The 268,465-nt window shown below is 44.4% G+C and overlaps 6 protein-coding genes across 13 annotated transcripts; all 6 read right to left on the minus strand.

The window, feature by feature from the left end:
- Positions 1-27,580: 27,580 nt before the first annotated feature.
- On the minus strand, positions 27,581-36,219 carry LOC121534466 (multimerin-2-like). Its single transcript, XM_041841059.1, has 4 exons — positions 35,835-36,219; positions 28,272-28,355; positions 27,987-28,121; positions 27,581-27,864 (listed from the first exon to the last, which is right to left on the minus strand). Exons 1-4 carry the CDS (start codon positions 36,217-36,219, stop codon positions 27,581-27,583), a joined length of 888 nt encoding a protein of 295 aa, XP_041696993.1.
- A 2,101-nt stretch (positions 36,220-38,320) lies between these two features.
- Positions 38,321-48,874, minus strand: LOC121535446 (multimerin-2-like). The gene is made up of 4 exons (XM_041842521.1): positions 48,456-48,874; positions 39,278-39,361; positions 38,993-39,127; positions 38,321-38,870 (listed from the first exon to the last, which is right to left on the minus strand). Exons 1-4 carry the CDS (start codon positions 48,811-48,813, stop codon positions 38,587-38,589), a joined length of 861 nt encoding a protein of 286 aa, XP_041698455.1. The 5' UTR covers positions 48,814-48,874; the 3' UTR covers positions 38,321-38,586.
- A 2,738-nt stretch (positions 48,875-51,612) lies between these two features.
- LOC121535445 lies at positions 51,613-57,176 on the minus strand. The gene is made up of 4 exons (XM_041842520.1): positions 56,620-57,176; positions 52,580-52,663; positions 52,296-52,430; positions 51,613-52,174 (listed from the first exon to the last, which is right to left on the minus strand). Exons 1-4 carry the CDS (start codon positions 57,071-57,073, stop codon positions 51,891-51,893), a joined length of 957 nt encoding a protein of 318 aa, XP_041698454.1. The 5' UTR covers positions 57,074-57,176; the 3' UTR covers positions 51,613-51,890.
- Positions 57,177-84,382: 27,206 nt separating this feature from the next.
- LOC121534684 lies at positions 84,383-95,820 on the minus strand. Its single transcript, XM_041841270.2, has 4 exons — positions 95,388-95,820; positions 85,352-85,435; positions 85,065-85,199; positions 84,383-84,943 (listed from the first exon to the last, which is right to left on the minus strand). The coding sequence occupies exons 1-4, from the start codon at positions 95,764-95,766 to the stop codon at positions 84,660-84,662; spliced, it is 882 nt and encodes a 293-aa protein (XP_041697204.1). The 5' UTR covers positions 95,767-95,820; the 3' UTR covers positions 84,383-84,659.
- Positions 95,821-100,616: 4,796 nt separating this feature from the next.
- LOC121535447 (rho GTPase-activating protein 12) lies at positions 100,617-207,591 on the minus strand. Of its 7 annotated transcripts, none has more exons than XM_041842523.2 (20): positions 207,384-207,591; positions 189,787-190,589; positions 124,960-125,103; positions 124,529-124,663; positions 122,531-122,671; positions 121,956-122,036; positions 121,657-121,794; positions 121,156-121,224; positions 120,277-120,357; positions 112,587-112,648; positions 108,193-108,274; positions 105,424-105,525; positions 104,220-104,318; positions 103,903-104,005; positions 103,560-103,679; positions 103,210-103,308; positions 102,795-102,872; positions 102,524-102,658; positions 102,034-102,139; positions 100,617-101,666 (listed from the first exon to the last, which is right to left on the minus strand). In XM_041842523.2, the coding sequence occupies exons 2-20, from the start codon at positions 190,510-190,512 to the stop codon at positions 101,495-101,497; spliced, it is 2,673 nt and encodes an 890-aa protein (XP_041698457.1). In that variant the 5' UTR covers positions 190,513-190,589; positions 207,384-207,591; the 3' UTR covers positions 100,617-101,494. The 7 variants fall into 7 exon arrangements, with proteins under 7 accessions (XP_041698457.1, XP_041698456.1, XP_041698461.1 ...); XM_041842522.2 differs by having other exon boundaries at positions 122,531-122,740; XM_041842527.2 differs by lacking the exon at positions 122,531-122,671.
- An 853-nt stretch (positions 207,592-208,444) lies between these two features.
- On the minus strand, positions 208,445-236,058 carry LOC121535449 (kinesin-1 heavy chain). Of its 2 annotated transcripts, none has more exons than XM_041842530.2 (25): positions 235,702-236,058; positions 230,272-230,359; positions 228,841-229,019; positions 228,414-228,462; positions 227,819-227,874; positions 227,481-227,568; positions 226,978-227,102; positions 226,441-226,545; positions 225,768-225,913; positions 225,327-225,475; positions 224,755-224,942; positions 223,158-223,226; positions 222,663-222,749; positions 222,459-222,578; positions 222,152-222,295; positions 221,725-221,913; positions 215,718-215,835; positions 215,478-215,533; positions 215,128-215,237; positions 214,777-214,878; positions 214,532-214,592; positions 214,091-214,267; positions 213,452-213,668; positions 213,198-213,333; positions 208,445-212,111 (listed from the first exon to the last, which is right to left on the minus strand). In XM_041842530.2, the coding sequence occupies exons 1-25, from the start codon at positions 235,828-235,830 to the stop codon at positions 212,108-212,110; spliced, it is 2,892 nt and encodes a 963-aa protein (XP_041698464.1). In that variant the 5' UTR covers positions 235,831-236,058; the 3' UTR covers positions 208,445-212,107. The 2 variants fall into 2 exon arrangements, with proteins under 2 accessions (XP_041698464.1, XP_041698463.1); XM_041842529.2 differs by having other exon boundaries at positions 208,445-212,114.
- Positions 236,059-268,465: the final 32,407 nt, after the last annotated feature.

The following is a 268,465-nucleotide window of genomic DNA, read 5'->3' on the forward strand; positions in this document are numbered from 1 at the left end:
TCATGTTAGCTAACGTTAGCATAGCATTTTGTTTTCAGTTGGTTTGTTAACATTAAGAAGGAAAGAGGATTCTGGGGGTATTGATGGGAGGGGTTAGCCTGATTGCCAGTCTGATAGTGCTAGCATGTCAACTCCTCGTCACTCAATGTCATGTATGGCTTGACAAGGACAGCACAAACAGATCTGGGACCAGGCTATGGAGGGGGGGTATCTGTCTGACATCATAACCAAACTGTCCTATCAGGGAAAGGTAGTGTGACAACCTCAAAGCCAGCATTCTTAACCATGCTTCTCCTTGTTTGTGTCCCAATAATCTCTCCTTCCTCCTGAACGGTGAACTTGTTCACTGATCTCCATTAATCTAAAAGCATTGGATTGGTGGAGCATGGGCTAGCTAGACTATAGAAGTTTCCATAATATTTCTTATACCAGTAATTTCCTATCCTTGAAGGGAAGTGATCAAGTGCACACTTTTAGAGAAAGGAGAGATTATTGGGATGTACCCGTTGTTTTCAGTTGAGAGATTATTGGGACGTACCCGTTGTTTTCAGTTGGTTTGGTTCGTTTTTAATCAATGATCATCAGTGTTATAGGGTCATATGAAGCAGGGGGGGTAGATATGTGCTCTACCCCGACCCAATGTCTCCAGCCTTATGCAAGACCAGACCTTTGTGCTGTAAGTGCCATTGAACAGTGTTCTTTGTACCCCACGGACGTAGTCTTTCTGCACAAGGCCCATGTTGACTAATGTTTGTTTACTTGCTTGGACTCATTTTCACAGTATTCCCTTTATAGTGCGCTTATAGGGCTCTGGTTAAAGGTAGTGCAGTAGGGAATGCAAGGCAATAGCATGAATAAGGACTCCATGTGTACGTGAACAAAGATGAGCAACAAAGCGAGAATAAGACGGATATTAAAGGTTTTTACAGTATTTAAGGGGATTTTTTGTTGGAACAGTCAGACATTATTAGTTGAGTGCACTTGTTTTACAAAATGGTGGCAAGCTAACCGGCGCTTCAGGTAACAAACGTTAGTGAATGTGGTCCCTGTGTTTTACGAAGTGTTTCAGTTGATTTGACCTAACAGTGTTACAGAATTATTTTCAGTTTGGTTTTAGTTTTTTTTTTTTTATATGTGTGTGTCCTGTGTATTTTTTTCAACAATGGCAGTATTAGAAACCTTTTCACTGATGAAAGTGGACCTGTTTAGTTTTTAGAGCACCTTTTATATTTGTGTGTCTTATTTTTCTATTACTTTATGATTATTTATTACACACATTGTAGTGTACAATAGTGTAGTGTGAATTGATACAATAATATATTTTAGTATGAAAAATGATTCGAAGGTCAATGAATCCAGAGTAGGAAGTGCCGCTCTGGGGTTGGTTATGAAGTTTGTTTAAAAAAAAAAAAGTATTATGTTAACATGACGTCTGTTTAAGCTTAAAAAAAAAAAAAAAGAGAGAAGAAGATAAATGAAGAGGGAAATGGAAAAGCGTTTCATGTGCATCCATCATCAGAGATCAGAGTCGTTGGGTACTCTGACCTGTTCTTACTGTGATATGAAGATACTGACAACTAACTGTGTGACTAAATGCATGAGTCCTTGCTGTTGTAATGAAGGATTGATCTCGTTATGAAGATGTACGTAACTCCTATTCTTTCAAAGCCAAAATTAGATTATCATGCCCTTTTGTCTTTCTGTTTTGTGCCAATTTGTTACGTTGTACTGTTATATGTCAGAGGCTACAATTTGTTTTATACATTTCCTGTTTAATATAGTTTAATATAGTCTGTTTTTAGAGTTGTTTTATTTTTTTAGAGTTTGGCTTAATTTTTTATGACTTCCCGTCACAATAAAATACGAGAAAGCATTTCTGGTGAGGAGTGATCTTTTTTTCTTTTTTTTATGTAACTATAAACACATTTATTCCTCAAAACTGTATTGTATGGTTGCCTTTTAGTTCCTAGTGGGAGTCCGGAGACAGTAGTTGGTGTATTGATGCTTGTTGATAGTAGGTGTATATGGTTGTATCCAGTAGAGGCTGCTGAGGGGAGGAAGGCTCATAATAATGGCCGGAATGGAGTAAATGGAATGGCATCAAACACATTCATGTGTACCCCATTCCATTCACTCCATTCCAGCCATTATACGCCATACCAGCCATTATTATGAGCCGTCCTCCCCTCAGCAGCCTCCACTGTTTGTGTCAGATGAACACAAGGCTGTATACTGACTATCAACAATGAGCCTTTTAAAGGTAATTTATGCTTGAGCCGTATTCTTCAGCGTTTACCTTGAATGCGAACGTCAGGGAAATAGCCTTTAAAAGGAGCATTGTGGGTAGTGCAGTGCGCAGCGCTGCGACGCATGTTTGAATTAAATACCTGACTGTATTTCCTGAATGTTATCTGTTCTGCCAGTTATATTTCCGGTCTAAAGGTGATCTATAAAGGAGATTACAGTTCTGACACTGAGCCAGCTTGTGGAGTCCAGTGCCTCCTCGGAAATTTCAAGTACATTTTCATTGAAGAGCAACTGAACGTAATAAGCAACTTCTCAAAACTGACTACAAAGTGTAAATAGGATCATTTTGGTCATAAACTAATTCTCGCCAAAACGGAGATTTGCGAGATATTTAGGGGGGAAAGTATGTCACGGAAAGAAGGGTACTGGTTTGACATTCAATATCCCTATGGGGCTAGTTAAGGACCATCAATAAATTACACAATGTACATGGGACAATATTTTAAAATGTCAATAGCTCCAAATTTCAATGGCTTAAAAACCTCAAACCAACTATAAATTGTAGAAATTCATATACAAATATTGAAAGCATTTAATGAGACAACTAAAAGGTGTGCAACATGAAAATATTGTCCCATTTACATTGTGTAATTTATTGACGGTCCCTAACTATCCCCAGAGATAGGCTATCCAAAGTCAAACCAACTTTGCCACGGTCGCACACAGGCCCGGCTGAAGCTAATTGGCGAAAGAAGTTGGCTAGCTTGCTACAGCAGCTTTTCTAGGCTACTTCCAGACACAGTAACTGGTTAGACTGTTTCAAGTTATCTAGAAGGTTGAGTCACTGTAACTGTGTACTGTTTTGGCAGAGTGAAAGTACAAATGCTTCCCACGTTTGAACACACACGAGACACCCACCTCAAAGCATGCCTCCAAAACCCAAATCTCATTCTCAGTCGCATTTCCTGATGGGGAGAATTTAAACCGATGCTAAATCAGGAAGTTTAGCCCCCCTTAAAGAGGAAAAACACACACCAGAAGAATATAAAATCAAACTGATTTAAACACACACACTATAATCACATTATTACTTTACACGTAACCCTAACCCTTTAAACATGCAGTTGAGGAAAATATCGTCAAGCGTTGACATGATATCCAAATGGTTGTTTTTCAACTAATCTAGAAGATTTATTGTGATATAGTAAGTAACTTTAGGGGGATGTAGTGGAGATGAGTCGGACTCACATTCGCGTTGTGAGGTATTATTAAAAAGGAGCACAATAAAATTACAATAATGAGGCTATATACAGGGGGTACCGGTACAGAGTCAATGTGCGGGGGTACAGGTTAGTCAAGGTAATATGTACATGTAGGTAGGGGTAAAGTGACTATGCATAGATAATAAACAGCGAGTAGCAGTAGTGTAAAAACAAAGGAGGGGGGTGTCAATGCAATTAGTCCGGGTGCCCATTTGATTAATTGTTCAGCAGTCTTATGGCTAGTGAGTAGAAACTGTTAAGGAGCCTTTTGGACCTAGACTTGGCGCTCCGGTACCGCTTGCCGTGCAGTAGCAGAGAGAACAGTCTATGACTTGGGTGACTGGAGTCTTTGACAGGAAGTCCAGGATCCAGTTGCAGAGGGAGGCGTTTAGTCCCAGGGTCCTTAGCTTAGTGATGAGCTTTATGGGCTCTATGGTGTTGAACGCTGAGCTGTAGTCTATGAACAGCATTCTCACATAGGTGTTCCTTTTGTCCAGGTGGGAAAGGTCAGTGTGGAGTGCGATTGAGATTGTGTAATCTGTGGATCTGTTGGGGCAGTATGCGAAATTGAGTGGGTCTAGGGTTTCCGGGATGATGGTGTTGATGTGTGCCATGACCAGCCTTTCAAAGCACTTCATGGCTACCGACGTGAGTGCTACGGGGCGTTAGTCATTTAGGCAGGTTACCTTTGCTTTCTTGGGTACAGGGACTATGGTGGTCTGCTTGAAACATGTAGGTGTTACAGACTCGGTCAGGGAGAGGTTGAAAATGTCAGTGAAGACACTTGCCAGTTGGTCCGCGCATGCTCTGAGTACATGTCCTGGTAATCCGTCTGGCCCCGCAGCCTAGTGAATGTGTCACGGTTTACGATGCCAGAACCCAGAAGCAGACAAGGACAAGGTACGTTGAGAGAAAGGTGAGTGTTTATTAGTAGATTCCGAGTGAGGCTGAATAATCCAGGGAACAGAGCGGGTGGCGTGGATGGGTTGTTGAGGGTGCAGTGGTTGGTCCGGTACTGGCTCGGCAGCCGCCGACCATCAGGCAGAGGTTGGGTGAAGGTTCCGGGTGAGAGACTGCAGACAGAACAAAAACGGAGGTCAGTACACAGCAAGTAACAAGGTGCAAAACAACAAAACTAACTAAGGGCTCAGAGGCTGACACGCTGACAAACATACTGTTCATAGCTAACGATCCGGCAGGAACTGGATGTTCGGCCAGAGCCTAAGAAGGGTGATGATCAGGACCAGGTGTGCAGATTGCTGATGGAATGCAGGTGCGGAAAACCAGAGCGCTCCCCGGAGCGTTCCCGAACCCTCGGGAAACTGGAGATTACGAACAGGAAAAACTAGTTACCAGACAGGACCCGACTCAGACAGCCGGGATCGTTACAGAATGTTGACCTGTTTAAGGGTTTGCTCACATCAGCTACGGAGAGCGTGATCACACAGTCGTCCGGAACAGCTGGTGCTCTCATGCATGCTTCAGTGTTGCTTGCCTCGAAGCGAGCATAAAAGGCATTTAGCCCCGGGCCTCCCGAGTGGCGCAACGATCTAAGGCACTGCATCGCAGTGCTAGAGGCGTCACTACAGACCCGGTATCGATCCCGGGCTGTATCACAACCGGCTGTGATCGGGAGTCCCATAGGGCGGCGCACAATTGGCCCAGCGTCGTCCGGCTTGCGGATATGTAGCCAAACAACAAGGTGTTAAATCAAACAGATTCACCTCATGCAAACAGAACGAAGACATGTCACTTTAATAATAATGTACCTTTGCCTTCACCTTTGCGTTTGCTGTTTGCATGAGGTGAATCTGTTTGATTTAACACCTTGTTGTTTGGCTACATATCCGCACATGCACACACACACACAAACACACAAACACACACAAGCACAGACTAGTGCTAACATCAGCAACGTGCAGTGGTGGAAAAAGTACCCAATTGTCATACTTGAGTAAAAGTATAGATACCTTAATAGAAAGTTACTCAAGTAAAAGTGAAAGTCACCCAATAAAATACTACTTGAGTAAAAGTCTAAAAGTATTTGGTTCTAAATATACTTAAGCATCAAAAGTAAATGTGCTCAAATATACTTAAGTATCAAAAGTAAAAGGATAAATCATTTCAAATTCCTTATATTAAGCAAAGCAGACGGCACCATTACGTATAGCCAGGGGCACACTACAACACTCAGACATCATTTACAAAAGATGCATTTGTGTTTAGTGAGTCCGCCAGATCAGAGGCAGTAGGGATGACCATGTGTTTTCTTGATAAGTGAGTGAAATTGACAATTTTCCTGTCCTGCTAATTATTCAAAATGTAACGAGTACTTTTGGATGTCAGGTAAAATGTATGGAGTAAATTTTATATATACATATATATATATATATGTATATATATACACATGCATATATATATACACATGCATACACACAGTTGAAGTCGGAAATTTACATGCACTTAGGTTGGAGTCATTAAAACCCGTTTTTCAACCACTCCACAAATTTCTTGTTAATAAACTATAGTTTTGGCAAGTCGGTTAGGACATCTACTTTGTGCATGACACAAGTCATTTTTCCAACAATTGTTTACAGACAGATTATTTCACTTATAATTCACTGTATCATATTCCAGTGGGTCAGAAGTTTACAAACACTAAGTTGACTGTGCCTTTAAACAGCTTGGAAAATTCTAGGAAATTATGTCATGGCTTTAGAAGCTTCTGATAGGCTAATTGACATCATTTGAGTCAATTGGAGGTGTATCTGTGGATGTATTTCAAGGCCTACCTTCAAACTCAGTGCCTCTTTGCTTGAAATAATGGGAAAATCAAAAGAAATCAGCCAAGACCTCAGAAAAAATATGGTAGACCTCCACAAGTCTGGTTCATCCTTGGGAGCAATTTCCAAACGCCTGAAGGTACCACATTCATCAAACAATAGTACGCACCTATAAACCCCATGGGACCACGCAGCAGTCATACCGCTCAGGAAGGAGACGCGTTCTGTCTCCTAGAGATGAACGTACTTCAAAAAAAAAGTGCAAATCAATCCCAGAACAACAGCAAAGGACCATGTGAAGATGCTGGAGGAAACGGGTACAAAAGTATCTATATCCATAGTAAAATGAGTCCTATGTCGACATAACCTGAAAGGCCGCTCAGCAAGGAAGTAGTCACTGCTCCAAAACCGCCATAAAAAAACAGTCTACAGTTTGCAACTGCACATGGGGACAAAGATCATACTTTTTGGAGAAATGTCCTCAGGTCTGATGAAACAAAAATAGAACTGTTTGGCCATAATGACCATTGTTATGTTTGGAGGAAAAAGGGGATTGCTTGCAAGCCGAACAACACCATCCCAACCGTGAAGCACGGGGGTGACAGCATCATGCTGTCGGGGTGCTTTGCTGCAGGAGGGACTGGTGCACTTCACAAAATAGATGGCATCATGAGGAAGGAAAATTATGTGGATATATTGAAGCAACATCTCAAGACATCAGTCAGGAAGTTAAAGCTTGGTCGCAAATGGGTCTTCCAAATGGACAATGACCCTAAGCATACTTCCAAAGTTGTGGCAAAATGGCTTAAGAACAACAAAGTAAAGGTATTGGAGTGGCCATCACAAAGCCCTGACCTCAATCCTATAGAACATTTGTGGGCAGAACTGAAAAAGAATGTGCGAGCAAGGAGGCCTACAAACCTGACTCAGGTACACCAGCTCTGTCAGGAGAAATGGGCCAAAATACACCCAACTTATTGTGGGAAGCTTGTGGAAGGCTACCCGAAATATTTGACCCAAGTTAAACAATTTAAAGGCAATGCTACCAAATACTAATTGAATGTATGTAAACTTCTGACCCACTGGGAATGTGATGAAATAAATAAAAGCTTAAATAAATCATTCTTTCTACTATTATTCGGACATTTCACATTCTTAAAATAAAGTGGTGATCCTAACTGACCTAAGACAGGGAAATTTTACTAGGATTAAATGTCAGGAATTGTGAAAAACTGAGTTTAAATGTATTTGGCTAAGGTGTATGTAAACTTCCGACTTCAACTGTACATACACATACATATACACACACATACATATAAATACAGTGGGGAAAAAAAGTATTTAGTCAGCCACCAATTGTGCAAGTTCTCCCACTTAAAAAGATGAGAGAGGCCTGTAATTTTCATCATAGGTACACGTCAACTATGACAGACAAAATGAGAAAAAGTAATCCAGAAAATCACATTGTAGGATTTTTTATGAATTTATTTGCAAATTATGGTGGAAAAATAAGTATTTGGTCAATAACAAAAGTTTCTCAATACTTTGTTATATACCCTTTGTTGGCAATGACACAGGTCAAACGTTTTCTGTAAGTCTTCACAAGGTTTTCACACACTGTTGCTGGTATTTTGGCCCATTCCTCCATGCAGATCTCCTCTAGAGCAGTGATGTTTTGGGGCTGTCGCTGGGCAACACGGACTTTCAACTCCCTCCAAAGATTTTTTATTGGGTTGAGATCTGGAGACTAGCTAGGCCCCTCCAGGACCTTGAAATGCTTCTTACGAAGCCACTCCTTCGTTGCCCGGGCGGTGTGTTTGGGATCATTGTCATGCTGAAAGACCCAGCCACGTTTCATCTTCAATGCCCTTGCAGATGGAAGGAGGTTTTCACTCAAAATCTCACGATATATGGCCCCATTCATTCTTTCCTTTACACAGATCAGTCGTCCTGGTCCCTTTGCAGAAAAACAGCCCCAAAGCATGATGTTTCCACCCCATGCTTCACAGTAGGTATGGTGTTCTTTGGATGCAACTCAGCATTCTTTGTCCTCCAAACACGACGAGTTGAGTTTTTACCAAAAAGTTCTATTTTGGTTTCATCTGACCATATGACATTCTCCCAATCCTCTTCTGGATCATCCAAATGCACTCTAGCAAACTTCAGACGGGCCTGGACATGTACTGGCTTAAGCAGGGGAACACGTCTGGCACTGCAGGATTTGAGTCCCTGGCGGCGTAGTGTGTTACTGATGGTAGGCTTTGTTACTTTGGTCCCAGCTCTCTGCAGGTCATTCACTAGGTCCCCGTGTGGTTCTGGGATTTTTGCTCACCGTTCTTGTGATCATTTTGACTCCACGGGGTGAGATCTTGCGTGGAGCCCCCAGATCGAGGGAGATTATCAGTGGTCTTGTATGTCTTCCATTTCCTAATAATTGCTCCCACAGTTGATTTCTTCAAACCAAGCTGCTTTCCTATTGCAGATTCAGTCTTCCCAGCCTGGTGCAGGTCTACAATTTTGTTTCTGGTGTCCTTTGACAGCTCTTTGGTCTTGGCCATAGTGGAGTTTGGAGTGTGACTGTTTGAGGTTGTGGACAGGTGTCTTTTATACTGATAACAAGTTCAAACAGGTGCCATTAATACAGGTAACGAGTGGAGGACAGAGGAGCCTCTTAAAGAAGAAGTTACAGGTCTGTGAGAGCCAGAAATCTTGCTTGTTTGTAGGTGACCAAATACTTATTTTCCACCATAATTTGCAAATAAATTCATAAAAAATCCTACAATGTGATTTTCTTGATTTTTTTTTCTCAATTTGTCTGTCATAGTTGACGTGTACCTATGATGAAAATTACAGGCCTCTCTTATCTTTTTAAGTGGGAGAACTTGCACAATTGGTGGCTGACTAAATACTTTTTTCCCCCACTGTACATACTATATATATTTTATGTTTTTACTCCTGAACTTCCTCTACCCTCAACCTCTCTGATCATTTTCATGATGTCCATCCGGTTTGCTTCTATATGCCATATCTTTCTAACTGTGCTCTTTAACAAAAGCTCTCAAACTATAACCTATATACTTATTATGGACACAATATGCTTTAAATTAGTTATCTTGTTGTTATTAGTTGTTGTTAGTTGTTATTAGTCCCATCCTTCAGCTCCATTCAACACCTCCCATCTATCTCTTAACACCATCCATATTGGATTTCTATTTGCCATATATTTTTCAACTGTACTGTGATGTTTCACAAAAGTTCTGAACCCTTCTATTCTCATTGTTTCTACAGATTGTAAATTGAAAATAATTTTTTTTGCTAAAAGTATTATTATATTATTGATCGATTGACGATGACTTTTCAGATCACCCAGTAGTGCTATCTGCAGGGTTAGCTCTAGGTAAATATTGCAATCCTTCAGCCATTCCTGGACCTGTGACCAAAAACAAGCTACAAATGGACAGAACCAAAACAAATGATCTAATGATTCTGTCTCTTTGCAGCTAAATCTGCAGAGCTGGGAAGATTGTATCCCCCATATAAATAACATTATATTGGTAGCAAGAATTTTATATAATAATATAAGTTTTGAATCCGGCGTCGTTTTGCGTATCAGTTCATAAACACTATGCCATGGAATCAGTACGTCAAATATCTCTTCCCAACTATTTTGAAATCTATATGGGACGGCTGTCAATCCTTTGGTCCTTAAATGAAACTGATATACTTTTTTATTTATCACAATTTTCTTTAACCAATTACGGTCTTTAATGCAGGGCCGACAGACAAGTTCCTTACTTTCTCCCCCTTCCACTTTCCGCTTCCATTTTTACGGTAAGGCTGCAATTATTTGGTTGTAATTTTGGGTAGAACAGACATTTCCACATGTTTTGGTTAGCTGCATGTGCGACATAACTCCACCAGTCCTACCGATGATATCATTTACGAAGATTATACATTTTTTTTATTTTTTTATCAATTAGTATATTTGAGTTTAACCACAATATTTGTTGCATTATTTGTTCTGTCGTTTCTGGAGAATTAAATTGAAATTGCAACCAACTTTCTATGGCTTGTTTTCGAAATAGTGATATTTAGGAGATTATTTCCTTTTCAAATAACTGAAAGTGAGAGGTTGTAATCTGAATAAAGGGAAAAAGGCCATTCTTGAACATGGGATGAGACAATCTTACTAATTTGCTAGAGAATCAGTTCGGATTTAAATATAACTTTTGTATGACTGAAGCTTTTAGTGATAGGTCTAATGCTTTAATATTTAATAATTTCTGTCCTCCGAATTAATATTCAGTATATAAATAGGTAAACTGGGATAATACTGAAGAGTTAATCAGGGTGATTTTTCCACAAATTGACAGGTATTTACCTTTCCATGGTAGCGATCTTATCTCTTTTTGCAAACTTTCTATTAAAATGTATTGGAGTGAGATTATTTATTTCATTTGGGATATGTATTCCGAGTATATCCACATCACCATCAGACCATTTTATTGGTAAACTACATGGAATGTAACATTTTAATTTTTTTGTGATCCAATACGTAATATAGTATATTTATCATAATTTGGTTGTAATCCAGAGAGGTTAGAAAATGTATCTAGATCCTCTATGAGGCTGTGGAGGGATTCAAGTTGTGGATTTAAAGAAAACATGAATCATCAGCGAACAATGACACCTTTGACACCTAATCCCTTGATATTATTGTTGGATTTGATTTTAATAGCTAACATTTCGATGGCCATATGTCGATAGTGGACAACCTTGTTTTACTCCTCTTGACAGTTTAAAACTTGTATTTATTATTTTACACCTATCGAATCAAATCAAATTTTATTTGCCACATGTGCCGAATACAACAGGTGTAGACCTTACAGTGAAATGCTTACTTACAAGCCCTTAACCAACAATGCAGTTCTAAGAAAAAAAAAGAAAAAAAAGTGTTAAGTAAATGAAAGATAGCAAATACTTAAAGAGCAGCAGTAAAATAACAGTAGGGAGGCTATATACAGGGAGTACCGGTACAGAGTCAATTTGCGGGGGCACCGGTTAGTCGAGGTAATTGAAGTAATATGTACATGTGGGTAGAGTTAAAGTGACTATGTAAAGATAATAAACAGAGTAGCAGCAGCATAAAAGAGGGGGTGCGGTGGGTTGGGGTGGGGGGGGAATGCAAATAGCCATGATTAGCTGTTCAGGAGTCTTATGGCTTGGGGGTAGAAGCTGTTAAGAAGCCTTTTGGACCTAGACTTGACACTCCGGTACAGCTTGTTGTGCAGTAGCAGAGAGAAGTCTATGACTAGTGTGGCTGGAGTCTTTGACAATTCTAAGGGCCTTCTTCTGACACCGCCTGGTATAGAGGTCCTGGATGGCAGGAAGCTTGGCCCCAGTGATGTACTGGGCCGTACGCACTACCCTCTGCAGTGCCTTGCGGTCGAAGGCCGAGCAGTTGCCATACCAGGTGGTGATGCAACCAGTCAGGATGCTCTCGATGGTGCAGCTGTATAACTTTTTGAGGATCTGAGGACCCATGCCAAATATTTTCAGTCTCCTGAGGGGGAATAGGCTTTGTCGTGCACTCTTCACAACTGTCTTGGTGTGTTTGGACCATGATAGTTTGTTGGTGATGTGGACACCAAGGAACTTGAGGCTCTCAACCTGTTCCACTACAGCCCCGTCGATGAGAATGGGGGCATGCTCAGTCCTCTTTTTTTTCCTGTAGTCCACAATCATCTCCTTTGTCTTGATCACGTTGAGGGAGAGGTTGTTATCCTGGCATCACACGGCCAGGTCGCTGACCTCCTCCTTATAGGCTGTCTCATCGTTGTCGGTGATCAGGCCTACCACTGTTGTGTCGTCGGCAAACTTAATGATGGTGTTGGAGTCGTGCCTGGCCATGCAGTCATGGGTGAACAGGGAGTACAGGAGGGGCCTGAGCACGCACCCCTGAGGGGCCCCAGTGTTGAGGATCAGCGTGGCAGATGTGTTGTTACCTACCATTACCACCTGGGGGCGGCCCGTCAGGAAGTCCAGGATCCAGTTGCAGAGGGAGGTGTTTAGTCCCAGAGTCCTTAGCTTAGTGATGAGCTTTGAGGGCACTAGGGTTACTATACATGATTTTAACCCATTTTACAAGAGATTCTCCAAAATTGAAATACATTTTGCTAGAATTTTTGCATCACAACACTGAATTGTAAGGGGCCTCCAATTTTTTTAATGGACTGGATCTTTAGATTTTCCACTTGTATCCTGTTTCAGTAATAATGAAATCAGACCTTCTTCTTGAGTGTCTGATAATCTACCATTTACATAGGAGTGGTTAAAACATGCTAATAACGGTCCTCTGAGTATATCAAAAAAGGTTTGGTATACCTCGACTGGTATGCCATCCAACCCTGGAGTTTTCCCGGACTTAAAGTCTTTCATTGCATCCAGAAGTTTCTCTTCTGTAATTTCACCTTCACATGAGTCTTTCTGTATGGCTGTTAATTTTACATTATCAATAGAAAAAAAATCCCTACAATTAGCTTCAGTTAGAGGAGATGGAGGCGACTGAAACGAAAACATATGCATAAAGTACTTTGCTTCCTCCTTCAAAATATAGTTTGGTGAATCATGGGTGACTCCATCTATGTTACAGTTTTTATTGCTATCTATCTGTTCTGTTAGACCTTCTATTTCCTTTGTTAGTATTGACTCTTTTGACCTAAATTGCTTTTGTTTTCGAGATGAGTACTACATTGCATGGCCTCTAAAGGCACATTTAAAGGTGTCCCATACAATAAGGGGATTTGCTGTACCTATGTTATGTCAGAAAAATGTAGTTATAAATTCCTCTGTCCTAGTTAAAAACAAGTTATCATCCAAAAGGTTTTGATTACATTTCCAATATCCTCGCCCACATGGAAATTCAGTAAGAGTAATGTATATGCCAATTATATGATGGTCCGACCGCATTCTGTCCCCATCAACACTTTTAAAACTTTTGGTGCCTACGAGAATGACATAAGAAAGAAGTCAAGACGACTAGCTTGATTGAGTCTCTGCCATGTACAGTGGGGAAAAAAAGTATTTAGTCAGCCACCAATTGTGCAAGTTCTCCCACTTAAATAGATGAGAGAGGCCTGTAATTTTCATCATAGGTAAACGTCAACTATGACAGACAAATTGAGGAAAAAAAATCCAGAAAATCACATTGTAGGATTTTTAATGAATTTATTTGCAAATTATGGTGGAAAATAAGTATTTGGTCACCTACAAACAAGCAAGATTTCTGGCTCTCACTGACCTTTAACTTCTTCTTTAAGAGGCTCCTCTGTCCTCCACTTGTTACCTGTATTAATGGCACCTGTTTGAACTTGTTATCAGTATAAAAGACACCTGTCCACAACCTCAAACAGTCACACTCCAAACTCCAATATGGCCAAGACCAAAGAGCTGTCAAAGGACACCAGAAACAAAATTGTAGACCTGCACCAGGCTGGGAAGACTGAATCTGCAATAGGTATGCAGCTTGGTTTGAAGAAATCAACTGTGGGAGCAATTATTAGGAAATGGAAGACACACAAGACCACTGATAATCTCCCTCGATCTGGGGCTCCACACAAGATCTCACCCCGTGGGGTCAAAATGATCACAAGAACGGTGAGCAAAAATCCCAGAACCACACGGGGGGACCTAGTGAATGACCTGCAGAGAGCTGGGACCAAAGTAACAAAGCCTACCATCAGTAACACACTACGCCGCCAGGGACTCAAATCCTGCAGTGCAAGACGTGTCCCCCTGCTTAAGCCAGTACATGTCCAGGCCCGTCTGAAGTTTGCTAGAGTGCATTTGGATGATCCAGAAGAGGATTGGGAGAATGTCATATGGTCAGATGAAACCAAAATATAACTTTTTGGTAAAAACTCAACTCGTCGTGTTTGGAGGACAAAGAATGCTGAGTTGCATCCAAAGAACACCATACCTACTGTGAAGCATGGGGGTGGAAACATCATGCTTTGGGGCTGTTTTTTCTGCAAAGGGACCAGGACGACTGATCCGTGTAAAGGAAAGAATTAATGGGGCCATGTATCGTGAGATTTTGAGTGAAAACCTCCTTCCATCAGCAAGGGCATTAAAGATGAAACGTGGCTGGGTCTTTCAGCATGACAATGATCCCAAACACACCGCCCGGGCAACGAAGGAGTGGCTTCGTAAGAAGCATTTCAAGGTCCTGGAGTGGCCTAGCCAGTCTCCAGATCTCAACCCCATAGAAAATCTTTGGAGGGAGTTGAAAGTCCGTGTTGCCCAGCGACAGCCCCAAAACATCACTGCTCTAGAGGAGATCTGCATGGAGGAATGGGCCGAAATACCAGCAACAGTGTGTGAAAACCTTGTGAAGACTTACAGAAAACGTTTGACCTGTGTCATTGCCAACAAAGGGTATATAACAAAGTATTGAGAAACTTTTGTTATTGACCAAATACTTATTTTCCACCATAATTTGCAAACAAATTCATAAAAAATCCTACAATGTGATTTTCTGGATTTCTTTTTCTCATTTTGTCTGTCATAGTTGACGTGTACCTATGATGAAAATTACAGGCCTCTCTCATCTTTTTAAGTGGGAGAACTTGCACAATTGGTGGTTGACTAAATACTTTTTTCCCCCACTGTATATCTGACTAGATCAGGATATTTAAGCCTCCACATATCCAATAGTTCTAATGTATCCATGACATTCATGATTTCCTTAAGAGCATGAGGGTGATAGTTTGTAGTGTGATTTCCTTTACGGTCCATTGAGCTATTTAAAACAGTATTATAATCTCCCACCATAATAATAGTCTTGTATTGCTTGCAGGGTTGATAATTTATGATATATAATGTCAAAGAAGCGTGGATCATCATTATTTGGTCCGTAAAGGTTAATGAGCCAAATCTGTTTATGGTCCAATAACATTTAAAATCATCCATCTACAGTGGCTTGCGAAAGTATTCACCCCCCTTGGCATTTTTCCTATTTTGTTGCCTTACAACCTGGAATTAAAATGGATTTTTTGAGGTTTGTATCATTTGATTTACACAACGTGCCTACCACTTTGAAGATGCAAAATATTTTTTATTGTGAAACAAACAAGAAAAAAAAGAAAAAAAAAAGAACTTGAGCGTGCATAACTATTCACCCCCCCAAAGTTAATACTTTGTAAAGCCACCTTTTGCAGCAATTACAGCTGCAAGTCTCTTGGGGTATGTCTCTATAAGCTTGGCACATCTAGTCTCCCGAGTGGCGCAGTGGTCTAAGGCACTGCATCGCAGTGCTAGCTGTGCCACTAGAGATCCTGGTTCGTATCCAGGCTCTGTCGTAGCCAGTCGTGACCGGGAGACCCATGGGGCGGCGCACAATTGGGCCAGGGTAGGGGAGGGAATGGCCGGCAGGGATGTAACTCAGTTGGTAGAGCATGATGTTTGCAACGCCAGGGTTGTGGGTTCGATTCCCACGGGGGGCCAGTATGAAAAATAAAATAATGTATGCACTCACTAACTGTAAGTCGCTCTGGATAAGAGCGTCTGCTAAATGACTAAAATGTAAATGTAGCCACTGGGATTTTTGCCCATTCTTCAAGGTAAAACTGCTCCAACTCCTTCAAGTTGGATGGGTTCCGCTGGTATACAGCAATCTTTAAGTCTTACCACAGATTCTCAATTGGATTGAGGTCTGGGCTTTGACTAGGCCATTCCAAGACATTTAAAAGTTTCCCCTTAAACCACTCAAGTGTTGCTTTAGCAGTATGTTTAGGGTCATTGTCCTGCTGGAAGGTGAACCTCCATCCCAGTCTCAAATTTCTGGAAGACTGAAAAAGGTTCTCTTCTCACTGGCTGTCAGTCGGCTCTCACTGGCTGTCAGTCGGCTCTCACTGGCTGTCAGTCGGCTTTCACATGCTCTCAGTTGGCTCTCCCTGTCACGATTCTCTCAAGCAGAACCCAGAAGCAGACCAGGACAAGGTGAGTAGAACGAAGGTGAGTATTTATTTACAGATTCAAATGTGGAAGCAGAATAATCCAGGAGACGGAGCGGGCAGCGGAGGTGAGTTGGTGGGAGTGAATAGGCAGATCCAATGATGGCACAGCAGCCACCGACGACCAGGCAGGGGTGGGGTGAATGATCTGGGAGAATGACTGTAGACAGAGTAAACAGAGGTAAGTACACTGCAAGCAAAAAGTACAAAACAACAAAACTAACTCTAGAAACTTTGAGGCTGATATGCTGACACAACATACTGTTCATGGCTAACGATCCGGCAGGGAATGGATGTCAGGTCAGAGCTTATGAAGAGGTGATGATCAGGCCCAGGTGTGCAGACAGCTGATGAGATGCAGGTGCGGGTAATCGAGAGATCTCCCGCCTAGCTTCGTCGCCCGGCAACCAGACAGGGTGCGTTCAGGAACCTTCAGGAAACAGACTTCAGAACAGAAAACAGGCAACACAGGCAGGAACAGACTCAGGAAGCAGGATTCATGACACTCCCCTACTGTCAGTGGGCTCTCACTGGCTCCCAGTAAACCATTGCCTGGTGATAACTGGGACACGTGTAGATATGAACCCAAACAACAAGGTGGTAAATAAGACTGATTCACCACATTATTATTTTTATCTGATTTGGTCCTATAATAACCATGTGACACAGCAAACAGAACAAAGGATGCATTCAATTCATACCAATAAATGATTTACCTTTGCATTTTGGCTTACAGTAATTTGTTATCAATTACTAATGTAGTATTCTAATCATTAGGTATGGAACTATATGAATGATTTATAATTTTAAAAATCCCATCAAAGTACAGTGGGGGAAAAAAGTATTTAGTCAGCCACCAATTGTGCAAGTTCTCCCACTTAAAAAGATGAGGGAGGCCTGTAATTTTCATCATAGGTACACGTCAATTATGACAGACAAAATAAGAAGAAAAAAATCCAGAAAATCACATTGTAGGATTTTGAATGAATTTATTTGCAAATTATGGTGGAAAATAAGTATTTGGTCAATAACAAAAGTTTCTCAATACTTTGTTATATACCCTTCGTTGGCAATGACACAGGTCAAACGTTTTCTGTAAGTCTTCACAAGGTTTTCACAAACTGTTGCTGGTATTTTGGCCCATTCCTCCATGCAGATCTCCACTAGAGCAGTGATGTTTTGGGGCTGTCACTGGGCAACACGGACTTTCAACTCCCTCCAAAGATTTTCTATGGGGTTGAGATCTGGAGACTGGCTAGGCCACTCCAGGACCTTGAAATGCTTCTTACGAAGTCACTCCTCCGTTGCCCAGGCGGTGTGTTTGGGATCATTGTCATGCTGAAAGACCCAGCCACGTTTCATCTTCAATGCCCTTGCTGATGGAAGGAGGTTTTCATTCAAAATCTCACGATACATGGCCCCATTCATTCTTTCCTTTACACGGATCAGTCGTCCTGGTCCCTTTGCAGAAAAACAGCCCCAAAGCATGATGTTTCCACCCCCATGCTTCACAGTAGGTATGGTGTTCTTTGGATGCAACTCAGCATTCTTTGTCCTCCAAACACGACGAGTTGAGTTTTTACCAAAAAGTTATATTTTGGTTTCATCTGACCATATGACATTCTCCCAATCCTCTTCTGGATCATCCAAATGCACTCTAGCAAACTTCAGACGGGCCTGGACACGTCTGGCACTGCAGGATTTGAGTCCCTGGTGGCGTAGTGTGTTACTGATGGTAGGCTTTGTTACTTTGGTCCCAGCTCTCTGCAGGTCATTCACTAGGTCCCCCCGTGTGGTTCTGGGATTTTTGCTCACCGTTCTTGTGATCATTTTGACCCCACGGGGTGAGATCTTGCGTGGAGCCCCAGATCGAGGGAGATTGTCAGTGGTCTTGTGTGTCTTCCATTTCCTAATAATTGCTCCCACAGTTGATTTCTTCAAACCAAGCTGCTTACCTATTGCAGATTCAGTCTTCCCAGCCTGGTGCAGGTCTACAATTTTGTTTCTGGTGTCCTTTGACAGCACTTTGGTCTTGGCCATAGTGGAGTTTGGAGTGTGACTGTTTGAGGTTGTGGACAGGTGTCTTTTATACTGATAACAAGTTCAAACAGGTGCCATTAATACAGGTAACGAGTGGAGGACAGAGGAGCCTCTTAAAGAAGAAGTTACAGGTCTGTGAGAGCCAGAAATCTTGCTTGTTTGTAGGTGACCAAATACTTATTTTCCACCATAATTTGCAAATAAATTCATTAAAAATCCTACAATGTGATTTTCTGGATTTTTTTTCCTCATTTTGTCTGTCATAGTTGACGTGTACCTATGATGAAAATTACAGGCCTCTCTCATCTTTTTAAGTGGAAGAACTTGCACAATTGGTGGCTGACTAAATACTTTTTTTCCCCACTGTAAATTAGAAATGTGCTCTCTCAGCAATAAGTCATATAGAGTATCAACAAGCCCCACCTGAAAGACCTTTGCCTTGTGTGCATGAATGGTGGTTGACGGATTTAGTAGTCAGTCATTCTGCCCCCGTGTGAACAGTAATCACAGTGTGTGTGTGTGTGTGTGTGCGCGCGCATGTTAGTGTTAGTCTGAAATGAAACTTTGAGTCATAATTTTTTGGGGGGGATAAACACTTTATTTCACAATACTCAACACAGTGTTTACTAGTCTTCAAAGTACAGTAGAAAATATATGTAGGAAGTGGAAAATGTTTTATTTACATTGATTAAAGACATCACACTGTACAGTATAATATTTACAAGACATTTACATTTTCATCCTGAGTATGTCATTTGTTATAATTTAACTAATTTCAACACTGAGATATGCCATGTATTTTTATTTTTTTATTTTTACGTTTTATTAATTTTTTTTGTTTTTCCAATCAACAAACAAAACACATTCCACATTCACAGACATAGATAATAGAATAAAAAAAATATAAAACAAAACAAACAACACATTTGCAGCAGCACTATCTGTGATCATGCTAGCTATTTCCAGCTTTAGCTGAGACAACAAGCAAATCATTCGTTTTTACAGCACCTTACACATCATGTATATACACCAAAGTCCCTAATCACCCCATTCACTCTGTCCAATTTGAAATATAGTTGAGTAGTGGAGACCGGAGTCTATCAAACCTGGGCTGTCTCTTGCGGAGGTCATAGGTCAGCTTTTCAAGAGGAAGAAAGTCAACAATCTGGTCAATCCACATTTTAAATGTAGGAGAAGAATTAGAAGCCCACAGTAGGAGAATACATTTTTTTAGCAAAGTATGTGATGGTAATAAACAAATGTTTTCTGTCTGGATCAAGAACAAAGTCCTGCTGGGCATTAAGAACCTAGAGACACTGGTTCATATCAAACTGTACATCTAGTATTTTGTGTGCAGCAGTATGTATAGATTGGCAAAATATATGCATATAGGTTCCGCTTTCAGAGGTACATCTTTTACAATCAGGAGAAATGTCTGTATTCATTCTATGGAGTCTCACTGGGGTGTAATATAATTTGTACAAACATTTGTAATTAGATTCTTTCATTTTTACATTAGTAGAGCAGTATACCCTGTCGCAAACATCTGCCCATAACTCAGACAAAAGTCCTTACCAGATTATTTTCAACGGAGTAAAGGAGGAGCCCACATTCTCAGAAAGGAGTCTATAGATATAGGAGATGTTGCCTTTGATGGATTGTGCTGTAGCAAGAATGGGTCTCAACTTCATTCAGCTGAGCTCTAAACCTCCCCTTGGAATTTAATAAGGAAATTACGTGTCTAATTTGAAGATATGTCTTTTTTTAAATGGATCTTGGCACATTGAATTCACTGCAGAGCTCTTGAAAGGATTTCAGTGTAGTTATGTTCTGATGAAACAGGTCTGAAAAGGTCCTGATCCCTAGAGTATGCCAAAGATTAAAGTTGGCATCACTCAGGGTTTTTTGGCGAGTCTGGGTTGCACACTATAGGCGAGTGAGAGCATATCTGGGAAGAAATGCCAAGGTATGTCTTACAGTCCTTCCATGCTAGTAGGGTGCTGTAAATCACAAAGGTTTTGGGTATGTTCCCCACTTCACTAAAGGTATTCATTAATATAATTGAGCTTAGGGGCAATGAACCACAGGATTGAAACCCCTGTGTCTTCCATTGGAACGGGCAGAGTGTCTTCATAGAGCTGGTGAGTGTAAGATTGAGGGCAAACAATGGATTTGTTAAAATGTATCTTATATATCCTGAAAACTTGCCATACTGAGCAATTGTGTCTAAAATGGGAGGGAGGGATTTCTCAGGGTTGGATAGGTAGAGCAAGACATTATCCGTGTAGAGCGAAATCTTGTGCTGAAGGCCGCCTGCAGAAAGACCCATAATACTTGGATTGCTCCTTATCAACTCCGCCCTCAACAAGTAGAGCAGGGGGGGACTGCAAGCATCCTTGTCTTGTGCCACATCCCAAAGGGAATCTGTCAGAATTCAGACCGTTAGTAGTTACCATGGCATTTGGATGAGACTATAGGGACTTAATCCATTTAATAAAGTTTGGGCCCATATTTAACTTTTCTAAGACTGAGAACAGAAAGCTCGACTCCATCCTGTCGAACGCCTTCTCAGCATCCAGTGAAGCCAGTAGGACAGGAGTCTTCTGTGAGTTTACTTGATCTATGATATCAAAAAGACGGCGAATATTATCAGAAGAGTACCTGTCAATAATAACTCCAGTTTGGTCCGCTTTTATTATTTTGGGAAGAAGAGCGTTTAGTCTTTTGGCAAGCAATTTGGTAATTATTTTGTAGTCGAAATCCAACAAGCTTATGGGCCGGAAGGACGCGCAGGATAGAGGGTCCTTGTCTTTTTTTAGCAACACTGTAATGTGGGCTGTGTACATAGAATCTGGGAGAGCTCCGTTTTTACAAAAACCATCCAGCATTGGCATGAAAATAGGGCTAAACTGGGGCCAAAAAGCTTTGTAGAACTCTCTGGGAAATCCGTCTGTCCCTGGGGACTTGTTAGGTGGCATGGAGATAATTGCCTCTAGGACCTCCTCAGGAGTGAAGGGGGAGTTGAGATCTTATTGATCGGTCTCTGATAGTTTTGGTAGCGAGATTCCTTCTAGGAAGGAATGGAGTTCTGCATCCGTATGTTTTCACTCTGAAGTTTATAATTTGCAGTAAATATCATGAAAAGTTAAATGTATCTTATTTGGATCATATGTGACCTCGTCATCTGCTGTTCGGATGGTCATGATTGAACTCTCTGACTGCTCTTTGATAAATTGGTATGCAAGACAATCTGCTAGGCCTATTGCTATACTCATGGTATTTCTGTTTAGTAAAAAGTTGACTCCAGGAGGCGCTGTCTGGGGATTGTTTATGTACTTTTTCGCAGCGTTCCGGCTCCCTCTCAAGATCTAACCAGTGTGCTTCCATTGCTTTTTTCTTAGAGGAAGCATATGCAATTAGATGACCTCTTAGTGTGGCTTTGGCAGCGTCCCACATTGTGGCCTGAGAAACAGGATAGTCTTTGTTGTCTTGTGTGTAGTTGTCTATCCATGGAGTAACCAATGTATGGAATGCTTCGTTTGATAACATGGAGGTGTTGAATTTCCAGCTCTTTGACCTCTGGATGTTTTTACAGAGGTCAAAGCGGAGGCGGACAAAGGCGTGATCTGAAAGTGCTATCGGTCCGATTGTACAAGTGGCAGAATTCATGAAAATGTAATCCATACGAGAGTAGGTGTTATGGACATTGGAGTGGTATGTATAGTCCATAGATGAGCTATTAGTCTCTCTCCAGATATCGATAAGTCCCATCTCTTTAGTAAGAGAGTTCAACATCTTTGCCGAACAAGGGTTTGTGGTGGGGACTTGAGATGATTTGTCCAGAGTTGAGTTGAGGGTACAATTAAAATCTCCAGCCAGCACTCCAAAGGAAGCAATGCTCATTGAACAGGGTTATCATTTTTGACATTGAAAGCAGGAGTATCTGTGTTAGGGGCATATATATTTAAGATTGTATGGGCAACAAGTTACTGTGACCCAGTTATCAGAATAAATCTCCCCTCTTGATCAGATACAGTGGGGAGAACAAGTATTTGATACACTGCCGATTTTGCAGGTTTTCCTACTTACAAAGCATGTAGAGGTCTGTAATTTTTATCATAGGTACACTTCAACTGTGAGAGACGGAATCTAAAACAAAAATCCAGAAAATCACACTGTATGATTTTTAAGTAATTCATTTGCATTTTATTGCATGACATAAGTATTTTATCACCTACCAACCAGTAAGAATTCCGGCTCTCACAGACCTGTTAGTTTTTCTTTAAGAAGCCCTCCTGTTCTCCACTCATTACCTGTATTAACTGCACCTGTTTGAACTCGTTACCTGTATAAAAGACACCTGTCCACACACTCAATCAAACAGACTCCAACCTCTCCACAATGGCCAAGACCAGAGAGCTGTGTAAGGACATCAGGGATAAAATTGTAGACCTGCACAAGGCTGGGATGGGCTACAGGACAATAGGCAAGCAGCTTGGTGAGAAGGCAACAACTGTTGGCGCAATTATTAGAAAATTGAAGAAGTTCAAGATGACGGTCAATCACCCTCGGTCCGGGGCTCCATGCAAGATCTCACCTCGGGGGCATCAATGATCATGAGGAAGGTGAGGGATCAGCCCAGAACTACACGGCAGGACCTGGTCAATGACCTGAAGAGAGCTGGGACCACAGTCTCAAAGAAAACCATTAGTAACACACTACGCCGTCATGGATTAAAATCCTGCAGCGCACGCAAGGTCCCCCTGCTCAAGCCAGTGCATGTCCAGGCCCGTCTGAAGTTTGCCAATGACCATCTGGATGATCCAGAGGAGGAATGGGAGAAGGTAATGTGGTCTGATGAGACAAAAATAGAGCTTTTTGGTCTAAACTCCACTCGCCATGTTAGGAGGAAGAAGAAGGACAACCCCAAGAACACCATCCCAACCGTGAAGCATGGAGGTGGAAACATCATTCTTTGGGGATACTTTTCTGCAAAGGGGACAGGACGACTGCACCGTATTGAGGGGAGGATGGATGGGGCCATGTATCGCGAGATCTTGGCCAACAACCTCCTTCCCTCAGTAAGAGCATTGAAGATGGGTCGTGGCTGGGTCTTCCAGCATGACAACGACCCGAAACACACAGCCAGGGCAACTAAGGAGTGGCTCCGTAAGAAGCATCTCAAGGTCCTGGAGTGGCCTAGCCAGTCTCCAGACCTGAACCCAATAGAAAATCTTTGGAGGGAGCTGAACGTCCGTATTGCCCAGCGACAGCCCCGAAACCTGAAGTATCTGGAGAAGGTCTGTATGGAGGAGTGGGCCAAAATCCCTGCCGCAGTGTGTGCAAACCTGGTCAGGACCTACAGGAAACGTATGATCTCTGTAATTGCAAACAAAGGCTTCTGTACCAAATATTAAGTTCTGCTTTTCTGATGTATCAAATACTTAAGTCATGCAATAAAATGCAAATTAATTACTTAAAAATCATACAATGTGATTTTCTGGATTTTTGTTTTAGATTCTGTCTCTCACAGTTGAAGTGTACCTATGATAAAAAATGACGGGCCTCTACATGCTTTGTAAGTAGGAAAACTTGCAAAATCGGCAGTGTATCAAATACTTGTTCTCCCCACTGTATGTCTTCATCAATTATGAATGGAACATGCTTATGGCTGTGCCTCTACTGTTGGATACACCTGTCCCACCCAAGCTCTGCGGAGTTGAGCATGTTCGGCATCACAGAGGTGTGTCTCTTCCAATTATCCAATGTCTGCTTTTTCCTTTTTGAGAGCACATAGTACCTTTTTCCATTTTATTGCATGACCTAGCCCATGGCAGTTCCATGTCAGTAGATTTAAGGTACTAGTCAACGTCATCGAACAGTAATCGAACTCTAGTGCAAGTCATCTCTGGGTACAGGTGGATTGTAGTTACAGCTGCGATCACATAAAAGAAAAATTAACGGTGTACATAAAATAACAATCTCTGAACACCCCAGTTGAGTTCCCAAACAACTCGACATGTCCCGTTGGATCTGTTAACCCCACGCTCAGCCACAATTCTGTGTTCCTGAAAAACAGGTACAGTTCGCAACGCACAACGTCTCCCGAAAGAGATAGAGAGAGAAAAAAATGCCTCATCCTCTCCGCCCAGCCTTAAGTAAGTGACAGTGTAGCCCCCGTCCTGACCACATTAAAAAAGAGAGGGACAAATGAAGTAAATAAAATCAATTGCCCAGCCTACAAATACATCCCCCAAAGGACATAGGCCTAATCATTTGGACTAAATAAGGAAGGTTTGGCCGGGGGGGGGGGCTTTACATGTAGGCCGTCATTGTAAATAATAATTTGTTCTTAACTGACTTGCCTAGTTAAATAAAGGTTAAATAAATAAAATAAATAAATAAACAGCAGGGAGGAGAAGGTGGCAAAGAGCTTCCTAGGGTTAGAGGCAGAGGCTTGAAATTCAGAGTGGTAGAAAGTGGCTTTGGCAGCGGAAACAGAGGAAGAGAATGTAGAGAGGAGGGAGTGAATCCCTCTCTCAGCTAAAACGTCAGTAGGCCTAGGTTAGGCTATAGGATCTCATTCACACTGACTCCATCTCTATCTCTGTGGACCTGGGCCCCAGACAGACAGCAGTGCAGCAACACCAGCAGAGATACAACACTCTTCATTGTCATTCCTGGATGATGATTTCCTCTTCTTGTGGTTATTTCTGCGGTTATTTTGGAGTCTCAGTTGTCCCCTTTATATCTAGTCCTCTTAAACTATGACCTGGTGATAACTGAGACACGTGTAGATATGAAGCCTAACAACAAGGTGGTAAATCAAACTGATTCACCTCATGATTACTTTTATCTGATTTCTGTGGTCCTGTAATAACCACGTGACAGCAAACAGAATGAAGATGTCAATCCCAGGTTTATAATATAATTACCTTTGCCCTTTGGTCTCATTGGTTATTACCTCATAATATAGTATTCTAATCATTAGGTTTGTAAGTAAATGAATGATTTACAATAAAATATTTTCATCAACAAAGTAAAACAGTAATGTGCTCACTCAGCAAAACTCATATCATGATATCCAGTATCATCAAGCCACAACTGAAAGACCTTTGTCTTGTGTTCACGGATGTTGGCAATGTTTACATGTTTTTGTTGAAGGTATCAGTGCTCACGTGTGCAGAAATGTTTGTGTGTGTGTGTGTGAGAGAGAGAGAGAGAGAAAGACAATGTGTATGACATGATTAGTTATCTTTCCTGTCTTTTGATGCTTTATTAAACAACACAGTGCTCACTAGTCTTCCAGGTACATTATTACACAACACAGTGTTCACTAGTCTTCCAGGTACATTATTACACAACACAGTGTTCACTAGTCTTCCAGGTACATTATTACACAACACAGTGCTCACTAGTCTTCCAGGTACATTATTACACAACACAGTGTTCACTAGTCTTCCAGGTACATTATTACACAACACAGTGTTCACTAGTCTTCCAGGTACATTATTACACAACACAGTGTTCACTAGTCTTCCAGGTAGTTTATTACACAACACAGTGTTCACTAGTCTTCCAGGTACTTATTACACAACACAGTGCTCACTAGTCTTCCAGGTACCTTATTACACAACACAGTGCTCACTAGTCTTCCAGGTACATTATTACACAACACAGTGTTCACTAGTCTTCCAGGTACATTATTACACAACACAGTGTTCACTAGTCTTCCAGGTACTTATTACACAACACAGTGCTCACTAGTCTTCCAGGTACCTTATTACACAACACAGTGCTCACTAGTCTTCCAGGTACATTATTACACAACACAGTGTTCACTAGTCTTCCAGGTACATTATTACACAACACAGTGTTCACTAGTCTTCCAGGTACATTATTATACAACACAGTGTTCACTAGTCTTCCAGGTAGTTTATTACACAACACAGTGCTCACTAGTCTTCCAGGTACATTATTACACAACACAGTGTTCACTAGTCTTCCATACGTGTCCTGTAGGTCTTGACCAGGTTTGCACACACTGCAGCAGGGATTTTGGCCCACTCCTCCATACAGACCTTCAGGTTTCGGGGCTGTCGCTGGGGTTGTACTCATCCTTCTTCTTCCTCCAAACACGGCGAGTGGAGTTTAGACCAAAAAGCTCTATTTTTGTCTCATCAGACCACATGACCTTCTCCCATTCCTCCTCTGGATCATCCAGATGGTCATTGGCAAACTTCAGACGGGCCTGGACATGCGCTGGCTTGAGCAGGGGGACCTTGCGTGCGCTGCAGGATTTTAATCCATGACGGCGTAGTGTGTTACTAATGGTTTTCTTTGAGACTGTGGTCCCAGCTCTCTTCAGGTCATTGACCAGGTCCTGCCGTGTAGTTCTGGGCTGATCCCTCACCTTCCTCATGATCATTGATGCCCCACGAGGTGAGATCTTGCATGGAGCCCCAGACCGAAGGTGATTGACCGTCATCTTGAACTTCTTTCATTTTCTAATAATTGCGCCAACAGTTGTTGCCTTCTCACCAAGCTGCTTGCCTATTGTCCTGTAGCCCATCCCAGCCTTGTGCAGGTCTACAATTTTATCCCTGATGTCCTTACATAGCTCTCTGGTCTTGGCCATTGTGGAGAGGTTGGAGTCTGTTTGATTGAGTGTGTGGACAGGTGTCTTTTATACAGGTAACGAGTTCAAACAGGTGCAGTTAATACAGGTAATGAGTGGAGAACAGGAGGGCTTCTTAAAGAAAAACTAACAGGTCTGTGAGAGCCGGAATTCTTACTGGTTGGTAGGTGATCAAATACTTATGTCATGCAATAAAATGCAGATTAATTACTTAAAAATCATACAATGTGCTTTTTTGGATTTTTGTTTTAGATTCCGTCTCTCACAGTTGAAGTGTACCTATGATAAAAATGACAGACCTCTACATGCTTTGTAAGTAGGAAAACCTGCAAAATCGGCAGTGTATCAAATACTTGTTCTCCCCACTGTAGGTGTCATAACCAGCCATAATAATAATAATATGTTACAACAGGTCTCAATATATATGTGTCATGACAGTGTTACAACCATATTATAACAGGTTATGACAAGTTGTCAGATGTTATGACACATTGACATGATTATGACCGTGTCATGACTCTGGGTGTCAAGTAAAGTGTTACCTAATATTAACATGACAAAGACAACACACCCCATCAGATAGTTTTACCAACCCTCTTACATAGTGAAGAGCAGATGACCACTGAAGGTGCTGACGCGATTTGTAACATCATATATCTTTCTCCCAGCCCAGAGATGCATGTAGACCACATCTCCTACCTCCAGCACCACTGACACTCCATTGGAGGAACTAATGCCACCACTAGCTTGGACAGCATATGCACTAGCTATTAGATGTCCATTCTTATGCAAGGCTGCAGTTGTAGGAACTGAACTATCACCCCCTCCATAGATGTAAAACCTGAACAGGTAGAGTCCTCTCACTGGTGCTGTAAAGATCCCTGTATCAGAACACAACATTCACATAGAAACAGCCATCAGACATGATATGAGGACAGATGATTATTAATAACTATGTTTTTCACACAGACTTTTAAATACTGATGATATGAATATGGTGTACCTGTAGTGGGGTTATAAGCATTGCCAATGTTTGAGTAGATATTTCTGTAGACCAGGGTGATTCCAGTGTTGAAGGGTCCAGTGTTTCCGTGTTGACCAGGTGCTGCCAGTGAGGCTGAGAAAGCCACCTTCCTGTCTGTGGGATAGAGATGTGTCAACACTACTTTATCTAACTGGACACTAGTTGGTGTAGATTAGACATGTTATCAACAATAAAGTCAGTCATTCAGACCATTAAAAAAAAAGAAATACTGTCAAAACTCATACTTAATTTTCCTTCCATTACCTTGACTGTTTCTCTTCAGAACTTCAACATGGCTCTCAGTGATGTTAGAACGAGTCTCCATGGAGATTAGTTTCACTGCTTGTGCTGAAATCAGATGCATGAACAATAAACAAGTCAGTGAGATTTAGTATATAGTGCATTCGGAAAGTATTCATACCCCTTCACTTTTTCCACATTTTGTTACGTTACAGACTTATTCTGAAATGGATTAAATAGTTATTTGTCCTCATCAATTTCCACACAATACCCCATAATGACAAGGCAAAAACCGTTTTTTGGAAATGTTACCAAATTCATAAAATAAGAAAAAAACTGAAATATGACATTTACAGTGCCTTGCAAAAGTGTTGAACCCCGTTGGCGTTTTTCCTATTTTGTTGCATTACAATCTGTAATTTAAATGGATTTTTATTTGGATTTCATGTAATGGACATACACAAAATAGTCCAAATTGGTGAAGTGAAATGAAAACAATAACTTGTTTCAAAAAATTCTAAGACATGAATCACGGAAAAGGGGTGCGAAAATACGTATTCACCCCCCTTTGCTATGAAGCCCCTAAATGAGATCTGGTGCAACCAATTACCTTCAGAAGTCACATAATTAGTTACATAAAGTCCACCTGTGTGCAATCTAAGTGTCACATGATCTGTCACATGATCTCAGTATATATACACCTGTTCTGAAAGGCCCCAGAGTCTGCAACACCACTAAGCAAGGGGCACCACCAAGCAAGCGGCACCATGAAGACCAAGGAGCTCTCCAAACAGGTCAGGGACAAAGTTGTGGAGAAGTACAGATCAGGGTTGGGTTATAAAAAAATATCTGAAACTTTGAACATCCCACAGAGCACCATTAAATCCATATAAAAAAATTGAAAGAATATGGCACCACAACAAACCTGCCAAGAGAGGGCCGCCCACCAAAACTCACAGACCAGGCAAGGAGGGCATTAATCAGACAGGCAACAAAGAGACCAAAGATAACCCTGAAGGAGCTGCAAAGCTCCACAGCACAGATTGGAGTATCTGTCCATAGGACCACTTTAAGCCGTACACTCCACAGAGCAGGGCTTTACGGAAGAATTGCCTGAAAAAAGCCATTGCTTTAAGAAAAAAAGAAGCAAACACGTTTGGTGTTCGCCAAAAGGCATGTGGGAGCTTCCCCAAACATATGGAAGAAGGTACTCTGGTCAGATGAGACTAAAAATGAGCTTTTTGGCCATCAAGGAAAACGCTATATCTGGCGCAAACCCAACACCTCTCATCACCCCGAGAACACCATCCCCACAGTGAAGCATGGTGGTGGCAGCATCATGCTGTGGGGATGTTTTTCATTGGCAGGGACTGGAAAACTGGTCAGAATTGAAGGAATGATGAATGGCGCTAAATGCAGGAAAATTCTTGAGGGAAACCTGTTTCAGTCTTTCAGAGATTTGAGACTGGGATGGAGGTTCCTCTTCCAGCAGGACAATGACCCTAAGCATACTGCTAAAGCAACACTCGAGTGGTTTAAGGGGAAACATTTAAATGTCTTGGAATGGCATAGTCAAAGCCCAGACCTCAATCCAATTGAGAATCTGTGGTATGACAAAGATTGCGGTACACCAAAGGAACCCATCCAATTTGAAGGAGCTGGAGCAGTTTTGCCTTGAAGAATGGGCAAAATTCCCAGTGGCTAGATGTGCCAAGCTTATAGAGACATACACCAAGAGACTTGCAGCTGTAATTGCTGCAAAAGGAGGCTCAACAAAGTATTAACTTTGGGGGGGGTGAATAGTTATGCACGCTCAAGTTTTCTGTTTTCTTGTCTTATTTTTGTTTGTTTCACCCCCAAAAATATTTTGCATCTTCAAAGTGGTAGGCATGTTGTGTAAATCAAATGATACAAACCCCCAACAAATCCATTTTAATTCCAGGTTGTAAGGCAACAAAATAGGAAAAATGCCAAGGGGGGTGAATACTTTCGCAAGCCACTGTACATAAGTGTTTTCTGAAGCACCTTTGGCAGTTATTACAGCCTTGAGTCTTCTTGGGTATGATGGTACACGGTTGGTTCACCTGTATTTGGGGAGTTTCTCCAATTCTTCTCTGCAGATCCTCTCGAGTTCTGCCAGGTTGGATGGGGAACGTTGCTGCACAGCTATTTTCAGGTCTCTCCAGAGATGTTCGATGGGGTTCAAGTCCAGGCTCCGGCTGGGCCACTCAAGGACATTCAGAGACTTGTCCCGAAGCCACCTCTGCGTTGTCTTGGCTGTGTGCTTAGGGTCGTTATCCTGTTGGAAGGTGAACCTTCACCCCAGTCTGAGGTCCTGAGTGCTCTGGAGCAGGTTTTCATCAAGAGTTTCTCTGTACTTTGCTCTGTTCATCTTTCCCTCGATCCTGACTAGTCTTCCCTTTCCTGCCATTGAAAACATCCCCAGAGCATGATGCTGCTGCCACCACCATGCTTCACCGTAGAGATGGTATTGGCCAGGTGATGAGCGGTGCCTGGTTTCCTCCAGACGTGATGCTTGGCATTCAGGCCAAAGAGTTCAATCTTGGTTTCATCAGACCAGATAATCTTGTTTCTCATGGTCTGAGAGTCTTTAGGTGCATTTCGGCAAACTCCAAGCGGGCTGTCATTTGCCTTTTATTGAGGAGTGGCTTCCGTCTGGTCACTCTACCATAAAGGCCTGATTGGTGGAGTGCTGCAGAGATGGTAGTCCTTCTGGAAGATTCTCCCATCTCCACAGAGGAACTTTAGAGCTCTGTCAGAGTGATCATCAGGTTCTTGGTCACATGCCTGACCAAGGCCCTTCTCCCCCGACTGCTCAGTGCCAGCTCTAGGAAGAGTCTTGGTGGTTCCAAACTTCTTCCATTTAAGAAAAATGGAGGCCACTGTGTTCTTGGGGACCTTCAATGCTGCAGAAGGTTTTTGGTACCCTTCCTCAGATATGTGCCTCGACACAATCCTGTCTCGGAGCTCTACGGACAATTCCACCGACCTTATGGCTTGGTTTTTGCTCTGACATACACTGTCGACTGTGGGACCTTATATAGAAAGTGTGTGCCTTTCCAAATGATGTCCAATCAATTGAATGTACCACATGTGGACTCCAATCAAGTTTTAGAAACATCTTAAAGATTGACAAACCGGTTTTCGCTTTGTCAATATGGGGTATTGTGTGTAGATTAATGAGTACATATTTTTCTTAAATCCATTTTAAAATAAAGCTGTAACGTAACAAAATGTTGAATAAATCAAGTGGTCTGAATACTGTATAGACAGGTGTGTGCTTTTCCAAATCATGTCCAATCAATTTAATTTACCACAGTTGGACTCCAATCAAGTTGTAGAAATATCTCAAGGATTATCAATGGTAACAAGATGCATCTGAGCTCAATTTCGAGTCTAATAGAGCGTGTTTGTGCCTCGATCTAGGTTGAACAAAACTAAACATGGCGGTGTTCGCCTTAGCAATCTCACTGGAATAAAGACCTCCTCTATTCCTGTCATTATTGAAAGAGATTGTGATATCTCACATCTTCAAATAGGGCTACTTAATGTTAGATCCCTCACTTCCAAAGAAGTCATAGTCAATGAACGAATCACTGATCATAATCTTGATGTGATTGCCCTGACTGAAACATGGCTCAAGCTTTAATATTAACATGGAAAAGTCCACAGACCCACTCCAAAAGGCTTTCTGAGCCATCATCGACTTAGTGGGTTTTGTCCAACATGTCTCAGGACCTACTCATTGCCACAGTCATACCCTGGATCTAGTTTTGTCCCGTGGAATAAATATTGTGGATCAAAATGTTTTTCCTCATAATCCTGGACTCTCAGACCACCATCTTATTCTGATTGCAATCACAACAAATAATCTAATCAGACCTCAACCAAGGATCATCAAATCTGTGCAATAAATTCTCGGACAACCCAAAGATTCCTAGATGCCCTTCCAGACTCCCTCCACCTACCCAAGAACGTCGGAGTTCAAAAATCAGTTAGCCACCTAACTGAGGATCTAAATTTAACCTTGCGTAATACCCTAGATGCAGTCGCACCCCTAAAAACTAAAAACATTTGTCACAAGAAATGTACTCCCTGGTATACAGAAAATACCCGAGCCCTGAAGCAAGCTTCCATAAAATTGGAACAGAAATGGCGCTCTGCCAATCTGAAAGTCTTCCGACTAGCTTGGAAAGACAGTACCGTGCAATATCGACGAGCACTCACTGCTGCTCGATCATCCTATTTTTCCAACCTAATGGAGGAGAATAAGAACAATCCAACATTTCTTTTTTATACTATCGCAAAGCTAACTTAAAAGTGACGGTGGCTTTCACTTCAGCACTGATAAATTCATAAACTTATTTGATGAAAAGATCATGATCATTAGAAAGCAAATTACGCACTCCTCTTTGAATCTGCATATTTCTCCAAAGCTCAATTGTCCTGAGTCTGCACAGAACTGCCAGGACCTAGGATCAATGGAGACACTGAAGTTTTTTAATCCTGTATCTCTTGACATTCATGAAAATAGTCATGGCCTCTAAACCCTCAAGCTGTATACTGGACCCTATTCCAACTAAACTACTGAAAGAGCTACTTCCTGTGCTTGGCCCTCCAATGTTGAAATAAATGGCTCCCTATCCACTGGATGTGTACCAAACTCACTAAAAGTGGCAGTAATAAAGCCTCTCTTGAAAAAGCCAAACCTTGATCCGTAAAATGCAAAAAACTATCGGCCTATATCGAATCTCCCATTCCTCTCAAAAATTGTTAGTAAAAGCTGTTGCGCAGCAACTCACTGCATTCCTGAAGACAAATAATGTATACGAAATGCTTCAGTCTGGTTTTAGACCCCATCATAGCACTGAGACTGCACTCGTGAATGTAGTAAATGACCTTTTAATGGCGTCAGACCAAGGCTCTGCATATGTCCTCGTGCTCCTAGACCTTAGTGCTGCTTTTGACACCATCGATCACTGCATTATTTTGGAGAGATTAGAAACCCCAATTGGTCTACACGGACAAGTTCTTGCTTGGTTTAGATCTTATCTGTCGGAAAGATATCAGTTCGTCTTTGTGGATGGTTTGTCCTCTGACAAATCAATTGTAAGTTTCGACGTTCCTCAAGGTTCCGTTTTAGGACCACTGTTGTTTTCACTATATACTCTACCTCTTGGTGATGTCATTCGGAAACACAATGTCAACTTTCACTGCTATGTGGACAACACACAGCTGTACATTTCGATGAAACATGGTGAAGACCAGAATTTGCCTACCCTGGAAGCCTGTGTTACAGACATAACTCGGACAAAACAGAGATGCTACTTTAGGTCCCAAGAAACAAAGAGATCTGCTGTTAGATCTGGCAATAAATCTTGATGGTCATTTCAAATAAAACTGTGAAGGACCTTGGCGTTACTCTGGACCCTGATCTCTCTTTTGACTAACATATCTAGAATATTTAGAGGACAGCTTTTTTCCATCTTCGTAACATTTCAAAAATCAGAAACGTTTTGTCAAAAAATGATGCTGAAAAGCTAATCCATGCTTTTGTCATTTCTAGATTAGACTACTGCAATGCTCTACTTTCCGGCTACCCGGATAAAGCACTAAATAAACTTCAGTTAGTGCTAAACACGGCTGCTAGAATCTTGACTGGAACCAAAAAAGTTGATAATATTACTCCAGTGCTAGCCTCTCTACACTGGCTTCCTGTTAAGGCTTGGGCTGATTTCAAAGCTTTACTGCTAACCTACAAAGCATTAAATGGACTTGCTCCTACCTGTCTCTCTGATTTGGTCCTGCCGTACATACCTACACGTACGCTACGGTCACAAGACGCAGGCCTCCTTATTCTCCCTAGAATTTCTAAGCAAACAGCTGGAGGCAGGGCTTTCTCCTATAGAGCTCCATTTTTATGGAATGGTCTGCATATCCATGTGAGAGACGCAGACTCGGTCACGACCTTTAAGTATTTACTGAAGACTCATCACTTCAGTAGGTCCTATGATTGAGTGTAGTCTGTCCCAGGAGTGCGAAGGCGAACGGCAAGGCACTGGAGCGACAAACCGCCCTTGCCGTCTCTGCCTGGCCGGCTCCCCTCTCTCCACTGGGATTCTCTGCCTCTGATCCTGTTACGAGGTTTGAGTCACTGGCTTGCTAGTGCTCTCCCATAATGTCCCTAGGAGGGGTGTGTCACTTGAGTGGGTTGAGGCACAGACGTGATCTTCCTGTCCGGTTTTGCGCCCCCTCGGGCTCGTGCGGTGGAGGAAATCTTAGTGGGCTATACTCAGCCTTGTCTCATGGTAGTAAGTTGGTTGCCTGTTGGTATCGCTCTAGTGGTGTGGGGTTTGTGCTTTGGCAAAGTGGGTGGGGTTATATCCTGCCTGGTTGGCCCTGTCCGGGGGTATTGTCGGACGGGGCCACAGTGCCCCCCGACCCACCCGTCTCATTTTTTACATTTTAGTCATTTAGCAGACGCTCTTATCCAGAGCGACTTACAGTTAGTGAGTGCATACATTTTTCATACTCCAGTGTCTATGCTGCAGTAGTCTATGTGCCGGGGGGCTAGGGTCAGTCTGTTATATCTGGTGTAATTCTCCTGTTTTATCTGATGTGCTGTGTGAATTTAAGTATGCTCTCTCTAATTCTCTCTCTCTCCATCCCCTCCCGGAGGACCTGAGCCCTAGGATCATGCCTCAGGACTACCTGGCCTGATGACTCCTGGCTGTCCCCAGTCCACCCGGTCGTGCTGCTGCTCCAGTTTCAACTGTTCTGCCTGCGGCTCTGGAACCCTGACCTGTTCACCGTACATGGTACCTTGTCCCGGACCTGCTGTTTTTCGACTCTTTCTCTCTGCCGCACCTGCTGTCTCGACCTCTGAATGCTCGGCTATGAAAGGCCAACTGACATTTACTCCTGAGGTACTGACCTGTTGCACCCTCTACAACCACTGTGATTATTATTTGACCCTTCTGGTCATCGATGAACGTTTGAACATCTTGAAGAACAATCTGGCCTTAATGGCCATGTACTCTTATAATCTCCACCCGGCACAGCCAGAAGAGGACTGGCCACACCTCAGAGCTAGGTTCCTGCCTTTCTAGGGAGTTTTTCCTGGCCACCTTCTACATCTGCATTGCTTGCTGTTTGGGGTTTTAGGCTGGGTTTCTGTATAGCACTTTGTGACATCTGCTGATGTAAAAAGGGCTTTATAAATACATTTGATTGATAGCAAAGTGTCTGAATAATTATGCAAATAAGCTATTTCTGTTTTTATTTGTTTTATTTAAATTTGCAGAAATGTATAAAAACCTGTTTTCGCTTTGTCATTATTGGGTATTGTGTGTACTGTAGATTGATTAGGAAATGTTTTTATTTAATCTATTTTAGAATAAAGCTGTAATGTAACAAGATATGGGGAAAATGAAGGGGTCTGAATACTTTCCGATTGCACTTTAAATGACTCATGATGTAATCTTAATTAGTATAAAATACACTTTGGGTCTGTACCTAGACTTTTGTGTAATAACAACAGCTATGAAAGAGATTATTCTGATTTACCTTCATTCCTCTTGGTCAGTTCCTCCACTTTGGATTTCAGCTGGACTTTCAATTCCTCCACCTGGCTCTCACTGGCTGTCAGTCGGGCCTCCATGGCTCCCAGTTCAGTCTTTGTGTGACTCAGCTCAACTCTCTGCTCCGCCATCATGTTGCTCATCTCTCTCAGCACAGTGTGGATGTCAGGCTGGCAGGTTTGCTGGCTGTGTGTTGAGGCTGCAGCTTCAGCTCTCTGTTTGTCAGCCTGAATGTCATTCCCTCTGCTCTCTCTGTCCTCATAGTCAACCTGCTGGATCTCATTCCCACTGACTCCATCTCTATCTCTGTGGACCTGGGCCCCAGACAGACAGCAGTGCAGCAACACCAGCAGAGATACAACACTCTTCATTGTCATTCCTGGATGATGATTTCCTCTTCTTGTGGTTATTTCTGCGGTTATTTTGGAGTCTCAGTTGTCCCCTTTATATCTAGTCCTCTTAAACTATGACCTGGTGATAACTGAGACACGTGTAGATATGAAGCCTAACAACAAGGTGGTAAATCAAACTGATTCACCTCATGATTACGTTTATCTGATTTCTGTGGTCCTGTAATAACCATGTGACACAGCAAACAGAACAAATAATGTCTAAATGTCAATAACATGTTTATAATATAATTACCTTTACCTTTTGGTCTCATTGGTTATTACCTCATTATATAGTATTCTAATCATTAGGTTAGGAAGTGAATGAATGATTTACAATAAAATATTTTCATCAACAAAGTAAAACAGTAATGTGCTCTCTCAGCAAAATTCATATCATGATATCCAGTATCATCAAGCCACAACTGAAAGACCTTTGTCTTTTGTTCACGGATGTTGGCAATGTTTACACGTTTTTGTTGAAGGTATCAGTGCTCACGTGTGCAGAAATGTGTGTGTGTGTGTGTGTGTGTGAGAGAGAGAGAAAGACAATGTGTATGACATGATTAGTTATCTTTCCTGTCTTTTGATGCTTTATTACACAACACAGTGCTCACTAGTCTTCCAGGTACATTATTACACAACACAGTGTTCACTAGTCTTCCAGGTAGTTTATTACACAACACAGTGCTCACTAGTCTTCCAGGTACATTATTACACAACACAGTGCTCACTAGTCTTCCAGGTACATTATTACACAACACAGTGCTCATTAGTCTTCCAGGTACATTATTACACAACACAGTATTCACTAGTCTTCCAGGTACATTATTACACAACACAGTGCTCATTAGTCTTCCAGGTACATTATTACACAACACAGTGTTCACTAGTCTTCCAGGTACATTATTACACAACACAGTGCTCATTAGTCTTCCAGGTACATTATTACACAACACAGTGTTCACTAGTCTTCCAGGTACATTATTACACAACACAGTGCTCACTAGTCTTCCAGGTACATTATTACACAACACAGTGCTCATTAGTCTTCCAGGTACATTATTACACAACACAGTGTTCACTAGTCTTCCAGGTACATTATTACACAACACAGTGCTCACTAGTCTTCCAGGTATATTATTACACAACACAGTGCTCATTAGTCTTCCAGGTACATTATTACACAACACAGTGTTCACTAGTCTTCCAGGTACATTATTACACAACACAGTGTTCACTAGTCTTCCAGGTACATTATTACACAACACAGTGCTCACTAGTCTTCCAGGCACATTACACAACACAGTGCTCACTAGTCTTCCAGGTACATTATTACACAACACAGTGCTCACTAGTCTTCCAGGTGCAGGTGGAGAAATGTAATGAAAGAAATGATAGAAAATCAGCATTTATTCAACAAAATGTGTCACTACAGTCTAATATTGGGTGTAAAATTGGGTAACACTTTACATCACACCTAGTGTCATAACATGTTATGACACGGTCATAACCATCTCATAATATGTCATAACAGCTGACACAACTTGTCATAACCTGTCATAATATGGTCATAACACTGTCATGGCCCATTTATTTACACCTGTTATGACATATATTGTGCTATTCAAATCATTTGTTTCCCTGCCAAGAAGTTTCCTTTCGTTTTAAAGTTTGTTTTCTTCAATACTTTGTTGTTGTTGTTGTTGTTGTTGTAATGAATTCTTTACAGTCATGTTTTTTTTCATGATATTTTAAATAACTTGTATAAATTACACTTTATGACACTGTCATGAAGCATTAAGACCATCATAATCATATACTGTAAGCCAGATAAGCCTATCACGTACAGTACAGGCCCTTATATCAGTCATCAGTCACAAACAGGGTGTCTTGTCCTGCTCCTGAAATCTGCTCCTGCATTCATCCCAGTCATCAGCAACAGAGCATTGGTGTAGGTGCATGTCTGAAATCAATGTGTGCGCGATTACAATGATAATTTAATATGGTAAATTAAAAAATATATAACATAAACATACTGATGACACGTAGGCTATGGTGTAATGGAATGTTTTGCCTTGGGTGGTAGGTTTTGTGGGTTCTGACACTCTCATGTAGGTGTCATAACCAGCCATAAAATAACGTAATATATGTTACAACAGGTCTCAATATATATGTGTCATGACAGTGTTACAACCATATTATAACAGGTTATGACAAGTTGTCAGATGTTATGACTCATTGACATGATTATGGCCGTGTCATGACTCTGGGTGTCAAGTAAAGTGTTACCTAATATTAACTTGACAAAGACAACACACCCCATCAGATAGTTTTTTACCAACCCTCTTACATAGTGAAGAGCAGATGACCACTGAAGGTGCTGTGGCGATATCCATCATCATATATCTTTCTCCCAGCCCAGAGATGCATGTAGACCACATCTCCTACCTCCAGCACCACTGATACTCCATTAGAGGAACTAATGCCACCACTAGCTTGGCGAGCATGTGCAATAGCTAATTGATGTCCATTCTTATGCAAGGCTGCAGTTGTAGGAACTGAATTATCACCCCCTCCATAGATGTAAAACCTGAACAGGTAGAGTCCTCTCACTGGTGCTGTAAAGATCCCTGTATCAGAACACAACATTCACATAGAAACAGCCATCAGACATGATATGAGGACAGATGATTATTAATAACTATGTTTTTCACACAGACTTTTAAATACTGATGATATGAATAGGGTGTACCTGTAGTGGGGTTATAAGCATTGCCAATGTTTGAGTAGATATTTCTGTAGACCAGGGTGGTTCCAGTGTTGAAGGGTCCAGTGTCTCCGTGTTGACCAGGTGCTGCTAGTGAGGCTGAGAAAGCCAACTTCCTGTCTGTGGGATAGAGATGTGTCAACACTACTTTATCTAACTGGACACTAGTTGGTGTAGATTAGACATGTTATCAACAATAAAGTCAGTCATTCAGACCTTAAAAAAAAAAGAAATACTGTCAAAACTCATACTTAATGTTCCTCCCATTACCTTGACTGTTTCTCTTCAGAACTTCAACATGGCTCTCAGTGATGTTAGAACGAGTCTCCATGGAGATTAGTTTCACTGCTTGTGCTGAAATCAGATGCATGAACAATAAACAAGTCAGTGAGATTTAGTATATAGTGTATTCAGAAAGTATTCATACCCCTTCACTTTTTCCACATTTTGTTACGTTACAGCCTTATTCTGAAATGGATTAAATAGTTAATTTTCCTCATCAATCTACACACAATACCCCATAATGACAAGGCAAAAACAGTTTTCCTAAAATAAGAAAAAACTGAAATATTACATTTACAGTGCCTTGCGAAAGTATTCATCCCCGTTGGCGTTTTTCCAATTTTGCTGCATTACAACCTGTAATTTAAATGGATTTTCTTTTGGATTTCATGTAATGGACATACACAAAATAGTCAAAAAATTCTAAAAATAAATCACAGAAAAGGGGTGCGTGCATACCTATTCACCCTGCTATGAAGCCCCTAAATAAGATCTGGTGCAACCAATTACCTTCAGAAGTCACATAATTAGTTACATAAAGTCCACCTGTGTGCAATCTAAGTGTCACATGATCTGTCACATGATCTCAGTATATATACACCTGTTCTGAAAGGCCCCAGAGTCTGCAACACCACTAAGCAAGGGGCACCACCAAGCAAGCGGCACCATGAAGACCAAAGAGCTCTCCAAACAGGTCAGGGACAAAGTTGTGGAGAAGTACAGATCAGGGTTGGGTTATAAAAAATATCTGAAACTTTGAACATCCCACAGAGCACCATTAAATCCATATAAAAAAATTGAAAGAATATGGCACCACAACAAACCTGCCAAGAGAGGGCCGCCCACCAAAACTCACGGACCAGACAAGGAGGTTATTAATCAGAAAGGCAACAGAGACCAAAGATAACCCTGAAGGAGCTGAAAAGCTCCACAGCACAGATTGGAGTATCTGTCCATAGGACCACTTTAAGCCGTACACTCCACAGAGCTGGGCTTTACGGAAGAATGGCCTGAAAATAGCCAATGCTTAAAGAAAAAAATAAGCAAAAACGTTTGGTATTCGCCAAAAGGCATGTGGGAGACTCCCCAAACATATGGAAGAAGGTACTCTGGTCAGATGAGACTAAAAATGAGCTTTTTGGCCATCAAGGAAAACGCTATATCTGGCGCAAACCCAACACCTCTCATCACCTCGAGAACACCATCCCCACAGTGAAGCATGGTGGTGGCAGCATCATGCTGTGGGGATGTTTTTCAGAATTGAAGGAATGATGAATGGCGCTAAATACAGGGAAATTCTTGAGGGAAACCTGTTTCAGTTGTAGTGTCTTAGAGTCTAGGATTTTGCTGATGTTGCAAATGGTGTAACAGATGAACTTTACTCTACTTTGCTGAAACATCTGGAAAGCATTACTAAAGTTCCTGGAAAAAAGGATATGGGAAGATGTGTGGAAAAGGCCAGGGATTGGATATTAGAATCACGCCATACTATGTCATATATGATATAAAACCATGTCTTGAAGAGAGAAAAGGGGGGAATAGCGAATTACAGAATTGGCTCTTGCTGTTCTTCAGATATCTGCAGGTATCTGTAAATCTGACGCTGAAACTCTTTGTTATAATAAACCTTTATAAACAAAGTACAGTGTCGGCGGACTTCTTATCATCACGGCATTATCAGCAAAGGTTTGTTTTCGACCACCACACAGTCTTTCAGAGATTTGAGACTGGGACGGAGGTTCACCTTCCAGCAGGACAATGACCCTAAGCATACTGCTAAAGCAACACTCGAGTGGTTTAAGGGGAAACATTTAAATGTCTTGGAATGGCATAGTCAAAGCCCAGACCTCAATCCAATTGAGAATCTGTGGTATGACTTAAAGATTGCGGTACACCAGAGGAACCCATCCAACTTGAAGGAGCTGGAGCAGTTTTGCCTTGAAGAATGGGCAAAATTCCTAGTGGCTAGATGTGCCAAGCTTATAGAGATATACACCAAGAGACTTGCAGCTGTAATTGCTGCAAAAGGAGGCTCTACAAAGTATTAACTTTGGGGGGGTGAATAGTTATGCACGCTCAAGTTTTCTGTTTTTTTGTCTTATTTCTTGTTTGTTTCACAATAACAAATATTTTGTATCTTCAAAGTGGTAGGCATGTTGTGTAAATCAAATGACACAAACCCCCAACAAATCCATTTTCATTCCAGGTTGTAAGGCAACAAAATAGGAAAAATGCCAAGGGGGGTGAATACTTTCGCAAGCCACTGTACATAATCAATTGAATTTACCACATGTGGACTCCAATCAAGTTTTAGAAACATCTTAAAGATTGACAAACTGGTTTTCGCTTTGTCAGTATGGAGTATTGTGTGTAGATTAAAGAGTACATTATTTTATTTTTTATCCATTTAAAAATAAAGCTGTAACGTAACAAAATGTTGAATAAATCAAGTGGTCTGAATACTGTATAGACAGGTGTGTGCTTTTCCAAATCATGTCCAATCAATTTAATTTACCACAGTTGGACTCCAATCAAGTTGTAGAAACATCTCAAGGATTATCAATGGAAACAGGATGCATCTGAGCTCAATTTTGAGTCTCATAGACCGTGTCTGTGCCTCGATCTAGGTTGAGCAAAACTAAACATGGCGGTGTTCGCCTTAGCAATCTCACTGGAATAAAGACCTCCTCTATTCCTGTCATTATTGAAAGAGATTGTGATATCTCATATCTTCAAATAGGGCTACTTAATGTTAGATCCCTCACTTCCAAGGAAGTCATAGTCAATGAACGAATCACTGATCATAATCTTGATGTGATTGCCCTGACTGAAACATGGCTCAAGCTTTAATATTCACATGGAAAAGTCCACAGACCCACTCCAAAAGGCTTTCTGAGCCATCATCGACTTAGTGGGTTTTGTCCAACATGTCTCCGGACCTACTCATTGCCACAGTCATACCCTGGATCTAGTTTTGTCCCGTGGAATAAATATTGTGGATCAAAATGTTTTTCCTCATAATCCTGGACTCTCAGACCACCATCTTATTATGATTGCAATCACAACAAATAATCTAATCAGACCTCAACCAAGGATCATCAAATCTGTGCAATAAATTCTCGGACAACCCAAACATTCCTAGATGCCCTTCCAGACTCCCTCCACCTACCCAAGGACGTTGGAGTTAAAAAATCAGTTAGCCACCTAACTGAGGATCTAAATTTAACCTTGCGTAATACCCTAGATGCAGTCACACCATTAAAAACAAAAAAGAAGAAATGTACTCCCTGGTATACAGAATATACCCGAGCCCTGATGCAAGCTTCCATAAAATTGGAACAGAAATGGCGCTCCGCCAATCTGGAAGTTTTCCGACTAGCTTGGAAACACAGTACCGTGCAATATCGAAGAGCACTCACTGCTGCTCGATCATCCTATTTTTTCCAACCTAATGGAGGAGAATAAGAACAATCCAAAATTTATTTTTTATACTATCGCAAAGCCAACTAAAAAGTGACGATGGCTTTCACTTCAGCACTGATTAATTAATAAACTTATTCGATGAAAAGATCATGATCATTAGAAAGCTAATTACGGACTCCTCTTTGAATCTGCGTATTTCTCCAAAGCTCAATTGTCCTGAGTCTGCATAGAACTGCCAGGACCTAGGATCAATGGAGACACTGAAGTTTTTTAATCCTGTATCTGTTGACACATTCATGAAAATAGCCATGGCTTCTAAACCCTCAAGCTGCATACTGGACCCTATTCCAACTAAACTACTGAAAGAGCTACTTCCTGTGCTTGGCCCTCCAATGTTGAAATAAATGGCTCCCTATCCACTGGATGTGTACCAAACTCACTAAAAGTGGCAGTAATAAAGCCTCTCTTGAAAAAGCCAAACCTTGATCCGGAAAATGTAAAAAACTATCGGCCTATATCGAATCTCCCATTCCTCTCAAAAATGTTAGTAAAAGCTGTTGCGCAGCAACTCACTGCATTAATGAAGATAAAAAATGTATATACGAAATGCTTCAGTCTGGTTTTAGACCCCATCATAGCACTGAGACTGCACTCGTGAATGTAGTAAATGACCTTTTAATGGCGTCAGACCAAGGTTCTGCATATGTCCTCGTGCTCCTAGACCTTAGTGCTGCTTTTGACACCATTGATCACTGCATTCTTTTGGAGAGATAAGAAACCCCAATTGGTCTACACGGACAAGTTCTTGCCTGGTTTAGATCTTATCTGTCGGAAAGATATCAGTTCGTCTTTGTGGATGGTTTGTCCTCTGACAAATCAATTGTAAGTTTCGACGTTCCTCAAGGTTCCGTTTTAGGACCACTGTTGTTTTCACTATATACTCTACCTCTTGGTGATGTCATTCGGAAACACAATGTCAACTTTCACTGCTATGTGGACGACACACAGCTGGACATTTTAATGAAACATGGTGAAGACCAGAATTTGCCTACCCTGGAAGCCTGTGTTACAGACATAACTCGTACAAAACAGAGATGCTACTTTAGGTCCCAAGAAACAAAGAGATCTGCTGTTAGATCTGACAATTAATCTTGATGGTCGTTTCAAATAAAACTGTGAAGGACCTTGGCGTTACTCTGGACCCTGATCTCTCTTTTGACTAACATATCTAGAATATTTAGAAGACAGCTTTTTTCCATCTTCGTAACATTTCAAAAATCAGAAACGTTTTGTCAAAAAATGATGCTGAAAAGCTAATCCATGCTTTTGTCATTTCTAGATTAGACTACTGCAATGCTCTACTTTCCGGCTACCCAGATAAAGCACTAAATAAACTTCAGTTAGTGCTAAACACGGCTGCTAGAATCTTGACTGGAACCAAAAAAGTTGATAATATTACTCCAGTGCTAGCCTCTGGCTTCCTGTTAGGGCTGATTTCAAAGCTTTACTGCTAACCTACAAAGCATTACATGGACTTGCTCCTACCTGTCTCTCCGATTTGGTCCTGCCGTACATACCTACACGTACGCTACGGTCACAAGACGCAGGCCTCCTTATTCTCCCTAGAATTTCTAAGCAAACAGCTGGAGGCAGGGCTTTCTCCTATAGAGCTCAATTTTTATGGAATGGTCTGCATATCCATGTGAGAGACGCAGACTCGGTCACGACCTTTAAGTATTTACTGAAGACTCATCACTTCAGTAGGTCCTATGATTGAGTGTAGTCTGTCCCAGGAGTGCGAAGGCGAACGGCAAGGCACTGGAGCGACAAACCGCCCTTGCCGTCTCTGCCTGGCCGGCTCCCCTCTCTCCACTGGGATTCTCTGCCTCTGATCCTGTTACGAGGTTTGAGTCACTGGCTTGCTAGTGCTCTCCCATAATGTCCCTAGGAGGGGTGTGTCACTTGAGTGGGTTGAGGCACAGACGTGATCTTCCTGTCCGGTTTTGCGCCCCCTCGGGCTCGTGCGGTGGAGGAAATCTTTGTGGGCTAAACTCAGCCTTGTCTCATGGTAGTAAGTTGGTTGCCTGTTGGTATCCCTCTAGTGGTGTGGGGTTTGTGCTTTGGCAAAGTGGGTGGGGTTATATCCTGCCTGGTTGGCCCTGTCCGGGGGTATTGTCGGACGGGGTCACAGTGCCCCCCGACCCACCCGTCTCATTTTTTACATTTTAGTCATTTAGCAGATGCTCTTATCCAGAGCGACTTACAGTTAGTGAGTGCATACATTTTTCATACTCCAGTGTCTATGCTGCAGTAGTCTATGTGCCGGGGGGCTAGGGTCAGTCTGTCACGATCGTCGTATGGATTAGACCAATGCGCAGCGTTAGTAGCGAACATACTTGTTTATTAAGTGAATAACGACAAAAACAACAAACACGATAACGTGACAGCCAACGGTCAAACACAAACCTAACTAGAACAAGATCCCACAAACACAAAGGGAAAACAGACAGTTTAAATATGGCTCCCAATCAGAGACAACCAGCCACAGCTGACACTCGTTGCCTCTGATTGGGAGTCACTCTAGCCAACATAGAAATAAACAAACCAGAACTCCCAACATAGAAATACACCACATAGAATGACCCCACCCTGGCTCAACATATAGAGTCCCAGAGCCCGGGTGTGACAGTACCCCCCCCTAAAGGCGCGGACTGCGACCGCGCCTCAACTTGAACAAAACAGGGGAGGGCTGGGTGGGCATTCCTCCTCGGCGGCGGTTCTGGCTCCGGGCTTGCCCACCACCCTCCAATAATCCCCCCATAGCGCCCCTGGTCCGATCTGGCCCCGTTGGCTGGAGCTGGACTGGACATAGTAGGAGCGGATAGCTTCAGCTCCGGTGTGGAGCAGCCGACCGGTACCTGATCAGGCACCGGTGACCCAGGCACGGGTTGTGCCGGACTGACGACGCGCACCCCTGGCTTGGTGCGTGGAGCAGGAACGGACCGGACCGGGCTGACGATGCGCACCCCTGGCTTGGTGCGTGGAGCAGCAACTGGCCGGACCGGGCTGACGATACGCACCCCTGGCTTGGTGCGTGGAGCAGGAACGGACCGGACCGGGCTGACGATACGCACCCCTGGCTTGGTGCGTGGAGCAGCAACGGGCCGGACCTGGCTGACGATACGCACCCCTGGCTTGGTGCGTGGAGGAGGAACGGGCCTTACCAGGCTGACGTCTCGCACCCCTGGCTTGGTGCGAGTAGCAGGAACAGGCCGGGCCGGGCTGGCGACGCGCACCCCTGGCTTGGTGCGTGGAGGAGGAACGGGCCTTACCAGGCTGACGTCTCGCACCCCTGGCTTGGTGCGAGTAGCAGGAACAGGCCGGGCCGGGCTGGCGACGCGCACCGTAGGCTTGGTGCGAGTGGCAGGAACAGGCCGGGCCGGGCTGGAGACGCGCACCGTAGGCTTGGTGCGAGTGGCAGGAACAGGCCAGGCCGGGCTGGCGACGCGCACCGTAGGCTTGGTGCGCAGTGGCAGGAACAGGCCGGGCCGGGCTGGCGACGCGCACCGTAGGCTTGGTGCGAGTTGCAGGAACAGGCCGGGCCGGGCTGGCGACGCGCACCGTAGGCTTGGTGCGAGGGGCAGGAACAGGCCGGGCCGGGCTGGTGACACGCACCGTAGGCTTGGTGCGAGGGGCAGGAACAGGCCGGGCCGGGCTGGCGACGCGCACCGTAGGCTTGGTGCGAGTGGCAGGAACAGGCCGGGCCGGGCTGGCGACGCGCACCGTAGGCTTGGTGCGAGTAGCAGGAACAGGCCGGGCCGGGCTGGCGACGCGCACCGTACACTTGGTGCGAGGGGCAGGAACAGGCCGGGCCGGGCTGGCGACGCACACCGTAGGCTTGGTGCGAGGGGCAGGAACAGGCCGGGCCGGGCTGGCGACGCGCACCGTACACTTGGTGCGAGGGGCAGGACCAGGCCGGACCGTACTGGGGACACACACCACTGGCTCTACACCGGGATCTGGAACGGGCCGGACCGGACTGGCAACACACCCCAGTACCTCTCGCCGTGCCTCTACACCTTCCTTCCCTTCCTTGACCAGTGACCCCCGTAACCTGGTGGCCTTCTGAATTCGCCCCTTGTCTGCCTCCGTCAGCCCCGTCGTCCATGCCCTGTGCCCCCCCCTAAATTTCTTTTTGGGTTGCCTCTCGTCCGTCCGACGACGACACTGATTACGCCGTTGCTCCTCTCTCCGTCGCGCCTCTACCGTCTCACTCCATGGCCGGCGATCCATCCCGGCCAGGATTTCCTCCCAGGTCCAGGACCCCTGCCCGTCCAAGATCTGCTCCCACGTCCAGGCTGCCTGCTCCTGGACACGCTGCTTGGTCTTGTTATGGTGGGATCTTCTGTCACGATCGTCGTATGAATTAGACCAATGCGCAGCGTTAGTAGCGAACATACTTGTTTATTAAGTGAATAACGACAAAAACAACAAACACGATAACGTGACAGCCAACGGTCAAACACAAACCTAACTAGAACAAGATCCCACAAACACAAAGGGAAAACAGACAGTTTAAATATGGCTCCCAATCAGAGACAACCAGCCACAGCTGACACTCGTTGCCTCTGATTGGGAGTCACTCTAGCCAACATAGAAATAAACAAACCAGAACTCCCAACATAGAAATACACCACATAGAATGACCCCACCCTGGCTCAACATATAGAGTGCCAGAGCCCGGGTGTGACACAGTCTGTTATATCTGGTGTAATTCTCCTGTTTTATCTGGTGTGCTGTGTGAATTTAAGTATGCTCTCTCTAATTCTCTCTCTCTCTCCATCCCCTCCCGGAGGACCTGAGCCCTAGGATCATGCCTCAGAACTACCCGTCCTGATGACTCCTGGCTGTCCCCAGTCCACCCGGTCGTGCTGCTGCTCCAGTTTCAACTGTTCTGCCTGCGGCTCTGGAACCCTGACCTGTTCACCGTACATGGTACCTTGTCCCGGACCTGCTGTTTTTCGACTCTCTCTCTCTGCCGCACCTGCTGTCTCGAACTCTGAATGCTCGGCTATGAAAGGCCAACTGACATTTACTCCTGAGGTACTGACCTGTTGCACCCTCTACAACCACTGTGATTATTATTTGATCCTGCTGGTCATCGATGAACGTTTGAACATCTTGAAGAACAATCTGGCCTTAATGGCCATGTACTCTTATAATCTCCACCCGGCACAGCCAGAAGAGGACTGGCCACCCCTCAGAGCTAGGTTCCTGCCTTTCTAGGGAGTTTTTCCTGGCCATCTTCTACATCTGCATTGCTTGCTGTTTGGGGTTTTAGGCTGGGTTTCTGTATAGCACTTTGTGACATCTGCTGATGTAAAAAGAGCTTTATAAATACATTTGATTGATAGCAAAGGGTCTGAATAATTATGCAAATAAGCTATTTCTGTTTTTATTTGTTTTATTTAAATTTGCAGAAATGTATAAAAACCTGTTTTCGCTTTGTCATTATTGGGTATTGTGTGTACTGTAGATTGATTTGGAAATGTTTTTATTTAATCCATTTTAGAATAAATCTGTAATGTAACAAGATATGGGAAAAATGAAGGGGTCTGAATACTTTCCGATTGCACTTTAAATGACTCATGATGTAATCTTAATTAGTATAAAATACACTTTGGGTCTGTACCTAGACTTTTGTGTAATAACAACAGCTATGAAAGAGATTATTCTGATTTACCTTCATTCCTCTTGGTCAGTTCCTCCACCTGGCTCTCACTGGCTGTCAGTCGGGCCTCCATGGCTCCCAGTTCAGTCTTTGTGTGACTCAGCTCAACTCTCTGCTCCGCCAACATGTTGCTCATCTCTCTCAGCACAGTGTGGATGTCAGGCTGGCAGGTTTGCTGGCTGTGTGTTGAGGCTGCAGCTTCAGCTCTCTGTTTGTCAGCCTGAATGTCATTCCCTCTGCTCTCTCTGTCCTCATAGTCAACCTGCTGGATCTCATTCCCACTGACTCCATCTCTATCTCTGTGGACCTGGGCCCCAGACAGACAGCAGTGCAGCAACACCAGCAGAGATACAACACTCTTCATTGTCATTCCTGGATGATGATTTCCTCTTCTTGTGGTTATTTCTGCGGTTATTTTGGAGTCTCAGTTGTCCCCTTTATATCTAGTCCTCTTAAACTATGACCTGGTGATAACTGAGACACGTGTAGATATGAAGCCTAACAACAAGGTGGTAAATCAAACTGATTCACCTCATGATTACTTTTATCTGGGGCGGCAGGTGGCTTAGTGGGTAAGAGCGTTGTGCCAGTAACCGAAAGGTCGCTGGTTCTAATCCCCAAGCCGACTAGGTGAAAAATCTGTCGATGTGCCCTTGAGCAAGGCACTTAACCCTAATTGCTCCTGTGGGTCGCTCTGGATAAGAGCGTCTGCTAAATGACTAAAATGTAAATGTAAATCTGATTTCTGTGGTCCTGTAATAACCACGTGACAGCAAACAGAACGAAGATGTCAATACCAGGTTCATAATATAATTACCTTTGCCCTTTGGTCTCATTGGTTATTACCTCATAATATAGTATTCTAATCATTAGGTTTGTAAGTGAACTAATGATTTACAATAAAATATTTTCATCAACAAAGTAAAACAGTAATGTGCTCTCTCAGCAAAATTCATATCATGATATCCAGTATCATCAAGCCACAACTGAAAGACCTTTGTCTTGTGTTCACGGATGTTGGCAATGTTTACATGTTTTTGTTGAAGGTATCAGTGCTCACGTGTGCAGAAATGTTTGTGTGTGTGTGTGTGTAATAATGTGTATGACATGATTAGTTATCTTTCCTGTCTTTTGATGCTTTATTAAACAACACAGTGTTCACTAGTCTTCCAGGTACATTATTACACAACACAGTGTTCACTAGTCTTCCAGGTACATTATTACACAACACAGTGTTCACTAGTCTTCCAGGTACATTATTACACAACACAGTGCTCACTAGTCTTCCAGGTACATTATTACACAACACAGTGCTCACTAGTCTTCCAGGTACATTATTACACAACACAGTGCTCACTAGTCTTCAAGGTACATTATTACACAACACAGTGCTCACTAGTCTTCCAGGTACATTATTACACAACACAGTGCTCACTAGTCTTCCAAGTAGTTTATTACACAACACAGTGTTCACTAGTCTTCCAGGTACATTATTACACAACACAGTGCTCACTAGTCTTCCAGGTACATTATTACACAACACAGTGCTCACTAGTCTTCCAGGTACATTATTACACAACACAGTGTTCACTAGTCTTCCAGGTACATTATTACACAACATAGTGCTCACTAGTCTTCCAGGTACATTATTACACAACACAGTGCTCACTAGTCTTCCAGGTACATTATTACACAACACAGTGCTCACTAGTCTTCCAGGTACATTATTACACAACACAGTGTTCACTAGTCTTCCAGGTACATTTTTACACAACACAGTGCTCACTAGTCTTCCAGGTACATTATTACAAAACACAGTGCTCACTAGTCTTCCAGGTACATTATTACACAACTCAGTGTTCACTAGTCTTCCAGGTACATTATTACACAACACAGTGCTCACTAGTCTTCCAGGTACATTATTACACAACACAGTGCTCACTAGTCTTCCAGGTACATTATTACACAACACAGTGCTCACTAGTCTTCCAGGTACATTATTACACAACACAGTGTTCACTAGTCTTCCAGGTACTTATTACACAACATAGTGTTCACTAGTCTTCCAGGTCAAGTAGGATCAATTTCATGACAGAAATGATAGAAAATCAGCATTTATTCAACACAATTTGTAGCTACAGTATAATATTGGGTAACACTTTACTTCACACCCAGTGTCAGAACATGTTATGACACGGTCATAACCATCAAATAATATGTCATAACAGCTGACACAACTTGTCATAACCTGTCATAATATGGTCATAACACTGTCATGGCTAATTTATTTACACCTGTTGTGACATATATTGTGCTATTCAAATCATTTGTTTCCCTGCCAAGAAGTTTCCTTTCGTTTTAAAGTTTGTTTTCTTCAATACTTTGTTGTTGTTGTACAGTCATGTTCTTTTTCATGATATTTTAAATAACTTGTAGAAATTACACTTTATGACACTGTCATGAAGCATTATGACCATCCTGTGTCACTTTACTTGGACTAAGAAAATACACTTTATGACACTGTCAAGAAGCATTATGACCATCCTGTGTCATTTTACTTGGACTAAGAAAATACACTTTATGACACTGTCAAGAAGCATTATGACCATCCTGTGTCATTTTACTTGGACTAAGAAAATACACTTTATGACACTGTCAAGAAGCATTATGACCATCCTGTGTCACTTTACTTGGACTAAGAAAATACACTTTATGAAACTGTCAAGAAGCATTATGACCATCATAATCATATACTGTAAGCCAGATAAGTCTTTCACGTACAGTACAGGCCCTTATATCAGTCATCAGTCACAAACAGGGTGTCTTGTCCTGCTCCTGAAATCTGCTCCTGCATTCATCCCAGTCATTAGTAACAGAGCATTGGGGTAGGTGCATGTCTGAAATCAATGTGTGCGCAATTATAATCATAATTGAATATGGTCAATTAAAAAAATATATAACATAAATATACTGTTATAATAAAATAATATGCCATTTAGCAGACGCTTTTATCCAAAGCGACTTACAGTCATGTGCGCATACATTTTTACATATGGGTGGTCCCGGGATCGAACACACTACCCTGGGGTTACAAGCGCCATGCTCTACCAATTGAGCTACAGAGGACCACTGTTGCCTGTTGACACGTAGGCTATGGTGTAATGGAATGTATTGCCTTGTGTGGTAGGTTCTGTGGGTTTTTACACTCTTAAGTAGGTGTCATAACCAGCCATAAAATAACATAATATATGTTACAACAGGTCTCAATATATATGTGTCATGACAGTGTTACAACCATATTATAACAGGTTATGACAAGTTGTCAGATGTTATGACTCATTGACATGGTTATGGCCGTGTCATGACTCTGGGTGTCAAGTAAAGTGTTACCTAATATTAACATGACAAAGACAACACACCCCATCAGATAGTTTTTTACCAACCCTCTTACATAGTGAAGAGCAGATGACCACTGAAGGTGCTGTGGCGATTTGTATTATCATATATCTTTCTCCCAGCCAAGAGATGCATGTAGACCACATCTCCTACCTCCAGCAGCACTGACACTCCATTGGATGAATTAATGCCACCACTAGCTTGGACAGCATGTGCACTAGCTATTTGATGTCCATTCTTATGCAAGGTCGCAGTTGTAGGAACTGAATTATCACCCCCTCCATAGATGTAAAACCTGAACAGGTAGAGTCCTCTCACTGGTGCTGTAAAGATCCCTGTATCAGAACACAACATTCACATAGAAACAGCCATCAGACATGATATGAGGACAGATGATTATTAATAACTATGTTTTCATACAGACTTATAAATACTGATGATATGAATAGGGTGTACCTGTAGTGGGGTTATAAGCATTGCCAATGTTTGAGTAGATATTTCTGTAGACCAGGGTGATTCCAGTGTTGAAGGGTCCAGTGTTTCCGTGTTGACCAGGTGCTTCTAGTGAGGCTGAGAAAGCCAACTTCCTGTCTGTGGGATAGAGATGCGTCAACACTACTTTATCTAACTGGACACTAGTTGGTGTAGATTAGACATGTTATCAACAATAAAGTCAGTCATTCAGACCATAAAAAAAAAGAAATACTGTCAAAACTCATACTTAATTTTCCTTCCATTACCTTGACTGTTTCTCTTCAGAACTTCAACATGGCTCTCAGTGATGTTAGAACGAGTCTCCATGGAGATTAGTTTCACTGCTTGTGCTGAAATCAGATGCATGAACAATAAACAAGTCAGTGAGATTTAGTATATAGTGCATTCGGAAAGTATTCATACCCCTTCACTTTTTCCACATTTTGTTACGTTACAGCCTTATTCTGAAATTGATTAAATAGTTAATTTTCCTCATCAATCTACACACAATACCCCATAATGACAAGGCAAAAACAGTTTTTTGGAAATGTTACCAAATTCATAAAATAAGAAAAAACTGAAATATTACATTTACAGTGCCTTGCGAAAGTATTGAACCCCGTTGGCGTTTTTCCAATTTTGCTGCATTACAACCTGTAATTTAAATGGATTTTCTTTTGGATTTCATGTAATGGACATACACAAAATAGTCAAAAAATTCTAAAAAATAAATCACAGAAAAGGGGTGCGTGCATACCTATTCACCCTGCTATGAAGCCCCTAAATAAGATCTGGTGCAACCAATTACCTTCAGAAGTCACATAATTAGTTACATAAAGTCCACCTGTGTGCAATCTAAGTGTCACATGATCTGTCACATGATCTCAGTATATATACACCTGTTCTGAAAGGCCCCAGAGTCTGCAACACCACTAAGCAAGGGGCACCACCAAGCAAGCGGCACCATGAAGACCAAAGAGCTCTCCAAACAGGTCAGGGACAAAGTTGTGGGAGAAGTACAGATCAGGGTTGGGTTATAAAAAATATCTGAAACTTTGAACATCCCACAGAGCACCATTAAATCCATATAAAAAAAATTGAAAGAATATGGCACCACAACAAACCTGCCAAGAGAGGGCCGCCCACCAAAACTCACGGACCAGGCAAGGAGGTTATTAATCAGAAAGGCAACAGAGACCAAAGATAACCCTGAAGGAGCTGAAAAGCTCCACAGCACAGATTGGAGTATCTGTCCATAGGACCACTTTAAGCCGTACACTCCACAGAGCTGGGCTTTACGGAAGAATGGCCTGAAAATAGCCAATGCTTAAAGAAAAAAATAAGCAAAAACGTTTGGTATTCACCAAAAGGCATGTGGGAGACTCCCCAAACATATGGAAGAAGGTACTCTGGTCAGATGAGACTAAAAATGAGCTTTTTGGCCATCAAGGAAAACGCTATATCTGGCGCAAACCCAACACCTCTCATCACCTCGAGAACACCATCCCCACAGTGAAGCATGGTGGTGGCAGCATCATGCTGTGGGGATGTTTTTCAGAATTGAAGGAATGATGAATGGCGCTAAATACAGGGAAATTCTTGAGGGAAACCTTGTTTCAGTCTTTCAGAGATTTGAGACTGGGACGGAGGTTCACCTTCCAGCAGGACAATGACCCTAAGCATACTGCTAAAGCAACACTCGAGTGGTTTAAGGGGAAATATTTAAATGTCTTGGAATGGCATAGTCAAAGCCCAGACCTCAATCCAATTGAGAATCTGTGGTATGACTTAAAGATTGCGGTACACCAGAGGAACCCATCCAACTTGAAGGAGCTGGAGCAGTTTTGCCTTGAAGAATGGGCAAAATTCCTAGTGGCTAGATGTGCCAAGCTTATAGAGATATACACCAAGAGACTTGCAGCTGTAATTGCTGCAAAAGGAGGCTCTACAAAGTATTAACTTTGGGGGGGTGAATAGTTATGCACGCTCAAGTTTTCAGTTTTTTTGTCTTATTTCTTGTTTGTTTCACAATAACAAATATTTTGTATCTTCAAAGTGGTAGGCATGTTGTGTAAATCAAATGACACAAACCCCCAACAAATCCATTTTCATTCCAGGTTGTAAGGCAACAAAATAGGAAAAATGCCAAGGGGGGTGAATACTTTCGCAAGCCACTGTACATAATCAATTGAATTTACCACGTGGACTCCAATCAAGTTTTAGAAACATCTTAAAGATTGACAAACCGGTTTTCACTTTGTCAATATGGAGTATTGTGTGTAGATTAAAGAGTACATTATTATATTTTTTATCCATTTAAAAATAAAGCTGTAACGTAACAAAATGTTGAATAAGTCAAGTGGTCTGAATACTGTATAGACAGGTGTGTGCTTTTCCAAATCATGTCCAATCAATTTAATTTACCACAGTTGGACTCCAATCAAGTTGTAGAAACATCTCAAGGATTATCAATGGAAACAGGATGCATCTGAGCTCAATTTTGAGTCTCATAGACCGTGTCTGTGCCTCGATCTAGGTTGAGCAAAACTAAACATGGTGGTGTTCGCCTTAGCAATCTCACTGGAATAAAGACCTCCTCTATTCCTGTCATTATTGAAAGAGATTGTGATATCTCATATCTTCAAATAGGGCTACTTAATGTTAGATCCCTCACTTCCAAGGAAGTCATAGTCAATGAACGAATCACTGATCATAATCTTGATGTGATTGCCCTGACTGAAACATGGCTCAAGCTTTAATATTCACATGGAAAAGTCCACAGACCCACTCCAAAAGGCTTTCTGAGCCATCATCGACTTAGTGGGTTTTGTCCAACATGTCTCCGGACCTACTCATTGCCACAGTCATACCCTGGATCTAGTTTTGTCCCGTGGAATAAATATTGTGGATCAAAATGTTTTTCCTCATAATCCTGGACTCTCAGACCACCATCTTATTATGATTGCAATCACAACAAATAATCTAATCAGACCTCAACCAAGGATCATCAAATCTGTGCAATAAATTCGTACGCTGGAGGAAATCTTAATGGGCTATACTCAGCCTTGTCTCATGGTAGTAAGTTGGTTGCCTGTTGGTATCGCTCTAGTGGTGTGGGGTTTGTGCTTTGGCAAAGTGGGTGGGGTTATATCCTGCCTGGTTGGCCCTGTCCGGGGGTATTGTCGGACGGGGCCACAGTTTAGTCATTTAGCAGACGCTCTTATCCAGAGCGACATACAGTTAGTGAGTGCATACATTTTTCATACTCCAGTGTCTATGCTGCAGTAGTCTATGTGCCGGGGGGCTAGGGTCAGTCTGTTATATCTGGTGTAATTCTCCTGTTTTATCTGGTGTGCTGTGTGAATTTAAGTATGCTCTCTCTAATTCTCTCTCTCTCCATCCCCTCCCGGAGGACCTGAGCCCTAGGATCATGCCTCAGGACTACCTGGCCTGATGACTCCTGGCTGTCCCCGTCTCCAGTCCACCCCGTCGTGCTGCTGCTCCAGTTTCAACTGTTCTGCCTGTGGCTCTGGAACCCTGACCTGTTCACCGTACATGGTACCTTGTCCCGGACCTGCTGTTTTTTTACTCTCTCTCTCTGCCGCACCTGCTGTCTCGAACTCTGAATGGTCGGCTATGAAAGGCCAACTGACATTTACTCCTGAGGTACTGACCTGTTGCACCCTCTACAATCACTGTGATTATTATTTGACCCTGCTGGTCATCTAGGAACGTTTGAACATCTTGAAGAACAATCTGGCCTTAATGGCCATGTACTCTTATAATCTCCACCCGGCACAGCCAGAAGAGGACTGGCCACACCTCAGAGCTAGGTTTCTGCCTTTCTAGGGAGTTTTTCCTGGCCACCTTCTACATCTGCATTGCTTGCTGTTTGGGGTTTTAGGCTGGGTTTCTGTATAGCACTTTGTGACATCTGCTGATGTAAAAAGGGCTTTATAAATACATTTGATTGATAGCAAAGGGTCTGAATAATTATGCAAATAAGCTATTTCTGTTTTTATTTGTTTTATTTAAATTTGCAGAAATGTATAAAAACCTGTTTTCGCTTTGTCATTATTGGGTATTGTGTGTACTGTAGATTGATTAGAAAATGTTTTTATTTAATCCATTTTAGAATAAATCTGTAATGTAACAAGATATGGGGAAAATGAAGGGGTCTGAATACTTTCCGATTGCACTTTAAATGACTCATGATGTAATCTTAATTAGTATAAAATACACTTTGGGTCTGTACCTAGACTTTTGTGTAATAACAACAGCTATGAAAGAGATTATTCTGATTTACCTTCATTCCTCTTGGTCAGTTCCTCCACTTTGGATTTCAGCTGGACTTTCAGTTCCTCCACCTGGCTCTCACTGGCTGTTAGTCGGCTCTCACTGGCTGTCAGTCGGCTCTCACTGGCTGTCAGTCGGCTCTCACTGTCTCTCAGTCGGGCCTCCATGGCTCCCAGTTCAGTCTTTGTGTGACTCAGCTCAACTCTCTGCTCCGCCATCATGTTGCTCATCTCTCTCAGCACAGTGTGGATGTCAGGCTGGCAGGTTTGCTGGCTGTGTGTTGAGGCTGCAGCTTCAGCTCTCTGTTTGTCAACCTGAATGTCATTCCCTCTGCTCTCTCTGTCCTCATAGTCAACCTGCTGGATCTCATTCACACTGACTCCATCTCTATCTCTGTGGACCTGGGCCCCAGACAGACAGCAGTGCAGCAACACCAGCAGAGATACAACACTCTTCATTGTCATTCCTGGATGATGATTTCCTCTTCTTGTGGTTATTTTGGAGTCTCAGTTGTCCCCTTTATATCTAGTCCTCTTAAACTATGACCTGGTGATAACGGAGACACGTGTAGATATGAAGCCTAACAACAAGGTGGTAAATCAAACTGATTCACCTCATGATTACTTTTATCTGATTTCTGTGGTCCTATAATAACCATGTGACACAGCAAACAGAACAAATAATGTCTAAATGTCAATAACATGTTTATTATATAATTACCTTTACCTTTTGGTCTCATTGGTTATTACCTCATTATATAGTATTCTAATCATTAGGTTTGTATGTAAATGAATGATTTACAATAAAATATTTTCATCAACAAAGTAAAACAGTAATGTGCTCACTCAGCAAAACTCATATCATGATATCCAGTATCATCAAGCCACAACTGAAAGACCTTTGTCTTGTGTTCACGGATATTGGCAATGTTTACATGTTTTTGTTGAAGGTATCAGTGCTCACGTGTGCAGACATTTTTGTGTGTGTGTGTGTGTGTGTGAGAGAGAGAGAAAGACAATGTGTATGACATGATTGGTTATCTTTCCTGTCTTTTGATGCTTTATTAAACAACACAGTGCTCACTAGTCTTCCAGGTACATTATTACACAACACAGTGCTCACTAGTCTTCCAGGTACATTATTACACAACACAGTGTTCACTAGTCTTCCAGGTACATTATTACACAACACAGTGTTCACTAGTCTTCCAGGTACATTATTACACAACACAGTGCTCACTAGTCTTCCAGGTACATTATTACACAACACAGTGCTCATTAGTCTTCCAGGTACATTATTACACAACACAGTGTTCACTAGTCTTCCAGGTACATTATTACACAACACAGTGCTCACTAGTCTTCCAGGTACATTATTACACAACACAGTGCTCAATAGTCTTCCAGGTACATTATTACACAACACAGTGTTCACTAGTCTTCCAGGTACATTATTACACAACACAGTGCTCACTAGTCTTCCAGGTACATTATTACACAACACAGTGCTCAATAGTCTTCCAGGTACATTATTACACAACACAGTGCTCACTAGTCTTCCAGGTACATTATTACACAACACAGTGTTCACTAGTCTTCCAGGTACATTATTACACAACACAGTGCTCATTAGTCTTCCTGGTACATTATTACACAACACAGTGTTCACTAGTCTTCCAGGTACATTATTACACAACACAGTGCTCACTAGTCTTCCAGGTACATTATTACACAACACAGTGCTCATTAGTCTTCCAGGTACATTATTACACAACACAGTGTTCACTAGTCTTCCAGGTACATTATTACACAACACAGTGCTCACTAGTCTTCCAGGTACATTATTACACAACACAGTGCTCAATAGTCTTCCAGGTACATTATTACACAACACAGTGTTCACTAGTCTTCCAGGTACATTATTACACAACACAGTGCTCACTAGTCTTCCAGGTACATTATTACACAACACAGTGCTCAATAGTCTTCCAGGTACATTATTACACAACACAGTGCTCACTAGTCTTCCAGGTACATTATTACACAACACAGTGTTCACTAGTCTTCCAGGTACATTATTACACAACACAGTGCTCATTAGTCTTCCAGGTACATTATTACACAACACAGTGTTCACTAGTCTTCCAGGTACATTATTACACAACACAGTGCTCACTAGTCTTCCAAATACTTTATTACACAACACAGTGCTCACTAGTCTTCCAGGTACATTGTTACACAACACAGTGCTCACTAGTCTTCCATGTGCAGGTGGAGAAATGTAATGAAAGAAATGATAGAAAATCAGCATTTATTCAACAAAATGTGTCACTACAGTCTAATATTGGGTGTAAAATTGGGTAACACTTTACATCACACCTAGTGTCATAACATGTTATGACACGGTCATAACCATCTCATAATATGTCATAACAGCTGACACAACTTGTCATAACCTGTCATAATATGGTCATAACACTGTCATGGCCCATATATTTACACCTGTTGTGACATATATTGTGCTATTCAAATCATTTGTTTCCCTGCCAAGATGTTTCCTTTCGTTTTAAAGTTTGTTTTCTTCAATACTTTGTTGTTGTTGTTGTTGTAATGAATTCTTTACAGTCATGTTTTTTTTCATGATATTTTAAATAACTTGTATAAATTACACTTTATGAAACAGTCAAGACGCATTAAGACCATCATAATCATATACTGTAAGCCAGATAGGCCTATCACGTACAGTACAGGCCCTTATATCAGTCATCAGTCACAAACAGGGTGTCTTGTCCTGCTCCTGAAATCTGCTCCTGCATTCATCCCAGTCATCAGCAACAGAGCATTGGGGTAGGTGCATGTCTGAAATCAATGTGTGCGCGATTACAATGATAATTTAATATGGTAAATTAAAAAATATATAACATAAACATACTGATGACACGTAGGCTAATGGTGTAATGGAATGTTTTGCCTTGGGTGGTAGGTTTTGTGGGTTTTTACACTCTCATGTAGGCGTCATAACCAGCCATAAAATAACGTAATATATGTTACAACAGGTCTCTATATATGTGTCATGACAGTGTTACAACCATATTATAACAGGTTATGACAAGTTGTCAGATGTTATGACACATTGACATGATTATGACCGTGTCATGACTCTGGGTGTCAAGTAAAGTGTTACCTAATATTAACATGACAAAGACAACACACCCCATCAGATAGTTTTTTACCAACCCTCTTACATAGTGAAGAGCAGATGACCACTGAAGGTGCTGTGGCGATTTGTACTATCATGTATCTTTCTCCCAGCCCAGAGATGCATGTTGACCACATCTCCTACCCAGGGGCGGTGTGTTCATTAGGGCGATATGGGCGACGCACTGCCAAACGGGAAAAGGAAGGGATTTTTTTTCTAATCAATTATATCATATCAGTGTTCTAATCTAGACGTCTGATCTGCCAGACTGCCACTAAATGTCCAATCAGGCTAAAGTCGTGCTTCAAATGTCCCCGCCCGTTTTGGGGCGATTTCAGTCAGGTTGAAAATCGCCCAGAAGTCTCTCATAGCCTCTAATGTAAAATCATTTTTTTTCAAATATCAGAGCTTTCAATACAATCTCTATGGGTTTCTGAGGGCTTGCACTTACGCGCTTTCGTCATACATAACGTAACTAAGAAAAGAGCCGGGGGCGCGGCTCTGTTGCGACCTGCAGTGTGTGTGACGTTATCTTATGTTTTTAATCTTATGTTTTTAATTTGTACACTTAGTGGCGTTATTTTATGTTTTTAATTTGTACACTTAGTTTACAAACATTCTGCCAACCTTGGATTTCCAGCTACGAACGGACTAAATAATGAAAACGCTGCTGGCAGCGGAATCCAATACAGCAGGGACTGCGACCTTACTATCTACCCCGTGAGTTCCCCCAATTGTTTGTTACCGTTGTGTACATTCAACCAAAAGCTAATATAACAAAGGCATCAGAGATTATTTATAATCTGTCACAGAAACTGGAATCCATCTCCCCCGACGCACCCACATTTATTTTAGGGGATTTTAACAACTGTACCTTGCACAAAGTCTTGCGCACATACCATCAGTATGTGAAATGTCACACTAGGAAAAATAGGACTCTTGATTTGTGCTATGGGACAATACCAAAGGCGTTCTCTGCCACCACCAGACCTCCTCTGGGGACATCAGACCACAATGTGGTCTACCTCAGGCCAATTTACTGTCGCCTCCTGGAGAGGGAGAAACCCACAGTTAAAACTGTCCAGATCTGGAATGACAACAGTATCACTTGTCTCCAGGAGTGTTTTGACTGTACAATGTGGGAGGTATTTGAGGACACCAGCTCTGATCTGGATGAACTCACAGAGGTTATTTCAGACTATGTAAACTTCTGTGTTGAGTCAGTTGTGCCTACTAAGACCTGTAAAATCTTCCCTAACAACAAGCCTTGGGTATCAAAACATCTAAAATCACTACTTGATAGGAAGAAGGCAGTTTATGCTGGGGGTGATAGACAGGCTTTAAGAGATGTACAACGTGAGATAAAAAGACAGATACTGGTGGACAAGGAGGCATACAAGCAAAGGGTGGAGAGGACCCTCTCCTCAGGAAACGCAAGGGTGGCCTGGCAAGGGATTAAATCCATGGCTAGTGCCCCCCATATAGGCAGGGGAAAAACCAGTGCTGACCTTGGGGGATATGAGGGCCAGAACATGGCTAATGAACTGAATGTTTTCTTCTCAAGATTTGAATCAGACAACTTCGTGTCGGAGGTAAAACAAATGAAAGCATCATTACAAATGTTTGAGAGAGTTGTTGTTCAACAGTCTGATGTTCTAAAGTTGTCCTAAATCATCAGAAAAATTGCCCCCCCTGAGAATTTTTTCAGGAGCCGCCACTGACCTCAGGCCAATTTACTGTCGCCTCCTGGAGAGGGAGAAACCCACAGTTAAAACTGTCCAGATCTGGAATGACAACAGTATCACTTGTCTCCAGGAGTGTTTTGACTGTACAATGTGGGAGGTATTTGAGGACACCAGCTCTGATCTGGATGAACTCACAGAGGTTATTTCAGACTATGTAAACTTCTGTGTTGAGTCAGTTGTGCCTACTAAGACCTGTAAAATCTTCCCTAACAACAAGCCTTGGGTATCAAAACATCTAAAATCACTACTTGATAGGAAGAAGGCAGTTTATGCTGGGGGGTGATAGACAGGCTTTAAGAGATGTACAACGTGAGATAAAAAGACAGATACTGGTGGACAAGGAGGCATACAAGCAAAGGGTGGAGAGGACCCTCTCCTCAGGAAACGCAAGGGTGGCCTGGCAAGGGATTAAATCCATGGCTAGTGCCCCCATATAGGCAGGGGAAAAACCAGTGCTGACCTTGGGGGATATGAGGGCCAGAACATGGCTAATGAACTGAATGTTTTCTTCTCAAGATTTGAATCAGACAACTTCGTGTCGGAGGTAAAACAAATGAAAGCATCATTACAAATGTTTGAGAGAGTTGTTGTTCAACAGTCTGATGTTCTAAAGTTGTCCTAAATCATCAGAAAAATTGCCCCCCCTGAGATTTTTTTCAGGAGCCGCCACTGCTCCAACCTCCAGCACCACTGACACTCCATTAGAGGAACTAATGCCACCACTAGCTTGGACAGCATATGCACTAGCTATTAGATGTCCATTCTTATGCAAGGCTGCAGTTGTAGGAACTGAATTATCACCCCCTCCATAGATGTAAAACCTGAACAGGTAGAGTCCTCTCACTGGTGCCGTGAAGATCCCTGTATCAGAACACAACATTCACATAGAAACAGCCATCAGACATGATATGAGGACAGATGATTATTAATAACTATGTTTTCACACAGACTTTTAAATACTGATGATATGAATAGGGTGTACCTGTAGTGGGGTTATAAGCATTGCCAATGTTTGAGTAGATATTTCTGTAGACCAGGGTGATTCCAGTGTTGAAGGGTCCAGTGTTTCCGTGTTGACCAGGTGCTGCTAGTGAGGCTGAGAAAGCCACCTTCCTGTCTGTGGGATAGAGATGCGTCAACACTACTTTATCTAACTGGACACTAGTTGGTGTAGATTAGACATGTTATCAACAATAAAGTCAGTCATTCAGACCATAAAAAATAAAGAAATACTGTCAAAACTCATACTTAATTTTCCTTCCATTACCTTGACTGTTTCTCTTCAGAACTTCAACATGGCTCTCAGTGATGTTAGAACGAGTCTCCATGGAGATTAGTTTCACTGCTTGTGCTGAAATCAGATGCATGAACAATAAACAAGTCAGTGAGATTTAGTATATAGTGCATTCGGAAAGTATTCATACCCCTTCACTTTTTCCACATTTTGTTACGTTACAGCCTTATTCTGAAATTGATTAAATAGTTAATTTTCCTCATCAATCTACACACAATACCCCATAATGACAAGGCAAAAACAGTTTTCATAAAATAAGAAAAAACTGAAATATTACATTTACAGTGCCTTGCGAAAGTATTCATCCCCGTTGGCGTTTTTCCAATTTTGCTGCATTACAACCTGTAATTTAAATGGATTTTCTTTTGGATTTCATGTAATGGACATACACAAAATAGTCAAAAAATTCTAAAAAATAAATCACAGAAAAGGGGTGCGTGCATACCTATTCACCCTGCTATGAAGCCCCTAAATAAGATCTGGTGCAACCAATTACCTTCAGAAGTCACATAATTAGTTACATAAAGTCCACCTGTGTGCAATCTAAGTGTCACATGATCTGTCACATGATCTCAGTATATATACACCTGTTCTGAAAGGCCCCAGAGTCTGCAACACCACTAAGCAAGGGGCACCACCAAGCAAGCGGCACCATGAAGACCAAAGAGCTCTCCAAACAGGTCAGGGACAAAGTTGTGGAGAAGTACAGATCAGGGTTGGGTTATAAAAAAATATCTGAAACTTTGAACATCCCACAGAGCACCATTAAATCCATATAAAAAAAATTGAAAGAATATGGCACCACAACAAACCTGCCAAGAGAGGGCCGCCCACCAAAACTCACGGACCAGACAAGGAGGTTATTAATCAGAAAGGCAACAGAGACCAAAGATAACCCTGAAGGAGCTGAAAAGCTCCACAGCACAGATTGGACTATCTGTCCATAGGACCACTTTAAGCCGTACACTCCACAGAGCTGGGCTTTACGGAAGAATGGCCTGAAAATAGCCAATGCTTAAAGAAAAAAATAAGCAAAAACGTTTGGTATTCGCCAAAAGGCATGTGGGAGACTCCCCAAACATATGGAAGAAGGTACTCTGGTCAGATGAGACTAAAAATGAGCTTTTTGGCCATCAAGGAAAACGCTATATCTGGCGCAAACCCAACACCTCTCATCACCTCGAGAACACCATCCCCACAGTGAAGCATGGTGGTGGCAGCATCATGCTGTGGGGATGTTTTTCAGAATTGAAGGAATGATGAATGGCGCTAAATACAGGGAAATTCTTGAGGGAAACCTGTTTCAGTCTTTCAGAGATTTGAGACTGGGACGGAGGTTCACCTTCCAGCAGGACAATGACCCTAAGCATACTGCTAAAGCAACACTCGAGTGGTTTAAGGGGAAACATTTAAATGTCTTGGAATGGCGTAGTCAAAGCCCAGACCTCAATCCAATTGAGAATCTGTGGTATGACTTAAAGATTGCGGTACACCAGAGGAACCCATCCAACTTGAAGGAGCTGGAGCAGTTTTGCCTTGAAGAATGTTTACATGATTTTGTTGAAGGTATCAGTGCTCACGTGTGCAGAATTTGTTTTGTGTGTGTGTGTAATAATGTGTATGACATTATTAATTATCTTTCTTGTCTTTTGATGCTTTATTACACAACACAGTGCTCACTAGTCTTCCAAGTAGTTTATTACACAATACAGTGCTCACTAGTCTTCCAGGTACATTACACAACGCAGTGCTCACTAGTCTTCCAGGTACATTATTACACAACACAGTGCTCACTAGTCTTCCAGGTACATTATTACACAACACAGTGTTCACTAGTCTTCCAGGTACTTTATTACACAACACAGTGCTCACTAGTCTTCCAGGTACTTTATTACACAACACAGTGCTCACTAGTCTTCCAGGTACATTATTACACAACACAGTGTTCACTAGTCTTCCAGGTACTTTATTACACAACACAGTGCTCACTATTCTTCCAGGTACATTATTACACAACACAGTGTTCACTAGTCTTCCAGGTACTTTATTACACAACACAGTGCTCACTAGTCTTCCAGGTACATTATTACACAACACAGTGTTCACTAGTCTTCCAGGTACATTATTACACAACACAGTGCTCACTAGTCTTCCAGGTACATTATTACACAACACAGTGTTCACTAGTCTTCCAGGTACTTTATTACACAACACAGTGCTCACTAGTCTTCCAGGTACATTATTACACAACACAGTGCTCACTAGTCTTCCAAGTAGATTATTACACAACACAGTGCTCACTAGTCTTCCAGGTACATTATTACACAACACAGTGTTCACTAGTCTTCCAGGTACTTTATTACACAACACAGTGTTCACTAGTCTTCCAGGTACATTATTACACAACACAGTGCTCACTAGTCTTCCAGGTACTTTATTACACAACACAGTGCTCACTAGTCTTGCAGATACTTTAATACACAACACAGTGCTCACTAGTCTTCCAGGTACATTATTACACAACACAGTGCTCACTAGTCTTCCAGGTACATTATTACACAACACAGTGTTCACTAGTTCTCCAGATACTTTATTACACAACTCAGTGTTCACTAGTCTTCCAGGTAGTTTATTACACAACACAGTGCTCACTAGTCTTCCAGGTACATTATTACACAACACAGTGTTCACTAGTCTTCCAGGTACATTATTACACAACACAGTGCTCACTAGTCTTCCAGGTACATTATTACAGAACACAGTGCTCACTAGTCTTCCAGGTATATTATTACACAACACAGTGCTCACTAGTCTTCCAGGTACTTTATTACACAACACAGTGTTCACTAGTCTTCCAGGTACATTATTACACAACACAGTGCTCACTAGTCTTCCAGGTACATTATTACACAACACAGTGCTCACTAGTCTTCCAGGTATAGTATTACACAACACAGTGTTCACTAGTCTTCCAGGTACATTATTACACAACACAGTGCTCACTAGGCTTCCAGATACTTTATTACACAACACAGTGCTCACTAGTCTTCCAGGTACATTATTACACAACACAGTGCTCACTAGTCTTCCAGGTACATTATTACACAACACAGTGCTCACTAGTCTTCCAGGTACATTATTACACAACACAGTGCTCACTAGTCTTCCTCTTCCAGGTACATTATTACACAACACAGTGTTCACTAGTCTTCCTCTTCCAGGTACATTATTACACAACACAGTGTTCACTAGTCTTCCAGGTACTTATTACACAACACAGTGTTCACTAGTCTTCCTCTTCCAGGTACATTATTACACAACACAGTGCTCACTAGTCTTCCAGGTTTAGTAGGATCAATTTCATGACAGAAATGATAGAAAATCAGCATTTATTCAACACAATTTGTAGCTACAGTATAATATTGGGTAACACTTTACTTCACACCCAGTGTCAGAACATGTTATGACACGGTCATAACCATCTCATAATATGTCATAACAGCTGACACAACTTGTCATAACCTGTCATAATATGGTCATAACACTGTCATGGCCCATATATTTACACCTGTTGTGACATATATTGTGCTATTCAAATCATTTGTTTCCCTGCCAAGATGTTTCCTTTCGTTTTAAAGTTTGTTTTCTTCAATACTTTGTTGTTGTTGTAATGAATTCTTTACAGTCATGTTCTTTTTCATGATATTTTAAATAACTTGTAGAAATTACACTTTATGACACTGTCATGAAGCATTATGACCATCCTGTGTCACTTTACTTGGACTAAGAAAATACACTTTATGAAACTGTCAAGAAGCATTAAGACCATCATAATCATATACTGTAAGCCAGATAGGCCTATCACGTACAGTACAGGTCCTTATATCAGTCATCAGTCACAAAGAGGGTGTCTTGTCCTGCTCCTGAAATCTGCTCCTGCATTCATCCCAGTCATTAATAACAGAGCATTGGGGTAGGTGCATGTCTGAAATCAATGTGTGCGCAATTATAATCATAATTGAATATGGTCAATTAAAAAAATATATAACATAAATATACTGTTATAATAAAATAATATGCCATTTAGCAGACACTTTTATCCAAAGCGACTTACAGTCATGTGCGCATACATTTTTACATATGGGTGGTCCCGGGGATCGAACACACTACCCTGGGGTTACAAGCGCCATGCTCTACCAATTGAGCTACAGAGGACCACTGTTGCCTGTTGACACGTAGGCTATGGTGTAATGGAATGTATTGCCTTGTGTGGTAGGTTCTGTGGGTTTTTACACTCTTAAGTAGGTGTCATAACCAGCCATAAAATAACGTAATATATGTTACAACAGGTCTCAATATATATGTGTCATGACAGTGTTACAACCATATTATAACAGGTTATGACAAGTTGTCAGATGTTATGACTCATTGAGATGGTTATGGCCGTGTCATGACTCTGGGTGTCAAGTAAAGTGTTACCTAATATTAACATGACAAAGACAACACACCCCATCAGATAGTTTTTTACCAACCCTCTTACATAGTGAAGAGCAGATGACCACTGAAGGTGCTGTGGCGATTTGTACTATCATATATCTTCGTCCCAGCCCAGAGATGCATGTTGACCACATCTCCTACCTCCAGCACCACTGATACTCCATTAGAGGAACTAATGCCACCACTAGCTTGGACAGCATGTGCAATAGCTATTTGATGTCCATTCTTATGCAAGGCCGCACCTGTAGGAACTGAACTATCACCGTGTCCATAGATGTAAAACCTGAACAGGTAGAGTCCTCTCACTGGTGCCGTGAAGATCCCTGTATCAGAACACAACATTCACATAGAAACAGCCATCAGACATGATATGAGGACAGATGATTATTAATAACTATGTTTTCAGACAGACTTATAAATACTGATGATATGAATATGGTGTACCTGTAGTGGGGTTATAAGCATTGCCAATGTTTGAGTAGATATTTCTGTAGACCAGGGTGATTCCAGTGTTGAAGGGTCCAGTGTCTCCGTGTTGACCAGGTGCTGCTAGTGAGGCTGAGAAAGCCACCTTCCTGTCTGTGGGATAGAGATGCGTCAACACTACTTTATCTAACTGGACAGTAGTTGGTGTAGATTAGACATGTTATCAACAATAAAGTCAGTCATTCAGACCATTAAAAAAAAAAGAAATACTGTCAAAACTCATACTTAATTTTCCTTCCATTACCTTGACTGTTTCTCTTCAGAACTTCAACATGGAGATTAGTCTCCATGGAGATTAGTTTCACTGCTTGTGCTGAAATCAGATGCATGAACAATAAACAAGTCATTGAGATTTAGTATATAGTGCATTCGGAAAGTATTCAGACACCTTCACTTTTTCCACATTTTGTTACGTTACAGCCTTATTCTGAAATTGATTAAATAGTTATTTTTCCTCATCAATCTACACACAATACCCCATAATGACAAGGCAAAAACAGTTTTTTGGAAATGTTACCAAATTCATAAAATAAGAAAAAAACTGAAATATGACATTTACAGTGCCTTGCAAAAGTATTGAACCCCGTTGGCGTTTTTCCTATTTTGTTGCATTACAATCTGTAATTTAAATGGATTTTTATTTGGATTTCATTTAATGGACATACACAAAATAGTCCAAATTGGTGAAGTGAAATGAAAAAAATTACTTGTTTCAAAAAATTCGAAGAAATGAATCACAGAAAAGGGGTGCGTACATACGTATTCACCCCCCTTTGTTATGAAGCCCCTAAATAAGATCTGGTGCAACCAATTACCTTCAGAAGTCACATAATTAATTACATAAAGTCCACCTGTGTGCAATCTAAGTGTCACATGATCTGTCACATGATCTCAGTATATATACACCTGTTCTGAAAGGCCCCAGAGTCTGCAACACCACTAAGCAAGGGGCACCACCAAGCAAGCGGCACAATGAAGACCAAGGAGCTCTCCAAACAGGTCAGGGACAAAGTTGTGGAGAAGTACAGATCAGGGTTGGGTTATGAAAAAATATCTGAAACTTTGAACATCCCACAGAGCACCATTAAATCCATATAAAAAAATTGAAAGAATATGGCACCACAACAAACCTGCCAAGAGAGGGCTGCCCATCAAAACTCACAGACCAGGCAAGGAGGGCATTAATCAGAAAGGCAACAAAGAGACCAAAGATAACCCTGAAGGAGCTGCAAAGCTCCACAGCACAGATTGGAGTATCTGTCCATAGGACCACTTTAAGCCGCACACTCCACAGAGCAGGGCTTTACGGAAGAATGGCCTGAAAAAAGCCATTGCTTAAAGAAAAAAAGAAGCAAACACGTTTGGTGTTCGCCAAAAGGCATGTGGGAGACTCCCCAAACATATGGAAGAAGGTATTCTGGTCAGATGAGACAAAAAATGAGCTTTTTGGCCATCAAGGAAAACGCTATATCTGGCGCAAACCCAACACCTCTCATCACCCCGAGAACACCATCCCCACAGTGAAGCATGGTGGTGGCAGCATCATACTGTTTTCATTGGCAGGGACTGGGAAACTGGTCAGAATTGAAGGAATGATGAATGGCGCTAAATACAGGGAAATTCTTGAGGGAAACCTGTTTCAGTCTTTCAGAGATTTGAGACTGGGATGGAGGTTCACCTTCCAGCAGGACAATGACCCTAAGCATACTGCTAAAGCAACACTCGAGTGGTTTAAGGGGAAACATTTAAGTGTCTTGGAATGGCCTAGTCAAAGCCCAGACCTCAATCCAATTGAGAATATGTGGTATGACAAAGATTGCGGTACACCAGCTGAACCCATCCAACCTGAAGGAGCTGGAGCAGTTTTGCCTTGAAGAATGGGCAAAATTCCCAGTGGCTAGATGTTCCAAGCTTATAGAGACATACACCAAGAGACTTGCAGCTGTAATTGCTGCAAAAGGAGGCTCTACAAAGTATTACCTTTGTGGGGGTGAATACTTATGCACGCTCAGGTTTTCTGTTTTTTTGTCTTATTTCTTGTTTGTTTCACAATAAAAAATATTTTGCATCTTCAAAGTGGTAGGCATGTTGTGTAAATCAAATGATACAAACCCCCAACAAATCCATTTTAATTCCAGGTTGTAAGACAACAAAATAGGAAAAATGCCAAGGGGGGTGAATACTTTCGCAAGCCACTGTACATAAGTGTACAGACCCTTTACTCAGTACTTTTTTGAAGCACCTTTGGCAGTTATTACAGCCTCAAGTCTTCTTGGGTATGATGGTACACGGTTGGCTCACCTGTATTTGAGGAGTTTCTCCAATTCTTCTCTGCAGATCCTCTCGAGTTCTGCCAGGTTGGATGGGGAACGTCGCTGCACAGCTATTTTCAGGTCTATCCAGAGATGTTCGATAGGGTTCAAGTCCAGGCTCCGGCTGGGCCACTCAAGGACATTCAGAGACTTGTCCCGAAGCCACTCCTGCGTTGTCTTGGCTGTGTGCTTAGGGTCGTTGTCCTGTTGGAAGGTGAACCTTCGCCCCAGTCTGAGGTCCTGAGCGCTCTGGAGCAGGTTTTCATCAAGAAGTTCTCTGTACTTTTCTCCGTTCATCTTTCCCTCGATCCTGACTAGTCTTCCCGTCCCTGCCGTTGAAAAACATCCCCAGAGCATGATGCTGCCACCACCATGCTTCACTGTAGGGATGGTATTGGCCATGCGATGAGCGGTGCCTGGTTTCCTCCAGACGTGACGCTTGACATTCAGGCCAAAGAGTTCAATCTTGGTTTCATCAGACCAGATAATCTTGTTTCTCATGATCTGAGAGTCTTTAGGTGCATTTCGGCAAACTCCAAGCGGGCTGTCATTTGCCTTTTATTGAGGAGTGGCTTCCGTCTGGTCACTCTACCATAAAGGCCTGATTGGTGGAGTGCTGCAGAGATGGTTGTCCTTCTGGAAGATTCTCCTATCTCCACAGAGGAACTTTAGAGCTCTGTCAGAGTGATCATCGGGTTCTTGGTCACCTCCCTGACCAAGGCCCTTCTCCTCCGACTGCTCAGGGCCAGCTCTAGGAAGAGTCTTGGAGGTTCCAAACTTCTTCCATTTAAGAAAAATGGAGGCCACTGTGTTCTTGGGGACCTTCAATGCTGCAGAAGGTTTTTGGTACCCTTCCCCAGATATGTGCCTCGACACAATCCTGTCTCGGAGCTCTACGGACAATTCCACCGACCTCATGGCTTGGTTTTTGCTCTGACATACACTGTCGACTGTGGGACCTTATATAGAAAGTGTGTGCCTTTCCAAATGATGTCAAATCAATTGAATTTACCACATGTGGACTCCAATCAAGTTTTAGAAACATCTTAAAGATTGACAAACCGGTTTTCGCTTTGTCAATATGGGGTATTGTGTGTAGATTAATGAGTACATATTTTTTTCAAAATCCATTTAAAAATAAAGCTGTAACGTAACAAAATGTTCAATAAGTCAAGTGGTCTGAATACTGTATAGACAGGTGTGTGCTTTTCCAAATCATGTCCAATCAATTTAATTTACCACAGTTGGACTCCAATCAAGTTGTAGAAATATCTCAAGGATTATCAATGGTAACAAGATGCATCTGAGCTCAATTTTGAGTCTCATAGAGCGTGTTTGTGCCTCGATCTAGGTTGAGCAAAACTAAACATGGCGGTGTTCGCCTTAGCGATCTCACTGGAATAAAGACCTCCTCTATTCCTGTCATTATTGAAAGAGATTGTGATATCTCACATCTTCAAATAGGGCTACTTAATGTTAGATCCCTCCCTTCCAAGGAAGTCATAGTCAATGAACGAATCACTGATCATAATCTTGATGTGATTGCCCTGACTGAAACATGGCTCAAGCTTTAATATTCACATGGAAAAGTCCACAGACCCGCTCCAAAAGGCTTTCTGAGCCATCATCGACTTAGTGGGTTTTGTCCAACTGTCAGTATGGTACCGATGTGGATGTGATGAGGAGTCAGGCGCAGGACACAGAGGTTTAGTCCAACAAACTTTACTATTAGTAAAGTGTACAATAATTCATACACGACCTCGAAAATACAGAGGCGAGAAACAGTACGCAACATGCGTAAAACAAATACCATGAAGAGCGCAAAACACGCAGCTCAAAAGACACGCGGACAACAACACACAATATAACTAACACAAAACAGGGAACTTATAGGACACGTAATTAGGACACAAACAGACACAGGTGTACCAGACAGACCAAAGCAATCAACACACGAAACATACAACGGTGGCAGCTAGTATTCGGGGACGGCGAACGCCAAGCCTGCCCGAACCAGGAGGAGGAGCAGCCTCGGCCGAAACCGTGACAGTACCCCCTTGACGCGCGGCTCCAGCCGTGCGCCGACCCCGGTCTCGGGGACGGCCAGGAGGACGCAGACCCGGGCGCGTGGGATGCCCACGGTGGAACTCTGTCAGGAGGGATGGGTCGAGGATGTCCCTCCTAGGCACCCAGCACCGTTCCTCCGGACCGTACCCCTCCCACTCCACGAGATACTGGAGACCACTCCTCCGGCGCCTCGAGTCCAATATAGTCCGGACCCTGTACGCCGGTGCCCCCTCGATGTCCAAAGGGGGTGGAGGGGTCTCTCCTATCTCCTCCTCTTGGAGTGGACCAGCTACCACCGGCCTGAGAAGAGACACATGGAACGAGGGGTTAATATTTTTGTACTCAATAGGCAGTTGTAATCTGTAACACACCTCGTTCAATCTTCTCAGGACTTTGAAGGGCCCCACAAACCGCCGACCCAGCTTCCGGCAGGGCAGGCGGAGGGGCAGGTTTCGAGTCGAGAGCCAGACTCGATCTCCCGGTGCGTACACCGGCCCCTCACTGCGGTGGCGATCGGCGCTCGCCTTCTGTTGACGGATGGCACGCTGCAGATGGACATGGGCAGCGTCCCACGTCTCTTCCGAGCGCCGAATCCACTCGTCCACCGCAGGGGCCTCGGTCTGGCTCTCGTGCCACGGTGCCAGGACCGGCTGATACCCTAAAATACACTGGAAAGGTGTTAATCCGGTGGAGGAGTGGCGGAGAGAGTTCTGGGCCATCTCTGCCCAGGGGATATACCTCGACCACTCCTCCGGCCGGTCCCGGCAATAGGACCTCAAAAACCTACCCACATCCTGGTTCACACGTTCAACCTGCCCATTGCTCTCTGGGTGGTACCCCGAGGTAAGGCTAACCGAGACCCCCAGGCGTTCCATGAAAGCCCCCCAGACTCTGGAGGTGAACTGGGGACCTCGGTCGGACACAATATCCTCGGGGACCCCATAGTGCCGGAACACGTGGGTAAAGAGGGCCTCGGCGGTCTGTAGGGCAGTAGGGAGACCCGGCAGTGGGAGGAGACGACAGGCCTTAGAAAACCGATCCACAACGATCAAAATGGTGGTATTACCCTGGGAAGGGGGGTAGATCGGTCACAAAATCTACCGAGAGGTGGGACCATGGTCGTTGTGGAACGGGCAGAGGATGTAACTTACCCCTGGGCAAATGTCTAGGTGCCTTACACTGGGCACACACCGAGCAGGAGGAGACATAAACCCTCACATCCCTGGCTAACGTTGGCCACCAGTATTTCACGCTAAGGCAGTGCACCGTCCGACCAATACCAGGATGTCCAGAGGAGGGTGATGTATGAGCCCAAGAAATAAGCCGATCACGAACCTCGAGCGGAACGTACGTCCGCCCCACAGGACACTCGGGGGAGTAGGGTCGGTACGCAGCGCCCGCTCGATTTCCCGCATCGACCTCCCATACTACCGGAGCCACCAGACAAGACTCCGGCAGTATGGAAGTAGGCTCAATGGACCTCTCCTCCGTGTCATACTGCCGGGACAGTGCGTCTGCCTTACCGTTCTGGGACCCAGGGATGTATGTGATCTTAAAAACAAGCCGGGTCAGGAACATGTTCCACCTAGCCTGACGAGGGTTCAATCTCCTAGCTGCCCGGATGTACTCCAGGTTACGGTGATCAGTCAGAATGAGAAAAGGGTGTTGAGCCCCCTCAAGCCAATGCCTCCACACCTTTAGGGCCTGGACTACAGCTAACAGCTCCCTGTCCCCAACGTCATAATTGCGCTCCGCCCAGCTGAGCTTCTTGGAGTAGAACGCACAGGGGCGGAGCTTAGGTGGCGTGCCGGACCGTTGTGACAGGACTGCCCCAATACCGGTCTCGGACGCGTCCACCTCTACTTGGAAAGGCAAAGAGGGATCCGGATGCGCCAGCACCGGGGCCGAGGCGAACAGGTTCTTCAGCTTGACAAATGCCCTGTCCGCCTCAGCTGACCACTGCAAGCGCACCGGACCCCCCTTTAGCAGGGACGTAATGGGAGCTGCAACCTGTCCAAAGCCCCGGATAAACCTCCGGTAGTAATTAGCAAAACCCAAGAACCGCTGCACCTCTTTTACGGTGGTTGGAGTTTGCCAATTACGCACAGCCGATACCCGATCTACCTCTATCTCCACGCCAGACGCGGACAACCGATAACCCAAAAAAGAGACGGACTCCTGGAAGAACAGGCATTTCTCTGCCTTGACATACAAGTCATGCTCCAACAGTCGTCTCAATACTCGGGCGCACCTGGGCTACATGCTCGGCTCGTGTAGAAGAATACACTAGAATGTCGTCAATGTACACCACTACACCCTGCCCATGCATGTCCCGGAAAATCTCATCAACAAAGGATTGGAAGACTGAAGGAGCATTCATTAACCCGTACGGCATGACGAGATACTCGTAATGACCCGAGGTGGTGCTAAATGCTGTTTTCCATTCATCCCCCTCCCTAATGCGCACCAAATTGTACGCGCTCCTGAGATCCAACTTTGTGAAGAACCGCTCCGCGTAATGACTCCGTCATCGCTGCAATCAGTGGAAGTGGGTAACTGTATTTTACTGTGATCTGATTGAGACTACGGTAATCAATACACGGGCGCAATCCCCGTCCTTCTTCTTCACAAAGAAGAAACTCGAGGAGACCGGAGAAGTAGAGGGCCGTATGTATCCCTGTGCCAAGGACTCGGCTATGTAAGTCTCCATAGCCGCAGTTTCCTCTTGAGACAGGGGATACACACGACTCCTGGGAAAAGCTGCTCCGGTCTGGAGATTTATCGCACAGTCCCCCTGTCTATGAGGAGGTAGCCGTGCTGCCCTCGATTTGCTAAACGCTAGTGCTAAATCATCATACTCGGGGGGAATGCGCAGTGCGGGCACTTGGTTCGGACTCTCTACCGAGGTCGCCCCTATGGAAACACCTAGACATCTCCCTACACACTGGGCAGACCACTCCATAAGAGCCCTCTGTTGCCACGCTATGGTAGGATCGTGGGTGCTTAACCAGGGAAGCCCCAACACCACTGGGTACGCAGGAGAGTCAATCAGATAGAACTGAATGATTTCCTCATGACCCCCCTGCGTAGTCATCGTCAGCGGTGCTGTGACATCCCTGATCAGACCCGACCCCAACGGCCGGCTGTCTAATGCATGGACAGGGAATGGAACTTCTACCGGCCGAAGGGGAATTCCTAACCTAGCACAAAATGCTCGATCAATAAAGTTCCCAGCTGCGCCTGAATCTACTAGCGCCTTATGCTGGGAATGAGGTGCCACCTGTGGAAAACGCACAGGAATACTCATGTGACCAACAGAGAGCTCTGGGTAAGTGGGGCGCCTACTCACCTGAAATGACTCCCCAGTGCGTGACCTGTTGTCCCCTCTCTCAGAAGACCCTCCCCAGCACCTGGCCGCGGTGTGTCCTCCACGGCCACAGTTGGTGCAGGGGGTGGCCCTCCTCGGGTTCTCCCTCCTCCTCTCTCTAGCGCCAGCACCCCCGAGCTCCATGGGAATTGGCTCGGAGGTGCTGGAGGATGGAATGGACGACCCCCACTCGGGACGTCCCGCGGGTGGCCAGCAGGGTGTCAAGCCGGATGGAGATGTCCACCAGCTGGTCGAAGCATAGGTTGGTGTCCCTGCAGGCCAGCTCACGGCGAACGCCCTCTCGCAGGCTACACCGGTACTGGTCGATGAGGGCCCTCTCATTCCATCCCGCATCCGCAGCTAACGTCCGGAACTCCAGTGCGAACTCCTGTGCGCTCCTCTTCTCCTGTCGGAGGTAGAACAGACGCTCCCCGCCGCCTTCCCTTCAGGTGGGTGATCGAAGACTGCCCGGAAGCGGCGGGAGAACTCAGCGTACGTGATGGTAGCTGCGTCTATTCTCCTCCATTCGGCGTTGGCCCATTCCAACGCCTTACCGGATAGACAGGAGATGAGGGCGGAGACGCTCTCGTATCCCGAGGGCGCTGGGTGTATAGTAGCCAGGTATAGTTCTATCTGCAGGAGGAACCCCTGACACCCGGCTGCAGAACCGTCATATGCCCTCGGGAGCGAGAGCCGAATACCACTGGGTTCCGGCGCTGAGAGAGGAGGATTGACCGGTGGCGATGGGATGGTGTAGGTGGACGTGGGCACCTCTCCACTAGCCAACCGGTGCAGAGTGTTGGACACCTCGCCTAGAACGGCCTCCAGTTGCCGGATCATGGAGTCCTGCTGACTGAGCCGTTCTTCTAGTGACCAGGCTGTCATCGCTGATCCTGCTGACTCCATAAGGGGTGTGTTGTTCTGTCAGTATGGTACCGATGTGGATGTGATGAGGAGTCAGGCGCAGGACACAGAGGTTTAGTCCAACAAACTTTACTATTAGTAAAGTGTACAATAATCCATACACGACCTCGAAAATACAGAGGCGAGAAACAGTACGCAACATGCGTAAAACAAATACCATGAAGAGCGCAAAACACGCAGCTCAAAAGACACGCGGACAACAACACACAATATAACTAACACAAAACAGGGAACTTATAGGACACGTAATTAGGACACAAACAGACACAGGTGTACCAGACAGACCAAAGCAATCAACACACGAAACATACAACGGTGGCAGCTAGTATTCCGGGGACGGCGAACGCCGAAGCCTGCCCGAACCAGGAGGAGGAGCAGCCTCGGCCGAAACCGTGACACCAACATGTCTCCGGACCTACTCATTGCCACAGTCATACCCTGGATCTAGTTTTGTCCCGTGGAATAAATATTGTGGATCAAAATGTTTTTCCTCATAATCCTGGACTCTCAGACCACCATCTTATTATGATTGCAATCACAACAAATAATCTAATCAGACCTCAACCAAGGATCATCAAATCTGTGCAATAAATTCTCGGACAACCCAAAGATTCCTAGATGCCCTTCCAGACTCCCTCCACCTACCCAAGAACGTCGGAGTTCAAAAATCAGTTAGCCACCTAACTGAGGATCTAAATTTAACCTTGCGTAATACCCTAGATGCAGTCGCACCCCTAAAAACAAAAAACATTTGTCACAAGAAATGTACTCCCTGGTATACAGAAAATACCCGAGCCCTGAAGCAAGCTTCCATAAAATTGGAACAGAAATGGCGCTCTGCCAATCTGGAAGTCTTCCGACTAGCTTGGAAAGACAGTACCGTGCAATATCGACGAGCACTCACTGCTGCTCGATCATCCTATTTTTCCAACCTAATGGAGGAGAATAAGAACAATCCAACATTTATTTTTTATACTATCGCAAAGCTAACTAAAAAGTGACGATGGCTTTCACTTCAGCACTGATAAATTCATAAACTTATTTGATGAAAAGATCATGATCATTAGAAAGCAAATTACGCACTCCTCTTTGAATCTGCATATTTCTCCAAAGCTCAATTGGACTGAGTCTGCACAGAACTGCCAGGACCTAGGATCAATGGAGACACTGAAGTTTTTTAATCCTGTATCTCTTGACACATTCATGAAAATAGTCATGGCCTCTAAACCCTCAAGCTGCATACTGGACCCTATTCCAACTAAACTACTGAAAGAGCTACTTCCTGTGCTTGGCCCTCCAATGTTGAAATAAATGGCTCCCTATCCACTGGATGTGTACCAAACTCACTAAAAGTGGCAGTAATAAAGCCTCTCTTGAAAAAGCCAATCCTTGATCCGGAAAATGTAAAAAACTATTGGCCTATATCGAATCTCCCATTCCTCTCAAAAATGTTAGTAAAAGCTGTTGCGCAGCAACTCACTGCATTCCTGAAGACAAATAATGTATATATACGAAATGCTTCAGTCTGGTTTTAGACCCCATCATAGCACTGAGACTGCACTCGTGAATGTAGTAAATTACCTTTTAATGGCATCAGACCAAGGCTCTGCATATGTCCTCGTGCTCCTAGACCTTAGTGCTGCTTTTGACACCATCGATCACTGCATTATTTTGGAGAGATTAGAAACCCCAATTGGTCTACACGGACAAGTTCTTGCCTGGTTTAGATCTTATCTGTCGGAAAGATATCAGTTCGTCTTTGTGGATGGTTTGGCCTCTGACAAATCAATTGTACGTTTCGACGTTCCTCAAGGTTCCGTTTTAGGACCACTGTTGTTTTCACTATATATTCTACGTCTTGATGATGTCATTCGGAAACACAATGTCAACTTTCACTGCTATGTGGACGACACACAGCTGGACATTTTGATGAAACATGGTGAAGACCAGAATTTGCCTACCCTGGAAGCCTGTGTTACAGACATAACTCGGTCAAAACAGAGATGCTACTTTAGGTCCCAAGAAACAAAGAGATCTGCTGTTAGATCTGACAATTAATCTTGATGGTCGTTTCAAATAAAACTGTGAAGGACCTTGGCGTTACTCTGGACCCTGATCTCTCTTTTGACTAACATATCTAGAATATTTAGAGGACAGCTTTTTTCCATCTTCGTAACATTTCAAAAATCAGAAACGTTTTGTCAAAAAATTATGCTGAAAAGCTAATCCATGCTTTTGTCATTTCTAGATTAGACTACTGCAATGCTCTACTTTCCGGCTACCCAGATAAAGCACTAAATAAACTTCAGTTAGTGCTAAACACGTCTGCTAGAATCTTGACTGGAACCAAAAAGTTGATAATATTACTCCAGTGCTAGCCTCTGGCTTCCTGTTAAGGCTTGGGCTGATTTCAAAGCTTTACTGCTAACCTACAAAGCATTACATGGACTTGCTCCTACCTGGCTCTCCGATTTGGTCCTGCCGTACATACCTACACATACGCTACGGTCACAAGACGCAGGCCTCCTTATTCTCCCTAGAATTTCTAAGGAAACGGCTGGAGGCAGGGCTTTCTCCTATAGAGCTCCATTTTTATGGAATTGTCTGCATATCCATGTGAGAGACGCAGACTCGGTCTCAACCTTTAAGTATTTACTGAAGACCAGGGACGGCCTGTTCAATAGGGCGATATGGGCGACGCACTGCCAAACGGGAAAAGGAAGGGATTTTTTTTCTAATCAATTATATCACGGCAACAGTAGTTATCAGTGTTCACGTCTGATCTGCCAGCCACTAAATGTCAAATCAGGCTAAAGTCGTGCTTCAAATGGCCCCGCCCGTTTTTGGGGCGATTTCAGTCAAGTTGAAAATCGCCCAGAAGTCTCTCATAGCCTGTCATGTAAAATCTATTTTTTTCAAATTTCAAAGCTTTCAATACATTCTCTATGGGTGTCTGTGGGCTTGCACTTACGCGGCTTTCGTCATACGTGGCGTAACCATGAACGTAACTAAGACAATAGCGGCTAGCAGCGTCTCTGTTACGACCTGCAGTGTGGCGTTATTTTATGTTTTTAATTTGTAGACTTAGTTTACAAACATTCTGCCAACCATGGATTTCAGTGGTTGGTTCTGGACTGATCTTGTTGATCGTGTACATACCCGCTACGAACGGACTAAATAATGAAAACGCTGCTGGCAGCGGAATCCCAATCAGCTGGGAGACTTGGCTGGATGACAGAGTCCCGGACAGAGAAGTGGAGCCGGCCGGCTTCACCCTGGTCAGAGCGGACCGCGATCCTGGTAAGAGAGCGACTCTGTACCCCGACATTGAACTGCTTTCTGTGTCATTGCGACCTTACTATCTGCCCCATGAGTTCCCCAATTGTTTGTTACCGTTGTGTACTGTTGATAATCACAAGTTTACTGGAGAACTGAGACCAAGTAGAGACTTTGGACAGGGTGGATATGGTATAATAAAGGCAGTTTATTCAGAGGTAAAGATATCTGGAATCGCGTGCACGGACTCGTTCGTCAAACTCTTAGGGAGAAGAGAGCCCCGAAAACATTGTGTGCAGACATTTTATACAATAAATGATGTAGGTTGAATCTAGTAGTTCTGATCTTCTGATTGGTCCTGATGAGTTGGGCGAGGTCCCCTCCACTGTTGCATTGGCTCTGAGTCGGGTTCTCTGTCTTCAAATGTTCAGCCTAAAGAGAGGGGATTTTTGTGTGTGTGTGTGTGTGTGTGTTAACAGTGATGATGTGTGTGTGTGTGTGTGTTATCAGTGATGATGTGTGTGTGTGTGTGTGTGTGTGTGTGTCCTCAGAGCAAGAACTCGTGAGTTGGAAGAACTGAGAGACCTATGGCGTGGGTGTTGTCCTTGGCCACCTGCTGACAAGGCTGACAAGATAGGACTCTTTTGTCCATTGTTATAGGATAGGAACAGCATTGATTGAAAACAAACGCCCAACACAAAATGGGTCATGCACAAGATTTTAGTCAGACCAAGCTATAACATTATATATTTACTACGACAGTACATTCAACCAAAAGCTAATATAACAAAGGCATCAGAGATTATTTATAATCTGTCACAGAAACTGGAATCCATCTCCCCAGATCAGTCAATAAATGCTTCTGGTATTGACTTATATGCTGCCCCTGTCTTCATGTTGTTGCTGGACATATCTTTTTTAAAATGTGTGTAGGTCACCTAAATCATCAGAAAAATTGCCCCTCCTGAGAATTTTTTCAGGAGCCGCCACTGCTGAAGACTCATCTCTTCAGCAGATCCTATGATTGAGTGTAGTCTGTCCCTGGAGTGCGAAGGCGAACGGCAAGGCACTGGAGCGACAAACCCCCCTTGCTGTCTCTGCCTGGCCGGCTCCCCTCTCTCCACTGGGATTCTCTGCCTCTGATCCTGTTACGGGGGCTGAGTCACTGGCTTACTGTTGCTTTCCATGCCGTCCCTAGGAGGGGTGTGTCACTTGAGTGGGTTGAGGCACAGACGTGATCTTCCTGTCCGGTTTTGTGCCCCCTCGGGCTCGTGCGCTGGAGGAAATCTTAATGGGCTATACTCAGCCTTGTCTCATGGTAGTAAGTTGGTTGCCTGTTGGTATCACTCTAGTGGTGTGGGGTTTGTGCTTTGGCAAAGTGGGTGGGGTTATATCCTGCCTGGTTGGCCCTGTCCGGGGGTATTGTCGGACGGGGCCAGAGTGCCCCCCGACCCACTCGTCTCATTTTTTACATTTGAGTCATTTAGCAGACGCTCTTATCCAGAGCGACTTACAGTTAGTGAGTGCATACATTTTTCATACTCCAGTGTCTATGCTGCAGTAGTCTATGTGCCGGGGGGCTAGGGTCAGTCTGTTATATCTGGTGTAATTCTCCTGTTTTATCTGGTGTGCTGTGTGAATTTAAGTATGCTCTCTCTAATTCTCTCTCTCTCCATCCCCTCCCGGAGGACCTGAGCCCTAGGATCATGCCTCAGGACTACCTGGCCTGATGACTCCTGGCTGTCCCCAGTCCACCCGGTCGTGCTGCTGCTCCAGTTTCAACTGTTCTGCCTGCGGCTCTGGAACCCTGACCTGTTCACCGTACATGGTACCTTGTCCCGGACCTGCTGTTTTTTTACTCTCTCTCTCTGCCGCACCTGCTGTCTCGAACTCTGAATGCTCGGCTATGAAAGGCCAACTGACATTTACTCCTGAGGTACTGACCTGTTGCACCCTCTACAACCACTGTGATTATTGTTTGACCCTGCTGGTCATCTAGGAACGTTTGAACATCTTGAAGAACAATCTGGCCTTAATGGCCATGTACTCTTATAATCTCCACCCGGCACAGCCAGAAGAGGACTGGCCACCCCTCAGAGCCTGGTTCCTCTCTAGGTTTCTTCCTAGGTTCCTGCCTTTCTAGGGAGTTTTTCCTGGCCACCTTCTACATCTGCATTGCTTGCTGTTTGGGGTTTTAGGCTGGGTTTCTGTATAGCACTTTGTGACATCTGCTGATGTAAAAAGGGCTTTATAAATACATTTGATTGATAGCAAAGGGTCTGAATAATTATGCAAATAAGCTTTTTCTGTTTTTATTTGTTTTATTTAAATTTGCAGAAATGTATAAAAACCTGTTTTCGCTTTGTCATTATTGGGTATTGTGAGTACTGTAGATTGATTAGAAAATGTTTTTATTTAATCCATTTTAGAATAAATCTGTAATGTAACAAGATATGGGGAAAATGAAGGGGTCTGAATACTTTCCGATTGCATTTTAAATGACTCATGATGTAATCTTAATTAGTATAAAATACACTTTGGGTCTGTACCTAGACTTTTGTGTAATAACAACAGCTATGAAAGAGATTATTCTGATTTACCTTCATTCCTCTTGGTCAGTTCCTCCACTTTGGATTTCAGCTGGACTTTCAGTTCCTCCACCTGGCTCTCACTGGCTGTTAGTCGGCTCTCACTGGCTGTCAGTCGGCTCTCACTGTCTCTCAGTCGGGCCTCCATGGCTCCCAGTTCAGTCTTTGTGTGACTCAGCTCAACTCTCTGCTCCGCCATCATGTTGCTCATCTCTCTCAGCACAGTGTGGATGTCAGGCTGGCAGGTTTTCTGGCTGTGTGTTGAGGCTGCAGCTTCAGCTCTCTGTTTGTCAGTCTGAATGTCATTCCCTCTGCTCTCTCTGTCCTCATAGTCAACCTGCTAGATCTCATTCACACTGACTCCATCTCTATCTCTGTGGACCTGGGCCCCAGACAGACAGCAGTGCAGCAACACCAGCAGAGATACAACACTCTTCATTGTCATTCCTGGATGATGATTTCCTCTTCTTGTGGTTATTTCTGCGGTTATTTTGGAGTCTCAGTTGTCCCCTTTATATCTAGTCCTCTTAAACTATGACCTGGTGATAACGGAGACACGTGTAGATATGAAGCCTAACAACAAGGTGGTAAATCAAACTGATTCACCTCATGATTACTTTTATCTGATTTCTGTGGTCCTGTAATAACCACGTGACAGCAAACAGAACGAAGATGTCAATACCAGGTTTATAATATAATTACCTTTGCCCTTTGGTCTCATTGGTTATTACCTCATAATATAGTATTCTAATCATTAGGTTTGTATGTAAATTAATGATTTACAATAAAATATTTTCATCAACAAAGTAAAACAGTAATGTGCTCTCTCAGCAAAATTCATACCATGATATCCAGTATCATCAAGCCACAACTGAAAGACCTTTGTCTTGTGTTAACGGATGTTGGCAATGTTTACATGTTTTTGTTGAAGGTATCAGTGCTCACGTGTGCATACATTTGTGTGTGTGTGTGTGTGTGTGTGTGTGAGAGAGAAAAACAATGTGTATGACATGATTAGTTATCTTTCCTGTCTTTTGATGCTTTATTACACAACACAGTGCTCACTAGTCTTCCAGGTACATTATTACACAACACGGTGCTCACTAGTCTTCCAGGTACATTATTACACAACACAGTGCTCACTAGTCTTCCAGGTACTTTATTACACAACACAGTGCTCACTAGTCTTCCAGGTACATTATTAAACAACACAGTGCTCACTAGTCTTCCAGGTACATTATTACACAACACAGTGCTCACTAGTCTTCCAGGTAGTTTATTACACAACACAGTGCTCACGTCTTCCAGGTGCAGGTTGAGAAATGTAATGAAAGAAATGATAGAAAATCAGCATTTATTCAACAAAATTTGTCACTACAGTCAAATAAATTGGGTATAAAATTGGGTAACACTTTACATCACACCTAGTGTCATAACATGTTATGACACGGTCATAACCATCTCATAATATGTCATAACAGCTGACACAACTTGTCATAACCTGTCATAATATGGTCATAACACTGTCATGGCCCATATATTTACACCTGTTATGACATATATTGTGCTATTCAAATCATTTGTTTCCCTGCCAAGAAGTTTCCTTTCGTTTTAAAGTTTGTTTTCTTCAATACTTTGTTGTTGTTGTTGTTGTTGTTGTTGTTGTAATGAATTCTTTACAGTCATTTTTTTTCATGATATTTTAAATAACTTGTATAAATTACACTTTATGAAACAGTCAAGAAGCATTAAGACCATCATAATCATATACTGTAAGCCAGATAAGCCTATCATGTACAGTACAGGCCCTTATATCAGTCATCAGTCACAAACAGGGTGTCTTGTCCTGCTCCTGAAATCTGCTCCTGCATTCATCCCAGTCATCAGCAACAGAGCATTGGGGTAGGTGCATGTCTGAAATCAATGTGTGCGCGATTACAATGATAATTTAATATGGTAAATTAAAAAATATATAACATAAACATACTGATGACACGTAGGCTAATGGTGTAATGGAATGTTTTGCCTTGGGTGGTAGGTTTTGTGGGTTCTGACACTCTTATGTAGGTGTCATAACCAGCCATAAAATAACGTAATATACGTTACAACAGGTCTCTATATATGTGTCATGACAGTGTTACAACCATATTATGACAGGTTATGACAAGTTGTCAGATGTTATGACTCATTGACATGGTTATGACCGTGTCATGACTCTGGGTGTCAAGTAAAGTGTTACCTAATATTAACATGACAAAGACAACACACCCCATCAGATAGTTTTTTACCAACCCTCTTACATAGTGAAGAGCAGATGACCACTGAAGGTGCTGTGGCGATTTGTACTATCATATATCTTTCTCCCAGCCCAGAGATGCATGTTGACCACATCTCCTACCTCCAGCAGCACTGACACTCCATTAGAGGAACTAATGCTACCACTAGCATGGACAGCATGTGCAATAGCAATTTGATGTCCATTCTTATGCAAGGCTGCAGTTGTAGGAACTGAACTATCACCCCCTCCATAGATGTAAAACCTGAACAGGTAGAGTCCTCTCACTGGTGCCGTGAAAATCCCTGTATCAGAACACAACATTCACATAGAAACAGCCATCAGACATGATATGAGGACAGATGATTATTAATAACTATGTTTTCAGACAGACTTATAAATACTGATGATATGAATATGGTGTACCTGTAGTGGGGTTATAAGCATTGCCAATGTTTGTGTAGATATTTCTGTAGACCAGGGTGATTCCAGTGTTGAAGGGTCCAGTGTTTCCGTGTTGACCAGGTGCTTCTAGTGAGGCTGAGAAAGCCAACTTCCTGTCTGTGGGATAGAGATGCGTCAACACTACTTTATCTAACTGGACACTAGTTGGTGTAGATTAGACATGTTATCAACAATAAAGTCAGTCATTCAGACCTTAAAAAAAATAAAGAAATACTGTCAAAACTCATACTTAATTTCCCTCCCATTACCTTGACTGTTTCTCTTCAGAACTTCAACATGGCTCTCAGTGATGTTAGAACGAGTCTCCATGGAGATTAGTTTCACTGCTTGTGCTGAAATCAGATGCATGAACAATAAACAAGTCAGTGAGATTTAGTATATAGTGCATTCGGAAAGTATTCAGACACCTTCACTTTTTCCACATTTTGTTACGTTACAGCCTTATTCTGAAATTGATTAAATAGTTAATTTTTCTCATCAATCTACACACAATACCCCATAATGACAAGGCAAAAACAGTTTTTTGGAAATGTTACCAAATTCATAAAATAAGAAAAAACTGAAATATTACATTTACAGTGCCTTGCGAAAGTATTCATCCCCGTTGGCGTTTTTCCAATTTTGCTGCATTACAACCTGTAATTTAAATTGATTTTCTTTTGGATTTCATGTAATGGACATACACAAAATAGTCAAAAAATTCTAAAAAATAAATAACAGAAAAGGGGTGCGTGCATACCTATTCACCCTGCTATGAAGCCCCTAAATAAGATCTGGTGCAACCAATTACCTTCAGAAGTCACATAATTAGTTACATAAAGTCCACCTGTGTGCAATCTAAGTGTCACATGATCTGTCACATGATTTCAGTATATATACACCTGTTCTGAAAGGCCCCAGAGTCTGCAACACCACTAAGCAAGGGGCACCACCAAGCAAGCGGCACCATGAAGACCAAAGAGCTCTCCAAACAGGTCAGGGACAAAGTTGTGGAGAAGTACAGATCAGGGTTGGGTTATAAAAAAATATCTGTAACTTTGAACATCCCACAGAGCACCATTAAATCCATATAATTTTTAAAAAAAGAATATGGCACCACAACAAACCTGCCAAGAGAGGGCCGCCCACCAAAACTCACGGACCAGGCAAGGAGGTTATTAATCAGAAAGGCAACAGAGAACAAAGATAACCCTGAAGGAGCTGAAAAGCTCCACAGCACAGATTGGAGAATCTGTCCATAGGACCACTTTAAGCCGTACACTCCACAGAGCTGGGCTTTACGGAAGAATGGCCTGAAAATAGCCAATGCTTAAAGAAAAAAATAAGCAAAAACGTTTGGTATTCGCCAAAAGACATGTGGGAGACTCCCCAAACATATGGAAGAAGGTACTCTGGTCAGATGAGACTAAAAATGAGCTTTTTGGCCATCAAGGAAAACGCTATATCTGGCGCAAACCCAACACCTCTCATCACCTCGAGAACACCATCCCCACAGTGAAGCATGGTGGTGGCAGCATCATGCTGTGGGGATGTTTTTCAGATTTGAAGGAATGATGAATGGCGCTAAATAAAGGGAAATTCTTGAGGGAAACCTGTTTCAGTCTTTCAGAGATTTGAGACTGGGACGGAGGTTCACCTTCCAGCAGGACAATGACCCTAAGCATACTGCTAAAGCAACACTTGAGTGGTTTAAGGGGAAACATTTAAATGTCTTGGAATGGCATAGTCAAAGCCCAGACCTCAATCCAATTGAGAATCTGTGGTATGACTTAAAGATTGCGGTACACCAGAGGAACCCATCCAACTTGAAGGAGCTGGAGCAGTTTTGCCTTGAAGAATGGGCAAAATTCCCAGTGGCTAGATGTGCCAAGCTTATAGAGATATACACCAAGAGACTTGCAGCTGTAATTGCTGCAAAAGGAGGCTCTACAAAGTATTAACTTTGGGGGGGTGAATAGTTATGCACGCTCAAGTTTTCTGTTTTTTTGTCTTATTTCTTGTTTGTTTCACAATAACAAATATTTTGTATCTTCAAAGTGGTAGGCATGTTGTGTAAATCAAATGACACAAACCCCCAACAAATCCATTTTCATTCCAGGTTGTAAGGCAACAAAATAGGAAAAATGCCAAGGGGGGTGAATACTTTCACAAGCCACTGTACATAAGTGTACAGACCCTTTACTCAGTACTTTTTTGAAGCACCTTTGGCAGTTATTGCACCCTCAAGTCTTCTTGGGTATGATGCTACACGGTTGGCTCACCTGTATTTGGGGAGTTTCTCCCATTCTTCTCTGCAGATCCTCTCGAGTTTGGTTTTTGCTCTGACATACACTGTCGACTGTGGGACCTTATATAGAAAGTGTGTGCCTTTCCAAATTATGTCCAATCAATTTAATTTACCACGTGTGGACCAATCAAGTTTTAGAAACATCTTAAAGATTGACAAACCGGTTTTCGCTTTGTCAATATGGAGTATTGTGTGTAGATTAAAGAGTACATTATTTTATTTTTTATCCATTTAAAAATAAAGCTGTAACGTAACAAAATGTTGAATAAATCAAGTGGTCTGAATACTGTATAGACAGGTGTGTGCTTTTCCAAATCATGTCCAATCAATTTAATTTACCACAGTTGGACTCCAATCAAGTTGTAGAAACATCTCAAGGATTATCTGTAACGATCCCGGCTGTCTGAGTCGGGTCCTGTCTGGTGACTAGTGTTCCTGTTCGTAATCTCCAGTTTCCCGAGGGTTCGGGAACGCTCCGGGGAGCGCTCTTGTTTTCCGCACCTGCATCCCATCAGCAATCTGCACACCTGGTCCTGATCATCACCCTTCTTAGGCTCTGGCCGAACATCCAGTTCCTGCCGGATCGTTAGCTATGAACAGTATGTTTGTCAGCGTATCAGCCTCTGAGCCATTAGTGTTAGTTTTGTTGTTTTGCACTTTGTGACTTGCTGTGTACTGACCTCCGTTTTGTTCTGTCTGCAGTCTCTCACCCGGAACCTTCACCCAACCTCTGCCTGATGGTCGGCGGCTGCCGAGCCAGTACCGGACCAACCACTGCACCCTCAACAACCCATCCACGCCACCCGCTCTGTTCCCTGGATTATTCAGCCTCACTCGGAATCTATTAAATAAACACTCACCTTTCTCTCAACGTACCTTGTCCTGGTCTGCTTCTGGGTTCTGGCATAGTAAACCGTGACAGAACGATCCGGCCAGTAATGAACCCAGCGGACCTGGACTCTGTTCGCCATGCTATTACCCAGCAGGAGAAGATGTTGGGCCATCATAGCATGGTACTACAGGAGATCGCGTTGTCAGTTCGAACCTTTCTACCGGTCTGACGGAGGTCCAGAACCAACGTAAGTGTCCGGTGGAGGATCCACTACCGGTTTCACCCATCTCGCCTGCCGCTTCTGAAGCTGTGTCCATCCGTGAGCCCAAGGTTCCGACGCCGGATAAATATGAGGGGAGCTGGGAAGATGCCGTTCCTTCCTTATGCAGTGTGGATTAGTGTTCGATCTACAGCCCTACTCTTATGCCACAGACAAGGCTAGGATAGCCTTTGTGATTGAGTTGCTGCGTGGTCGAGCGCTGGAGTGGGCGTCAGCCGTTTGGGAACGACAGGATCCCTGCATGGCTTCATACCAGGGGTTCACGGCCGAGATGAGGAAGCTCTTCGACCATTCCGTCCGAGGGAGGGACGCAGCTAGGCGCCTGTTTTCGCCTCGCCAAGGAACTCGCAGCGTGGCCGACTTCGTGATCGAGTTCAAGACGTTGGCTGTGGAGAGTGGGTGGAACGAGGTCTCTGCAAGCGGCCTTTTACCAGGGTCTGTCGGAGCAGCTCAAGGATGAGTTGATCTCCTATCCGGAGCCTAGTGACCTGGACAGCTTGGTAGCCTTGTCTATTCGGGTGGATAATCGAGTTCGAGAGCCGAAGGAGGGAGAAGCAATGGGGTCCGTCCAATCGATCAGCTTCTCAGTTCCCAGTCGGGTCGGGTGGTGGACCAGAACACGTCGATCATTCTCCACCACAATGGATTAGTGGAGAGGTTCTCTCTCCCGATTCTGAACCCATGCAAGTGGGGCGGCACGGGTTAACCAAGGAGGAGCGTCAACATAGACGTAAGACCAACTGCTGCCTCTACTGTGGTAGCTCGGGACATTACATCTCCACTTGTTCCCGGCGGTCGTCAAACTGCCCGGCTCGCTAAAGTTGGGAGGACTTTTAGCGAGCCAGTTTCAACCTCTCAGTACCTCTGTCAGACCCCGTTTCCCGGCTACCCTTGTGAACAGGAATCAGAGCTTAGCGCTTAACGCTTTTATCGATTCAGGTGCCGATGGAAGCTTTCTTGATGCCGAGTTGGTGGAACAGCTGGGGCTTTCCAAGGAGCAATTGCCGGAAGCCATTGAAGCGACCACTCTGAACGGCAGTAGTCTGGCACGTATCACGATGAGGACTGAACCGGTTAAGATGCGGTTGTCGGGGAATCATTCTGAGATGATTTCATTCTTCATTCTGCCGTCTTCCCATGTTCCTCTGGTCCTTGGATACCCCTGGCTGAAGGAACACAATCCCACGTTCGATTGGGTGACGGGCAAGGTAACGAGTTGGAGCCTTGATTGTCATGCTAACTGTCTCAAGACTGCCTGCCCCCATTCGGTTCCCAGTCAGGTGATTGAGGCTAAACCCCCAGATTTGTCCCTGGTTCCCGAGACATATCACGATTTGGGGGAAGTTTTCAGTAAGCAGAAGGCTCTGTCACTCCCTCCCCACCGACCATATGATTGTGCCATCAACCTGGTCCCTGGAGCTGTCTACCCCAAGGGAAGGTTATACAGTATCTCCCGACCTGAACGTGAGGCGTTGAGACCTACATCAAGGAGTCCCTAGCTGCTGGTCTCGTTAGTCCCTCGTCATCACCCCTGGGGGCAGGATTCTTCTTTGTGGGTAAGAAGGATGGCTCTCTTCGACCGTGTATTGATTATCGGGGGTTGAATGACATCACGGTCAAGAACAAGTATCCCCTGCCCTTGATGAGTTCTGCCTTCGACTCCTTACAGGGTGCTACGGTGTTCACCAAGCTAGACCTACGCAATGCGTATCACCTGGTCCGGATCAGAGAGGGGGACGAGTGGTTGACGGGTTTCAATACACCGATGGGTCACTTCGAGTATCAGGTGATGCCGTTTGGACTGACCAATGCTCCAGCGGTATTCCAGAGTATGGTGAACGACGTCCTGAGAGATATGATCGGTCTCTTTGTGTTTGTTTACCTGGATGACATTCTGATCTTCTCGAAGGAACCTTCCGACCACGTCCAGCATGTCCGGCAGGTTCTGCAGCGATTGTTGGAGAATCGCCTGTTCGTGAAGGCCGAGAAGTGCGAGTTTCACGCCCACACGACATCCTTTCTCGGGTACATCATCTCCAGGGGAGAGATTAGGATGGACCAGGAGAAGGTTAGAGCGGTTCTGGAATGGGCCCAGCCCGGTACGAGATTGCAACTCCAGAGATTTTTGGGGTTTGCGAATTTCTACCGCAGATTCATCCGGGATTACAGCCGTGTGGCCGCTCCGTTAACTGCCTTGACTTCCAGTATCAGGACCTTCAAGTGGAATCCGGAGGCGGATCGAGCGTTTCTGGATTTGAAGAGGCGATTCACCAACGCACCGATTCTCTCTCAACCGGACACGGCCCGTCAGTTCGTCGTTGAAGTGGACGCGTCTGATGTGGGAGTTGGCGCCATCCTGTCGCAGCGATGCTCCACGGACAGTAAACTCCATCCCTGCGCCTACTACTCTCGTCGCCTTTCGCCTGCGGAGAGGAATTACGATGTGGGTAACCGGGAGCTTCTCGCGGTGAAACTTGCCTTGGAGGAGTGGCGCCACTGGTTGGAGGGGGCGGAGCAACCGTTTATTGTCTGGACTGACCACAAGAATCTTGCTTACGTGCAATCGAGCTAAACGTCTCAACTCCCGTCAGGCCAGGTGGGCGTTGTTTTTCGGACGATTCAAGTTTGCCCTGACGTTCCGACCTGGATCTAAGAATGGCAAGGCGGACGCCTTGTCCCGGATGTTCTCCAAGACGGAGGAGAGTGGGTCCAAGACCGAGACAATCCTCCCCGGAACTGCGTCGTGGGAGCAGTTATGTGGAAGATTGAGGAGGAGGTGCTGGCGGCCCTTCGGACTCAGCCCGGTCCCGGTAACGGTCCACCCGGTCGGTTGTTTGTGCCTGAGTCGGTTCGTCCTGCTGTCCTCAAATGGTCCCACGCCAGCAAGATGGCTTGTCACCCAGGCGTGGCTCGGACAATGGCGTTTCTTCGCAGACGTTTTTGGTGGCCTGCCATGGCCGAGGATACTCGGGGTTTTGTTGCTGTCTGTCCAGTGTGTGCGCAGAATAAGAGTACCAATCGGCCCAGCTCTGGACTACTTCACCCCCTTCCTATTCCCCGGCGACCATGGTCGCATCTGGCCCTGGACTTCGTCACTGGGTTGCCCGCTTCTGAGGGGAACACGGTCGTTCTGACTATCGTGGACAGATTCAGCAAGTTCGCCCACTTTGTGCCAATTGCCAAGCTTCCCTCTGCCTCGGAGACGTCCGAGATCCTGGGTTAGGGAGGTTTTCAGGGTCCACGGTTTGCCCAGTGATATCGTTTCCGACCGTGGCCCTCAGTTTACCTCTGCTGTCTGGAAGTCCTTCTGTTTGGCCATTGGAGCTACAGTCAGTCTCACATCTGGTTTTCACCCCCAATCCAATGGTCAGGCGGAGAGAGCCAACCAGAAGATGGAATCCACGCTACGCTGTCTGGTCTCTTCCAACCCCACCTCCTGGGTCTCTCAGTTGCCTTGGGTTGAGTATGCCCACAATACTCTTCCTACATCTGCCACTGGGATGTCTCCCTTCCAGTGCCTGTATGGCTACCAACCTCCCCTGTTTCCTTCTCAGGAGAAGGAGCTCTCAGTGCCTTCGGTTCAGGCCCATATTCGTCGTTGCCACCGGACCTGGCATCGGGCCAGAAAGGCACTCCTTAGAGTTTCGGACCGGTATCAGCTCCAGGCGAATCGTCGCCGGATCCCCGCTCCCACCTATACCATCGGAGATAGGGTTTGGTTGGCCACACGCGGATCTTCCGTTACGGACTGAGTCTAGGAAGTTGTTACCGAAGTTCATTGGTCCGTTTGTGGTGGAGAAGGTGATCAATCCAGTGGCAGTTCGACTCAAACTACCGAGGACGCTCAGAGTCCATCCCACCTTTCATGTCTCCTGCCTCAAGCCTGTCTTCCTCAGTCCTCTGTTGCCTCCTCCGCCTCCTCCTCCTCCTCCTCGGATGATCGGAGGTGGTCCTGCCTACACGGTGCGGCGCATCATGGATTCCAGACGGCGGGGCCGGGGTTTCCAGTATCTCGTGGACTGGGAGGGGTATGGCCCTGAGGAGAGGAGTTGGATTCCGCGGCGACAGGTCCTAGATGCGGACCTCATCAGTGACTTCTACCGCCTCCATCCTGGCGCTCCGGGAGTCCGCCCGGTGGCGTTCGTCGGAGGGGGGTACTGTAACGATCCCGGCTGTCTGAGTCGGGTCCTGTCTGGTGACTAGTGTTCCTGTTCGTAATCTCCAGTTTCCCGAGGGTTCGGGAACGCTCCGGGGAGCGCTCTTGTTTTCCGCACCTGCATCCCATCAGCAATCTGCACACCTGGTCCTGATCATCACCCTTCTTAGGCTCTGGCCGAACATCCAGTTCCTGCCGGATCGTTAGCTATGAACAGTATGTTTGTCAGCGTATCAGCCTCTGAGCCATTAGTGTTAGTTTTGTTGTTTTGCACTTTGTGACTTGCTGTGTACTGACCTCCGTTTTTGTTCTGTCTGCAGTCTCTCACCCGGAACCTTCACCCAACCTCTGCCTGATGGTCGGCGGCTGCCGAGCCAGTACCGGACCAACCACTGCACCCTCAACAACCCATCCACGCCACCCGCTCTGTTCCCTGGATTATTCAGCCTCACTCGGAATCTATTAAATAAACACTCACCTTTCTCTCAACGTACCTTGTCCTGGTCTGCTTCTGGGTTCTGGCATAGTAAACCGTGACATTATCAATGGAAACAGGATGCATCTGAGCTCAATTTTGAGTCTCATAGACCGTGTCTGTGCCTCGATCTAGGTTGAGCAAAACTAAACATGGCGGTGTTCGCCTTAGCAATCTCACTGGAATAAAGACCTCCTCTATTCCTGTCATTATTGAAAGAGATTGTGATATCTCATATCTTCAAATAGGGCTACTTAATGTTAGATCCCTCACTTCCAAGGAAGTCATAGTCAATGAACGAATCACTGATCATAATCTTGATGTGATTGCCCTGACTGAAACATGGCTCAAGCTTTAATATTCACATGGAAAAGTCCACAGACCCGCTCCAAAAGGCTTTCGGAGCCATCATCAACTCAGTGGGTTTTGTCCAACATGTCTCCGGACCTACTCATTGCCACAGTCATACCCTGGATCTAGTTTTGTCCCGTGGAATAAAGATTGTGGATCAAAATGTTTTTCCTCATAATCCTGGACTATCAGACCACCATTTTATTATGATTGCAATCACAACAAATAATCTAATCAGACCTCAACCAAGGATCATCAAATCTGTGCAATAAATTTGTACGCTGGAGGAAATCTTAATGGGCTATACTCAGCCTTGTCTCATGGTAGTAAGTTGGTTGCCTGTTGGTATCGCTCTAGTGGTGTGGGGTTTGTGCTTTGGCAAAGTGGGTGGGGTTATATCCTGCCTGGTTGGCCCTGTCCGGGGGTATTGTCGGACGGGGCCACAGTTTAGTCATTTAGCAGACGCTCTTATCCAGAGCGACTTACAGTTAGTGAGTGCATACATTTTTCATACTCCAGTGTCTATGCTGCAGTAGTCTATGTGCCGGGGGGCTAGGGTCAGTCTGTTATATCTGGTGTAATTCTCCTGTTTTATCTGGTGTGCTGTGTGAATTTAAGTATGCTCTCTCTAATTCTCTCTCTCTCCATCCCCTCCCGGAGGACCTGAGCCCTAGGATCATGCCTCAGGACTACCTGGCCTGATGACTCCTGGCTGTCCCCAGTCCACCCGGTCGTGCTGCTGCTCCAGTTTCAACTGTTCTGCCTGCGGCTCTGGAACCCTGACCTGTTCACCGTACATGGTACCTTGTCCCAGACCTGCTGTTTTTTTACTCTCTCTCTCTGCCGCACCTGCTGTCTCGAACTCTGAATGCTCGGCTATGAAAGGCCTGTAGTATACGTCAATCGTAGGTGTTACCATCAATTAAAGAGTCTGCTCATACTGAACGTTGATCATAAGGTTTATTCAGATCACAAGCTTCAGCATGAGTAACAGGTGACATGACACCAGGAGAGCAGTGTCCTCTAATTCTAATGTCTGCTCTGCCCTATCTTCTTCGTGTACCCCTATTTATAACCAATGCAACAAGATGGGCTCCCTCTTCTGGCCAGTTTTACAATACACTTCCTGTCTATTATATGTGGTATTACACCTAAAACATTCCCTCGTGATACCACAACTCAACATTCCTTCAGTTCCATTTAAAACATTTCACACCATCGTATTGTCAATACACTACAGGCCAACTGACATTTACTCCTGAGGTACTGACCTGTTGCACCCTCTACAACCACTGTGCTTATTATTTGACCCTGCTGGTCATCTATGAACGTTTGAACATCTTGAAGAACAATCTGGCCTTAATGGCCATGTACTCTTATAATCTCCACCCGGCACAGCCAGAAGAGGACTGGCCACACCTCAGAGCTAGGTTCCTGCCTTTCTAGGGAGTTTTTCCTGGCCATCTTCTACATCTGCATTGCTTGCTGTTTGGGGTTTTAGGCTGGGTTTCTGTATAGCACTTTGTGACATCTGCTGATGTAAAAAGGGCTTTATAAATACATTTGATTGATAGCAAAGGGTCTGAATAATTATGCAAATAAGCTATTTCTGTTTTTATTTGTTTTATTTAAATTTGCAGAAATGTATAAAAACCTGTTTTCGCTTTGTCATTATTGGGTATTGTGTGTACTGTAGATTGATTAGGAAATGTTTTTATTTAATCCATTTTAGAATAAAGCTGTAATGTAACAAGATATGGGGAAAATGAAGGGGTCTGAATACTTTCCGATTGCACTTTAAATGACTCATGATGTAGTCTTAATTAGTATAAAATACACTTTGGGTCTGTACCTAGACTTTTGTGTAATAACAACAGCTATGAAAGAGATTATTCTGATTTACCTTCATTCCTCTTGGTCAGTTCCTCCACCTGGCTCTCACTGGCTGTCAGTCGGCTCTCACTGTCTCTCAGTCGGGCCTCCATGGCTCCCAGTTCAGTCTTTGTGTGACTCAGCTCAACTCTCTGCTCCGCCATCATGTTGCTCAGTTCTCTCAGCACAGTGTGGATGTCAGGCTGGCAGGTTTGCTGGCTGTGTGTTGAGGCTGCAGCTTCAGCTCTCTGTTTGTCAGTCTGAATGTCATTCCCTCTGCTCTCTCTGTCCTCATAGTCAACCTGCTGGATCTCATTCCCACTGACTCCATCTCTATCTCTGTGGACCTGGGCCCCAGACAGACAGCAGTGCAGCAACACCAGCAGAGATACAACACTCTTCATTGTCATTCCTGGATGATGATTTCCTCTTCTTGTGGTTATTTCTGCGGTTATTTTGGAGTCTCAGTTGTCCCCTTTATATCTAGTCCTCTTAAACTATGACCTGGTGATAACGGAGACACGTGTAGATATGAAGCCTAACAACAAGGTGGTAAATCAAACTGATTCACCTCATGATTACTTTTATCTGATTTCTGTGGTCCTATAATAACCATGTGACACAGCAAACAGAACAAATAATGTCAATAACATGTTTATAATATAATTACCTTTACCTTTTGGTCTCATTGGTTATTACCTCATTATATAGTATTCTAATCATTAGGTTAGGAAGTGAATGAATGATGTAAAATAAAATATTTTCATCAACAAAGTAAAACAGTAATGTGCTCTCTCAGCAAAATTCATACCATGATATCCAGTATCATCAAGCCACAACTGAAAGACCTTTGTCTTGTGTTCACGGATGTTGGCAATGTTTACACGTTTTTGTTGAAGGTATCAGTGCTCACGTGTGCAGAAATGTGTGTGTGTGTGTGTGTGTGTGTGAGAGAGAGAGAGAAAGACAATGTGTATGACATGATTAGTTATCTTTCCTGTCTTTTGATGCTTTATTACACAACACAGTGCTCACTAGTCTTCCAGGTACATTATTACACAACACAGTGTTCACTAGTCTTCCAGGTAGTTTATTACACAACACAGTGCTCACTAGTCTTCCAGGTACTTTATTACACAACACAGTGCTCACTAGTCTTCCAGGTACATTATTACACAACACAGTGCTCACTAGTCTTCCAGGTACATTATTACACAACACAGTGCTCACTAGTCTTCCAGGTACATTATTACACAACACAGTGCTCACTAGTCTTCCAGGTACATTATTACACAACACAGTGCTCACTAGTCTTCCAGGTACATTATTCCACAACACAGTGCTCACTAGTCTTCCAGGTACATTATTATACAACACAGTGCTCACTAGTCTTCCAGGTACATTATTACACAACACAGTGTTCAGTAGTCTTCCAGGTACATTATTACACAACACAATGCTCACTAGTCTTCCAGGTACTTTATTACACAACACAGTGCTCACTAGTCTTCCAGGTACTTTATTACACAACACAGTGCTCACTAGTCTTCCAGGTACTTTATTACACAACACAGTGCTCACTAGTCTTCCAGGTACTTTATTACACAACACAGTGCTCACTAGTCTTCCAGGTACATTATTATACAACACAGTGCTCACTAGTCTTCCAGGTACATTATTACACAACACAGTGTTCAGTAGTCTTCCATGTACATTATTACACAACACAGTGCTCACTAGTCTTCCAGGTACATTATTACACAACACAGTGTTCACTAGTCTTCCAGGTACATTATTACACAACACAGTGTTCACTAGTCTTCCAGGTACTTTATTACACAACACAGTGCTCACTAGTCTTCCAGGTACTTTATTACACAACACAGTGCTCACTAGTCTTCCAGGTACATTATTACACAACACAGTGCTCACTAGTCTTCCAGGTACATTATTACACAACACAGTGCTCACTAGTCTTCCAGGTACATTATTACACAACACAGTGCTCACTAGTCTTCCAGGTACATTATTACACAACACAGTGTTCAGTAGTCTTCCAGGTACATTATTACACAACACAGTGCTCACTAGTCTTCCAGGTACATTATTACACAACACAGTGCTCACTAGTCTTTCAGGTACATTATTACACAACACAGTGTTCACTAGTCTTCCAGGTAGTTTATTACACAACACAGTGCTCACTAGTCTTCCAGGTACTTTATTACACAACACAGTGCTCACTAGTCTTCCAGGTACTTTATTACACAACACAGTGCTCACTAGTCTTCCAGGTACATTATTACACAACACAGTGTTCACTAGTCTTCCAGGTAGTTTATTACACAACACAGTGCTCACTAGTATTCCAGGTACTTTATTACACAACACAGTGCTCACTAGTCTTCCAGGTACTTTATTACACAACACAGTGCTCACTAGTCTTCCAGGTACATTATTACACAACACAGTGCTCACTAGTCTTCCAGGTACATTATTACACAACACAGTGCTCACTAGTCTTCCAGGTACATTATTACACGACACAGTGCTCACTAGTCTTCCAGGTACATTATTACACAACACAGTGCTCACTAGTCTTCCAGGTACATTATTACACAACACAGTGCTCACTAGTCTTCCAGGTACATTATTATACAACACAGTGCTCACTAGTCTTCCAGGTACATTATTACACAACACAGTGTTCAGTAGTCTTCCAGGTACATTATTACACAACACAGTGTTCACTAGTCTTCCAGGTACTTTATTACACAACACAGTGCTCACTAGTCTTCCAGGTACTTTATTACACAACACAGTGCTCACTAGTCTTCCAGGTACATTATTACACAACACAGTGCTCACTAGTCTTCCAAGTAGTTTATTACACAACACAGTGGGGTTATAAGCATTGCCAATGTTTGAGTATATATTTCTGTAGACATGGGTGGTTCCAGTGTTGAAGGGTCCAGTGTTTCCGTGTTGACCAGGTGCTGCTAGTGAGGCTGAGAAAGCCACCTTCCTGTCTGTGGGATAGAGATTAGTCTTTATTACTTCACTAAACAGTCAGACATACCTACATACAACCAAATAATATAATTTATCTGTAGTCTAAACTCCACATGTTGAGAAGATGATTCAGATTTATCTTAATTCCTTTTGCTCAGTTAACCTCATAATATAGTATTCTAATTATTAGGTTAGGAAGTGAATGAATGATTTACAATCAAATACTTTTCTTCAACAAAGTAAAACAGAAATGTGCCCTCTCAGCAATAAGCCATATAGTGGTATAGTGTATCAACAAGCCCCACCTGAAAGACCTTTGTCTTGTGTTGATTTATGGTGGCAAAGTTTACATGTTTTTGTTGAAGGTATCAGTACTCACATGTGCACAAATATGTGTGTGTGTGTGAGAGAGAGAGACAGAGGAGAGAAGAGAGACAGAGACAGAGAGAAGCTAGACAGACAGAGAGAGACAGACAGAGAGAGAGGAGACAGAGTGAGAGAGAATGTGTATTACATAAGTTATCTTTCTTGTCTTTTGATACTTTATTAAACAACACAGTGCTCACTAGTCTTCCAGATCCAGCAGGATAAATTAATGTGTGTGTGTGTGTGTGTGTGTGTGTGTGTGTGTTAGACGAAAGATGAGAAAAAGTGGCTCAGGTTTTACAGGGTCTCAATGGAGGCCTTTATTCCAATTAGACAAAGAAGTCATGAACAGCAGTTATTTTGAATGTAATTATTTTCCAAACTGTGTCATTTACACACAACACAGGTAAACTTCCAAAACCCCAGGTCATATAGTAAGAAGTTCTAGGGTTGCAAAATTACAGTAACTTTCCCAACAATCCTGGTTGGAATGTTCCCTGAATCAGGAGTGAATATGCAGAATATCCAGGGAATCCTCCCGACAGTGATTTGGGGAAAATCTGGGAATTCTGAGAAAGTAAACCGGAATTTTGCAATCCTAAATTATATTTTTTTTACACAGTCGACATGATGGAATGAATCTTAATACGTTAGTGATTGTTTCCCCAAGTTTCTAACGCTCACCGTCAAGTCAAACATCATTTCACTACTATCAAACATCTGTACACACACACAGGTTGCGTCCCAAATGTTACCCCGTTCATTCCCTTTATAGTGCACTGCTTTTGACCAGAGCAGGGAATAGGGTACCATTTGAGACAAACACACTACAGCTGTACATATTTTTCAATAGAACTTTCATCTATTAATGGTTGCCTTATTCTCCACCAGTCAGAGTACCATTTCTGTATTTTCAAGCTGAAATCTTCTTAAAACCAGAGAAGCAGAATAGTTTTGGTATGATGGCTGAAGTAAAACCACGAGTCTGTGGTCTGCATCCCAAATGGCACCCTATTCCCTATATAGTGCACTACCTTTGGCCAGAAGCAGTGCACTTTATAGTGAATAGGGTGCCACGTTGGACACAGCCAGTGTGTAGACCGGACTTCTTCACAGAGGAGAGAGAGGGTCTGTACTTTAGAGAGGGATCATTCACACACACAGGGGAGCTGTAATAGGAGGCACGAGGCTCCCACATACAGGGGGGGCTGTAATAGGAGGCACGAGGCTCCCACATACAGGGGGGGCTGTAATAGGAGGCACGAGGCTCCCACATACAGGGGGGCTGTAATAGGAGGCACGAGGCTCCCACATACAGGGGGCTGTAATAGGAGGCACGAGGCTCCCACATACAGGGGGGCTGTAATAGGAGGCACGAGGCTCCCACATACAGGGGGGGCTGTAATAGGAGGCACGAGGCTCCCACATACAGGGGGGGCTGTAATAGGAGGCACGAGGCTCCCACATACAGGGGGGGCTGTAATAGGAGGCACGAGGCTCCCACATACAGGGGGGGCTGTAATAGGAGGCACGAGGCTCCCACATACAGGGGGGGCTGTAATAGGAGGCACGAGGCTCCCACATACAGTAGCTCAATACATGACATACCAGTACATACACACTGCATCTCTATGGCACCCTATTCCCTACATAGGGCACTACTTTTGACCAGGGCCCATAGGGAGTATAGTGAATAGGGTGCCATTTGGGATGCAAGCCCATTCTCCCAGCTCTGTACAGTGGAAACAGCAGAGGGAGACAAAGCGTGTGTGTGAGTGTGTGTGTACGTGCCTGTGGAAGGGCTACAGCAGGCAGGTAGCCTAGTGGTTAAGAGCGTTGGGCCAGTAACTGAAAGGTTGCTGGTTCGAATCCCCGAGCCAACTAGGTGAACAATCTGTTGATGTACCCTTGAGCAAGGCACTTAAACCTAATTGCTCCTGTAAGTCGCTCTGGATATTCAGTCATTGAGCCAGTCTACCCTCCATTCAGCCAGTCTACCCTCCATTCAGCCAGTCCATCCTCCATTCAGCCAGTCCATCCTCCATTCAGCCAGTCCACCCTCCATTCAGCCAGTCTACCCTCCATCCATTCAGCCAGTCCATCCTCCATTCAGCCAGTCTACCCTCCATTCAGCCAGTCTATCCAGGCGAGAGTCTAGCTCAGGTATCGACCATAGTAATCCAGTGTATGGACAGTCAGGATTGGATTTTGCCTTTTGCAGAAAGTCCCACAAAACCAGTCATGGAGAGAGGAGCAGGGAGGGGGGAAGCATCATCCAAATTTGCTGCTAAGTGCAAAGAGTCTCAACTTGAGTTTTATTGGTTGTGTTTAATAAGTCCTTGTCTTACAGGTTTGGTTCGCGGGAGATGGATTCTGAGGCGTGAATGACTACAGGTTAGAGGGAGGTGAGTTGGACCGGTCTCGCCTGGGTTGGGTTGAGAGCTCTGCATAATCATGGTGGTGATGGTGTTCAGAGAGGAGGCCTGGGTTGGAATTTATTACAGCACAACGTTACGAAGCATTTTACAACGGAAAACAAAAACAAGTGTTCACGTAGTCCCTTCTCCGTTTCGGCCGTTTGCTTCCGTGTCGTTCCTAGTGAACATCACCTCGCGTCTCTACCGGTGTAGGGTGAAGATGCCCCTAGACGCTGATCCTAGGTCAGTTTAGCATTTCCTCCACTAATGGTTAAGGTTAGGATTGTGGGAAGGGAAGCTGATCCTAGACCTGTACCCAGGGGAAAGGTCACCCCTCTGGTGTCTACCTAAAGATGCCCTCGTACTCCAGCAGGATGAGCTCTACTATCTGGTTCTGATAGACCATGTGGACCGCCATGTTCCACGTCTCTGTCTCGGGTCTGAGGAGGGTGGGGCCGAACACTATGGCCACGCTCTGGGTCGTCATACGGTTCTCCTCACCGTGGTCAATCACCCTGCGGACAGAGAGAGGAGCACTATAGTTAACGGCTACATCATTATATATGCAACATCATATAGCTACAACTCAAATCACCCTGCGGACAGAGAGAGAACAAGTTTGTATTGATTTATTTAACCAGGCAGGTCAATTAAGAACAACTTCATATTTACATTGACGGCAAGAGGAGATACAAGTACAAGCAAAGTAACAGTATGAGACAGGGGGGAGGGTTAGAGTTATAGCATTGGACTGTACATAAATATATCTGGAAAATCTGAGAATTTGGGGAAAGTTACCGGAATCTTGCAACTCTCAATATGAATGAGGCGAAGACAATCAGATCATATTGTAATTTAGTTAACTGTGCAGGTTTGACTGACCTCCTGAGGTGTTTGAAGAGGACCTGCATAGTGTCCTGATTGGGTTTTGGCAACTGTTTGACTCGCTCCTTGACGGACTGGACACGCTGCTTGTAGTCTGGGATCTCTGTTGAGCAGACAGGAACATCAACAGGGGGACTATTCATTACTGCACACCGTAAGAAAACGTTTTGCAACCGATAACCAAAACAAGCTTATCTCATTGGACAACTTCAGCTTGTCCCTTCCTGTTTAGCAAGAAGAACAACAACAGGCTTCACATTCAGACAACACACAGGGTGATACCTATTTACTCATCTTTAATGTGATGTAGCGCCATCCTATGGATAAATATAACATTTACCACAATTCAGTAACAGAAATTAAGATGGATCCTAATAAAACATGAAGTAAAGATTTAAACTATTAGAATGGAGTAGCCAGGATGCATTGTGGATGTATAGTTGTTATTGTGCTCATAATAATAACAACGGGAATATTATGTACTCACTGATGGCGTTGACAAAGTCATGGAATAGTCCATATGTGAAGAGGGGTTCAGGCAGCTCTCTGAAGAACATCTTCAACGCTCCTGTAGTCACATGGATATCCTCCCACTTCCCTTCCTCCAGGTCCACCTTCTCATCTACACACACACACACACACACACACACACACACACACGCACGCACGCACAGGGTTATTCAGTATACTACAGGTCCATGGATACCCAGGCTGCCAGTATTCAGAGAGAGAGAGGGAACAGTAGCAGTAGTAACTACCATGATTGACAGCGAAGCGTAGTTTCTGGATGATCGCCAGGTTCCCACTCACTCTGTACAGCCCGTCCACGTTCAGAGCTGCAGACAGAGGAACACAGAGGAGAGCTCCATCACACAACCATTCAAAGTTGTATTTAATAAAAGGTGATCGACGTTCTGATGGCCTTACATATTTAGTTACTGTTTTTCAAAGGACATGTGTAAGGGTGATAGATACAGAGGGACACAGAAAGGATTTAAGGGCAGCGACCAAACGGCCGAGCCGGGGCTCAAATCCCTGTTGCGAGGGGGATGTGTGGTCCGGAGTCAGGAGCTCAGACAGCTACACCAGGCACATCACATTCAACTCACCACACCACTGTCACGATGAGAGACAACCGAGTCAGACACATTCAGATAGGAGGAGCACACCTACCGTTGTTTTCCACGTGGTCGATGCACATGGTGACGAAGCTCGGCACGGATGCGTTCTCTCTCTGACAGAGGTCACTCAGACTGCAACCAAACACCTGGTCTAAGACGCACAGACATCAACATGGTTATTATTATAGAGGTCCAAAGCACTCCCCTACTGGAAAATAATAAAATTCCCTTTTCTGGTAACTTTCTGGTAACTGTCCCAAAATGTCCAGGTTTTCCAGAAATCCTGGTTGGAAGCTTCTAGATTATAATTTCCTTCTGATTCCGGGACTCTTCCAAACCTGGATTTCTGGAAAACCTGGGAAAGTTATCACAATTCTACAACCCTAACGCTCTTTGTAATACCTTTGATATAGCCCTTGTCTCTGACTGTCTGCAGAGTGGGTCTGCGTGTCAGGAACTTCTTCAGCTTGATTCTGGTCTTCTTGTTGTCCGACGCGTCCATACTGGTGGAACTCTTCATGGCTAAAGACCAATGACAACGGGAGATGACTTAACACCCTGACACACATAGGGACAGTTTCCCGGACACAAATCAAGCCTAGTCCTCGACTAAAAATATATTTTATTGGAGGTTCTCCATTGAGTCATCTTTTTAGTCCTGGACTGCTGACCTATTATGATCAACAGAAACATCCTTAGTAGACAAAGAGGAGTGATCTGAAACAGACAGACATGGTCCTCTGACCTCGGCTCTTCTTAGAGTCTCTGTGCTCTCTCTCCTTGTCTTGTTTCTCCAGTCCAGGAGACTCTGGCATGTCCTCCTCTATAGCCTCATCTGACTCCCAGGCCTATGGTAGGTAACACACACACACACACACACACACACACACACAGACACACACACACGGAAACAGGAAGTGGACAGTCAGGAACACACAAAAACAGGTAGGCTACCTTTGGACTGGCCCAATGACTAAACGTGACAACTCTGCCACTTAGTGGATAGATGTGGAACTGCGGTGGAAATCACACCACCGTGTGTGCGCACGCGTGCAGACTCACGTGTGTGCTGATGGTGTCCATCAGTGCCCTGTACCATTCGTTGATGACGACGTCGTTCTCTGACTGGATCAGCAACTCTGTACTCTGATGGGTTTTCAGCTGCAAGGAGACCAAGAAGTTGACTTTACTACCAGGTTAAAGAGGACATGTTAGTTGCTTGTAGAATTGATTGATTTATATTTTTTATTTAAGTGTCATACACCTACCGGTGTCGAGCCCACATGGGCTTACAAGATGTTACTAAACACAACAGCAACAAAAACATTTTTCCTTGTACACAAACAAAATAATTTAAAATGTATACCCATACCATAATCATATACCATAATCACATACCATAATCATATGAATAATCATAATATTGTGCAGAGACATTACTTTCCAACATGAAATAATCTTCCCTGCCTTTAGCGTGCCACCTGGTCGTGCTGCTGCTCCAGTTTCAACTGTTCTGCCTGCGGCTGTGGAACCCTGACCTGTTCACCGGATGTGCTACCTTGTCACCGACCTGCTGTTTTCAACTGACATTTACTCCTGATGTACTGACCTGTTGCAACCTCTACAACCACTGTGATTATTATTATCATCTATGAACGTTTGAACATCTCGAAGAACAATCTGGCCTTAATGGCCATGTACTCATAATGTCCACCCGGCACGGCCAGAAGAGGACTGGCCACACCTCCGAGCCTGGTTCCTCTCTAGGTTTCTTCCTAGGTTCCTGCCTTTCTAGGGAGTTTTTCCTAGCCACCGTGCTTCTACATCTGCATTGCTTGCTGTTTGGGGTTTTAAGCTGGGTTTCTGTATAAGCACTTTCTGATGTAAAAAGGGCTTTATAAATACATTTGATTTGCACATGTTCTACAGTCATAGTGCTATGGCCCTGATAGAATTAAGCAATAAGGCCCGAGGGGGTGTGGTATATGTCTAATATACCACGGCTAAGGGCTGTTCTTAGCCACGACGCAACGCGGAGTGCCTGGATACAGCCCTTAGCCGTGGTATATTGCCCATACACCACAAACCCCCGAGGTGCCTTATTGCTATTATAAACTGGCCACCAACGTAATTAGAACAGTAAAAAGATCCCCGTGGTATACGGTCTGATATAGCATGGCTGTCAGCCAATCAGCATTCAGGGCTCGAACCACCCAGTTTATAATTGGGGACATATTAACGTTTTGTAGTGTCAGAGCCCTCTCACCTCAATGACATGTTTCTTGCTTGACTTGTCCTTGGAAGCCCATTCTATAGATCCTCCTCTCAGGTCCACAGTGAACTCTGGTTTAGACTGGCTTCCTCCAAACTACAAGGAGAGAGTAGAAACACACCAGACAGACAGAGAGAGACAGAGAGAGAGACAGAGAGAGAGACAGAGAGAGAGACAGAGAGAGAGACAGAGAGAGAGAGAGAGAGAGAGAGAGAGAGAGAGTGGAGCTTGTCAAACCCACTGTCAACCCAGAGGGTTGTTGCTGAGATATTAGGATACTGTTGTGTCTTAGAGAATCATCCGCTAGACTACAGGTACATCACTGAGTTTGGTCTATGACTGTCCCAAATGGAAACCTATTCCCTATATAGTGCACTACTTTTGACCAGAGCCTTATGGGGTAGTATAGTAGTGCACTATACAGGAAATAGGGTGCCATATGGGACACAAGCCTAAGAAACCCACTTCCTGCATCGAACCCATTGACTTGACTGTCTGACCCCTCCCTCTTCAAGGATGCCAACCTACAGTAGGGGCAGACCTACCCCTTTCCTCTTCAAGGATGCCAACCTACAGTAGTGTCAGACCTACCCCCTTCCTCTTCAAGGATGCCAACCTACAGTAGGGTCTGACCTACCCCCTTCCTCTTCAAGGATGCCAACCTACAGTAGGGTCTGACCTACCCCCTCCCTCTTCAAGGATGCCAACCTACAGTAGGGTCTGACCTACCCCCTTCCTCTTCAAGGATGCCAACCTACAGTAGTCTGACCTACCCCCTTCCTCTTCAAGGATGCCAACCTACAGTAGGGTCAGACCTACCCCCTCCCTCTTCAAGGATGCCAACCTACAGTAGGGTCGGAAGCCAACCTACAGTAGTCTGACCTACCCCCTTCCTCTTCAAGGATGCCAACCTACAGTAGTCTGACCTACCCCCTTCCTCTTCAAGGATGCCAACCTACAGTAGTCTGACCTACCCCCTCCCTCTTCAAGGATGCCAATCTACAGTAGTCTGACCTACCCCCTCCTTCTTCAAGGATGCCAACCTACAGTAGTCAGACCTACCCCCTTCCTCTTCAAGGATGCCAACCTACAGTAGTCTGACCTACCCCCTCCCTCTTCAAGGATGCCAACCTACAGTAGTCTGACCTACCCCCTCCTTCTTCAAGGATGCCAACCTACAGTAGTCTGACCTACCCCCTCCCTCTTCAAGGATGCCAACCTACAGTAGTCTGACCTACCCACTCCCTCTTCAAGGATGCCAACCTACAGTAGTCTGACCTACCCCCTCCCTCTTCAAGGATGCCAACCTACAGTAGTCAGACCTACCCCCTCCCTCTTCAAGGATGCCAACCTACAGTAGTCTGACCTACCCCCTCCCTCTTCAAGGATGCCAACCTACAGTAGTCAGACCTACCCCCTCCCTCTTCAAGGATGCCAACCTACAGTAGTCTGACCTACCCCCTCCTTCAAGGATGCCAACCTACAGTAGTCTGACCTACCCCCTCCTTCTTCAAGGATGCCAACCTACAGTAGGGTCAGACCTACCCCCTCCCTCTTCAAGGATGCCAACCTACAGTCCTGTCTGAACTACCCCTTTCCTCTTCAAGGATGCCAACCTACAGTAGGGTCAGACCTACCCCCTCCCTCTTCAAGGATGCCAACCTACAGTAGTCTGACCTACCCCCTCCCTCTTCAAGGATGCCAACCTACAGTAGTCTGACCTACCCCCTCCCTCTTCAAGGATGCCAACCTAGAGTACAAGAGCAGCCACCAACACTCCATGCAATGTCTGCATCTCAGGGAATAGGGTTCAATATGGGGGAGAAGAGGGATGGGGGAGAGGAGGGATGGAGAGAGAGGAGAGATGGGGGAGAGGAGGGATGGAGAGAGGAGGGATGGGGAGAGGAGGGATGGGGAGAGGAGGGATGGAGAGAGGAGGGATGGAGAGAGGAGGGATGGGGAGAGGAGGATGGGGAGAGGAGGGATGGGGAGAGGAGGGATGGGGAGAGGAGGGATGGAGAGAGGAGGGATGGGGAAAGGAGGGATGGAGAGAGGAGGGATGGGGAGAGGAGGGATGGAGAGAGGAGGGATGGGGGAGAGGAGGGATGGGGGAGAGGAGGGATGGGGTGGGGGGAGAGGAGGGATGGAGAGGGAGGAGAGATGGGGGAGAGGAGGGATGGAGAGGGAGGAGAGATGGGGGAGAGGAGGGATGGAGAGGGAGAGAGGAGATGGGGAGAGGAGGGATGAGAGAGAGGAGAGATGGGGGAGAGGAGGGATGGAGAGAGAGGAGAGATGGGGTAGAGGAGGGATGGAGAGAGAGGAGAGATGGGGGAAAGGAGGGGAGGAGAGATGGGGGAGAGGAGGGATGGAGAGGGAGAGAGGAGATGGGGGAGAGGAGGGATGGAGAGGGAGAGAGGAGATGGGGAGAGGAGGGATGGAGAGGGAGGAGAGATGGGGTAGAGGAGGGATGGAGAGAGAGGAGAGATGGGGTAGAGGAGGGATGGAGAGAGAGGAGGAATGGAGAGAGAGGAGGGATGGAGAGAGAGGAGGGATGGAGAGGGAGAGAGGAGATGGGGAGAGGAGGGATGGAGAGAGAGGAGGGATGGGGTAGAGGAGGGATGGAGAGAGAGGAGGGATGGGGGAGAGGAGGGATGGGGTGGGGGAGAGGAGGGATGGGAGGAGAGAGAGAGACACACACACACACACCACTCACCCAGCTGGTCCCGCCCCACTAGCTTTTAGCGAATAGCAGACACCACTCACCCAGCTGGTCCCGCCCCCCTGGCCTTTATTGAATATCAGCGAGGAGCCCTGGAGAACCGTCCAGGACGACGTCCAGTTCTTCCTGTAAACACACACACACACACACAAACATAACATACAGACATAGCTCCATAAGTCATCTTACATCATGTTGTATCAACTAACACTTCATATACAGCTGATCCGATATCACTTCCTACCCATTCCCTAGGCCGTAACTCTTCAATGGTTGCAGATCTGTAAGGTGGAAGCAATATGGGGGGGGTTCAATTTGAGACTGTCTGGTTGTGTTGCCCTGAAGGAGCAGTTTCTCTGCAGGTGTTCTCATCCTGTTCCTATCCTAGTCCAGTACTACTCACCCTACTTTCTACAGGTGTTCATCCTGTTCCTATCCTAGTCAAGTACTACTCACCCTACTTTCTGCAGGTGTTCATCCTGTTCCTATCCTAGTCAAGTACTACTCACCCTACTTTCTGCAGGTGTTCTCATCCTGTTCCTATCCTAGTCCAGTACTACTCACCCTACTTTCTGCAGGTGTTCTCATCCTGTTCCTCTCCTAGTCCAGTACTACTCACCCTACTTTCTACAGGTGTTCTCATCCTGTTCCTATCCTAGTCCAGTACTACTCACCCTACTTTCTGCTGGTGTTCTCATCCTGTTCCTATCCTAGTCCAGTACTACTCACCCTACTTTCTACAGGTGTTCTCATCCTGTTCCTATCCTAGTCCAGTACTACTCACCCTACTTTCTGCAGGTGTTCTCATCCTGTTCCTATCCTAGTTCAGTACTACTCACCCTACTTTCTGCTGGTGTTCTCATCCTGTTCCTATCCTAGTCCAGTACTACTCACCCTACTTTCTGCAGGTGTTCTCATCCTGTTCCTATCCTAGTCCAGTACTACTCACCCTACTTTCTACAGGTGTTCATCCTGTTCCTATCCTAGTCCAGTACTACTCACCCTACTTTCTGCAGGTGTTCTCATCCTGTTCCTATCCTAGTCCAGTACTACTCACCCTACTTTCTACAGGTGTTCTCATCCTGTTCCTATCCTAGTCCAGTACTACTCACCCTACTTTCTGCAGGTGTTCTCATCCTGTTCCTATCCTAGTCCAGTACTACTCACCCTACTTTCTACAGGTGTTCTCATCCTGTTCCTATCCTAGTCCAGTACTACTCACCCTACTTTCTACAGGTGTTCTCATCCTGTTCCTATCCTAGTCCAGTACTACTCATCCTACTTTCTACAGGTGTTCATCCTGTTCCTATCCTAGTCCAGTACTACTCACCCTACTTTCTACAGGTGTTCTCATCCTGTTCCTATCCTAGTCCAGTACTACTCACCCTACTTTCTACAGGTGTTCTCATCCTGTTCCTATCCTAGTCCAGTACTACTCACCCTACTTTCTACAGGTGTTCTCATCCTGTTCCTATCCTAGTCCAGTACTACTCACCCTACTTTCTACAGGTGTTCATCCTGTTCCTATCCTAGTCCAGTACTACTCACCCTACTTTCTGCAGGTGTTCTCATCCTGTTCCTATCCTAGTCCAGTACTACTCACCCTACTTTCTACAGGTGTTCTCATCCTGTTCCTATCCTAGTCCAGTACTACTCACCCTACTTTCTGCAGGTGTTCTCATCCTGTTCCTATCCTAGTCCAGTACTACTCACCCTACTTTCTGCTGGTGTTCTCATCCTGTTCCTATCCTAGTCCAGTACTACTCACCCTACTTTCTGCAGGTGTTCTCATCCTGTTCCTATCCTAGTCCAGTACTACTCACCCTACTTTCTACAGGTGTTCATCCTGTTCCTATCCTAGTCCAGTACTACTCACCCTACTTTCTGCAGGTGTTCTCATCCTGTTCCTATCCTAGTCCAGTACTACTCACCCTACTTTCTACAGGTGTTCTCATCCTGTTCCTATCCTAGTCCAGTACTACTCACCCTACTTTCTACAGGTGTTCTCATCCTGTTCCTATCCTAGTCCAGTACTACTCATCCTACTTTCTACAGGTGTTCATCCTGTTCCTATCCTAGTCCAGTACTACTCACCCTACTTTCTACAGGTGTTCTCATCCTGTTCCTATCCTAGTCCAGTACTACTCACCCTACTTTCTACAGGTGTTCATCCTGTTCCTATCCTAGTCAAGTACTACTCACCCTACTTTCTGCAGGTGTTCATCCTGTTCCTATCCTAGTCAAGTACTACTCACCCTACTTTCTACAGGTGTTCTCATCCTGTTCCTATCCTAGTCCAGTACTACTCACCCTACTTTCTGCAGGTGTTCTCATCCTGTTCCTATCCTAGTCCAGTACTACTCACCCTACTTTCTACAGGTGTTCTCATCCTGTTCCTATCCTAGTCCAGTACTACTCACCCTACTTTCTGCTGGTGTTCTCATCCTGTTCCTATCCTAGTCCAGTACTACTCACCCTACTTTCTACAGGTGTTCTCATCCTGTTCCTATCCTAGTCCAGTACTACTCACCCTACTTTCTGCAGGTGTTCTCATCCTGTTCCTATCCTAGTCCAGTACTACTCACCCTACTTTCTGCTGGTGTTCTCATCCTGTTCCTATCCTAGTCCAGTACTACTCACCCTACTTTCTGCAAGTGTTCTCATCCTGTTCCTATCCTAGTCCAGTACTACTCACCCTACTTTCTACAGGTGTTCATCCTGTTCCTATCCTAGTCCAGTACTACTCACCCTACTTTCTGCAGGTGTTCTCATCCTGTTCCTATCCTAGTCCAGTACTACTCACCCTACTTTCTACAGGTGTTCTCATCCTGTTCCTATCCTAGTCCAGTACTACTCACCCTACTTTCTACAGGTGTTCATCCTGTTCCTATCCTAGTCCAGTACTACTCACCCTACTTTCTACAGGTGTTCTCATCCTGTTCCTATCCTAGTCCAGTACTACTCATCCTACTTTCTACAGGTGTTCATCCTGTTCCCTATCCTAGTCCAGTACTACTCACCCTACTTTCTACAGGTGTTCTCATCCTGTTCCTATCCTAGTCCAGTACTACTCACCCTACTTTCTACAGGTGTTCTCATCCTGTTCCTATCCTAGTCCAGTACTACTCACCCTACTTTCTACAGGTGTTCTCATCCTGTTCCTATCCTAGTCCAGTACTACTCACCCTACTTTCTACAGGTGTTCATCCTGTTCCTATCCTAGTCCAGTACTACTCACCCTACTTTCTGCAGGTGTTCTCATCCTGTTCCTATCCTAGTCCAGTACTACTCACCCTACTTTCTACAGGTGTTCTCATCCTGTTCCTATCCTAGTCCAGTACTACTCACCCTACTTTCTGCAGGTGTTCTCATCCTGTTCCTATCCTAGTCCAGTACTACTCACCCTACTTTCTGCTGGTGTTCTCATCCTGTTCCTATCCTAGTCCAGTACTACTCACCCTACTTTCTGCAGGTGTTCTCATCCTGTTCCTATCCTAGTCCAGTACTACTCACCATACTTTCTACAGGTGTTCATCCTGTTCCTATCCTAGCCCAGTACTACTCACCCTACTTTCTGCAGGTGTTCTCATCCTGTTCCTATCCTAGTCCAGTACTACTCACCCTACTTTCTACAGGTGTTCTCATCCTGTTCCTATCCTAGTCCAGTACTACTCACCCTACTTTCTACAGGTGTTCATCCTGTTCCTATCCTAGTCCAGTACTACTCACCCTACTTTCTACAGGTGTTCTCATCCTGTTCCTATCCTAGTCCAGTACTACTCATCCTACTTTCTACAGGTGTTCATCCTGTTCCTATCCTAGTCCAGTACTACTCACCCTACTTTCTACAGGTGTTCTCATCCTGTTCCTATCCTAGTCCAGTACTACTCACCCTACTTTCTACAGGTGTTCTCATCCTGTTCCTATCCTAGTCCAGTACTACTCACCCTACTTTCTACAGGTGTTCTCATCCTGTTCCTATCCTAGTCCAGTACTACTCACCCTACTTTCTAAAGGTGTTCATCCTGTTCCTATCCTAGTCCAGTACTACTCACCCTACTTTCTGCAGGTGTTCTCATCCTGTTCCTATCCTAGTCCAGTACTACTCACCCTACTTTCTACAGGTGTTCATCCTGTTCCTATCCTAGTCCAGTACTACTCACCCTACTTTCTACAGGTGTTCTCATCCTGTTCCTATCCTAGTCCAGTACTACTCACCCTACTTTCTGCAGGTGTTCTCATCCTGTTCCTATCCTAGTCCAGTACTACTCACCCTACTTTCTGCAGGTGTTCTCATCCTGTTCCTATCCTAGTCCAGTACTACTCACCCTACTTTCTACAGGTGTTCTCATCCTGTTCCTATCCTAGTCCAGTACTACTCACGCTACATTCTGCAGGTGTTCTCATCCTGTTCCTATCCTAGTCAAGTACTACTCACCGTACTTTCTTTCCATGCTCAGTGATCTTGGTCACGTTGAGAATACCACACTTCTCCGAAGGCTGCAGAGAAACAAAGAGAGAAGTCATTGTCACATGAAGACAGGGCCAGACACAACTGACAGGGAAAAAAGCAAGACATAGTCTGCGTCCCAAATGACACTATTTCTTATACAGTGCACAACTTTTGAGTAGTGCACTATATAGGGAATAGGGTGCCATTTGGGACACAGATATACAACACACAGACCAAACAAACAGACAGAAAGAGTAGAGATACAGTAGACCATCAGAAAGTAGTTACAGTAGACCATCAGAAAGTAGTTACAGTAGACCATCAGAAAGTAGTTACAGTAGACCGTCAGAAAGTAGTTACAGTAGACCGTCAGAAAGTAGATACAGTAGACCGTCAGAAAGTAGATACAGTAGACCATCAGAAAGTAGTTACAGTAGACCATCAGAAAGTAGTTACAGTAGACCATCAGAAAGTAGTTACAGTAGACCGTCAGAAAGTAGTTACAGTAGACTGTCAGAAAGTAGTTACAGTAGACCGTCAGAAAGTAGCGTTACGGTAGGCCGTCAGAAAGTAGTTACAGTAGACCGTCAGAAAGTAGTTACAGTAGACCGTCAGAAAGTAGTTACAGTAGACCGTCAGAAAGTAGTTACAGTAGACTGTCAGAAAGTAGTTACAGTAGACTGTCAGAAAGTAGCGTTAAGGTAGACCATCAGAAAGTAGCGTTACGGTAGGCCGTCAGAAAGTAGCGTTACGGTAGGCCGTCAGAAAGTAGTTACAGTAGACCATCAGAAAGTAGTTACAGTAGACCGTCAGAAAGTAGTTACAGTAGACCGTCAGAAAGTAGTTACAGTAGACCATCAGAAAGTAGTTACGGTAGACCGTCAGAAAGTAGCGTTACGGTAGACCGTCAGAAAGTAGCGTTACGGTAGACTGTCAGAAAGTACAGTCGTGGTCAAAAGTTTTGAGAATGACACAAGTATTGTTCTTAACAAAGTTTGCTGCTTCAGTGTTTTTAGATATTTTTTTCAGATGTTACTATTTATTTTTATTTTACCTTTATTCAACCAGGTAAGCCAGTTGAGAACAAGTTCTCATTTACAACTGCGACATGGCCAAGATAAAGCAAAGCAGTGCGATAAAAACAACAACACAGAGTTACATATGGGGTAAACAAAACATAAAGTAAAAAAATACAACAGAAAATATATATACAGTGTGTGCGAATGTAGTAAATTATGGAGGTTTGCCGACGACACAACAGTGGTAGGCCTGATCACCGACAACGATGAGACAGCCTATAGGGAGGAGGTCAGAGACCTGGCCGTGTGGTGCCAGGACAACAACCTCTCCCTCAACGTGACCAAGACAAAGGAGATGATTGTGGACTACAGGAAAAAAAAGAGGACTGAGCACGCCCCCATTCTCATCGACGGGGCTGTAGTGGAACAGGTTGAGAGCTTCAAGTTCCTTGGTGTCCACATCACCAACGAACTATCATGGTCCAAACACACCAAGACAGTCTTTAAGAGGGCACGACAAAGCCTATTCCCCCTCAGGAGACTGAAAAGATTTGGCATGGGTCCTCAGATCCTCAAAAAATTCTACAGCTGCACCATCGAGAGCATCCTGACTGGTTGCATCACCGCCTGGTATGGCAACTGCTTGGCCTCCGACCGCAAGGCACTACAGAGGGTAGTGCGCACGGCCCAGTACATCACTGGGGCCAAGCTTCCTGCCATCCAGGACCTCTATACCAGGCGGTGTCAGAGGAAGGCCCTCAAAATTGTCAAAGACTCCAGCCACCCTAGTCATAGACTGTTCTCTCTGCTACCGCACAGCAAGCGGTACCGGAGTGCCAAGTCTAGGTCCAAAAGACTTCTCAACAGCTTCTACCCCCAAGCCATAAGACTCCTGAACAGCTAATCATGGCTACCCGGACTATTTGCACTGCCCCCCCCATCCTTTTACGCTGCTGCTACTCTGTTAATTATTTATGCATAGTCACTTTAACTCTACCCACATGTACAAATTACTTCAACTACCTCAACTAGCCGGTGTCCCCGCACATTGACTCTGCACCGGTACCCCCCTGTATATATAGCCTCCCTACTGTTATTTTATTTTACTTCTGCTCTTTTTTTCTCAACACTTTTTTTGTTGTTTTATTTTTACTTTCTTTGTTAAAAATAAATGCACTGTTGGTTAAGGGCTGTAAGTAAGCATTTCACTGTAATGTCTGCACCTGTTGTATTCGGCGCATGTGACCAATAACATTTGATTTGATTTGATTTGAGGTAAGGCAATAAATAGGCCATAGTGCAAAATAGTTACAATTTCGTATTAACACTGGAATGATAGATGTGCAAAAGATGATGTGCCGGATGATCGGTAGGATAGTCAGTTTTACGAGGGCATGTTTGGCAGCATGAGTGAAGGAGGCTTTGTTGCGAAATAGGAAGCCGATTCTAGATCTAACTTTTGATTGGAGATGCTTAATGTGAGTCTGGAAGGAGAGTTTACAGTCTAACCAGACACCTAGGTATTTGTAGGTGTCCACATACTCTAGGTCAGACCCGCCGAGAGTAGTGATTCTAGTCGGGTGGGCGGGTGCCAGCAGCGTTCGATTGAAGAGCATGCATTTAGTTTTACTAGTGTTTAAGAGCAGTTGGAGGCTACGGAAGGAGTGTTGTATGGCGTTGAAGCTCGTTTGGAGGTTTGTTAACACAGTGTCTAATGAAGGGCCAGATGTATACAAAATGGTGTCGTCCGCATAGAGGTGGATCCGAGCTTCACCAGCAGCAAGAGCAACATCATTGATATACACAGAGAATAGAGTCGGGCCGAGAATTGAACCCTGTGGCACCCCCATAGAGACTGCCAGAGGTCCAGACAACAGGCCCTCCGATTTGACACATTGAACTCTATCTGAGAAGTAGTTGGTGAACCAGGCGAGGCAGTCATTTGAGAAACCAAGGCTATTTAGTCTGCCAATAAGAATGCGGTGGTTGACAGAGTCGAAAGCCTTGGCCAGGTCGATGAAGACGCCTGCGCAGTACTGTCTTTTATCGATCGCGGTTATAATATCGTTTAGGACCTTGAGCGTGGCTGAGGTGCACCCATGACCAGCTCGGAAACCGGATTGCATAGCGGAGAAGGTACGGTGGTATTCGAAATGGTCGGTGATCTGTTTGTTAACTTGGCTTTCAAAAACTTTCAAAAGGCAGGGCAGGATGGATATAGGTCAGTAACAGTTTGGATCTAGAGTGTCACCCCCTTTGAAGAGGGGGATGACCGCAGCAGCTTTCCAATCTCAGACGTTACGAAAGAGGTTGAACAGGCTGGTAATAGGGGTTGCGACAATTTCAGCTGCTAATTTTAGAAAGAAAGGGTCCAGATTGTCTAGCCCAGCTGATTTGTAGGGGTTCAGATTTTTCAGCTCTTTCAGAACATCAGCTGTCTGAATTTGTGTAAAGGAGAAGCGGGGGGGGCATGGGCAAGTTGCAGCGGAGGGTGCAGAGCTGGTGGCCGGGGTAGTGGTAGCCAGGTGGAAAGCATGGCCAGCCTTGGCAAAATGCTTGTTGAAATTCTCGATTATTGTAGATTTATCGGTGGTGATAGTGTTTCCTAGCCTCAGTGAGGTGGGCAGTTGGGAGGAGGTGCTCTTATTCTCCATGGACTTTACAGTGTCCCAAAACTTTTGGGAGTTAGTGCTACAGGATGCACATTTCTGTTTGAAAAAGCTAGCCTTTGCTTTCCTAACTGATTGTGTATATTGGTTCCTGACTTCCCTGAAAAGTTGCATATCGTGGGGGCTGTTCGATGCTAATGCAGTACGCCACAGGATGTTTTTGTGCTGGTCAAGGGCAGTCAAGTCTGAGGAGAACCAGGGGCTATATCTGTTCTTAGTTCTGAATTTTTTGAATGGGGCATGCTTATTTAAGATTGAGAGGAAATTACTTTTAAAGAACAACCAGGCATCCTCTACTGATGGAATGAGATCGATATCCATCCAGGGTAACTGGGCCAGGTCAATTAGGAATTTCTGCTTGCTAAAGTGTTTTAGGGAGCGTTTGACAGTGATGAGGGGTGGTCGTTTGACCGCGGACCCGTTACGGACGCAGGCAATAAGGCAGTGATCGCTGAGATCCTGGTTGAAGACAGCAGAGGTGTATTTAGAGGGTACATTTGTCAGGATGATATCTATGAGGGTGCCCATGTTTACAGATTTTGGGTTGTACCTGGTAGGTTAATTGATAATTTGTGTGAGATTGAGGGCATCTAGTTTAGATTGTAGGTTGGCCGGGGTGTTAAGCATATCCCAGTTTAGGTCACCAAGCAGTACAAACTCTGAGGATAGATGGGGGGCAATCAGTTCACATATGGTGTCCAGGGCACAGCTCAGGGCTGAGGGAGGTCTGTAGCAAGCGGCAACAGTGAGAGACTTATTTCTGGAAAGGTGGATTTTTTTAAGTAGAAGCTCAAACTGTTTGGGCACAGACCTGGTTAGTATGATAGCCTGCAGAGCTCTATCTCTACAGTAGATTGCAACCCCACCCCCTTTGGCAGTTCTATCAAGACGGAAAATGTTGTAGTTGGGGATGGAAATGTCTGAATTTTTGGTGGCCTTCCTAAGCCAGGATTCAGATACTGCTAGAACATCAGTGTTGGCGGAGTGTGCTAACGCAGTGAATAACTCCAACTTAGGGAGGAGGCTTCGGATGTTAACGTGCAAGAAACCAAGGCTTTTACGGTTACAGAAGTCAACAAATGATAACGCCTGGGGAGCAGGAGTGATACTGGGGGCTACAGGGCCTGGTATACTGAAGTATAATTACAAGCATTCCATAAGTGTCAAAGGCTTTTATTGACAATTACATTAAGTTTATGCAAAGAGTCAATATTTGCAGTGTTGACCCTTCTTTTTCAAGACCTCTGCAATCCGCCCTGGCATGCTGTCAATTAACTTCTGGGCCACATCCTGACTGATGGCAGCCCATTCTTGCATAATCAATGCTTGGAGTTTGTCAGAATTTGTGGGTTTTTGTTTGTCCACCCGCCACTTGAGGATCGACCACAAGTTCTCAATGGGATTAAGGTCTGGGAAATTTCCTGGCCATGGACCCAAAATGTCGATGTTTTGTTCCCCGAACCACTAAGTTATCACTTTTGCCTTATGGCAAGGCGCTCCATCATGCTGGAAAAGGCATTGTTCGTCACCAAACTGTTCATGGATGGTTGGGAGAAGTTGCTCTCGGAGGATGTGTTGGTACCATTCTTTATTAATGGCTGTGTTCTTAGGCAAAATTGTGAGTGAGCCCACCCCCTTGGCTGAGAAGCAACCCCACACATGAATGGTCTCAGGATGCTTTATGTTGGCATGACACAGGACTGATTGTAGCGCTCACCTTGTCTTCTCCGGACAAGCTTTTTTCCGGATGCCCCAAACAATCGGAAGGGGGATTCAGAGAAAATGACTTTACCCCAGTCCTCAGCAGTCCAATCCCTGTACCTTTTGCAGAATATTAGTCTGTCCCTGATGTTTTTCCAGGAGAGAAGTTGCTTCCTCGCTGCCCTTCTTGACACCAGGCCATCCTCCAAAAGTCTTCGCCTCACTGTGTGTGCAGATGCACTCACACCTGCCTGCTGCCATTCCTGAGCAAGCTCTGCACTGGTGGTGCCCCGATCCCGCAGCTGAATCAACTTTAGGAGACGGTCCTGGCGCTTGCTGGACTTTCTTGGGCGCCCTGAAGCCTTCTTCACAACAATTTAACCTCTCTCCTTGAAGTTCTTGATGATCCGATAAATAGTTGATTAGATGCAGTCTTACTAGCAGCAATATCCTTGCCTGTGAAGCCCTTTTTGTGCAAAGCAATGATGACGGCATGTGTTTCCTTGCAGGTAACCATGGTTAACAGAGGAAAAACAATGATTTCAAGCACTACCCTCCATTTAAAGCTTCCAGTCTGTTATTCTAACTCAATCAGCATGACAGAGTGATCTCCAGCCTCGTCAACACTCTCACCTGTGTTAACGAGAGAATCACTGACATGATGTCAGCTGGTCCTTTTGTGGCAGGGCTGAAATGCAGTAGAAATGTTTTTTTGGGGATTAAGTTCATTTTCATGGCAAAGGGACTTTGCAATTAATTGCAATTCATCTGATCACTCTTCATAACATTCTGGAGTATATGCAAATTGCCATCATAAAAACTGAGACAGCAGACTTTGTGAATTTTTTTATTTGTGTCATTCTCAAAACTTTTGACCACGACTGTAGTTACAGTAGACCGTCAGAAAGTAGAGATACAGTAGACCGTCAGAAAGTAGTTACAGTAGACCGTCAGAAAGTAGTTACAGTAGACCATCAGAAAGTAGAGATACAGTAGACCGTCAGAAAGTAGTTACAGTAGACCATCAGAAAGTAGAGTTACAGTAGACCATCAGAAAGTAGTTACAGTAGACCATCAGAAAGTAGAGTTACAGTAGACCATCAGAAAGTAGTTACAGTAGACCATCAGAAAGTAGTTACAGTAGACCGTCAGAAAGTAGAGATACAGTAGACCGTCAGAAAGTAGTTACAGTAGACCATCAGAAAGTAGAGATACAGTAGACCGTCAGAAAGTAGTTACAGTAGACCGTCAGAAAGTAGTTACAGTAGACCATCAGAAAGTAGAGATACAGTAGACCGTCAGAAAGTAGTTACAGTAGACCATCAGAAAGTAGAGTTACAGTAGACCATCAGAAAGTAGTTAGCAGTAGACCATCAGAAAGTAGTTACAGACCGTCAGAAAGTAGAGATACAGTAGACCATCAGAAAGTAGTTAGCAGTAGACCGTCAGAAAGTAGTTACAGTAGACCGTCAGAAAGTAGAGATACAGTAGACCATCAGAAAGTAGTTACAGTAGACCGTCAGAAAGTAGAGATACAGTAGACCATCAGAAAGTAGTTACAGTAGACCATCAGAAAGTAGTTACAGTAGACCGTCAGAAAGTAGTTACAGTAGACCATCAGAAAGTAGTTACAGTAGACCACAGAAATAATACAGTAGACCGTCAGAAAGAGTTACAGTAGACCATCAGAAAGTAGTTACAGTAGACCGTCAGAAAGTAGTTACAGCAGACCATCAGAAAGTAGTTACAGTAGACCATCAGAAAGTAGTTACAGTAGACTGTAAAAGTAGTTAACAATAGACCGTCAGAAATATAAGCTTTAGTATGACAACACCCTTTCCCCATAGTTTGAATTGAAAAATAGATTTTCCCACAACTCAGTCTGTGTTACTGTCATCAACATCACCGGGATCATCATTATCATCAGAATCATCATCAGGATTATCATCATCATCGCCGTCATCATCATCATCATCACCATCAGCATCATCATCATCATCATCATCACCACCATCAGCATCATCATCATCGTCATCACCAGGATCATCATCGTCATCATTATCATGACCATCACCAGGATTATTATCACCACTATCATCATGATCAGTTCCAGTGCAGGGAGAAGAAACACAGAGTCACCATTGAAGACCGCAATTGAGAAAAGGCCTAGAGGCCTTGGTCGACAAGTACGGATGTCAGGAAGCCAGCCACAGTTCAGGGCAGGGGGGAGAGGAGTATACAGAGAACAGAGGGAGAGGAGGAGGAGAAGGAGAAGGGGATACTAACAGAGGTAGGGGGCTTGTGGGACGAGGGGTCTGAGGAGTCAGAGTCTGGAGAGCCAGGGACCTTGGGGCCCAACGTACCGTCCTAGTAATCAGAATGACAACAACACCGACTAATTACTACAGAGAACTGCAGAGACTCAGACCTGGGTTCAAATACTATTTTTAAAAAATCGTTCAAATATTTTTAGTGTTTGCTTTAGCCTGCCTGGAGTGTCAGATGGGCGGAGTTTGTGCTTTTGCATTTATTCTATTGATTCCACTGTGACAGGCAATTTCAATCAAGCACAGAGAATGTATAATGTTAGAGGAGTAAACCAACACTGAATCAGTGTTTACATGAACCACAAGAGTTGAGGAAATGGTTGAATGTTAATTAGGTATTCTTTCAGAATAACAATTAAACCATGCATGCAATGACAAGATATGATACATTTCAATTACGGTAATGTAGTTTAAATCATACTACTGACAGAGAAAGGAGAGGTTGATAGATTATAGATCCCAAACAGGTTTACGGTCACAGGCATCATTGGGCCAGTAGAAGTGATCATTGGGCCAGTAGAAGTGATCGAAGTGATCATTGGGCCAGTAGAAGTGATCATTGGGCCAGTAGAGGTGATCATTGGGCCAGTAGGAGTGATCATTGGGCCAGTAGGAGTGATCATTGGGCCAGTAGGAGTGATCATTGGGCCAGTAGAAGTGTCAGGTGAATCAGAAGAGCAGGAATTAAAAATGAAGGAGGACGCTGTGGCACTCAGGTGATGGCAAGCAACAAGGAACGTGATTGGTCTGATTGGATGAGATCATTCTTGCGCTCTGTGATTATCATGCAAGATGATTGGCTGCTGGGATTTGAGGGCGGGGTGTATAGGGCACTGACTTGTGTCTGTCTGTAGGGGTGGGGGCGACCAGAGCCCGTACGGAAACGCCTGTTGTTTTTGATGAGCCGCTGCAGAACAGAATCATGAGTCTACAGTGTGTCCCAAATGGCACCCTATTCCCTATTGTGACGCCTGTTGTTTTCCACATACAGGGAACAGGATGCCACACCTCACATTCTAAAACACACTCACTGGACAAGATACTTCAGAGACCTGGTTGGAATATAAATGATTGCTATGGAATTAGGGTTGTATGAAGTACATCCTTTTCCAACTGCTGTGGACGTCTGAGATTGATAGTAGCAACAGGCTACTGCATCTCAGTCACTATTTGCAGTCTGCTTCCCAACAGAGTATACGTCCCAAATGGCACCCTATCCCCTATATAATGCACTACTACCAGAGACCACTCCTATGGGTCCTGTTCAAAAGCAGTGGACTATATATATTGAGACACACCCAGAATGGCTGGGCGGGCCATGACAGGGCGTCTGTCTCACCTTGTCGTTGGTGTCCAGCACGTTGGTGCTGTTTCTCCACTTGGTCAGGACGATGGGGTCTACGTGTTTCCTGTCCAGACTGAGGCTTTCAGGGGTCCCGTCTCCTCCACCAGGCAGAGGAGGGGGGGAGTGGTTGTACTGCAGAGAGGAGAGAGGAGGGGGAAAACATTGTAGAGGTACTTATAAACACCAATACTAACACTAACTAATATGAAACTAATAAGCCTAAATCATTTTGGGGACAAGCAATCAATCCAAACCATTAAATTAAAACAGTGAGGTAGTGTACATGGCCTTACCTTGGGCAGCTCCCACTCTGACCTGGAGCCATCAGCACTGTAGTAGTAGGGTCTGCCCTGTTCATCAACATGCTTTATCCACTGGACACACACACACACACACACACACACACACGAGATGAGATGAGGAACCACTCACAGACACACCAATTTACTATAACATGATGTTCAAGAAGCCAGAACTCTCTCTCTGGTGAGCGGTCTATGAGCCATGCTAAATATGTGATAGTAGTGTGGTGCAGTGGTCCAGTCTAAGTGAAATATAAACACTATACGTGACAGTACAGACTTGTCTGTAAATCAGCAGAGAGAGACCAATTGCCTGACAACCCCACACATTGATCACACATTTTATCTCTGTCTGTTGGTTTGGTCAAAGAGAGAGATCAATAGAGAGAGAGAGAGAGACAGATCAATAGAGAGAGAGAGAGACAGATCAATAGAGAGAGAGAGAGAGAGAGAGAGAGATCAATAGAGAGAGAGAGAGAGATCAATAGAGAGAGAGAGATCAATAGAGAGAGCAAGCTATCAATAGAGTGAGAGAGATACATAGAGAGAGACAGAGACCCCGGTACCTTCTCATTAGTATAGTCATTGACATACAGAGTGTGTCCATGCTCATCCAGCTCTTCTGACCAACCCCGGGGCGGGAAGCCGTACTGGCTGTCTGATTGGCTAGAATATGTGCTGTGGCCGTTGTCCTCCAACAACAGAGGCTGGAACCGACCAATGGAGAGCGAGAGGAGAGGAAGGAAGGACGGGGAGAGAGAGAGCGGTGGAGTCATCTATGATTAGGGAGGGAAACGGGAGAGGGAGGGAGAGGGGGAGGCAGAGAGAAAGGGAGAGAGAGAAGGATAGAGGGAGGAGAGAGAGATAAATAGAGAGAGAGGGATAGAGAGAGAAGAGAGAGAGACGGATAGAGGGAAGAGAGAGAGAGATAAATAGAGAGAGAGGGATAGAGAGGAGAGAGAGAGGGATAGAGGGAAGAGAGACGGATAGAGGGAGGAGAGAGAGAGATAAATAGAGAGAGAGAGGGATAGAGAGAGGAGAGAGAGAGATAAATAGAGAGAGAGAGGGATAGAGGGAGGAGAGAGAGAGATAAATAGAGAGAGAGAGAGATAGAGGGAGGAGAGAGAGAGATAAATAGAGAGAGAGAGGGATAGAGAGAGGAGAGAGAGACGGATAGAGAGAAGAGAGAGATGGATAGAGGGAGGAGAGAGAGAGATAAATAGAGAGAGAGAGGGATAGAGAGAGGAGAGAGAGACGGATAGAGAGAAGAGAGAGATGGATAGAGGGAGGAGAGAGAGAGATAAATAGAGAGAGAGAGGGATAGAGAGAGGAGAGAGAGAGATAAATAGAGAGAGAGAGAGGGATAGAGGGAGGAGAGAGAGAGATAAATAGAGAGAGAGAGGGATAGAGAGAGGAGAGAGAGACGGATAGAGGGAAGAGAGAGATGGATAGAGGGAGGAGAGAGAGAGCGGCATAAAGGGAGGAGAGAGAGAGAGATAGCGAGAAGGACCAATCACCATTGAGAATAGAAAGCACCAAATCAGCAGTCACGATGAATCACAGTCAGCGCTATAGAGGTCACCGTCACCCATAATGTACCGCCAAGAATACTGAAGCCACTTACAGCACCAGTCCTGGGTTCAAATACTTTAACATTTGCTCTTGCCTGCCTGTAGCCCAGATGAGAGGGGTTTGCAGCTTTGGGATTAAAGGGATACTTCGGGATGTTGGCAACGAGGCCCCTTTAACTACCTTCATACTGGACACAGAGACATAAAAATGGTATCCACGAGTTCATCTGACTCTGGGGAAGTAGATAAAGGGCCTGATTGCCAACATCCAGAAGTATCCCTTTAAAAGGCAAACTCCACTCAAAAACGATATTTTTGTATTTTTTTTCCATTAGTCCAATGATACAGTCCCAAAATGTTTTGATGTCAGCAGTCAAGTTTTCAAGATATTGAAATATTTGCATCGTCATGGTGATGCAGCCGGTGACACTTTGCTTCTTGAAAGTCCAATATCTTGAAAACTTGACTGTTGACATGCAAACCATTTTTGGGACCGTATCAACAGTGGACTAATGAAAAAGTCCATTAAGCCAGGAAAACTCAAATCAAGCACAGGTATTCAATCAAATAGTATTTGAACCCAGGTCTGCAAAGCACAGAGAGCCAAAGATACCATAAGCGTCAAAGCACTGCACCCTACTCAGTCTGAACACTGTTACTGTGTGTGGATAGACAGAGGATACTGTAGTGACAACAAACGAGGTTGGGACCGTCACAGTTTGAGGAGCACTGACTGCTTCTGGCCACAGGGTGGCAGTGTGGCGCTATTATCATCATTCTAGAGACCACCGCAAAACATACTGTTTCTGTGATCCTGCCGGAATGCAGCAGTGATTCTTTCTGTCTAATGTGTTTGGATGGGCGTGTTTTAGAGCACAAGCACATATAAATCATGATTATTCATAAATGCATTTACTTGTGTCTGTGCCTATGTGTGAGTTTGAGTAAGTGTGTGTGTGTGTGTGTGTTTCCAACACATGTCCCAGTACATACCTCTGTCTCCCCAGTGCTATTGCTGTGGGATTCACCGCGGCTGCTGCTGCCACTGCTAGCGTCTCTGGCTCGGGGAGGCTTCCATGTTCTCTCCTGGGTGGAACAGTTGTAGTAGTACTGTCTGCCGCTCTGGTCCTTGAAATTGAATTGAATTTAAATCTACAATATATCAGCTCGTGGTTAAAAACAGTCAAATGACATACACAGATCAGACAACATTACATTTACGTCATTTAGCAGACGCTCTTATCCAGAGCGATATACAGCATACATCCCAAATGGCACCCTATTCCCTATTTAGTGCACTACTTTTGACCAGGGCCCTATGGGCCCCGTAGTGCACTAAATATGTAATAGGATGCCATTTGGGACGCACCCGTAGACAATACCTAAGTCACAATCCATGACACAGTGGCAGTAGTAGTACAGACCTTATGTGTCTCCCAGTCCCCCAGGACGTGCTGCGGGGAGCTGGAGGGGTCGGGGGGCAGGCTGGACCCAGAGATCTTCAGCTCCTGGAGGTTAGTGTAGACAGGAGACTCAGGACGACCACCCTGACCCGACAGAGAGACGGTCTGGATAAGAGGAGAGAGATGGGTTGGAAAATACATGAATGACTTGTCTGAATCTTGACGTGAGCCACTCAAACTCTTGAGAGAGAAAGAGAATGAACAGACATAGCCTGATTAATAACTCTGGGCACTACTTATAGAATGAACCCTAACATCATTATGTGCAGGTCAGGACCATTTTTTAATGACAACACACAGTCTCAAATTGCCCTTTTCTCTAGTGCGTCTCTAAACCACCATGGGTTAGTAATAGACGTATTGGTGAACACTTGACTGACAGGGATCGACATAAACGCTTGTCCGCTTGCCTGGACAAGTTAAAAATAAATAAATAAAAACGCAAAAAACGCTATATCAAACAATTCGGCGACTGATCAGAATTGGATCAGTGTCCTCCAGATGCAATGTCTTGCACACGGTCCTCCCAATACCTGCAGAGCGCATGAGAGACTGCATGAGAGAGAGCGCATGAGAGAGAGATTTGCACAGCAGGTAAATAAACTCAGCAAATAAAGAAACGTCCTCTCACTGTCAACTGTGTTTATTTTCAGCAAACTTAACATGTGTAAATATTTCTATGACCATAACAACATTCAACAACTGAGACATGAACAACTGAACAAGTTCCACAGACATGTGACTAACAGAAATTGAATAATGTGTCCCTGAACAAAGGGGGGGGGTCAAAATCAAAAGTAATAGTCAGTATCTGGTGTGGCCACCAGCTGCATTAAGTACTGCAGTGCATCTTCTCCTCATGGACTGCACCAAATTTGCCAGTTCTTGCTGTGAGATGTTACCCCACTCTTCCACCAAGGCACCTGCAAGTTCCCAGACATTTCTGGGGGGAATGGCCCTAGCCCTCACCCTCCGATCCAACAGGTCCCAGACGTGCTCAATGGGATTGAGATCCGGGCTCTTTGCTGGCCATAGCAGAACACTGACATCCCTGTTTTGCAGGAAATCATGCACAGAACGAGCAGTATGGCTGGTGGCATTGTCATGCTGGAGGTTAATGTCAGGATGAACCTGCAGGAAGGGCACCACAGTCACGGTGAAGTAAATCAACCACAGTCACGGTAAAGTAAATCAACCACAGTCACGGTGAAGTAAATCAACCACAGTCAATCAACCACAGTCATGGTAAAGTAAATCAACCACAGTCACGGTGAAGTAAATCAACCACAGTCAATCAACCACAGTCATGGTAAAGTAAATCAACCACAGTCACGGTGAAGTAAATCAACCACAGTCACGGTAAAGTAAATCAACCACAGTCACGGTAAAGTAAATCAACCACAGTCACGGTGAAGTAAATCAACCACAGTCACGGTGAAGTAAATCAACCAGTCATGTTGAAGTAAATCAACCACAGTCAAACAACCACAGTCATGGTGAAGTAAATCAACCACAGTCACGGTGAAGTAAATCAACCACAGTCACGGTGAAGTAAATCAACCACAGTCACGGTGAAGTAAATCAACCAGTCATGTTGAAGTAAATCAACCACAGTCATGGTGAAGTAAATCAACCACAGTCATGGTGAAGTAAATCAACCACAGTCACGGTGAAGTAAATCAACCACAGTCACGGTGAAGTAAATCAACCACAGTCATGGTGAAGTAAATCAACCACAGTCATGGTGAAGTAAATCAACCAGTCATGGTGAAGTAAATCAACCACAGTCATGGTGAAGTAAATCAACCAGTCATGTTGAAGTAAATCAACCACAGTCATGGTGAAGTAAATCAACCACAGTCATGGTGAAGTAAATCAACCAGTCATGGTGAAGTAAATCAACCACAGTCATGGTGAAGTAAATTAACCACAGTCATGGTAAAGTAAATCATAGTAAGCAGAAAGGGAAAACAAGGCCGGAGGGGAAAAGAGGAAGTTAGTCAGGAAGGGAAGTGAAGTGAAACACAGATTGGTTCCGTAAATTGACTTGACCGTTGGCTTGATGACATAAGTCATTTAGAAGGAGAGGCCATGCAAGCACAGTAAATACAAAAGTAAAACTGTGTTACATCTCAAATGGCACTATACACCGATTGTACAAAACATTAAGAACACTTGCTCTTTCCATGACATAGACTGACCAGATTAATCCAGGTGAAAGTTATGATCATTTTTTATGTCACTTGTTCAATCCACTTCAAATCAGTGTAGACGAAGGGGAGGAGACAGGTTAATGAAGGATTTTTAAGCCTTGTGACATGGATTGTGTTTGTGTGCCAATTAGAGGAGGAATGGGCAAGACAAAATAGTAGTACAGTAGTAGGTTCCAGGCGCACCGGTTTGTGTCAAGAACTGCAACGCTGCTGAGTTTTTCCACGCTCAACCGTTTCCCGCGTGTATCAAGAATGGTCCACCACCCAAAGGACATCCGGCCAACTTCACACAACTGTGGGAAGCATTGGAGTGAACATGGGCCAGCATCCCTGTGGAACGCTTTCGACACCTTGTAGAGTCCATGCCCCGACGAATTGAGGCTGTTCTGAGGGCAACTCGATATTAGGAAGGTGCTCCTAATGTTTGGTATTCTCAGTGTAGTGCACTACCTCTGGCCAGGGCCCATAGAAACATAACATTTAGTATGTGTCCTAAATGCCACCCTATTGCCGATAGTGCACTACATTTAACCAGAGCCCAGTACAACAAGCTACATCGTAACCATGATGACTATTTCTTAAGAAACAATATTCCTGGAATGACTCGTTGTCTCTCACTCTATCTGATCAACAGAGGGGTCTTGGTAAAGGAAAGCCTTTTTTAGTTCACAAGGTATCGGCCAGCTTTGTCACAGACTTCATAGAAGCATTACTTCTCGGTTATAGATTACGTGGTAAAAAATTCACAATGAAGGAACCGCTGATACGTTGAAAACAGCACAGTTCATACCCCTAGCAAAAAAAGAGACGAGTGTGTGTGACTTTCTGAGAACCAAATCACAGGAATCGACAGAGCAAAGAAAGACGAGAGCAGGAGAGAGCGAGATCATAAAATTATACCACGCCCTGCAGTCTCTAAACAGATCAATCGGTCTGAAATATGCAGCGCTCTACAACACAGCTTAGGGCCAATGTTGATTTACAATTCACTAGTCTCTCTGTCCTTCACAACACACTCCAGTCTACTCACTGCCGTCAGTGCTTTATCGGTCTTGAAGGAACATAGAAGGCTGCTCCAGCCACAAGAATGCAGAGCCTTATTTCCATTGTGGTCCTCTTAGCGCTGAGGAGTACACACATCGTACTTTATTTGACATTTGATCATTTAGCAGACGCTCTTACCCAGAGTGAAACACTGAGTCCATCATACTAGCTCTACTAGAAAAGACAGCTTACGGGCCAACGATTAACGATTTATTCACTAGTCCCAGTAGGCTTCACAAGACACTTCAGTGCCTCTGCCGCCTTAGCACTGAGAAGTATACACACTGAAATACACTGAGTCCATCTATAATTCTATTTTTTCATTCTCTACCTCAGGTCCTGAGCAGTAGAAGAACACATCGTCCTCCTCCAATGGTTTGACTGGACTCCTCAGACGCATCACGGTGGACAGGACAGGAGTAGTTCAGTCAAATACGTCTCATACGTCACTGGTCCCAATCGACCCTTCAGGCAGCCACGCTTCTCTCTGTACAACCGTCCAACAGTGTGTGTCCTCTAAGGGGAAGTCCTGCCTGACACTAGCTGCCGTTAAGCACCAAACAGAATCCTCATTTGATCGGCCACAAAACCACAGAAACACTCCTCTCTCCCCCCCAGACGGACGCATGAACACAGCAGATGACATTCTAATTCCACTTTAGGGAATGGTGGTCAGAAAAATCCTAATCTCGGCACCCAGAACCAATCAGCTACCCTATTTAGGTCTAATATTTTAATGTTAAGGCAGTCACAAGAGAGTAGGAAACTCCCAAGCTTTTCCCTCCCTCATTCGGAGGTGACAGTTCGAGGTTTCTGCCCTCAACTAGTCTTCACTTTCATATTACCCTGAAATCCTCCAAGCCACGGAGCACGCACAAATGACTGATCCAGGATGTGTGTTCTTAAGGGCTCCACACAGTCTACGCAACGGATCCGACGGAGCTTTGTTTGTGCAGCTCTACGTAGTTTTGTGACTGTGAAATCACTGTGGAGAGTCCTTTAGAGGTAATGGATGACTGAACATACAGTACAGAGGTAGCAGTTGGGTACAGTAGTTGTACACTGGTCCATAGAGCTCTGGTTAAAAGTAGTGCACTATATAGGGAATAGGGTGCCAATTAGGACTTTCCGAGTTTGCCAGGTAGGTTCATTTATAATGTAAAGGCCTTTTGACTCCATGTCACCAGTTGTATTGTATTGTGTTGTAACTGGTGGTCAGATGGACATCTGGGAGAATTGGGGACGGACGTGACTGAGTGGAGTCTGGATCAATACTCTCTCAGTCTCAACCCTACAGGACAGACTAGAGTCTGGATCAATACTCTCTCAGTCTCAACCCTACAGGACAGATTAGAGTCTGGATCAATACTCTCTCAGTCTCAACCCTACAGGACAGATTAGAGTCTGGATCAATACTCTCTCAGTCTCAACCCTACAGGACATACTGGAGTCTGGATCAATACTCTCTCAGTCTCAACCCTACAGGACATACTGGAGTCTTGATCAATACTCTCTGTCTCAACCCTACAGGACATACTGGAGTCTGGATCAATACTCTCTCAGTCTCAACCCTACAGGACAGACTGGAGTCTGGATCAATACTCTCTCAGTCTCAACCCTACAGGACATACTGGAGTCTGGATCAATACTCTCTCAGTCTCAACCCTACAGGACATACTGGAGTCTGGATCAATACTCTCTCAGTCTCAACCCTACAGGACATACTGGAGTCTGGATCAATACTCTCTCAGTCTCAACCCTACAGGACATACTGGAGTCTGGATCAATACTCTCTCAGTCTCAACCCTACAGGACAGATTGGAGTCTGGATCAATACTCTCTCAGTCTCAACCCTACAGGACAGACTGGAGTCTTGATCAATACTCTCTCAGTCTCAACCCTACAGGACAGACTGGAGTCTGGATCAATACTCTCTCAGTCTCAACCCTACAGGACATACTGGAGTCTGGATCAATACTCTCTCAACCTTAGCCCTGCAGGGCACAATAGGACCACTGGAGCACTGCAGGGGACATCAAAGGGCTGACCTCTTCAACTATTGTACTGGCTGCGTCCCAAATGGCACCCTATTCCCTATAATCATATAGTGCACTTATTTTGCCCAGGGACCATAGGGCTCTGGTCAAAAGTAGTGCACAATATAGGGAATGGGGTGCCATTTGAGACGCAGCCATGGGGTGAATCAATAGTGCTCCCTTGAGGACCAGAGCAGAAGTAGCTAAACAATGTAATGTAATGTAATGGAAACTGGTGCTGAATGAATAATGATCAGAACACTGTATTGTAATTCTACACAATATGTTGCTGTAGTATCAGTTGATCTGCAGTACAGTGATAAGCTACTGAAATCCCAGAGCGAACACACACTCACACGTACACACAGTTTAAAGTCATTTGAAAGGCAAAAGGAGCAGCCCACAACACTGTCCACGGTGCAGTCAATTACACGCCTCTCTATCAGTGTGGTTTAGTACCAGACACCATCAACATTATGCACATTCCAAATCTCACAATTACAGCGTGGGCTGGGAGGCTGCTGAGGGGAGAGAGAGAGGGCTGGGGATGGGGCTGGGAGGCTGCTGAGGGGAGAGAGAGAGGGCTGGGGATGGGGCTGGGAGGCTGCTGAGGGGAGAGAGAGAGGGCTGGGGATGGGGCTGGGAGGCTGCTGAGGGGAGAGAGAGAGGGCTGGGGATGGGGCTGGTAGACTGCTGAGGGGAGAGAGAGAGGGCTGGGGATGGGGCTGGGAGGCTGCTGAGGGGAGAGAGAGAGGGCTGGGGATGGGGCTGGGAGGCTGCTGAGGGGAGAGAGAGAGGGGCTGGGGATGGGGCTGGGAGGCTGCTGAGGGGAGAGAGAGAGGCTGGGGATGGGGCTGGGAGGCTGCTGAGGGGAGAGAGAGAGGGCTGGGGATGGGGCTGGGAGGCTGCTGAGGGGAGAGAGAGAGGGCTGGGGATGGGGCTGGGAGGCTGCTGAGGGGAGAGAGAGAGGGCTGGGGATGGGGCTGGGAGGCTGCTGAGGGGAGAGAGAGAGGGCTGGGGATGGGGCTGGGAGGCTGCTGAGGGGAGAGAGAGGGCTGGGGATGGGGCTGGGAAGCTGCTGAGGGGAGAGAGAGAGGGCTGGGGCTGGGAGGCTGCTGGGGGAGAGAGAGAGGGCTGGGGATGGGGCTGGGAGGCTGCTGAGGGGAGAGAGAGAGGGATGGGGCTGGGAGGCTGCTGAGGGGAGAGAGAGGGCTGGGGATGGGGCTGGGAGGCTGCTGAGGGGAGAGAGAGAGGGATGGGGCTGGGAGGCTGCTGAGGGGAGAGAGAGGGCTGGGGCTGGGAGGCTGCTGGGGGGAGAGAGAGAGGGCTGGGGATGGGGCTGGGAGGCTGCTGAGGGGAGAGAGAGGGCTGGGGATGGGAGGCTGCAGAGGAGAGAGAGAGAGGGCTGGGAGGCTGCTGAGGGGGGAGAGAGAGGGCTGGGGCTGGGAGGCTGCTGAGGGGAGAGAGAGGGCTGGGGATGGGGCTGGGAGACTGCTGAGGGGAGAGAGAGAGGGCTGGGGCTGGGAGGCTGCTGAGGGGAGAGAGAGAGGGCTGGGGCTGGGAGGCTGCTGAGGGGAGAGAGAGGGCTGGGGATGGGGCTGGGAGGCTGCTGAGGAGAGAGAGAGAGGGCTGGGAGGCTGCTGAGGAGAGAGAGAGAGGGCTGGGAGGCTGCTGAGGGGAGAGAGAGAGGGCTGGGAGGCTGCTGAGGGGAGAGAGAGAGGGCTAGGGATGGGGCTGGGAGGCTGCTGAGGAGAGAGAGAGAGGGCTGGGGATGGGAGGCTGCTGAGGGGAGAGAGAGAGCGAGAGAGCGAGAGAGAGAGAGAGAGAGAGAGAGAGAGCTGGGGGCCGCTGAAGCAGCTACTTCCAGATAGGAGAACTGCAGGGGTCTCTCTCGCTCTCCCTCCCTCCCGGCTCTGTTGTTGGCCTTCTCCACTCTCACCCAGCAGCCCTCCCTCCAGCTAAAGAACCCTGGTCCCAGCCACATGAGCGAGAGAGGGGGAGAGGCTACACAGCTTTGACATATTTATCTAGATCAGAGTCTATATGAATGTTTTTCTTCCACTTGTCATTAGACTAATAGGCTATCTACAGTATCTATAAGCAGGGAAGGGCAAAATATTTGATAATTATTTTTTAATAACTAAGTAGGGGTCTCAACTTACTGTTGAGAGTTAGAATAGTAGAATACACAATTTAGAAATTTGACTGTGCATCAGCAGTTTCTCGTGTTATGTCAGTCACCGACAGTCACTCAATTAGTCCATGTCAGCTAACATTTTTTTGATTGGTAATTAGTCTAGCGGCCAGCTATCTAAACTTGTAGTAATAATGGCTGAATTACCGACCGGGGGCCCCCATTGATCATCAGATATCATATTTAAAAAGGCAAACCCTACGGCAAAATGTGTTGAATTGCAGGAAATTATCTGTGACCCCCATTGCTGAAGTAGGGCCCTATAAAATCTAAGATGCGGAGAACGCGGATGGAATCACGGAATCCAGACATTAAAACGGAATTCTGCAATATTCAAAAACGTATTGAACTAGCAGGAAATCAACTAAATGTATTGAACTTATTCGAAAAATTAATTAGACCAAGATTATCATAGGACATGAACAAAATGCATCAGTGATTCGTATTTTTCTTCAACTTTCTGAAGAGGAAATGCATGTACCCCTGCCGTTAGAGATAATGCTAATGATAACCGTCAACTTGTAGACGGAAAGGCTTTCCCAAAAACCTTTGATTTTATTAGGATTCCCATTAGCCGACGCAAATGGCGACATCTAGCCTTACTGGGGTCCGACACATAACGAAAAAGACAGTACAGACAAGACTTAACAGTTTACATACACTACGGTACAGGATCAAAATGGCCAGAAACAAAGAACTTTCTTCTGAAACTCATCAGTCTATTTTTGTTCTGAGAAATGAAGGCTATTCCATGCGAGAAATTGCCAAGAAACTGAAGATCTCGTACAACGCTGTGTACTACTCCCTTCACAGAACAGTGCAAATTGGCTCTAGTTATTTGTTTCTGGCCATTTTGATCCTGTAATCGAACCCACAATTGCTGATGCTCCAGATACTCAACTAGTCTCAAGGCCAGTTTTCAGCTGTGCTAACATAATTGCAAAAGGGTTTTCATAATGATCAATTAGCCTTTTAAAATGATAAACTTGGATTAGCAAACACAACGTGCCATTGGAACACAGGACTGATGGTTGCTGATAATGGGCCTCTGTACGCCTATGTAGATATTCCATTTTTAAAAAAAATCAGCCGTTTCCAGGTACAATAGCCATTTACAACATTAACAATGTCTACACTGTATTTCTGATCAATTTGATGTTATTTTAACGGACAAAAAAAATGCTTTTCTAAGTAACCCCAAACTTTTGAACGGTAGTGTACATACAGGTCATGTTGACACTATCGAGAAAGTTGATCACATCCATTAGATGGCAGTCTGTCTGTACAGGATTGTAACAGCTCTGAGAGGGAGGGAGGGAGGGAGGGAGGGAGGGGGGAGGGAGGGAGGGAGGGAGGGAGGGAGGGAGGGAGAGAGGGAGGGAGGGAGAGAGGGAGGGAGGGACTCAGGAGATTCTGTACTACAGCAACCTGCACTAACACATACCAGCCTGAGTGAGTGCAAACAGTACACTTATGATTTTACCTAAATCACACATTAGCAACTGTTATGGTTCTACCTAAATCACACATTAGCAACTGTTATGGTTCTACCTAAATCACACATTAGCAACTGTTATGGTTCTACCTAAATCACACATTAGCATGTCCCCCTTACACACACACACACATACCCTGTCCCCCTTAGTTCTTCCTCCACTCAGAGCTGGATTTGGTTACACAGGCAAGAAGTGTAACCCAAGTACGGTGCCACAGACACACACACACACAAACACACACAACACACAGACAGACAAACAGGAAATGTTGTTTCTCCAGGAGGAAGCCTAATCTGCCATATGGCCAGTGTGTGGTGAACACTTAGCAGAGCAGAGTAAAGGCCAAGGAGAGCGAGTGCTGCTGGGCTGCTGACAACATGCCCTCTGCTCTCTCCGCTGGAGTCCTCAGACACAGACAGACAAACAGCGCTCCTCTCCTTCATGCTGTTACGCAACGGTTCTCATCTGCAGCCCAAATGGCACCCTATTCCCTATGTAGTGCACCACTTTTGGCCAGTTTGTGGGCTATGGTGAAAAGTAGTGCACTATATAGGGAATAGGGTGCCATTTGGGACACAGTCCTCATCCTCCAACCTAGTAACTTAATTATGGGAGAGCATGTTTATGAGGGGGCGGTTCCAGTGTTGATGGACAGCAGGGAGAGGTGGAGATGACCAATGAGGAAAGGCAGGGGGGGTACTTTAACGGTCTGACAGGGCCATGAAATCAGGAAGTAAGGCATGTGGTCGTCCAATTGTGCGTCCCAAATGGCACTAGGTAGGGAATAGGGTGCCATTTTGGGCCACAGACTTCTTCTCTGATTAGATTACATCACAGTAGAGCTCAGAGAGGAGTGCCTTGATGAAGAGGTGCCCTGCTCTGCTCTCTCTGGGTTAGCAGCCATTTCACAGGTGGGTGGAAGAGCAATGTCAACAAGAATGCCCCGAGGGAGGGAGCGGTAGAGAGAGAAGAGAAGGGCAAGTCTGGCCTCTGGCAGTAACCTTGTTCAACGGTAAAGCGTGACAGTTAGGCGTGACGGTAAAACGTGACGGTAAAGGGTAGCAGGAAAGCGTGACGGTAAAGCGTGACGGTAAAACGTGACGGTAAAGTGTAGCAGGAAAGTTGCTGTAGTAGCTAACGTGTATAGTGTTGAGTCATCCGCATACATAGACACATTGGATTTGCTCAAAGCCAGTGGCATGTCGTTAGTAAAGATTTAAATGTCCCTGAGGTAGAGGTGTCCACACCGTGAACATCAACCTAGGTCCTCACCTACTCTCTTCACCTTACTTCACCTCAACTCTCCTCTCACCTAACCTCAACTCCCGTCACCTCAACTCCCGTCACCTCAACTGACCTCAACTCTCCTCACCTCTCCTGACCTTACCTCACCTCAACCATCCTCACTTCACCTCAACTCTCCTCACCTTACCTTACTTCATCTCAACTCTCCACACCTTACCCTCACCTTAACTCTCCTCTCACATCTCCTTACTTCAACTCTCCTCACCTTACCTCAACTCTCCTCACCTTACCTCAACGCTCCTCACCTTACCTCAACTCTCCTCACCTTACCTCAACTCTCCTCACCTTACCTCAACTCTCCTCACCTTACCTCAACGCTCCTCACCTTACCTCAACTCTCCTCACCTTACCTCAACGCTCCTCACCTTACCTCAACGCTCTCACTACCTCAACTCTCCTCACCTTACCTCAACTCTCCCTCATTACCTCAACGTCCCCTCAACTCTCCTCACCTTACCTCAACTCTCCTCACCTTACCTCAACTCTCCTCACCTTACCTCAACTCTCCTGTTAGAGGACAAGATACCTAAGGTTCACCTCAGCACTATGACCATCCGTAACACAGTTGGTTCAACACAGCAACATTCAAACATACGGCAAGCAGCACACATCATATGCAACGCATGCATTCATAACGCAGGGATAAAGGATGGAAGTTTGCACACTGATGATTAAATGCAACCTAAAACAGTAGCCTGGCATGTTGCATTATTAGAAGTGTCATTATGAGATGTGAAGAGTCATTATGAGATGTGAAGAGTCATTATGAGATGTGAAGAGTCATTATGAGATGTGAAGAGTCATTATGAGATGTGAAGAGTCATTATGAGATGAGAAGAGTCATTATGAGATGAGAAGAGTCATTATGACTCCAACCTGACAGAGTTTGCGAGGATCTGCAGAGAAGAATGGGAGAAACTCCCCAAATACAGGTGTGCCAAGCTTGTAGCGTCATACCCAAGAAGACTCAAGGCTGTAATCGATTCCAAAGGTGCTTCAACAAAGTACTGAGTAAAGGGTCTGAATACTTATGTAAATGTGATATTTTATAAATGCAAAAATTTCTAAAAACATTTTTTTGCTTTGTCATTATGGGATATTGTGTGTAGATTGATGAGGAACAAAAACGATTTAATCAATTTTAGAATAAGGCTGTAACGCAACAAAATGTGGAAAAAGTCAAAGGGTCAGAATGCACTGTAGCTAACAAACTAGGCAGTTAAATACACAGCTGGACTTTCTCCCGTTGTGCTATTTACAAACAAACACGTTACTGGCTCAACTGTGGAACTACGGTAAGCTTCACAATGTAAAATAAAGCGACAGGTGAAATGATCTGTTTTATCTCCTAACGTATTGCACAAGTTGACTGCAGGTATTTACTTAAAAAGCAGCCAAAAATATTAAAACGTATACAAATAAACCGGACAGGACAGGGAAGGCTAGGGAAGAGGCGGGAGGAGAGGAGGGAGGAGAGGAGGAGGAGGAGGAGGGAGGACTTGACAGGACACAGAGGAGAGGAGGTGGGAGAGAGGAGAGGAGAGGAGGAGTGGAGGGAGGACTTGACAGGACACAGAGGAGAGGAGGAGGGAGGGGAGGAGAGGAGGAGGGAGGGAGGAGAGATGAGGGAGGGGAGGAGAGGAGGGAGGATTTAACAGGACATGGAGGAGAGGAGGAGGGAGAACTTGACACGACACAGAGGAGAGGAGGAGGTAGGGAGGAGAGGAGGAGAGGAGGGAGGACATGACAAGACACAGAGGAGAGGAGGGAGGGAGGAGAGGAGGGAGGGGAGGAGGTATGGGCGGGCCCATAGGCTGCTGCATCGGTCTGTCTCGGAAGGTAACAGACATAATCTTATCACAGCACAGTGACAAAACACTGAGGAACATAGCCAGGAGAGGAGTGATGCATATTTGGGACGCAACCGCAGTTCAAGAGTCATCTACACTTAGGGCCTCACATTAAAACTCAAAAGGGAGAAATGGCTGCCTGCCCGGAGCTATATCTGGCTGGCATTTATCACAGTTTACATCTAAAAGACAGACCTCATCTTCATCCAACAGCTTCACAGTAAAGCCAACAGAGGAGTAATGCGTCCCAAATGGCACCCTATTCCCTATGCAGTATAATACTATACTTTTGACCAGGGCACATAGGGCACTATATAGGGAATAGGGTGCCATTTGGGACATAGACGAGGGTGCAGACAAAGTAGATATAAAGTTGATAGCACACACAGTGTTTATCATGCCATGTAGGAAACTATTCTAATAATTACAATTTCTTATAATTATTTGGCGGGTGCTTATATATACACTGCTCAAAAAAATAAAGGGAACACTAAAAGAACACATCCTAGATCTGAATGAATGAAATAATCTTATTAAATACTTTTTTCTTTACATAGTTGAATGTGCTGACAACAAAATCACACAAAAATTATCAATGGAAATCAAATGTATCAACCCATGGAGGTCTGGATTTGGATTAAAGTGGAAAACCACACTACAGGCTGATCCAACTTTGATGTAATGTAGTGTGTGGCTCAGTAGTGTGTGTGGCCTCCACGTGCCTGTATGACCTCCCTACAACGCCTGGGCATGCTCCTGATGAGTTGGCGGATGGTCTGGACTAAAGGATCCGCCAACTCCTGGACAGTCTGTGGTGCAACGTGGCGTTGGTGGATGGAGCGAGACATGATGTCCCAGATGTGCTCAATTGGATTCAGGTCTGGGGAACGGGCGGGCCAGTCCATAGCATCAATGCCTTCCTCTTGCAGGAACTGCTGACACACTCCAGCCACATGAGGTCTAGCATTGTCTTGCATTAGGAGGAACCCTGGGCCAACCGCACCAGCATATGGTCTCACAAGGGGTCTGAGGATCTCATCTCGGTACCTAATGGCAGTCAGGCTACCTCTGGCGAGCACATGGAGGGCTGTGCGGCCCCCCAAAGAAATGCCACCCCACACCATGACTGACCCACCGCCAAACCGGTCATGCTGGAGGATGTTGCAGGCAGCAGAACGTTCTCCACGGCGTCTCCAGACTCTGTCACGTCTGTCACGTGCTCAGTGTGAACCTGCTTTCATCTGTGAAGAGCACAGGGCGCCAGTGGCGAATTTGCCAATCTTGTTGTTCTCTGGCAAATGCCAAACATCCTGCACGGTGTTGGGCTGTGGACGTCGGGCCCTCATACCACCCTCATGGAGTCTGTTTCTGACCGTTTGAGCAGACACATGCACATTTGTGGCCTGCTGGAGGTCATTTTGCAGGGCTCTGGCAGTGCTCCTCCTGCTCCTCCTTGCACAAAGACGGAGGTAGCAGTCCTCTGCTGGGTTGTTGCCCTCCTACGGCCTCCTCCACGTCTCCTGATGTACTGGCCTGTCTCCTGGTAGCGCCTCCATGCTCTGGACACTACGCTGACAGACACAGCAAACCTTCTTGCCACAGCTCGCATTGATGTGCCATCCTGGATGAGCTGCACTACCTGAGCCACTTGTGTGGGTTGTAGACTCCGTCTCATGCTACCACTAGAGTGAAAGCACCGCCAGCATTCAAAAGTGACCAAAACATCAGCCAGGAAGCATAGGAACTGAGAAGTGGTCTGTGGTCACCACCTGCAAAACCCGTCCTTTATTGGGGGTGTCTTGCTAATTGCCTATAATTTACACCTGTTGTCTATTCCATTTGCACAACAGCATGTGCCTTGTTTTTGGTAAGCCATTGGGTGCATGTATTTCATGATACTTTGGTGCATGTATTTCATGACACTTGGCTGCATGTATTTCATGATACTTGGGTGCATGTATTTCATGATACTTGGGTGCATGTATTTCATGATACTTGGGTGCATGTATTTCATGATACTCTTTTGCTACAAAACCTTGCTGAAACAAGGAGCAGAAAAGTTGTAAAGAGTCCATGTTACCACGGAAACGGACTCAACCAGCACACGTCTTCAGTCAGCTGTTCCTTCCACAACACAAAATGCTAAAACTGGCTAGTTTTGCCTCCTGTCATCGCTCCTTATCTCGGCTGTTAGATGAACCAGGCTTACTTTTACTTTACTGCTTTTGGGAAAAGTTTGTCGACTTGAAAATTAAGGTATAAAATGTTTTGGTTCTGGACAGCCAGGCACTGGGTTTGGTTCTGGACAGCCAGGCACTGGGTTTGGTTCTGGACAGCCATGCACTGTGTTTGGTTCTGGACTGCCAGGCACTGGGTTTGGTTCTGGACTGCCAGGCCCTGGGTTTGGTTCTGGACTGCCAGGCCCTGGGTTTGGTTCTGGACAGCCAGACACTGGGTTTGGTTCTGGACAGCCAGACACTGGGTTTGGTTCTGGACAGCCAGGCACTGGGTTTGGTTCTGGACTGCCAGGTATAGATGGCAGCCTGTATATAATCCTACAGGGCAAACACAGTTCAACAGCCTCTCCCACTGGGCAGCCAGACTAAACTATTATGCATGGTTTCTATTATGAATACCTGTTTCCCCTGCTAGTCACTCTGCCCTTAGGCCCACAGCTGTAGGATCAGCTGAGCTTACCCAAACCCTGAGATAAAGGAATGAGAGGCCCACACAGCACACAGAATATTTCTACACCCCAATGCTTTATTCCTGCACCCAAATATACGATTCAACTTCACATAAATCTTACCGAAATCCAACCATAACCATTAGGGAGGAAAACACAAAGACTGACCTTGGATCATTGTACGGGGCGATGTCCTACTCATCTTACCCTCCTAAGGGAGAAGTAGTATGCTTCCTGTCATTTGGGAGGCAGTCTAATTTATGCAAGAATACACAGTCGTTTAGTTAGCCTTCCACTCTGATGTCAGAGATAACCGTCAACCCAAAAGAACACAGGCCCCATACAGTCCATAATACTGTAGGCCATTTCTCTGTACTCCTACACATAGGAGCCATGACGATGAATGTGCAAGGGGGAGGAGTGGCCTTTCTCCTTGGGAATGGGACAACCCATAGAATTCGATTCTAAATTCAAATTCTCTAATTCTAGTTCTAATTCTATGGGACTACCACACAGACAGGACTACCTACGTTACTGCAGTTTCTGAGTTCCCCAGCAAGTGACATGGCTTGTCCCACACGGTGGAAACTACTGGGAACCCAACAGCCGTCACAGGCCAATGAAAAGACACACTCTTGTCCGTCATACATTAATGATGGCCTGTGCTGAACTGCATGGGTGGCTAACAAGTACAATGTCACTGTGTTGTGCGTCAGTGGGTAAATGAGGCTGTAAGTCCACTGTGGACCATGACTCATGAGGTTAGCCTGTGGATTGGGATCAGTCGGTGGACCACAGGCAGAGACCTAACCTATGGAGACCTGGACAGTAGACAACACTATTGCAAGCTAAGGCACAGAGGCAGAGACACGAGGAGCGGAGAGAAAACATGCAGTTAGTGGGAGTAGATCAGAGCAGTAATGCTGGTCTATAGGGCAGACTACAGAGACGATTGAGTGTGCCCGTCAGACATTCATGTCACAGAGAGACACAACGGTTCCTCACAGACAGACGTAAAGGCTATAAAGGTCATAGAAGAGAGAGTGGGCACTGGAAAAGACAGTGAGTCATGACTGGACCAAGACATGACAAGAGGCTTGTTCTTCTGGACAACAGAACAACATGGTCATTAACCCTTTACACTCTAAGCCCTGTCTAAGCCGAGGGAGGGGGTTCTAAGCTAACATATGGAGTTGTTTTAAGATAGTCATTCCAAGGATCATTTTGCGATTTGATTTGGAATTTTAAAGACCCCTTAAGGTATATAAAAAATACAAAAAACAATTGTATGAAACATTGAATTTAGCGTTACTGCTATTAGCCAATAGAAATGCATTAAATAACAGATTCACCACATGGAACAACAGATATCCCCCCAAAAATCAAAAATAAGTTTGTTCTGAAGTGTCTGTCCTATATCAGAGACGTAAGAAAGATCAGGAAACTATTATAATAATTTTTTACATATTTTAGGCACTAAACTACATGACCAAAAGTACATCACATTCCAAAACCATTTCTGTATGGACCTCGCTTTGTGCACGGGGGCATTGTCATGCTGAAACAGGAAAGGGCCTTCCCCAAACTGTTGCCACAAAGTGGGAAGCACAGAATCGTCTAGAATGTCATTGTATGCTGTAATGTTAAGATTTCCCTTCACTGGAACTAAGGGGCCTAGCCCGAACCATGAAAAACAGCCCCAGACCATTATTCCTCCTCCACTAAACTTTACAGTTGGCACTATGCATTGGGGCAGGTAGCGTTCTCATGGCATCCACCAAACCTAGATTCATCTATCAGACTGCCAGATGGTGAAGCGTGATTCATCACTCCAGAGAACGCGTTTCCAATGCTCCAGAGTCAAATGGCGGCGAGCTTTACACCACTCCAGCAGACGCTTGGCATTGAGCATCGTGATCTTAGGCTTGTGTGCGGCTGTTCTGCCATGGAAACCCAGTTCATGAAGCTCTCGACAAACAGTTCTTGTGCTGACGTTGCTTCCAGAGGCAGTTTGAAACTTGGTTGTGAGTGAGGACAAATTATTTTTACGTGCTACGCGCTTCAGCACTCGCCGGTTCCGTTCTATGAGCTTGTATGGCCTACCTTGCGGCTGAGCCGTTGTTGCACCTAGACGTTTCCACTTCACAATAACAGTACCTACAGTTGACTGGACGAGTGGCGCAGTTGTCTAAGGCACTGCATTGCAGTACTAGCTGTGCCACTAGAGATCCTGGTTCGAATCCAGGCTCTGTCGTAGCATGGGGCGGCGCACAATTGGCCCAGCGTCGTCCAGGGTAGGGGAGGGAATGGCTGGCAGGGATGTAGCTCAGTTGGTAGAGCATGGCGTTTGCAACGCCAGGGTTGTGGGTTCGATTCCCACGGGGGGTATAAAAATTATTTAAAAAATTATAAAAAAATAATAATGTATGCACTCACTAACTGTAAGTCGCTCTGGATAAGAGCGTCTGCTAAATGACTAAAATGTAAAAATGTAATGTAAAATGTTGACCGGGGCAGCTCTTGCAGGGCAGAAATTTGACGAACTGGAGATTACATGGCTGTGTGCTCGATTTTATACTCCTGTCAGCAACGGGTGTGGCTGAAATAGCCGAATCCACTAATTTGAAGGTGTGTCCACATACTTTTGTATATACAGTACCAGTCAAAAGTTTGGACACACATACTCAGTCAAGGGTTTTTCTTTATTTTTTACTATTTTCTACATTGTAGAATAATAGTGAAGACATCAAAACTATGAAATAACACGTATCATGTAGTAACCAAAAATGTATTAAACAAATCAAAATATTTTTCAATTTTTAGATTCCTCAAAGTAGCCACAGCTTTGCACACTCTTGGCATTCTCTCATCCAGTTTCACCTGGAATGCTTTTCCAACAGTCTTGAAGGAGTTCCCACATATGCTGAGCACTTGTTGGCTCCTTTTCCTTCACTCTGCGGTCCGACTCATCCCAAACCATCTCAATTGGGTTGAGGTAGGGTGATTGCAGAAGCCAGGTCATCTGATGCAGCACTCCATCACTCTCCTTCTTGGTCAAATAGCCCTTACACAGCCTGGAGGTGTGTTGGGTCATTGTCCTGTTGAAAAACAAATGATAGTCCCACTAAGCGCAAACCAGATGGGATGGCGTATCGCTGCAGAATGCTGTGGTAGCCATGCAGGTTAAGTGTGCCTTGAATTCTAAATAAATCACTGACAGTGTCACCAGCAAAGCACCCCCACACCATCACACCTCCTCCTCCATGCTTCACGATGGGAACCACACATGCAGAGATCATCCGTTCACCTACTCTGCGTCTCACAAAGACACCACCGTTGGAACCAAAAATCTAAAATTTGGACTCATCAGACCAAAGGACAGATTTCCACTGGTCTAATGTCCATTGCTCGTGTTTCTTGGCCCAAGTAAGTCTCTTCTTCTTTTTGGTGTCCTTTAGTAGTGGTTTCTTTGCAGCAATTCGACCATGAAGGCCTGATTCCCGCAGTCTCCTCTTAACAGTTGATGTTGAGATGTGTCTGATACTTGAACTCTGTGAAGCATTTATTTGGGCTGCAATCTGAGGTGCAGTTATTCTAATGAACGTATCCTCTACAGCAGAGGTAACTCTGGGTCTTCCTTTCCTGTGGTGGTCCTCATGAGAGCTAGTTTCATCATAGCGCTTGATGGTCTTGAAATGTTCCGCATTGACTGACCTTCATGTCTTAAAGTAATGATGGACTGTAGTTTTCTTTGCTTATTTGAGCTGTTCTTGCCATAATATGGACTTGGTCTTTTACCAAATAGGGCTATCTTCTGTATACCACCCCTACCTTGTTACAACACAACTGATTGGTTCAAACGCATTAAGGAGGAATTAACTTTTAACAAGGCACATCTGTTAATTTAAATGCATTCCAGGTGACTACCTCATGAAGCTGGTTGAGAGAATGCCAAGAGTGTGCAAAGCTGTCATCAAGGCAAAGGGTGGCTTACTTTGAAGAATATAAAATATAAAAATATATTTTGATTTGTTTAACACTATTTTTGGTTACTACATGATTCCATATGTGTTATTTCACAGTTTTGCTGTTGTCGCTATTATTCTACAATGTAAAAAAGAGTACAAATAAAGCAGGTGTGTCCAAACTTTTTATGGTTGTGAAATTGAGGTACATTTCCCATAATTCCCAGGTTTTCCAAAAATCCTGGTTGGAGGATTCATGTACAGTGAGGGAAAAAAGTATTTGATCCCCTGCTGATTTTGTACGTTTGCCCACTGACAAAGACATGATCAGTCTATAATTTTAATGGTAGGTTTATTTGAACAGTGAGAGACAGAATAACAACAAAAATATCCAGGAAAACACATGTCAAAAATGTTATAAATTGATTTGCATTTTAATGAGGGAAATAAGTATTTGACCCCTTGGTGGCAAAACCCTTGTTTGGCAATCACAGAGGTCAGACGTTTCTTGTAGTTGGCCACCAGGTTTGCACACATCTCAGGAGGGATTTTGTCCCACTCCTCTTTGCAGATCTTCTCCAAGTCATTAAGGTTTCGAGGCTGACATTTGGTAACTCGAACCTTCAGCTCCCTCCACAGATTTTCTATGGGATTAAGGTCTGGAGACTGGCTAGGCCACTCCAGGATCTTAATGTGCTTCTTCTTGAGCCACTCCTTTGTTGCCTTGGCCGTGTGTTTTGGGTCATTGTCATGCTGGAATACCCATCCACGACCCATTTTCAATGCCCTGGCTGAGGGAAGAAGGTTCTCACCCAAGATTTGACAGTACATGGCCCCGTCCATCGTCCCTTTGATGCGGTGAAGTTGTCCTGTCTCCTTAGCAGAAAAACACCCCAAAGCATAATGTTTCCACCTCCATGTTTGACAGTGGGGATGGTGTTATTGGGGTCATAGGCAGCATTCCTCCTCCTCCAAACACGGCGAGTTGAGTTGATGCCAAAGAGCTCGATTTTGGTCTCATCTGACCACAACACATTCAACCAGTTCTCCTCTGAATCATTCAGATTCAGACGGGCCTGTATATGTGCTTTTTTGAGCAGGGGGACCTTGCGGGCGCTGCAGGATTTCAGTCCTTCATGGCGTAGTGTTACCAATTGTTTTCTTGGTGACTATGGTCCCAGCTGCCTTGATATAATTGACAAGATCCTCCTGTGTAGTTCTGGGCTGATTCCTCACCGTTCTCATGATCATTGCAACTCCACAAGGTGAGATCTTGCATGGAGCCCCAGGCCGAGGGAGATTGACAGTTATTTTGTGTTTCTTCCATTTGCGAATAATCGCACCAACTGTTGTCACCTTCTCACCAAGCTGCTTGGCGATGGTCTTGTAGCCCATTCCAGCCTTGTGTAGGTCTACAATCTTGTCCCTGACAACCTTGGAGAGCTCTTTGGTCTTGGCCATGGTGGAGAGTTTGGAATCTGATTGATTGATTGCTTCTGTGGACAGGTGTCTTTTATACAGGTAACAAACTGAGATTAGGAGCACTCCCTTTAAGAGTGTGCTCCTAATCTCAGCTCGTTACGTGTATAAAAAGACACCTGGGAGCCAGAAATCTTTCTGATTGAGAGGGGGTCAAATACTTATTTCCCTCATTAAAATGCAAATCAATTAATAACATTTTTGACATGCATTTTTCTGGATTTTGTTGTTGTTATTCTGTCTCTCACTGTTCAAATAAACCTACCATTAAAAATTATAGACTGATAATTTCTTTGTCAGTGGGCAAACGTACAAAATCAGCAGGGGATCAAATACTTTTTTCCCCTCACTGCATACTCTATTAATTATTTTAACTGGTACCGGGGACCTTCAGACGAGTCTTGTGAGGCTTGTAGGTGTCCTAGTGCAAAACAGAGAACGCCATCGTGAAAGTCTTTCAATAGAGTGGTAATAATACTTTTTAGGCCAAACCGTTCAGACACTACAGACGTATTGGTGAGATGACCAATTTGTACTAAGGGACTTCATCAAGACAAATAGCTACTATACTGTACACACTATAATTACTAACACTGACAATATGACTGGAGCTGGACAGCCCTGTGTGCATAAAATATAACATTTTCCAAATAATTGCACCAGATTAATAGGGCTGGGAATTGTCAGGGACAAAAAACAACAAATAAAAAAAAACATTTGAGGTCTGTGAAAAATCTAAGCAATTTTAATATTCACCCTTTGATTCACATGCACACCAGCAAGAGAGTTGTTTGGTTGGCTGTGTTTCTGTAACACACATGAGTTTGCTAAACAAATCGCCACTGGATTGATGCAAATAACCATGATACCAGGTAGGCTACTTTGTAGTTAACATTTAATTGAGAAGGTTATCAGAAGACCGTTATCATTATTAGCTTCATCGCTAATGGCTACACACAGTGGTAGACAAACACACACACACACAGACAGGGGCATTCCTGCATTTCCTCTTCAGAAAGTTAAAGGAAAATATGAATCACTGATGCATTTTGTTAATGTCTTATGATAATCTTATGATAATTTTCTAATAAGTTAAATCAATACATTTAGTTGATTTCCTACTAAGCTGAATACATTTTAGAATATTGTTGAATTCCATTTTAATGTCTGGATTCCGTGATTCCGTCCGCATTCTCTGTATCACAGATTTTATAGGGCCCTACGATACGATATGTATTGCGATTCTCATGATTGTATACGTATTGAGATTCGATACTGCAATTGTATTGCGATTTGATGTTCCAAACATATTTCTCATTATAGCCTGTCTGCTGCAGAGGAAAGAGAGCATGAGAAAACAAGTTTTGATCAGTTATGGAAATAAAAGTGCTGAAAACATGTTGGCTCACTATTTAAAAAGAAGATGAACAAGCTATAGGATGAGTATTGGCGCAAGTACAGCTGAATAGCGCCAGCTAACGATACCTTGCAACCCAAAAAAAATCAAAGCGTAAATAATATTATAATCTACAATAATATGGATTTTGCCCCCTCCCCCATCACTAAATATTGAGGAATTGCAGTGGTGCTTCAAAAAACTTAGCTCAATTCACCTGTACACTGAAACTCACACCACATAACAACACACCCTACAGGAAACACAAACATACTAACCCATAAAGAAAGATGAGTAAAACAAACATGAATCTACAGTAGGCCAACTCAAGATTACTGGCATTACTCACCAGTTGGGGGGACTTTACATAGGAGTACATGCTGTCTGTCAGCTCTTGTGACAGCTATCAACAACACAGCATGAGAGCAGAGCACAGCATGACATGGCACGGAATGACAGGGCTCAAGGATAAAACAGCTCAGAATCACATACTTACAGCTGCCAACAACCGGATGCATCCGGTTTTCAGGGATACAGCTAATTCAACCTAGCTTCCTTTTCCGCTGAAAACCGGATATGGAAACTCCGCTCAGGTGTTTTATTTTATGCCTGCCCACATGACTGTCCACATTCTCTTCAAATGGGGATGCTTATTAGCAGGAAGACCCACAGGCACTGTCGGTCTTCAACAGGCTTACATGAAATATAAATAGGCAACGTCTGTCGGAGAAAGGGAAAGAAAGGGAGAGGAGAAACAGAGGAAAGAGTGATATTGACAGAGAATGAGTGTGAGACACTCATTGGCTAAAGGTTGGGGAAAGCTAAAGCTTGACAGGCAGGTCAGAGTCCCTGGCTGTTTCCCTCTGGTCCCAGTACCCTAGCTACCACTCCGTAGCTACCCTAGCTACCACTACCGTAGGTACCCTAGCTACCACTACCGTAGGTACCCTAGCTACCACTACCGTAGGTACCCTAGCTACCACTACCGTAGGTACCCTAGCTACCACTACCGTAGGTACCCTAGCTACCTCTCCGTAGCTACCCTAGCTACCTCTCCGTAGCTACCTCTCCGTAGCTACCTCTCCGTAGCTAACCTAGCTACCACTCCGTAGCTACCCTAGCTACCACTCCGTAGCTACCCTAGCTACCTCTCCGTAGCTACCCTAGCTACCTCTCCGTAGCTACCCTAGCTACCTCTCCGTAGCTACCCTAGCTACCTCTCCGTAGCTACCCTAGCTACCACTCCGTAGCTACCCTAGCTACCTCTCCGTAGCTACCCTAGCTACCTCTCCGTAGCTACCCTAGCTACCACTCCGTAGGTACCCTAGCTACCTCTCCGTAGCTACCCTAGCTACCTCTCCGTAGCTCTCCTAGCTACCTCTCCGTAGCTACCCTAGCTACCTCTCCGTAGGTACCCTAGCTACCACTCCGTAGGTACCCTAGCTACCACTCCGTAGGTACCCTAGCTACCACTCCGTAGCTACCCTAGCTACCTCTCCGTAGCTACCCTAGCTACCCTAGCTACCACTCTGTAGGTACCCTAGCTACCACTCTGTAGGTACCCTAGCTACCTCTCTGTAGCTACCCTAGCTACCTCTCTGTAGCTACCCTAGCTACCTCTCCGTAGCTACCCTTGCTACCTTTCTGTAGCTACCCTTGCTACCTTTCTGTAGGTACCCTATATGCAGTACAGGAGGCTGAGACATCTGCTAGGTTACAAGATGGCTGAGCTGTGATTGCACAGTGGTCAGTTTCATCTTCAAACCACTCCACACTGGGCTGGGCTCAATGAATTGACTCCTTAAAGCTGAACAGCCACTATGCTTCTCTCCAGGGCCATATAAAGCATAGACAGTATAAAGATATGAAGACTGTCGGACACTGTTGGCTCTGCTGACTGGATGGGCTTGAAGCTATCTCCCGAGTGGCGCAGTGGTCTAAGGCACTGCATCGCAGCTGTGCCACTAGAGATCCTGGTTCGAATCCAGGCTCTGTCATAGCCGGCCGCGACCGGGAGACCCATGGGGCGGCGCACAATTGGCCCAGCGTCGTCCAGGGTAGGGGAGGGAATGGCCCGCAGGGATGTAGCTCAGTTGGTAGAGCATGGCGTTTGCAACGCCAGGGTTGTGGGTTCGATTCCCACGGGGGGCCAGTATGAAAAAAATATATAAAAAAATAATAATAATGTATGCACTTACTAACTGTAAGTCGCTCTGGATAAGAGCGTCTGCTAAATGACTAAAAATGTTTAAAAAATGTAAAACTTCAGTTGAGCCAGAGACAAGTCAGTCCTCTCTTATAAAGCAGTGGCTTGGCCTGACGCGGTGTCAGACATGCACCATAAAACGTGTGTGTGAGGTCAGTAACAGGCTTCTATCACTCGCCTTCACTGAGCCATGTTTCTACTTATCTATAGCAGTAGTACAGTCTGTGCCAAAGCTATTCCTGTTGAAGTCGCATGGTAGGTTTAGCACAGCTACGTTCCCTGTTACTGTAGTTGCATCCTGACACATTGGTCTTGCTCAACTGGTTTTGAGGAGTTTGTTCTGTGTTTCCGTCTCAGAGACCAGATAGTAATGCTTTTTGTTGTATTTACATGCTAGACCAGAAATACAGGTTTGACAGTCGAATGACAGAAATTCTGAATGGATAGAGAACGGTTTTCCAAGGACTGGCAGACAGTTGGGATTTGAACACGCATTAATTACTATGAACACAAATCAAATCAAGTCTAAGCATTGCAAACCTTGACTGACTGCCTACGATATCCATTTCACATTTTATTCCTGATTGAAAAAGCCCATCCTAAAATTACTTCAACTCCATAACCTAGTCTATACTTTTACTATGCAATATGCATCTCAAATGGCACTCTATTCCCTATACAGTGCACAACTTTTACCCATAGTTCATAGCACTATATAGGCAATAGGGTACCATTTGGGATGCATCCTAACGGTGTCAGATTAATGAGAGTAACTGGATGGGATAGAGCGAGAGCGCCTATTCTTCCCCCTCTGTTCTGTAGTGTCTAACTGCAGCCAGCTAGCCTCACAGCCCCAGCCTCTTGACGTAGCCTAGCAACCCAGTCCTTCTATCTGTCAGCAGACTGAGGAGCGCAGATGGGGCGGAGTCAGCAGCACTGAGCAGCAAAAGGACAGGAAGTGCAGACTGTTGAGAAACGCTGACCCAGTCACTTCTCTGTATCTGGGTATATCCTAATGGCACCCTATTCCCTATATAGTGCACTACTTTTGACCAGGGCCAATAGGTACCCTATTCCCTATATAGTGCACTACCTTTGACCCGGGCCAATAGGTACCCTATTCCCTATATAGTGCACTACCTTTGACCCGGGCCAATAGGTACCCTATTCCCTATATAGTGCACTACTTTTGACCCGGGCCAATAGGTACCCTATTCCCTATATAGTGCACTACCTTTGACCAGGGCCTATAGGTACCCTATTCCCTATATAGTGCACTACTTTTGACCAGGGCCTATAGGTACCCTATTCCCTATATAGTGCACTACTTTTGACCCGGGCCAATAGGTACCCTATTCCCTATATAGTGCACTACTTTTGACCCGGGCCAATAGGTACCCTATTCCCTATATAGTGCACTACCTTTGACCAGGGTCTATAGGTACCCTATTCCCTATATAGTGCACTACTTTTGACCAGGGCCTATAGGTACCCTATTCCCTATATAGTGCACTACCTTTGACCCGGGCCAATAGGTACCCTATTCCCTATATAGTGCACTACCTTTGACCAGGGCCTATAGGTACCCTATTCCCTATATAGTGCACTACCTTTGACCAGGGCCTATAGGTACCCTATTCCCTATATAGTGCACTACTTTTGACCAGGGCCTATAGGTACCCTATTCCCTATATAGTGCACTACCTTTGACCAGGGCCTATAGGTACCCTATTCCCTATATAGTGCACTACCTTTGACCAGGGCCTATAAGGGATAGCGTGCCATTTGGGATGCTCCCTCCGTGTCTGTCGCCAGCATCTCAGCCTTGGTGCTGCTGCTGTGTTTTGACAAGAGCCCTGGTAAATCAGCAGCCTGAATGTCCCCGAGTGGGAATACCCTCCCTCCTACTCAAACCAAGAGAGCGAGAGAGAGAAAACAGAGAAAGAAAACACACAGAGAGAGAGAAGAGAGAGAAGAGAGAGAAGAGAGAGAAGAGAGAGAAGAGAGAGAAGAGAGAGAAGAGAGAGGAGAGAGAGGAGAGAAGAGAGAGGAGAGAAGAGAGAGGAGAGAGAGGAGAGAAGAGAGAGGAGAGAAGAGAGAGGAGAGAAGAGAGAGAGAGAGAGAGAGAGAGAGAGAGAGAGGAGAGAGAGGAGAGAAGAGAGAGGAGAGAAGAGAGAGGAGAGAAGAGAGAGAGAGAGAGAGAGAGAGAGCGAGACACACAAAGGGAGAGAGAGAGACACACAAAGGGAGAGAGAGAGACACACAAAGGGAGAGAGAGAGACGAAGGGGGAGAGAGAGAGAGACGGAGGGAGAGATAGAGAGATGAAGGAAGGGAGAGAGACATTTGTACTTTAACTATTTGCACATTGTTACAACACTGTATATATACATAATATGACATTTGAAATGTCTTTATTATTTTGGAACTTCTGAGTGTAATGTTGACTGTTAATATTTATTGTTTATTTCATTTTTGTTTACTATCTACTTCACTTGCTTTGGCAATGTTAACATACGTTTCCCATGCCAATAAAGCCCTTAAATGTAATTTAATTGAGACAGACAGACAGACAGACAGACAGACAAGAGTTCCAAGAGCAGCTGGTAAAATGATGAGTTCCTAATATCTAGTATTATATATCATATTTCAAATGATTTAGAGGAAGACTACATTTGAGAAAAACAAGTGAGTTAAAGATACCGTACCTTCTCCGCTATGCAATCCGGTTTCCGAGCTGGTCATGGGTGCACTTCAGCCACACTCAAGGTCCTAAACGATATTATAACCACGATCGATAATAGACAGTACTGTGCAGCCGTCTTCATCGACCTGGCCAAGGCTTTCGACTCTGTCAACCACCGCATTCTTATTGGCAGACTAAATAGCCTTGGTTTCTCAAATGACTGCCTCGCCTGGTTCACCAACTACTTCTCAGATAGAGTTCAGTGTGTCAAATCGGAGGGCCTGTTGTCTGGACCTATGGCAGTCTATGGGGGTGCCACAGGGTTCAATTCTTGGGCCGACTCTTTTCTCCGTGTATATCAATGATGTCGCTCTTGCTGCTGGTGACTCTCAGATCCACCTCTATGCAGACGACACCATTTTGTATACATCTGGCCCTTCATTGGACACTGTTAACAAACCTCCAAACGAGCTTCAATGCCATACAAAACTCCTTCAGTAGCCTCCAACTGCTCTTAAACACTAGTAAAACTAAATGCATGCTCTTCAATCGAACGCTGCTGGCACCCGCCCACCCGACTAGAATCACCACTCTCGACGGGTCTGACCTAGAGTATGTGGACAACTACAAATACCTAGGTGTCTGGTTAGACTGTAAACTCTCCTTCCAGACTCACATTAAGAATCTCCAATCCAAAGTTAAATCTAGAATCGGCTTCCTATTTCGCAACAAAGCCTCCTTCACTCATGCCCTCGTAAAACTGACTATCCTACCGATCCTTGACTTCGGCGATGTCATTTACAAAATAGCCTCCAACACTCTACTCAGCAAATTGGATGTAGTCTATCACAGTGCCATCCGTTTTGTCTCCAAAGCCCCATACACTACCCACCACTGTGACCTGTACGCTCTTGTTGGCTGGTCCTCACTACATGTTCGTCGTCAAACCCACTGGCTCCAGGCCATCTATAAATCACTGCTAGGCAAATCCCCGCCTTATCTTAGCTCATTGGTCACCATTGCAGCACCCACCCGTAGTCTGCGCTCCAGCAGGTATATCTCACTGGTCATCCCCAAAGCCAACACCTCCTTTGGCCGCCATTCCTTCCAGTTCTCTGCTGCCAATGACTGGAACGAATTGCAAAAATCTCTGAAGCTGGAGACTCTTATTTCCCTCACTAACTTTAAGCATCAGTTGTCAGAGCACCTTACCGATCACTGCACCTGTACACAGCCCATCTGAAATTAGCCCACCCAACTACCTCATCCATATATTGTTATTTATTTTGCTCTTTTGCACCCCAGTATCTCTATTTGCACATAATCTCTTGCACATCTAGCATTCCAGTGTTAATACTAATTGTAATTATTTTGCACTATAGCCTATTTATTGCCTTACCTCCATAACTTGCTACATTTGCACACACTGTATATATATTTTCTGTTGTATTTTTTGACTTTATGTTTTTTACCCCATATGTAACTCTGTGTTGTTGTTTTTATCGCACTACTATGCTTTATCTTGGCCAGGTCGCAGTTGTAAATGAGAACTTGTTCTCAACTGGCTTACCTGGTTAAATAAAGGTGAAATAAAAAAATGTAAAAAAAATAAAGAAAGGACAGAAAATTTAAAATCAGAAGAAAACTTGCTAACAGTTGTTTACACATTGCTAGGGAGTTGCTAAGAGAGTTTCTAGCTTCTGGCTACCTGCTGTTAGCTAAAAAACCCAGCTAGCTAACAAATAACAAAAGCACAATCAAAAATGACAAAGGCCAGGACAAAGGACATGAAAACTAGTACCTAAACTTACACAAGCAAGAGAAAACTATTCAGACAGAAAACAAGGTAGGCTTTGTTTACATTCAAAAACGCCTAGCTACAACTAGCCAAGTACAAACCAGCTGTAACATCTACTGTATCCAGCTGTAATCAACTAAGATGGATACATTTACAAGCCAAGCTCAGCAGCCTTACAATCAAATATGCAGCAAGTATTGCCAGTGAAGCAGGTAGGAAAAAAAATATCAAGCAAAAGGTTTTAAAAGAGCACCCAGAGACCCTAAGAGCAGACTTTATGCAACAAAAAGACAAAAGAAATCAAAGGTGGATCTTCTCTTTCTCACTGAACGTCCAAATGTTTGGCATGAAGCCCTGCGCAAGGCAAACAAACATGTGAACACAACCCCAAAATGTAATATTACTCTAATAATGGAACAGTAATGATCCAAGGCTCTGAGGCCAGTCTAGAGCTGTTTGAAGAGGGGTTGAACATGATAAAACATCTAGTGGATGATGAACTAAAAACTGACATGTCTCCACTAACAACGCCTGTAACTCCCAAAAGCTGGGCTTCAAACCAGGAGGCCCACAGTACATCACAGGAGGCCCACAGTACATCACAGGAGGCCCACAGTACATCACTCCCTCCCTCACCTGTAGCAGCTGTGTACACACCAAAAACATTATCGGTGAAATGAATCCTGAACGGCCTTCTCCCTACTTGAAGTACGAGATTAAGGAATTCAGGGAGATCAAACAACAAGAATGTGACACTGTCCAGACGCCGATGGAAGCGTTGAGGCTTTTCCAGGATGAGAGCTGTGCTTTAATAAAACCAAGTCAGACGACAGAAGTTAAGACAGAACACTGAACAAATGACACAGTCCAATGACGTCCTCCAAGAGGAGCTGTGTGTGGTAAAGGTGGAGGTGCAGCAGAGAGAGAGGGACATGATGCCCTCCAAGAGGAGCTGTGTGTGGTAAAGGTGGAGGTGCAGCAGAGAGAGAGGGACATGATGTCCTCCAAGAGGAGCTGTGTGTGGTAAAGGTGGAGGTGCAGCAGAGAGAGAGGGACATGATGTCCTCCAAGAGGAGCTGTGTGTGGTAAAGGTGGAGGTGCAGCAGAGAGAGAGGGACATGACGTCCTCCAAGAGGAGCTGTGTGTGGTAAAGGTGGAGGTGCAGCAGAGAGAGAGGGACATGACGTCCTCCAAGAGGAGCTGTGTGTGGTAAAGGTGGAGGTGCAGCAGAGAGAGAGGGACATGATGCCCTCTGTCAGCAGCTTCTGACAACGGCGCCAACAGAACAGCCCCATCAGCCTGGTGGAAGCCCAGATACCCCTGAGCCCAGCGCAGCCTTCACCCAATCTGCCTCACAAGCCTCTCAGCCTACCACAGCCTACCCTGACCTGCCAACCTCCCAGCCTACCAGCCTCACCAACTTCCCAGCCTACCACAGCCTACCCTGCCTCACCAACCTCCCAGCCTACCACAGCCTACCAGCCTCACCAACCTCCCAGCCTACCATTGCCTACCAGCCTCACCAACCTCCCATAGCCTACCCTGCCTCACCAACCTCCCAGCCTACCGCAGCCTGACAACCTCGTCTAACATACTGGGACAATGACCTGCGACTAAAAGGAGAAAGAGTGTCTGAGAAAGTGAGAAAGTCACCATGACTGTGCCTCACTACCAAATGTCAGCATCTCTCACCACTACACCCTGACATGTGAGCACTTGTACGGCCATGTACACCTGGACCATGAGGGAGTCATTAGGCAGAGTTCCACTACCATACCAGCCCAGCAACAGAGCCCCCCCCCCCACCTCCCCGCTATCCAAGGAGAGAGAGGAGGCCAATCTCATCTCAGCTGAGCCAGACAGACATCTCCAGTCCCTACTAACATGTCCAAGCCCAGTGTTGCTAGACCCAGACCAGCTCAGCCCGGTGGTGCCAGAACCAACACAGCTCAGCCCAGCAGTGCCAGAACCAACCCAGATCAGCCCAGCAGTGCTAGACCCAGACCAGCTCAGCCCATCGCTTCCAGAACCAACCCAGCTCAGCCAAGTGGTGCCAGGAACAACCCAGCTCAGCCCAGCGGTGCCAGAACCAGCCCAGCTCAGCCCAGCCCAAAAGGGACACAGCTCAACCCAACACAACCCTTCACAGCACTGGACTGTACTCTAGGGGTAGGACAAATAGTGGCCAACAGGAGGGTACCCTTGCCCGGGCCCAGACCTCACTGACAGCCCACACATGCAGAGACAGCCTCTGGTAAGAGACATATACACCCTTCAGCCATCGGAGAGGTGGTCAACTGCTAAAGCTGATGTGTAAACTTCTAGAATAGGTATAAGCCAATGTATTGGACCTCAGAAAACACTCATTCTATAAAGATAAAAGAGAAATGAATTTCCCATTCTGAAATGACATGTAGATATAGTCAACACTATAATTTTTTATTTCCTGCTACTGAAGAATGCTCTTAAGTGAAACACACACAGCACAACATTTACTTGTGTTAGGCGTGGTTAGTGCGCTTAGTGCCTTATGTTATTTATTATTACACTCACACACTTTATTTATTTATTTTGCTTTGCTTCACACACACATTTTGATTTTCCTGTTCTATATTTGCTTGTGTATTAATTTAATATGTACTTGACTCTAACCAAATAATATATGCTATACATATATACAGTACCAGTCAAAAGTTTGGACACACCTACTCATTCCAGAGTTTTTCTTTATTTTTACTATTTTCTACATTGTAGAATAATAGTGAAGACATCAAAACTATGAAATAACACGCATGGAATCATGTAGTAACCAAAAAAAGTGTTAAACAAAAAAAATATATATTTTATATTTGAGATTCTTCAAAGTAGCCACCCTTTGCCTTGATGACAGCTTTGCACACTCTTGGCATTCTCTCAACCAGCTTCACCTGGAATGCTTTTCCAAAAGAGCTGAACCCTGCCCTAAGTCAGCTGTTAAAAACACTAAACAACCCTATTATCCAAACACACAGGGTAATCAACCACATTGTTACAGCAATGAAAACCTCCTATTTGACAAATTTGGAAAATGAAATAAAAACACAGAATAAACTAAATTGCTAATTGGTCCTCAAAAGAGAATTCAAATGGGCAGAATATCTCTACTCTGTCAGAGATACAAAACAGAGACAGATCCTGACTAAATACAGGCTCAGCCACCACCTGGCTATAGAAATAGGGAACCACAAAAAGACATGGCTACACAATGAGGAGCGTCCATGTGGTCACTGAACGACCGGGGAGGTAGAGACATACACACTTTGTCCTCTACTGTGAGAAATACTCCCAAATAAGATCATATTTTTTTCAAGAAAATATCTCAATCAATTCCCAACTTATGTGAATTTACTAACAACATAAAGCTGGGAATTATTCTGTGTGAGGGAGAAACCGCAAATATTACGGCCAGATATGTATATGATTGCCATAGCCTGAGGGACATCCCATGAATATTAATTTCCTGAAGTATTTACATTGTATATAACTTACAAGTAATACAAAAAGAGAGAGAGGAGCGAGAGAGAGGGAGAGAGGAGCGAGAGAGAGGAAGAGAGAGCAAGAGAGAAAGGGGCAGAGAAGAGAGAGAGGCAGGGAAGAGAGTGAGTGAGAGAGAGAGAGAGAGAGAGAGAGAGAGAGAAGAGAGCGAGAGAGAGGCTGAGAGAATATACAAGGTCTGAGGTCATCTGCCTTTAAGAGCAGGAACCCCAACTTCATAAAAAAATTGGAAATACAGACATTGTCATCCTACAAGAAACATGGTACAGAGGAGACGGACCCACTGGTTGACCTCTAGGTTACAGAGAACTGGTAGTCCCATCCACCAAACTACCAGGCGTGAAACAGGGAAGGGACTCAGGGGGTATGCAAATTTTGTATAGAGCAGACCTAACCCACTCTATTAAATTAGTAAAAACAGGAACATTTTATATCAAATGGTCTGAACAGAGAATAATGTCCTCATGTGTGCTACCTACAGTGGGGGGAAAAAGTCAGCCACCAATTGTGCAAGTTCTCCCACTTAAGAAGATGAGAGAGGCCTGTAATTTTCATCATAGGTACACGTCAACTATGACAGACAAATGGAGAATTTTTTTTCCAGAAAATCACATTGTAGGGTTTTTTATGAATTGCTCTATATTGCTTTATATGCTCTGTCACACGCTGGGTTTGTACACAGTCAATGGTAGGCTTCAAGGGGACTCTTACGGTAGGTACACCTACAGCTCATCCCTGGGCAGTGGTACTGTAGACTACTTTATCACTGACCTCAACCCAGAGTCTCTTAGAGCGTTCACAGTCAGCCCACTGACACCCCTATCAGATCACAGCAAAATCACAGTCTAATTGAACAGAGCAATATTCAATCATGAGCCATCAAAGCCAAAGGAACTGAATAATATTAAGAAATGCTATAGATGGAAGAAAGTAGTGTCGAAACCTACCAATAAACTATTAGGCAACAACAAATTCAATCCCTTTTAGACAACTTCCTGGACAAAACGTTTCATTGTAATAGTGAAGGCGTAAACTTAGCAGTAAAAAACCTAAACATTATATTTGACCTCTCAGCTTCCCTATCAAATAAAAAAATAAATAAAGCAGACAACCTATGAAAATTAACAATGACAAATGGTTTGATGAAGAACGCAAAAACCTAAGAAAGAAATTGAGAAACCTATCCTACCAAAAACATAGAGACTCAGAAAACTACAGCCCATGTCTTCACTATGGAGAATAAAACAATACAGAAATACACTACGTAAAAAGAAGGAACAGCATGTCAGATATCAGCTCAATGTAATTGAAGAATCCATAGAAAATTGGAACACACTAAACAAACAACAACATGAAGAGTTATCTATCCAAAACGGAGATGTATGGATAAACCACTTCTCCAATCTTTTTGGCTCTATAACAAAGAAAAAACAGCAAAAACATATACATGATCAAATACAAATCTCAGACTCAACTATTAAAGACTACCAGAACGCACTGGATTCCCCAATTACATTGAATGAACTACAGGACAAAATACAAAACCCTCTAACCCAAAAATGCCTGTGGTGTTGATGGTATCCTCAATGAAATTATAAAATATACAAACCACAAATTCCAATTGGCTATACTTAAACTCTTTAACATTATCCTCAGCTCTGGCATCTTCCCCAATATTTGGAACCAAGGACTGATCACCCCAAATCTACAAAAGTAGAGACAAATTTGACCACAATAATTACCATGGAATATTCGTCAACAGCAATCTTGGGAAAATCCTCTGCATTATCATTAACAGCAGACTCGTACATTTCCACAGTGAAAACAATGTACTTAGCAAATGTCAAATTGGCTTTTTACCACATTACCGTACGACAGACCATGTATTCACCCTGCACACCCTATTTGACAAACAAACAAACAAAAACAAAGGCAAAGTCTTCTCATACTTTGTTGATTTCAAAAAAGCTTTTGACTCAATTTGGCATGAGGGTCTGCTATACAAAATTGATGGAAAGCGGTGTTGGGGGAAAAACATATTACATTATCAAATCCATGTAGACAAACAACCAGTGGGCCGTTAAAATTGGCAAAATACAAAAAAAAATCCACAGGGCTGTGGAGTGAGACAGGGATGCAGCTTGAGCCCCACCCTCTTCAACATATATATCAACGAATTGGCGAGGGCACTAGAACAGTCTGCAGCACCCGGCCTCACCCTACTAGAATCTGAAGTCAAATGTCTACATTTTAGTCATTTAGCAGACACTCTTATCCAGAGCGACTTAAAGTTAGTGAGTGCATACATTTTTTTTTCATACTACTCTTTGCTGATGATCTGGTGCTTTGTCCCCAACCAAGGAGGGCCTACAGCAGCACCTAGATCTTCTGCACAGATTCTGTCAGACCTGGGCCCTGACAGTAAATCTCAGAAAGACAAAAATAATGGTGTTCCAAAAAAGGTCCAGTTTCCAGGACCACAACTACAAATTCCATCTAGACACTGTTGCCCTAGAGCACACAAAAAACGATACAATCCTCGGCCTAAACATCAGCGCCACAGGTAACTTCCACAAAGCTGTGAACCATCTGAGAGACAAGGCAAGAAGGGCCTTCTACGCCATCAAAAGGAACAACACTTGACATACCAATTAGGATCTGGCTAAAAATACTTGAATCAGTTATAGAACCCATTGCCCTTTATGGTTGTGAGGTCTGGGGTCCGCTCACCGACCAATAATTTACAAAATGGAACAAACACCAAATTGAGACACTGCATGCAGAATTCTGCTAAAATATCCTCTGTGTAAAATGTAAAACACCAAATAATGAGAGAGACGAGGAAGAGACCGAGGAAGAGAGAGAGACCGAGGCAGAGAGAGAGGGAGATAGAAAGAGACCATTGTGGTGTCTAGACCTGCTATATACTGCTGCCTGCCTGGGATAAAACAACAGATCAGGTGTCCTGGATTGAACTCTGCTTAAATAACACTTCCATGTGCTATCTACAGTAGGCCCCTATAAATCAACGATGTGGCGAAAGTGGATGGAATCACGGAATCCAGACATTAAAACGGAATTCAACAATATTTAAAAAATATATTGAACTTAGTACATTTTACATTTACATTTTAGTCATTTAGCAGACGCTCTTATCCAGAGCGACTTACAGGAGCAATTAGGGTTAAGTGCCTTGCTCAAGGGCACATTTACGTCATTTAGCAGACGCTCTTATCCAGAGCGACTACAAATTGGTGCATTCACCCTATAGACAGTGGGATAACCAGTAGGAAATCAACTAAATGTATTTAACTTTAGAAAATGCATTCATTTGTCCAAGATTGTCATAAGACAAAGTGGTTTGTCTACCACTTTGTGCAATGATTAGAGATGATGCTAATGTAATGACAACCGTCTTCTGGTAGATGGAAAGGTTCCCAAAAACCTTCTAAATTAAATGTTAACTACAAAGTAGCCTATTCCTACCTGGCAAAATTATATCATGATTATTTGCATCAATCCAGTGGTGATTTGTTCAGCAAACTCTGCAATCACATGAGCACTACAGAAACATCGCAAACCAAACAAGTCCTGGCTGGTGACCAGTTGAATTAAAGGATAACTACACCCAAAAATCTAAATTTCAAAAGTAGTCTTCTGATGTGGTTTAAGCATTGCTGTGGACTTAGAACATCCAATTTAGTTGGTTTTATATTTTAAAAAGTGTGATTTTGAGAGCGAAAACTTGAAAAGGAAAAAGGAAAAACAGAAACCTGGAAACACAAAATGGAGGAAACAGAATTTGGGAAAAATGTAAAACGGAAGCAGGTAAAATTTATTGAGCCCTGGACTGCACTTGAATTACAATGAAAACCGAAACGCATTTGACAAGAAATTGGTTATTGATGCAGCACTACAGCTGCTTTTAGACCTAGCTAGCGTATTTCTTGCCCAGTTAAAACTGTCTTCTCCAGGTCTGGCTGGCGTGAGTGTGGCCAATATGGACCTATTTAGCTAGCCTAACTCTGGAAGTCACTGCTCCTGAAGAGCCGTCACCAAGTGATTTTCTGCGTAAGTTTAGCTTCTGACGCTGGCTGAGAGTTTGGTGGAAGACAAATTAGACTTTTTATAATGCCCAAAGAATCATGGCATGATGGTTGTCACTGGGTTTTTTACGGTACTCTTGGCAAACTAACACAGTAACACTAACAAGCAACTTGTCTTCACCTGGAAGTCTCTCTCTGGTGGCCTGACCGTGTGGTAACATTAACCCTAACCATCAGCTCCTCGTAAACAGGATGTGGACAAAGTGTCAGTCTGTTATCTCTGTTAAAATTGTTCTCTGCACTACACTGCAGCATAGTTTGGCTTCCGGAGGTCATATAGGATAGCGTTTCTCCAGGGATGTGTGCCAAATGACATCCTATTCCCTATACAGTACAGTACACTACTTTTGACTGCAGAATCCTGTTCAAAAGTAGTGTACTTTGGGAATAGGGTTCCATTTGGGACACAGTCCAGGACTCTGTTGGACATTTCTGTATTTGCAGGGTCATTGGAATCAAATCAAATCGTTTGGGAAACAACAGCTGTAGATTAACAGTGAAATGCTTACTTACGGGTCATTCCCAACAAAGGCAAAGAGATAGAAAATAGAGAAATAATAGAAAAGTAATGACACGTAATAATAAAAGCAATAATAAATACACAATGAGTAAAGATAATGTATCTACAGTATATACGTGTACAAAACATTAGGAACACCTGCTCTTTCCATGACAGACTGACCAGGTAAAAGCTATGATCCCTTAATGATGTCACCTGTTAAATCCACTTAAAATCAGTGTAGATGAAGGGGAGGAGATTCTTAATGCTTCAGACAATTGAGACATGGATTGTGTATGTATGCCATTCAGAGGGTGAATTGGCAAGACAAAATATTTAAGTGCCTTTGAACGGGGTATGGTAGTAGATGCCAGACCCACCGGTTTGAGTGTGTCAAGAACTGCAACGCTGCTGGATTTTACATGCTCAACAGTTTGTGTGTATCAAGAGTCCATGCCTTGACGAATTGAGGCTGTTCTGAGGGCAAAAGGGGGTTTAACTCAATATTAGGAAGGTGTTCCTAATGTTTTGTACACAGGGTACCAGTACCGAGTCGATGTGCAAGGGTACGAGGTAATTGAAGTAGATACAGTGGCCTGCCGAAGTATTCACCCCCCTTGGTATTTTTCCTATTTTGTTGCCTTACAACCTGGAATTAAAAACGTTTTTTGGGGGGGTTTGTATCATTTGATTTACACAACATGCCTACCACTTTGAAGATGCAAAATATTTTTTATTGTGAAACAAACAAGAAATAAGACAAAAAAACAGAAAACTTGAGCGTGCATAACTATTCACCCCCCCCCAAAGTCAATACTTTGTAGAGCCACCTTTTGCAGCAATTACAGCTGCAAGTCTCTTGGAGTATGTCTCTATAAGCTTGGCACATCTAGCCACTGGGATTTTTGCCCATTCTTCAAGGCAAAACTGCTCCAGCTCCTTCAAGTTGGATGGGTTCCGCTGGTATACAGCTATCTTTAAGTCTTACCACAGATTCTCAAATTGGATTGGATTGAGGTCTGGTCTTTGACTAGGCCATTCCAAGACATTTAAATGTTTCCCCTTAAACCACTCGAGTGTTGCTTTAGCAGTATGCTTAGGGTCATTGTCCTGCTGGAAGGTGAACCTCCGTCCCAGTCTGAAATCTCTGGAAGACTGAAACAGGTTTCGCTCAAGAATCAAGAATTTCCCATCATTCCTTCAATTCTGACCAGTTTCCCAGTCCCTGCCGATGAAAAACATCCCCACAGCATGATGCTGCCACCACCATGCTTCACTGGATGGTGTTCTCGGGGTGATGGTGTTCTTGGGGTGATGAGAGGTGTTGGGTTTGCGCCAGACATAGCGTTTTCCTTGATGGCCAAAAAGCTCAATTTTAGTCTCATCTGACCAGAGTACATTCTTCCATATGTTTGGAGAGTCTCCCACATGCCGTTTGGCAAACACCAAACGTGTAATTTTTTTCTTTAAGCAATGGCTTTTTTCTGGCCACTCTTCCGTAAAGCCCAGCTCTGTGGAGTGTATGGCTTAAAGTGGTCCTATGGACAGATACGCCAATCTTCGCTGTGGAGCTTTGCAGCTCCTTCAGGGTTATCTTTGGTCTCTTTGTTGCCTCTCTGATTAATGCCCTCCTTGCCTGGTCCGTGAGTTTTGGTGGGCGGCCCTCTCTTGGCAGTTTTGTTGTGGTGCCATATTCTTAAACATTTTTAAATAATGGATTTAAATAGTGCTCCGTGGGATGTTCAAAGTTCCGCATATTTTTTTATAACCCAACCCTGATCTGTACTTCTCCACAACTTTGTCCCTGACCTGTTTGGAGCTGCTGAAAATGGATTGTGAAAGGCTGTTGTTGTTTCTCTCCTCATCCATTTGATAAAATGGTACAGGGTGTTAAAATAGCTAGAGCCATGCTCCGCATACCCCTGCACTACTCACCACTCTGTTTTACTCCCTTAGTGGCAGTGAATCACTACGTATTTTACTCTTAATCCAACAGGTTTGCCATGTTTTTCCCCCCTAAATTCCTCGGTTTCCCACCTCAAATATTTTCGGAGGCAAGGTCTTGACATGTCTGTGTGGGATCTGACTGGGCCCGGTCCGCGTCCCAAATGGTACCCTATTCCCTTTATAGTGCACTACTTTTGAGCTAGGCCCATTTGGCTCTGGTGAAAAGTAGTGCACTATGGGGGGGGGAGAATTCTTTCTCTGTTGCTGGAGGTGATGGAAAATGTTCCCTCACCTTTTTTTCTTAATTCTTTCAGAAGAGGGGGACAAGTTGATGCATGAAGCAGTTTAGGATGGGGAGAAGAGTGAAACAATGGGTCATAGAGGAGTAACTCAGAGAGAGAAGGAGAGTTGTAACTCAGAGAGAGACAGAGAGGAGTAACTCAGAGAGAGAAGGAGAGGAGTAACTCAGAGAGAAACAGAGAATATGTACTGTAGACTGAGGGAGGATCTCTCTCTCTCTGCCCGCCCGCAACAATTGGGGCGGATGGTAATGACGTCTATAAGACTCTCAGAATCTCACCATCTAAGCTGTGTGATAACTAGACCTTTGTGATTGAATGATAAAAGTCAGTCAATATACTGAGGACTGACGCTCTTCAATCAAGCTGCAGCCAGGAACAGTAACACTTAATCAGATCTCAGCGAGCTATGGCAGGGAGGAAGGAATAAGGGAGGCAGAAATAATAAATAAGCCTGTGCCACATCTGTTTTTAGCTGCCAGTTCTGTATGGCTCTTCCACAGGGTTAAATACATCATGATGGATGAAAAACTGAGTAAGGCTATGGTGTTGGGTTGAATGCACATAGCTAGTTGATTCTGAGATAGCCAACCAGCGGCAGCAGCTAGGCTAGTGGTTCTTGTGCAAAATAAACCCCAGGGTGTCTCTGTGTGAGTGTGATTAGTTGTCCGCAATCACACATTTCCTGTTGCTATGGAATAAACTAAATCAATCCCTATTGCTATGGCATAAACTAAATCAATCCCTGTTGCTATGGTATAAACTAAATCAATCCCTGTTGCTATGGCATAAACTAAATCAATCCCTGTTGCTATGGCATAAACTAAATCAAACCCTGTTGCTATGGCATAAACTAAATCAATCCCTGTTGCGCAGCACTTCCCCGCCTAGTCATTCAGTGACTACGCAGTCATTCAAACTGAGGGGCAAGTGCAAACAGAGGCACTCCTCGGGTGCATCCCAAATAGCACCCTATATCCTATACAGTGCACTACTTTTGATCAGGGCCCATAGGGAATAGGGTGCCATTTGGGATGCACCCAGAGGCAGGCTTCACTTCTCACGTCGGGAGAATGAGGAATTACAGAGAACCATGTATCAGACAACTGTAAGTACACATGGGCAGGGACCCAGTCTCCATTTAGTTTGATTATACTGTCCTAAGTGTGCTCTATCATTTAGGTTAGTGGGTGGTGGTGAGAGAGCATTGGGATACGCATGGTGGTTTGGGGTCTCCTGTTCCCTTTCCTTCACCACAGAGATGTCAACATACAGGGTGTGTCCCAAATGGTTCCCTATATAGTGCACTACTTTTGACCAGAGAACCATAGACTAGAGGGCCCTCTCAGAGACAAGCACCCTATATAAAAGGGCTTCTTTAAAAGCATTATTTCAGCTTGATCTGGCAGCATTTATGGACTTTTATATGGAACCAGTCAACCAATGACACATTCATGAAATCCTCCCAACTTGGCTGCGTTTAGATAGGATAAGACAGCACTTTATTAATCCCCAAAGAGGACATTTTGTTTGCACCAGCTAATACTTACAACATCAATAATTGCAGAATAAATACACAACAAAGGACTGACAGACACTAAAACTCAAAACTTCATCATATCAACAAGGCATTTTTCAGTTACTGCAGTATTTGTGATTCCTTCCCCCCTCTCCTGTAGAACATTACCAGTAACATCCCAAATCCACAAAACAATATTACAGAATATTCTGTCCAGAATACCTTATTAACCCCCCCCTATTCTCACCAGCCAGCTGTCCAAACAAAACGTTACATAGCCTCTGCTCTGCCCGGGCTGCTTATGTAATATGGCATGGCAAACGCTTAGCAGCACATCCTCTCTCACTCTCTCTCTCTCACACACACACACACACACACTCTTAGCTTAGCATTCTTCCCGCGGCATGCCATGCGATCAAGCCTCTCAAGTCAAATTAAACTATGAATGTCAAGCTCCCAGTCAGTCACTGTTCATTGATGTGCATCAGATCTTATAAGAGCACTGTTATATTTCAAGGAATCCTAAAAAAAAAGAAGTGATCATGACGTTTAATAAGTAAACAATAGGATCAGGAAGTCTGTACAGGATGGGTTTAATCCCTACAAACTAAGCAGGCAGGTCAACGAATTGTGTGTGTATTGTGTGTGTAAAGCACTGTGTGTGTGTGTGTGTGTGTGTGTGTTTGTGTGTGCAATGCATTTGAGCATAGCATACTGTGTGTGCAATGCATGCATTTAGAGTACTACTAAGCTTAAAGTTACATGTACACAGTGTACAAAACATTAAGGACACCTGCTCTTTCCATGACAGACTGGTGAAAGGTGAAAGCTATGATCCCTTATTGATGTCACTTGTTAAATCCACTTCAAATCAATGTAGATGAAGGGGAGGAGACTTTTTAAGCCTTGAGACAAATGAGACATGGATTGTGTATGTATGCCATTCAGAGGGTGAATGGGCAAGACAAAATATTTAAGTGCCTTTGAACGGGGTATGGTAGTAGGTGCCAGGTGCACCGGTTTGTGTCAAGAACGGCAACGACGCTGGGTTTTTCACGCTCAACAGATTCCCGTGTGTATCAAGAATAGTCCACCAGTCAAAGGACATCCAGCCAACTTGACACAATTGTGGGAAGCATTGGAATCAACATGGGCCAGCATCCCTGTGGAACACTTGACACCTTGCAGAGTCAATGCCTCGACAAATTGAGGCTGTTCTGAGGGGGGACGACTCAATATTAGGAAGGTGTCCCTAATGTTTTGTACACTGTGTACATTTAACTTTAAGCTTAGTAGTACGCTACATGCATGCATTGCACACACAGTATGCTATGCTCAATACATGCTAACAGAGCTTGTGTGTAATAATGTTGTATTGTATGTCACAAATGAAGCAGCCCAATTACGATAATGGTCTAGTGCTCACAGAGTGCAGAGATAGTCCACTTTCATTTGAAAGTGCCAGTTGGCATGTTGTGCATCGGTTTGATGTGTTGTCGACTTTCCTCTGTGTTGTTCCTGTTTGCTATTGTGCATGCTATTGATATCCGTGTGTGTGTGTGTGTGTGTGTGTGTGTGTGTGTGTGTGTGTGTGTGTGTGATGAAGCCAGCATTCTTACCGTAACCGTCTCGTCGGTTGGGTACATGGCGTCCCTTTTGGGAGTGATAGTGTTCTATCCCAAGAATTCTATCCTGTAGTGCTGTTGCAGGGGCAGAGGAGAGACAAAACACGACTGCAGCCCCCTCTCTCTCTCTCTCTCTCTCTCTGACTGACTATCACTGAGGCACGTTAGATAGATACTGCTGCAATAGGGAAGGACCCACACTGCCAGCTACACAAACACATAGACCAATACACTTCTATAAAACAGAGAGCATGCCAGCTGAGCTCAAAGTGACACTCCTCTCTATAAAACAGAGAGCATGCCAGCTGAGCTCAAAGTGACACTCCTCTCTATAAAACAGAGAGCATGCCAGCTGAGCTCAAAGTGACACTCCTCTCTATAAAAAAAGAGAGCATGCCAGCTGAGCTCAAAGTGACACTCCTCTCTCTGGCTGGCACAACAAGCTCTCCGTCTCTCCTCTCTCTGGCTGGCACAACAAGCTCTCCGTCTCTCCTCTCTCTGGCTGGCACAACAAGCTCTCCGTCTCTCCTCTCTCTGGCTGGCACAACAAGCTCTCCGTCTCTCCTCTCTCTGGCTGGCACTGTGCTCCAACCAATCCACATGCAATACCCCTTAACACAGCCCGTCCCATCAGATACAACCCACCGCTCTCTCCACAGAGGAAAGTCCCCCCACCCCCCGGCGCTCTCTCCCCCACCCCCCTTCAGATGTACTTTTCAGTTTACATTTTCCATGTACTGAATGAAAATCTAAAAAGTTCAATGTGTTTCCATTGCATTTTCAACTATACCGACAGTTTTGTCACAAAATGTGCCTACGCTCCAGCCAACAGCTCGTAGATACAGCGTGGGTAGGTTAGTCTACATGATGAGATTAATTATGGATAAGACCGAGAATATTTTTATTTGTCAAACGGCAGTCAAGCATAGATCATCATGTCACCAGAATAAGAACCTCAATATTTATTGGAAAGCAGCATCAAGCTCATCACCACTCTGTGAAGTTCATCATTACATTTACGTCATTTAGCAGACGCTCTTATCCAGAGCGACTTACATTATTATTATTTTTTTCATACCCCCTGTGGGAATCGAACCCACAACCCTGGCGTTGCAAATGCCATGCTCTATCAACTGAGCTACATCCCTGCCGGCCATTCCCTCCCCTACCCTGGACGACGCTGGGCCAATTGTGTGCCGCCCCATGGGTCTCCCGGTCACGGCCGGCTACGACAGAGCCTGGATTCGAACCAGGATCTCTAGTGGCACAGCTAGCACTGCAATGCAGTGCCTTAGACCACTGCGCCACTCATAACTTATTTCATCTGTAGCCTAATAAACGGTTTCCCGAGTCGTAGTGGGAGGACCACACACCCCATATCATTGGCGATATGATGGTTATTATATCAATATTTGCGCATAAAGGCATTTCCAACGCCATTTCTCACATCATTAATTTTACCGACACAAAAAGAGCCCACCATGTCGAACGAACAAATTATCTGTCGGCATTTATAAAATTGTACCGAAATGTCCTGTTTCCATCACATCTGTCGTGATTTTACTCGCATAAAAACCGCGGTTGGAAACGTGGTTAGTGTAAGTACATTTTTCCTCAATAAAAGTAGCTATTAGCAAAGTCAGAGCTAGTAAGGAAAAAGTCAAGTGCAAGTGTTAGTTTGGTGGGGGGGTGAGGAGAGGTAATGTCTGCACCTGTTGTATTCGGCGCATGTGACCAATAAAATTTGATTTGATGTTTTCAGAATACGGGCAGGGACTCTGCTGTCCTAGCCTCAGGGGCAAGTTGGTTCCAGGACAGAGAAGAGCTTGGACTGAGTGTGAGCTGCCCTCCCGTAGGGGTGGGAGGGACAAGAGACCAGGGGTGGTGGAAAGGAGTGCTCAGGTTGGGGTGTAAGGTCTGAGCAGAGCCTGAAGGAAGGGAGGGGCAGTTCCTCTTGCTGCGCCGTAGACAAGCACCATGGTCTTGTAGTGGAGACGAGCTTCCACTGGAAGTCAGTGGAGTGTACGGAGGAGCGGGGTGACATGGGAAGGTTGAACACCAGGCGGGCTGCAGCGTTCTGCCCTGTGCCAACACCGCGACGACCAGATCCTCTCAGACTATGAGTGTTCTCTGGGGTGATCCATGTCTCCGTCAAGGCCAAAAGGTCAAGGGACTGAAGGGCAGCATAGGCTGAAATTAACTCTGTGTTCTTCACCACAGATCGGCAGTTCCAAACGCTGCCAGAGACCAGGGATTCCATGTGGGTTGTGCACACAGGGTACACTAAATTAGAAGGGTTGCAACCAATTGAAATCTTGCATTGGTTCAACGGATTTAATAGCTATGTAGAATATTTGCTCTCCACCTGAAGACAGGTGAATTCACATGTGGTAAGCTGCTTCTTCATCACAAAAATTGACACTAGGCAGAAACAACACCGTTGGAAGAGAGCTGGAACAGGAAGTAGGAAAGAGATAGGAAGAGAGATGAAAGAAGAGAGAGAACAGAAGGTAGGTAGGGTACAGGACCATGAACTAAATGACTATCGCCCCGTAGCACTCACCTCTGTCGTCATGAAGTGCTTTGAGAGTCAAGGATCATATCACCTCTACCTTACCTCTCACCCTAGACCCACTTCAATTTACTTACCGCCCAAAAAGATCCACAGACGATGCAATCGCCATCACACTGCACACTGCCCTATCCCATCTGGACAAGAGGAATACCTATGTAAGAATGCTGTTCATTGACTATAGCTCAGCATTCAACACCATAGTACCCTCCAAGCTCATCATTAAGCTTGAGGCCCTGGGTCTGAACCCCGCCCTGTGCAACTGGGTCCTGGACTTCATTACGGGCCGCCCCCAGGTGGTGAAGGTAGGAAACAACAAGGGTGCGTGCTCAGCCCCTCCTGTACTCCCTTTTCACCCATGACTGCGTGGCCAAGCATGCCTCCAACTCAATCATCAAGTTTGCAAACGACACAACATTGATGAGACAGCCTACAGGGAGGAGGTGAGGGCTCTGGGAGTGTGGTGCCAGGGAAATAACTTCTCACTCAACGTCAACAAAACAAAGGAGATGATTGTGGACTTCAGGAAACAGCAGAGGGTGCACCCCCCTATCCACATCGACGGGACCACAGTGGAGAAGGTGGAAAGCTTCAAGTTCCTTGGCATACACATCACTGACAAACTGAAATGGTCCACCCACGCAGACAGTGTAGTGAAAAAGGCGCAACAGAGCCTCTTCAACCTCACGAGGCGGAAGACATTTGTCTTGGCACCTAAAACCCTCAAACTTTTACAGATGCACAATTGAGAGCATCCTGTCGGGCTGTATCACCGCCTGGTACGGCAACTGCACCACCCGCAACCACAGGGCACTCCAGAGGGTGGTGTGGTCTGCCGAACGCATTACCGGGTGCAAACTACCCGCCCTCCAGGACACCTACAGCACCCGATGTCACAGGAAGGCCAAAAAGATAATCAAGGACATCAACCACCCGAGCCGCTGCCTGTTCACCCCTTTATCATCCAGAAGGCGAGGTCAGTACAGGTGCTTCAAAGCTGGGACCGAGAGAATGAAAAACAGCTTCCATCTCAAGGCCATCAGACTGTTAAATGGCCATCACTAGCAAAATAGCCATCACTATGTTAAATAGCCATCACTAGCACATTAGAGGCTGCTGCTGCCTATTGAAATCACTGGCCACTTTAAGAAATGGAACACTAGTCACTTTAATAATGTTTACATATCTTGCATTACTCATCTCATATGTATATACTGTATTCTATAATATTCTACTGTATCTTAGTCCATGCCGCTCTGTCATTGCTTGTCCATATATGTATATATTCTTAAATTCCATTCCTTACTTAGATTTGTGTGTATATGTTGTGAAATTGTTAGATATTACTTGTTAGATATTACTGCACTGTCGGAGCTATAAACACAAGCATTTCGCTACACCCGCAATAACATCTGCTAAACACGTGCATGTGACAAATATCATTTGATTTGATTTGTGCAGGACACCCTGAGCTCAGCCTCTTGCACTAAGTCTGCATCCCAAATGGCAACCTATTCCCGATTTTTTGCGCACTACTTTTGTGTAAAAAGTATTGCACTATATAGGGAATAGGCGGGTGCCATTTGGGACATAGTCCCTGAGACCAACCTTTGGTCTCTTACATGAGAGAGAACACAACACAGGAGTGGGCCGAGTGCCAGAGTCACTCCCAAGAAGAAAACAGAACACACCCCTCAGCCTTTACAAATCAGTCAGCTGCAGAGAGCAGAACGTTCCTAGGCTGACATTCAACATTACTCACTACAGCACTATACTTATCAAGCGTCTCAGAGTAAGAGTACTGATCTAGGATCAGTTTTCCTTTTTTAGATCATCCTGAATAAGATTACATGGACTAAGGGGACCCTGGTCGCCCGTTCACAGAGGAAAAAGCCACCAGGCAACCGAGACTGCAGAGTCTTTCCAGCATTAGGCTACATCCCAGGCCAAAACAGAACTGTCCCCTTTAGAAACCCCATACGGCCCCTTGCCCTCCCCTGCCACCATGTGACATAATAAGCCTATTAAAAAGAGAATTAACAACATGACTGCAGCTGGCCAATCTCTCTCACACATCTCTGGCTCCCTCTGTGTGTGTGTGTGTGTGTGTGTGTGTGTGTGTGTGCTCATCCCTAGCTGCTACACAGAGAGAGTTCATTGAAAAGTTTATTACAGCTGCCTGCCAGGGGAGATAGAGGAGAGTGATGGGAGATAAACCAGAGAGAGGGAGAGGCTCGTTGGTCGTTCTGATTAGACAACACATATTGTCCTTATTGCTTCTATGAGAGGAAAAGAGTGCGGGAGAGAGGGAGATATAGAGGGAGAGGAGGAAGAGAAGAAGAGTGAGGGAGAGGAGAGAGTGAGGGAGAGAGTGAGGGAGAAGAGAGAGGGAGGGAGAAGAGAGAAGGAGAGTGAGGGAGGGAGAGAGGGGAGTGAGGGAGGGAGAGAGGGTGGAGAGGAGGGAGAGAGTGAGGGAGAGGGAGAGAGAGGAGAGAGGGAGTGGGTGAGGGAGAGGAGAGAGGGAGAGAGAGAGAGGAGATAGGGAGGAGAGAGAGAGATAGGGAGGAGAGAGAGAGAGAGAGAGAGAGGGAGAGAGTGAGGGAGAGAGTGAGGGAGGGAGAGAGTGAGGGAGAGAGGGAGAGAGTGAGGGAGAGAGTGAGGGAGAGAGAGAGGGAGAGAGTGAAGGAGAGGAGAGTGAGGAAGAGGAGAGGGAGGAAGATAAGAAGAGTGAGGAAGAGTGAGGGAAAGAGGAAGTCTTTCTGCTGACTCACTGCCTTGGAAGGGCTGAGCAGGTTGAAAGAGGATAGAGAACAGAGGGATGGAGGGAGGGTGTTAACTTGAACAATGTGCTTAACAAGCATCTAGGGGACTGCCTGTGCTTCCACGATAATATACATTACCGTAAGCACATTTCTCTAAGAACATTACTTAAAACAATGCACTCTATACATTACCCTAGGTAAGCCAATACCTTTATCTAGAATCAAATCACATTTTATTTGTCACATGTGCTGGGTAGCCATTTGATTAGATGTTCAGGAGTCTTATGGCTTGGGGGTAGAAGCTGTTTAGAAGCCTCTTGGACCTAGACTTGGCCTCCGGTACCGCTTCCGTGCGGTAGCAGAGAATGATCTGCAAGTCATGTTAAAATCAGTATGTTATTCAAAATCAGCTCATCCTGATAAAAAGCTCTGTTTGCTACAGGAAACAGCAATATGGATTGAGCAACAGTTCTGCAGCATGCTTACTAAGGTTGCAAAATTTCCCAAAATGCCTAGGTCTTAGGACAAAATACAGTGAGGGAAAAAAGTATTTGATCCCCTGCTGATTTTGTACGTTTGCCCACTGACAAAGAAATGATCAGTCTATAATTTTAATGGTAGGTTTATTTGAACAGTGAGAGACAACAACAAAACAACAACAAAAATCCAGAAAAACGCATGTCAAAAATGTTATAAATTGATTTGCATTTTAATTGAGGGAAATAAGTATTTGACCCCCTCTCAATCAGAAAGATTTCTGGCTCCCAGGTGTCTTTTATACAGGTAACAAGCTGAGATTAGGAGCACACTCTTAAAGGGAGTGCTCCTAATCTCAGCTTGTTACCTGTATAAAAAGACACCTGTCCACAGAAGCAATCAATCAATCAGATTCCAAACTCTCCACCATGGCCAAGACCAAATAGCTCTCCAAGGATTCAGGGACAAGATTGTAGACCTACACAAGGCTGCAATGGGCTACAAGACCATCACCAAGCAGCTTGGTGAGAAGGTGACAACAGTTGGTGCGATTATTTGCAAATGGAAGAAACACAAAATAACGGTTAATCTCCCTCGGCCTGGGGCTCCATGAAAGATCTCACCTCGTGGAGTTGCAATGATCATGAGAACGGTGAGGAATCAGCCCAGAACTACACGGGAGGATCTTGTCAATGATCTCAAGGCAGCTGGGACCATAGTCACCAAGAAAACAATTGGTAACACACTACACCGTGAAGGACTGAAATCCTGCAGCGCCCGCAAGGTCCCCCTGCTCAAGAAAGCACATATACATGCCTGTCTGAAGTTTGCCAATGAACATCTGAATGATTGAGGAGAACTGGGTGAAAGTGTTGTGGTAAGATGAGACCAAAATGGAGCTCTTTGGCATCAACTCAACTCGCCGTGTTTGGAGGAGGAGGAATGCTGCCTATGACCCCAAGAACACCATCCCCACCGTCAAACATGGAGGTGGAAACATTATGCTTTGGGGGGTTCTGCTAAGGGGACATGACAACGCATCAAAGGGACGATGGACGGGGCCATGTAACGTCAAATCTTGGGTAAGAACCTCCTTCCCTCAGCCAGGGCATTGAAAATGGGTCGTGGATGGGTGTTCCAGCATGACAATGACTCAAAACACACGGCCAAGGCAACAAAGGAGTGGCTCAAGAAGAAGCACATTAAGGTCCTGGAGTGGCCTAGCCAGTCTCCAGACTTTAATCCCATAGAAAATCTGTGGAGGGAGCTGAAGGTTCGAGTTGCCAAACGTCAGCCTCGAAACCTTAATTCCTCAAGTAGCGACATGGATTCAGGATTCTGACAAACCTGTGTTGAACTCATCCCTAGAAGATCTGCAAAGAGGAGTCGGACAAAATCCCTCCTGAGATGTGTGTAAAACCTGGTGGCCAACTACAAGAAACGTCTGACCTCTGTGATTGCCAACAAGGGTTTTGCCACCAAGTACTAAGTCGTGTTTTGCAGTGGGGTCAAATACTTATTTCCCTCAATAAAATGCAACTCAATTTATAACATTTTTGACATGCGTTTTTCTGGATGTTTTTGTTGTTATTCTGTCTCTCACTGTTCAAATAAACCTACCATTAAAATTATAGACTGATCATTTCTTTGTCAGATACTTTTTTCCCTCACTGTACATGAATCCTCCAACCAGGATTTTTTGAAAACCTGGGAATTATGGGAAATGTACCTCAATTTCACAACCATATTCAACTCATTTAAATCTTTATAGATTATTATACTGCATTCTCAAAGTCCTTCCCAAGTGTTATAGAAAAACAATAGCCAACAAAAAATAATAATAATTGCAATCGATAATGGGCACTGATGCAGCAAATTAAGAGAGGCAACGAGACCTTGAGAATATCTTTAGATGAGGTGGCTGGGGGGGGGGAAATGTCATTCTGCATAGATAAAATGAACAAAACAATATATTATGACGACCTTTTGACAGCAATATGGATTGAGAAACAGCAGTGTCTTCTAGGGATGAGTTCAACACAGGTTTGTCAGAATCCTGAATCCATGTCGCTATTTGAGGAATACAACAGTGAGGAATTCTAAGAAAAGTTGGAGCCGGGCTAAGCTCCTAAAATAGTGTTTAGAGCCCCCCCAGCTATCCACTGAAATGGGATACACAAGAGAGAAAGAAAGAGGGCGAGGGACACACACAGTACGTCTCAAATGACACCCTATTCCTTTTATAGTGCACTACTTTGACCAGATCTCTATGGGCCCTGGTCAAAAGTAGTGCACTATATAGTGGACAGGGTGCCATTTTGGAAAATGGTAGAAAACTGGGTCACAGTTTCTCCTCAAATACAGCTGATAAGGGAAGTATACCAATGTTGGGAGGTCAGACAGACAGACACAGACAGACCAGGCCAGGGGAAAACAAACAGTACTGCAGTGAAACTAGGGCAGTCAGTCAGTGTGACACGGCACTCAGCTACAGCCTCTGAAGCTTTGACACACACACACACACACACACACACACACACACACACACACACACACACACACACTCCCCTGGTGGTACAACGACACGTCCCAGAGACGGTCAGATTGCAGCGGCAACACAGAGCTGATCTACTGCATTAACAACAAGTGGTTCAAGAGTTTAACTCACAAAACAGACTGCCTGGTTGGTTGTATATAATGCATGATTTGCCTTGGTGTTGAACATAAGAATCAAATCAAATCAAATGTTATTGGTCAAATACACATATTTAGCAGATGTTATTATGGGTGTAGCGAAATGCTTGTGTTCCTAGCTCCAACATAAGAATCAAAATCAATCAAATCGATTTTAAAAAGCTTTTTCGACATCAGCAGTTGTCACTAAGTGCTTTACAGTTCCCCCAACCTAGACGAGTCCAGACTCTTAAGAGTGCAGAGAGAGCGAGAAACAAAGCGAGTGATTTACTAAGGACAGATTAGAGCTGGGCTCTGGGCTTGCTGCCTACATAACCAGAACTGACTGGACGACGTTGACCTTTATCTTGGGCAGTATTTCAATGGCCACTTAAAGGCTTTTGGAACTCCACTCTGGAGATGACAAACATGTTTTCTTTCAAACAACATTTCTTCCTGTTAAAATGTCACCTACTGACTCAGCATTAAGTCTTTATTAAAAAAGGTGCAATATGCAGAATTTGCTCCGCCATTTCCTGGTTGCTAAAATTCTAAAACGTTCGCCTAATTTCAGTTTATGTGACAAATCAAGCAGTCATTGTGTAAAGAATCATTGTACCATCTAAACCGCTGTGAAATATATTTTCCATAACCAAAAATAATTGTATTTTCAGCTGTTTGAAGCTGGCATAAAAAAGGGCACGTAGAACTGATCTACTGCTTCTTAGACATGCTTTCAAATGAGAGTGACAGATCTATAAATAACATTCCTATGTGAATTTGGTATTCGCCCAAAAAGTTACATACAGTGGGGAGAACAAATATTTGATACACTGACGATTTTGCAGGTTTTCCTACTTACAAAGCATGTAGAGGTCTGTAATTTTTATCATAGGTACACTTCAACTGTGAGAGACGAAATCCAGAAAATCACATTGTATGATTAAGTAATTAATTTCATTTCATTGCATGACATAAGTATTTGATACATCAGAAAAGCAGAACTTAATATTTGGTACAGAAACCTTTGTTTGCAATTACAGAGATCATACGTTTCCTGTAGGTCTTGACCAGGTTTGCACACACTGCAGCAGGGATTTTGGCCCACTCCTCCATACAGACTTTCTCCAGATACTTCAGCTTTCGGGGCTGTCGCTGGGCAATACAGACTTTCAGCTCCCTCCAAAGATGTTCTATTGGGTTCAGGTCTGGAGACTGGCTAGGCCACTCCAGGACCTTGAGATGCTTCTTACAGAGCCACTCCTTAGTTGCCCTGGCTGTGTGTTTCAGGTCGTTGTCATGCTGGAAGACCCAGCCACGACCCATCTTCAATGCTCTTACTGAGGGAAGTAGGTTGTTGGCCAAGATCTTGCGATACATGGCCCCATCCATCCTCCCCTCAATACGGTGCAGTCGTCCTGTCCCCTTTGCAGAAAAGCATCCCCAAAGAATGATGTTTCCACCTCCATGCTTCACGGTTGGGATGGTGTTCTTGGGGTTGTACTCATCCTTCTTCTTCCTCCAAACACGGCAGGTGGAGTTTAGACCAAAAAGCTCTATTTCTGTCTCATCAGACCACATGACCTTCTCCCATTCCTCCTCTGGATCATCCAGATGGTCATTGGCAAACTTCAGACGGGCCTGGACATGCACTGGCTTGAACAGGGGGACCTTGCGTGCGCTGCAGGATTTTAATCCATGACGGCGTAGTGTGTTACTAATGGTTTTCTTTGAGACTGTGGTCCCAGCTCTCTTCAGGTCATTGACCAGGTCCTGCCGTGTAGTTCTGGGCTGATCCCTCACCTTCCTCATGATCATTGATGCCCCACGAGGTGAGATCTTGCATGGAGCCCCAGACCGAGGGTGATTGACCTTCATCTTGAACTTCTTCCATTTTCTAATAATTGCGCCAACAGTTGTTGCCTTCTCACCAAGCTGCTTGCCTATTGTCCTGTAGCCCATCCCAGCCTTGTGCAGGTCTACAATTTTATCCCTGATGTCCTTACACAGCTCTCTGGTCTTGGCCATTGTGGAGAGGTTGGAGTCTGTTTGATTGAGTGTGTGGACAGGTGTCTTTTATACAGGTAACAAGTTCAAACAGGTGCAGTTAATACAGGCAATGAGTGGAGAACAGGAGGGCTTCTTAAAGAAAAACTAACAGGTCTGTGAGAGCCGGAATTCTTACTGGTTGGTAGGTGATCAAATACTTATGTCATGCAATAAAATGCAAATTAATTACTTAAAAATCATACAATGTGATTTTCTGGATTTTAGTTTTTAATACCTATGATAAAAATTACAGACCTCTACATGCTTTGTAAGTAGGAAAACCTGCAAAATTGGCAGTATATCAAATACTTCTTCTCCCCACTTTATTACAGCATTAAGTCAGTGTCCTCTAATGGCACAAGACTCATTGGAGTTTAAAGCAGGCTATAAACAGCCTAAACGTTTGTTTTACTAATCTCTGAAAAAAATAGATTAAGAACTTTGAAAATAGTTAGTGTTAATAAATAAAAAAGTGTAATTTAATTTAATTTATATTATTCTATCTTATATTTTTTGTTATGTCTGTTATTTTTTATTATGTTTAGCTTTTTCTGAATTTGCTGTTATTTCTGTGTTTCTTTAAAATATTTTGTATATTTTTTATTATTATTATTTTTAGACCCCAAATGAATAGCAGCCTATACACCCAGATAGTGTACAGTCGTGGTCAAAAGTTTTGAGAATGACACAAGTATTGGTCTTCACAAAGTTTGCTGCTTCAGTGTTTTTAGATATTTTTCTCAGATGTTACTATGGTATACTGAAGTATAATTACAGTGAGGGAAAAAAGTATGATCCCCTGCTGATTTTGTACGTTTGCCCACTGACAAAGACATGATCAGTCGAATTTTAATGGTATGTTTATTTGAACAGTGAGAGACAGAATAACAACAACAAAAATTTGCATTTGTCAAAATTTTTATAAATTGATTTGCATTTTAAATGAGGGAAAACATGACTTAGTACTTGGTGGCAAAACCCTTGTTGGCAATCACAGAGGTCAGACATTTCTTGTAGTTGGCCACCAGGTTTGCAAACATCTCAGGAGGGATTTTGTCCCACTCAGCTCCCTCCACAGATTTTCTATGGGATTAAGGTCTGGAGACTGGCTAGGCCACTCCAGGACCTTAATGTGCTTCTTCTTCAGCCACTCCTTTGTTGCCTTGGCGATGTGTTTTGGGTCATTGTCATGTTGGTCTACCCATCCACGACCCATTTTCAATGCCCTGGCTGAGGGAAGGGGGTTCTCACCCAAGATATGATGGTACATGGCCCCGTCCATCGTCCCTTTGAGGCGGTGAAGTTGTCCTGTCCCCTTAGCAGAAAAACACCACCAAAGCATAATGTTTTCACCTCCATGTTTGACGGTGGGGATGGTGTTCTTGGGGTCATAGGCAGCATTCCTCCTCCTCCAAACACGGCGAGTTGAGTTGATGCCAAAGAGCTCGATTTTGGTCTCATCTGACCACAACACTTTCACCCAGTTCTCCTCTGAAATCATTCAGATGTTCATTGGCAAACTTCAGACGGCCCTGTATATGTGCTTTCTTGAGAAGGGGGACCTTGCGGGCGCTGCAGGATTTCAGTCCTTCACGGCGTAGTGTGTTACCAATTGTTTTCATGGTGACTATGGTCCCAGCTGCCTTGAGATCATTGACAAGATCCTCCCGTGTAGTTCTGGGCTGATTCCTCACCGTTCTCATGATCATTGCAACTCCACGAGGTGAGATCTTTCATGGAGCCCCAGGCCGAGGGAGATTGACAGTTATTTTCTTCCATTTGCGAATAATCGCACCAACTGTTGTCACCTTCTCACCAAACTGCTTGGCGATGGTCTTGTAGCCCATTCCAGCCTTGTGTAGGTCTACAATCTTGTCCCTGACAACCTTGGAGAGCTCTTTGGTCTTGGCCATGGTGGAGAGTTTGGAATCTGATTGATTGATTGATTCTGTGGACAGGTGTCTTTTATACAGGTAACAAGCTGAGATTAGGAGCACTCCCTTTAAGAGTGTGCTCCTAATCTCAACTCGTTACCTGTATAAAAGGACACCTGAGAGCCAGAAATCTTTCTGATTGAGAGGGGGTCAAATACCTATTTCCCTCATTAAAATGCAAATCAATTTATAATATTTTTTACATGCGTTTTTCTGGATTTGTTGTTGTTATTCTGTCTCTCACTGTTCAAATAAACCTACCATTAAAATTATAGACTGATCATTTCTTTGTCAGTGGGCAAACGTACAAAATCAGCAGGGGATCAAATACTTTTTTCCCCTCACTGTACAAGCAACCCATTAGTGTCAAAGGCTTTTATTGACAATTACATTAAGTTTATGCAAAGAGTCAATATTTGCAGTATTGACCCTTCTTTTTCCAAGACCTCTGCAATCCGCCCTGGCATGCTGTCAATTAACTTCTGGGCCACATCCTGACTGATGGCAGCCCATTCTTGCATAATCAATGCTTGGAGTTTGTCAGAATTTGTGGGGTTTTGTTTGTCCACCCGCCACTTGAGGATCGACCACAAGTTCTCAATGGGATTAAGGTCTGGGGAGTTTCCTGGCCATGGACCCAAAATTTCGATGTTTTGTTCCCCGAGCCACTTAGTTATCACTTTTGCCTTATGGCAAGGTGCTCCATCATGCTGGAAAAGGCATTGTTCGTCACCAAACTGTTCTTGGATGGTTGGGAGAAGTTGCTCTCAGAGGATGTGTTGGTACCATTCTTTATTCATGGCTGTGTTCTTAGGCAAAATTGTGAGTGAGCCCACTCCCTTGGCTGAGAAGCAACCCCACACATGAATGGTCTCAGGATGCTTTACTGTTGGCATGACACAGGACTGATGGTAGCGCTCACCTTGTCTTCTCCGGACAAGCTTTTTTCCAGATGCCCCAAACAAATCGGAAGGGGGATTCATCAGAGAAAATGACTTTACTACAGTCCAATCCCTGTACCTTTTGCAGAATTTCAGTCTGTCTCTGATGTTTTTCCTGGAGAGAAGTGGCTTCCTCGCTGCCCTTCTTGACACCAGGCCATCCTTCAAAAGTCTTCGCCTCACTGTGCGTGCAAATACACTAACACCTGCCTGCTGCCATTCCTGAGCAAGCTCTGCACTGGTGGTGCCCCAATCCCGCAGCTGAATCAACTTTAGGAGACGGTCCTGGCACTTGCTGGACTTTCTTGGGCGCCCTGAAGCCTTCTTCACAACAATTGCACCTCTCTCCTTGAAGTTCTTGATGATCCGATAAATGATTGATTTAGGTGCAATCTTACTAGCAGCAATGTCATCCTTGCCCGTGAAGCCCTTTTTGTACAAAGCAATGATGACGGCATGTGTTTCCTTGCAGGTAACCATGGTTAACAGAGGAAGAACAATGATTTCAAGCACCACCCTCCTTTTAAAGCTTCCAGTCTGTTATTCTAACTCAATCAGCATGACAGAGTGATCTCCAGCCTTGTCCTCGTCAACACTCTCACCTGTGTTAACGAGAGAATCACTGACATGATGTCAGCTGGTCCTTTTGTGGCAGGGCTGAAATGCAGTGGAAATGTTTTTTGGGGATTAAGTTCATTTTCATGGCAAAGAGGGACTTTGCAATTAATTGCAATTCATCTGATCACTCTTCATAACATTCTGGAGTATATGCAAATTGCCATCATAAAAACTGAGGCCGCAGACTTTGTGAAAATTAATATTTGTGTCATTCTCAAAACTTTTGACCACGACTGTATACCAGATAGTGGTTTCGTTTGGGACATCCATCTATGAACTGAGCAGGCCTGTATCCCCCACCCACCCAGCCCCTGTTGCCCATTCACTCACTGGCCCATTTGTTCCGCTGGAGACACTCCAATAAACTCCAATAGAGCCAGCCGGGTGGCATGGCAACAAAGGCCCCAGCAGCCAGGCCCTAGGTTAAGTCCCAAATGGCACCCTAGTCCCTTTATAGTGCACTACTTTTGAACAGTGCCCATAGTAGTGCACTTTATAGGACACAGAGTGCCATTTGGGACATATAACATCTAATAGAGCCGGGTAGCATGGGAACAAAGGCCATACCAGCCACTAGGGTAAGCGTAATAGAGCCGGGTAGCATGGGAACAAAGGCCATACCAGCCACTAGGGTAAGCGTAATAGAGCCGGGTAGCATGGGAACAAAGGCCATACCAGCCACTAGGGTAAGCGTAATAGAGCCGGGTAGCATGGGAACAAAGGCCATACCAGCCACTAGGGTAAGCGTAATAGAGCCGGGTAGCATGGGAACAAAGGCCATACCAGCCACTAGGGTAAGCGTAATAGAGCCGGGTAGCATGGGAACAAAGGCCATACCAGCCACTAGGGTAAGCGTAATAGAGCCGGGTAGCATGGGAACAAAGGCCATACCAGCCACTAGGGTAAGCGTAATAGAGCCGGGTAGCATGGGAACAAAGGCCATACCAGCCACTAGGGTAAGCGTAATAGAGCCGGGTAGCATGGGAACAAAGGCCATACCAGCCACTAGGGTAAGCGTAATAGAGCCGGGTAGCATGGGAACAAAGGCCATACCAGCCACTAGGGTAAGCGTAATAGAGCCGGGTAGCATGGGAACAAAGGCCATACCAGCCACTAGGGTAAGCGTAATAGAGCCGGGTAGCATGGGAACAAAGGCCATACCAGCCACTAGGGTAGCGTAATAGAGCCGGGTAGCATGGGAACAAAGGCCATACCAGCCACTAGGGTGCGTAATAGAGCCGGGTAGCATGGGAACAAAGGCCATACCAGCCACTAGGGTAAGCGTAATAGAGCCGGGTAGCATGGGAACAAAGGCCATACCAGCCACTAGGGTAAGCGTAATAGAGCCGGGTAGCATGGGAACAAAGGCCATACCAGCCACTAGGGTAAGCGTAATAGAGCCGGGTAGCATGGGAACAAAGGCCATACCAGCCACTAGGGTAAGCGTAATAGAGCCGGGTAGCATGGGAACAAAGGCCATACCAGCCACTAGGGTAGCGTAATAGAGCCGGGTAGCATGGGAACAAAGGCCATACCAGCCACTAGGGTAAGCGTAATAGAGCCGGGTAGCATGGGAACAAAGGCCATACCAGCCACTAGGGTAAGCGTAATAGAGCCGGGTAGCATGGGAACAAAGGCCATACCAGCCACTAGGGTAAGCGTAATAGAGCCGGGTAGCATGGGAACAAAGGCCATACCAGCCACTAGGGTAAGCGTAATAGAGCCGGGTAGCATGGGAACAAAGGCCATACCAGCCACTAGGGTAAGCGTAATAGAGCCGGGTAGCATGGGAACAAAGGCCATACCAGCCACTAGGGTAAGCGTAATAGAGCCGGGTAGCATGGGAACAAAGGCCATACCAGCCACTAGGGTAAGCGTAATAGAGCCGGGTAGCATGGGAACAAAGGCCATACCAGCCACTAGGGTAAGCGTAATAGAGCCGGGTAGCATGGGAACAAAGGCCATACCAGCCACTAGGGTAAGCGTAATAGAGCCGGGTAGCATGGGAACAAAGGCCATACCAGCCACTAGGGTAAGCGTAATAGAGCCGGGTAGCATGGGAACAAAGGCCATACCAGCCACTAGGGTAGCGTAATAGAGCCGGGGTAGCATGGGAACAAAGGCCATACCAGCCACTAGGGTAAGCGTAATAGAGCCGGGTAGCATGGGAACAAAGGCCATACCAGCCACTAGGGTAAGCGTAATAGAGCCGGGTAGCATGGGAACAAAGGCCATACCAGCCACTAGGGTAAGCGTAATAGAGCCGGGTAGCATGGGAACAAAGGCCATACCAGCCACTAGGGTAAGCGTAATAGAGCCGGGTAGCATGGGAACAAAGGCCATACCAGCCACTAGGGTAAGCGTAATAGAGCCGGGTAGCATGGGAACAAAGGCCATACCAGCCACTAGGGTAAGCGTAATAGAGCCGGGTAGCATGGGAACAAAGGCCATACCAGCCACTAGGGTAAGCGTAATAGAGCCGGGTAGCATGGGAACAAAGGCCATACCAGCCACTAGGGTAAGCGTAATAGAGCCGGGTAGCATGGGAACAAAGGCCATACCAGCCACTAGGGTAAGCGTAATGAGCCGGGTAGCATGGGAACAAAGGCCATACCAGCCACTAGGGTAAGCGTAATAGAGCCGGGTAGCATGGGAACAAAGGCCATACCAGCCACTAGGGTAAGCGTAATAGAGCCGGGTAGCATGGGAACAAAGGCCATACCAGCCACTAGGGTAAGCGTAATAGAGCCGGGTAGCATGGGAACAAAGGCCATACCAGCCACTAGGGTAAGCGTAATAGAGCCGGGTAGCATGGGAACAAAGGCCATACCAGCCACTAGGGTAAGCGTAATAGAGCCGGGTAGCATGGGAACAAAGGCCATACCAGCCACTAGGGTAAGCGTAATAGAGCCGGGTAGCATGGGAACAAAGGCCATACCAGCCACTAGGGTAAGCGTAATAGAGCCGGGTAGCATGGGAACAAAGGCCATACCAGCCACTAGGGTAAGCGTAATAGAGCCGGGTAGCATGGGAACAAAGGCCATACCAGCCACTAGGGTAAGCGTAATAGAGCCGGGTAGCATGGGAACAAAGGCCATACCAGCCACTAGGGTAAGCGTAATAGAGCCGGGTAGCATGGGAACAAAGGCCATACCAGCCACTAGGGTAAGCGTAATAGAGCCGGGTAGCATGGGAACAAAGGCCATACCAGCCACTAGGGTAAGCGTAATAGAGCCGGGTAGCATGGGAACAAAGGCCATACCAGCCACTAGGGTAAGCGTAATAGAGCCGGGTAGCATGGGAACAAAGGCCATACCAGCCACTAGGGTAAGCGTACCCATTAAGCCCACTTACATCTTTGGATTCAAATAATAAAGAAATAGAAAAAAATATGCTGTTTAATGTTTCAACCAATTAATCTGGTTGTTATATCCATAACAGTTTTTATTCTAAGCCAATCAGGTGTTTTATTATTAAGTCTTTGACTGTGATGTAAGTTCCTACTAGTGGCCAATTTCAAAGCTGCAAAAACACTTGTGTTGAGGCGACCCTCGGATAAACACATTTGCCAAAAAAAAATTGTACCTTCTAAAATAAGTGATCATACTTTATGTAAAATTAAGAGATTAATGTGCTGATGAATGCACATGATAGCATATTTCATGGGCAGTCATTACTATTTCTTGCCAATTGAAAATATGGGTTTTTCACGCTAGCAGTCGTGGCTGCATGTCACAGCCACACAGTAGCAACATCACTTGGTGAACTACAACAACATAATAGATTTCTGGCATTAACAGCTTCCATTTTTAAATACATGTTGTCTTATTTTACTGTTAAATGAGCCTTGCATTGTTATACATAGATGTTATTTCTGTACATTTGACATTTATCTCAGGTGGGCTTAAAAGTTGCATTATGCAAAGAAAATCACTCCGCCATTTTCTGATTGCTAAAATTCTAATAGTTCGCCTAATTCCGTTTATGTGACAAAAACAAGCAATGTATAGCGTAGAGAATCATTGTACCAGCTAAACCGCTGTTAAATACCTCTTCAATAACCCAACATTTATTTTCAGCTGTTTGAAGCTGGTGTACAAAACCGAAAGTAAAAAACACAAAAACTAAAAACTTAAGAACGGGAAGCATAGAAATATCACACTTAGAACAGATCTACCGCTTCTAAGACTTGCTTTCAATGAAAATGACAGATCCATAACTCATATTTCTAGGTGAATTTGGTCGGGTCGCCCAAAAAGTTAAATATCGCAGCTTTAAAAAAGGGTAGAGTAGCACAAAAAGCACTCCCGCTATACAGAATGTAAATGGCAACAAATAAATATTACTCCATATGATCAATACTTCCTTTGCATAATATTGTAGTCTACAGTGTATATTTATAGTTTCTAAATATTTTATGAGTAGAGTTTGCTATTCTGTCTTTTTCATCATAAATCACAGTTGTTCCAAATAAGCCCAGTATGCTCCTATTAAGCCCAGTATGCTACTATTAAGCCCAGTATGCTCTTATTAAGCCCAGTATGCTCTTATTAAGCCCAGTATGCTACTATTAAGCCCAGTATGCTACTATTAAGCCCAGTATGCTCTTATTAAGCCCAGTGTGCTACTATTAAGCCCAGTATGCTCTTATTAAGCCCAGTATGCTCTTATTAAGCCCAGTATGCTACTATTAAGCCCAGTATGCTCTTATTAAGCCCAGTGTGCTACTATTAAGCCCAGTATGCTCTTATTAAGCCCAGTATGCTCTTATTAAGCCCAGTATGCTACTATTAAGCCCAGTATGCTCTTATTAAGCCCAGTATGCTACTATTAAGCCCAGTATGCTACTATTAAGCCCAGTATGCTACTATTAAGCCCAGTATGCTCTTATTAAGCCCAGTATGCTACTATTAAGCCCAGTATGCTCTTATTAAGCCCAGTATGCTCTTATTAAGCCCAGTATGCTACTATTAAGCCCAGTATGCTCTTATTAAGCCCAGTGTGCTACTATTAAGCCCAGTATGCTCTTATTAAGCCCAGTATGCTACTATTAAGCCCAGTATGCTCTTATTAAGCCCAGTGTGCTACTATTAAGCCCAGTATGCTCTTATTAAGCCCAGTATGCTACTATTAAGCCCAGTATGCTCTTATTAAGCCCAGTATGCTCTTATTAAGCCCAGTATGCTACTATTAAGCCCAGTATGCTCTTATTAAGCCCAGTATGCTCTTATTAAGCCCAGTATGCTACTATTAAGCCCAGTATGCTCTTATTAAGCCCAGTATGCCTACTATTAAGCCCATAGTATGCTCTTATGTTAAGCCCAGTATGCTACTATTAAGCCCAGTATGCTCTTATTAAGCCCAGTATGCTACTATTAAGCCCAGTATGCTCTTATTAAGCCCAGTGTGCTACTATTAAGCCCAGTATGCTCTTATTAAGCCCAGTATGCTACTATTAAGCCCAGTATGCTCTTATTAAGCCCAGTGTGCTACTATTAAGCCCCAGTATGCTCTTATTAAGCCCAGTATGCTACTATTGAAGCCCAGTATGCTACTATTAAGCCCAGTATGCTCTTATTAAGCCCAGTATGCTCTTATTAAGCCCAGTATGCTCTTATTAAGCCCAGTATGCTCTTATTAAGCCCAGTATGCTCTTATTAAGCCCAGTATGCTCTTATTAAGCCCAGTATGCTCTTATTAAGCCCAGTATGCTCTTATTAAGCCCAGTATGCTCTTATTAAGCCCAGTATGCTACTATTAAGCCCAGTATGCTCTTATTAAGCCCAGTATGCTACTATTAAGCCCAGTATGCTCTTATTAAGCCCAGTATGCTACTATTAAGCCCAGTATGCTACTATTAAGCCAAGTATGCTACTATTAAGCCCAGTATGCTACTATTAAGCCCAGTATGCTACTATTAAGCCCAGTATGCTACTATTAAGCCAAGTATGCTACTATTAAGCCCAGTATGCTACTATTAAGCCCAGTATGCTACTATTAAGCCCAGTATGCTCTTATTAAGCCCAGTATGCTACTATTAAGCCCAGTATGCTCTTATTAAGCCCAGTATGCTACTATTAAGCCCAGTATGCTACTATTAAGCCCAGTATGCTCTAATCCACTATTAAGCCCAGTATGCCTTATTAAGCCCAGTATGCTACTATTAAGCCCAGTATGCTCTTATTAAGCCCAGTATGCTACTATTAAGCCCAGTATGCTACTATTAAGCCCAGTATGCTACTATTAAGCCCAGTATGCTCTTATTAAGCCCAGTATGCTACTATTAAGCCCGGTTTGCATTGAAACACATGGGGATAGTGTGTTGATATCCCTAATATTCAATGAACATGAGCATAAATATGTTTTTTGTTCAGAACTAAGTTGATTAAAAACACACACAAACTACAGTTATGCATATTATGCATCTAGTCACGGTGCCTTTACCAAGATTAGAAACAATTAGGAACAATTAGAAACCTCTGTACTCTCTCCAAGACGTTTGGAGTGGACAGGAAGTCATTGATGCAGAGAGAGAAGAACAAGGTCAGGGTTGAGGGACAGTGGACAGGAAGTCATTGATGCATAGAGAGAAGAACAAGGTCAGGGTTGAGGGACAGTGGACAGGAAGTCATTGATGCAGAGAGAGAAGAACAAGGTCAGGGTTGAGGGACAGGAAGTCATTGATGCAGAGAGAGAAGAACAAGGTCAGGGTTGAGGGACAGTGGACAGGAAGTCATTGATGCAGAGAGAGAAGAACAAGGTCAGGGTTGAGGGACAGGAAGTCATTGATGCAGAGAGAGAAGAACAAGGTCAGGGTTGAGGGACAGGAAGTCATTGATGCAGAGAGAGAAGAACAAGGTCAGGGTTGAGGGACAGGAAGTCATTGATGCAGAGAGAGAAGAACAAGGTCAGGGTTGAGGGACAGGAAGTCATTGATGCAGAGAGAGAGAGGACCAAGGTCAGGGTTGAGGGACAGGAAGTCATTGATGCAGAGAGAGAATAACAAGGTCAGGGTTGAGGGACAGGAAGTCATTGATGCAGAGAGAGAAGAACAAGGTCAGGGTTGAGGGACAGGAAGTCATTGATGCAGAGAGAGAAGAACAAGGTCAGGGTTGAGGGCCAGGAAGTCATTGATGCAGAGAGAGAAGAACAAGGTCAGGTTTGAGGGACAGGAAGTCATTGATGCAGAGAGAGAAGAACAAGGTTAGGGTTGAGGGACAGGAAGTCATTGATGCAGAGAGAGAAGAACAAGGTCAGGGTTGAGGGACAGTGGACAGGAAGTCATTGATGCAGAGAGAGAAGAACAAGGTCAGGGTTGAGGGAAATCAGGGGTAGAACACCTACAAGTGGTGGACAAAAACGTGAACAAATGAGGGACAAGAAGATGACTATTGAGCGACTACTCATGCACTTTTAGGTAGGGACATTGTCATATTGTTGTCCTTCATCCATCCAGGTGATTCTGTTTTTTTGGTCCACCACCTGCTTCAGGAAGACAAGTTGAACTAATTAACAACAATAGCAGTACAGCAAAATGTGAATCAGCTTTCAGATAATTCATTGAAAGTTATGTTATGGTCTTTGTGCATGGCTTCTTATCCAGAGGGCCAATGTGGGTGCAGGTTTTTGTTCTAACCAAGCAATAATACACCTGATTCATTGTCTTGATTGAAGTCTATGATTAGTTGAATCAGGTGTGTAATGACACCTCCTCTGTTATGAGTGCTGTTTTCATGATGAATAGCAATGTTCTGTTTATTTTAATAACTTTAGGGGAGATTCATATAATCTATTTTTATATAAGACATTTCAATTTCTAAGTTTTGAACATTTTGAAATGAATTCAAAATTATGATTGAAAAGGTAGCCTTATTTGGAACACCCCATGGGATTAAAGTGTACTTTCTGTACCAATTAAACCCAGTCCAGACTTCACATATGTTTTTTATGTAAGTGAAGTCATAAAACTTAGAGAGATTCATCTTTCATTTTATCTCCACTTCTCTTGGGCAGTATAATGTCCAAACGTGGGCAGTATAATGTCCAAACGTGGGCAGTATAATGTCCAAACGTGGGCAGTATAATGTCCAAACGTGGGCAGTATAATGTCCAAACGTGGGCAGTATAATGTCCAAACGTGGGCAGTATAATGTCCAAACGTGGGCAGTATAATGTCCAAACGTGGGCAGTATAATGTCCAAACGTGGGCAGTATAATGTCCAAACGTGGGCAGTATAATGTCCAAACGTGGGCAGTATAATGTCCAAACGTGGGCAGTATAATGTCCAAACGTGGGCAGTATAATGTCCAAACGTGGGCAGTATAATGTCCAAACGTGGGCAGTATAATGTCCAAACGTGAGCAGTATAATGTCCAAACGTGGGCAGTATAATGTCCAAACGTGGGCAGTATAATGTCCAAACGTGGGCAGTATAATGTCCAAACGTGGGCAGTATAATGTCCAAACGTGGGCAGTATAATGTCCAAACGTGGGCAGTATAATGTCCAAACGTGGGCAGTATAATGTCCAAACTTGGGCAGTATAATGTCCAAACTTGGGCAGTATAATGTCCAAACTTAGATTTTGGTAGGCTTAATAGGTACACTTACCCTACACCCAGGCTCTAAATCAGCCAGCCACTACAGAGAACAACAGGGTGTATTCATTAGTGCACAACATAGCAAAATACAAAGGTTCAGGTAGTACCTCATATTGTGCTGCCTAAAAGAAAGAACAACTGCAGTAGGCTCCAATTACTTTCAAATCACCACCACTGCACATGAACAACAGGGTGAAAGAGTGAAAGACCAATGGAATAAAACCAGCCTTTTTTTTTATTCAACAAGATTTGGATGAGAGAGAGATCTTCTCCTTCATTACCTGCAGGTGTTCAGTAGAACTGCTGCTCAGCTCATCTCCAGACTCTGAGTCGTTGCGTCTCTCCGACCCCTCTGAGTCACAGTGCCCCGGCGGCATGTCCACGTCCAGGGGTGCCCTGCGGAGCTCTGGGGAGGAGGCACGGGCACGGGGCAACGTGTTACATCCCCGTCCAGGAGCGTGGGGGTGAGGGTGGCTGTTTTGGAGGACATCTGTCAAGGCCCTGTCGTGGTCGGTGGGGCTGCCAGGGTCTCTACCAGGGTTCTGGTTGGCATCCCTGTCCCTGCGCTGGCTCGGAGGGGTGAGGGCTGCCCCCGACGAGGAGGAGGGGGAGGGTGACGAGGGAGAGGGCCGGCCGAAACTGGTCACATTCAGGTTCTCGTTAGATCTGTCTCTGTCCATCTCCAGGACGCTGGGCTTGACCCGCACCGGGTTCCCCCCACTCCCCCCACGGTAATGCCCCAGGTGCAGGGGCTTGGGAGGCGGCATGAGGGCCTTACGGACCTCCCTGACGTACTGCGCTGGGACATAAAACGCCTTGGTCCCCTCCTCTTTCTTGACCTGCCACCAGTCCTGGTTGGTCTTTTTCACCAGCATGTAACACTCTCCCTGGCGGATGGAGACCTGGCGCTCCTTGGATTTGTAATCGTAGTCATACTCCACCTCGATGTACACCTGGCCCGGGGCAATGGGCAGCTCACACCCCCGCCCATCCCGCTCTGCCGCCATCACGGTGAAAACACTGGCTGGTGCTGGAGCTCACCGCCGCAGGGACACAGCCTGGCTCTGCATGGCCCACTGTACAACTTGAGAGGAGAGAGAAATGGGGGAGAGAGAACAGGCCTAGTTTATCATAACATTCGTTTATATACACACACACACACACACACACACACACTAGGGTTGCAAAACTCAGGTAAAAGATTCCCGGAATCAGGAGATAATTAGCAAGAAATCCAGAATCCTTCAACTCCAAGATTTCTGGGCTTGCATAGTTTAGACACACTCACACTATAGAATGGAGGGATGGGATGGGGGAGCATAGACTGAAGACTGACTGAAGACTCTGGTAATCCCATTCCCCAAGTCTATGTACACTGTCAACAGTAAGAGTTGTGCTCCTAGCCTAGGAAGTTGCCTGAGACAGGTAGATAATATTACAGGAACACACACACACACACACACACACACACACACAGACACACAGACACACACACAGACACTCTGACTGGGTAATCCCATACAAATCAAATGTTATTTGTCACATGCGCCGAATACAACAGCTGTAGACCTTACAGTGAAATGCTTACTTACAAGCCCTTAAAACAACAATGCAGTTAAGAAAAAATGTGTTAAGAAAGTATTTACTAAATAAACTGATGTAAAAAAATAACTATGCACAAAAATAACTATGCACAGATAATAAACAGAGTAGCCGCAGTGTAAAAATGTGTGTGTGTGGGGGGTCAATGCAAATAGTCCGGGTAGCCCTTTGATTAGATGTTCAGGAGTCTTATGGCTTGGGGGTAGAAGCTGTCATGTAGCCTAGCCCATAGGCCTATATGTTTTAATAAGGTTTGTATCACAACTAAAGTGGCCAAATAACTTCTTAAAATTAAGCACATTAATCCGCTTTACAAGGGGTGTAGAGCCTAACTGGCATGTATAAGCAGCGCGTGAGTTTCAAGTTTGGGGAAGAAAATGTTCACCATAAAAATGCACCTTTATAATAAAAGCATTACATGCATAATGGCATTTCCGCCAATGGAACATCCGCGCTTATAGCCTACTACCATGTGAGCATTGCTGCACTTATAAATGTGAAGAAATAGCCTAATAGTTTATCAACATTTTAAGCTAAACGTTCTGATCTGTTGCGTCAGCCACATTGCATAAAAAAGGTTTTTCGATGCTAGTGGTTGTATTAATTTGGGTTCTATCACATCCCACAACTGTCCCAGACTATGTTTGGAATATTTATTTCTCGAACAGAATAGGTCGACTTTTGTACTATGGGGGATAGTAGATTGACATAGGCTAGTGCTTTTGCTGTTCGTTAGGAAAACTAATCTTGTTGGCTGACGAAAAATTAACGTGGACAGTTCTTCCAATATCTTCAATATGCACCTCGGAATTGGATAAGGATGCGCGCAGTTGCGCAGCACTCCGGGCCGCAAAAGGCATGGATTTTTTTTTGGGGGTGCATTACGGCCAAAGGGGATGCCGCCGTGAAATTCGAGAGACTATTGGAGTGTTTACAGCGTGCACAAAAAACAAGGCAGAGCTCATGCCTTTAAAGCAACTTTTTTCAAATCATCATTAGAGTTTCATCATGCAGCCTTACAATGTATTAAAAATCAAAACATATAGCCCAACGTTTGTAGAACAACTAAAGTTACATTAATAACTCTAAATTAAGCATATAGGAGTACCTATTTCTTTGTTAACCGCTCAACACAGAATAGCCGCATGTGCGCACTCCCTCAAATCGTTTGGAGAAAATATTTATATTTTATTCAGCTATGTTAAATTGAATTCTTCATACTAACAAATAATGCCACGGAATTCTAAGCAAATCTTGTCTACTAAAGGAACTAGTGTAGCCCACAGCCATTTGACATAGCCACAACAGGACCTAACATAAGGACAACTCAGAGTATGCTATTCTTTTCTTCTGCAATAGACTACATTTTCTTCATATCATGCTTCTTTAGACCTGTCTAAAATAAATAATGGATTTATTGTGAAGGTGTAGGCTATATTACATGGATTTATTATACTTTTTAAAATGGCTTGTAGGCTATGTGTGGGGAAGCCAGGAGATGCTAAATGTGTTTATGTTAACTAACGGTCAATTACCGTGAGACCGACAGTTATTTGCTTGACAATCACCGGCTGACAACATTTCGTGACCGCCACAGCCCTGATTTGAACCCTGATAGTTCGTTGGTGATGTGGACACCAAGAAACTTGAAGCTCTCAACCTGCTTGAAGCTCTCAATCCCCAAGCCTCTCTGGTGTTATACAGTAAGAGTTGTGCTGCTCCAAGCCTCTCTGGTGTTATACAGTAAGAGTTGTGCTGCTCCAAGCCTCTCTGGTGTTATACAGTAAGAGTTGTGCTGCTCCAAGCCTCTCTGGTGTTATACAGTAAGAGTTGTGCTGCTCCAAGCCTCTCTGGTGTTATACAGTAAGAGTTGTGCTGCTCCAAGCCTCTCTGGTGTTATACAGTAAGAGTTGTGCTGCTCCAAGCCTCTCTGGTGTTATACAGTAAGAGTTGTGCTGCTCCAAGCCTGAGAGGTAGATAAGATTAGTGTGACTAATACGATTCATGTGTCCCTCTTTCCCCCACTCCACACTCCACACTCTGAATCTGAGCAAGCAACTCTGACTGACTGGCCGTAGATCTGAAGCACAGTGCCATTTGTTGTTCCGATTACTCAATCCGCACATACTTCCTTCGTGATGTCACACATTCCTGAGGCTATGGACATAAAATGAGCCCAGTCAGGTGCAACTTGTTGTACAATCTGACCTTTGATGAACTGTTCCACCTAAAAAAAAATAGACATTCACTAGCCTGGAATCCAAAATGAATTGCTCCATTTCACTTTTGACATCCCAGGCTAGACATTCCCACAACTGGTCCAGAGAAGTTGTAGTAGTAGTCAGTACAAGTATTTGAGCTTCTCAATGCACAATGCAACCCAAAACCCTGTGCCACCCCAGTGATAATCTTACATTTCCATCTGTTATGCCAATGGGCTAAACTGTGCTCGAGAAGGGGCAGTTGTGATTTGCCCTGCCTGAGGCCATTGCTGACTTGCTGTGCCTCAAAGTTAGGCCATGTTTCATGTACAGTCTTTGGATAAATCCTGCCATCCAACTTTACCCAGGCTAGTTAATGTTAGTCATCAACACACAAACAAAGTTTCATTGCTCTCAAAACTTTCCCATTTTCTGTACACCAAACCATCCTTTTCAAAAACATTGGTTTTGAGTAGCCTAGTTACTGGGGACTTGAGAAAAGGGTCCCCACAAGACAACCACAGCGAGCCAAACTGCTTTGAGTATTTCTACCCTGGCTCCACTGAGTCAGCCAACGCCCAGAGAGAGGCCTCTGAGACTGGTCTAAAAACTCCTCAGAAAGGGGTACCAATTCTGTGGCCTTGTGGTTAGTGTCCGCCCTGAGATGGGAAGGCTGGGGGTTCAATCCCGGTCGAGGATTGTGGGTTTGATTTTCACTGGGGCCACCCATACTAAAAATGTATGCACGCATGACTAAATTGCTTTGGATAAAATGGGACCGATGCCTCTCTGATTAGGGTAAGGCCCAGTCCAGGGGGCGATGCCTCTCTGATTAGGGTAAGGCCCAGTCCAGGGGGCGATGCCTCTCTGATTAGGGTAAGGCCCAGTCCAGGGGCGATGCCTCTCTGATTAGGGTAAGGCCCAGTCCAGGGGGCGATGCCTCTCTGATTAGGTAAGGCCCAGTCCAGGGGCGATGCCTCTCTGATTAGGGTAAGGCCCAGTCCAGGGGGCGATGCCTCTCTGATTAGGGTAAGGCCCAGTCCAGGGGCGATGCCTCTCTGATTAGGGTAAGGCCCAGTCCAGGGGCGATGCCTCTCTGATTAGGGTAAGGCCCAGTCCAGGGGGCGATGCCTCTCTGATTAAGGTAAGGCCCAGTCCAGGGGGCGATGCCTCTGATTAGGGTAAGGCCCAGTCCAGGGGGCGATGCCTCTCTGATTAGGGTAAGGCCCAGTCCAGGGGGCGATGCCTCTCTGATTCGGGTAAGGCCCAGTCCAGGGGGCGATGCCTCTCTGATTAGGGTAAGGCCCAGTCCAGGGGGCGATGCCTCTCTGATTCGGGTAAGGCCCAGTCCAGGGGGGTGTACTGGAACATCAAGCTGCCTCATGCTACAGAAACAGGCTCAGACAAGCCTTACTGAAGGGTGTCCTAAAGCAGAACCCTCATTAACAGTGTCACCAACAACGTCCACTGCCTGCTCTCTTCATAGGGGTGACTGTGGGACAGGCTAGTCCAGCCTTGAGGTGGCTCCTGTGCTGACAAAAAGATTATCAGGATTTGTCTTTGTGGCGACAATGCCTAGGTCTATACCTTTGCTGGCCTATTTTGAGGACATCCATGTCCTATTGTGTAACCAAAAGAATAACAGGTCTGCTAAACGTTTCGTATGTGAAGCACATAATTATGAGACAAGACAGAGTTTGGATTTATTCTCATCCAGCAGAGCAGCGTGATGATAAAACCCTCAGAATTCATTGCCACTGAACGCCAAGATGGTTCACACATCACACGCTAGAGAATAACAAGCCAGAGAGAGGATCCAAATAAACAAGAATAAACACGGTGTCTCATGGGTAATTTAAATGCAAACCCAATAACCCACTGCTGTAAACAAACAGATGGTTTTATGAATCACAATTCGGTAGGCCTAGGCTAGGCCTGCATCCCAAATGGCACCCTATTTCGTAGTGCACTATATAGGAAACTGATCCCAAATGGCACCCTATTTCGTAGTGCACTATATAGGAAACTGGGTGCCATTTGAGACACAGATTAAATCTGTTCTCAATCAACATCTGTCTGCACAGTCTGCAATGGGCTATTTTAGCAGTATCTCTCCAGCCACTCCCAGTTTGTGTCCCAAATGGCACCCCTTACCCTTTATAACGCACTATTTTTGACCAGAACCCTATGGTCTTCAAAGGAAATAGGGTGCCATTTGGGATGTCCATAAGTCTCCAGTCACTCCCAGTAGATGCTGTTATCTTTTGATCATTACCTTAAGCACACAGACAGACCGTGAGACCGTGTGATGAACTACCTCCAGTGGGATTAATCCTCCCCTAATAGGAATACCTCAGCCAGAACAGCCATATCACCCTCCCTGGATTACCACAACCACACACTCTATTACCTGAGCCCCTGTCATGGCTAATAATCCCACCAAACATCCATACTTTACAGAATGATAAATCACAGCTGAGCTGCGCAGAGCCACTGGCCAGGCCCGGCCAGCATACTAATTCTATAGTATTGGACACTGAATAGGGGCCAGATATGACGACTGTGGATGCGTCCTATGTCTACTAAATGATGTAAACATAAAATGTCCTAAATGGCAACCTATTCCCTATTTCAGTCTGCTACTTTTGACCGTATGGGCCCTGGTCAAAAGCAGTGCACTATATAGGATATGGGTGCCATTTGGGATAGAGCCTTGGGTCTGCTTGATTTCCAAGCTACATCTCCAGACAAGACAGTTTCGGCAGGCGAGAATGACGGGAAGATGCAGCCATTCTATTTCTCTCTCTCTCTATCCAGATTAATCCTTATTTTGAGGAGACATGGAGCGTGGCCAAGACAACACGGCAGCCTCTTCTAGCGACCTTGCTTCCCAGGGGCTTTTCAGGTGTCTCTGGCACATGAAGAGGGCAACACTGATAGGATTTGTGCCTCCTTGCCTGCGGTAGTTACAGATTGACTATGGTATTGGGTATTGCTTTGCAAGGTGTTCGGCTGGGTTCTGTGTGGATCAGTTGGTAGAGCATGGCGCTTGAAACGCCAAGGATTGTGGGTTTGATTTCCACTGGGGCCACCCATACTGAAAATGTATGCACGCATGACTAAAAGTGTCAGCTAAAAATTGCATATTATATTATCTGAGAACTAGCTCCAACACATATGCCTTGGCCTATCGTACAGAGTCCATGCACTGCTATCAACTGACAACCTGACAGTCTGGCTAGCACAGTGTGGACTGGACAGAAAACCAGTTTACTACTTGTTGATTAGTCCTACACTACCAGTCAAAGGTTTGGACACACCTACTCATTCAAGGTTTTTTTTTTTTTTTTTTACTATTTTCTACATTGTAGAATAATAGTGAAGACATCGAAACTATGAAATAACACATATGGAATCATTTAGTAACCAAAAAAGTGAAACAAATGAAAATATATTTTATATTTGAGATTCTTCAAATAGCCACCCTTTGCCTTGATGACAGCTTTGCACACTTGGCATTCTCTCAACCAGCTTCATGAGGTAGTCACCCGGAATGCATTTCAATTAACAGGTGTGCCTTCTTAAAAGTTAATTTGTGGAATTTCTTTCCTTCTTAATGCGTTTGAGCCAATCAGTTGTGTTGTGACAAGGTAGGGGTGGTATACAGAAGACAGCCCTATTTGGTAAAAGACCAAGTCCATATTATGGCAAGAACAGCTCAAATAAGCAAAGAGAAATGACAGTCCATCATTACTTTAAGACATGAAGGTCAGTCAATACGGAACATTTCAAGAACTTTGAAAGTTTCTTCAAGTGCAGTCGCAAAAACTCCCGAGTGGCGCAGTGGTCTAAGGCGCTGCATCACAGTGCTAGCTGTGCCACTAGAGATCCTTGTTCGAATCCAGGCTCTGTCGTAGCCGGCCGTGACTGGGAGTCCCATGGGGCGGCACACAATTGGCCCGGCGTCGTCCAGGGTAGGGGAGGGAATGGCCGGCAGGGATGTAGCTCAGTTGGTAGAGCATGGCGTTTGCAACGCCAGGGTTGTGGGTTCGATTCCCAGTATGAAAAATAAAAAAATAATGTATGCACTCACTAACTGTAAGTCGCTCTGGATAAGAGCGTCTGCTAAATGACTAAAATGTAAAAATGTAAAAACCATCATCAAGCGCTATGATGAAACTGGCTCTCATGAGGACCACCACAGGAATGGAAGACCCAGAGTTACCTCTGCTGCAGAGGATAAGTTCATTAGAGTTACCAACCTCAGAAATTGTAGCCCAAATAAATGCTTCAGAGTTCAAGTAACAGACACATCTCACCATCAACTGTTCAGAGGAGACTGTGTGAATCAGGCCTTCATGGTCGAATTGCTGCAAAGAAGAGACTTGCTTGGGCCAAGAAACACGAGCAATGGCATTAGACCGGCGGACATTTGTCCTTTGGTCTGGACTCCAAATTGGAGATTTGTGGTTCCAACCACCTTGTCTTTGTGAGACGCGGTGTGGGTGAATGGATAATCTCTGCATGTGTATTTCCCACCGTAAAACATGGAGGTGGTGGTGTTATTGTGTGCTTTGCTGGTGACACTGTCTGTGATTTATTTAGAATTCAAGGCACACTTAACCAGCATGGCTACCACAGCATTCTGCAGCGATATGCCATCCCATCTGGTTTGGGCTTAGTTAGTGGGACTATCATTTGTTTTTCAACAGGACAATGACCCAACACACCTCCAGGCTGTGTAAGGGCTATTTTACCAAGAAGGAGAGTGATGGAGTGCTGCATCAGATGACCTGGCCTCCACAATCCCCCGACCTCAACCAAATTGAGATGGTTTGGGATGAGTCGGACCGCAGAGTGAAGGGAAAGGAGCCAACAAGGGCTCAGCATATGTGGGAACTCCTTCAAGACTGTTGGAAAAGCATTCCAGGTGAAGCTGGTTGAGAGAATGCCAAGAGTGTGCAAAGCTGTCATCAAGGCGAAGGGTGGCTATTTGAAGAATCTAAAATATAAAAATATATTTTGATTTGTTTAATACTTTTTTGGTTACTACATGATTCCATATGTGTTATTTCATAGTTTTGATGTCTTCACTATTATACTACAATATTCTTCCATAGCAAAGTGACTTTTTCGTAGATGGTTTGGAGAATTTATGCAGCAGATTAGGATAATTAACGTAGCAGGTTAGGAGACTGAGGTTAAGGTTAGGAAAAGGGTTAGGGTTAGCGAAAATGCTTTCCTAACCTGCTACGAAAATCACTTATTATCAAAGTGGCTTGAAAAGAGTGTGTCCCTAGAAACATTAGCAGCATCCCTTAAAGGGATAGTGCGACATTTGGGCAATTAAGCCCATTTTTCTACATACCCAGTCAGATTTATTTATGGATTTATATGTATGTCTCTGCGTGCAGCTTGATGGAAGTTTAAGGTAGTTTCTGGAGCCATTGCTAACTACCCTTGGAAGTCTACAGGAACAACTAGCGTGCTAATTGCCAAAATGTCACACTATCCCTTTAACACACCTGGCTTTGATCTGCATCTGTCTGCCAACAGAGCTGAGGCACAGCATTGACTTTTAAATGCCACTTGTTTTCTGTGACAATAAGGGGATGGTATTTACAATGAGGTGCTTTAGGGCAGGCCCCATGTTCCTCCAGGAACAAAGAGGATTAGGTAAGTATAATGAGGAGTGTGGTGGGACTGGGAGGGAGGTTTCAATGATACTGAATACAAACAAGGGTCACTAAGAGAATAGCTAGAGGACATCTTATACAGCACACTGCTTTTGACCAGGACACATGGCACCCTATTCCCTATGTAGTGCACTACTTTTGACCAGGATACATGGCACCCTATTCCCTATGTAGTGCACTGCTTTTGACCATTACACATGGCACCCTATTCCCTATGTAGTGCACTACTTTTGACCAGGGCCCGTGGCACCCTATTCCCTATGTAGTGCACTACTTTTGACCAGGACACATGGCACCCTATTCCCTATGTAATGCACTACTTTTGACCAGGACCCTGTCTCTTCATCTAATAATCAATGCCATACACCATGGCAATGACTGTTGCACTGAAGGTGTCTGCGTTAGGGGTGTGAACGTTTATACGAAATTGGGATCCTTAAATGCCTACACGAAACCTTCTCTGGTGATATGAACTGACATTTTATTTGTCTGTAAAGGAATGCTGCTTCTGAAACGGGACTCAAATCCATCACTAGGCAACCAGAACCGTCAATCAAATAATCTCGAGCTGCTGAGCACAGACCACTCGCTCTTAAAAAAGTACTTTAAAGTTGGTTAAATAGATTTTTTGAAGAAATAAAACATCTAGCTACCATACCATAAAAAACGGCATAAACAACAACAACAGGGCAGCACATCAATCAGCGACGTTTAGTTGTCAGGGGAAAAAAATACAGAACATTTTACGCAGGAGCAGAATTCTACTGACTGAAAAGGTACAGACCTGATGCGGTACTTCTATACTTTTTTATTGTCTGAAATGTTATCAATTGTCGCTATCCACGTTAATGTAGCTGTGTTCTATGTATGTAAAGGGTTGTGGTAGATATAACTTCATCGCCCGGCCCTAGTGTCATACGCAATATGACCATTATTCTGCATTGTAAACTGACGTGGAATTATATGATATTTTCTAATCGTTTTAACGGAAAACCGAGAAAACAAAATGACAGTTTAAACGTTAAGCAATATTCTCCATTTGTCACATCCCTAGTCTGCATTCACCATGGCACTAACTGCTGCACTGCTGGTGCCTTTATTTTATGGCATTTTATAGATGCTGCATTCCGTTATTTACAGAGTGGAAAGACAGACACCAAGATAAGGGGCCTGTTTCCTAGACACAGGTGAAAGTGCTTCTTAAATCATTCAGGACTAGGCTTAATCTGTGTCTGAGAAATAAGGCCAAGGAGATGTAGTCTAGAACAACTAACATTGGGATTATTTAGGAAACGTTCTTCCAAGGGGAAGAGAAGACAGCTCCTGGAGCCTCTTATCAATAATGTGTCAACCATGCATGAGACTTATCAATATGAACGTTTGCTTGAGAGTGTGGGTGAATGTAGCACAGTTCCAAGTGGTGGAATAAGGGAAATGCTTGTCAGGCGTAGCCTAGTGAATGGGGGAAAATATACAAAGACTATCAGTGGTGGAAAAAGTACCCAATTGTCATACTTGAGTAAAAGTAAATATACCTTAACAGAAAATGACTCAAATAAAAGTGAGTCACCCAGTAAAATACTACTTGTGTAAAAATCTAAAAGTATTTGGTTTTAAATATACTTAAGTATCAAAAGTAAATGTAATTCCTAAAATATACTTAAGTATCAAAAGTTAAAGAATAAATCATTTACAATTGCTTATATTAAGCAAACGGCACCATATTGTTTTTATAGCCAGGGGCACACTCCAACACACAGACATTATTCAAATCAAATTGTATTTGTCACATGCGCCGAATACAACAGGTGTAGACCTTACCGTGAAATGCTTACTTACAAGCCCTTAACCAACAATGCAGTTCAAGAAAGAGTTAAGAAAATATTTACTAAATAAACTAAGGTAAAACATATTTAAAAAGTAACACAATAAAATAACAATAACAAGGCTATATACATGGGGTACCGGTCCCGAGTCAATGTGCGGGGGTACAGGTTAGTCAAGGTAATTTGTACATGTAGGTAGGGGTAAAGTGACTATGCATAGATAATAAAACAGAGAGTAGCAGCAGTGTAAAAACAAATGGAGGGGGGTGGTGTCAATGCAAATAGTCCAGGTGGCCATTTGATTAATTGTTCAGCAGTCTTATGGCTTGGGGGTAGAAGCTGTTAAGGAGAGAGAACAGTCTATGACTTGGGTGACTGGAGTCTTTCACAATTTTTTGGGCCTTCTTCTGACACCGCCTAGTATATAGGACCTGAATGGCAGGAAGCTTGGCCCCAGCGAAGTACTGGGCCGTACGCACTACCCTCTGTAGTGCCTTACGGTCAGATGCCGAGCAATTGCCATACCAGGCAGTGATGCAACTGGTCAGGATGGTCTCGATGGTGCAGCTGTAGAACTTTTTGAGGATCTGCGGACCAATGCCAAATCTTTTCAGTCTCCTGATGGAGAAAAGTTGTTGTCATGCCCTCTTCACAACGGTCTTGGTGTGTTTGGATCATGATAGTTTGTTGGTGATGTGGACACCAAGGAACTTGAAACTCTCGACCCGCTCCACTACAGCCCCGTCGATGTTAATGGGGGCCTGTTCGGCATTTTCCTGTAATCAGCTCATTTGTCTTGATCACGTTGAGGGAGAGGTTGTTGTCCTGGCAACACATTGCCAGGTCTCTGACCTCCTCCCTATAGGCTGTCTCATCGTTGTTGGTGATCAGGCCTACCACTGTTGTGTCGTCAGCAAACTTAATGATGGTGTTGGAGTCATGTTTGGCCACGCAGTCGTGGGTGAACACGGAGTACAGGAGGGGACTAAGCACGCACCCCTGAGGTGCCCCAGTGTTGAGGATCAGCGTGGAAGATGTGTTGTTTCCTACCCTTAACACCTGGGGGAGCCCGTCAGGAAGTCCAGGATCCAGAGGGAGGTGTTTAGTCCCATGGTCCTTAGCTTAGTGATGAGCTTTGTGGGCACTATGGTGTTGAACGCTGAGCTGTAGTCAATGAACAGCATTTTCACATTGGTGTTCCTTTTGTCCAGGTGGGAAGGGGCAGTATGGAGTGCGATTGAGATTGCGTAATTCACAAACAAAGCATGTGTGTTTAGTGAGTCCAACAGATCAGAGGCAGTAGGGATGTTCTCTTGATAAGTGCATGAATTGGACCCTTTTCCTGTCCTGCTAAGCATTGAAAATGTAACTGGTACTTTTGGGTTTCAGGGAAAATGTATGGAGCAAAAAAGTACATTATTTTCTTTAGGAATGTAGTGAAGTAAAAGTTGTCAAAAATATAAATAGTAAAGTACAGATACCCCCAAAAAATGACTTAAGTAGTACTTTAAAGTATTTTTACTAAAGTACTTTACACCACTGCTGAGTATACAAAACATTAATAACACCTGCTCTTTCCATGACAGAGACTGACCAGGTGAATCCAGGTGAAAGCTATGATCCCTTATTGATGTCACTTGTTAAATCCACTTCAATCAGTGTAGATGAAGGGGAGGAGACAGGTTAAAGAAGGATTTTTAAGCATTAAGACAATTGAGACGTGGATTGTGTATCTGTGCCATTCAGAGGGTGAATGGGCAAGACAAAAAATGTAATGTGCCTTTGAACGGGTTATGGTAGTAGGTGCCAGGTGCACCGGTTTGTGTCAAGAACTGCAATGCTGCTGGGTTTTTCACACTCAACAGTTTCCCCATGTGTATCAAGAATGGTCCACCACCCAAAGGACATCCAGTCAACTTGACACAACTGTGGGAAGCATTGGAGTCAACATGGGCCAGCATCCCTGTGGAACGCTAACGACACCTTGTAGAGTCCATGGCCCAACCAATTGAGGCTGTTCTGAGGGGAAAAGAGGGGGGTGCAACTCAATATGTGTTCCTAATGTTTGGTATATTCAGAGTACGTTGAAAATTTGTGAAATTGTAAGAGTAATCATTAAATCATTATTTCCATTGTGAATTCATGCAACATATCTTGACAGGCAATATCAAATAACTTTACCACATCAGTGAAATTATTAAATTAATAATCAATTTAAAGTACAGTAATTTGTTAAATTAGAGGCACGTGTGGAAGTGAGACCATTGTCAACACACTATAAAAGACTGAGATAATGGGAAATTGAATGAAAGATGGCTGATCTTGCCCTGTTGGAAGATTTGGCACAAGCTGCATTTCGCAGAGAGCTCGTTTTTAGAGACAGGTGGGACATTTTTGCAGAAACTACAGATTGGCTCATCAGATATCATTTCCCAAAACCAAACTTCTAGGATTTTTTGCGAGGATTTGAGACCTACTTTAGAAAGGTAAGTGCATGCCATTCCGGTGCACATCCAAGCGCTATCCACCTTCAGGTTTTTGGCAACGGGCACTTTTCAGAGGGAGCTTGCCGATTGGCATCTCACAGCCCTTGGTGAGCCGATGTTTTGGATGCAATCATCAGCACAGTTGCATACAATTACCATACACCATCGCACAACAGGTTGATGTCAAGAGGGGTTTCTTTGCCACCAATGGGTTTCCAAATACGACTAAACTCTTTGGTCCTTTAAAAAACATACTTTAAATGTAAAATATTGTGTGCTATAGCTGGAAAGAAACATGTGATTCTGGGTGTCAACATAAGGCTGCTTGTCTCCAACATTAGGACTGTTTCCTCATTACATTTAGTCTGCTTCATGTTTTGTTTTCTTGCCACGATACCTCTGGGTATCGCAATACTGATATGGTGACGACCTTACATTTGAAGTATATTTGCCATTGCTAAAGCAACTTGAATTGTCCTAATGGTCCTCTCTTTGTAGCTATGTTTTTATGTTTACTGGTCAAGCCACAACTGAGCGAGACAAATAAAACCTTTCGGTTGTACTCAATCTCTGACACTAACACCTCTATTTCATGGTACAGCGTTGTATATTCCCCCAGGCTTTAAAGGTATGATTTTAACCATATATGGTTAATTAGGGGCATTTCGAAATGCAAATAGCCAAGGTCGTGCACGAACACAGCCTGAGAACAATTGGTATTTATCAATGGGGATCTCCTACAGGTGTGCGTATGACGATCGTAGAATTTTTCTATCTGTACGAACATTCTAAATTCCATTCTTAAGTATCATTTTAGAAAATGTGATGGTATTGCCATGCTGTGAGCCTAACTCATCTCGTCCCCAGACAGCTCTCTAGCAATTGAGCCTGTGGATGTCTGAGGTGATGCTGCAACATCCAATGGATGCAAAATGACCTAGTCATGCTAAATAAACTAAATCCTTCTCTAGCCGGGGAAGGATGGGCTGAGTCTGGTTCCACTGAAGGTTCCTTCCTCCCTGGGTCGGACTGCTGCTGCTTGCCTTTTGTTTGTTTGATTTATTAAATATAAATCAGTATCATATGGAAGGTAGCGAGAGAAGCCCAGAAAAATTATCAAACCGTAAACCAGGGATTATCAACTAGACTCAGTCGTGGGCCAATTTATTTATTGAGCGGCTGGTCAGGGGGACGGAACATAATTACAAATAATTTGTAGACTGCAAATTGACAGGAAAAAGCCCACACAGATATAATATTTGACTAAAACAATAATTTCAAACCTTGCATACATTTGTATATGATCACATATATCTCTCTATTATGCGTGGGAATATTAAACAATAAAAATCAAGAATTGAGGGGGCAAATAAAATTACAGGCGGGCCAATTTCGGCCCGCAGGCCGACAGTTTGAGAACCCTGTCGTAAACCACCCAATCTAGAGGCAGGAGAACATGCAGTGCCTTCAGAAAATATTCACACCCCTTGACTTTTTCCACATTTTGTTGTGTTACAACCTGCATTTAAAATGGATTAAATTTAGATTTTGTCGTCACTGACACAATACCCCATAATGTCAAAGTGGAATTATGTTTTTAGACATTTTTACAAATTAATCAAAAATGAAAAGCTGAAATGTCGAGTCAATAAGTATTCAACCCCCTTGTTATGGCAAGCCTAAATACGTTCAGGAGTAACAACTTGCTTAACAAGTCACATAATAAGTTGCATGGACTCACTGTGTGCAATAATAGTGTTTAACATGATTTTTGAATGACTACCTTATCGCTGTACCCCACACAGACAATTATCTGTAAGGTCCCTCAGTGAATTTAAAAACAGATTCTACCACAGACCAGGGAGGTTTTCCAATGACTCACAAAGGGCACCTATTGGTAGAAGGGTAAAAAAAAAAAAGCAGACATTGAAGATCCCTTTGAGCATGGTGAAGTTATTCATTACACTTTGGATGGTGTATAAATACACCCAGTCACTACAAAGATACAGGCGTCCTGCCTAACTCGGTTGCCGGAGAGGAAGGAAACCGCTCTGAGATTTCACCATGAGGCCAATGGTGACTTTAAAACAGTTACAGAGTTGAATGGCTGTGATAGCAGAAAACTGAGGATGGATCAACAACACTGTAGGTACTCCACAATACTAACCTAATTGACAGAGTGAAAAGAAGGATGCCTGTACAGAATAAAAAAAATCCAAAACATGCATCCTGTTTGCAACAAGGCACTAAAGTAATACTGAAAATAAAAAAAGGGGGCAAAGCAATGTTTTGGGTATGCTTGTAATCAGACTGGGGAGTTTTTCAGGACAAAAAATAAATGGAATGGAGTTAAGCACAGGCAAAATCCTAGAGGAAAACCTAGTTCAGCCTGCTTTCCACCAGACACTGGGAGATTAATTCACCTTTCAGCAGGACAATAACCTAAAACACAAGGCCAAATCTACACTGGAGTTGCTTACCAAGAAGACTGTGAATGTTCTGAGTGGCCGAGTTACAGTTTTGACTTAAATCTGCCGGAAAATGTATGGCAAGACTTTAAAATGGTTGTCTAGCAATGATCAACAACCAATCTGACAGAGCTTGAAGAATTTCGAAAATAATAAAATGGCCAAATATTGTACAATCCAGGTTTGCAAAGCTCTTAGAGACTTACCCAGAAAGACTCACAGTGGTAATCGCTGCCAAAGGTGATTCTAAAATGTATTGACTCAGAGCCAGGGGTGTGAATACTTATGTAAATTAGATGTTTCTGCATTTCATTTCCAATAATAAAAAATCTACATCAAAAAACATGTTTTCACTTTGTCATTATGGGGTATCTTGTGTAGGTAGATGGGTGAGAATTTTTTTTTGATTTAATCCATTTTGAATTCCGGCTTTAACACAACAAAATGTGGAATAAGTCAAGTGGTATGAATACTTTCTGAAGGGACTGTAACTAGATTAGATTGTGTATAACACCAAATAAACTGTTTTGTTAGCAAGCTGCAGTTGTCTTACTAGTTATGGGTACTTTATGTAGGAACATGCCAAGAAGTTGCCTGGAAACCTGATGTTGAATTGCATTTAATTCTACATCGAGCAGAAATGAGCATTTGAATCAGGAAAGTTTCCTCTCAGGACCTCTGCAAGCCAGAATGTTGAATAAAATTATATTTTAATGTACTTTACCAGTTGTCTGTGCGGTTGGTCGGTTGGAATGTGAGACAACAGATCCACAGAACAGTATAATGATATAAACTTTTCAAAGGGGTAGTGCGTTCAGTTTTCTATCACCAGAACCATGAAAACAAGCGCACGAGCTCCGCAAGTATGCAACTCCTGCACGTATTTTTATCTCGTGTGCATGCTTCATGTAATATAAATCTGAAAGCACTACAAGTGTATTGAAAAGTTGACTTAATTATGTGGATATATTGTCTCACATTCCTACCGCCAAAAGGACCAACCGCACGGACAACCGGTAATGTATGTTAAAATATAATTGTATTCAACATTATGGCTTATAGAGGTCGTGAGAGGAAACTTTCCCAATTCAAAAGCTAATTTCTGCCCGACATAGAATTCAGTGCAATTCAACGTCGGGTTTCCAGGCAAGCCAAGAAACCACTGAGCAGTTTCCTGGAATATTTATGCCTCCTCTCACCCCTAGGTTAGGTAGCTAGTTAGGTAGGTGGTGTGGGATTATTAGGGGTAACCATGTACAATATTTCTCTCATTCACATTCTAAGGGCACGAAATAAGGAACTCTACCTGGTTTGGTGTTACCTCCTAACGTTAGGTACAAGTTCTCATCTAACCAGTAACTTGCTTGTCGACAATATCCAAACACCAGAATGTCTCGTTCTGTGAACGGCGAGTCAGAACAGGTTGCTTCTCATTCCAACAAACAGTGGGTCGTTTTGCTCGCTGAAAGCAAAACTCAATTTGTGGGATGACGCACTAGCTAGTTAGTTAGCAGGTTTAACTACCTAGCAAACAAGAACAGTAAAATAAGACCTTTTTCATTCTCCTGGGAAAGACACAACCAGTCAGACTCGACATACCTTTTCTTCTGGCAGGGATAATCCTTGTTTTGTCAAAGTAAGCACTTGTGAAGAATGTATAATTCCATAAACTTTTCGTCTTGTCTTTTCGCCTCGACTTCCCTGTCGACACTACACCGTCAAGTCACAAGGCTTCTAGAAAGGTAACAGCACTAACTACACACATTTTCTCCGCCTTGTTTCCACTTTTCCCTGACGTTCCCGTATGTGCTCGCTCCCGCTTTTGCCTGTCTGCCAATTTCGATAGTTACATACCACTCAAGACAGTCCGCAACACTTTTTGAGGGAGAGAGCAGTGATGGTGTACTGGCTCCACCTTGTGGCGGAAGGGAAAAGGGCTCCAAGCACCTTAGGCGAGGAATAGTGCATTTTGACACTGTTTCTTTCAAGGTTACATACACCCCATTACAACTGAAATGTATGCTGCCCTACAAATGCAAAACGCAGTAACTACGAATTTGGTAAAACGTCTTTATCTGTTGTAATGGCCAGGTATATTATCTGATTAATGTGGTATTCAGTTTCCTGACACAAGAACAAGCCAGTTGATCAGAATATATCACGGAGTATCAGAAATTACTGTCTGTCAAGACAGAACGACTTTGAAGTCAGATTTAGCATTTTTTTTTTTAAATACGTAGTTACTGCGTTTTGCTTTTGTAGGGCAGTATGGTGGCATTCAAAAATGTTTGGTAGAAAATGGTATACACATCAAGAAGTGATTTAAAAAATCACTAAGAATTCTCAGTGGCATGAAAAATATAACAAATATGGTGTAATGCAAAATTGGCAAAGGTTTTATTCTGGTAAGGTTAATTTTTATCACTTTTGAACACCAGTCAATATCTGCCTCAATAGATCTCTTCAACATCTATTGGGTGCGGGGTAGGGTATTGCCCTCCCAAACTTTCATGTTGCCCACCCAAATGATTATGCTTGAGCCATATTAAACTGTACAATTGCAGGATATTAGCTCAGAATCAGCCAACAAAATGTCTGTACAATAAGAAAGCTTGAATGAGACTGAACGAGTTGGCACAGAATGAGAACGACACCAGATATGTTTTTCTCATAATTATTTAATCACACATACATTTACATCATGCAGTCAATCCAAAAAGGTGATATCATCATTAACCTTTAACCTCCCCTCCTCCTCCGATCAGAGTGCTGCGATTGTGGCCCAGTTCTCTATGGTTCCATCCCAAATGGCACCCTATTCCCAATGTACCAGAGCCCTAGGGGCCCTGGTCAAAAGTAGTGCCCTACACAGGAAATAGGACACCATTTGGGACAGAGCCTAAGAATGATCCAATACCTTTGTCCATCCAGTTCCTTTGTCTTCATCTGTCAATTAGAAATGGTTGAGTAACTATTACACAGTAATAAAAAAGTGCCTATGCTTTTCTTTAGAATCAATGCAAACAAATGAATTTGGTTGGTAAACACCATGGACAAATGGTTGGTAAACAAATGGTTGGTAAACACCATGGACAAATGGTTGGTAAACAAATGGTTGGTAAACACCATGGACAAATGGTTGTTATTGTGCTTCTTTTTCTAGACTTTACCATTTCATAGCCATTCAATCCATTACAGTAGAACCCTGGGCAGGTAAGGATGAGGTAACTATGCACTTCGAAGACCATGTTGCAAAGCGTTTCCTGTTCTAAAGGTTACAAAGAGGAAAACTTGATAGACACAAAGCATTGTCCTGTCATTGGTATAGACTACCTACCTCTCCCAAACTAGCCTGTAATAACAGCAAATAGAGCACTATGCCAATCATGTAAACAAAGCAACATACATTTAAGTTACATTTATCAGACTTTGGAAAATGTTTTACACTTCCCCCCTCATAAGTTACCACAGATATGAAGTGTTTTAAAAAATAACCAAATTTACGGTGTACATTAAAGCGCAGGTGTATCTGGAGAAGAATTCTGAAGTACTATCCATTTTTATGTATAATCCTTCCAAGACAACAACAGTTAATTTCATAAAACACCATCACCATGTCATGGCTAAAGACTATTAAAAAGAGTCAACCCTGGTCACACCTAACAATATATTGTTGATATACAGTATAGTCATATTCGAGTCACAAGATGTCAGTGGTTTGATTCACGCTGGGCTACAATCACAGCAACGTCTTTGCAGATGCTTCGGAATTTACACCAGGACATAAAATCAAGAGATGGGGAAACATTTGACTCTCATATATAATAATAATATAGAAGGGGAAAGATCATCGAAGGGGATTTGGGAAGACGTTTAAAAAATGCAAGAAGAGAAGAAGTGTAAAATATATCTGAAATGTGTAGTCCTTGGCGCCTGACTAGATATTTGATGAATAAACCACTCCAAAAGACTGACTTCTTTAGGATGGGCTGAGTCTGAAATGGGCTGAGTCTGAAATGGGCTGAGTCTGAAATGGGCTGAGTCTGAAATGGGCTGAGTCTGAAATGGGAATAGGGTCCCATTTCGGACGAAGCCCTAGTTTACCAGCAGACAACCAAACCACGTTCCCCCTAGGTACATACCTAGGATCAGCTTCCCCTCCCCCAATCCTAACCTTTACCATCAGTGGGGGAAATACTAAACTGGATCAGCGTCCAGGGGAACTTTCACCCTGTTCTCCTTCCTAACCCAAGGCCCTGCTCATCTGACTGGCTGATCAGTGGCAAGGGTGGGCCAATCAAACACTGCCATCCCAACCATCCGACCAATCCAGATCCAATCTACTTGTCAAACTAGGGAACAGTGAGACAGACACAGTACAGCGATCCACAGTAAGGTTACATGTGCACTTGACTCTACCGATGGGTTGTAAGTAACTGTTAGCCTTAGAGCTGACTCAATGGGTAGTAACTGTTAGCCTTAGAGCGGACTCAATGGGTAGTAACTGTTAGCCTTAGAGCGGACTCAATGGGTAGTAACTGTTAGCCTTAGAGCGGACTCAATGGGTAGTAACTGTTAGCCTTAGAGCTGACTCAATGGGTAGTAACTGTTAGCCTTAGAGCGGACTCAATGGGTAGTAACTGTTAGCCTTAGAGCGGACTCAATGGGTAGTAACTGTTAGCCTTAGAGCGGACTCAATGGGTAGTAACTGTTAGCCTTAGAGCGGACTCAATGGGTAGTAACTGTTAGCCTTAGAGCGGACTCAATGGGTAGTAACTGTTAGCCTTAGAGCGGACTCAATGGGTAGTAACTGTTAGCCTTAGAGCGGACTCAATGGGTAGTAACTGTTAGCCTTAGAGCGGACTCAATGGGTAGTAACTGTTAGCCTTAGAGCGGACTTTGGGTAGTAAGTCATTTTTAGCCATAGATCTACAGAGAAAAAAAAGGTATATTTTGGGAAAAGTCTGATTCTCAATACAAGGCTCTGGGAAAAGTATTGATTCAAACAAAGAGATGGATGGATAAAATATAGCAGTATCCAATAGCATCATTTATTCACTTTGTTTAATCCACTTCACATGACAGGGAGGGCACCAAATAGGAGCCCCTTGATAAGAAAACGAAACTATAAACAGTTAAAATGTACAAAGAAAATGTAAAACAGCCACCAGCCAATATCCTTGATTTGTTAAGAGAGGAGGTCAGGACAAATGTGGTGAATGGATGAGAGCTAGCTAGCTAGGACAGGACAAGCATGTGTGCCACCCATCTCAGTGGACCAGTAGTCTATGCATGTGCTCCTATGTGCAGATAGATAAATAACAACCAGCTTTTAAAACCGTTTAAAACCAGCACTTGACTGAATAGGCTGTGATAAGGTATAGAGGGAGTGGCCCAAATAGAACCCTATCCCTTATATAGTGCACTACTTTTGACCAGAGCCCTATTGGCCCTGTTCAAAAGAAGTGCACTATAAGGGATAGGGTGTCATTTGGGATGTAGACATGACAGCTCACTCCTGATCGGACTCCTCTTTCCTTCTCACACACGTTTAATGTAGCCACCTCACCAGAACCTGTAGCTTTATTTTCCTTACAATAAAAACAATGGCCACCACAGGTATTCTGTCATTAAATAAATCTACACTGTAGTCGCACCTCTTGTCATTTCAAATCCAAACACCTCATAAGGAAGCATGTGCAGTGCCATATTACATCTGTACAACAGGACAGTAGTGCTCAATAGCCATCTATTCGGTTCAAACCTTTTAAGAAGCTTGTAAAATCTATTCAGCGAAAGAAGTGTGGTACAACCAGGAGGATAGTAATGAAATGTGCTGTACAAGAGATTAGCGAAATAACATTTGTGGTATCAAGGATCCTTTTCTGTCTTTTATTTTCCAGTGGCTTTTTCTTTATCCTGTCATCTTTTTTGAAATCCTGGTTACAATACGTTCAACTTGGCACAGTGCAGACTAAACCTTAAGACATACATGACAACAAACTGTGCAATGAAACAAAGCAACACATTCAAGTCACGTGTAGTTCATTACGCCAAGACTGAACTCTGTGGTTGGTGGATGTCTTGTTGTGTTGTTTTGTATATTAAATTCATTTCTTTGTTGTTGTTGTTGTTGTTTGTTTCAGAGAGAAGAAACATGAGGGTAGGTGGATCTGTACAGGCAAGGAATATTTATATATTTATATTAAAACTCCTCCCTCTCTCTAATATATACCCTGCAGGGAGCCAATGGCTGTAATGGGATGACAGATGGTCAGGGTGATATCCTTCTGCTTCTTCTGTGGTCACGCCCCATCCTGTCCTCAGCTGCTTCAAAGGCAAGAGGAGGAGAGGAAGAGATTGTGGGGAGGGGAGAGAGGGGGAGAGAGGAAGAGAGGAGGTGGGGGAGAGACAGAGGGGGGAGGAGAAAGGAAAGTAAGAGAGGCGAGAGGAGGAGAGGAAGAGTGAGGGGAGGAGAGCGGAAGTGGGGACAAGAGAGAGAGGGGATGTGGAGAGGAGAGAGAGAGGGGGGGATGTGAGGAGAGAGGGGAGGGGAGAAGATTAGGTGGGAAGAGGGAAGGTGGGGCGGAGAGGGAGAGAGGGCTGTTAGTGGCCTTCACCCAGAGATCACTAACACAAAGTCTTACTGGCATCTATATGATTTACAAAAACATTAGCAAGGGTTAGTATAAAAACAAACATGACTCATTTCACTAGAGGATCCTTGCTAGCTATGTCCTCCAGAAAATGCAAGGCCTTTCAACCACACAGCAGTTTTCTTCAGAGCATTACTATTTCTAATCTGTTAATTTATGGTAGGAAATCCTTTAAAAGGACTTCTAAACTGTGTAGTAGGTTAGCTGTCACTCACACAACCCTCACCCATTAAAAGGGTAGTCCACCCAAATGGCTAACTGACATGTATTTCCTTACCCTGTAAGCAGTCTATGGACAAGGTAAGACAGCAATCCATGCTTTGGTTTTGTTATGGGTATCATGCCGGCCTCCTCCGGCAGTGACCTGTCTGTCATCTTTGTGTCTCTACTCTAGTCCCCTGACCTCTGACCTGACCTCAGCAGTCTGAGACCAGGCTCTCCCTCTGCAGCACCGTCACTAGAGGGCCCTCCACCGGCACCACACACACAGAGGAGACGGGTTCATGGTATTGTATGGTGTCATTGCATCATTGGTCCGGTATGGCTTAGTTGGTAAGTCATGGCACTAGTAACGCCAGGGTTGTGGGTTTCGATTCCCGCTGGGGCCACCCATACGAAAAATATATGTGCACTCGCTTATGTAAGTCTCTGTGTGTTTTGTAGTTGTTATTCTCTGGTGAATAGGAGACTAGGCATTGTTTTTCCTCATATTCTACAGTATATTATCCTCAATGAGGCAGTAGTCTCAGTCACTCACTTCTGGTCTGACTTCATGCCTCCCCCTCCCCTGATGGCCACGGTCTGGCTGTTCTGGTAGAAACCCCCTCCGCTGCGGTTCACATTGGGGTGGGTGGGGGACGCCACTGGGGGCTGGCCAGGACGAATGGGTTTGGCTGTGGAGGGGGCGGAGGGAGGAACACAAGAGTTTAGGAACGGCATCCATTCATATACTGAACAACAATTTGGTTTAAAATATGCACTCCATTAAGGGAGGTGTGTGTGTCTCCTCACCGATCTGAGCGGAGTGGCCCCTCCTGGCCATGTTCTTGGCCCTGACGGCCTCTTTGATGCGATCCACCTCCTGCTGGTAACGTTTGCGGTCGCGTGCCGCGTTCTCTTTGGCCTCCTTCAGGGCCGACTCCAGGGCCTTGACCCGCTCAGCCGTAGCACGCAGACGCTTCTCCAGTTTAGGAAGCTCACAACGCAGGTCTGCATTATCACGCACCAACTGAGAAAGGGAGGGAGGGAGAGCACAACTTTGGCAAGCTAGTCATCTCCAAAAGCACTAAAGTGTAGCCTGAGTGCCAGTCTGTTAGTGCTAGCATGTCAACTCCTCATCATTCATTGTCATGTTTGGCTTGACAAGGACAGCAATGGAGTTGGTAAGAGCACAATAAGAAGTGGTTTGGCTTGACAAGGACAGCAATGGAGTTGGCAAGAGCACAATAAGAAGTGGTATGATTTCAGTGTGTTTGAGTACATACCTGTTTGTACAGTACAGAGTACATACCTGTGTGTACAGTACAATACAGAGTACATACCTGTTTGTACAGTATAGAGTACATACCTGTTTGTACAGTACAGAGTACATACCTGTTTGTACATTACAGAGTACATACCTGTTTGTACAGTACAGTACAGAGTACATACCTGTTTGTGAACCTTGGTAAGCTGCTCCAGGTTGTTCTCCAGAAAGGAGATCTTCTGTTTCTGAGCTGCGCTGCCTCCTGTGTCATCAGAGTCCATCTCAGCACTCTTCTTCACTCTGGTAGCCAGGTCCTGGACAAAGAGCTTCCTCAGGTTGTGCAGGGTCTGGAGCTCCTTGGCCTGGGAAGTGGGACAAAGAGAGAGAAGAGGTTAAGGCTATTTCAATGGGAGTTATCCGTTGCCGGATGTATCAACGGAGGTGACTGTCCAGTCTGTCTTTCTACATATGCAACTGGTCCGAAAATAGTTGACTTGAGTTGTACTTTTGATGGACAAAAACGGACAACGATGTACAGTACGTCATTTAGGGTTTCATCCGTGTGAATGTGTCGGAGTGTGGCTGCAGTCGAAGGAGAAAGCAGGTGGTTATAGACGTATACTCACCACGGTCTCCTCCAATCCCTTCAGGTCTTGTCTGGCCTGCTCTCTCCTGTCCTGCATCACCCTGCACAACACAGCACACAGACCCATCAACCACAGCTTGACTACAGTAATACTGGACAAGTCATAGTGCTAATCAAAGCTAACCAGAAGTGATAGCTTCCATAGTAAAGCGTGTTAGGTGGACACTAGTGAACAACGCCACGGTACTTTAGCCATCACACATTCTGTAGGTGTATGTAACGTACGTGAGCTCGTGCAGCTTCCGGCTCTTCTCCTGGTCAGTGGACTTGAGTTTGTCGTGTTCCACCCTGAGGCGCTCCTGTTCCAGCATGATCTCCTGGTTCAGACTGGAGGAGGACAACAACGCCGTGAGCCCAGTGTAGGACAACGCCCCCTGTTCCCTTTATAGTGCCCTACTACCCACCCCATGTGCCCTGGTGAAAAGTAGTACACTGTAATGGGAATACGGTGACATTTAGTACGTAACCACAACAGTTAACAGTACACAGTGTGTGTGTGTTTGTGTTTGTGTGTGTGTGTGTGTGTGTGTGTGTGTTTGTGTGTTTGTGTGTGTGTGCGTGTGTTGGGTCTCCTACTCCTGCAGTTCAGTCATGAGGTGTTCCTTCCTGTCCAGTTCATCTCTCAGACTGCTGATCTGTTTCTGATGGGCCTCACGGTGACCAGCGATCTGCTGCTCCACAGCCTCCTGGGGATGGCAGACACAGGTCACAGGTCAATATGTCAACAATCCTCTGTATAATACACCCTGAAACAACAGCCCCAGCTCCTGACGCCACCAAAGGCGGAAAGGAAAGTCGGACTGCTCCAAACTGTAATTTACATACAAGCGATGGTACTTAAGTCATCCCGCGTCTCAACAATATATATATGAACCATAACATATCATCATAGTAGGCAGTTCTATAGTATGAACAGGGTGACATACCTTGACTTCATTGGCAGATTGGATCTCGTTCTCCTTCTCCATGGCTGTGACTTTCTCTGCAATAACAAAAACATTTGACCTTTGTCACTAGATGGCACTATAGGTCCTAAATCCGTTTTAGAGATGTTTATAAGGAATGTTTTCTATTATGGGTCATCAGTGCATACAGAGCGGCCGGGTGTGTCTGCTATAGCAGTGTGTGTGTGTGTGTGTGTGTGTGTGTGTGTGCGCTTGTGTTACCCTGGGCGCTGATCTTGACCAGTTCTTCGTTCAGAGAGTCAACGTTCTCCTCCAGCTGTCTCTTCTTCTGCTCCACGTTCTGAAGGTACTCTGTCAGGGACTTGATCTTAGCCTCGTGCTGCAGGGGGAAGATGGAGATTACTACTACATTACTACATTATTATATTACTACATTCATTATATTACTACATTTCAATATTATATTACTACATTATTATATTACTACATTTCAATATTATATTACTACATTATTATATTACTACATTTCAATATTATATTACTACATTATTATATTACTACATTTCAATATTATATTACTACATTATTATATTACTACATTTCTATATTATATTACTACTACATTTCAATATTATATTACTACTACATTTCAATATTATTTTACTACATTATTATATTACTACTTTACTATATTACTACATTTCAATATTACATTACTATATTATTACATTTCAATATTATATTACTACATTCCTATATTATATTACTACATTATTATATTATATTACTACATTACTATATTATATTACTACATGACTACATTACAGTATATTACCACTACTGTATATAGGTCTTTATAGAGAAGGGGTTCATGCGGATGCAGATAAATCTGTTGGATTCTTTTGGAGGTCTAACTGTCAATGGGTGAAACTAGCATAATTTTGTTCGATTTCAAGAGGGAGTGGGTGAGAAGTAACAGGATAAGGATGGAGAGTAGTCACTGTTGTACCTGTTAGTACCTGTAGTACCTGTAGTACCTCTTGTACCTGTAGTACCTGTTGTACCTGTTGTACCTGTAGTACCTCTTGTACCTGTTGTACCTCTTGTACCTGTTGTACCTCTTGTACCTGTAGTACCTCTTGTACCTGTAGTACCTGTAGTACCTCTTGTACCTGTAGTACCTCTTGTACCTGTAGTACCTGTAGTACCTCTTGTACCTGTAGTACCTCTTGTACCTGTAGTACCTCTTGTACCTGTAGTACCTGTAGTACCTCTTGTACCTGTAGTACCTGTAGTACCTCTTGTACCTGTAGTACCTCTTGTACCTGTAGTACCTCTTGTACCTGTAGTACCTGTAGTACCTCTTGTACCTGTAGTACCTGTAGTACCTCTTGTACCTGTAGTACCGGTTGTACCTCTTGTGCCTGTAGTACCTGTAGTACCTCTTGTGCCTGTAGTACCTGTAGTACCTCTTGTGCCTGTAGTACCTGTAGTACCTCTTGTACCTGTTGTACCTCTTGTACCTGTAGTACCTCTTGTACCTGTAGTACCTCTTGTACCTGTAGTACCTCTTGTACCTGTAGTACCTCTTGTACCTGTAGTACCTCTTGTACCTGTAGTACCTGTTGTACCTCTTGTACCTGTAGTACCTGTAGTACCTCTTGTACCTGTTGTACCTGTAGTACCTGTTGTACCTGTAGTACCTCTTGTACCTGTAGTACCCGTAGTACCTCTTGTACCTGTAGTACCTCTTGTACCTGTAGTACCTGTAGTACCTCTTGTACCTGTAGTACCTGTAGTACCTGTAGTACCTCTTGTACCTGTAGTACCTGTAGTACCTCTTGTACCTGTAGTACCTCTTGTACCTGTAGTACCTGTAGTACCTGTAGTACCTCTTGTACCCGTAGTACCTGTTGTACCCGTTGTTCCTGTAGTATCTGTAGTATCTGTAGTACCTCTTGTACCTGTAGTACCGTTGTACCCGTGGTACCCGTAGTACCCGTAGTACCATTGTACCCGTTGTACCTGTAGTACCTGTAGTACCCGTAGTACCTGTTGTACCCGTTGTTCCTGTAGTATCTGTAGTACCTGTAGTACCCGTTGTACCTGTAGTACCTGTTGTACCTGTTGTACCTAAGGCTGCCGTTGCACGACGCAACCTGCACGCAATTATAGTTGCTTCCAACGGAGTTGCTTCTTGATTTGCTTCTTGATTGCTCCGTGAAGCACCAGTGACTCGGTTAATAAAAAAGTGGTCAGATGATGCAGATGCTAAGCTACAGGACTGTTTTGCTAGCACAGACTGGAACATGTTTCGGGATTCTTCAGATAGCATTGAGGAGTACACCACATCAGTCACTGGCTTCATCAATAAGTGCATTGATGATGTCGTCCCCACAGTGGCCGTACGTACCCCAACCAGAAGCCATGGATTACAGGAAACATCCGCACTGAGCTAAAGGGTAGAGCTGCCGCTTTCAAGGAGCGGGACTCTAACCCGGACGCTTATAAGAAATCCCGCTATGCCCTCCGACGAACCATCAAACAGGCAAAGAGTCAATACAGGACTAAGACTGAATCGTACTACACTGGCTCTGACGCTCGTCGGATGTGGCAGGGCTTGAAAACTATTACAGACTACAAAGGGAAGCACAGCTGCCCAGTGACACAAGACTTCCAGACGAGCTAAACCACTTCTATGCTCGCTTCGAGGCAAGCAACACTGAAGCATGCATGAGAGCACCAGCTGTTCCGGATGACTATGTGATCACGCTCTCCGTAGCCGATGTGAGTAAGACTTTTAAGCAGGTCAACATTCACAAGGCCGCAGGGCCAGACGGATTACCAGGACGTGTACTCCGAGCATGTTCTGACCAACTGGCAAGTGTCTTCACTGACATTTTCAACATGTCCCTGACTGAGTCTGTAATACCAACATGTTTCCAGCAGACCACCATAGTCCCTGTGCCCAAGGACTCTAAGATAACCTGCCTAAATGACTACCGACCCGTAGCACTGACGTCTGTAGCCATGAAGTGCTTTGAAAGGCTGGTCATGGCTCACATCAACAGCATTATCCCAGAAACCCTAGACCCACTCCAATTTGCATACCGCCCCAACAGATCCACAGATGATGCAATCTCTATTGCACTCCACACTGCCCTTTTCCACCTGGACAAGAGGAACACCTACGTGAGAATGCTATTCATTGACTACAGCTCAGCATTCAACACCATAGTGCCCTCAAAGCTCATCACTAAGCTAAGGATCCTGGGACTAAACACCTCCCTCTGCAACTGGATCCTGGACTTCCTGACGGGCCGCCCCCAGGTGGTAAGGGTAGGTAACAACACATCTGCCACACTGATCCTCAACACGGGGGCCCCTCAGGGGTGCGTGCTCAGTCCCCTCCTGTACTCCCTGTTCACCCATGACTGCATGGCCAGGCACGACTCCAACACCATCATTAAGTTTGCCGACGACACAACAGTGGTAGGCCTGATCTCCGATAACGATGAGACAGCCTATAGGGAGGAGGTCAGAGACCTGGCCGTGTGGTGCCAGGACAACAACCTCTCCCTCAACGTGACCAAGACAAAGGAGATGATTGTGGACTACAGGAAAAAAAAGAGGACTGAGCACGCCCCCATTCTCATCGACGGGGCTGTAGTGGAAACAGTTGAGAGCTTCAAGTTCCTTGGTGTCCACATCACCAATGAACTATCATGGTCCAAACACACCAAGACAGTCGTGAAGAAGGGCACGACAAAGCCTATTCCCCCTCGGGAGACTGAAAAGATTTGGCATGGGTTCTCAGATCCTCAAAAAATTATACAGCTGCACCATCGAGAGCATCCTGACTGGTTGAATCACCGCCTGGTATGGCAACTGCTTGGCCTCCGACCGCAAGGCACTACAGAGGGTAGTGCGTACGGCCCAGTACATCACTGGGGCCAAGCTTCCTGCCATCCAGGACCTCTATACCAGGCGGTGTCAGAGGAAGGCCCTCAAAATTGTCAAAGACTCCAGCCACCCTGGTCATAGACTGTTCTCTCTGCTACTGCACGGCAAGCGGTACCGGAGTGCCAAGTCTAGGTCCAAAAGACTTCTCAACAGCTTCTACCCCCAAGCCATAAGACTCCTGAACAGCTAATCATGGCTACCCGGACTATTTGCACTGCCCCACCACCCTATCCTTTTACGCTGCTGCTACTCTGTTAATTATTTATGCATAGTCACTTTAACTCTACCCATATGTACATATTACTTCAACTACCTCAACTAGCCGATGCCCCCGCACATTGACTCTGCACCGGTACCCCCCTGTATATATAGCCTCCCTACTGTTATTTTATTTTACTTCTGCTCTTTTTTTCTCAACACTTTTTTTGTTGTTGTTTTATTTTTACATTTTTGTTAAAAATAAATGCACTGTTGGTTAAGGGCTGTAAGTAAGCATTTCACTGTAATGTCTGCACCTGTTGTATTCGGCGCATGTGGCCAATAAAATTTGATTTGATTTGATTTGAAACACCCCCCTGCAACTAATAAGCAACTAATCTGCAACTTGGTTCCAGTTGAAACCTTTCAACTTTGTGCAACTAGTTGCAAGCAACAGCCAATCAAAACAAATGCTTTTGTCACATGATCCATTCAAAGGTTCGGACACAGATAGAACAAGGAGCCAGATATTTCACCGCATGTATAATCTGAAGCGTCCGGTTGGAATTTCCACTACCCACCAAATATGGTGATGAGAGGAAGCCCCATGGCCGGCAGTGGGAGAAGATGGAGCTAGATAAAACTGAGCCTACATTCTGCTGAGTTTGTCATCGAAGAAAAGCCCGATCTCAATACAGTTTTCTGTTCCCAAAGCTATAATCTGTTATGAACAGAGTGCACTAAGTTCTGTAGACGTGACTCTTTATCGAAGTCTCAATTATTATTTTTTACAAGGAGTGCAAGGGCGAATTGAGTTGTTGCACACTCGCACTTCACAGAGAAGGTGTTTCTTAATGGAAATATGCAAATACATGCTAGAACTCGCCAATAGGATCTCGCTAGCTCGTGCCTGGCTCTGCCCACCTCCTTGCTTGTTCTGCCCACTATGCTTAATTTGCTCCCATTGAAAATGACACAGATTAACTATCTTGGGTTCGTTATAAATATCTTTGGGTCAGAACTCCTGCCCAGTTGCCATGTCAACAACACAGCTGCCAGTGCTGTGGGAGCCGTGATGAAGGTGGACAGAAGAGAGATTTGCTAAACGGGAGCTGTATAAATAAATATTGGCATCAAGGCTAGTAAAGGTTTATGTACATGGTTTGGTAGCCAATAAATGTAATTTCTGAAGTGAACTCAGGCCTCTTTCTGACCAGTTTCAACTGAAATTGTTCAACATGAACTGCACCACTAGCTAGCTAGCTTAGTTTGTTGCTAGCTTGGTTAGCTTGATAAAACAGTGCTGGCAATTTCATTTTCGCTTGCTAGCGAAATTGTACAGTCAGAATGTTGTCTAAATCGATCCTTATACAATAACTAAATGGTTGGATAAACAATTACATTTGTGAAATCACAATTTAATGCAGCAGATGACATTGGGTGGGTTTAGAATTCCCAAACCATGTGGAATGATATGACAAAACAAAAGCAGCTTCAATTTGATTGGCTGTTGCATGCAATTTCAGTTACGTTTGAGTTGCTTCGAGTATCAGCAAAGTTGCTTGAAATGATGTCACTTACAACCTGCAACTGCAACAAAGAATTGTGTGAAAGTTGCGTCGTGTAACTCCAGCCTACGAGTGAGTAGGCCCGGTTGTACCTGAGAGATGGATACAGCCCATCTGAAATTAGCCCGCCCAACTACCTCATCCCTATATTGTTATCTATTTTGCTCATTTGTACCCCAGTATCTCTATTTGCACATCATCTCTTGCACATCTATCATTCCAGTGTTAATACTAATTGTAATTATTTTGCACTATAGCCTATTTTATTGCCTACCTCCATAACTTGCTAAATTTGCACACTGTATATTATATGTATTTCTGTTGTATTTTTGACTTTGTTTTGTTTTACCCCATATGTAACTCTGTGTTTGTTTTTATCGCACTGCTATGCTTTATCTTGGCCAGGTCGCAGTTGTAAATGAGAACTTGTTCTCAACTGGTTTACCTGGTTAAATAAAGGTGAAATAAAAATAAATAAAATAAAATAAAATGGAGTGTGTTGGACTCTAACTACTGTATGATGATGAGCAGGCTAATACCTGTTGGATCCTCAGCTGACAGGTGGCCAGCTCCTGGTCATTCTCGTCCATCTTCTGGTTGCTCTCTGACTGGGTGCTCTCCAGCTGCCTACAGCGTTTCACCATGGTCTTCACCTCCGACTTCATCTTACTGATGTACAGACGAGCCACCGTGAACTCCTCGTCTATCAGACCACTGCCCTCGTGTTGCTGGGAGGAAGAGACGGGGAGGGAGGGAGGGGGAGAGAGAGAGAGATAGATAGAGAGAGAGAGAGAGAGAGAGAGGGAGGGAGATACATAGAGAGACAGGGAGGTAGAAAGAGAGAAGGGCAGGTTATCATTTTATTCAGGTTAAGGGGAAACAGATATTACACATTTCCTTTAGTTGCTTATAAAATAATACCCATCTTTTGGAGTGTCATGTGGTGACGTGTCATTTCCTGTTTACCTTGATGTCGTTGCTGCCCACGGCGATGCCAATCTCTGCCAGGTCTTTGAGTAGTGATGACATCATCTCACTGGTCCTCTTCTTCTGGTGGTTGGTCATCTCCTTCAGTTTCTGCAGCTCAGAGTCAATGGACGTCAGGACGTTCTGGAGAGAGAGAGTAAAACATTTTAATATTAGCATTTCCTAAATATTATGGACAAAAAAAGAGGTATGACTGACTTATACTGAAGCAACCAGGAAAAAACGTATAACAATATGAAGAGACAGCTCTCTTCATGAGAAGGGACAGTGAGGGACATTGTCTCACCGATTTCTGGTTGAGTTCTTCGTTGAGCATCTCAAACTCTGTGGTCTTTTCCTCCACCTCCTGGCTCTTCTGGTCGTAGTTAACAGCCAGCTCTTCCAGGGCCTGCAGCACCTCCTTCACCTACAATACCACAACAACATTAATAGTAACATTAATAATAATAACAATAATAATAGTAATAATAACAATAATATTATCCTTCACCTCATCCTTGGAAGCCTCGTTCTCAGCCTGCAGGCGGTTCAGCTCTGACTGCAGGTTGTCATGGTCGCGTCGCGATGACACCAGCAGCTACAGACACACACACGAAAAGTCAGACATATACACTACCAGTCAAACGTTTGGACACACCTACTCATTCAAGGGTTTTTCTTTATTTTTACATTGTAGAATAATAGTGAAGACATCAAAACTATGAAATAACACATATGGAATCATGTAGTAACCAAAAAAGTGTTAAACAAATCAAAATATATTTTATATTTGAGATGTCTTCACTATTATTCTACAATGTAGAAAATAGTAAAAATAAAGAAAAACCCTTGAATGAGTAGGTGTGTCCAAACGTTTGACTGGTACTGTAGCTAGATATAAAGATAATTTAGCTAATATACAGTTTGATTAGTTTGATTGAGGTCCAATAGTATTTAACCAGAATCACAGTGACAACAAGATGACAGCAGCCCAGCCAACACTCACCTCCTCTTGGTCCAACATCTGCTGCTTGAGCTTCTCAGCCAGCTGGCTCTGCTGGTTGATCTCATCATCCTGGGACACACAGAGAGAAAGGACAGGGTTAGCATTATCATCATTCAAACAAACACACACAGACAAACACATGCTCCAACATGGGTCAAACTGGACATGAAACTACACTACATGACCAAAAGTATGTGGACACCTGCTCGTCGAACATCTCATTCCAAAATCATGGGCACTAATATGGAGTTGGTCCCCCCTTTGCTGCTATAACAGCCTCCACTCTTCTGGGAAGGCTTTCCACTAGATGTTGGAACATTGCTGCGGGGACTTGCTTCCATTCAGCCACAAGAGCATTAGTGAGGTCGGGCACTGATGTTGTACAATTAGGCCTGGCTCGCAGTCGGCGTTCCAATTCATCCCAAAGGTATTCAATGGGGTTGAGGTCAGGGCTCTGTGCAGGCCAGTCAAGTTCTTCCACACCGATCTCGACAAACCATTTCTGTATGGACTTCACTTTCTGCACAGGGGCATTGACATGCTGAAACAGAAAAGGGCCTTCCCCAAACAGTTGCCACAAAGTTGGGAGAACAGAATCGTCTAGAATGTCATTGTATACTGTAGCGTTAAGATTTCCTTTCACTGGAACGAAGGGGCCTAGCCCGAACCATGAAAAACAGCCCCAGACCATTATTCCTCCTCCACCAAACTTTACAGTTGGCACTATGCATTGGGGCAGGTAGCATTCTCCTGGCATCCGCCAAACTCAGATTCGTCCGTCGGACTGCCAGATGGTGATTCATCACTCCAGTGAATGCATTTCCACTGCTCCAGAGTCCAATGGCGGCGACCTTTACACCACTCCAGCCGCCGCTTTGCATTGCACATGGTGATCTTAGGCTTGTGTGCGGCAGTTAGGCCTTGGAAATCCATTTCATGAAGCTCCCGACAAACAGTTCTTGTGCTGACGTTGCTTCCAGAGGCAGTTTGGAACTCGGTAGTGAGTGTTGCAACCGAGGACAGACGATTTTTACACGCTTCAGCACTCTGCGGTCCCGTTCTGTGAGCTTGTGTGGCCTACCACTTCGCGGCTGAGCCGTTGTTGCTCCTAGACGTTTCCACTTCACAATAACAGTTGACCGGGGCAGCTCTAGCAGGGAAGAAATCTGAATAACTGACTTGTTGGAAAGTTGGCATTCTATGACGGTGACACCGTCATAAGGCCATTCTACTGCCAATGTTTGTCTATGGAGATTGCATGGCGGTGTGCTTGATTTTATACACCTGTCAGCAACGGGTGTGGCTGAAATAGCCGAATCCACTAATTTGAAGGGGTGTCCACATACTCGTATATATAGTGTATCTTGATGGATTGTTGTTCAACAACACACACCTGCATCATGTCCAGTTTGACACATGTTGGAGCGTGTGAGTGTCTTACTCAGCTCTTTCCCTTCAACTCATTAGTTTCATCCTAAATGGCACCCTATTCCCTATGGGTCCTGTTTAAAAGTAGTACATAATATAGGGAATAAGATGCCATTTGGGACGTAGACATTGGCTGTTGCTACTTCCTGCTGGAGGCTGTATCTCTCACCTTATCGTCCAGCTGCTTGTAAAGCTTGGCCAGCTCCCCTTCACACTTGTCCTTCTCTGCGTCGGTCAGACGGAGCTGGGGCATGTTGGGGGTAGAGGCAGGCTTGTCGTTGGGCACATTGTCCAGGGCCAGCACCTCAGCCTGGGCCTTCTCCTTGTCAAACTGCTCGTCCACCGGCACACTCTCACCTGCAGGGGGCAGCGTGGCGGTCACACAGATAGGTCAGTCACACAGCGTGCATGGCTCTCTTCTCATCACATAATGGTCTCATCTGAGCTGAGTGTCTGGCTTCAATCACAAATTCATTCATCATATAGATTACTGAAATGTCCCCCCTCTCAAAAACAACACAAACACAGATCATGGAAACAGGGAGGTAGTATCTGTACTTAATAAGAAACACTTATTTTCGTTTTCTATTGCAAACCGTTTTAAATATTTTTGCTAAGTTGTGTCCTAATGAACATGACCTTGCTGTTCTACTACGTCTGTGCTGTACAGGAAAGATGAGGGCCTAGCCAGCTGATAACTTTGGGCCTAGGGGAATAAGGGGAAGGTCCTCTCCTCCTCACCGTTCCTCCAGCGGTTGAGCTCATTCTCCAGCCAGGTGATGGTGTTCCTCAGGGCCTTTCCCTTCTCCTTCTCCCTCTCATACTTCTTCTTCCACTGTTCTGCCGTCAGCTCCACGTTCACACACACCGTGTTCTTAATGGTCTTCGCTCTGGAAAACACCACAAACAGGACCAAACCATTACACCCTATTCTAATTCAAACAGCCCTGAATAGCTCACAAAATAGTGATTGTGGTAACTCATTGTGAATTGTTGATGGGTTTTTTTTTCTTCATATGATGTAAAACTCATCATCATCACACGTTTTGCTCTGTATTGAAAGTGCTCCGTCTTGACAACTTGACTGCTGACATGCATACTTGGGGGATTGTATTAACAGTGGACTACTACAAATATATATTTTTGTGAACTATCCCTTTAGGAGCTAGTGAGTGAGCCCACCTCTGTCCAAACATGAGGGTGGACTTTGTCTCTGACTCGTTGTAGGCAGAAGGAGAGGCACATATGACAATGGTGGTCCTACAGTTACCCCCCAGAGAGTCCTGAAGGATTCTGGTCATTTTACTGTCTCTGTACGGGATATAGCCCTGAAACATAGCAAAACAAAACAACATTCATTAAGATATAGCCCTGAAACATAGCAAAACAAAACAACATTCATTAAGATATAGCCCTGAAACATAGCAAAACAAAACAACATTCATTAACATATAGCCCTGAAACATAGCAAAACAAAACAACATTCATTAAGATATAGCCCTGAAACATAGCAAAACAAAACAACATTCATTAACATATAGCCCTGAAACATAGCAAAACAAAACAACATTCATTAAGATATAGCCCTGAAACATAGCAAAACAAAACAACATTCATTAAGAGAAACAACAATATAATTCCCTTCAGGTTGTTAAATCTATAATTGAAAGAAAAGGCGTAGAATTATACAACTGTGAATCAGCTCCAACCAAAACCTTGCCTATATTTTGATCTCTAAAATAATGAAGGATACTGTTGATGTGAGGTATTGGCCTTTAGTGGGTCAACTCATCTTTACACTGAACACCAACCAAACCACCAGTCATGGTATCTGTGATAGTATAGGAATACTCACAGAGCCTTCTGCCAGGGCTGAGATGACGTTGCCCAGTGAAGACAGAGACTTATTAATGTTCTTGGCCTCGTCCAGCACGGCTCCCTCCGCCCCAGTCTTACTGACCTGGGAAGAAAGCGACAGACAGGTACCGTCTGGTAAGATGGATGACTTGTACAGTGAAACACTTGCTGTGCACCAGAGGCCTTAATAATATATTGGCATGGGTCAAACATGTGGTCTGAGTGACATCATCTAACCATGTTCATCAGTCTTGATAATACCAACAGATTAGGCAACTGGGAAGCTCCGTTTCCCTCAGACAGCAGGCAGTTAGTAGAGTCTTGAGAGGCCAGATCAGGAAGTTATGATTCATACATGTTGTTGTTGTTGTACCTTTTCTCTTCAAAAAAAGAAAAAGAAAAGCCTGCACACTGCTCTAGCCAGCCGGCTGTCTGCCTACATCAGAACAGGAAAGACCAGTGTGCAGGTTTCTCTTTTCATTGTTTTTAATCCCACGCACCTGCAATTAGCTAACCTCAGATGGGCTTTTCCTACCTTTTCACTTCCTGCCAGGTCGACGAGGTAGAGCTTTCCGCTGAGTTTCTGCTCTGTAGCAGTGTTCTCCTGCTTCACGTTGATCTGGAAGATACTGTGACTTCTGGAGCTGTGCTCATTCATGTCTGAGACAAGACAACAGGTCTGGGATCAGCGTTGATCAGTTAAAATATTAATACTGTGACTTCTGGAGCTTTGCCCATTCACGTCTGAGACAAGATAACAGATCTGGGATCAGCGCTGATCAGGCAATTAGAATAATAATATTGGTGAGGAGAGCACAAACAGATCTGGGACCAGGCTAGCGTGAGAAACCGTTTAGGGTGTTAAACCATTTGGGTAATTATAACAAAATAATTGACCTATTGAGTCCATGGGGCATATCGGCTAACATTGCACACGTCCCAAATGGTACACTATTCCCAAAGGGCTCTGATCAAAAGTAGTGCACTATAAAGGGAAAAGGGTGATATTTGGGACGGAGCCTTAGTGCAGTCTCTTACTTGTAACTGCTACATGTCTGTTAGATTTGCCTTCATCAATGGTGTCCATGACTTCCTCTGGGCTGCAGACAAATCTCTCAGTGCATCCCTGTGGACAAAAAAAAACGTATGATGTGACACCGGACCATCTTATAAACGGCATTTAGCAGACACTTTTATCCAAAGCGAGTTAGAGTAGTGCATTAATACATTTTAGTATCTTCAGAGCCTGTCGCTAAATTGTCAATGTCAGGTAACACCATGTTTTTTCTTATTAGGTGGCTGTAGTCTAACTCTGACGGTTTACTGGGTGAGTAACACAACGAGGGTGGTAGTTCATCCCTGGATTAAAGACTCACCTTGACATAGGGAACTCTGTTTTTGTCTTCATGCACTGACAGGTTGGTCTTTGACACTGGAGAGAAAGAAACATGCAGCATAGTCAAGACTCTAGAGACTATTCTGGATAGTTCTGGCTCCACAGCAGAAAGCCCATCTTCTGCTTATAAATGGAAATTTAACTAGCCATTTCAATGTCATTGCATGTGTGAAGAAACCTCATGCTCAAACTGGGTGAGGAAAATGTACGTAATGACCGATACAAATGCAGCATGTTTACGGAGCAGTATGCAGACATTCTTTATCTTCAGTCAAAACATGAACAGGCTATTAATTCCAATATCAGTAACAACATTTCCAGCTGATGTTTCTGAACACCACCATCCACCCGTTTCCTGTTTCAACATGCAACATTTCATTAATCAGCTCCTTTAAACAGATAGCTATGTAAACTAGCCAATTATCCACACCAGCATGGCCACCAGCCAAGAGGAGAGGCACGCTATACATGGCATGTCCCAAATGGCACCCTATTCCCTATGTAGTGCACTAGTTTTGACCAGGGCCCATAGGGCATTTGGGACACATGCTGTGTTCACTCTGCCTAAGACTTACTATCCAAGAGGTCCCGAATCTTGTCCAAGTAAATTTCATAATATGAAACCTGGAAAATAAGAGCAATCTCTCATTAGAAAGTATCCCACAGAGAGAAATCAATAGGTTTTAAAACTCTGTCAAGTATCCCACAGAGAGAAATCAATAGGTTTTAAAACCCTGTCAAGTAAAGTGATTCTACCAAGTGTCTTTGAACTAGCTAAGGCAATTCAAGGTTAGCAAGCTGCCTACGCAGAGTAGGAAGAGTTGTTCTAATTGGATGAGAATAAGTCTGTGTCCCAAATGGCAAACTATTCCCTACATAGTGCACTACCTTTGACCAGAAACCACAGGGCTCTGGTCAAAAGTATTGCACTATATAGGGAATAGGGTGCCATTTGGGACTCACACAGAGGGATGAATTTGTAGAGTACTAGCCAGTAGCTACCTTGATGTGGAACTCTAGGTTCTCGTCCATAGAGTAGATGTAGTTAAAGATGTCCTGCACTATCCTGGGGATAATCCCCATCCCATCTGTGTCATGGAGGTTACCCTCCATCGTGTGGGTTTTGCCGGATGACGTCTGTCCGTATGCAAATATTGTCCCGTTGTACCCCTCCAGAACATCTGGAAGGAGAAGATGAAGATGAAGAAGAATCCATATTAATCCATACGAGATGGAAATGTACCCAACCCCTCCGACACACACACACAAAGAAATACACAAACACACACACACACATAAATGCACACACACACAAAAACACAGAAATACACACACACAAAGAAATAAACACACACACACACGTACAAAGAAATACACACACAGACACAGAAATACACAAACACACACAAAGAAACACACACAATCACACAAAGAAATACACACAATCACACAAAGAAATACACGCACACACACAGAAATACACACACACACAAAGAAATACACACACACACAAAGAAATACACACACACAAAGAAATACACACACACACACACACACACAGACAGAAATACACACACACAAAGAAATACACACACATACACAGAAATACACAGACAGACAGAAACTAAACAGCCTGATTGTAAGGAAGTAGTCACTGCATCAACTCCTCCTTCAGACCGACTTTCTCCTCAGGGGGGGTCTACTAAGCTATACGGAATTGTTTTAAGAAGGTCATACCAAGGATAATTTAGCTATTTCATTTTGAGCAATATAAGAAAGTTCAGGAAACATTTTTACATTTATTTGTTATGTGTATTTAACAGTCTCCATATATACAGTATATTTCCATACATTTTTTTCAACTGGTACTGGGGAACCTTCACATGAGTCTTGTGAGGCCTGTGGGCGTCCTAGAGCAAAACAACTTGACATGTACATGTTCGTGAGAGTCTCAGCTTTGCACAGATGGATCATATTAGTGTGTAGCCCAAAAGGTTCGGATGCTACAGACAGAAGTTGGAAGATCGGCTGTACCGACTTCAGACAAGTCTCCTGACACTTGTGGAGGTCGTAGAGCAAAACGGAGACCACCGTGGTGAGAGTCTCATCTCTCATAATCGGCCAAACCGTTCAGACGCTACGGACCATTTTGTGAGAAGACTGGTTTTCGGGACGTCTCATGGTCTGACAAACACCACTAGCTCTGTCAGCTTTCACCACAGATGTGGACAATGGCGGATGCGGTGGATTGAGACGCAGAGTGGTGTGTGTCAGACCATGAGACATATCTCTAGCTTAAACGGACACATTCTGATGGGGATTTTTCTATTATGCTAATTACATTTCCGCAGGAGCGCGGACATCGACCTCAGGGGTTAACAAACATCTACAGTAGAACAGAGTGTTCATAAACAGTGTCTGAACAGAGCTCACCTTTGACGATCTTCTGGGCGCAGGCGTTGTATACTTGCTCCTGTGTCGTATTCGGCTGGAACACTCTGTCAAACTGGAACGGTTTGCTCTGCAAGCCAGAGACAGACAGAGACAGACAGAGACAGAGAGAAAGAAATTAGGGAATGAGTTTCACAACTTTCTGTCTGACATCCAATTTAAACACTTACATAAAGTGTCCCACAGTAAGGGGCTATACCCTGCAGATTAGCTATGTAAAGGTACTGCTCTCACTAGAACAGACAAGATACACATCTATTTGACAGAGACAGATCCTTATAATCACCAATAAAACACATTTTAGTCATTTAGCAGACGCTCTTATCCTGAGAAACTTACAGTAGTGAGTGCATACATTTTCGTACTGGTCCCCCGTGGGAATTGAACCCACAACCCTGGCGTTGCAAGTGCCATGCTCTACCAACTGAGCCTCACGGGACACCATATTAGTGTTAAAACATCACTGTGATCAGACACACACACACACACACACACACAAATACATAAATAAACCCCTGGTGACCCTCCAGGCCTCCACAGCAACCCACAAATAAACCCCTGGTGACCCTCCAGGCCTCCACAGCAACCCAAGTTACATCCCAAATTGCAACCTATTCCATATATAGTGCACTACTTTTGACTAGGGCCCATACAGGTCTGGTTAAAAGTAGTGCACCATATAAAGAAAAGGGTGCCATTTGGGACACAGACATGGCAGGACCAGGGAGGACCCTCAGAGGAGGGCTGAGCTGAGGGAGAGATCAAAGCACAGACCATTCTAATGAGATGGCGTGAAGTCAACCCCACAGGTTGTGAAACTGATGTTATAGCCACTGTAGCGGTTCAGCCTGAACAACTAGCTACATGGGCCCTATTGCATCTCTGAACTTCTAGGCAGTTTGAAGACCAGGAGCCATCTGTATCAAGCGTCTCAGAGTAGGAGTACTGATCTAGGATCAGTTTAGCCTTTTAGATCACAATGATTAAGATTACATGGACAGGGAGGACCTGATCCTAGATCAGTACTCCTACTCTGAGATGCTTGATACATAAGACCCCAGATCCGTCTGTTTAAAAACATTTCTCTCCCCCCCTCCCTATCCAACAGACATGGACCACTCACATACATATCAGATCAGACCATTGCCTGAGCTGGAGGGGGGGACCAGACCATTGGCCTGAGCTGGAGGGGGGGACCAGACCATTGGCCTGAGCTGCATGAATGACAACACCTATATGAATAAGTAAACACCCCGCCCCCTCTCCCTCTCCTCCTCCTCCTCTTACATCAATTCAGCACAGTAGAACAGCGAAAGGCAAATCTGGGTTTGTGCTCCGACAAGCCCCTCTATTCAGGAGACCAGCTATAACTCTGCCCACTGCTCAGAACCACAGAGTTATCTGTACAGGACATCACCTGACCTGGCCCACTGACCAGTCACAAGATGGGGTACAGCCAGCCACAACACAACATAGGCAGACTGACACTGGAGTCCTGACAACATTAGGCTGGGCCCGTCCTCACTATCACTAGTACAGCCCAAGTTCAAAGTGATGACACAGTGAAACCATTGTTCTAGTCTTTCACAGACACTACTGCTAGCTTCTTGGTCTGCCTTGGGAAAATCTGATTTGTCTAGAATGTACAAACACTTCTATTGAATAGGCCAGTGATAAATCCAAGATCACCCAAAGAGCAAAATAAACAGCCACAGGGGGGTGGAAGTGCTTTAGCCAACTGGATTTCCCCCCTATAGACTATGTATTTGCTAAGAAATAGAATGGTAATAACTACCAGAAAAGTATATACCCAGTTTAAAATCAAATCCTCGTGGAAGCATCTCTCTCATCTCTCCTCTTCCCTCCCTCCCTCCCTCCTCTTCTCTTTCCTCCCTCCTCTCCTCTTCTCTTTCCTCCCTCACTCCTCTCCTCTTCTCTTTCCTCCCTCACTCCTCTCCTCTTTCCTCCCTCACTCCTCTCCTCTTCTCTTTCCTCCCTCACTCCTCTCCTCTTCTCTTCCCTCCCTCACTCCTCTTCTCTTCCCTCACTCCTCTTCCTCTCTTCCCTCCCTCCCCTTCTCTTCCCTCCCTCCCTCAGTCCTCTTTCCTCCCACTCTTCTCCACCTATCTTCTGTTAGTTTCCACTGCTGAAGCTAAAAGTAGCACACTCTCACAGTGCTGTGTGTGTGTGTGTGTGTGTGTGTGTGTGTGTGTGTGTGTGTGTGTGTGTGTGTGTGTGTATATCTGTATGGAGATAGTGGAATCATGTGACAGCATCCTACCCTGGGAGGCTGACGTGATCGCTCTCTCTGTGTGAGCAGCACCAGCAGCCTGACTGACAGTCAAGCCTGAATAATTCACTTGTGCATTTGCTATTCTAGATCTAGTGAACTACTCTCTCTCTCTGCCTCATCTGAGATGGATGGAAGACTGTTAGTTTAGTTTCTTCCATCTCCAGTGCTGTACCAAGCTGACTGAGATTGTCGAGGCTACATTCTGGTGATGTATAGTTGAATGGTTAAGGTTCAGTACTGCATATCAGGACTGAGAGAAGTCAAAACATACAGTATGTTCAAGGTTCCAGGTGTAAGCATCATCTGTCCCTCCATCTCATCTCCCCTGGTTTGCACTGTGCCAAGAACATCAGAGCAGAGATAACTGTCTTTGTGGTACTTGTCCCAAGCCTAGGGAGTGGACAGATATTGCCATTGAGGTTTTAATATTTATACAATGGATTATTTCAAATAGATACAAAATATGAGCTAAGTGAGTTAGGGTAAGTCACCCTGGATAAGTGCATCCGTGAAACAAACAGGAATTATAATAATAATAATCACTAGCCAGCCCCAGAGGAATCACACAGCCGCGCCCGACAGAACCCTCTCTGATTGGTGGAACAGCTGGTTGCCAGGAGAAAGACAAGGGGATTACCCAGGGGGCCAGCGGTGTGTGTGTGTGTTTGTGTTTGTGTGTGCAATTGGACAGAGAGAGAGAGGCCTAAGCTCTGATCCTACCACTAGCTGATGATACGCTGGGAAAGTGATGACATCACAAGCCCAGAAAATCTCAACAAAACAAGCCCTGGAGTAAAACATAACTTTCTATGGCTATATAATGTTAGATTACTGGAGACAACCATCACTTTCTATGGCTATATAACAATTGATTACTGGAGACGACCATCACGTTCTTTGGCTATATAATGTTAGATTACTGGAGACAACCATCACTTTCTATCACTATATAATGTTAGATTACTGGAGACGACCATCACGTTCTTTGGCTATATAATGTTAGATTACTGGAGACGACCATCACGTTCTTTGGCTATATAACGTTAGATTACTGGAGACAACCATCACTTTCTATGGCTATATAATGTTAGATTACTGGAGACGACCATCACTTTATTTGGCTATATAATGTTAGATTACTGGAGACAACCATCACTTTCTTTGGCTATATAATGTTAGATTACTGGAGACAACCATCACTTTCTTTGGCTATATAATGTTAGAAATGGGTTAAGTTCCATTATGCCAGCTCAGATCCACCCCTGGCCCAAATATAGACTATATATCCCCACTGACCATCCCTTTCAGTGGCCAATGGCCATGATGTCATCATACTGTGTTTCCCATGAATGATGACGTAATTCTTTATTCAGCCTCCAAATCTAGGCCAAGTCCTATAGCGTGTTATTGTATAGTTAGTGTTGTGTATAGTGGTGCTGTGTACTACCCACATTTAAAATATAGACACTGACTGTGTTGAAAGGGAGGTTGAGGTTGAAGATGAGCAAGGACATGCCATCAGTGCCAATAAGTTACAGAACTACAACTTCTTACTATTTGTAGCCTACCATAAACCTTTATAGACTTGATTATGTTGGCTTTGGTGAGGTGTGTCCAGACCACGGCATCAAAGTCCTTGGCTCTGTTTGAACACTGACAAAGGGAGGTCATGCCTCATCTAGTGCTTATTCTCTTCTGGCCTACAGTGCAAATATGGGAAGATGGCATGATATGACATGTACAGACAGTTCTTTTCAAACCAATTTCCCCACAGATCAAGAAAAGAAGGGATTATGTCTAAAGAGAACAATATAACATTTTTGTTCGTTTTTTTAAACTTCAAGCACCACTGTGTGGAATGCATTTCCTTCTTTTGTCATAACAGAGTAGCGCCCATTTCATTATCCTTATCGGGTGTCAAGGGTGCGTCCCAAATGGCACCCTATTCCCTATATACATCCCATAGGGCTCTGTTCAAAAGTAGTGCACTACATAGGGAATATAGTGCCATTTGAGTGCAGACATTGGACTACATTCCAAGATGACTAAAGAAAACAAACAAACTGCAATTTCCTGAATCCACTTAGTAATGGACCAGTGGTGTAACCTTAACCAGATATTTTCAGAGATAACAACTAATGTAGTTACCTTAGTGCACTTCACTAACTTGAAGAAATGTATGTCACTACCTGCCTTTATAACAACATGAACAAACATTGTAGCTACAGACATCTACTAACGTAACGGTGGTTATGAATGAATTACATGTCTGGTTTCTGAATTCTGCTCCTCATACAGTAACGTTACTTAGCTAACGTTAGTCTTGTAATTTACCGCACAACAGTCTTGGTTTGACTAGCTAAAATAAATAAACCAGGCCCATAGGGCAATCATCAGCTGGCTTGTTAGTGATCGTGTTGATGAAACAGCTAGTTAGCTATATAGCTAGCTAGTTCAATTCTGCACCATCTTTGCTGCTGGGTGTAGCTAACGTTAGGCCAGCTAATCTGCCACTGCCATCTCAGCTGGCCAAGCGTTAGCTAAATTAGATAGCTAGACATTTCAAACATTGCATGATTGGAAAGCTAGCTAACTAAATGAACTCCCAGCAGGTGTTGAGTGTTAACTCGAAAATGATGAGAATTTATTTTGAACGCAACGTTAACTCATGTTGTTGGCAGATGACGTTGGTGGTACTGTAACGAACGTTAGTTAGCTAAAGTTAGCTAGCACTTGCCTGTCATTGTTGGATGACAATTGACTGACCAGCTACAGTAGCTACCTGAAACGGCAATATTAGTTCATTGCGACGACAAAGTTGACGCGGCAAATCAGAGAGATACAACTAGCTAACTATACAAACTTGACTGGCTACCAATTGTTATCCATAAATAGTGTCCTGTTCCGATCGGTGATAGTGTGGGTGAGCTAGCTTATTGCTAACGTTAACGCTACACAGCTGATGTAGGTGGACAGGTAGGTCAGTTAGCCAGCTAGCTAGCTACGCTAACGTAACTAGTGACACTGCTGGCGGATCTGATCACCATGCCAATGGCGCAGCGCAGACTGTCACAGAGGGCACTTGCTTGCAGACAAAGAAATATTGCAAACCAACTTACCCCGACGACCACATGGTCTTCCCCTTGAAACTTGGGTATGTATTTGTCCCCTCTGGCCACCTCTGAACTGTTTAAGGGCCTGAAACGGCACATCACTTTGATGGTGCACTCCGCCGGTACGTCGGCCATCTTCCACGATTTATGGATGTAAACTCACAATAAAAACACTGTAGATCCTCGTTCTAGAGGCGGTCGGGGGAGAGAAGAGGGCGGCCCGGCCCCTCAGTCCCAATATGAGACTAGAATGGGCTCAGATATTCAACAATGAATGGCTATTTTCTTCTAGGGTGTGCTAAAAACACTTCCTCTCCAATGTGGAAGCCATGATGCCGGTGGATCACTGCTGGCTTGCTCACCCCCTCTGTCTGTGGGACCAATAAACCAAATTACGTCACCCTAAATCGTCAACACTCCCTATGATGTAGCTACACTATCCGGACTGGTCAATTATGTTTCTGCAAGTTCATGCCATTGACCTACATAAATTAATATACTATGGAATAATCAATCAATAGACTAATTGTTGAGATCAGTTATTACTTAGCTATTACTCATGCATGAAGAGTTAATGTGGGCTTTTCTTGATGGCAATGCATGGTTATTGATTATCCAGTATTCCCTCAGATCACATTAATAATGCCAATGTGGAGTTTAGTAAAGTATATGCACCCCTTCACTTTTTTCCACATTTTGTTGGGTTACAGCCTGAATTTGAAATGGAGATTTTGTGTCATTGGCCTACACACAATACCCCATAATGTCAAAGTGGAATTATGTTTTTAGAAATTTTTACAAATTAATTAGAAATGAAAATCTGAAATGTCTTGAGTCAAGAAGTATTCAACCCCTTTGCTATGGCAAGCCTAAATAAATTCAGGAGTACAAATGTCCTTAACAAGTCACATAATAAGTTGCATGGACTCACTCTGTGTGCAATAATAGTGTTCAACATGGTTTTTGAATGACTACCTCATTTCTGTACCCCACACATACAATTATCTGTAAGGTCCCTCAGTTGAGTAGTGAATTTCAAACACAGATTCAACCACAAAGACCAGGGAGGTTTTCCAATGCCTCGCAAGGAAGGGCACCTATTGGTAGATGGGTATTGTTTTATTTTTTTAAGCAGACATTCAATATCCCTTTGAGCATGGTGAAGTTTTTAATTACACTTTGGATGGTGTATCAATACACCCAGTCACTCCAAAGATACAGACGTCCTTTCTAACTCAGTTGCAGGAGAGGAAGGAAACCGCTCAGGGATTTCAACATGAGGCCAATAGTGAAATTAAAACAGTTACAGTGTTTAATGGCTGTGATAGCAGAAAACTGAGGATGTATCAACAACATTGTAGTTACTCCACAATACTAACCTAAATGACAGAGTGAAAAGAAGGAAGCCTGTACAGAATAAAATATTCCAAAACATGCATCCTGTTTGCAATAAGGCACTAAAGTAAAACTGCAAAAAATGTGGCAAAGAAATTAACTTTATGTCCTGAATGCAAAGTGTTATGTTTGGGGCAAATCCAACACAACACATCACTGAGTACCAGTCTTCATATTTTCAAGCATGGTGGTGGCTGCATCATGTTATGGGTATGCTTGTCATCGGCAAGGACTAGGGAGTTTTTCTAGTATAAAAACAAATGGAATAGAGCTAAGCACAGGCAAAATCCTAGAGGAAAACCTAGTTCAGTCTGTTTTCCTATGTGTATGTTACACTGGGAGACAACTTCACCTTTCAGCAGGACAATAACCTAAAACACAAGGCCAAATATACACTGGAGTTGCTTACCAAGACGACATTGAATGTTCCTGAGTGGCCTAGTTACAGTTTTGACTAAAATCGGCTTGAAAATCTATGGCAAGACTTGAAAAGCAGTTGATCAACAACCAACTTGACAGAGCTTGAAGAATTAAAAAATAATAATAATGTGCAAATATTGTACAATCCAGGTGTGCAAAGCTCTTACAGAATTACAGCTGTAATCGATTCCAAAGTTGAATCTAACATGTATTGACTCAGCAGTGTGATACTTATGGAAATTAGATAATTCTGTTTAAAAAAACATGTGTTCACTTTGTCATTATGGGGTATTGTGTGTAGATGGGTGAGAAAAAAATATATTTAAACCATTTTGAATTCAGGCTGTAACAACAACATGTGGAATAAGTCAAGGGGTATGAATACTTTCTGAAGGCACTGTATGTAATATAGAAACATGAGATTACTTTCTACATCATTCCCTGTAGACTTATAGACTCTCTGTTTATAGCCTCCTCTCTCTCACAACATATGACACAATGGAGAAATGCCAGGATAGTGTTTGAGCAGATTCCCTGGCTGCTGCTATCTGGAATAGCAAAGGATGACATATTTTAAAAAAAAATCTCTCAGCTCATTTAAATACTAGATAGACTCTGTTTATTTTCTTAGAGTGAGAGTGAATTAATGGTTGTGGTGGAGATAGATTGGATCATAGTCACTATTGTCACTAGGAAACAGAGGAGTGCCCAGGCTTAAACAGTGTCTCAAATTTCCCTATATACAGTGGGGGGAAAAAGTATTTAGTCAGCCACCAATTGTGCAAGTTCTCCCACTTCAAAAGATGAGAGAGGCCTATAATTTTCATCATAGGTACACGTCAACTATGACAGACAAAATGAGGAAAAAAAATCCAGAAAATCACATTGTAGGATTTTTCATGAATTTATTTGCAAATTATGGTGGAAAATAAGTATTTGGTCAATAACAAAAGTTTCTCAATACTTTGTTATATACCCTTCGTTGGCAATGACACAGGTCAAACGTTTTATGTAAGTCTTCACAAGGTTTTCACACACTGTTGCTGGTATTTTGGCCCATTCCTCCATGCAGATCTCCTCTAGAGCAGTGATGTTTTGGGGCTGTCGCTGGGCAACACGGACTTTCAACTCCCTCCAAAGATTTTCTATGGGGTTGAGATCTGGAGACTGGCTAGGCCACTCCAGGACCTTGAAATGCTTCTTACGAAGCCACTCCTTCGTTGCCCGGGCGGTGTGTTTGGGATCATTGTCATGCTGAAAGACCCAGCCACGTTTCATCTTCAATGCCCTTGCTGATGGAAGGAGGTTTTCACTCAAAATCTCACGATACATGGCCCCATTCATTCTTTCCTTTACACGGATCAGTCGTCCTGGTCCCTTTGCAGAAAAACAGCCCCAAAGCATGATGTTTCCACCCCCATGCTTCACAGTAGGTATGGTGTTCTTTGGATGTAACTCAGCATTCTTTGTCCTCCAAACACGACGAGTTGAGTTTTTACCAAAAAGTTATATTTTGGTTTCATCTGACCATATGACATTCTCCCAATCCTCTTCTGGATCATCCAAATGCACTCTAGCAAACTTCAGACGGGCCTGGACATGTACTGGCAGGGGGACACGTCTGGCACTGCAGGATTTGAGTCCCTGGCGGTGTAGTGTGTTACTGATGGTAGGCTTTGTTACTTTGGTCCCAGCTCTCTGCAGGTCATTCACTAGGTCCCCCCGTGTGGTTCTGGGATTTTTGCTCACCGTTCTTGTGATCATTTTGACCCCACGGGGTGAGATCTTGCGTGGAGCCCCAGATCGAGGGAGATTATCAGTGGTCTTGTATGTCTTCCATTTCCTAATAATTGCTCCCACAGTTGATTTCTTCAAACCAAGCTGCTTACCTATTGCAGATTCAGTCTTCCCAGCCTGGTGCAGGTCTACAATTTTGTTTCTGGTGTCCTTTGACAGCTCTTTGGTCTTGGCCATAGTGGAGTTTGGAGTGTGACTGTTTGAGGTTGTGGACAGGTGTCTTGTATACTGATAACAAGTTCAAACAGGTGCCATTAATACAGGTAACGAGTGGAGGACAGAGGAGCCTCTTAAAGAAGAAGTTACAGGTCTGTGAGAGCCAGAAATCTTGCTTGTTTGTAGGTGACCAAATACTAAAGTTTGCTAGAGTGCATTTGGATGATCCAGAAGAGGATTGGGAGAATGTCATATGGTCAGATGAAACCAAAATATAACTTTTTGGTAAAAACTCAACTCGTCGTGTTTGGAGGACAAAGAATGCTGAGTTGCATCCAAAGAACACCATACCTACTGTGAAGCATGGGGGTGGAAACATCATGCTTTGGGGCTGTTTTTCTGCAAAGGGACCAGGACGACTGATCCGTGTAAAGGAAATAATGAATGGGGCCATGTATCGTGAGATTTTGAGTGAAAACCTCCTTCCATCAGCAAGGGCATTGAAGATGAAACGTGGCTGGGTCTTTCAGCATGACAATGATCCCAAACACACCGCCCGGGCAACGAAGGAGTGGCTTCGTAAGAAGCATTTCAAGGTCCTGGAGTGGCCTAGCCAGTCTCCAGATCTCAACCCCATAGAAAATCTTTGGAGGGAGTTGAAAGTCTGTGTTGCCCAGCGACAGCCCCAAAACATCACTGCTCTAGAGGAGATCTGCATGGAGGAATGGGCCAAAATACCAGCAACAGTGTGTGAAAACCTCTGTGAAGACTTACAGAAAACGTTTGACCTGTGTCATTGCCAACAAAGGATATATAACAAAGTATTGAGAAACTTTTGTTATTGACCAAATACTTATTTTCCACCATAATTTGCAAATAAATTCATTAAAAATCCTACAATGTGATTTTCTGGAAAAAAAATTCTCATTTTGTCTGTCATAGTTGACGTGTACCTATGATGAAAATTACAGGCCTCTCTCATCTTTTGAAGTGGGAGAACTTGCACAATTGGTGGCTGACTAAATACTTTTTTCCCCCACTGTAGTAAGGGGTGCCATTTGGAACTTAACCCATTCGTTCTCCTCTAACAGCAGTCACACTTCACTGTCAACCTGTGAGAAAGGCTGAGCAGCCTATAGCGATTATGTCATTACCATCATAATCACAGTAGTAGTTAATAAGTAGAATCGTAATAATCACTTCATATAAGCAGCTTGACTGACAATATCAGAGTGGTGTCTTCATTCAGTACCAGAGGCATGGTGTAATGACAGCCGGTAGAGAAACAGCAGAGCTATTTCTAATGGCATAGGTTTAGGCTGTGTTGTCCAGAACTGTTGTTGCTGGTTTTCTGTAGGAAAAACATGACCGAGGAGTATCTCTCTCAAATCAGGATTACACAGAGTGCTTCCCAAATTGCACCTTATTCGCTATATATGATAGTGCACTACTTTTGACCAGAGCCTTATGGGCCCTGGTCAAAAGTAGTACACTGAATAGGGTGCCATTTGGGATGCAGGCCCAGAGGCCTCAGTTTTATAAGATGATGATGTAGGCCTATCTTTTGCTGTACTTGGGAGGCTGATGGTTCATGATAATAAAGGCCTTATTACATGGAAAAAGATTGTGTTGGCAATAAGACTACATGCATGCAGTCATTCAAGAGGTAAATCTAGTATCTGCATCAAAATGCCAAGAAACTCCCCAAAATATATAGTGTTATGGAATTATTTACATAATAATCATAATTGGAAAAACACTGTTGTTTGTGCGTGCATGAGTTTGTGCTTGCATGAGTTGGTTTTGGGTTTGTATGTGACAACGAAACATTTATTGGATTTGAACAGTGACATCAGGTGGTCAATTTAGCTAATGAGAGGAAAGTACTAGAAAATGCTTCACAGAGAGTGCTTCACAATGAAATGTCACTGTAGTAGGCTATGTTTCAATTAATAAAACAGCCGAGGCGAGTCAATAACCTACCAAAGACATTAAAGATACTATAAAATTAAAGCTTCTATAGGAAAACAGCTTAAAGATTATCAGGACTCATACATTTCAAGAAATACATACAAAAAAGCCTAAATCCAAGTAGATTCAAAATATATACACACAGTTATGTATACAATTGTTTTTTATGTAAATGATAAATATACACAGCTTCTTTTTTTTTTTCAATGGAAGCATTTCTGCAGCCGCATCCAAAACCGCCACAAGATGGCAGACTTAACAGCTCATTTGAGATTGTGTTCTGAGCAGCTTTTCACATTGACTGAGAGACCTAACGTACCACATGGATGTCTCCAAGAGAACCAATGATAAAATATGAAATACAGATTGAATGTGCAATATTTATACGAAATACAAATTCTAAAAATAAAATATGTAAAGGAAAAATGCACAGACAGAGAGCTGATCTGTTTCTTTCCAACTAAATGTACAAAGGAAACCTGGAGGAGTACAAATTGTCAGACCAACGGAAGGACAGGAAACACTGTTGTACAAATAGGAGCGTAGCCTCTTTATGGAGTGATAATAGCGCCATAATAAATTGAATCTGAATTCAATCATCTTGAATTCATTCAAATTTGTTGGCACTTATATGACTCCATACCTCTTTTTCTGGATTGTGAAAGTCCTGTGCCGATTATTATATTGGGAACTCTGTAGTGAAGACCAATATTTGGTCTTGTAAATGTTGTAAAAGAAGAAGACAGTGGCAAAGACAGTACAGTATGAAGATAGGCTAAAACTGCTTCTCCAATAGAAATCCCCGATCACTCTTGTAGGCGATGTCATGGCGACGCTGGCTAGCTTTAAACTCATGCGTAGAAAGACGTCATCAAGTCTAACGGTCGTCTCGCACCGAACTGCGCATGTGCAGGCCGTCAAATCAAAGGCACTCCTTCGATAAAAGTTGTTTTGACGAAAATGAAAACGTGTCAGTTTGTCACTTTCAAGAGGTTGGAGTAATAACATGTTCAACTACTTAAGACATTGTCTCGAATCTAGGTTGTTTCTTTAGATTTCGAGAAAATTAACGACTAAGGAAGAATTCTCTCATTGACTTCTCGAACCCCAAACTCCGTCCTGGTCTGTTTCGCAAGCACTCCCAAAAGTCTCGCGATGTTGCGTCTCTGGGTTTAGAAACTCTGTGACAATGGTGAAGACAAACGCGCTACAGGTGAACAGGAAGTTATTTGGGTCTCCAGCAGGGACGGCCTGTTCAATAGGGCGATATGGGCGACGCACTGCCAAACGGGAAAAGGAAGGGATTTTTTTTCTAATCAATTATATCACGGCAACAGTAGTTATCAGTGTTGTAATCTGATCTGACTGCCACTAAATGTCAAATCAGGCTAAAGTCGTGCTTCAAATGGCCCCGCCCGTTTTTGGGGCGATTTCAGTCAGGTTGAAAATCGCCCAGAAGTCTCTCATAGCCTGTCATGTAAAATCTATTTTTTTCAAATTTCAAAGCTTTCAATACATTCTCTATGGGTGTCTGTGGGCTTGCACTTACGCGCTTTCGTCATACGTGACGTAACCATGAACGTAACTAAGAAAATAGCGGCTAGCAGCGTCTCTGTTGCGACCTGCAGTGTGGCGTTATCTTGTGTTTTTAATTTGTACACTTAGTGGCGTTATTTTATGTTTTTAATTTGTACACTTAGTTTACAAACATTCTGCCAACCATGGATTTCCAGTGGTGGGTTTTGGACTGATCTTGTTGATCGTGTACATACCCGCTACGAACGGACTAAATAATGAAAACGTTGCTGGCAGCGGAATCCAATACAGCTGGGAGACTTGGCTGGATGACAGAGTCCCGGACAGAGAAGTGGAGCCGGCCGGCTTCACCCTGGTCAGAGCGGACCGCGATCTGACAGTCACAGGGAAAATCGATCCTGGTAAGAGAGCGACTCTGTACCCCCCGAGCCCCGACATTGAACTGCTTTCTGTGTCACTGCGACCTTACTATCTGCCCGTGAGTTCCCCCAATTGTTTGTTACCGTTGTGTACTGTTGATAATCACAAGTTTACTGGAGAACTGAGACCAAGTAGAGACTTTGGACAGGGTGGATATGGTATAATAAAGGCAGTTTATTCAGAGGTAAAGATATCTGGAATCGCGTGCACGGACTCGTTCGTCAAACTCTTAGGGAGCTATCTGAAGAGAGCCCGAAAACATTGTGTGCAGACATTTTATACAATAAATGATGTAGGTTGAATCTAGTAGTTCTGATCTTCTGATTGGTCCTGATGAGTTGGGCGAGGTCCCCTCCACTGTTGCATTGGCTCTGAGTCGGGTTCTCTGTCTTCAAATGTTCAGCCTAAAGAGAGGGGATTTTTGTGTGTGTGTGTGTGTGTGTTTAACAGTGATGATGTGTGTGTGTGTGTGTGTTATCAGTGATGATGTGTGTGTGTGTGTGTGTGTGTGTGTGTGTGTGTGTGTGTGGTCCTCAGAGCAAGAACTCGTGAGTTGGAAGAACTGAGAGACCTATGGCGTGGGTGTTGTCCTTGGCCACCTGCTGACAAGGCTGACAAGATAGGACTCTTTTGTCCATTGTTATAGGATAGGAACAGCATTGATTGAAAACAAACGCCCAACACAAAATGGGTCATGCACAAGATTTTAGTCAGACCAAGCTATAACATTATATATTTACTACGACAGTACATTCAACCAAAAGCTAATATAACAAAGGCATCAGAGATTATTTATAATCTGTCACAGAAACTGGAATCCATCTCCCCAGATCAGTCAATAAATGCTTCTGGTATTGACTTATATGCTGCCCCTGTCTTCATGTTGTTGCTGGACATATCTTTTTTTAAATGTGTGTAGGTCACCTAAATCATCAGAAAAATTGCCCCTCCTGAGAATTTTTTCAGGAGCCGCCACTGGTCTACAGGAAGTTATTTTGGTCACATGATTCAGAAATCAAATCCAAGATTAAAAGACTTTGTCATGCATAATATGGAGGACTAAAAGTGCCACAATTAAATAAATAAATAAATACACCATTAAATAATTACTTAAATGTGTCATTAATTAATTAAAATTAGAATTAAATACATAAATGTGTTATTAAATGTGTCATTAATTAATTCAAATACCGATTCATTTTATGTAAAATACATATATAATAATTTCACTATTTACATTTACATTTCATGGTCCTGCGTTGGAGTGCTTCCTGAATTACTTAAAACTGTCAAACTGACCCATCAAAAGTTGGTAGGCGGAACCTAACGCCTGATTGGTTACCCTCTGCATCAAGCCAAGACAAATCAATTCCGGATAATGGATTGATGCAGAGCTACTGAACACATTCCAATACACTGGGTGGCGCTATTCACCTCTACGTTGGTTTAGTTACACGGTTAAACAGAACTTTCATTGCAACGGCTAAAAATCAAGAGAAGACTCGGGTCCTGCTAGCCCCAATGTTGAGACGCTGTGTGAGGTGCAGGACAAAATGTCTAAAAGTTACCTTCTCGGCTCGCCTCAGCTCGCTTGGAACCTCGACTGAGCAGGTGCTAAAAAAGTATATGTTAGCAGGTACCAGGTACTTTTTTTCGTAATGGAAAACCAAAAAGGCGAGGCGAGGCGAGTAGGTACCATGTAATGGAAAAGCACCATTAGATTTTGAAGAAGTGTAATATCGTTACATGGTAAGTTTAGTCTTTTCCTGGTTTCAAAGGCTGCATTACAGTAAAGTGATGTCATTTTCTGAACTTACCAGACTGTTCTAGCTGTTCTATTATTTGCCTTTTACCACTTAGTCATTATATCCACAATATGATAGTTATTTATCCGAAATCTAAATGTGGAAGATATTTTGTGAATGCACCAATTGTCAACCTTACAATATCGTTGCAATATCGACATCAAGGTGTTAGGTCAAAAATGTGATATTTGATTTTCTCCATATTGCCCAGCCCTAATGTCAATGCATACACAGTTCAGATGAATTGACACAAGTTCAGTGTCTTTGAAAACATTAACACACTGTGCAGTAGTTGACTTTTTTTCTTCCATTTACTAAAATCAAACTGTTCTGCACCTTCAGTGCTAACAGTACAGCATTCATGTTAGTCATTCTGTGGACCATAATGAGACAGGAAGCTTCAAAGAAACAGCTTTTTTCCTTTCTTTTAAAAAGGAAAGTAAACTTTCAGTTTTTCCTTGCTTGTTCTAACACAACAAATAAAAACATGGGTTGGACATCAGTCTAAGATTCTTGATAACACTTCCACAGTCTCTACATATAGTCTAAGTGCATCAGTAACAGAAACTCCTGGAGCTGGCAAAATTGCAACCTCTTCATCTGAGAGCTCACGGGCCAGCTGAACCTCGGGGACTGACACAGTGCCTCGATGAAGGCAGTGAGGTCCGTTCCAATCGATCCCATATTCTTCAGGAACCTGAATGGATGACAAGCATAATCAGTCTTGTACTTAAAACTAGTTTGACATGTCCTTACACAAGATTGTTATTTTTGGTCACCAAGGCAGTGAGAAATGAAATGTTACTTATTCAGTTTTTTAAAATAATACAGCTTTGCATAGTATGCACTGTAGAAACTACAGCTCACAGGTTGATCTTTAAAAGCTCGGGAGATTTTAAAGAGACAATAATCTATAGTAAATGTTTCATTTAAAGTATCACATTTAGCACCATTTTTTTCTCCCATAATTCCTTTGGGGAAACAATTTTAAGAAAGTGTTTAAAGTTCATTGTTAACCTCAGTAGGATCCTCCTCAGGGCCTTGCTCTCTGTAACTTCTCCAGAGTTGCTGTGGTGACTGATTCCTTTCAGTTCTAAGACCGTGGAAGTTCCAAGCATCTCGAAAAGAGTCGAGGCTTTGCTGAACCAGTGGAAGGAAAATCCGGTGCAGAGCGAAAAGATGGACTTCATTGTCTGGATTCAGTGTCTCCTGATCTTCCAATGAAGTAAAGATCTGATAGAAGAGGTCCAGGGCATGTTCATAAACATCTCTCCACATCCTCTCTATTCTGTGTTTAGGATAAAATTGAGAAATTGTTAATTTATGACATATGCTAAAGTACATTCAACTAGTATGTTAGTTGTGTGAGCCTAGTTGCCAAACATATTTCTTTACCGCTGATTGTGGACACTTCTGCCTGTGATGTGTGAATTCCTGTCGGTACCTCTGCTTCTGATCATGAATTCTGCTACATCTGCATTCTCCCCCCCTTTGTCAGACCGTACCCTTGATGGCAGCCCATACTGCTCAACAGCGGCGATAAAGCTCTGTAAGACCGTATGAGCTCTATTATTGCCGGCCACAGTCAGGTAGACCACTAAACGACTGAATCCATCCACCCCACCGTGGACAACAAATCTCCACCTGTTGCAAACACATGAAAAAATATAACTTTATTGTATAACAATTGTAATGAAACATATAGAAAGATGCATTGTTTATCTGCTAATATCACTGACCTGATAAGCTTATGGTGGCCATCTATATGCCACAAAGAGTTTGGGCCAGGAACAAAATACTGCCGTCGCCTTAATACACGCAGCCTCAGACGTCTCATGTAGACTCCCTCTGCATTGACTCTGCGTAAAGACTCTTGCAGTCTTGAGACTGAGGGGAGGAATTTAAAATGAATAACCACACACTCACTGGCTACTTATTTTGAGGATATAGTGGTGTCATAATAAAATAAATAATGTGTGTAAAACAGTCAACTATTACAGAACCACCACAGCTTCAAAAATGTACTTTACTGTCAGATATTGTACATATACATACATACATATATATATATATATATATATATATATATATATTTTATGTATGTATATATATATATATATATACATACACATATATATACACATATATAAAAATTATATATACATATACATATATATATATATATACACATACATACATATACATACATATATACATACATACATATATATATTTATATATATATACATACATATACATACATATATATACATACATACATATATTTATATATATATATATATATATTTTATATATATATATATATATATATATACACATATATATACATATATATACACATATACATATATATACATATATATACACACATATAGATAGATAGATAGATAGATAGATAGATAGATAGATAGATAGATAGATAGATAGATAGTAGATAGATAGATAGATACCACATGCTCGAACAGAGATGACCTGAGATTTTTTGCCTCCTATGATATTTTGCTTTTCTATGATTATATTATACCCTTTACAGCAGGGGCACATCCGGACAGCTGAGAATATTACTGTCAGATATTGTTCCACCTCTATTAAACAGGAGGCTAAAAATCACAGGACATGTCTATCCTGATGATACAAGTCAGCCGTCCTGAAATGTGTGTTTCTCTTCACATTTCTTCTACACATTCTACATCTCAGAGGCGATGTCTTTCCATAAGCGGGCTTCCTTCACCTTTCAAAGGGGCAGAGCTCCAAATTAAAAATACATTTAAATAATGCCCATATTATTATCTACTCACTTGGAACATGCACACCTCTTGCATTCAGGTGACCACGCATTAGCTTGTAGCCGGTGTTTGGATGACTTCTGTGAATTTCACTTACAATACGGTCTAACTCCTCATCATTCACAGCTGAATAGAGATCTGTCTTTCTGTACAAACAAGAAAAACACAACATCAAGTAATGTTACCTTAAACGTCATATTCTTTCCGAGTGTATGAGAGCAGCAATTCATAAACAGAAAACTCATGAATTTAGTGTAAATACCTTAAACTGTATTGTTGCATGCGCCTCCTGATGGTCCTCTTTGACACACCGAACATCGCTGCAATTTGAACTGCGGGAACTCCACAAAGAAGTTGATGCTCCAGAACTGCACTCGGTATGTCAAACGCCAAACGCCCGGTCCCTGTGTGTGTTGGGCCTGAAGTGCCCTGGTACCAGAGAAGCGGTGGACAACTTCTTCTAGATTTGCAATCACTCTGTGGTCGATATCTTCGTCGGAAAGTGCGGAAATGACTCCAACAACTTCAATAAGTTCCTCTGCTTTACTAGCTACATGCTCTGGGTCAGCAGGTCCTGCTTCTACATCCTCTGCTAAGTTTAAAATGTCTCTAACCAACTCCCTGGAAAGTTCACGGAGATCCTCCATTGTCTCTATCCAGGTTGGCCTACTCTACTTCAGACCAAAGCAATGGATCAGACTAGATTCGCGTTAGCCCCGCCCACTGACTTTGATGGGTCAGTTTGACAGTTTTAAGTAATTCATGAATCACTGCAATGCAGGATCATGAAATGTAAATGTAAATAGTGAAATAATTATATATGTATTTTACATTAAATGAATCGGTATTTGAATTAATTAATGACACATTTAATAACACATTTATGTATTTAATTCTAATTTTAATTAATTAATGACACATTTAAGTAATTATTTAATGGTGTATTTATTTATTTAATTGTGGCACTTTTAGTCCTCCATAGCATAAAGGCATACAGTGAGGGAAAAAAGTATTTGATCCCCTGCTGATTTTGTACGTTTGCCCACTGACAAAGACATGATCAGTCTATAATTTTAATGGTAGGTTTATTTGAACAGTGAGGGACAGAATAACAACAAAAAAATCCAGAAAAACGCATGTCAAAAATGTTATAAATTGATTTGCATTTTAATGAGGGAAATAAGTATTTGACCCCCTCTCAATCAGAAGGATTTCTGGCTCCCAGGTGTCTTTTATACAGGTAACGAGCTGAGATTAGGAGCACACTCTTAAAGGGAGTGCTCCTAATCTCAGTTTGTTACCTGTATAAAAGACACCTGTCCACAGAAGCAATCAATCAATCAAATTCCAAACTCTCCACCATGGCCAAGACCAAAGAGCTCTCCAAGGATGTCAGGGACAAGATTGTAGACCTACACAAGGCTGGAATGGGCTACAAGACCATCGCCAAGCAGCTTGGTGAGAAGGTGACAACAGTTGGTGCGATTATTCGCAAATGGAAGAAACACAAAAGAACTGTCAATCTCCCTCTGCCTGGGGCTCCATGCAAGATCTCACCTCGTGGAGTTGCAATGATCATGAGAACGGTGAGGAATCAGCCCAGAACTACACGGGAGGATCTTGTCAATGATCTCAAGGCAGCTGGGAACATAGTCACCAAGAAAACAATTGGTATCACACTACGCCGTGAAGGACTGAAATCCTGCAGCGCCCGCAAGGTCCCGCTGCTCAAGAAAGCACACTTACAGGCCCGTCTGAAGTTTGCCAATGAACATCTGAATGATTCAGAGGAGAACTGGGTGAAAGTGTTGTGGTCAGATGAGACCAAAATGGAGCTCTTTGGCATCAACTCAACTCGCCGTGTTTGGAGGTGGAGGAATGCTGCCTATGACCCCAAGAACACCATCCCCACCGTCAAACATGGAGGTGGAAACATTATGCTTTGGGGGTGTTTTTCTGCTAAGGGGACAGGACAACTTCACCGCATCAAAGGGACGATGGACAGGGCCATGTACCGTCAAATCTTGGGTGAGAACCTCCTTCCCTCAGCCAGGGCATTGAAAATGGGTCGTGGATGGGTATTCCAGCATGACAATGACCCAAAACACACGGCCAAGGCAACAAAGGAGTGGCTCAAGAAGAAGCACATTAAGGTCCTGGAGTGGCCTAGCCAGTCACCAGACCTTAATCCCATAGAAAATCTGTGGGGGGAGCTGAAGGTTCGAGTTGCCAAACGTCAGCCTCGAAACCTTAATGACTTGGAGAAGATCTGCAAAGAGGAGTGGGACAAAATCCCTCCTGAGATGTGTGCAAACCTGGTGGCCAACTACAAGAAACGTCTGACCTCTGTGATTGCCAACAAGGGTTTTGCCACCAAGTACTAAGTCATGTTTTGCAGAGGGGTCAAATATTTATTTCCCTCATTAAAATGCAAATCAATTTATAACATTTTTGACATGCGTTTTTCTGGATTTTTTTGTTGTTATTCTGTCTCTCACTGTTCAAATAAACCTACCATTAAAATTATAGACTGATCATGTCTTTGTCAGTGGGCAAACGTACAAAATCAGCAGGGGATCAAATACTTTTTTCCCTCACTGTATGTATAGGCAGCCATAAACTCAGTGGCCAGTTTATTAGGTACACCACCCCGTTCACGAAAACGGTTCGCTCCTACAGACAGTGAGTCACGTGGCCGTGGCTTTCTGTATAAAGCAGGCAGACAGGCATTCGAGGCATTCAGTTACTGTTTCGATATAATGTTAGAATTTGCAAAACGAGTGACCTAAGCGACTTTGTGTGGTATGATCGTCAGTGCCAGGTTACAGTGCCAGGTTCCAGTTCGTCAGTGCCAGCGTCAGTGCCAGGTTCCAGTTCGTCAGTGCCAGCGTCAGTGCCAGGTTCCAGTATCTCAGAAACAGCCGTCCTCTTGGGCTTTTAACGGACAACAGTGTCTAGGGTTTACTGAGAATGGTGTGACAAACGAAAAAATCCAGTCAGCGGCAGTCCTGTGGGTGAAAACAGCTTGTTGATGAGAGGTCGATGGAGAATGGCAAGAATCGTGCAAGCTAACAGGCGGGCCACAAACAGGCAAATAACGGCGCAGTACAACAGTGGTGTACAGAACAGCATCTTGGAACACACAACTTGTCGATCCTTGTCATGGATGGACTATTGCAGCAGACGACCACACCGGGTTCCACTCCTATCAGCTAAAAACAAGAAGAAGCGGCTCCAGTGGGCACGCGATCACCAACACTGGACAACTGAGGAGTAGAAAAGCATCGCCTGGTCCGACGAATCCCGGTTGCTGTTGCGTCAGGCTGATGGCAGAGTCAGGATTTGGCATAAGCAGCATGAGTCCATGGACCCATCCTGCCTGCTGTCAATGTATAGGCTGGTGGCGGTGGTGTAATGGTGTGGGGAATGTCTTCATTTACATTTACATTTTAGTCATTTAGGTCACTTGATACCAATTGAGCAACATTTTCATACCACAAAGAATTCAAGCTGTTCTGGAGGCAAACGGGGGTCCGACCCGGTACTAGATGGGTGTACCTAACAAACTGGCAACTGAGTGTATGTTACATATACATAGTTATTGCCTGCAAATTAATTACTGTGTATGTGCACTTGTGCAATGTACAATATATAGAAGAGGGAAGACTTGGATATTCTATATTTTGTCAACTGTCGTACATTCTAACATGTATTGACTTACATTTCTTGTATTATGGATTGTAGGTGATTTTTATAAGGGTCAATAACTGTACATTTACATTTACATGTACATTTACGTCATTTAGCAGACGCTCTTATCCAGAGTGACTTACAAATTGGTGCATTCACCTTATAGCCAGTGGGATAACCACTTTACAATATGTTTTTTGGGGGTGGGGTAAGGGGGGTAGAAGGATTACTTTATCCTATCCCAGGTATTCCTTAAAGAGGTGGGGTTTCAAGTGTCTCCGGAAGAGTGACTCCGCTGTCCTGGCGTCGTGAGGGAGCTTGTTCTACCATTGGGGTGCCAGAGCAGCAAACAGTTTTGACTGGGCTGAGCGGGAACTGTGCTTCCGCAGAGGTAGTGGGGCCAGAGGTGGATGAATGCAATGCCCTCATTTGGGTGTAGGGACTGATCAGAGCCTGAAGGTACGGAGGTGCCGTTCCCCTCACAGCTCCGTAGGCAAGCACCATGGTCTTGTAGCAGATACTAGCTTCAACTGGAAGCCAGTGGAGTGTGCGGAGGAGCGGGGTGACGTGAGAGAACTTGGGAAGGTTGAACACCAGACGGGCTGCGGCATTCTGGATGAGTTGTAGGGGTTTAATGGCACAGGCAGGGAGCCCAGCCAACAGCGAGTTGCAGTAATCCAGACGGGAGATGACAAGTGCCTGGATTAGGACCTGTGCCGCTTCCTGTGTAAGGCAGGGTCGTACTCTCCGAATGTTGTAGAGCATGAACCTGCAGGATCGGGTCACCGCCTTGATGTTAGCGGAGAACGACAGGGTGTTGTCCAGGGTCACGCCAAGGCTCTTCGTACTCTGGGAGGAGGACACAACGGAGTTGTCAACCGTGATGGCGAGATCATGGAACGGGCAGTCATTCCCCGGGAGGAAGAGCAGCTCCGTCTTGCCGAGGTTCAGCTTGAGGTGGTGATCCGTCATCCACACTGATATGTCTGCCAGACATGCAGAGATGCGATTCGCCACCTGGTTATCAGAAGGGGGAAAGGAGAAGATTAGTTGTGTGTTGTCTGCGTAGCAATGATAGGAGAGGCCATGTGAGGATATGACAGAGCCAAGTGACTTGGTGTATAGCGAGAATAGGAGAGGGCCTAGAACTGAGCCCTGGGGGACACCAGTGGTGAGAGCACGTGGTGCGGAGACAGATTCTCGCCACGCCACTTGGTAGGAGCGACCGGTCAGGTAGGACGCAATCCAAGAGTGAGCCGCGCCGGAGATGCCCAACTCGGAGAGGGTGGAGAGGAGGATCTGATGGTTCACAGTATCAAAGGCAGCAGACAGGTCTAGAAGGACAAGAGCAGAGGAGAGAGAGTTAGCTTTAGCAGTGCGGAGAGCCTCCGTGACACAGAGAAGAGCAGTCTCAGTTGAATTACCAGTCTTGAAACCTGACTGGTTTGGATCAAGAAGGTCATTCTGAGAGAGATAGCAAGAGAGTTGGCTAAAGACGGCACGCTCAAGAGTTTTGGAGAGAAAAGAAAGAAGGGATACTGGTCTGTAGTTGTTGACATCACAGGGATCGAGTGTAGGTTTTTTGAGAAGGGGTGCAACTCTCGCTCTCTTGAAGACGGAAGGGACATAGCCAGCGGTCAAGGATGAGTTGATGAGCGAGGTGAGGTAAGGGAGAAGGTCACTGGAGATGGTCTGGAGAAGAGAGGAAGGGATAGGGTCAAGCGGGCAGGTTGTTGGGCGGCCGGCCGTCACAAGTCGCAAGATTTCATCTGGAGAGAGAGGGGAGAAAGAAGTCAAAGCATAGGGTAGGGCAGTGTGAGCAGGACCAGCAGTGTCATTTGACTTAACAAACGAGGATCGGATGTCGTCAACCTTCTTTCAAAATGGTTGACGAAGTCATCCACAGAGAGGGAGGAGGTGGGGGAGGGGGGAAGGATTCAGCAAGGAGGAGAAGGTGGCAAAGAGCTTCCTAGGGTTAGAGGCAGATGCTTGGAATTTAGAGTGGTAGAAAGTGGCTTTAGCAGCAGAAACAGATGAAGAAAATGTAGAGAGGAGGGAGTGAAAAGATGCCAGGTCCGCAGGGAGTCTAGTTTTCCTCCATTTCCGCTCGGCTGCCTGGAGCCCTGTTCTGTGAGCTCGCAATGAGTCGTCAAGCCACGGAGCAGGAGGGGAGGACCGAGCCGGCCGGGAGGATAGGGGACATAGAGAGTCAAAGGATGCAGAAAGGGAGGAGAGGAGGGTTGAGGAGGTAGAATCAGGAGATTGGAGGGAGAAGGATTGAGCAGAGGGAAGAGATGATAGGATGGAAGAGGAGAGAGTAGCGGGAGAGAGAGAGCGAAGGTTGCGACGGCGCATTACCATCTGAGTAGGGGCAGAGTGAGTAGTGTTGGAGGATAGTGAGAGAGAAAAGGATACAAAGTAGTGGTCGGAGACATGGAGGGGAGTTGCAGTGAGATTAGTAGAAGAACAGCATCTAGTAAAGATGAGGTCAAGCGTATTGCCTGCCTTGTGAGTAGGGGGGGACGGTGAGGGGTGAGGTCAAAAGAGGAGAGGAGCAGTGGCGGCTCCTGAAAAAATTCTCAGGAGGGGCAATTTTTCTGATGATTTAGGTGACCTACACACATTTTAAAAAAGATATGTCCAGCAACAACATGAAGACAGGGGCAGCATATAAGTCAATACCAGAAGCATTTATTGACTGATCTGGGGAGATGGATTCCAGTTTCTGTGACAGATTATAAATAATCTCTGATGCCTTTGTTATATTAGCTTTTGGTTGAATGTACTGTCGTAGTAAATATATAATGTTATAGCTTGGTCTGACTAAAATCTTGTGCATGACCCATTTTGTGTTGGGCGTTTGTTTTCAATCAATGCTGTTCCTATCCTATAACAATGGACAAAAGAGTCCTATCTTGTCAGCCTTGTCAGCAGGTGGCCAAGGACAACACCCACGCCATAGGTCTCTCAGTTCTTCCAACTCACGAGTTCTTGCTCTGAGGACACACACACACACACACACACACACACACACACACACACACACACACATCATCACTGATAACACACACACACACACACATCATCACTGTTAAACACACACACACACACACACAAAAATCCCCTCTCTTTAGGCTGAACATTTGAAGACAGAGAACCCGACTCAGAGCCAATGCAACAGTGGAGGGGACCTCGCCCAACTCATCAGGACCAATCAGAAGATCAGAACTACTAGATTCAACCTACATCATTTATTGTATAAAATGTCTGCACACAATGTTTTCGGGGCTCTCTTCAGATAGCTCCCTAAGAGTTTGACGAACGAGTCCGTGCACGCGATTCCAGATATCTTTACCTCTGAATAAACTGCCTTTATTATACCATATCCACCCTGTCCAAAGTCTCTACTTGGTCTCAGTTCTCCAGTAAACTTGTGATTATCAACAGTACACAACGGTAACAAACAATTGGGGGAACTCACGGGGCAGATAGTAAGGTCGCAGTGACACAGAAAGCAGTTCAATGTCGGGGGTACAGAGTCGCTCTCTTACCAGGATCGATTTTCCCTGTGACTGTCAGATCGCGGTCCGCTCTGACCAGGGTGAAGCCGGCCGGCTCCACTTCTCTGTCCGGGACTCTGTCATCCAGCCAAGTCTCCCAGCTGTATTGGATTCCGCTGCCAGCAGCGTTTTCATTATTTAGTCCGTTCGTAGCGGGTATGTACACGATCAACAAGATCAGTCCAAAACCCACCACTGGAAATCCATGGTTGGCAGAATGTTTGTAAACTAAGTGTACAAATTAAAAACATAAAATAACGCCACTAAGTGTACAAATTAAAAACATAAGATAACGCCACACTGCAGGTCGCAACAGAGACGCTGCTAGCCGCTATTTTCTTAGTTACGTTCATGGTTACGTCACGTATGACGACAGCGTAAGTGCAAGCCCACAGACACCCATAGAGATTGTATTGAAAGCTTTGAAATTTGAAAAAAATAGATTTTACATGGGAGTCTATGACAGACTTCTGGGCGATTTTCAACATGACTGAAATCGCCCCAAAAACGGGCGGGGCCATTTGAAGCACGACTTTAGCCTGATTTGACATTTAGTGGCAGTCAGATCAGATTAGAACACTGATAACTACTGTTGCCGTGATATAATTGATTAGAAAAAAAATCCCTTCCTTTTCCCGTTTGGCAGTGCGTCGCCCATATCGCCCTATTGAACACACCGCCCCTGGAGAGGAGTGGAAAGAAGGAGGCAGAGAGAAATTAGTCAAAGGTAGACGTAGGGAGGTTGAAGTCACCCAGAACTGTGAGGGGTGAGCCATCCTCAGGAAATGAACTTATCAAGGCGTCAAGCTCATTGATGAACTCTCCAAGGGAACCTGGAGGGCGATAAATGACAAGGATGTTAAGCTTGAAAGGGCTAGTGACTGTGACAGCATGGAATTAAAATGAGGAGATAGACAGATGGGTCAGGGGAAAAAGAGAGAATGTCCACTTGGGAGAGATGAGGATTCCTGTGCCACCACCCTGCTGACCAGATGCTCTCGGGGTATGCGAGAACACATGGTCAGACGAGGAGAGAGCAGTAGGAGTAGCAGTGTTTTCAGTGGTAATCCATGTTTCCGTCAGCGCCAAGAAGTCGAGGGACTGGAGGGTAGCATAGGCTGAGATGAACTCTGCCTTGTTGGCCGCAGAACGGCAGTTCCAGAGGCTGCCGGAGACCTGGAACTCCACGTGGGTCGTGCGTGCAGGGACCACCAGGTTAGAGAGGCAGCAGCCACCCAGTGTGAGGCGTTTGTATAGCCTGTGCGGAGAGGAGAGAACAGGGATAGACAGAGGCATAGTTGACAGTCTACAGAAAATGGCTACAATAATGCAAAGGAGATCGGAATGAAATGAACTAAACATCTGGGAAAGCGAGAGAGCGGGGCCTCCCTCACTTACGTTTCACTGAAACACCCAAATATAACTCTCCCAACTTCCACCTCAGAAACTATAATTGTTGTAAACTACAGCGGTTCAATGTTTTCTAGGAATAGACTAACTTAGTTTATTCAGCTAGCTAACTTGGTACAGTATTTTTCTGTGAAAACCGTCCAGGGCACCTAGTCATATGACGCCACAGCCAACTAGCATGCCGGACTCCAACAACACGGTTTAGCACCAATACTCGGCCACAACAAACCACCAGTGTGTCAACACGCCAAGCAGATCATTCGTGTCCGTGTCTAACGTTGTGGGCTATTCCGGACAGCTTGAGCGAGTCCGTCGTCAACTTATTCAGCCAGTTAGTTAGCTAGAATAGTTAGCATACTAGCTAGCCATTGCTTTCTGCCAACGAAGAAACCCGTCCTCCCACGGCACGAACACACAGAGAGAGCCAAGCTAACGTTAACTAGTCACCCATGTCCCGAATTCCCTTGAACGACTCTGGCTACCAGTATGTAAAAACAAAACACAAATGTAGGTTATAACTTACCCCTAGCAGCTACTGTTAGCTAGCCAAGTGCAAAGCTAGCCACTGAATTGACTCAGCCAGTTCGCGTCTGTTCGCTAGGTCGTTCCAGCTATTGTTTAGTAGCTATCCAGGTAGCAACAAGCTAGCTACATTTCGAGCACAGTAGCTACTTACTACCTATCGTTAACGCTTCAGACAATGAGGTTAGAAAAACAGCTGAATGGTAGGCATTATTGTATGTAATTATTGTAGGCAGCTAGCTGGCGTAATTACAGGCACTCTCAGGCGTGAAACATCTATCCACAGTTGCTAGTAGTTACCAGGAGCTAACCGCTAGCTAGTCCAGGTAGTGGGTTAGCTAGCTTCGTGCTTCACCGGGCTCAGCCGAATACAATACCTACAATAATTACATACAACAACCCACCCTACAATACCTAACTACAATCTAAATACATAGTTTAAGCTTTACTCGACAAAGCTTAAACTATGTATATAAGCCATATAAGCCAAGCTTACCTCCCGCCAGAGAGAGACACAACCTCATCCGACGACGACAAACTACACTACTAATGACTATCGCCCTGTAGCACTCATCTCTGTCATGAAGTGCTTTGAGAGACTAGTCAAGGATCATATCACCTCTACCTTACCTGCCACCCTAGACCCACTGCAATTTGCTTACCGCCCCAATAGATCCACAGACGATGCAATCGCCATCACACTGCACTATCCCATCTGGACAAGAGGAATACCTATGTAAGAAAGTAGCAGATAGCCTTAGTCCCATTGTTCAACTGGAGTCTTGATTTGTTCCAATGGAACATTTCATTACTTGATTCGTGAATAACTTTGGGCAGATATACTGTTAAGTCTAAAGACAGTTTACGATCTTGTTAATTTGAATTATTTACATTCTGGTACACTGACAAATCCACTGATAGCATGAAGTATGAACTCTGTATGACGCATAGTCTCTCTAGACAGACGGGTTGCCTCCCATAATGTACAGGAGTTCCAGCCCTAGGTCTTGGATTTCCGAGACTATATGAAGGATGCAGTTAAGATGTCAAATAAGTCAAACTGATACTGTTACGAACAGGGAAGCCAAGTGTAGGCTAGTTCCCTTTCTTCTTACATTTCCTTCTCCTGATATTTTATTGTTTTTTTGTATTCAACTCTCAACCAATCTCTGTCCAGTCCGATGCTCTGCTATCCCATACCAGGCTACAATTGGTAGGCTGCCCTGTTACACGGTTAAGAAGATTTCTACATGGTTCATAGTAATATACAAAGTGCTTTGTCCGAGTGTTTGTCTCTGATAATACACATACAAATGTTCTATTTTAATTTGATCACTCTGTTGTCGCAGGTAATTTTCCTGCACAGCAGGAAATGTAAACGTGTAGTGGCAGGGGCGGCAGGTAGCTTAGTGGTTAAGAGCGTTGTGCCAGTAACCGAAAGGTCGCTGGTTCTAATCCCCGAGCCGACTAGGTGAAAAATCTGTCGATGTGCCCTTGAGCAAGGCACTTAACCCTAATTGCTCCTGTAAGTCGCTCTGGATAAGAGCGTCTGCTAAAATGTAAATGTAAATGTAGTGTATTCAAGGTTTAAAAAGGCTTCTAAAGTTTGTAATTTACACTTTCACATTTTAGACTTGATTTGCCCTAACAAAAAATGTATCAAACCCCACAAAAATGTATATTCCACATAATAATTCAAATGTCCTGTTGCTGCAGGATTATTTCCCTACTGTAAGAAACTGTTCAAATTAAGATCCTACATCTGTACATGTCTTAGTGTCATCCAGCTAAACTACTGATGTACCTAAGGACAAGAGACAGTGTGGTGTACAGATTAATTTGACCACTCCTATTGTTTCTCAGTCCCAACGATAGACTAGCGTCCTGTCCAGGTGGTGTCCTTGTACGTTAAGCTGCCTCACGCTGCTCCAATGAGCCGTTCTGGCTCAAGGCTACTTATTGTTTCTCATACTGTAAATATGTCGGGAGGGGTTAATATGATCAACGTTCATGAAGATATACCAGTTGTACAGATGTAATACCTCTTTTAAACCTATCTCATCTTTGTTATCAACTGGTTTTGGGGTTATTTTCCCTTTTCTGTGGCTTATTGGCCTTGTGACATCATCGCCTACCTGCATGTGCAAGTGTCTCCTTCCTTATTTATTTGTAATTCGGCCTTGGAAAATTGTCATGAAAATCACTTTGTGATTGGTCTAAAAACAAATGCCCGTATTTGTATGTGTTCATTCCGTTTCATTCATAGTTGCTATGGGATGGGGATTATTTTGATTCTTGTGAACGTGAATATGCCTTTTGAATGAGAATGATTTTGAGCCCTGTCTCTTTGTGTACAGTATGTTTAACACCTGCACCTTCTATCACAAACACAAAGAGTGACTAACACCATGGCTTGATTAGAATCATGTCCCCAAGCCAGCGTTTCTATGGCAACGAAGGCCAGAAGAGGGCGTGTGTGTTTGTGTGTGTGTGTGTGTGTGTGTGTGTGTGTTAGATTAAGAATAATGACTAAAGAATTTCACCCCAAACACAGTATAAATGTTAGAATTATCATGTAGTGTCAACCCACTAACAGAAGGGGCGTTACTAACCATTCAAGGGGGAAGGCGGGAACTGTTTAAGAAAGGTGGGAGGAGCATAGTGTCTTTGTTTGTCAATGGGTATAAAAACAGTATGTTTGTGTTTTTGAGCAGAGCTCTCCTTGAATAAAATTTACCGATAATTACTTGTGGATTGTGGACCTTGAATCATTGATGATTAAAACCAGAGCTTTACAACCTCTGGTAATGATTCAAGCTTAGGTTGAATTAGAGATAGAAATTCACATGACAGTGTGTGTGTGTGTGTGTGTGTGTGTGTGTGTGTGTGTGTGTGTGTGTGTGTGTGTGTGTGTGTGTGTGTGTGTGTGTGTGGTGAGTGTCTCGAATATGGAGATGACTGTGTGATGACTAATGAATTGACATGGACAGAACAAATCGTTCCAGGATTTCCTCAGTACATATTCCGTCCACTCCACTGCAACCTCATATCACTCATAACATCCTCACAGTCATTCATATGAGCTGTAGTAAACAAAAGCCTTGCACTCCAACGCACAGGAAGTCAATTCCCATCATCCCCGGTAGACTAGTTACATTGTAGTTCGATTCTTTCAAGGTCTGAATCAACCCTTCATGAATATCAGGATCATTCCAATATATAGGCGACACATGCAAACACATGTACAATGCCAAAATACTGTAGATGCAATACTGGGGACAAAACCCTGTATTATTACTGACTCTCCTTCAGACCTGTCTCACCTGACTGTCCCTCCTTCAGACCTGTCTCACCTGACTGTCCCTCCTTCAGACCTGTCTCACCTGACTGTCCCTCCTTCAGACCTGTTTCCCCTGACTGTCCCTCCTTCAGACCTGTCTCACCTGACTGTCCCTCCTTCAGACCTGTCTCACCTGACTGTCTCTCCTTCAGACCTGTCTCACCTGACTGTCCCTCCTTCAGACCTGTCTCACCTGACTGTCCCTCCTTCAGACCTGTCTCACCTGACTGTCCCTCCTTCAGACCTGTCTCACCTGACTGTCTCTCCTTCAGACCTGTTTCCCCTGACTGTCCCTCCTTCAGACCTGTCTCACCTGACTGTCCCTGCTTCAGACCTGTCTCCCCTGACTGTCCCTCCTTCAGACCTGTCTCACCCAACTGTCCCTCCTTCAGACCTCTCCCCTGACTGTCCCTCCTTCAGACTTGTCTCCCCCAACTGTCCCTCCTTCAGACCTGTCTCCCCAAACTGTCACTCCTTCAGACTTGTCTCCCCTGACTGTCCCTCCTTCAGACCTGTCTCACCTGACTGTCTCTCCTTCAGACCTGTCTCCCCTGACTGTCCCTCCTTCAGACCTGTCTCACCTGACTGTCTCTCCTTCAGACCTGTCTCACCTGACTGTCCCTCCTTCAGACCTGTCTCACCTGACTGTCCCTCCTTCAGACCTGTCTCACCTGACTCTCCCTCCTTCAGACTTGTCTCCCCCAACTGTTCCTCCTTCAGACCTGTCTCCCCAAACTGTCACTCCTTCAGACTTGTCTCCCCTGACTGTCCCTCCTTCAGACCTGTCTCACCTGACTGTCTCTCCTTCAGACCTGTCTCACCTGACTGTCCCTCCTTCAGACCTGTCTCACCTGACTGTCCCTCCTTCAGACCTGTCTCACCTGACTGTCCCTCCTTCAGACTTGTCTCCCCTGACTGTCCCTCCTTCAGACCTGTCTCCCCTGACTGACCCTCCTTCAGACCTGTCTCCCCTGACTGTCCCTCCTTCAGACCTGTCTCACCTGACTGTCCCTCCTTCAGACCTGTCTCACCTGACTGTCCCTCCTTCAGACCTGTCTCCCCTGACTGTCCCTCCTTCAGACCTGTCTCACCTGACTGTCCCTCCTTCAGACTTGTCTCCCCTGACTGTCCCTCCTTCAGACCTGTCTCCCCTGACTGACCCTCCTTCAGGCTACTTATTGTTTCTCATACTGTAAATATGTCGGGAGGGGTTAATATGATCAACGTTCATGAAGATATACCAGTTGTACAGATGTAATACTTCTTTTAAACCTATCTCATCTTTGTTATCAACTGGTTTTGGGGTTATTTTCCCTTTTCTGTGGCTTATTGGCCTTGTGACATCATCGCCTACCTGCATGTGCAAGTGTCTCCTTCCTTATTTATTTGTAATTCGGCCTTGGAAAATTATGTCATGAAAATCAAACTTTGTGATTGGTCTAAAAACAAATGCCCGTATTTGTATGTGTTCATTCCGTTTCATTCATAGTTGCTATGGGATGGGGATTATTTTGATTCTTGTGAACGTGAATATGCCTTTTGAATGAGAATGATTTTGAGCCCTGTCTCTTTGTGTACAGTATGTTTAACACCTGCACCTTCTATCACAAACACAAAGAGTGACTAACACCATGGCTTGATTAGAATCATGTCCCCAAGCCAGCGTTTCTATGGCAACGAAGGCCAGAAGAGGGCGTGTGTGTTTGTGTGTGTGTGTGTGTGTGTGTGTGTGTGTGTGTGTGTGTGTGTGTGTGTGTGTGTGTGTGTGTGTGTGTGTGTGTGTGTGTGTGTGTGTGTGTGTGTGTGTGTGTGTGTGTGTGTGGTGAGTGTCTCGAATATGGAGATGACTGTGTGATGACTAATGAATTGACATGGACAGAACAAATCGTTCCAGGATTTCCTCAGTACATATTCCGTCCACTCCACTGCAACCTCATATCACTCATAACATCCTCACAGTCATTCATATGAGCTGTAGTAAACAAAAGCCTTGCACTCCAACGCACAGGAAGTCAATTCCCATCATCCCCGGTAGACTAGTTACATTGTAGTTCGATTCTTTCAAGGTCTGAATCAACCCTTCATGAATATCAGGATCATTCCAATATATAGGCGACACATGCAAACACATGTACAATGCCAAAATACTGTAGATGCAATACTGGGGACAAAACCCTGTATTATTACTGACTCTCCTTCAGACCTGTCTCACCTGACTGTCCCTCCTTCAGACCTGTCTCACCTGACTGTCCCTCCTTCAGACCTGTCTCACCTGACTGTCCCTCCTTCAGACCTGTCTCACCTGAATGACCCTCCTTCAGACCTGTCTCACCTGACTGTCCCTCCTTCAGACCTGTCTCACCTGACTGTCCCTCCTTCAGACCTGTCTCACCTGACTGTCCCTCCTTCAGACCTGTCTCACCTGACTGTCTCTCCTTCAGACCTGTCTCCCCTGACTGTCCCTCCTTCAGACCTGTCTCCCCTGACTGACCCTCCTTCAGACCTGTCTCCCCTGACAGTCCCTCCTTCAGACCTGTCTCACCTGACTGTCTCTCCTTCAGACCTGTCTCACCTGACTGTCCCTCCTTCAGACCTGTCTCACCTGACTGTCCCTCCTTCAGACCTGTCTCCCCTGACTGTCTCTCCTTCAGACCTGTCTCACCTGACTGTCCCTCCTTCAGACCTGTCTCCCCTGACTGTCCCTGCTTCAGACCTGTCTCCCCTGACTGTCCCTCCTTCAGACCTGTCTCACCTGACTGTCTCTCCTTCAGACCTGTCTCCCCTGACTGTCCCTCCTTCAGACCTGTCTCACCTGACTGTCCCTCCTTCAGACCTGTCTCCCCTGACTGTCCCTCCTTCAGACCTGTCTCACCTGACTGTCCTTCCTTCAGACCTGTCTCCCCCAACTGTCCCTCCTTCAGACCTGTCTCTCCTGACTGTCCCTCCTTCAGACCTGTCTCCCCCAACTGTCCCTCCTTCAGACTTGTCTCCCCTGACTGTCCCTCCTTCAGACTTGTCTCCCCCAACTGTCCCTCCTTCAGCCCTGTCTCCCCAAACTGTCCCTCCTTCAGACTTGTCTCCCCTGACTGTCCCTCCTTCAGACCTGTCTCACCTGACTGTCCCTCCTTCAGACCTGTCTCACCTGACTGTCCCTCCTTCAGACCTGTCTCACCTGACTGTCCCTCCTTCAGACCTGTCTCACCTGACTGTCCCTCCTTCAGACCTGTCTCACCTGACTGTCCCTCCTTCAGACCTGTCTCACCTGACTGTCCCTCCTTCAGACCTGTCTCACCTGAATGACCCTCCTTCAGACCTGTCTCCCCTGACTGACCCTCCTTCAGACCTGTCTCCCCTGACTGACCCTCCTTCAGACCTGTCTCCCCTGACTGACCCTCCTTCAGACCTGTCTCCCCTGACGGACCCTCCTTCAGACCTGTCTCCCCTGACTGACCCTCCTTCAGACCTGTCTCCCCTGACTGACCCTCCTTCAGACCTGTCTCCCCTGACTGACCCTCCTTCAGACCTGTCTCCCCTGACAGTCCCTCCTTCAGACCTGTCTCCCCTGACGGTCCCTCCTTCAGACCTGTCTCCCCTGACTGTCCCTCCTTCAGACCTGTCTCACCTCTCAAACACATGCTGTATTGGCCCACTGACCCTCTGACGCACACACATACAGTCGTGGTCAAAAGTTTTGAGAATGACACAAATACTAATTTTCACAAAGTCTGCTGCCTCAGTTTTGATGATGGCAATTTGCATATACTCCAGAATGTCATAAAGGGTGAACAGATGAATTGCAATTAATTGCAAAGTCCCTCTTTGCCATGAAAATGAACTTAATCCCAAAAAAACATTTCCACTGCGTTTCAGCCCTGCCACAAAAGGACCAGCTGCCATCATGTCAGTGATTCTCTCATTAACACAGGTAAGAGTGTTGACGAGGACAAGGCTGGAGATCACTCTGTCATGCTGATTGAGTTAGAATAACAGACTGGAAGCTTTAAAAGGAGGGTGGTGCTTGAAATCATTGTTCTTCCTCTGTAACCATGGTTACCTGCATGGAAACACTTGCCGTCATCATTGCTTTGCACAAAATGGGCTTCACAGGCAAGGATGTTGCTGCTAGTAAGATTGCACCTAAATCAACCATTTAGGAGAGAGGTTCAATTGTTGTGAAGAAGGCGTCAGGGCGCCCAAGAAAGTCCAGCAAGCGCCAGGACCGTCTCCTAAAGTTGATTCAGCTGCGGGATCGGGGCACCACCAGTGCAGAGCTTGCTCAGGAATGGCAGCAGGCAGGTGTGAGTGCATCTGCACACACAGTGAGGCAAATACTTTTGGAGGATGGCCTGGTGTCAAGAAGGGCAACAAAGAAGCCACTTCTCTCCAGGAAAAACATCAGGGACAGACTGATATTCTGCAAAAGGTACAGGGATTGGACTGCTGAGGACTGGGGTAAAAGTCCCTACTGTACTTTCCGATTGTTTGGGGCATCCGGAAAACACCTTGTTCGGAGAAGACAAGGTGAGCGCTACCATCAGTCCTGTGTCATGCCAACAGTAAAGCATCCTGAGACCATTCATGTGTGAGGTTGCTTCTCAGCCAAGGGAGTGGGCTCACTCACAATTTAGCCTAAGAACAAAGTGTCACGCCCTGGCTCTGGGGACTCTTAAATGTTGAGCCAGGGTGTGGATTTTCATTGTTTAGTTTTCTATGTTTTTCGTTCTAGATCGTTTATATCTATGTTGGCCAGGGTGGTTCCCAATCAGAGACAGCTGTAGCTCGTTGTCTCTCATTGGGGACCATACTTAGGCAGCCTTTTGGCATGTTAGTTTTGTGGGATCTTGTTCCGTAGGGTTTTGTGTATAACCTAGGACTTCACGTATCGTTTGGTTTATTGTTTTGGTTCGTGTGTGTACACAAATAAAGAATGTACGCTTATCACGCTGCGCCTTGGTCCGCTTCATCTGTCGACGATTGTGACAGAAGATCCCACCACCAGAGGACCAAGCAGCGTGCCCAGGAGGAGAAGTTGGCGATGTCCCAGGTGGGCGAATGGTGGTCTTGGGAGGACATATTCACGGGCAGAGGGCCATGGGCAAAAGTAAATGCCCAGGCAGGAGAGGAGAAACGGCGCCAACCATGCAGACGACGGACACGCGAGAGGCAACCCCAATAAAAAATGTTGGGGGGGGCACACGGCGTGGACGACGGGGCTGCTGGAGGCAGCTACAGGATGAATCGGCGGACTAGGAGAGGAGGCCACCAGGTTTGGGGGGCTGGAAGGGTGGTTGGCGGAGCCTAGAGGTAGAGCAGAGCCAACTCCCCGTACTCAGGCTAGGCAGCGTGAGACTGGGCAGTTCCGTGTTATGCGGAGCCACATACTGTGCCGCGAGTGTTCCGGCACAGTCCTGTACGTCCTGTGCTAGCACCACGCACGTGTCGTGCTAAGGTGGGCATGCAGCCAGGACGGAGTGTGCCGGCTCAACACTCGTGGCCTCCAGTACCCCTCCTCGGTCCCGGATATCCTGCGCCAGTGCCACGTGCTGTAGTGCCAGTACGAGTGCACAGCCCTGTACGTCCTGTGCTGATGCCTCACACAGATTGTGTGGAAATAGGCATTCAGCCAGGACGGGTTGTGTCAGCTCTCCGCTCCAGACCTCCAGTCCGTCTCCACAGTCCAGCCCGGCCTGTTCCTGTCCCTCGCACCAAGCATGTGGTGCGCGTCGTCAGCCCGGTCCGGCCTGTTCCTGCTCCCCGCACCAAGCCTGTGGTGCGCGTCGCCAGCCCGGTCCGGCCTGTTCCTGCTCCCCGCACCAAGCCTGTGGTGCGCGTCGCCAGCCCGGTCCGGCCTGTTCCTGTTCCTCGCACCAAGCCTGTGGTGCGCGTCGCCAGCCTGGTCCGGCCTGTTCCTGCTCCCCGCACCAAGCCTGTGGTGCGCGTCGCCAGCCCGGTCCGGCCTGTTCCTGTCCCTCACACCAAGCCTGTGGTGCGCGTCGCCAGCCCGGTCCGGCCTGTTCCTGCTCCCCGCACCAAGCCAATGGTGCGCGTCGTCAGCCCGGTCCGGCCCGTTCCTGCCCCTCGCACCAAGCCAGTGGTGCGCGTCGCCAGCCCGGTCCGGCCCGTTCCTGCTCCCCGCACCAAGCCAGTGGTGCGCTTCGTCAGCCCGGTCCGGCCCGTTCCTGCTCCCCGCACCAAGCCAGTGGTGCGCGTCGTCAGCCCGGTCCGGCCCGTTCCTGCTCCCGCACCAAGCCAGTGGTGCGCGTCGTCAGTCCGGCACGGTCCGTGCCTGTTCCACCGGTGCCTGGTCCGGCACCGGTCAGCTGCTCCACACCGGAGCCAGAGCAATCCGCTCCACCGGTGTCCAGTCCAGCTCCGGCCAGCGGGGCCAGACCAGATCAGGGGCGCTACGGGGGGGTGGAGAGAGAGTGGTGGTCACGCCCGGAGCCGGATCCGCCTCCGAGGCGGAATGCCCACCCGGCCCCTACCCTCTTGTGTTTGGTTGGCGCGGTCGCAGTCCGCGCCTTTGGGGGGGGTACTGTCACGCCCTGGCTCTGGGGACTCTTAAATGTTGAGCCAGGGTGTGTATTTTCATTGTTTAGTTTTCTATGTTTTTCGTTCTAGATCGTTTATATCTATGTTGGCCAGGGTGGTTCCCAATCAGTGACAGCTGTAGCTCGTTGTCTCTGATTGGGGACCATACTTAGGCAACCTTTTGGCATGTTAGTGATAGATAAATTATTAATGACTAATTATTACACCCTGAAACTGTGTATAATGTGTTAGAAATGTGTGAGTGTAGGACCAGTAAAGGCTATGGCATTGAGCCACTATTTAGCAATGTGAGTAGGAGTTAGGCCAGACAACAAAGACAACTGAGAAACTAAGATAAAGAGGCCTCCCAATTTAGGGAGGGGAGAAACTGTTATGAAAACATGGTGCAGAATATTGTGAGAACGGCAATAACTGAGTAATGCAGGGAGTAGGGTATGTGTGTGTGTGTGTGTGTGTGTGTGTGTGTGTGTGTGGTATGCATGTGTGTATATGTGTGTGTGTGTGTGAACTGATGGTCAGTAGAGCAGTTTTAGAGTGGAAAACTACAGCCCGCCTACAGAGGGGAGGGATTTTTTTGTATGACGTATGAGTATAAAAGATGGACTCTGAAATTGTGATGGCAGAATTCTCAATGAATAAATATCTCTGACTATGCAGACCGGGACTCTGGCCGTTACTTAAATCCCAAAAGACTTACAACCTTTTGGGAGACGCACAGAGACACTAAAATAGTTTGTTAAATAATTCACTTAACAGTTAGTTTTGTGGGATCTTGTTCCGTAGGGTTTTGTGTATAACCTAGGACTTCACGTATCGTTAGGTTTATTGTTTTGATTCGTGTGTGTACACAAATAAAGAATGTACGCTTATCACGCTGCGCCTTGGTCCGCTTCATCTGTCGACGATTGTGACACACAGCCATCAATAAAGAATGGTACCAACACATCCTCCGAGAGCAACTTCTCCAAACCATCCAAGAACAGTTTGGTGACGACCAATGCCTTTTCCAGCATGATGGAGCACCTTGCCATAAGGCAAAAGTGATAACTAAGTGGCTCGGGGAACAAAACATCGACATTTTGGGTCCATGGCCAGGAAACTCCCCAGACCTTAATCCCATTGAGAACTTGTGGTCAATCCTCAAGTGGCGGGTGGACAAACAAAAACCCACAAATTCTGACAAACTCCAAGCATTGATTATGCAGAATGGGCTGCCATCAGTCAGGATGTGGCCCAGAAGTTAATTGACAGCATGCCAGGGCGGATTGCAGAGGTCTTGAAAAGGAAGGGTCAACACTGCAAATATTGACTCTTTGCATAAACTTAATATAATTGTCAATAAAAGCCTTTGACACTTATGGAATGTTTGTAATTATACTTCAGTATACC

This window comes from Coregonus clupeaformis, chromosome 21 (genome assembly GCF_020615455.1).
Source record: "Coregonus clupeaformis isolate EN_2021a chromosome 21, ASM2061545v1, whole genome shotgun sequence".
Classification (NCBI taxonomy): Eukaryota; Metazoa; Chordata; class Actinopteri; order Salmoniformes; family Salmonidae; genus Coregonus; species Coregonus clupeaformis.

Excerpts from the sequence above, each read along its gene's own strand:
- LOC121534466 (XM_041841059.1), bottom strand. The coding sequence starts at position 36,219 with ATGAAGAGTGTTGTATCTCTGCTGGTGTTGCTGCACTGCTGTCTGTCT. Across the intron at positions 28,122-28,271 it reads TCTGAAGAGAAACAGTCAAG|ACAGGAAGGTGGCTTTCTCA; the intron begins GTAATGGAAGGA and ends TCTATCCCACAG. Across the intron at positions 27,865-27,986 it reads TGCTTATAACCCCACTACAG|GGATCTTTACAGCACCAGTG; the intron begins GTACACCATATT and ends GTTCTGATACAG.
- LOC121535446 (XM_041842521.1), bottom strand. The coding sequence starts at position 48,813 with ATGACAATGAAGAGTGTTGTATCTCTGCTGGTGTTGCTGCACTGCTGT. Across the intron at positions 39,128-39,277 it reads TCTGAAGAGAAACAGTCAAG|ACAGGAAGTTGGCTTTCTCA; the intron begins GTAATGGGAGGA and ends TCTATCCCACAG. Across the intron at positions 38,871-38,992 it reads TGCTTATAACCCCACTACAG|GGATCTTTACAGCACCAGTG; the intron begins GTACACCCTATT and ends GTTCTGATACAG.
- LOC121535445 (XM_041842520.1), bottom strand. The coding sequence starts at position 57,073 with ATGACAATGAAGAGTGTTGTATCTCTGCTGGTGTTGCTGCACTGCTGT. Across the intron at positions 52,664-56,619 it reads ACTGACCAAGAGGAATGAAG|CACAAGCAGTGAAACTAATC; the intron begins GTAAATCAGAAT and ends ATCTGATTTCAG. Across the intron at positions 52,175-52,295 it reads TGCTTATAACCCCACTACAG|GGATCTTTACAGCACCAGTG; the intron begins GTACACCCTATT and ends GTTCTGATACAG.
- LOC121534684 (XM_041841270.2), bottom strand. The coding sequence starts at position 95,766 with ATGACAATGAAGAGTGTTGTATCTCTGCTGGTGTTGCTGCACTGCTGT. Across the intron at positions 85,436-95,387 it reads ACTGACCAAGAGGAATGAAG|CACAAGCAGTGAAACTAATC; the intron begins GTAAATCAGAAT and ends ATCTGATTTCAG. Across the intron at positions 85,200-85,351 it reads TCTGAAGAGAAACAGTCAAG|ACAGGAAGTTGGCTTTCTCA; the intron begins GTAATGGGAGGG and ends TCTATCCCACAG.
- LOC121535447 (XM_041842522.2), bottom strand. The coding sequence starts at position 190,512 with ATGGCGGCAGAGCGGGATGGGCGGGGGTGTGAGCTGCCCATTGCCCCG. Across the intron at positions 112,649-120,276 it reads CCCACAAGCCCCCTACCTCT|CCTTCGGAGAAGTGTGGTAT; the intron begins GTTAGTATCCCC and ends GTTTCTCTGCAG. Across the intron at positions 108,275-112,586 it reads GAGCATGGAAAGAAAGTACG|GAAGAACTGGACGTCGTCCT; the intron begins GTGAGTAGTACT and ends GTGTGTTTACAG.
- LOC121535449 (XM_041842529.2), bottom strand. The coding sequence starts at position 235,830 with ATGGCCGACGTACCGGCGGAGTGCACCATCAAAGTGATGTGCCGTTTC. Across the intron at positions 229,020-230,271 it reads CGCCCAGAAGATCGTCAAAG|ATGTTCTGGAGGGGTACAAC; the intron begins GTGAGCTCTGTT and ends TTCTCCTTCCAG. Across the intron at positions 222,750-223,157 it reads AGATGTTGGACCAAGAGGAG|CTGCTGGTGTCATCGCGACG; the intron begins GTGAGTGTTGGC and ends GTGTGTCTGTAG.